This window comes from Daktulosphaira vitifoliae, unplaced genomic scaffold, assembly GCF_025091365.1.
Source record: "Daktulosphaira vitifoliae isolate Bord-2020 unplaced genomic scaffold, ASM2509136v1 Scaffold_1, whole genome shotgun sequence".
Taxonomy (NCBI): Eukaryota; Metazoa; Arthropoda; class Insecta; order Hemiptera; family Phylloxeridae; genus Daktulosphaira; species Daktulosphaira vitifoliae.
This window is the reverse complement of record NW_026099572.1, coordinates 53,627,671-53,916,028: the sequence shown is the minus strand read 5'-3', so window position 1 is coordinate 53,916,028 and position 288,358 is coordinate 53,627,671. Positions and strand designations below refer to the sequence as shown.

At 25.2% G+C, this 288,358-nt stretch overlaps 14 protein-coding genes and 3 long non-coding RNA genes across 27 annotated transcripts in view; 9 read left to right on the top strand and 8 right to left on the bottom strand.

The window, feature by feature from the left end:
- The first annotated feature begins 9,486 nt into the window (after positions 1–9,486).
- Positions 9,487–10,467, top strand: LOC126894250 (uncharacterized). Its single transcript, XR_007701360.1, has 4 exons — positions 9,487–9,778; positions 9,842–10,021; positions 10,084–10,235; positions 10,366–10,467. It is a non-coding gene; the product is annotated as an uncharacterized LOC126894250 (long non-coding RNA).
- Positions 10,468–20,646: 10,179 nt separating this feature from the next.
- Positions 20,647–33,260, bottom strand: LOC126904532 (nurim). 2 transcript variants are annotated; one of them, XM_050683635.1, is made up of 5 exons: positions 32,870–33,260; positions 29,095–29,258; positions 28,864–29,025; positions 21,369–21,499; positions 20,647–21,289 (listed from the first exon to the last, which is right to left on the bottom strand). In XM_050683635.1, exons 1-5 carry the CDS (start codon positions 33,024–33,026, stop codon positions 21,142–21,144), a joined length of 762 nt encoding a protein of 253 aa, XP_050539592.1. In that variant the 5' UTR covers positions 33,027–33,260; the 3' UTR covers positions 20,647–21,141. The 2 variants fall into 2 exon arrangements, with proteins under 2 accessions (XP_050539592.1, XP_050539584.1); XM_050683627.1 differs by having other exon boundaries at positions 20,647–21,298; positions 32,870–33,253.
- Positions 33,261–34,514: 1,254 nt separating this feature from the next.
- On the top strand, positions 34,515–40,029 carry LOC126904506 (protein cereblon-like). The gene is made up of 10 exons (XM_050683597.1): positions 34,515–34,760; positions 35,641–35,738; positions 35,799–35,854; positions 35,908–36,107; positions 36,175–36,315; positions 37,171–37,287; positions 37,358–37,464; positions 37,625–37,776; positions 37,876–38,090; positions 38,148–40,029. Exons 1-10 carry the CDS (start codon positions 34,723–34,725, stop codon positions 38,350–38,352), a joined length of 1,329 nt encoding a protein of 442 aa, XP_050539554.1. The 5' UTR covers positions 34,515–34,722; the 3' UTR covers positions 38,353–40,029.
- A 516-nt stretch (positions 40,030–40,545) lies between these two features.
- On the bottom strand, positions 40,546–50,732 carry LOC126904518 (lipase 3-like). Of its 2 annotated transcripts, XM_050683607.1 has the most exons (9): positions 50,664–50,732; positions 46,848–46,981; positions 45,329–45,530; positions 45,163–45,265; positions 43,564–43,810; positions 42,605–42,763; positions 42,445–42,529; positions 41,505–41,647; positions 40,546–41,052 (listed from the first exon to the last, which is right to left on the bottom strand). In XM_050683607.1, the coding sequence occupies exons 2-9, from the start codon at positions 46,932–46,934 to the stop codon at positions 40,897–40,899; spliced, it is 1,182 nt and encodes a 393-aa protein (XP_050539564.1). In that variant the 5' UTR covers positions 46,935–46,981; positions 50,664–50,732; the 3' UTR covers positions 40,546–40,896. The 2 variants fall into 2 exon arrangements, with proteins under 2 accessions (XP_050539564.1, XP_050539571.1); XM_050683614.1 differs by lacking the exon at positions 50,664–50,732 and having other exon boundaries at positions 40,547–41,052; positions 45,163–45,277; positions 45,350–45,530; positions 46,848–47,218.
- Positions 50,733–52,334: 1,602 nt separating this feature from the next.
- On the top strand, positions 52,335–58,376 carry LOC126895863 (protein FAM151B). Of its 4 annotated transcripts, none has more exons than XM_050668140.1 (5): positions 52,335–52,449; positions 53,510–53,581; positions 57,332–57,573; positions 57,657–57,822; positions 57,914–58,376. In XM_050668140.1, the coding sequence occupies exons 2-5, from the start codon at positions 53,512–53,514 to the stop codon at positions 58,291–58,293; spliced, it is 858 nt and encodes a 285-aa protein (XP_050524097.1). In that variant the 5' UTR covers positions 52,335–52,449; positions 53,510–53,511; the 3' UTR covers positions 58,294–58,376. The 4 variants fall into 4 exon arrangements, with proteins under 4 accessions (XP_050524097.1, XP_050524096.1, XP_050524098.1 ...); XM_050668139.1 differs by lacking the exon at positions 52,335–52,449 and adding an exon at positions 53,208–53,433; XM_050668141.1 differs by lacking the exons at positions 52,335–52,449; positions 53,510–53,581 and adding an exon at positions 55,162–55,304.
- Positions 58,377–60,667: 2,291 nt separating this feature from the next.
- Positions 60,668–70,625, bottom strand: LOC126894462 (uncharacterized). Its single transcript, XM_050665503.1, has 15 exons — positions 70,571–70,625; positions 70,290–70,488; positions 70,028–70,166; positions 69,851–69,972; positions 69,585–69,762; positions 69,343–69,502; positions 66,732–66,895; positions 65,939–66,274; positions 62,669–62,892; positions 62,459–62,600; positions 61,899–62,020; positions 61,655–61,832; positions 61,436–61,586; positions 61,159–61,322; positions 60,668–61,100 (listed from the first exon to the last, which is right to left on the bottom strand). Exons 1-15 carry the CDS (start codon positions 70,608–70,610, stop codon positions 60,735–60,737), a joined length of 2,685 nt encoding a protein of 894 aa, XP_050521460.1. The 5' UTR covers positions 70,611–70,625; the 3' UTR covers positions 60,668–60,734.
- A 5,198-nt stretch (positions 70,626–75,823) lies between these two features.
- On the bottom strand, positions 75,824–104,651 carry LOC126895861 (glutamate-gated chloride channel). Of its 3 annotated transcripts, XM_050668137.1 has the most exons (12): positions 103,419–104,651; positions 102,467–102,518; positions 102,041–102,142; positions 96,254–96,339; positions 88,676–88,740; positions 87,000–87,217; positions 86,052–86,134; positions 85,650–85,790; positions 83,647–83,799; positions 83,367–83,581; positions 80,634–80,696; positions 75,824–77,078 (listed from the first exon to the last, which is right to left on the bottom strand). In XM_050668137.1, the coding sequence occupies exons 3-12, from the start codon at positions 102,139–102,141 to the stop codon at positions 76,920–76,922; spliced, it is 1,284 nt and encodes a 427-aa protein (XP_050524094.1). In that variant the 5' UTR covers position 102,142; positions 102,467–102,518; positions 103,419–104,651; the 3' UTR covers positions 75,824–76,919. The 3 variants fall into 3 exon arrangements, with proteins under 3 accessions (XP_050524094.1, XP_050524095.1, XP_050524093.1); XM_050668138.1 differs by lacking the exon at positions 102,467–102,518 and having other exon boundaries at positions 102,041–102,149; XM_050668136.1 differs by lacking the exon at positions 102,467–102,518.
- On the top strand, positions 97,721–98,933 carry LOC126895864 (uncharacterized). The gene is made up of 2 exons (XM_050668144.1): positions 97,721–98,278; positions 98,356–98,933. The coding sequence occupies exons 1-2, from the start codon at positions 97,756–97,758 to the stop codon at positions 98,721–98,723; spliced, it is 891 nt and encodes a 296-aa protein (XP_050524101.1). The 5' UTR covers positions 97,721–97,755; the 3' UTR covers positions 98,724–98,933.
- Positions 104,652–105,440: 789 nt separating the features above from the next.
- On the bottom strand, positions 105,441–106,636 carry LOC126895865 (gamma-secretase subunit PEN-2). Its single transcript, XM_050668145.1, has 2 exons — positions 106,419–106,636; positions 105,441–106,081 (listed from the first exon to the last, which is right to left on the bottom strand). The coding sequence occupies exons 1-2, from the start codon at positions 106,420–106,422 to the stop codon at positions 105,648–105,650; spliced, it is 438 nt and encodes a 145-aa protein (XP_050524102.1). The 5' UTR covers positions 106,423–106,636; the 3' UTR covers positions 105,441–105,647.
- A 315-nt stretch (positions 106,637–106,951) lies between these two features.
- LOC126894053 (mesoderm induction early response protein 1-like) lies at positions 106,952–108,206 on the top strand. Its single transcript, XM_050664698.1, has 2 exons — positions 106,952–107,206; positions 107,290–108,206. Exon 2 carries the CDS (start codon positions 107,309–107,311, stop codon positions 108,053–108,055), a length of 747 nt encoding a protein of 248 aa, XP_050520655.1. The 5' UTR covers positions 106,952–107,206; positions 107,290–107,308; the 3' UTR covers positions 108,056–108,206.
- A 3,723-nt stretch (positions 108,207–111,929) lies between these two features.
- Positions 111,930–281,186, top strand: LOC126904733 (neuroligin-4, Y-linked-like). 4 transcript variants are annotated; one of them, XM_050683957.1, is made up of 10 exons: positions 111,930–112,183; positions 148,019–148,062; positions 167,291–168,054; positions 257,399–257,548; positions 260,322–260,522; positions 264,912–265,348; positions 267,204–267,518; positions 270,249–270,403; positions 276,446–276,558; positions 278,728–281,186. In XM_050683957.1, the coding sequence occupies exons 3-10, from the start codon at positions 167,580–167,582 to the stop codon at positions 279,666–279,668; spliced, it is 2,787 nt and encodes a 928-aa protein (XP_050539914.1). In that variant the 5' UTR covers positions 111,930–112,183; positions 148,019–148,062; positions 167,291–167,579; the 3' UTR covers positions 279,669–281,186. The 4 variants fall into 4 exon arrangements, with proteins under 4 accessions (XP_050539914.1, XP_050539928.1, XP_050539936.1 ...); XM_050683971.1 differs by having other exon boundaries at positions 111,930–112,244; XM_050683962.1 differs by lacking the exon at positions 111,930–112,183 and adding an exon at positions 144,475–144,599.
- LOC126905031 (uncharacterized) lies at positions 204,507–205,879 on the bottom strand. Its single transcript, XR_007703855.1, has 3 exons — positions 205,817–205,879; positions 205,383–205,581; positions 204,507–204,654 (listed from the first exon to the last, which is right to left on the bottom strand). It is a non-coding gene; the product is annotated as an uncharacterized LOC126905031 (long non-coding RNA).
- LOC126905019 (uncharacterized) lies at positions 213,858–236,930 on the bottom strand. Its single transcript, XR_007703853.1, has 4 exons — positions 236,680–236,930; positions 235,909–235,996; positions 214,189–214,448; positions 213,858–214,070 (listed from the first exon to the last, which is right to left on the bottom strand). It is a non-coding gene; the product is annotated as an uncharacterized LOC126905019 (long non-coding RNA).
- LOC126904973 (uncharacterized) lies at positions 231,154–232,164 on the top strand. The gene is made up of 4 exons (XM_050684380.1): positions 231,154–231,320; positions 231,404–231,589; positions 231,655–231,921; positions 231,984–232,164. The coding sequence occupies exons 1-4, from the start codon at positions 231,270–231,272 to the stop codon at positions 232,014–232,016; spliced, it is 537 nt and encodes a 178-aa protein (XP_050540337.1). The 5' UTR covers positions 231,154–231,269; the 3' UTR covers positions 232,017–232,164.
- LOC126904994 (uncharacterized) lies at positions 237,204–238,208 on the top strand. The gene is made up of 4 exons (XM_050684401.1): positions 237,204–237,371; positions 237,444–237,611; positions 237,694–237,960; positions 238,034–238,208. The coding sequence occupies exons 1-4, from the start codon at positions 237,321–237,323 to the stop codon at positions 238,049–238,051; spliced, it is 504 nt and encodes a 167-aa protein (XP_050540358.1). The 5' UTR covers positions 237,204–237,320; the 3' UTR covers positions 238,052–238,208.
- Positions 241,359–243,184, top strand: LOC126904983 (uncharacterized). The gene is made up of 4 exons (XM_050684390.1): positions 241,359–241,501; positions 241,563–241,745; positions 242,539–242,805; positions 242,869–243,184. The coding sequence occupies exons 1-4, from the start codon at positions 241,448–241,450 to the stop codon at positions 242,893–242,895; spliced, it is 531 nt and encodes a 176-aa protein (XP_050540347.1). The 5' UTR covers positions 241,359–241,447; the 3' UTR covers positions 242,896–243,184.
- Positions 281,187–286,486: 5,300 nt separating the features above from the next.
- The window catches only part of LOC126904835 (gustatory receptor for sugar taste 64f), a 4,310-nt gene continuing 2,438 nt past the window's right edge, over positions 286,487–288,358 (bottom strand). Inside the window, exons 5-9 of the mRNA XM_050684125.1 lie at positions 288,176–288,358; positions 287,694–287,848; positions 287,466–287,628; positions 286,999–287,088; positions 286,487–286,932 (exon numbers count right to left, since the gene is read on the bottom strand). The exon at positions 288,176–288,358 is cut by the window's right edge and continues 92 nt beyond it. Coding sequence (XP_050540082.1) covers positions 286,834–286,932; positions 286,999–287,088; positions 287,466–287,628; positions 287,694–287,848; positions 288,176–288,358 — 690 coding nt within the window. The 3' untranslated portion in view covers positions 286,487–286,833. The remainder of the gene's footprint in view (positions 286,933–286,998; positions 287,089–287,465; positions 287,629–287,693; positions 287,849–288,175) is intronic.

The window sequence follows — 288,358 nt, the reverse complement described above, 5'->3', positions numbered from 1 at the left end:
TCGTCCTTATTTAAACAATCGATAGTTTTTGTCGCTATTAAACAAATCATCTCTCACAATGACATTTATTCATCTTTCAAATACCAAAATGACAAAAGACGCTAAATCAATGAACACTGATGAACAACTTTCGCATTGATCATTCGCTTGGAAATAATGCATAGCTCGTATTAACTCATTTACTTGTCATTATTTTTTTAACACTCAATTACACTACTCAGGTAAATAAAGAGAATGATTTTGAGTTCACTTTAACCAGTTAAGTGCACTCATTTAACAAAGAGCCTTTCATTTAATGAGTAAAATGAATGTTTTTACTTTATTAATACACAAAAAATCATTCCAAAAATAATACATTTTTATAATCGTAAAATGTTATATCTAACTACTTTAAATTATTGCAATTTGAAATTTAATTTTAATCAACCTTGTTTTAAATTAAAAAAATGGCTGGAATTATGATAGGAAGGAAAATAACAAAATAATTCTTCTTATGAACCTTTTTACAACAAGACGTAGTTAAAAAAACATAATTGGATAGTATTAGTATACTTACAAACTTAAAACTCGAAGAAAGTATTAAAGAACATTACAAACTTTATCTCGTAATCTAATTATATTTAAATTTGATTTGTACAAAATGTAAGATTTATTATACATACCATTCATGTTTAAATATATAGGTTAATAAACTACAAGTAACTAAACAATGTACTTTATCAAATTACTCATTAAAATAAATTTTATAGATTTTACAATAAAGTATTTTTTTTATTTATATTTCAGTTAAAAATATTGAGAAGTAATAATCTTTTCAAACTAGCTCAAAAAATTATATTAGAAACTAATATCACCAGTAAATTATAATGTAATAAATTCATTATTAGTAAAAATATTGTTTTCATTAAAATATAACAAGCAATAATAACAAAATGATCTGTTTATCATAATCCACTCAAATACTTACAAAATAAAATAAATTTCAAGAACTTAATGATTGATAAATTAAGATATATATTACATTTCTCAATTTATTAAGTACTATTTTCTTCATCCGCATACCTTATAAGGGTGTTTACTTTATTTTTTTAAATGGTAACAAATATATTTACCTAGCTTATAAAATAGAAAATGACTGATCGCTAACAACTTTTGGATCATTACTTCGGAAGTTATGAATATTTGTAATATTTTCTTCGAAAGAGGAAATGTGTGGTCTAGATAAGTCTAATAATACTATAGTATATTTCATGGTCTCCAGTCTTTATTTTTATATAATAATAATATCCTAAATAATGAGTCAGAAGTTGTTATCGACCAGTCATGTTCTAAATAAGATAATTTTCTATATTTTATAACCTTTTGAGTTAATATAATTTTTAGTTTTAGAGGAGTAGTAGTGCATAACGTGGAAAAGTTCTTATCTGTGTTATGGTAAAAAATTGAACGTCGCTAAAAACGTTCCTGGTCTCTCTTTTTCTAAATCATTAAATAATAATACCTCAAAAGTATTATAACAAAACTGGTTATTGAGAAGTCGAAATTTTATTTAGAACATTTTCTATTTAATAGTAAAACTATAATAGTAGGTTTTAAATTTAACTTTCTTAAGTTGCCCTTAAAATATACCATTAAAAATAAATTTTTCTTTTAACAAACTAGATATTTTCTGATTCATTAAAATAATCCAAATTTTATTTGTATATTTTTCTTAACATATTGAAGAGCTAGCCCTCTAATTTACGCCTATGTATAAGTAATTAATGGCGAAATCAATATAGTATCATGTCAGTAATAACCTAAAACCCCAAAATAAAGTACTACACATTTTTAGTAAACTATCACAAATGTAATATACAAGTACAATCACAGCTAATATTTAAGCAGATGTTATAGACTATAATTTCAATGTATAAAATTCCATTCGAAATATTTGTATAGTTTTATTAATATAAACTACACTTGGGATTACAATATTTACGCCACTATATTTTATCGGTGAAATTAAGCGTGTATACATTTAAACGGCAAAAACGGCGTGCTCTAATAACGTGCGTAACTATTGTGATCAGAATACAGCAACTTTAGGGATATTTTACAAAAATGTCTTTAGCTCAAAAATAAGTTAACTTATCAAAAAAATGTAAATGAGCAATAGTATTCAATATAAATAGATACGATGAACTACTTATAATTAAATTTTAAAAAAATTACGAGTACGCGCGGAAGAAGTGATATTATTTTTAGTCATTCAACTAATAGAGTATTACGTTTATATTTTAATAAAATTTAAAAATACACCTAAAAATTTTATTTTTAATTAAAATAATTAAATTTTTTATTTTTTATTTTCTTAATATATTGTCACAAAAGATATAATAGGCTTATTATAACCCAAATAAATAATATAAGTTTTTGATTGGATTTTATGAAGACATCGTGTGAAAATTGCATCTATTGTTGATCCTAATCGAGTTGTTGGAGTTATTGGATTATTCATTGATAAGTTGAGATTTTCATACAGAAATCGATTTAATGGTTCTGATCTATCCGATGGAAAATTAACATTAAAGTATCTACATAGAATCATAGATAGTTCCTCTTCTTCCCTATCTGGTAATGCTGCACCTTCAGTAGTATAGGCAGCAACAATCTATTTAAAAAAAAAACTATATCATCTATTTTTTTTTATTTTATAAGTATGATATAAACAGCTACAATGATGATGATTTGTTAATATATTCTTAAACACTCAGCAGCACAAAACTCACCGACTGAAGTAATTCTTAAATTAAATGACTTTGATTGTCTGTCCTATTGTCATCTCAATCTGGATGAAGTGACAATATTAATTATATCGTCATTATGGCGATAAATAGTAACTCCTCCAGATCTGTCAATTTATATTTACAGTCAAATTAGGGATTATAGTATTCTCGTTTTCTTGTTCTCAGAAAATTTAATATTCTCGAATTTTGAAGGACTGAATCAAGGATGTCCGATAAATGAGCTCGGAGACTTAGACAATTTAAACTATAAATTGATAATTCCGATTGGTCCTTAATAAAATCGATGATTTGTCTGTCAATTGTGACTAAAGAGTGAGTGGAAAGTCTTGTAAATTCATTGCGTAGGCGCCTCGTGAAATCAGATATTTTCCTTTCCATGATAAAACGTCAAATTTTCATCATTTTTAGTAGTAACTAGCTGAATAACACGGCTTCGCTCGTGTGTAGTTATTGGTTTCTCTAAAAAAATTCTTAAATCAGATGTTTATTATTTACCTTCTTTCTTTTTTCCGTCCCCTAGCAACATTCCTTAAATAAACGACGTGAATTATCAAACGAAAACAATAGCACGTAGGTTGTAAAGTTAGAGTTAGTTTTATAATAATTAATAGCCAACTTCTGTGCGCTAAGCAGCACCAAAACAAAAATGCAATAAAAATCATATAATTTTTCCTAGAAAATCATTTATTTTTTTCCAAATTCTTTATTATCAATCCCACACATTTGGGTAAACAATATTCTTTGTTTGTCCATTTGGGGCATACACAAATAAACAATTTGGAGTGCCAACTCTTGAACAGTTGCCCTTGCAAAAAATACGGCTCCTCCAAAATCAAACCGCATACTTGGAGCGTTTGTCCTTGTGCCTTATTGATGGACATGGCGAATGATAGGCGCACGGGGAATTGCAATCGTTTGAATTCAAATGGCATGTCTGTTGGTATCAGAGGAATACGTGGTATGAGTACAACTTCCCCCTTCGCTTTGCCAGTCAATATTGTGGCTTCGATTAAATTCGGCATCAATATTTTTACAGATAATCTTGTGCCGTTGATGCATTCAAATTCCGTAGTAAAATAATTGATGAGCCGACCTTCAAATTCAAGCAATGCGGCGGCATACCGGGCGATTCCAACGAATTCAAAAATTTAACTGGATAGTTGACTGCATCATATTCATTCAATGCGCTATCAACAGATTTGTATAATGTCACTGCTCCAGGCTATTTTTCTTGGATGAGATAATTGATAGCATTGACATGCACATTTTTTGGTGCCAGAATTGCGCGTTCACTCAACCAATTGTGATTCCTGTAATTCTGACAATATTCAGAAACACTCGTTCAATCAAATCTTCTTTTGATTGGAGAATTGTACAAATATTGTTCGGCAAACTAATTAAACAGTTTGTGTTATCGATTCGAACTTTGCCATTTCCGATTTCCAACAATTGCTTCGAAAACCGTTCTGCAGTATGATCATTGTGCATTTATATATATATTTATTTATATTTGATGTAAAACTGTAGAAATGAGCCGAACGTTTACTGCGCAATGCTATAACGAAATTGTTGTTTTTGGCCATTTCGCCAAGTGTGCACTTAGGAGGCTATAACTCCGGAACCACTTATTGCTCAGCGTACTAACTTCACAGAAACTATCTACATATCAATCTTAATATGCCCTGAAATTTTTATCGAAATCGGTTTGCTGGATCTTGAGTTATAAAATTTATTCAAAATGTACACTTATTTTTATATATATAGATGAACAATCTGTGAAGATCAGTAACACGTGGCAAAGCTCCATATAACAATAAATATGCTAGTCTTTTGTTATATTCATACACTATTTGAGCATACGTGCTTCCTTGTAATTTATGAATAATAAAACGCTTAATACAAATGGTTTTGCTTTGATTCAAATTGATGTTATATGATCTCCATTTGCCAAACCATCAGATACGTCGATATTGATTATTTTTAACAAGTATTGTTTCATATGAAAAGTTACCTGTACTGATAAGTGACATTTTATGAACTTTTTGTCACAAGAGGGCTTCATGATTAGCTGATGAACATTTTAAACATCTTTCGCTATGAAACAACCTCCAAGATAGCAAAATTGTAATGATAATATTATTGTATTAGTGCAATTACACTATAAAATTAATAATACTTGTTTTATATTATAATAATATTTAGTAGATAATATTATTTATTTAACATTTTTATGTTTGATATTATATTTTTAATATTATTATAATTTCATTAGCAAAACATTTTTAAAATACTTAATTTAAAATAATATAGTGTCTCTTTAGCTTCGATGCGAAGCTAAAAAGGTATTGGTTTTAATGTTATGTGTTTTTATTTTTTTGTGAGTCTGTTATCACTTTTTCTCAGCTCCCACCGAACCGATTTCTTTCAAAAGATCACAAATCGTATCTAGTTGAAGATATTACCCTCAAAAATTGAAAAAATTTCCTTCGTTCCACGTAAATGGGGGAAATCTCCAAAAAAATTACAAAATTAAAAAATCGCTAATTTTAGACATTTTTTCAATTTTTTTTTACTTAAAACTGCCATAACTTTTTTTAAAAATAATCAAATCAATATAATTTTTTTTCATAGATGCATAATATCTTTACCTTTCATTAAGTATATATTTTTTATAAATCTGTCCCTTTACCTGCCCACAGGGGGGATTCAAAATGACAACTTTTGAAAGTGTTCCAGAAACTCTGACACTTCTGTATATATCTTAAATTAAAACTAATGTAATATACTTTATCATGGAAAAAAAAATTCGGACTTTATTTTGTCTTCATGGTGAAAATATTTACAAAATGCTATTTTTGAGTGAAAATTCTCGATTTTGTATTTTACATTTTTAACTTTATAATGCTATAACTTATTGAAAAGTGTATGGATCAATACAATTTTTTTATGAGAAATAATATTTATATTCCTCTTTCATTCGACATACTTTGTTTTAATCACGATATAAATAAGGAAATAACAGATTATGTAGTTTTTGGAATAATCCACTAATTTTTAAAATTAAACATTATCTAAAGATTTGCAACAAAGCGATTCTTATGAAATTTTTTATTTTATGGTATCGAAGCGTTTTTATGATAGTGATTATAATCACTGTCAGATATCATTATACTTGACCCAACTATCCACGTCACCACTGTGCCGCGATTCCCCTGTGCTGGGTTTTTTAACGTTATGTTTCTAATATAAAAATAACAGTATCAGTTAACGTTATAAAAACATTTTATTAGTAATAATACAGTGATTTTTTTTTTACATTCTGTTGGACGCCATTGCTTACAGCCATTGAAATAATTATAGTGTAAATTATAATTTACACTGTTGGGTATAGCCAACACACGTTATTTGTTTAAAAGTTAATACAGTTCAGTGGTAGCCCGTACTAGGGTGCAATCGAATACAACCTACATAAAATTAAAAAAAAATTTAATTGTAATTTTACTTGTTAGCAATTATTACAAATAGGTATACCTATTTGTAATGATTACTAAAATATAAAATTAAATAAATATGTTAAATAAATAAATAAAATAAAGAAATACTATAGTATTTCTTTTTATAAATAGAGATAAAGGATTCTAATGTAAAATAATAAGAAAAATTTTATTTTGTTAGTTTTGTTTTTCCGACTTCCCAATGTTAATAATCAAACATTTTAACAGCATGGCCGATCAACGCTACTTCGCAGTCGCGGCGATCGTACCACCAACGCCAAAACGCACAATTCGGTGACTGTCCGAAGGGTTCACGAAAAATCTGGTTTTTGATATACATAGATATTGTATACTATATCATTAATTATAGTTTTTGTGGGCTTTGCGGCAACGTGACAAGGGCAAGTTCAGTACGATGAATTCTCGTTGCACATTTTTGGCGGCGACCTGCTCGTGTCGACAGTTTTCAAATTGTAATCTACGTGTCTAATAAATATTAATAAGGCAATAGCTCTCTAATAAAGTTCGACCCTAAAGCAAATGCGTGTAGGTACAGAAATATAATAATATTATTATATTTCTTTTAAGTAAATTTATCAGATAATTCGATTGGTATAATACCTACACTTTTATATTTTGTTTTTACCATTTCAATTTTCGACTTTGAAGCGATCACACTCAAACGTTTTAATACCGTTCTGATCTACCGTATGGATAGTAATTTTATTTATTTTTAAATTTTTAAGTTTAAATTATGAATAATATTCAAGAAATATTTAAATTAAACTGAAAGAAAAAAGGGGTCAATTAATGTCCGACGGACAGTTTGTCACCACTTTATATAAAATTATTAAGGGCCGCCACTGATAAATTTATTAAACAAATATGTAAGTAAAAGGAATCACGGAGTTTAATTTAAAGTGAAAATCACAAATACTGTGGTCTAGTAGGTTAACCTGCTGGACCAAAGTAAAACAATTATTTTATTTTGGTTGGTCCGTGGTGTAGTCAAAACTGTAAAGGTTCAGACAGAACGATGTATCAATGACCCAATCGCCATTGGTACATCGTTGAAATATCTATGTCAGCGACGACCATCCGAGCGGTCATTGTTGGACTTTGTACCATCGAAATATCCCACGAGTGTTTACACAAGTAAAGGTACGGTTGATAAGAGTTGCGCGGTCTTTAGGGTTTGTATATCTTTCATGTTTGTGATTGTTAGGGCAACGCTAATTTTTACCCTCTATTAAAAATATTTTAGTTCGTAATAACTTGGTAAGTAGCTTAATTTTTTATTTAATTTTATAATATTTTTGACAATCTAATTAAGTCAATTAAATTATATTTAATTCGATATTTTTATTAAAAAGATCTGATTACATAGTGTAAGTCAGATTCCCTTATTAGTACTTTCTAATTTTATCAATTTATTTTCATTTGTATACTATGGATGAGTTTTTAAGTGACCGTTCTAAGAGAAGAAAGAGGAAAGAAGGTTTGAGTGCTTTCGGCAATCTAGTAGTTCTAGTGCGTTTGAAAAAGTTGAACCTCCATCTACTCTAAGTAATAATATTTCTAATGTCACTAATATCTGCAAAGAAAACATTTCTGTTGCAGATATATCTGACATAGAATCTGATGATAGTATATCATTTGATATCAATAATTTTATTACTAATAATGAAATATTAAAAGATCAATTGTCCTAGTTGTAATTCTATTAGTGAAATAGATAATTTGACTGATTCCTTTCCAACAATAAATTTTGAACTGGCCCAATGGGCTATAAAATATAAAATTTCCAAAAATCCAAAAACTGTTGATAAATTAGAATGTTTTTTTTCTTATTTCATTTTAAATCTAAAGTTACATTAATTATATTAAATTATTATTATTTATGTTGTAAACACTGTAATTTTTAATTTTTTTTCCTCAAGCATGTTTTTTTAATTTGTTCAAGGTGAATTATTTAATTATGTGGGCAATAGTTTTGTTTACCCAAGATAATAAGGTGGAATATACCATCACATTGGAAAAAATAAATAAATGTACCTGGCCTAATGAGGACGCATCAAAAAAAATTAAAAAAAGAATTGATGTCAATGATATTGAATTTAAACATTTTAAATGTAGAATATTAAAGAGAAATATAGGTAATTAATCAGTGGTTCTACAAAGTAAATTTAATTTTGAAGAATTAGTTATATATAATTTTATTATTGAAATGAATCATGATTCATTACATGCATATATTAACTATAAATAATATACATATAATGAATGTATTATAATTTATCATTATTTTAAATTGTCATTGTTAAAAAAATACCATTATTTTAACCAACATATGATTCTAAATGTATTTAAATACAAATACTATTATTAAATTTACATAAAATATTAAAACCCAATATTGTTATTGCAGCCTTTTAATTTAATTAAAAAATTTAGAAACATTAGTTGAAGCTAAAGCTAAATTTAGAGTAGCGCAGGACACTAGTGACTTATCAGTCAGAAAAAACTACTTACAACCAAAAAAAAGTTCTAGGAAGATTGAAGACCCCCATATTTTTATCTAAGACAATTATGCTAAATATTCTATTTCCATAAGTTAATTTTACATGCAATATTCAAGTACATATTTGTGTTTGCTATATGCATATATTTTTTATATCCAGAAAAAAATCAAGATGAACCAAAAAGAGAGAAAAAAAAAAAAAGGTGTAGTATGCCTTAATCAATCACCTCTGCACAATCTATAATTATTTGATGATTTTAATATTATTTTTAAATTAAAAATCCTACTTGATATCACATTTTAAATAATTTTCGCTATAATTTACTTCATCGAGTATAATTTAAATAGATAACATATGTATATATTAATTAAATGTACTATGAATTTTTTATAGTAGCTGAGACAAAGTGTGATGCCGAAAACTCATTCCCAAATTCAAGTCCTAAAATTATTTCTACCATTTCAATAAGTGTGTTATAAAGTTTAATCACTAAGTTAATTACATTTAAATTATATATCATAACAACTGCAATTATTTTAATGTTTTTTTTTTTTTTTATTATTATTAAACGTAATATACAATCTGTATCAACAGACACAATAAGCATATTTGATAAGAGTTACGAGAATGACATGGAAAATTTGATGAAAGAAGCCACCCATCAAAGGCACTTTCTGTGGATTTTTTTTTTTTTAATTTTTATTAAAATTTTTATTTGAAATTACCTTATCTTAAGAGATCACGACACCATTTACGCTTCAGACGTCAGGGGGGATTACCAGGTTAATTTTAATGTTACAACATTAAAAATCTACTATTTATAAATAGTATATGTGTAATGTATAGTTAGTTCAAACTGAATAATTTGTGTATAAAGTCATCATTTGTTTTACATTAGGTACATACGATATCAATTTAATCAAACCAGCTTAATCAAGCAGTTCATCCAATACTTCACAAAAGAATCATTCTGGTAAAAGCTTTTATATATAAGTTTTTATCATGTATTTTGTAATTAATACAGATATTATTATAGGTATACTAAATTACAATTGGAGTAGTCCTTGGAAATAGCAGTACAAAATACTATTGAAAAAATTTGACCCATAGAGAATAAATCAAGAGTGGAAGCTGAAGATTTTTATTCTTTAATTCCTTTCATTAATGATGAACAATTAACTTTTTTTGAAGAAAAACTGTTAAATAGAACTTATAGGTAATGTGTTGTGAGTATTTCTACTAGAAGCCACTGTATATTTTTATTTTTATTTATTTTAGGTAAATGAATTCAAGAGATTACAAAAAAAAGTTGAATTCTACTGTGTTTGGTCCGTTTGATATCACTTTTTTGTGACATTGTATTACAACAATACAGCTATGTAGGCCAAAAGGGGAAGAAAGATGTGTATATGATGTATATATAAGATGTGGTAAGATGTGAATATAATGATTATATTATATATATTTTAGTGCTCCACATCAAATTGATTAAAAATTTATCAAATTGAGTTGACTTTAAATAATATCTAACTATTATTTTTTATTTTTACTTTATTTCAGAAACAATAAGAAAAGTTAATAAATTTACTAATTTCACTAACAGGGAAATTGAAGAACCTTTGAAAATTTATTTGGCTGGTTCTAGTTTCAGGTTAATTAGTGTATAAATATATAAAAATATAATGAAATATAAATATGATGAAACTCATAAGTATCATTATAATTTATTTTATGTTGTTATTAAAAGTGTTCATTTATTTGTTTCGATTCTGTGGAATTTAAAATATTGTTTATGTTTTAATGTTTATTTTTCAAGATATGAAATGAATATAATATATATAGTTGACTTCCTAACATACAGTATAATTAATTTTTTTTTATCTGTACAACATTATCAGAGTACCTTATATTCTTAAACAATTTATACCATTGTAAAGTGATATTATTCACTGGCTATAACCATAAGAATCGATTTTAACCATTTAAATTTTTTTATATTTACCATATTTTAAAATTTAAATTTAGTAGAGTTATTATTTAAAATGGGTTCAATATCAAGATTTTACCCAACTTGCAAGTTGGGCAAATATTGATATTAGCAAAGCTGTATTTAAGAATTGCTTTGATGGTTTAAATCCACCAACTATTTTTCAGTTGAAAAACTATAAATAATGTTACAAAAAAAAATGTACAATTATTAGGATATAACTATTATAAAAGTATAACAATACATTTATGTATTTTAACATTATTTTGTTATCTGAGAATATATCAAAAATATAATATAGTATTACTTTTAAAATATTATAAAAACATTAATTATAAAGTGTTATAATAAAGCGATTTTTGCGGGCAAAAATATTATTATTACATTTTTATACCCAAAAAATAATTATTAATAAATCTTATAATAATATTTTACAATACAAGTGTATCATTATTATAATGTTATATTTAATATTATTTTTCTATCTAGGCTTTTATCTTATTGCACTTAAAATCTGATAGTTATACTCATTAATAAGTGGTTTGTGTTAAATATGCAAATTCCACTAACACGATGTATATCAACATCAGCTTTAGGGAAAATTCGTGATTGTATGAAAGTCAGTTCATAATCATCAAGCCTATCACCATTACAATCTTAGTCAGATTGATGCGAACTGTATATTAGCTATTCTCATTACTGAGTTCAACTCATAAAATTGGCTAAAAATATGTTTTTTGGTGGCAAGTCGCTTAAAATGGTGGTTGCTGACGCAAGTCCCCGATGAAAATAACACCCAGTCTTTCAAAATTTTCTTTGAAATTACCTACGATTTTCTGCGGACGTTTGTTAATTTTGATTAACAATTCAGCACCTATCACGCTAATTTCATCAAAAATTATGACTTTAACATGTTTAAACTACACACGATATTGATAGATCATTTTTAAAGACAATGGTACCACTTTAGATATTGATGTTGTAAATCCCGTATGAAATGTGGTCATATTTATGACTACTGCAGCTTTACCTGTTAAAGCACAAGTTTTGTACGCATTGCAGTGACCATTGTTATCCTTATAACGATTATAAATTTTTATCAGTAATTTTATAACAAACGATTTTCCACAGTGAAAAATATTTGGAATGACACATGATTTGGAGACAAAAGGTTACTAAATGCCTCCATTAAAATTTTTTTTTATTTTCATTAGCTTTATGCATAACCTCATAAGTCATACGTTTATCGTACAATAAAATTTTAACTGTGTAACTAATAAAACAATAGAATCCGTCTGTGGACAGTAATGTTCAATAATCTGTAAAGTTTCACTTCAAAAAAAATTAATTCTTCTTAAATACAGATACATTAACAAATTATAATATGATATGCACTATTTTTAAAAATAAACTTTATTATAATAATGTTACAATCACTACTAGTTTCAACTACAAGTTAGTGTTGTAATAGGCCCTTTACAAAAAAACACTATTTCTTTCTCTTCCCTTTCATCTATCAAAACAAACAAAGATTCTATCCTATTACATAATACTTCTCACAACAAATACTATACACAATCAATATTTTCTGTTTTTATTCACAGCCAAACACATAGTTGACACAATCACGCTATAGGCATCCGCTCTTCTTTTCCACCGCACGTGCACCCTTCAACAATCAAATGTTTCTATTTATTATTTTCAGTTAAACAACCCTTTTTCAGTGTATAAGCAAAATCATGAAGTTCCTAAAAAAATGTGAAGCAAATGAAAGCCGGACGATGAATATATGCGTCTCTGGAAGGGGTTATAAGAAGAACACCAGGAGACTCCCAGAGATGGACGCATACGACCTGTTTCGATCGAACTCCAAGACTAGCAGGTCGCATTCATCGTCTGGTTCTCACTAGCCACATTAATTTAACTCCGTAGAATAATTATAAATATGATTATCAATATTTAAGCTTGTGTTTATTAACTAAGAACAATATCTTTCCGTAACCTTCACATGATGTAATTACCTTCTAATTATCACAATTATTATATATAATCATATGTGAAGTTACATTAATTATATTATTTTATCATCAACAACTGTCTGGCTTTGCGTTTTCTTTTATCATTATTCTATACGCCTAAAGAATAACTAAAAGCTCAGGTAAGAACATTCACATTTAGCTTGCAAAATAATATTAACAAATATAAACCCACGAACAACACATCCTGAGTAAAATAACAAAGATAGTTCTTTATATTCGATACCCCTTACATTTAACATATTTTTTGGTTTACAACATTATCTTCAGGTTACTGTAAAAGTAATAAAAAATTTTAGATGAACAATGTAAAATTTTCTATATATATATTTTTTTTTTTATGGCACAGATAAAATATGTATAATATCACAACTAAAATCTTTAAATAACGTAGATTATGTTGGAAAATTAATCTTATATTTAAAAAATAACAAAAAATAGGAAACCTAAAAAACAGAAACTAAACTAAATAAACTAAAATTCTAATTTTCCTGAAAATATTACTATGATTTAATTTGAAACTAAAGCTTAAAGCTTTTCTATTTTTGGTAATTTAAAGATGTGAATATGTTTTTTAACGAACCTTGAATGCTTGTGTTTGTTGAGCTTCACAGTACATTAATAAATATACAATTAATAATTTACCATACATACATTTTTATGTTACATAATATTTACTGTAGCCATAGTAATTAATTAATGATTAATACATTTTTTTTGTATACTTTTTGTTTAATTATGGTATTTCAAATGACTAATTATTTTTAATTTAACTCTTATTGTTGTAAAGAATATTAAAAAAGCACAAAACTAATTGAAAATTATCCTTTTAAGTAGAATATAGACATTTTTTGAAATCATATATTAAAAGCCGATGTTTTCGGTAGAATATTTAGAAAATTTTTTTGATAAATCAATTGAATCCCTGTTAATTGTGAATATAACTCAAATTCATAATTAGCCATTATATATATATATACAGAGTGGAAGGGATCTAACTGACAACTCATATAACTTATGATCTACATAACATTTTATACTTTTTTTTTTAATCAATTTTTACAATATAGAAATATATTTAAAATATGTTTTATGTAATTTTTTGCAATTACAAAAAATATTTTAAAAATTAATTTTTTTATTAAATTTTTTTTTAAGATTTGAAAATAGCTATTTTATCGATAAGCTTTAAGGAAAAATTTTGATAACAAAAACTTTTAATTCAGTAGTTACGTTTATACAGCATTTTGAAATTTGTTAAATTTTGATTTTTTTTACAATTTTCCTATGGTATCAAATGTTAGTCCATATTATGTAAAGTACAGAAGTAAACACTTATTACATTATTTACTGGTAACAGTACACGATTTCTTTTCCATGAAAATTATTAACATTTGAATAAGCATTTGTAAATTGCATAAAAAAACAATTAGTAATATACTACAGATTATTAAAAAAAATTATAGAAACATTGTCTAAAACATGTTGAATTTTTAATTAAATAAGTACAAATATCATAAATTGAAACGTGAGTAATAAGTGCATTTATTATCAAATCTCCTAACATGGAATATCCTATAATAATATGATTACAATGATAGAATCACGAAAATTAATAATTGTTATCACTTTTAACTTGGCTAAGCATGGAACACTCGTAATTAACATACGATAATGTTTCTAACTTTTGTAATAAAGATTAGAGATAATCATTACAGTATAAAGCACGTTAAACTTTATTATCATCTATAGAAAAGAAATCGCGTACTGTTACTAGTAAATAACACAATATGTGTTTACTACCGTCCTTTACATAATATGGACTAACATTTGATACCAAAAGAAAATTGAAAAAAAAAATCAAAATTTAACAAATTTCAAAATGCTGTATAAACGTAACTACTGAATTAAAATAAGTTTTTGTTATCAAAATTTTTCTTTAAAACTTATCAATAAAATAGCTATTTTCAAATCTTAAAAAAAAATTTAATAAAAAAATTAATTTTTAAAATATTTTTTGTAATTGCAAAAAATTACATAAAACATATTTTAAATATATTTCTATACTGTAAAAATTTATTTAAAAAAAAAAGTATAAAACGTTATGTAGATCATAAGTTATATGAATTGTCAGTTAGATCCGTTCCACTCTGTATATATATATATATACAGAGTGTTCAGTAAGTTAGGAAACAGTTAAATTGTTACAAACAATGAGTACAGTAGAAATTCGTTTCCTTATTTACTGAACACCTTGTATATATATATTAGGGTGTCCCTTATTTTGAAAATTTTGGAAATTCTTCGGGCTCACCCCCCAAATTTGTGTGTATACATATAAAAAGTGACAACAAAAAATTTCAGGCCGATCAGATAAGTTTAACCCGTGCCGACTTGGGGTTGAAAATCGGCCAAAAGGGGTACTTTTTTAGTTTTTAGCAATTAACTCGTAAATTAACGCTCTCAAAAAAAAAAATATATGAACTAAATTGTAAAACTAATTGTTTTGTAAAGTTAAGTCCTTACAGTTTTTCTTTTAAATCCATTAGTTTTCTAGAAAAATGTCAAAAAACATAATATTTCGTAAAATTGCCGAAATTAGCATATTTACAAATATTTCATCATATATAACGAACCATATGTGATACGACCTAATGTTTCATACGAAAATTGTTTAAAATTAAATTTTACGAAATAAAAGTAATAAGTACAAATTTCATTGAACCGATTGTTTTATTGCTATAGTTGAAATAACTCGATCATATTACGATTTTTACTTAATATATGAATTTTATTGCTTAATTTAAATATATTTCATTTATATTGTAATGTGATGTATTTGTTTGACTTAAACGCATAATTATACTTACTTCTCAATATTATTGCATAAATAAAAAAAAAGATTTTTAAAATCGGTAAATTTGAACATTTTTTTTTATACAAATTGTTATAACTTATTGAAAAATGAACAAATCAAAACAATTTTTTTTTATATTGAAACCTTATGCATTTCCCTTTTATTTGATATAATATTTTTGAAAATCTGAGAGCGATTCATAATAGCAACTTTTTTACAAAACTCATTTTAACTTAAGTTTTAAAAATGTTCCGGAAACACTGCATTTTAAGAACATATGTCAAATTTAAGCATATGTAATGTACTTTAAATTTAAAAAAAAAAATTGTCCCAATGACTTATCTTCTATGTGCAAATAGCTGTTTTAGTTAAAAAACATGCTATTTTTGTGTTCAAAATTTATTTTAATTTTTTATTTTAAAATACCTTACAAGGGTTTGCCATAGTAATGAATTCACCAATAAATATAAAATTTACATGAATCTAACTTACGTTAAATATAAATTTATACTTATTTTGATAATTTTGCCTCTTCAAAGTTAAGAAAAAAATTTTGAAAACTTGAAAATTTGTATAAAATGTAGAACTTTTTTAACTTAACTTTTGAAAATCTGCGTCTGTTAAATATATATTAAAATAAAGCTAATTCTTTTGCTAATTCTTAATTCTTTTAACTAGAAGTTCAAAAAAAAAAAATTTGCACCGACGACCTATTTTCTATGTACAAATGGCACTCGAAGTAGAACAAAAAATAGGAGTTAATTTTGCTTTAGGAATAATCCACTAATTTCTTAAAATTAAACACTATTTACAAATTTGCATAGAAGCGTTTCTTATGATAGTGATTTTAATCACTGTCAAATATCATCTATAGTTGTCCCAGCTATGCCACATTCATACTATCCCACGACTACACTATGCTACGGTTTTTTGATATTCAACTGGAGTTTGGTAAATTCATTAACACTTTTTAATTCTAAAATCTGAATAGCTAAATAATTAAGTATGGTAGTGTGATATTAATTTCCAGATACATTGTAATTTTTTTTTTCAGATTCTATTGGTGGACATAATGATACTTTTGCACCCTCCTTGTATTTTGACCAAGGGGGTAACTTGCCCCTGGTTCCGGTGCCACTGCTATGATGTGTGTTTTTTTGTGTGTGCCTGGTACAACTTATTCTCAGCTCTCATTAGACCGATTTTGATGAACAATACGTCAAAAGAATACAAATCGTATCTAGTCCAAGACATTACCCTCAAAAATTGAAAAAATTTCAAGTATTAAGTTTATATTTAACTTTACATTTTATTTGAGTTCTTTTTGTTTTTTAAGAAAACACCTAAACATCAGTAGGCGTACACGTGTCATTTGGTCACTTGTAGAGACAAAGCAAATCGTGATAAGGTAAAACGATTTGTCTCTGGCCTTCGATATAACCACTTATCAAAATGAAAATCAGTCAACCGAAAATGACAGACATTAAACTTAATTCGAATCTTTTTGGAATAGCAATACAGAACAATTCACAATAGAGGATGCTTTTTTAATACTTCCTATAAATACTATTGAAGTGGGTAAGTGCTGCAATATATTAAATATATTAATAACGATAAGCTACTCTTCAATCCAAATAACTTAAGAACTGTATAATAAATCCATTATATTATTAATAAATCCAGTACATTGACGTAACTAAGCCAAAGTTACAAAATCGTACACTTACATACCCCTAGGGGCATTACCAGTGTGGTATTTTATAGTAACTTTTAATTAATCGTACAAAAAATAATAACATGCTATTATGTTGTTAAATGCCTCATTTTTACATAGGTAAAAACATGTATAAACAAGTACCTAACTCATAATTTGTCAATTTTAAGTTACTACACTAGAGTACTCACAGAGCAATATGAAAATTAAAAAATTCCAATAAAAATTGTGTTACATTTTATTTTGTCTTAGTACTTGCGTTTTATACTAATATGTTCTAGTTCTAAAAGTTTGGTTAAGTTACCGTTAAAAGGGATTACCTGCCGCGTACTAAGAGGTCAGCGTACCAGATCACGTTATTAAGAACGGTCTAGGGGTCTTATTTTATGTGGACACGACTATAAAATTAAAAAAATGGCAATAGCGCGTTTCGACTTGTCGCCCTACAATTTAGAATATTCATGTTCTATACTCGCCACTTATTGTATACCAAAATATTCTACAAGTGTACAACAAGTAAGTAATTTATTTTGTAATTGAAAATACATTTTTCATTATTTACATTATTTAATGATTTATATATATATATTATTTTTAACGCTTTATTTATAAGCCCATTAAGGGCCATAGCGACCTCCTCTAAATGAGAAGGTTTCTTAACCATTGATAATCTGGGAAAAATGGTTAGTCCATCGCCGGAGAGAGGGATGACGACTCCAATTACCGAACTGATCTCTCGCTCGACAAATGAAGCCGCTCGTGTTTGAGTTTTGAACCTAAGGCAGTGTGTATCGAACAGTGCCGCGTTACCGACTCGAACATACCGTCCTCCCTCTTATTTATATTTTATAAGTCAAAAATATTATTACGTCTCCATAACACCCATGCTATAAATACAATATTGTATTTTGTATCCATGGCAAAATGTAAAAAATTATCTTATCCATGACTACTGTGTTACAAATTTCAATAAATAAATAGGTGTTAATTATTTTCCTTGTGTCACTTGAATGTCGAGTCTGTCAGATGTATCCTTGGTCTTATTCCCAATAGAATTCCAACTTGTTTATACTGACAATTTAACGTAAAAATAGCTTGCCCTTTATTAATTTTAATTAACTTGTATGTTAAATTGTAATAAATTATTCTACTATCTATATAGAATTAAAAGACCAAAAATGTTAAAAATAAATAAAGTATAAAATGTTGACTTAATGATTTTATCCATATTTTAACTCGTTGGCTGTTACTTGGTAAACAAATAATTTTATGATCTCATTGCTACAGTTTGATTAATTGCATCATTTGCAATTAATACGCGTAGTGGACCAAATTAATAAATGAATAATTACATGTTAATAACTATACTATTTTGTATAATATAATTTAAATGATGATATTTTTTTCTTTAAATTTTTTTTCCACCCCCAAGAGTTTGGGAGATAAAAAAATTTACATTTCTTCTTCAGCTATTATATCGCCTATTTTGACAAAAAAAATTTTTTTTTTTGAAACTTAAAAAATTTAATCAAATTATATATTTAATTTTTACCCATAATTTTCTCTTCGACAACATGTATTTGAAAAAAAGACCTAAAATTATTTTTAGTTTTGATGCGTATCTGAGAAGTAAGTTGTACAATGATATGTTTTTTTATGTCTGACCACGAAAGTTCTTTAATCTTACCGAACTAATTTTGTTGTTCTATGCGTCAAAAAACCGAAATTTAATTTATTTGAAACTATCGACTCCAAAAATTGAAAAAACCCTTTAATTTAAAAAATTTCAAATATAACTTAAGATTACATTACCATAAGAAATAAATAGCATTTACAAATTTTATTTTTTAATTTTTAAAACTGCTATAACTATTTCTAAAAACACTTATTGCATTGAAATTATTATGGAATAAACTAAAATTAATAAACTTTCTTTTGGTATAGATTGTATCAAAAAATCTAATATAAAACCTCAGCAAAAGAAAAGCTTGAAAGAGACCACCCACACATGTAAAAATAAATGTTTCAATTGAATTTTTGAAAATATAACGGAATGACTGACAACTTTTAACCTATATCAAATTTAAGTTTTTAAATTGTACTACACAATTAAAAAGCATTAATTTGTCCGATGAATGTTCAAACACAACCGTCGGGGTTGACAATGGGTCATCGAAAGTATACCACAAAACATGTGAAAAAAATAGGTATGGTACGGGATCTGAACCCGTGGCCAAAGGTGTTATAAAAACAAACCTTACAACTATGTGCAATTACAATTCAGATTCCTATACATGTCCATATTGGTTGATAACGTGTTGTGTGCCTAAGAAAAACACGATATTGTCAGTGCTACTATGTGAAAAAAAAATGACTTCATTTTCACATATTGAAAATATCTGAGGCAACTGACAACTTTTAACTTATATCAAATCAAAGGATTTTGAAGAGTACTTTATAATAAAAAAAAGAAAAATATTCCCACGATATTTTTATTTTTATGATAGTAATGTTAATTACTTTAAGATATTATCTATACTTGTCCTAACTAAACGACATCCCTATTATGTTGCGATCCCAATTTGTTGGTTTATTTATCATGCAATTTTTGAATTTTTTCAAAATCAAAAGGGGGTTAATAATTTTTTTTTACCTTCCAATTATAGACTTAAAACCCCTCAAGACAAGCTTAATTTGAATATTTTTCATACATTTTTGACTTTACTACAATACTTAAAAGTATGGATAATAATTATTTTAGGTGTGTGACAGAGTATATATATCAACCATAGAAATCACTGATAAAATAATTTTGTTGTAATTAAGTTGTATGAATTGTACGCATGTCATTTTATCTAAAATATCGATCTATTCTCTTTGATCATTTTACAAAGAAGTGGAAAGGTAAAAGTTTTATTATGTTTTTGTCAAGATAAGATGTTATCACTACATGAAAGAAACCCTTGAATAGAGAAAGTTGATCCCATTTCTTACAAACATTTTAAACAATATTGACCGAGTTAATAATTGGAAATCAAAAAAATTATTAAATAAATAATTATTTATTGTTAGTTTGCTACACGATAGGTTTAGATTGATTCCATACAGGTGTCAGATTCTTAATTGTAACAAAAAAAAATTTTCATTAAAACATTTTTTGTTTTATACAAAAGTTAATGACAGTAACCCCATAAAAATGTCTAACTGACCGATATCAGTTATTGTGTAAAATGGAATGTAAAATAACTCAAAAAGGACAATTAGCTTTATTAATACAAGTATTATTTATTATAAAAATAATAACGATTTTTGAATAACTTTAGAAGCTAATATTAAAAAAAAATTATTTAATAACAGTAATTATTAAACTTTTTTTCAAAATGTTGACCTTATAATTAGCATATCTATAAGTCCAAAAGCAATTAACTTCATCCACAAAAATCAAAATTTTATATAATTGCTCAAAGGATTAGAAACGTCGTAAATTACTTAACTCTCCCTATAAACATTTATTCTACTTAAACCTAGTTAAGAATTCGTTATATAGAACTATAACAAGATACGTTTTTTTTTATCTGTACATAAATATAATAAATTATTTAAATTAATATTCACATGTTGAATTATGTCTTATTGAAGTAATATAATAAAATTTGATAGATTTCCATACAATTTCTTTATAAAATAAAAATACAAATTTATATATACCCATTTACATAATACTATCTTCACGTGTTATTTTCTATTCCAAAGACGAAACTGTGATACATTCTGAATAAAACATCCACTTTTTTTTTTTCTCGATTTGTTTAGAAACGTAGGCTATATCTTTTTCGTCTGTATTATTACATGATATAAGACACAAAGTCCACGTAACTGCCAACACTAATCTATCGAAACTTAAAATTATACAAAATTAGGTAAATACGAATTTAACAAAGTTTAAAAATTACTCCAATTGTTGCCTACCTCATATATTTTTGTGTCCACAAAATTACTATTAAACATGAAGATCCAGGAAAAGCTATATTCTTCAAAAATAAATCAAATCGTTGAGATTTCAAAGGATAGTGCGTTCTACCCAATAAATAATAAAATATCTGTAAAAAATAAAGTTTATCACATAAAGATCCCCAAAATATTATACAATTAGTACATAAAATATTATTATTTATTTTAAACTATTTGAATTATTTGGAGTTTATACTACTTAAAATTATTTGTCCCAACAAAACTTTAAAAAAAAAATATTTTTTTTTTTTACTTTAACTGTTTTATGAGTTAAGTATTAATGTTCAGTAAAATTTGATGTTTAGGTGTAATTACTATTTTATAATAAAATACAATTATTTAAATTATACGAAATTCGAAACTTTGTTATACAATTAGGCGCATGTAGAAATATATTTTAGTAATATTGTGATAAAAAGCGTTAATGCAATGCTAATATCGAATAACTAAAGTAAAATTATATATATATACTAAATAGAATTAGTAAGTAATCTTACTTTATGTATCAAATTTCAGGTATTAAGTTACGTAAAAATCTTTCACAACAATAATTATATTGTTAAAGATGTTTTATGCACTCTTTAATTAATGATTTTAAAAGAGCATTTGTGTAGTGAGTATGTAACAAAAAACTGTCATATTACATATGCTAACTTAAAATTTTTATAAATGAATAATTATTTTTTTTTAAATAAATATAGTTAAAAAAAAACAAAAAAAACACGTTTTTAAAGCACATCGAACTAAAAAGTTAAAAATAATTTTTAAAATAAGTTTAAAATAATTATGAACAAAAAATACTAGTATTATTGTGATAAAAGCGTCGGGCGATCAATATACGAAAAATATGGCACAAAGCACCCACGCTTTTATCACAAATATACTAGTATTTTTTGTTCATAATTATTTTAAAAATTATTTTTAACTTTTTAGTTCAATGTGCTTTAAAAGCGTATTTTTTTAGTTTTTTTTAACTATATTTATTTTTCACTTTTTAGTTTCATGTTATGATAGTAGTTACTATCAATATCTTAGTTGTAACGGGTAACGGGAAATCAGGGTTCGATTCCGGAGAGGGAGTCTGAGAAACGGCTACCACATCCAAGGAAAGCAGCAGGCGCGCAAATTACTCACTCCCGGAACATGGAGGTAGTGACGAAAAATGACGATACGGAAATCATCCCTCGTAATCGGAATGAATACTTTATATCTCTTAATTAGAATAAATCGTGTTAATATATAAATTTTAATAGTAATTAGAATATATATATATATATATATATATGACACGCGGATGGAATTGGTCAGTCAAAATAAAAAAACCCAGCACAGGGGGGTCGCGGCACAGTGGTGACGTGGCATAGTTGGATCAAGTAAATGATATCTGACAGTGATTAAAATCACTATCAAAAATAAACGCTTCGATGCAAATCTTTAGATAGTGTTTAATTTTAAAAAAATTGGTGTTTTATTCCAAAAGCTACTTGATCTGCTGGTTCCTTATTAATATCTCGATTAAGATAAAGTATGTCGAATGAAAAAGGGTTTATTAAAAAATATTATTTCTCATAAAAAAATTGTGTGGATCCATAAACTTTTCAATAAGTTATAGCATTATAAAGTTAAATATAATATAAATAATAAAATCGAGAATTTTCACACGAAAATAGCATTCGGTAGCCATTTTCGCCGTGAAGACAAGTCCAGAGGTCAAATTTTTTTTTTTCAAATTAAAGTATATTACATTAGCTTTAATTTAAGATATATATAAAAGTGTCAGACCTTCCGGAACATTTTCAAAAGTTAAGTTGAAAAAGTTAATTTTTTGTGAAAAAGTTGTCATTTTAAATCCCCCCCTGTGGGCAGGTTAAGTGTCAGATTTACAAAAAAAATATACCAAATGATAAGTAAAGACATCAAGCATCTATATAAAAAAAAATTATATTGATATGTTCATTTTTGAAAAAGTTAGAGCATTATTAAGTTAAAAATATAAAAAAAAATTATTTTACAAAAATCGTAATTTTTTATTAACTTTGATGTCAACTTTCACCACGAAGACAAGTCCAGAGGTCAAATTTTTTTTTTTCAAATTAAAGTATATTACATAAGCTTTAATTTAAGATATATATAAAAGTGTCAGACCTTCCGGAACATTTTCAAAAGTTAAGTTGAAAAAGTTCTACTTTCTATATGCATTTTTTATATTTTAAGCCCCCCCATATATAGGGAAATAGTCTGATTTAAAAAAAAAGTATATCCAATGAAAGATGTATATAAATACTACTTCTCATGAAAAAATTGTATTGATCCATACATTTTTTAAAAAGTTATAGCACTTTAAAGTAAAAAATGTAAATTATAAAATCGAAAATTTTCACACAAAAATAGCATTCGGTAGCCGTTTTCACCATGAAGACAAGTCCAGAGGTCAAATTTTTTTTTTTCAAATTAAAGTACATTACATTAGCTTTAATTTAAGATATATATAAAAGTGTCAGACCTTCCGGAACATTTTCAAAAGTTAAGTTGAAAAAGTTAATTTTTTGTGAAAAAGTTGTCATTTTAAATCCCCCCCTGTGGGCAGAAAAAAGGTCGAATTTACAAAAAAAATATACCAAATAATAGGTAAAGACATCAAGCATCTATATAAAAAAAAATTATATTGATATGTTTATTTTTGAAAAAGTTACGGCAGTTTTTAGTAAAAAAAATTGAAAAAATTTCGAAAATTAGCGATTTTTAAATTTGTAATTTTTTTGGAGGTTTCCCCCATTTATAGGGAACGAGGGAAATTTTTTCAATTTTGAAGGGTAATGTCTTCGACTAGATACGATTTGTGATCTTTTGACGTATCGTTGAAAGAAATCCGTTCGGTGAGAGCTGAGAAAAAGTGGTAACAGACACAAAAAAAAAAAATAAAAAATAAAAAAAAAAACACATCTTAGTAAAACCAATACCTTCTCAGCTTCGCATCGAAGCTAAAATTTGTTTATATATGTATAATATTGATGACACTGACGTGTGTACGGGAACGATAACCAAAAATAAATTTTTTACAGGAATAGTGTTGCCGTTGTGGTGAGCGAGGCGTGGGGGAGGGGTGAATGCGTTATCACAGTCTAGTCTCAAGGCCATAGACGATGGAATAACGCGTGGCGCTTGGAGAGTTGCAAACATACACATACATACAGGTGAAACTAATATAAGCGTGTTAAAAATATCATATTTTTGTTTGAATTTTTGATATTTTATGTCAAATTTACACGTATGACAATTTTTCTGACTGCGCAATCATCAAAATTTAAAAATAAATTTAATCAATATAATATATAATATAATAATAATAATAAATAATAAATTTAAACAGTCATAATAGGCAGTATGCCATTAGAAATTAACAAAAAATAAGATATTGGAACTATAAACAATATAAAGTAAAAAGGCTAAAGTAATATCCGTGTAGTAGTACAGTAGTTCAGTGGTTACTGGGTAGAATAGATAAGCGTAGAGCAGTATGGAGCACAGTAGTGTAACTAGCTACTCAGTTAAGTATTTAGCACAATATGCTGGAAGTAAATAAGAAATAATTTGGACTACCGTAAACCTCGTGACACTTGAATTCTTATTTCTGTATACGAATTATTATTATTTCTCCTGACTACATTTCATCTTTATAAATAAAGACGGCAGAAAGGTAAGTCAATTTTAATTGCCTATTTTAATTTTAATTCAATATATTAGTTTTAAATAATAGCAAAATTATCGATCGTTTCAAATAACAATGTTACATGACAAGTTAATATTATTAATGCAAAAGTAAATGTAATCAACTTAAACATATTGTAATATTGTACGGTTTACACACACTATACAATGTCCTTAAGCATGTGAGGAACCATTGCTCTCACCATTCAAGGCAAGAAATCCTTAGAGCAACGTATGGGAAAAACTACCTGCACCACTCAAAGTAAAAATCATGGGAGCAACGCGTTGACATTAATCAACTCCACTCGAGTTACTAATGTGAGTTACAAACTCACACCGCAAATAAAAATCCATGATTATTGAATTAATTAAATTAAAAATTATAACTAATAATACTTCATTACATTGGGCCTTCGATCCTCACTTCCTGTTTGGGACAAACAACAATCTAATTCCCATAATAAATAGTCCATATAAATCTTTAATTTATCATTATTCCTTTAATTAAACTTTATATATTTTTTTACTTTTGGGTTACTATAGAGGCATTTACCTATTGGACATGTGCACACTGGGCATTTGAGATCAGTATTTGCTAGTTTTGTATTTTATTATTGAAATTTTATTTTATTTATATTATTGATAATATATTCATTTCGTTGGACTTTTTTTTTATTTAATTAAGTAACCTAGTTTTTTGCGTGCAACCGATTAGGTGTCGCGCTCTATGCGCGGCTACTTATTGAACACTATTGGAACTCAGTGCTGAAGGCATATCCCTAAGGACTACAATCCGGCTGATCCCTTGTTCTGTGAAATATCGACGGATGCACTTAGTATTTTAGATATTTGGTAGAATGGTCCTGAATTTTTGGGTCGTGATAAAGAAAAATGTCCACTCACTGCTGATACTCAAACTTAAGTTGTCGTTGATGAGATCTTTGTTGAACAAAGACCTGTTAAATTTACTCTTATAACAATTACTCCTGTTGAAAACAAATTACTGCATTTTTTTAAAGTTGGCATAAATATTTTCCTATTAATGCAATATGGAAACGTTTTATCGCCTAGATTCGCACAAATTTAAATCTACTTTGTTTGAAACAGAAGTGAGTCCTTTAAACGTTGTTGAGCTCAATCATGCACAGGATATATAGGTTAAGGTCGGTCAACAACATGCCTTTACAATGGAAATACAAGAATTAACCAAAGGAAATCTGATTTCTAAAAGACTGCTAAAAGGATTGTCATCTTTTTTAGAAAATGGTGTATTTCGTATTGGCTGTAGATTGAATCATTTTAGTGAAGATTTTGCAAGGAATTTCCCAGCTATTATACCTCGTCATCATTGAATAATGCAATTAATTTTTTAAGTATTTCATATATGACTTCTACATATTGGGCCGCAAGGGTTATTAGTTAATATTCGTTATTGTTTTTTAACATTGGCGGGTCGTGTTTCGGCACGTACAACTGTAAACAAGTGTCAAAAATGTTTTAGAGTTCACCCCGTTCTTTGCCAACCACTTATGAGTCAATTTATCGCCGACAGAGGTAATGCAAGCCGTCTGTTCACTCATACAGTTGTCGATTTCACTGATCCTCTTTTAATAAAACATTGTATGCAAAAATCATTAACAATCAAGGTGTATGTTACAATGTTAGTATGTTTTTCGGCAAAAGCAGTTCATTTAAAACCAGTTAGTAGTCTAAGTACAAATGCGTTTATGGCTGCTTTAAAGAAGTTCAAAGGACGATCAGGCAAGCCTTCTCAAATCTGGTCAGATAACACGGCTAACTTGGTTGGAACAAGAAAGGAATTAGAGTATTATTTCCAACGAAAACTTACGAGTCGTACAATTCTTGAAAATATGGTTCAAGAGGAAACTTAGTGAATATTTTCACCACCTAGTGTTCTAAATTTTGGTGGAATTTGGGAAACGGCAATAAAATTGTTCAAACACCATCTTAATCAAACAGTATCTACCGCAACTTTAAATTTCGAGGGACTAACAACGCTATTATATCTAATAGAAGTCTGCTTCAACTCACGACCGTTAACAGCCCTATCGTTCGATCTGGCTACTCTGACAGCTCTAACACTAGACCATTGCTTAGTAGAAGGTCTTTTGCAGATGACACCGGAATCTAATGTGATAGGAACGCCAGACACACGATTAAAAAGATAAAAATTAGTGCAAAAAATTACACAATCATTCTGAAAAAGATGGCGTACTGAATATCTATCGTCGTTGCAGCAGAAGACTAAGTGACTAAGTCCAGTAATTAATGTACAGCCTGGCATGCTAGCAATACTAAAAGAGGATAAGATTCCACTACTGCATTGACGATTGGTGTGGATCATTGAAGTATACCCTAAGAAAGTTTTCAAAAAAAATCCCATTAGATATTATGCACTTGTGCCAATGTTTCTTAGAATCCTCGAAATAATTCACAAACTCGATCTTTGGGATAGTCTTCAGCTCATTAAGCGATACGCTTTTAATGTCACCTATGTTTGTAAAACGACGGGCCTTTAAGTGTCTCTTTATATTTGGAAATAGAAAAAAGATAAACGGAGTCATGTCTGTCGAATATGGAGGCTGAGGCATCGTTATAGTATTGTTTTTGACCAAAAATTCACGAAGTAATAAAGTGTGAGCAAGTGCATTATCGTGGTGCAAAACCCATGCATTGTTTTATCACAAATCCGGGCGTTTTTTTTTGGTTGTTTCATGCAAATGACGTTGAACTTGTAGGTAATACTCCTCATTGACCGTTTGTCCTCGTGACAAGAATTCATGATGCGCTATGCCATTAAAATCAAAGAACACAGTGAGCATAACGTTCTCACTGTTATATGTTCGTTACCTGTTATAACACGGTTCAGTAATTCTGCATCGTCATTGAGTTCATTAAGTGATTACTGAACAACTTCAACACTATTTTTGTTCAAAATTTAATAATTTTGGAACAAATTTTGCTGCTACACGTTTCATACCTAATATATTTTAAAAAATTTCATGGTATGAGCCAATCGATATTCCAATATCATCAACGACTTCTCTGATTATGATTTGGCAATTGTTCATAACCATTCTATTCACTTTTTTCACGTTTTCATCGGTTGTTGTTGTGCTGGGGCGTTTGTAATCTTCGACGTCTTCACAGTCATCATGAAAACTATTATACGACTCGTAAACCCTTGTTTTACTCACGACAGACTTACCATAGGCCTTCGTCACACTTATCTTCATTCTTTACCCAAAGTTTGATTCAAATTCTTTGAACTATTTTTTTAAACAAACAAAAATCGCCGATCTCATAAAAACACGTTTAACCTTAGCGGCTATCACTGAGAAAGTAAAAAATTAATCCAGCTGAAACTTAGATCATACTTCAGGGACATGTGTACCAACGTTATCAAAAAATATCTTGATAATCGGACTTTCCGAACCCGCGAAATTAAAAAGTTCTCGTCGTTTTCTGAACACACCTCGTATGACATTTTAGAGCCCATTTTTTGACACGCTAATGTTGTAAATTAAAGATAGTGCTTATTTAAAATTTAGTACCAGACACTAATCTCTCAAAAAACTTGGAGACATAATGTCTGAAATATAAGGTTGAAAATTATTTATATTAATTTTCAGATATAAAGCTAATAGAAAAAACATATAAAACTCAATAATCTATTTAATTTTTATTTATTGGTAAGCATATAACTATAACAGTACTTTCTTACCGATCTCAGTCCAGTAATTTCCATAATGTCAATGGCCCACAAAATCATAATAGACATAGTCCACATACAAATATGAATAAATACATGGGCATACTGTGTATGAGGAGAATTTATAGACCACAAATAAATTTCAGGAGTTCTCTGCCAGCAAATAATTATTACCTGTAAAAAAATGCATTATTTAGCTAGGATGAAATCCGAGTAAAATTTTAATGAGTAAAAAAATATTACGTTTAGATAAGATGACAAAAAAACTAATTCAGTAAATTTATAAAAAGATTTTGGTAATCTGCAAATGTTGCCAACTTTATACACAATAAATTCAGCCAATGTCGGCATAAATAAATAACTCGATGCGAGTAACCAATTAAAAATAGTTTTACAGTAAAACTCACCTGAAAAATACATATATGTATATTTAAATTCAATTTTATAGCACAATTTTAATATTTCATTCGTTTAATAATTTAACAATTTAATTATAATTTTGGAAAAATATTAGATCGTTAAGTTTAAAATAATATATGATTTACAAAAATATTATTCTTAGCATCTCAGGATATCAAGTAAAAAACACTACAATTATTAAAAAACGAACTTAAAATCAAAACAAAAATCAAACTATACATTTTTATTTATAATATAAAAAGGAAGCTATTAAGACTACTTATAAGTTTTTGCAGACCAATCAAATAATAAACACTACATACTTAATTAGTATCAACATAGTATCAAAATTTACTACATTTAGTACATTAATTAATTTAAAATTTTTTAATTACATTAATTTTATGTCTAAAAATCATTTCAGCGTGTACTTAAACAAGTAGCCAAATAAAAGCTAGAACAATAAGTATAATTGACAAAAAAGCTACTTTCTCAAATAGTGTCTAGTCAAGGCAACATTTATTAATAACTAGAAATGCTAAATAACAAATAATAGATAAAAACGATCATATTAAATACGTTTTCACAATATCTTATTGACTAACGGCGACAATTTAAAAAATAATTTCATACTATTTGAAGTAATAAGTTATGAAAGTAAATAAAATAAATATTTATTTTAACAGTTATAATACAATGAAATAAAAGAAATTTTACTTTCTTTAACTTAAGATGTTATTATTTTTTTATAGTTTTGTCCTGAAAAAACATATTTACATAATTTTTATACTCCATACAAATACTATTATAAAAATTGTTCAAATAAAAAGTAGCAAATTTAGAGTATAACTATTCTATTTAATTCTGCACATTTAAAATTTAAAAATATTTTTTTAAGCTGAACATTTTGCAACAATTCTTTTTTTGTATTTTTACAAAAATTATTAAATATTATTGGCTATTTAGTATATTCTTTATCTCCAATATACACTACTATCATCATTGACAGAGGCCGGGGATGGCTATAAACCTATATATTAACTCTCTAGAAGTAGTTAAAAATTTTCAAACCTAGCCAAAAATTGATAAAACTACATAGTTCAAATACTAGAAGAGTTTTTTCATTTTGAATACCATTCTATTAGATAACTTTTTGGTTTATAAAAAATAACCATTAAAATAATTCATTAAATGTATAATAATTATACTTTTTAATAATGTAATAATTAAGATTACCTACTCATACATTTTATGTTAATAATGTTTTTATTATAAAATTTTATTATATAAAATTAGCTAGTACATTTTAAAATCTTACTATGATGTAAGTGATATTCTTACAGTTAAAAAAAAATCATAATATTTGTAATAAAAAAAAATCTAATAAGAGAAGACAAGAATCTAAATTCTTTGCTTAATAAAATCTAATCATAAGTTTTACTCATAAAATTCTAACTAAATTTAAAAAAACAAATTTATTTCATCAAATTTTCTGTAAAAAAAAATTATTTCTTTTAACCAGAAAGTATTTGGAAAATGTAATAACCTAAATATTATAAGAGAAAATAGTAATTCCACATTTAATTAGTTTTCCGTATATATTTCATACTTCTTCCAAGTAATAAATATTCATCTAACATATTACTTGGCTTGTACAATAAAAATATCATACATAGATAAAATTCTATTCTTTATTTTTTAAATTTTTTTTAGCCTTATCATATTAATGAAAATAGTATTATATGATTTTTATAATAATAATTGAATCACTTATTTCTGGTTTTTTTTTAGAAGACACGAAAAACCATTTTTCAAGATTATTATAAATATTATTTTTTAATTAATTATTTTACCTTTTTTTAATTCATTGAATTTTTAAAATACAGTTTTTTTATAAAATTAGACACTTTTTCAAATATACATTAAATTTTTAAAGTTTATAATTATTAAATAGAAAACACTTGTATTGTGTGTAATATATTAAATTTTACTGAACATTTTTGAAGTCATTAAAATTAATGAACTCACAGTACTTAATAGAATGTACCACAAGAAAAACATATTTAGAAAAAAGCATAATTAAGTTATTTTTATTGTAAAATAAATTTTTGTCTTGAGTAGGTAATATTCTGTATTTATCAATTTCAATAAATTATTTTAGAAGAAAAAAGTGCATTTTACAATAAAGTCAATTTGGGCATTATTTCAAATAGTGATTTAATTACAATCATAAATATACATGAAATCAAAATATAGTACTTTTAACAGGAATTGAAAATGTTACTTTTTCTAAAATTATGTTTTATTCAATATAGTCATCAGTTTTATTGTTGTAATATTATGTTTAGATTAGACACTTTTAAAACACATTAAAAAAAAATCATGAATTTTTATTAATTTATTGAATAGATATGGGGGGTTTTAGAACTATATTTTCATTTTTTTGTTACAAATTAAAAATATTATTCTAAAATATTATTATAACTTTAATTAAATTAGAAAACTAATTTAACAAACTTTATATTACATTGATGTTTCAAAGCTAATTGAGCAATCTGTTAATTAAATATATATATATTTTAATAATCAATAAAATTTCATTTTTTTTGAAAAATTAAAATTATCAATCCCTGGTTTTTAAAATAAAATTTTATTTACCGTTGTTTAAATAGATAGTTATTAAATTTCAATAGCTTAAAGCTGAAACAATAGCCTAATAAATTTATTAAGTGAAACTTCAGTAGAAGCACTTAATTAGTAGAATTTATAAATAAAATGTGTAGATAATTAAATTTGGTAATTATTATTTATAATGTAAATTATGTAAGTTTTCCCTTCTAGGTGAATTGTAAATTACAATTCAAATATAATATTATTAATTTAATTAAATTAAACAGTAAAAATTATACTTAATAATACAACACAAATTAACAATAATCATAAAATCTTTTATCAATTAAAATGTTATATACATAAATACTAATTAAATTACAAAATTATTAAAAATGCATCTAATTTCGTAAGATTACTATATTTGTGATTTAACATAATGTGGATTTATAATTTAACAATTTCTTTTTATAGATTATTCTTACTATTTTAGTTATTGATAAATAATAAACATAATTAAAAACTATAATCTCTGCATGTAATTGTTTTCACTTAAGTTATATTAAATTTTTTGGCATTATGTTTTTTTAAATATTTTGTTTGTAAATATAAATGAAATTACTTGAAACTATGAATAAATACTATATTATGGCACATTTTTTTTTTTTTTGATTTATTAATTTATACTAATAAATATTGTAGAAATAATAAATTAAATTTCACCATTCAATTTTCGTAATTTGAACCATGCTTTTAGTATTTTACTTGTATATTTTATGGGAAATTTCGAAAATCATTGTACAAAAAATAGTCAATACTAATATTATTATAACATTAAATAAATAAAACTTTAAATTAAAAAGGTTTTTAGTTTATTAAAAATTATAATACATTTAAACTTTCACTTTAAATTAATTTTGAATAAAATTTGCCGCCATTACACATACTTTTAGAATTGCAATAATCTAATGCAGAATTAGAAGTTATTAATATGTTTTTTGTAACTCACTAGAACTTATTGGATAGTTATTGATTCCATTGACTTCCGAAAAAGTCTTGTATCCAGATAAAAAATACGCAAATCTTATAATTGATGATGCCAACAGGCATGAACCTATGACAACTAAAACGGTAACGACCGTTTGAATACTATGCACTTTAATCATCACGAATTTAGTTAATGTGTTGAATGGAACTTTAACATAGTTTAAAATAAAATTATCACAACATGACTACTACACACTTGTTTTAGTTAATTAATTAATATTAAAAATTTGTAACCACGCAAATATAATAATAACTATCACTATTTATTTATAATAAATAAATAATTAGCTTTCACTACCGAATATCATTTGAAAAATTAACCTCTATTAATTATTACTAATTTTAACTTATCACTGTGGTAACACTAATAAACCTCAATTGGGACTACTAAAGTTTTTAATCATAGTTTTACGTAAAGAAGTTTAAAACTACCTGTTCATTTGGTACCATAGATTCATTTTTAAAATACACCGTTATCATATGAACAGCTGACTCAGTTCAACTTCAGACATCTTAAAATTATTTTTATTTTTTTAATTTGAAACAAATATCTGGTTAATACAAATGATTCATCTTACGAGGATGCACAATATAGTATATCTAAAAATGTTGATCATCTTATTTTTTAAAATATTAAACAAATAAATATTAACAAAACATTTTTTCTTCTGAGTCGTCCACAGTAAAAATCTAAATAAAACCCAAATTGTAAAGCAAAGAAAAAAAAATGACCACTAAAATTGTCAAATAATCAAAAAAATTAATTTTACGATACCTCTTATTTAATTTGTGACTAGGCCCCAAAAAAAACAGGTGTAGGTCTATTATATGTATCCTTTTTATTTTTACTATAGAATGCATGTACAGTCAACCTATATCTTAGAAGAGATAAAATTATTAATTTTACTACCTATCAAGAGACTTTTTTATAAAAGATATTTGTTATTGTTACCTTAATAAAATGTAAAACTAATAATTTAAAATTCGCCGTTAGTATTCAAAAAAATATACAAATAATTTACATTGATATAATTTTTTATAGTCCTTATATCTCAAGAACATAAATTGTAATAAAATATATTTGCAATTAATTTATTTGTTCATACATAGACATTCTCACGGAAGTGATGAATGAGAATATAATGAACCCAAAAATGGTAAGATATGATTAACATACCAAAGTCCAAGTATACCTAGAGTCAATGATTAAAACGCAAATCGTATTTTGGTGTTCTAATAAGCTTATAAAAGCTCTAATACTTAGTTTATTTTTATACATGAATATTATAATAATCTATACAGATGAGACTTTATAATTTTCATGTGACAAATAGGTAGAATTTCAAAGTAATAAATAGTTTTCGAGTTATATTAGTTATTGTTCAAAATTCCTGTTATACGAGAATGTTTACTCTATAAAAATTCATAATCTAACCACTACAGCGCGCCACACACCAACAGCTGCATGAACTCATAGTATAATGCTATGTAACGAAATATCAGATTTAAATGGTTACTCAATTTTAGAGCAGTAAAATAATTTACGCGGTAAATTTTTGTTTAAATAAATAAGGTAAATTTACCTTACCATAAAAAAATGTACGTCTTAAATTTACCACATTCACATCTCTAATTTAAATTACTTATACATAACCATGATCAAGACTATGGTATAGAATTAAACACCAATGATAACAATAATAGACCCATTGAAATTAAAACAAAAATCTATTCTTACCAAAAATTAATTTTTTGTTGTAAATGGAACCAAATTATTTTTATGGAAACGTATATGTTTTGTAATAAGTAACTAATATGTCAGACTCCGAATCGCAGTACTCAGACACCTTAGAGTGAGAACTAAATAGTTTTTATTTATTTTAAATTTAAGTTAGCACATATCTATACATTTATTAGTTTTAATTGTATAGTTTATTTTTATTTTGATTTGATGTTGAGTTAATATTATACGTACTGTAAAATAACAGTCAAATTATTGAATTAAAATATGTTTGTAATCATAAACATCTAAAATTTCAACACTATTATGTATTAATAATCTAAGAATAGTTTTTCTGGTTTCAAGTGAACAGTAATTGGAAATTATTTACAAAAATATTTAATCGATTTATTGGAATTCTATCCTTTTGAATTTGTATAGAAAATTCTTTGAATATATCACTTAATGTCACAATTGTTAGTATAATTTAATATTAAATTTCTAATTATCGTTTACAATTCTAAAACCGATACCACCAATCTTAGCTATAGACAAAAATATATTAGATTACTACAATTTTTAGTACAGATATATCTGTACCGTATATATTTAAAGTGTTAATATCTCCTAAATGATTTTCTTTTAACTTGCTTTACTATTATTATAATCTTTGAAAATACATTTAATCGCTACATCATAATTCATACTTCAAAAATTCTATTGTAAATTCTATACTATGATTTGCATTCAATATTAGGAATGAACAATAAAAAATAAGTAATCAATATTAAATAAGTAGGTGATTTATTATACATGCAGAGTCTTGCAATAAAATTTATTAAGAGGAAAATGTTAAGTATAATTCTATGGCTAATAATTATTTTTTACACTATTTAAATTTTTACTTGTTGAGAAATTATGTATTTTAAATTATTACTTTCCACTATATGATTATTGAAAGATATGTGGTCTTCTGTAATACTGTAGTAAAAAGTAATTTTTATGTTTTATAGTTATTCTGAACAATATGAAGAATTACCATTTCGTCCACTTGGGCTTGGAATGAGAGATGAACGAGTTGTATTAAGAGACCCAAATAACTTGATTATGTGTAAGTAATTTTGGAAATTTGTTAGTACATTATAATAATAACAATTAAATCTATTTTTAGCACCTGTGCATGAACCTGTATCATATTATGATCCGAATTTAACACCAGCACATAAAGTAAATCTTATTATATTGTTTTAAATACTTTTACTAAAGTTATTATATTTTAGTACCTAGGAGCAGGACTTCATGAAGCTAGCGGACGAACAATTTTTGAAGAGGGAGTTGTTCATTTATTACCAGTTGTATTTTTGAAATTAAACTTAGTACCAGGACAGATTTTACCAATCATAGCTCGCTCCACTGACATACAACATATATTAAAATATGCTATAGCTAGAAATCGTACATTTGGTGTTTCTTTTAAATTGTAAGACAAGTCATTATGTTACATATACTAGTAATATATTATGAATATTTATTTATATTTATTTTAGAAACAAAAATAAAAGGACCTTTGGTACTGTTGCTGAGGTGTATGAACACTCAGTTGATATAGAATACTCTCAATCATTTCAAATTAAAGCCATGGGCCATCAACGTTATGAAATTTTAAATGTAGAACCATTCCCTGATAGGTAAATTTATTTTGTTATATTTGCTATTTTAATAACAGTAATCATTATTCTGACCAATTATATATAATAAATAATGGTAAATTGTTATTTTTTTATGAAAAATTAAAATATTGAATAACTTTTCTATTAATAATAGTAATTACTTATTTTTGCCTTAAAAGAACTTCCTATGTGCCAAATTTATGATTTAGAAGTTTTGTTATCACTGAGTTCAGGAAAATAAACGAATATTTTGATAGAATCTCCAATGTGTAACCTGCATGGCATAATTAATGAAATAGAAATAATTAAACCTAATAATGTATTACCAACCATGAATACCTCCTACATTATTAAAATATTTCTTCAAAATATCACAGGAGGTATCATATGTAATATTAAGTATAGTGTCATGTATGACATTTTGGACAACATTTTTTCATTTTAATAATAATTTTATAAACTTCCTGTGTTTTTTGGTTTAAAATTTAAATAAACGAAACCTTTAATGTAATAAAATATTTACAATTGATACAACAAATTCATAATAAGCTTTTGATTTAGTTGTAGGAATATTGTTTAAAATTGTTTTTTGTTAATCATTAACATATTGTGGTTTTATTTTAAATGTTTTTTGTGTCTCATGAAAAATTAGGTTTTAGCACATTAAAGATTTTTTCTTGATAACAACATTATGAATGTTTTAAATACATTGTACTATAATCTGTACATCCTACAGATTATTAAATTGTCTTTGGTCAATTAAATTGAAAAGATGGTTTATTTTTTTAATTAACTATCATATAAATTTAATTTAATTATTAGTGAATAATTTTACCAAGTAATAATTTATGTGTTCATATATTTATATTCTAGCACAGAAGAATCTATTGTTTTAGCTAGAGTAAAAATATTACCAGACATAACATTATCTGATCCTTCTAATAAATTTTGTTTAAATCCAAGAAAACGACTATTAAAGCATAATGAAATGTAAGAATATTATTAAATTATCAACACTCTTTTAATAATAAATCATATTAAATTTAGAATTTTATTCTAGGTGTCGTAAAAGAGATATGTGGCAAAGTCAATGGCCTGATTGGGTGTACAAACAATTTGATGTATATCAACTAGCTGCACGTGTCACTGATAAAGTTAAAATGGCTTGTTAGTAATTTTTCTTCTTTCTTTTACCTTACCAATATCCCAAATAATTGGGGTCGGCCAGGCTTGATAGTAATTGAGTTGTACATTTTATGAATTATATATTTTATTGTTATTTTTAACTGTTGAAACTTATGATCTGTTTTTTTCTATATTTTAATAGATAAAGATATTAAAATTTCATCAGATCCAGCACTATTATCTCTTCAAGTTACCCGCCTTGGCATTTTCAATCAGGAACAAGTGAGTGATCTATTAGGTATTGAATCTACTAACCTGAGATTGCAATATGAACTTCATTATTGGAATAAAAATGTGAGTTATTAAAAAACTAATTTTGTCAATTTAGACTTATTAAATATACCGTTCAATAAAAATTGTATTATTAAATTCAATATAATACTACTACTATAGCAATCAATGCAAAAATTTATGTGTGCTCAAACTGGATGTGGAGCACCAGTTTGTAATATGAGTAGCGTCTTTCCTATGTCACCTGAGGGTCCACAAGGTACCTATTGTAATTCATTGGGTACAATTCATGATATGATAACAGTAACAGAACTTGATGAGGACACAGATGTTATAAACATTGGTCAGCCATCTACTGAATGTTGTTGGTTTCCAGGGTATGTATGATACAATATAAGTATATTGACTATACATATTTCATTAATTATTTTTAGTTACTCTTGGGTTATTATTTTGTGTCAAAATTGTCAAAGTCATCTAGGATGGCGTTATATAGCGAATGATAATTCACTAATGCCTAGATTATTCTATGGACTATGTTTAAAATCTATAACATCAACTAAAAACTATTTGTTACAAGATCAAAATAGAGAGCGCCTTGAAGATATAAATGATCATCAAGTGTTGGTAACATTCTAATAAAATAATAATTGTTTGTATTATTTCATATATTAATAGAGTACACTAAAATAACTTCTAGTGTTGATGTATATATTATCTCTTATACTTATATTTAATGGTACCTATGTATATTTATAATGCTAACACAAATTAGTAAAATAATTGTTCAACGATGCATATTTTTGTTAAAATTTTATTTAAAACAAAATATATTTTTTTTAAGGTATATTAATAAGATAACTATTTGTTTAAAATAATTATCATACAAAATAATTTCAATCTTTGTAAATAATGTGTACAATATATCTCGTTAAAGATTAATTATAATTTAACCCACTTTATCAAAAAGCCTTCTTTAGGTCTACAAAAACAATGAATGTGTCTATTATTCCAATCTGTTTTTATATTAGTATTCTTTATAATTGCCTCACTATTTCTTATATTTTTCCTGATCCCAAATTAGTCTCTACCTAGATTTCGATCCATTGTTTTATCTATTCTACTCTTGATTATTTGGGAGATAGATTTAGAGGTATCTGTGGTGAGGTTTAATGTGCTGTGTATTCTTCACATTTTTATATTACTTTTTTTTTTAAATTAGTACTACAATACCCTTTTCAAATTCATTATTATTTGATTTATACTCGTATAACTCTTCATGATTTTCTTTCCATCTTTTAACTTTTTCTTTATCTTTATTTAGTACTCTAATGTTTTTACTTATTAAAATATTAGCATTGCAATTTTTTTTCCTAAAAAGCTTTTTAACTTTTAAATATACTAATTTTTTACTCTCGTTAAGAACTTTGCTGTTCATCAAGCCACACTTTTTTAACTTTTTTATATTACATTTTATATATATTTGTAAATTTATTGTTCTTAAATGTTACTCTAACTCTTATACTTTATTTTTTCTTTTTTTAGTTTTACTATATCAATTTTTATGCAAGGTTTTATTGGCTTTTTAATGTTGAAAAACTATATTAACTGTTCTCATCTTTGATTTTTATAACCTAGACAATGCTTCCCACTATATGTCTCTTTTCACGCCTACTATTGCATTCTAATCACTCAACATTTTAACATTTTCTTCTGTTTTAGTCATTTCATTTATTTTATCATACATTTCTTCAATTTTGTTGTCATTATGTCTTGATATCATTTATATTTAAATAAACATTATAATAGCAGGTTTAAAATTAAATTTAATCATGGTAATCTTATCTGATCATTCAAAATAGCTGATCACACTGTCATTTCATAATGATGCCTACTCAAATACTACTTATATTAGTTGGTTTTATAAAATGAAAAATATGTCTAAGCAGAACTCTTGATTATATAAATTCTATTACTTATTTTATGTTTCCTATATTTTTTTATAAACAGGATGTCCTCTATTAGATATGAAATCTGGTTGGATACCCGTATACTAATAACATAATAATTGTAAATTAATATATATTATTTATAAGATATACCTAAGTTAATAGAAATTAAGAGAGATTTTTTCCTATGCTACATTTATTATTTGCTATTTTCCTTTCAAACAAATAGTTAATAAAGCCAAGTATGGTCTAATATTTTTAATATGTTGACCATGTAATCAAAAAATTATGGGAGTTTCATAAGAAAAAGAAATCCCCACCATTTGTGTAACTCAATTTTTTTGTTATTGGCATGTACTTGTCAGTATTTATGTATACGTATAAATAGTACACATAAATGAATACATTTTAAAATATATTTTTGTGTATTTAAATGTATAAATTAAATATATAAGTGTTTTAACTTAACTTTGGTAATAATTTTTATACATGATTTATATCATAGTAATTTTATATTTTATTGTAGGTTAAAAATTACATTTGACATTTAAATAAACAAAAAAATTTAATAAAGAATCACAACAATTTTTTAATAAAATTATTTATATCACTACATTTATTTTTCATAATGAAATAGGACCTGATAACTATTTTAGATTTAGTCTAATAACTCTTCCAACAAAAGTAATTACAAGATCTATTTTAATAATACATATATATACAATAAATAAACTTTTAACTATCAAAAAATTAAATGTTTTTAGTACTTTAATTTGAAATAAACATAGAAGAAATTAAAATCCCTATTCTATTTTAGTATTCATCTACTAGTAACTAACATAATGATAAAAATAAAAATAATTTTTTTTTTTTTTATTGTAGAAGATGAAGATTAATTCCTCATTTTTTCCTATTATAACTCTAAAAAAGGTCTACAACAAATTTAAAATGTTAAAAAGAAAATATTTTTCCTCAAAAGCAAAATTTCTAAAGTATCCCATTAATATGAAATTTGTGAATACCAGTCGTAATAAAAAAATATGTTATAGTCTTAAAAATATTTAAGTCTGAGGTTTTTAGTTTTCTTAACAAATAAATACATTATATAAAAAAAAATCCGTTATAACAACACGTTTTTCTAAGTTAGTAATTGTAGAAAAGTTAAATTTGGCAGGTACAAATTATAATTTAGTAGGAATATTCCAATCACGAAAAATAATTTTCAAATATACTGCTAGCTTCGAAATTGCTTAGCGTTTTCAATAATATTATCGAACACCAGGTGTTTTGCTTTCTTATTGAATGCATAATCAACATGACCAAAATGGCGATCCTTTATATTGAAAGTTTGATGTACATTTGGTAATAAAACAGCCAGTTTATCTATTGTCTAAAAAAATAAAATGAAAATCTGATTAAGATAAAACAAGTATTCAATTATAATTTTGCCAATAACAAAATTTTCATTATTGAATAGTTTTTCTTATAGCAAGTGAAACGTATGTAGATTACAAAAAATACTTGTCCAAATCAAACCTTCTAGATAACATTGCGCAAAAATTTTCCAAGCAGTAAAAAATAATTATATCTTCAATTAAGAAAAATGTTTAACCATTCATTTTCATAGAAGTAATCACTAAATAATTTATGATTATTTGAATTCGTAATTAAATTGACATTAAACCTTTCTCTTATCTTAATCGCGTTTAACTTGTAATATTTAAAAAAAAACAAATAAAACAACTTTTATGATCCAAAGTTGTCTTCATTCAGAAATAGGTATCATACCGTAATTTTAAAGTATAAATATTAGATATTAAATTGTTTAATTTTGTTTCTTACTCGTTTATCAACAATTCTATCATTGTAACTATGAAATAAAACACTGGGCGACGTTACTTTTCTTAAATCGTACTCTGGTGGTCTGTATTGTCCGTATGTTTTCCAATTTCTAAAGAATCCTAAATCATAATGTTGCATTTTTTCTAAAAAAAATATTAACAATGTAGTTAACTTTTTTAACAAATGTATTAATATTTTTTGTTGGAAGTTCAATCTCCGTTGAAAAAATAATGTAGTTGAATATTAGGTCCCAGAGCGCCTTTCAATACTTCACAAAAACGTTAAATTAATTAACTATATTTATAAATGACGGGTCGAGTGTTTTACTTGACACTCAAATAATAAAATTAAAACACAATTGATTAGATTTTTACTAATAACAATTCTTTTGCACATATACAAATTAAATAATTACACATAGTAAGAAGATTAACACAAAGAAAAGAATAACCTCACCCATCGCGCACTAACTGACCGGAAATAGGAGAAACAATATCGATGTGTGAACGGTTAGAATACCACTCCAAATATGAAGTGAATATTCAATAAAATATACGATGGAACGCAAAACCAACAAAACTACATCAGTTTACGGCCAACAAGTCATCGGACTCAACGGTACGATTTGACCACCGTATACGAACATAAAGACTTAGGTACCGATAGTGCTACTTACTACTACTATATGTCGTTGTTCAAGCTTTGATAAGGGGGTAAGTTAGCCCTATCAACTTTCAATTTCAACATCAAAAATGTATCACTTTTAACAAACAATTATCTTGTAAATGCAAATAATTTGTTTTATAATAAACTATTACAGACGGAGTTGGTAAACTTATAATTTCCATAATGTACTTATACCCTTACATCATTAATTTCTCATAAAGGAATTTGAGTTTATCTGATATTTATATCATAAACAATTTAAATTAATGCTTACTAGTTCTTAACATTTGAAGTAAATGATCTATACTATTGAGTGATACTCCAGCTCTCGAGTAAGCTAGTTTAAAATCCAGATCTTTCTATAATTTGACAAATGAAAAACTCAATTCTAAAAGAGATTTTTTAACATATTGAACTAAAAAAATAATACTTACTGTAGAGTTACCAGACGTATCCAATCCAAAAAAGTCCGACACAATTGCAGTACACGACTTCAAAAATGTTGAATTTTTACTACAAAGTGACGAATACATTTCTACTTCCCTTTCATTGCGTGGAAATAATTCATGGATATTAAGACCTCTGGCTACTGTCTGAAATAATAAATGTTAAATCTTATTAAACAAATAGTTATTATATCGAATGTAACAAAATATTTTTGTTGTAAATGACAGCATAAAAAACCAAAGTCAATTTTTGTTTCAATATAAATATAATTTAATTAAGATTTTTCAGTTTGGGGAGCGCATACTGATTGGTGGGTTTCAGGATTATTGTAAAAACTTATAATTCCTAATGAACTGGTCATGAACTAATCATGTTACAGTTAATACAGGAAAAAAATGACAGTCAAAGACAGTTATCATGGGAAGTTTTTCTACTCTAAAAAGAGAATTATTCTCCTGCAGCAATATTGGAGACTATGTTAATATAAAATTAATTATGCTTCCAACAAAATGATATGATCATGAAAGTCTTAAAGATATAATTTTTAAAACTTAAAGCACAATTTTTAATATAATATTGAAATAGTCTCACTAATATTTCTAACTAAAATGTACATATAATGATATTTTAGAATTATCAGAGTTGTGAGTCCTCTGGACTTAAGTTGTCTTTGCTCATTTCTTAGTAAAAAATTATTTTTTACACGAATTTTAAAAACATTTTTTTCTTTTTCTTATTAAAATGATAACGATGAATATTTTGAATTTATTGTGGTCGCACAACTACTCTTTTCTTGGTTAACATTTTTAATTAATACAAATCATTTTCAAATGATACATTTTATGAGTCAACTTATACCAAACTGTAGTACAAACTATTCTACTAAACATCGAAACTAGTTTATTTTTTAATTCGCTTTATTTATGTTGTATTTAATATAACTCACCAAGTATTGAGGCCCAAACTGAATTCCTAGGCGTAATAGCACCGATTTAACATTGGAAAATGCTACAAATGGAGCCAAATGATAGCTAACTATAACTTTTTCATTATATTCGGGTCTTAGAGCTACTGTCGAAAAGAAGACAGCACTGCTCAAAGAATAAGTGACTATGTATATTTTATCGTAACCAGATTCCTTGCAAACATAATCAATCATAGCTGGTAAGTCGTAATAAATCCATTCATCAATACTAAATATTACAAAGCAATTTTTAAAATAAAGTATTTAGTGTCACCACACCCAAAGAAAAACCTCAATCAATTTTGATAGAGAAATTTTATCAAGGGTTTATGATAATGTTTTATTAATACGAACAAAATAACTATTCTTATAAATAATTATTGTTCAAGACAAGAAAAAAATTTATCATTTTGATAAATATATCATAGATTCAATAGTAATGATATATTTATCAAATTGAACAAATAATTTATTATATAGATCGAGGTTTTTTTCTGGGTGCATGATTTGAATCTAAAATCATACTAAATACTAGTTGATTATAATTTCATACTATTGAATTTTTTTTGTAAATAATTGAAACTATCTTCAATTATTTATAAAAATTATATATAAGAAAAAACTTATAACATAAAAATTCTGATTACTCGATGTATCAGCAAAGTATTTAGAACTCATTATGATAGGGCGACTCAATAGTAGGCGTACTAGAAAAAATTCTCAAAAAACAAAGAGATGGCAATAAAAATTGTCTTTAAAGCATTTTTTTAATAAATATCTGCTTAATAAAATATTGATTATGCTGGTACAAGAAAGGAGAACGCTCCTATCGCCCACCTCAAAAATAAAAAGTGATTCATTGAGTTACGACACTCATTTTCTAGGAAATATTAGAAAATTTTTTTGTAAAGAAAAATATTGTTTAACATTTTATTCAAGGATAAAAAATATTACCATTATTATTTTTTAATCAGAACCCCTATTTTTACCTTGATAATATAATAGAAAAAATAATTTACAAACAATTTTGTTCTTATCCAATCAAGCGTTCGTCTGTTTAGCGTATTAAACTTAAGCGTTTCTAAACCAAATTTCTATTTTTATTCTACTGTTTTGTATACTGAAGTTATTGATGACTATTAATAGACGCATACAATTATATTCCACACAAGTTTAAAATTTTATATTGTTGAACGACCACTGAGAAAACATTTTTGATAACTACTATACAAGTAAAATATTGCCCATTGAAACAGATTATTGTTGCCTCCGATATAACTAACACCAAATTAGTGATGAATTCTTATTTTGAATTTAAATTTTTAAACATTTTGAAAAACGAACGGTACATACTTTATGTCGTGTTAATATTCATTGATATTATTCAGAAAAAATGAGTTTACTTTTGAATTTAAGTATATGGTACCATACTATTGATTAGTATATAATACTATAACCGAACTTTAAAACATTACTAATTTATTAAACATACAGAATTTTAACTAATTTGAGTGGCTGCTTAAAGATTGGTTATGTGTAAATAATTAAGAGCTATTAGTAAAACATAGTCTTTTCAATCACCTGAATTTCCAATACTCGGCACTAGATACATTAAGACTTTCATGTTTTCTGGAATAAATATTACCTCTAAAATCACCCAACCAAACATCGTATCCACTGTTAACTAGAATTGAGGCTTTAAAGAATAAATTTTTTTTCAATAAAAAAATAATAATAATAAAATTACTTTGAAAATTGTAATAATTACGTAAATCGTGTTGCCGATCTCTTAAAAACCATTGATCAGATGCTCCCATAAGAGCATGTAAAAGTAAAAACGGGGGACCACCATGTCCTTTAATACGAAACATATCTATCAAGTACCTATCATCAGTAGGAATTGTATGTCGGCTAAAATGTCGATGTCCATGATTTTCTATAAGATCTTCCTAAAATAATAAAGCAAAAGTATAGATATTCATTATAAAAAACCTGAAATGCAAATTTTAAATAAATCCCATTGAACCAAAATATTATCGAGGCATTTCTTTATATAAATGCATATAATTAATATACTAAAATTGAATACATATAATTTTAGTTTATTAAATTTCTATTAAAGTTTTTACAAATTCGCATATATTTTTATGATAGTGATGGTTAATTACTGTCAGATATTTATATTTGTCCGAATTATGCTGCGACTTATTATGTTGCGTATTTTTAAATTAATCATTCAAAGTAATCTGAATTGTTAAATGTTTTTATTCACTTTTATTATAATTTACAGTTCGTACAAAAAAATTAATCGCATTGGCTAGGCTGGCTCTAGAGTAAGGCGACCAGGTCGATTTTCTACGGCGGCAGTAATACATATTTCCTTTGAACGCTAAGAAACATCTGTTTTGTAAGTATGAAAGAAAAGCCTTTGTAATAGTTTTTGTAGGACGCCATTATACTTAACGTGAGCTCTGACAACAGATGATTTAAATATGAAATGATAAAATTTAAATAAGTTGATTACATTAGAGCTACCTGAATGGACTAAGAAATTATTAATTATAAATATAAAAATAGATGTTGATAAAAACCGGATTTTAAAATAGTGATTGAGTAGAAAAATAAGTAATATAATTTCCAGCAAAAGTATACTTTTTCCATGTACAAGTTAAAAAAAAACCTCTAATTGTCTTTTTTTGACGAAATCTGCGCTTTAAGTACACAGTTTCCAACATGAATGACTCGTAAATTCTTAGTTTATTGCCGTTAATAATATTGCATTTGAAGCCTAGTCATCTTACACTCATGTTTACGCAACCCTGGTGGTATTTAGTAGTCACATTACATTGAATTAATTCTTAACGACTTTTATGATTTAACGATTCAAATAATAACCTTAAAATTTTACATGTATGATATTAAATTCAGGGTTGTTACGTTTCAAATAGTAAAAAATTCAAAATGGTTTATACATTGGTCTTATGGAACTGGTTAAAAAAAATATATTTTCTATCAACCCTGATTAAATTACTTATTACAATAATTTTCATTACCTTCAAGCCACAAGTAAGCACAATTAAACTTCAGTAAAATAAGAATTGTTAAATATTATTTTTAAGCTTTATCACTTAAACTACTTCTATAAAATCAATTTTTCTTGGAAAAATATAATACTATTATAAGATACAATAGAAATAATATTATATAATAGATTGGCTCAAAATAGTCTTACATAATGATAAATTTATTCATTATTTAAAACTCACTGTTCCTAAAATCTTGCTCTTCTTCGCATTTACTGCTACTGATGCACAGGCTAAAGTGATAACAGACAACACACTTCTTAACTCCATCAGCTCAAGACTGAAAGCAGCGTGCGTGTTCAGTATTCGATTTTGTACTAATCAAGAAAGCGATTCAAATAAATCTAGCTAGACTACAGTAAGAGTTTCAAGACCATATGAAGTATAATAAGAAGGCTGTAACGGCCTTCTTACACTAGTGAATAATGTAATGTACGAATTATGTAAATGGAGGGAATAAAGTAAGTTATTTTCCAAAATTATAGCATATAAATGAAAACTTTTTCTAATACATTTTAGCTTCGATGCAAAGCTGATAAGGTAATAATTTTACTATGATATGTGTTTTTTCATGTTTGTTACCACTATTTCTAAGATCTGATATATGAGATTACAGCGTCCACTAAATTTGTCATCATAAGAGTTTTTAATCCCCTCCTATGGCAAAATCATTTGACTACCACTGCAGCCAAATAAAGTAAAAAAAACCCACTAAGTGAATGTGACATGTAAAAGGTAGGATTCCGTAGCTGTTATTACACAAGTCATTTAATAATACTAAAGAAATAAATATTCCGCAATTGAAAGTAAATAATCATAATCTCTACATCTATAAAAGCAAGTAAAAAAAGGGTAGCACAGTGAGGTCGTGGCATAGTTGGGACAAGCATAAATGATATTTGACAGTAATTAAAATCACTATCATACGAAACGTTTCTATGCAAATCTGTACTTAGTGTATAATTTTAAGAATTTGGTCTATTATTCTAAATGCAACTCCTATTTCCTTAATTATATCTTGATAGTAGTTCTTTAATTTATAAGTTTAATGTATGAATAAATATTTAGTAATTCATAGTTTTAATTTTAGTAATAAATCTTAGTATGAAATTGTTATTCAATAATTTAGTATTGTAAATTTAATAGAGAGATTAGTTGTGTATTTCATTACTTATGTGGAAAACGTTTATAAAAATTTAAATGTTTGCTGTAAAACTTTTCAAAAAATAATTAAAAATAATTTGGTTTTAACTGGAACGTTATTTTATGTATAAAAATAACCAAAAAATCTAGACTTTAATGAAATTCAACAACGCATCCAACGGATAACCCATAGGTAAAACTAATCACGAAATAAAGTTCTGAATATTTCAATTATATCAAAATGATAATTTTTTTCGCATTTCTGGGAACAATTACATACAGAAAAAAGTCGTCAGAATAAATCTATTTTTTTTGAACTTATAGTACAAAATATAAGCTTTATTTTAACATATATGTTGTAGCTCGAATTATTTCTGGAGCATTTTCCAGAAAAGTTAAATTTTTGTGTAAGAGTTGCTATATTGAACCCCCTATGGGCAGGTAAAGAGTCAAATTTTTAAAAAAATGTATAGGAAATAAAAGATAAACATCTAAGGTAAATATATAAAAAAAATTATTTTATTTCGTTCATTTTTTAAAAATTCATGATAGCTTTTAAAAAACAAAGTTAAAAAAAGTCAAAATTTAATAATTTAAAAAATTTTAATTTTTTGAGGGATTTCCCCCATTTACAAGGAACGAGGAAAACTTTTTCAATTTTTAAGGGTAATGTCTTTAACTAGATAAAATTTGTGATCTTTTGACGTATTGTTGAAAGAAATCATTCCAGTGGGAGCTGAGAAAAATTGATGACAGATATAAAAAAAACATATTATAGTAAAATTAATTAAGCTTCACACCAAAGCTAATAATTAAAAAAAAATATAGGGAAATAGGATTCTTAAAATTATTTTTTTATTATGTTTTTAGTTAGTTGTTTAGAGACAAATGTTAAGAGCCTTAATAAAGTTAAATTTGAATATGAAATTAAAAAGTATGCTTTAAAAAAGAAGTTAAATAATTAATTATTTGTTTAATGTCTTGTTTTAATTCTTAGCTCGTTTCAGTTCTATGAATTCATAAAGAAAATTATTGTAAAGGAATTTAAAAATTGATAATTTGAGATTAATAATTGCTCATGTAATGACACTTTGTGAGATTAAATGTATTTTAAAAAATGGGTAGAAAAAAAATGTTAGAAGTACTAAATCATTCAAGTATTTAAAAAAATCTTATGGAACACTATAACCAGAGATTCAAATAGTGTTCTGAACTTGGGGTACTTAAATTCTAAAGATCAAAAAAATGTCCTCCCTCCAATCAAAATTTTATACCAACCTTCTCTTTATCTGTTTATAAATAAACAATTATGTATAACGTTAAATACATTTTTTTTCTACCACTGCAGTATTTCAACTATAGTTGTTGAAAACATGACATATTATTATGCTTAAAATAAAATAGATATACTACGTCGACGGCATTACAGACTTACAATATTAAAAAATGAGATCTCAAAATAACATTAATTATTTATTATTATGTATAATACTATAAGGAATTATTTTATTTTTCCTAATCAAATTTTAGAAGAATGGTGAAATCTGCTGGAGTGTGCTAATGTCATCTCGGGGGGTGCTAAGAAGCCAAAATATATCTTTATTTGCGCTTATGACTATAACGGTATTTATTTAAATATTAAATTGAAAACAAATAGTTCATATGTATGGTAAACATATTTTGAATTGTAGGTTATAATCAATTAAATTGTATAATTTATCTTCTTATCAAGTCTATACTTTCATTAACTCTCTTATTTAGCTTTTGACATTTTTACATTGTATTTTTTACAATTTACTTTCCCCGATCATAATATTTAAGGAGAATCTATTAAAACGCATCTAATTAATCATTAGGGCATACAAATTAAAGAAAAAAAATCAATTGATACCGTACGCATAATAAAACAGAGAAATTTTAATGTTTTCATCTTGAACAGTATGATAGATTTAAAAATAAATAACTGTCATTTAATTTTACTTTTTGTTCACTGCGGGTGATGTATACAATTAAATACAATATTAACAAGAGTATAATGAACTGTGTTAAATTACAGTATACAATAATGTAAAAATTTAACAGAAACTTATCATTACGAATTAATAATAAGGGATTATCAACATAAAAATATTCTCCCAGAAAATTAAAAAATATCGTAAATAAAATGAAATTTTAAAATTCTCAGCTTCGCATTGAATCTCAAAAAAGTAAGGTTTAAAAATTTCTATTTTTGTATTTTATATTTACTGTATTAACTGTTATAAACTGTATTCATATTAAATATAACAATGCATATTTGTAATTTATTTAAATGAGTTTTATTCTTAATTTTAGTCATATATGGTATGAAGGCAAGGAAGGTTAGGGAGCACGAACAGAAATTTTTTCTAAAATGCAAAAAAGAACTGAAAAAAGAACATTTTTTGAATAACTTCTAAACAATTTTTCACTTGCACTTAAGAGTTAGCAAATATGTCATAAAATATTATAAAAAATGGTACTAAGAAAAGTTCTCTATTTTTTCGTATTAGATGTTAAGTAGCCCTAAGCTACCCCTATTTTTTCCAATGTTGAAATAGCAAATTTTATGTATTATTGCAGGAAGTAATTTATGCCGACACAGGATTAGTGTTTTTTTATGAATGAAGATTATTTTAAATATGTATACAATTTAATCAAAGACATTTATTAACTGGAATTGGACAAAATTAGTTGGTTTAAAGATTGAAATTAAGAAAAGTATGAAACCAAATAAAAGGAACGTAAAATTATATAAAACAAAAAAGCATTAACACACTGAAACCTATAAAAACCTTTAGTCCTTGATTTCTATTTTATTCATAATAAGTACTATACCTCTAAACGTATGTAGATAACCTCATAATAGTCTAATAATCCTTCAACTAAAAGTCAAGTAACATTTTTAAATATTACTTAAGATACAAAACTAGTCTACATTTAAATACTATGAATGTACTATATTTACTAAGCAAATAAATAAAGTTTTGAAATTATTTTTGCATATGAGGGTCATTGACATCAAGGTTTAGAAAAGAAATATGTATAATAACGAAATAATAAAATGAGTTTTTGGTTGTCAAACTGCTTTGTCATAATAAATGTTGAAAGAATGTCTAATTAAATAAGCGGTATGGCTTTTATAAAAACAATCTTGTAGTCTTAATTAATACACTTAAACTTGTTGAAGTCAAATAAGTTTCTGAGAAAATACATTTTTATAACTACTTTATCAAAAAAGGAAGCATGAAATTTATTTTTCAAATAAACTGATATTTGTTTTTTTTTAAATGATGGACCTTTTTTTAATAAATTTAAATATAAAACAGTATAAAACATCAATTACATTAAAACTAAAAAAATAGTAATTAAATAAAAATAATGATAACTGTAGTTTGTGTTTATGATAAATGTTGTAATTGATTACAATTGAAACTTGTTTGAAGATGTTGTGTAGAAACGTGTTCGAGAAAACAATAGGAATTATTAGTTTTGAAGGTCTTACAATAGCGACTGTAAAACAGTAATGTACATCAAGTTCAAGATTTTTTACCGTAATTAGAAAACCTAGAATATACTCATAATTGTTTCAACTTTGTGGTTTGTGATTAATAATGAACTACCTAATAAAATTTACTTATCAATAGATAAATAAATTTACAATTATAATTGTATATTATGTATTCAAATATGGTTTTAAAAAAATATTGAATATTAAATAATCATAATTTTAATTTTCGTCTAAATAATAATAATTCTAATACTACAAAAATGTAGCATTATTATGAAAAAACTAAAATATTCTGAATTGGCTTTGAAAAAAAGTAAATTTAACACTATGTCCATCGCTACGCAATAAACTGTTGTGAAAACGATTGTCAAGTATTATGTTTTTGTCGTTGATTCCAACTATCTGAAATCAGACATAAACAAAAATTTACAATTAAAATGATAATTAAAAATTTCAATTATCAATGTAACACGTTTAGAGTACAATCGATATTTAGAAGTGTTGCTAATAATAAGTTCAATAACACAAAGGCCGATGCCCCTTTGCTGCAAACATGGCGGCAATTCTACTCGCATTTACTTACACATATACGGCACAAAAATATCGACCTGTTAGGTACACAACACGTGGTCAACGTTTGTTCATATAACTGATATTTGTAGCTAACCCACAAATACATTTACTGAACAAAGATTTCACTTACAAGAAAAAATGATAACCGTTTACTAATATTATTATGCATTTATGATAAAAATTCTTCATAGAGAATAGTTTTGTAGTCGTCCTTGAAATATGTCTTATCATTTTACAAACTGTAACAGCAGGTGCTTAAGGTATTTGTAACATACTATCGAGTTTTCAATGAAATATAATAATAAAAGTACAGCTTAATTGTATTATTTTATAACATACTGTTTGCTTCTAGAATTATCTATTATCTTATTGACGTGGTTTAATTTTTTACGCAAAGATTTAGATAAAAACAAATACAATTGAAAAAAAATTAGAAACCAGGAAAATCGCAGTTTATCTATAAAATGTTATTATAAGTCAAATATATTTTACCACATTTTTATTTACACAAGTTGTTGAAATTTTGTTTTTTCTAGGCTGGTATGTCAGTTGTTTTTTTAATTATTATCTTAATTTTATTTTAGTAAAAAAATTTTCATTTTTATTTATTGTATCAAAAATTTTTGCCAGAGACGTATTTTGAGAAGGCCATAGGGGGTAAAGTGCTGTTGGTATTGAAATTGTCAGGGGCGTTTCTGGTACACGGCTTAAACAAATTATTAATATGTATATTTTATGAAAAAATTAATAATCATTAAAATGAAATTATTATTATTAATTGTCTATTAATGCATGGAATTCTAGATAAACTTTATATACATTTAGATTTAGCGAAAAAATTATCGATCTAAGTGTCTTTTTATTTTACATATATATTGCTAAATATACATTTGGTTCAAAGGACGTTTTATTTCTTTTGTCTAAGGCGTAAAATTCATAAATTCTCCTTTGCTCTTTGTGTGAACATCTTTTTTTTAATTGATATATAATCATACGCCTTACAGCCTTGAATTTTTGCTCAGTAGATTTAAACCTATTTGTATTTCAAATTGAGCTTAAGATATGTATATAATAATTTAATAACATGTTTCAAATTATTTGGAATTTAATGAGTAATTAAATTTGTTATAACTTTTAATTTATTTAACTTTTTTGATTAACTCTATGTTTACAAAAATTCAAAATTATCAATCTTAATTCTTACAAATTATACTTAGAGGTATAAAATAATATCGATAGTTGAATTTAACTCTAAACAACTATCGATAAACAGACCTAGTGTGTTAAACGTCGTATTACCCTTGTGTACATTATTACCAATTTAGTGATGCGCGTTCGTTGTGTAACAACAGACAGGGGTAGTTGAACTAGTCTTCAAATGAAACTTTTCTTTACAGTTATTTGTTGATATTTTTTTTTAACAAAAAAACTGAGTACAAATGAATTTAATTGTTTACATAGATTTAGTTTTAGGCGGAATGCTTCAATCTTTATTTAATAACGACGAATTAAGTAGTAATAGGAGTGCGTTTTTTAAACTACAGTCAACGACCTTATATTTTTCCGGTTATTAATAGCAATTAATGTTTAAATTTTACAGAAATGGATTTACTAGCCATAAAATGGGATCATGCTATTAATTCTAAAGAAAAATTACAACAAGCCTTGATAAGTAAGTTTTAGAAAAATCACGTTTTTGTATAATTAGTACTCAGGCCAATAAAAGCTATAGGAAATTAAATTAAATTGTAAAAATATTTAATTGAGGTCATTACACTAAAATCTGTTGGGTTTTTCCTTATAATAAATAGATTTCAGTATATAAAAGAAAAAAAAATAGAGAGCACAGATATTTACCATACAGACAGATAACATTGTATTACACATGATGTATAAGTGTTTTAATAAATAAATACATCATTTGACTATTTCTTAAATATGATGTTTATAGTTCATTTAAAAATTAACTATCAGTGTTAGATACTTAAAACTATGAGTTCTTATTAAATTATTTCGATTTGTGTGGATTTTATTGTAAAAGTATTTTTGATAAAAATTTTTTAACTATTTTCACGTTGAACTTTTTCATTGATGATAATTTGATTATACCAAATTTCCAAATATTAGTATTTTAATAATCGTTGATTTCAAAGGAATTCAATTAGGTTAAGTACACGTGTGTACTTCTCATGAATTCTTTTATTATCTTGAAATCTACCCCCGAAAAAATCCTTCGAACATTTTTAATGTACCCTTCTGCCGAACTAATATTATTATCGATCAATGCTATTGTTTCTACGAACATTTTTTCTGGATCATCTGTCAAACGTTTGATGCAGACATTTTTTAAGTAAAACATTCCACTGCTAATTTCATTAATAATCTCTCTGATGGTATTACTAACATTCTGAAAACCGCCGATATCCATCGCTGGGTTATTGACAATGACAATAATTGACTGATAATACTTGGCCGTTCTAAGATCCAAAAGTTCATTGAATTTATCTATTAAATTGCCTATGGACATCCACATTCTTTGGTAATCTCCAAGAACACTATCTTTATTTGAAGCTACTCCTTGTTGAAGGTTTACTGACCAGTATTCTTGACAATACAACACATGGATCATCAAGTATCCCATTATGGAAGCTTCAACTGCTGCTATCACGTTTTTTTGGTACAAAACCAATTCACGTGTCCCATAAACCCATTTTGCTCTGGCAGCGTTGTACAACATGGACACTTCGTGACCGATTGACGTCCACTCGATACCTATTTGGTTGTTGAAAATCTCTTTAAGAGAATCCGGCGAAGCACCAACGAAGTTTAAATATAATTTTTTAACTTCATAATCTTTTTCGTCCTTGACTTTACCACTAGTCGTCTCGTTAGAACTTTTGACTTCATTCACTTTCTCCAAAATGAACTTTTCAAACTCTACTCGAGACCATCGATCTGGCTGAGCGTATTTTTGTTGCCGACATTGATTTAAAAAAGGATTCAATTCGTCAAAGATATACTGCAGGCCGTGTTCGATCAGTCGGATTCTTGAAAGTACTTGTGTATCGGACAGGGGGAACCCATCGGTTGGTTTTGAAATCCAAGTGACAGTATTTGCGCATATGTTCAACAACCACAGCCATCGGGCCGATGGCTCGTGACGGTTGTGAACGACCAACAGTATGCGCGAAGTCAGTTTACCGTATTCAGCAATTGCTCCTATCGATGGCCAACAGTCTCGGCACAGCTCCAACGAGCTGCGGATGTCGTGCAAATTGATCCACACGTTTTGACCGCACACGCATTGGAATTCGTCGACGTAACCTGTCCCGTGGGACAAGCGGGACCACGCCAATACTATTGTGAACACCACTACACCGAGCGACATGACTTTGGTGATTTTTCAGTTTAAGTAAAAAAAGTGTAATGTAATGACGTTGTAGGAAATCGTGTCAACGAATCACTGCTGTTATAATTGCGCACATGTACACGTGTTCTGTAAATATTTTCTCGTTGTTTGATTATACACGAATTGTGAACATTGATTTAAAAAAACAACATGCATAGATTCCATGCGTTAAAAACAGAATATATTAACAATATATATAAACCTAAATTTTCACATTTGCTAAAAAATGTTATTTTAAGCGTCTTACGGGAGAATACAGAAAAATTAGTATCATTCTTTAACTATTTATGCATACAAACTTTTGTCTGACAAAATTAAAAATTACTTATAAAAGTATATTTTATACCCAAATTTTTCACTTATATTTTACGGGCGTCAGATAAAAAAATGTATTCAACGTCAAAATATATTATAACGTTATCTTATAATTGAGTTAAACGTTATATAATTTTTACGTTTAACGTTAAAAGAGGTTCGAAGATAATTCACTACCATAAGCAGTTTAATGAGAGTCAGTGAATATATTTTTATTATATAGATTTTTTTTAATATAATGCTGAAAAAGAATTAATTTTTGTTTTAACAAGAATTATTTTTTGTTTTAAGTAGTATTATGTTTTATGATATTTTATTTTTATTGGTATCACATATTTCTTTTTTTGTTTTTGAATAACGTTTTCTCAAAACGTAACCAAAAAATGTTGTGTGATTCAATTTTTTGTTTTAAATGTCATAATTATAACATTATTCTGTCCTGATAATTAATTATTATTTAAACCAATAACACTAATAAAGTCTCAATGTATTAAATAGTCTATTTTTTAGAAAGTTACTCATACACATGTACCTAATGATTAAAAAATTGTATGATTGTTACAATGATTTAACAGATAAAAAAATATTTTAAACACGTATTTATATGTATTCATAAAACGCTTAAATAAAATACTTTAATTATTTACGAGTATTTCTTAATAATGTCAGTGGTAAATTTATTTGTGTATTTTTTCATTTAATTGCAAAATGCAAAGTTATTATAACAGATGTTTACGAATTATTATTTACTCAAAAATAGATTATTATTTTAAAATAAAATTAATTTAAATTTACAGTCCTGTAATAAATAATTTATTAAATACGATTACTTTTATTTTATATTAAAAAAATATATATTCTTTAATTCGAAATTCAATAAACTTTTCTTAAAAAATTATAAAATAAAGATAATTCATATTAGCAGCATGTAAAATTTGGTAGAGTTGGGTTTGGTTTATTAGGACACCTAGTGCATAGCACATCAGTTTTGTCCGCTTACTGTAAAATAAATATAAAAACAATTATTATTTTATTATAGTATGATATATGCTACAAATACTTATAAAGTTAATTAAAAGTTATATAGAAAACTTTATTTTTGACGTATTCTAAATTAAAAAGATATTTTTTCTTTAAGAGTACTTGTGTATTAAAAAATATTATTGAATTACTTCTTATCCATGTCTGTGATAAACTATTAAAACATTAATAGATTACATTAAGAAGTCCATTATTTTTTCTATTAAGATAAAATATCTAAAAAAACAAATTCTTATCAGAAAAGTAATAAAGTTTTATTTAAAATTAAAAATATTATTAATTTAAAACTAAAAATATAAACTCAAAAAGACACAAAAAATTACTAAAAAATCGCGGATACGTATTTTGGAAACAATGTTACCATTATTAATGTTAAACACATACTAAATGTTAAATGTTAATTAATTTAAAGAATGTTGTTTTATCAATAATATTGGTGTTTTTAAATATTTTTTAGTAATTTTAAACATTAATTGATTATATTTAAAATAATTAATCTTTAAATCGATCATAAATATAAGGTTTTTTAATAATTGGACAGATCTTATGTATATATTCCAATATTCTAAAACGGTATCTCTCATTAATCATCCATCGTAACCACTTTTTAAGCAAATAATCCCTTTAAATAAGAAGTAAATAAAATATATTTTATAGGTAGTTCGACGATGATTGAAGCGGACGTCGTAGCTGGTTATTTAGTAAATGGCGAAGACATGGTCGTGGAAGAAAATCAAGAGAGAATTGCAATAATGGGTCATCCACCTACCGTCGTGTCAGATTTGAGCCTTGAAGAATTTTTGATGGAATGGAATCGTACAACCAAAGGTCTGAAGCTTGATTTTAAATCCACAGATGCATTTATGATGGCTATACCAATTATGGAAAGAATTTTCAAAGTAAGTTATATGATAATTGTTGTTTTTGTAACTATTAATGACTGTTAGATTAATTATTGATGTATTTACTAAAATTGTTGTAGAATCTGCCACCAAACAGAACTCCTTGGTTAAATGCAGATGTTCTTCCTGGTCCTGGGCCGGGTGGAAATCCAGGAGTTGATGCAGATATTTTTTTACGAGCTTCAGCCAAAAATTTTCCAAATTCTATGTTATCATTGGGTTGGACAACCAAACGTAGCGATTTTGGTAGTGTAAATGTTTTCTTACATTACCATTGAACACAATGAAGTTTTCTTACTTAGAGTTGTTCATACTTAATACTTCACATTAATTGTAGGTAAATATTCTGAACATTTTATAAACGGTATGGTTGATGTGTTATTCAAAAACAAACATATGAAACCGGTGACATACGCAGTTAGAGCTAGCTATGCAATGAATTCCATAACCGAATTGCAGTACTTGTTAGAGACTTCCCCTGCCGGATCTACCTTAACTATTTGGTGCAGTGACTCAAAGGATACTATTGATTACACGAAGTTAGTCAATTTGGTGCACACCATCGGTTCGAACAAAGTATATTTAGATTTACCAAATCATATGGCAAATACTTTTTTTGAGTTGCTAGCTGCCACCAGTGGAGCAGACAACAGTGTTTCAAAGAAATCCCTTGCTGTATTTTCTACAATAACATTATTAAGTATTTTATTTTTTTAAGTATCAACAAGTGCCTTTAAATTTTTTTGTATTTTTATTCAATGGATTTTAAATAAGATAAAAAGTAAATTAATTTCGACTAATTTGAAAGTAATATTTGTCTTATAGGAAATTTCCTACCTCTAATTAGTTGGTTTTTAAACATTTTATCAAGTGGAGGTTCAGATCCTTCGGACTTTTCCTAAACATACAAAGATATTATTAGATAATTATTATAGAAAAATTTTAATTATTTTATTATTATTAAGAATTAATCAAATACACTTATTATTTTTAATCAAGTGTTACCACGAACATACACAGTTGTAGTTTATTACAAGCGTCATATTAGATTGAGTAAACTTAACCCAAAGGTAATGAGTTATTTTTTATATTTCTTTTTATTCATATGTTGTTTAAAGATTTTTTGTGCTAAAATTTTGAAAATAAATAAAAAAATTTAATAGGCATAAAGATGGTTACTTTCGAATTAGTACATTAATTGAACATAAACTATCGAAAATGTAATATTTGTAAAATTGATATCTAATAGCAATTGCAATGTAATATCTTTTTATATTTAAAGAGATAATATTATATTTTTAATATTCTGTCTTAAATAGTTACTGGTGGAACAATTTTATTCGTGATACTTCAATCGTAAAGTAATTATAATAATTAGGGTTAAAATGACAAGGTTAAACTTCTACGATTTTTCCCGACTTCTGTGAATGGATCTAAAATCTAAAATTTACATGATAACTACTTACATACTTAGCCTAATACTACACATTTTTAAATAGTCTCTTTCATCTTCTAAGAGGCGAAATATGAGTTTTCTTAATAATTGTCATTTTTGATTAATGAGATTGAATGAGATTAATGAGAAATAAATGAGAATAAAAATAAAAATACATTAAATATGATTTTTTTACTACACTTAAAATTAACATGCGCGTACGTGTGTTACTACAAGTGAGTAATAAATTGTACCGTAAGAGACTAATATCCTAGTAAAGATATATTGCTATTTGTGATTGATTTCGAGAAAAATTAAATTCGTCATCTTTCCCCATTTGTTATCTTTCCCCATTTGTCATCTTACCTCGTTTTTCTCTGCATATATATTTAAGGATCAGTGCACTGATTTTTATAATATGATATGAGTTATCTACATTGTAAGTTGATAATTAAACATATTTTATTTTTTGTTTAAAAAATGTTTTATACTAAAACATGACTAAGAAAAGTAATAAATATTTTCATTGAAATAGTTTTAATATTTTATAAGAAGTTTTTCGTTTTTCATTTATGTCTCTAAATGATAAGTATAATTAATACATAATTATTATATAATATGCAATTATAAAAAGACATAAATAAACCTATAAACCATATTTTGACTTTTAAAAAAGACTTATGTTAATTTAAAATTTCATAGATGATTAATTTCTGCAATCTATAAAAAATTGTAATGTTTAATAACTCGTACTAAATAGTAAATTTTGTCCATCAGCAGAATTGATAATGGAAGGTACCTGAAGTAATGTGTCGATAGATTTTTATAATGTAAATAATTGTATAAGATTATTTTCAATAAGTGGATTTCAAAAAAATACTAATAACGGGTATAAATTATTAAAAATAATACAATCAATGTATAGTTTTGATAGTATTATTTATTATTATAACTAACTGGATATTTTATCTTTTAAAAGAAAAAATTTAGTATTTATACAGAACTTTAATAGTTTAAAAGAAGTGGTGTAGCGAGAGTACAGGTTTAGACTCGCCCCATTGACACCAATATTCATCTCTATAATTAAGTCATTAGCAAAAGAATGAATATAAATATGGAATTTTACTATGCCTCTCTCAACCCAATTATAAAATTTAGGCTATGCCGTTGTTTAAAAGAATTATTTTATAAAATACAACTATACAATTAAACATTATTTTAAAAGATTGTCAGCCTTAGATATTTAGATGTATTTTATTTATTTAACATTAATAACTGTAGCATATTCGGTAAGGGAGTAAAGAAGGCAATAATGCGAATAAAAATTGATTCGACTAAAATTAAATTATGTTTCTAATTGTCAAATTTAATATAAAAATAAATTTAAATCACGTTTATATTATTAACTAAAATCTAAAAAGGTTCAATTATCAATAGCATTATAATTTTATTTATCAGATGATAAAATAAAATAAATTTATAATCCTTTTTCTAATTTGTTATCCATTAAAAATCAAAAACACCAATTTATGTAACTATTTTATTAATACAACAATAATAAGAAATTTGTTCAAAAAGTTTAAAAAAAAATGATAACAATTTTTATTATCTAACTAGTCATATTTAATGGTACACTTATGAATAATATAAAAAATATATTTTCTATGATAACTATGTAACCAATTTACAAAATAAAATAAAACTTAAGGTGTTTATTACATAATTAAAAAGTATACAAAACTTGTTTTTTTACTATAGGTTCATCACTATTATGATATTTTACTGTGTAATGCTCTTTATCTAAAATTTTATAAGTATCATTTCTAAAGTTCAAAAAATCTTGACTTAGTCTTTCGAGTCCATCAAAATAAATCTGTAGTAGTACTGGAGGTGGATGTTCAACTCCAGCTAAGTTAGTAACTGATGTGTAATAATTCATTGCCCATTTTGTTCTACCAAGCTGATGAAAATCTTTTTCTCTTTGACCACTAGCAAGTCGAGCTTCAGCTTCTTCGTGCGTATTTTTATACATTTCTTCTTTAGAAGGTAACTTCATTGACCCTTCTAAGATTTTTTTATATATTTTTGACTGAAATCATACAATATTTAATTTTTAAGAATCATTAATTACTTAAAGACTAAATTACTTGGAAATCAAACAGATAAAATCCTGTGGTATTTCTAGGAACTCCAATAAATGCCATGGTTGGATGCTCAATATTAACCATATGTTTGAAAAGAGTCTTAATCACATTATTTTCAATTTTTATATGACATTCTGGTGTTAAAAATGGGTAGGTATAGCTGTATCCTAATATTTTTTATAATTGCAATAAATTAAAATTAATTTTTTAATAGAAGTTTCAAGTGGATTTTTCATTATTATTAACATACTTATGATCAGATATTTTAATTTTCACGTACCAGTACAATATATAACAGCATCTACTTGCTCATAAGAACCATCAACAAATATTACACCATCTTCCACCAGTTCTTTGATATCTGTCTTATGGAAGTAATTAGATGGTACATTTAGGTTGAACATTTTAGGGTTATGATGACTTAGAAATACCTAACATAATTTTATCAATAATATTTTATTATTTAATAACTTGAATACATTTTTAAAGTTGTAAATACTTTTTTAGCCACTTTAGATACACCAAATGATATATCTAAACCAGATGCACCACATCCTACAACAACAACATTATTATCTCTATAAGACTCAACATCTCTATAGCTATGACTATGTAATATTTTTCCACAAAATTTTTCTCTGCCTTTTATTTTTGGATAAACAGGATTACTATAATTACTATAAAAAAATATAGAATAAGTATTTTGTAAATAAATATGGATTACTTAAGAGAAAGTGACATACCCAACACAGATAATGACTGAATCAAAAGTGTTAATACTTTTAATTTTATTTTCTAGATCGAGTACTGTTACTTCCCATTGATCATTATGTACAGGACTAATTTTTTCCACATGATGATGTAACTACAGAAAAAATAAAATTTTATTGAAAAAAATATTGCAAATTAATAAACTAATAATATTTATTTAAATTAAAAGAAATAAATTATAAAATAACATTTATAATTTATTACTATCTGTTTTAATAATAAATTTATGATCATAGAAAAAAATTTCAAATGCTATTTTTATATCATAATTTGTTTAATTATAAAGCTACAAGTACTAAAAAACATACATAACATTACATCCTACTTTATTTATAATAGGATTCTGTTAAAATTAAATTGTTGCATTCTTTTTATAATCCTCTATAAGTATTAAATTTTTAATGATATGGAGTTAAATGAATACTAAAAAATTTCTATTCATTCAGTGTAATTAAAAAATAATATATTTTAGTTAGAATCTGAAAACAAGTTAAGTTTAGTTATCATTTTTATAATTCTTCAAACAAAGTACCTTAATATATTTTCGTAAATCAAAATGATCAGCAAAATCATTTATATAATTTTCCATGTACTTGCTTGGAAAATAGCATTGATTACCAACATTTTTGTGTTCAAAGTCACAAAGTTCCATGATTTCTTTGGGCAAGTTTGTCCTAAAATATGTATGTTTTAAATGAATAAAACATTTTATTTTTTTAATGTAATTTTAACGGGGACACACCTGAGGTTTTTATACATACTCGAATGCACAGGTAAACCATATTGATCAACATCTACATTATCTGTATAAACCCAAGTTCCTCCTAAACTGTCAATTTTTTCATATAATGTACAGTTAAACGTGGAGTCTGATTCAGCAAAATTTTTTAAAGCTGCTAAACCTGCTGGCCCACCGCCAACAATACAAACAGATTTTTTGGAGTTCAACATTTCTTTTAATGGTTTTCAATAGTGAATAAACTTAATAAAATCACAATGGTACACTAAAAAAATTTGAAATTAAATATTTAATAAAATGTGATTTCTAGTGCTGTTTATGTACTTAGTATTAATCTGTAGAAGCGAAAATCGTAGAGAAAGTTTGCAAGAAGAAATAAAAAGTAAGCGAGATATTAACGATTAATACATAACGGTTTAAATTAATAACTGCGTACTCATAGCAGAGACATTTCGCTATGTGTTGCAATTAAATATGATACTGATAACAAAACACACTGATAACATTTCATAATGACCAGCGGCAACCTTGAAAGACTTCTTAATAAATCGAAAAATATGACATACAACTTGAAAAATGAAATTACACCAATAATTCATATTACAATAGATAATCTTTAAAATAGATTAAAATATGTGAATAGAGATCAAATATGTCTTCAAATATGACGTGCCTAATTATTTAGGTGATGTTATAAAAATATTATTTAAAATATAACAATTTTAGGATGGACAAATGTATAGAAAATAAATTTTTGGAATAACTTTTATAACTGTCTTAAAAGGTCTCAAGAATAAATACTAATATAAATAAGGAAAAAATTAAATAGATAAAAAAAATTATTATTATAATTTTCACATATAATTTCGTCATTTTATATAAATTCATTTTTCATTTTTCCTAAGTTACCATGATTATATTAAATATAGATACAAAAATATTCAATGCTTTTTTATTTTAAATTAAATTAAAGTTTGTAATTTATGGTTTAATGATAATTAAGACTTGGAGTTATATGCATTTTTTGTTCAAATTATTTTGAAGGGTCTCAAGTTTATGCAACGTATGGTACGTGTGTAAAAAAATGTATATACTATCTCATATAATTGAAATATAACTGCAACGTATCTTTAAAAAATGTCTCTCTAAAGAGATATTTTCACCTTGGACAGTTTTGACCATTATCCCGCCTAAAAATGTACTGACAAATATTGTATTAGAATACCATTAGGGTAATTGTGATGGAGTATTTATTGATTTGTTGTATGACTGCGAATAGAGTTATTTAAACGATCAACAATTAATATTTTTAAATATTAAAATTATCATAGTAATGTAAAAATGTTTAATATTGATTTTAAACTCGGGGCATCATTAGCCTGAACCACGGCCCAGTAAGTCTAATTTAGTCTAGATCCTAGGCTAAAATATAAGAGTGTATACTAATTTTTCAAATGATATAACTCAGATGACCTTATCAAATTATAATTATTTTAATTTTAATTTTTTTCGTTTGACGTAATACGTACGTCATAAATAATACTCATTATAATAATATATATATATATATATTATAATTATAATAATACTAATTTTTGTATTCTAGATCCCACCAAATGTAATAACAAACGAAATATGCGTAACAACCGATGGTTTCATTACCTTTAAATCTTTGTCTACAGTTATAAATTGTATATAATCTCTATAATTGAGTATTAAAATATATGAGAAAATAGAATATTGTAGTGCGAGATAAACGAACACCAACAGAGGGGAGAAAATGATTAATAAATGAAATCTACAGAATGTCCTACCATGTTCCGACCATAGAGTAATACATTGCTCAATGATTCTGACATCTTTAATAACTTTTGACCCAACGAATAATTTGCGTTATTTTTTTAAAAATAAGTTTTACAATTTCAGACTACGTTTAAAGCATATTTTTTTTTAAATTGTCTCTAACGAGAAAAATATAAAAATTAAATTTTATTTATCTGAAATATCAAAATAGCTATTTCTTAGTTTTATTTTTCTAAATATTTGAATAGGTCAATAATAAAAACATTTTTTAGTATTTAAATACATAGATTGGATATTTAACGTAGGTGAATACAGTTCGTATTGCTTCTATATTTATAATGCATACTCCAAATCCACACATTAAAAATAAAGTAAATGTACTTTGATTTTATTTAAAATTATTGAAATAGTTATAGCAATAGAAAATAGATAAATGAATAATAAAAAAGTACTTTATTTTTATTAAAACTAACAGTAGTCAATACATAGAAATTAAATTTTTTAATAATGTATAAAAATTAAGGTGACAATGAAATCAGGATTTTTAAAAACTTTCAAGATTGGACAATCATAAGAAGAGGTATCTCAAAAGGGATCATAATATCATTACTTAAATTTTTTAGTGTTATTAAAAATATTTTTCATAAATTGAAAATTGTCCCAAACCTGAAATATTAAATAAGCTACTGACAAGGTATAAATATTGCAAATATTTTTTCATGACGTTTTAAAATGAGAATTATATACTCTTTAGTTGTTTAATTTCCTAGTATAAAATGTAAGAACTGTAAAAATACTTAAAATAACATTTTTGGGATATTATTGACCAAATAAATTGATGGTTTTAAGAATTACTGATGGAAATAAAAAATAAATCATAATATGCAAGGAGATTTAATAATGTATAAGTATTACTCATAAATTATAATTAAAGTACACTAGTTTAAAATACATACAATACCATTATATTTAAAAATAGTAAAAAAAATACAAAACAAAAATAATATAATTTTAAGTTTTTCATAAATAATAATAATTATTCTGGGTTAAAAACAAATAAGTAAAATACAATAATTAATATTTGAACATAAAATTCACCATAAAAATATATTTATAAACATTTTTAATGGTGATTTTTACATACATGGTTATTATGTGAATTATCAAAATAATATGGTTACCAGAATTGTCATTTTAGCCTTTAAAAAGGAAAATATATAAATTTTAGGAAATATCAAATATTTTTTTTGCTACATTTACATTTTGTTTAGTATAAGAAAGCCTTCTAATTTTTATCGTTCATTTTTCTATCTATTCTGAGATTATATTAACAACAATTCTTATAAATAAAAAAGTTAGCAAATCTAAAAATTTACTTTTATGTGTAATAAAATTGTTTAACTAAAATTGCAATATTATGTTTATGTTTTCTAATAATAGTAATTCCATTCTTGGAAATAACTTGATTTATTTGGTTATTGCATTTTCTTCATTTGCAAACTTAACCATGTAATGTACATTGTCAACAATTTTGTAATGATCTTTTCGGAAGTTGAAATAATCATTTCTGACTCTCATAATTGCTTCACAAAATATTCGAAGAACTACAGTAGGTATGGGCTCGATATCTGCAAAATTAGCTAGATCATCAAAATGATCTTTAGATTTAATAGCCAAATCGTGTAGATCATTTTGACGAGCACCACTAGCTAATCTTGCTTCAACATCTTTACGAGTATCTTCTAGCATATCTTCTTTACTGGGAAGAGTTTTAGCACCAGATAAAACTTTTTTAGCAAATCGTGCCTATATAATAAAATTAATAATTATTAAATAGTTGCATAATATATTAGTTTTTTTGACAAATTAACTAAATCAATTAACATAATCACAGCTTCACACAAAAAGAATATTTATTTTTGGTTCTGGAGGTAAGACCAAGTAGTACAAAATACAGTTGTGCAACCTCTTTACAGCATACATCGGGTAAGGCTAATAGTCTATATACCATTGTTTTTTAGAGTAAATAAGATTTATGGATTGAACTGATTTTTGTTTAATATACGACTAAGTTAAAATATTAAAATGTTTAGTAGCTTAGATTACAAGGATTTTGAAGGATTTTCAAAACCATGATATGTTGGGTTTTTTTTATACCTCAGATTCAGATTAAGTGACTACAAAAACAGAAAATTCAGTCCGATCTTTAGACCTAAATTTAGATTTTTTTGTGTGGCAATGTATTTATTTAAAATGTCTATACCTGCAAGTCATACAATGGAAATGGAGCTGTTTTTATAGGAATTCCCAATAAGCACATTGTTGGATGCTCAATGTTGACTATATGCTTAAACAATGGCTGAATGTGATTATTTTCTACATGAATACCACACTCCGGAGTTAAAAATGGATAATTGAATTTGTAACCTACAATATAGTAAATACACAATGCACAATGATTAATTACTTTTGTTTATGTCTAATTATAAATATATTTTAATTTTCTCACTAATGCTAAACATTGTGAAATTTTTTTTTAATAATTCATATCCAACAATTAGGTAAAAATTAATACAGAGTGCACTAAATGTTGTAAATTGTGGTATTAAAATAAATGTCGAGATGTAACAATAAAATAAAATCAAACAAATTAAGAACTACTTTTATATTTACATGAAAGTAGTTCTGAAATTGGTGCATTATAGTCTTAAGTTTGACTAAAAACTTAATATAGAAAGTGTTTGGATGTTAATTTGAATAATTTTAAGTCAAATATATTGATAATTATAGGAATAATGTACTGGTAGTTGTTCATTTTTTAACATATAAAAAATGTATTTTAAAATTGTTTTTTTTTTTTAAAAATGCATTGAAAGGAAAATATTACATGAAAGTCATAAAAAAATGGTGGTACATGATAAACAAAAAAATTATCTTTATGACTTGTGACTTTATCCGCTAACTGTTTACATAAGAGTAATTTTATTTTGAATTATCTTGTACCAAAATTATTAGTTACTTCAAATTCATTATTTCAATAAAAAATAAGGGAAATTTTTATTAATAAATTTTCAAAATAGGTATTTAATAAAACATTCAGTTCAGGATCTAGGGAGCACTAGATACCTTGAACTCAAGGTTTCAAGGGTAGTACTGAAATATAAATTATAAAATTGAAGACCTTTTTTGAAACAGATTTAAAAATATTAATAAAATAGTATGTTTTGATAAGCAAAATAAAAAGGTCATTCAGACAACAGAATTGAGCACTTACTTGTTAGTGGCACTATTCTTTATTGTGACCCTAATTTAGATAATAAATATATATATCTGACTTAAGAGGTATAATAATCTAAATCTATTCTAACTGCAGAGCAAAATTGAGAAGGTTTTACCATAATTTGGGTTTTTCATATTTGTCAATGAAAATTCTCAGCTGTTCAATGACAGATTTTAATGATCAATATGTCCAAAAAACCTAATTTTAATCTTGTTGAACATATCATGATCGAAACTTGAATAAAAAATATTTGTTAAAAGTACTTTATGATGGAAAAAATAAAATCATTTCAAAATAATTTTTCCTATGGAGCATTTGTCTTTAAAGCCAAATGGTCCCAAGTTATTGGTTAAATTTGATGCTAAAATTGTACTGAAATGAATAGATGCTCATAACTGCTGAGTGTATATAATTGATTATGTTTACACTATAATAAACAAAATAAATTTTGACTATAATTTTAGCTTTGCATCGAAGATGAGAAGGTATTAACTTTACTATGATGTGTTTTTTTTTGTCTGTTACTACTTTTTCTCAGCTCTCACCTTACGGATTTCTTTCAACGATACGTCAAAAGATCACAAATCGTATTTAGTCAAAGACATTACCCTCAAAAATTGAAAAAATTTCCCTCGTGCATAAAGACAATATGTGTTTATAAGATATTAAATATCTTTAATATTATTTTGTTTTAAATCAAAATTTTTAAAATAATATTAACCACAATTGATTATTTTTATTATATTTTAATATTTGGGTGAAATTTTAAAACAGCAATTATATAATTAAAATAATACAAATTATTGTGAAATTTGAAAGATTCGCATTAAAGTATATTTCATGATAGTGATGTTAATCATTAGATATCATCAACACTTGTCCCAACTATGCTCTACACACATTGTATTGGGTTTTTTATTACAAAAATAAGGTTTGAAACTATCTTGTTAAGAATTCTTATGGCACGTTTTTAGTAATGATCTAAATTTAAGATCATATACATCTATACATTAGGAGTTATAAATGAAAAATAAAAAAATCTATATCAATCTATTTACAACACCAAACAAATATAACCGTTTTTAAAGTTTAACCAATACTATGTATATTAGTTTTTTTTTATTTTTCTGGAAACTTTAATTATAGATTATAAAAATATTTAAATGATTAAATAAATATTCAAAAATTTGATTTAAAAAAAAATGTATGCCCATTTTTCAAAAATTGATGTTATTTTTAGTAATTTTTCGAGGGAGAAAAACAAATTTAAAATTTCATTGGCAGCTTGTGTAATTTAATATTTTTCAAATGCATAAAACATGCATACTATACTGAAGTAATAGGTTTACTATTTTTTGGTAAATGACAGATATCACCCATTTTAATAAATACAATCAATAATTCCAAAATCTCATTTTTGTGACTTATTAAATTTTGTATTCAAGCAACAGGATTTTAAGTTATTTAAAAATTGATTAAAAAGCAAAAAAGGAAAACAAAATTGAGTTGCCTCTATTTTTTTAAGAGGTATTGATATGTTAACAAGAAAAGTAAAGTTAACAATAATATTACTGTAAAATTTTTTTTGTTTTACCTGTGCAAAATATTATAACATCGGCCGTTTCAAATGAACCATCAACAAAATACACACCATCTTCTACAATTTTTTTTATATCACCTTTTAATAAGAGGTTTGGAGGTGTTTTATCTGCAAGATATCTGTTTAATCCATCATTATGGTGACTAAAATATACCTAAATCACAAAATAAGATATTTCTATTACTAAAATTTTTACTTTAATGCGCTAATTAGAATTTTAAAAAAATATGTATTACTTTTGAGGCTACACTAGAAAGTTCAAATGCAATATCCAGACCAGAAGATCCACAACCAACAACAACTGCTTTTTTATCTTTAAATATAGAGGGTTTTCTATATTTAAAACTATGTATTTTTATACCCTTAAAATTTTCCAAGCCTTCAAAATTTGGTATTTGTGGATGACAAAAATTACTGCAAGTTAAAATTTTGTAATTAAATAAATTTTATATATTAATTTTTAGCAAAATAAACAAATAACTATTTTATAGAATATATTTACCCGGTACAAACTAGTATTTGATCAAAATCCATAATTTCTTCAACTTTTGTTTCCAAATTCAAGACTGTAACTCGCCAACGGCCACCTTCCAAAGGACGGACCTCTTTAGTATGATGATTAAACTAATAACATAATAAAATTAAAAAATTACTTATGTTTTAGATTTTAATTTCTTACTTTAATGAATTTTTTTAATCCATAATGTACTGCGTAATCTTCCAAATATTGATGCACAATATCACCATCCGAGTATGAATCATCATCGTTTTTATAATGAAACCCTGGATATTCCATAACTTGTTTTGGTAAATTTGTTCTAAATAAATTTTCAATAAAAATAAGTAAAATAACAGGTCAGCATAGATTATTTAATTTTGATAAATACTATTGAATTTCAAGACTACAATTTAAATTAAACTTTTGGTAAATTTATGTTTACCTTAGGCTCTTGTACATTGCAGAATGAACAGGGATACCGTAATCATTAGTATCGGTTTGTTCGGTATACACCCATAATCCACCAACTGAACTGTTTTGTTCAAAGGCAACACATTCATAAGATGGATCTTCAGAAAAATATTTAATAGCTGGCAAACCAGCTCCCCCAGCTCCAATAATTGCAACTGACTTTTTTTTTCCTATAAACAAAACATTTTTTTTTAATTATTTAATTAAATGCTAAAAATTAATTATTCCCTTATAAACTCTAAAATACCATACCTATATACCATTCATATAGAAAAAAAATTACTATGGTCATTTATTAGTTTTTCAAATTATATCTTTTTCTTTTTTTGTGTTGCACTATTTTCTTTGCATTATAATTTACACTTATAAATTAATATTGTTATAGTTAATATTTTGAACAACAGATAAGAATATTTAAACACTACATATTATTTGGTGTTAATATCAGAGTAGGTAAAAATCAAATTAAGAATATAATAATAAAAAACAGTTTTTTGTGTTTTAAACTACATAATCTCTTGAACAATATTTTTAATATAAAATATATAATTGAAATTATAAAATTAAACAAAACTAATATAAGAAATTCAAGTTTGCGTACTATGTCATTAAAAATTTATATATCAAACTGATTAGCAGAAATAAGACCATTGATAAAATAAAACAACTACCTTATTTTTTTTATCTTATCTGTGGTCAGACTTTNCGTTTCCGCTCTTTTGAGTACACTCCCGCCATATTTATTTACAAAATTCAATCACCGAACGAAGTGTTATGTTCGTAAAATAATTTGTTCAATTGATAAAGTTAGCCGCACTAAAATCACATTAATACATGTTTGCACTGAGCTAGATAAAACTCTCCACTGTTGACAAACAGTTAAGATAAAACTGACGACCGAGCAATCGTCGAGGTCAGATATTTCATTTGTTGTTCGAGGCATTCTGGGAATTACCGTTAATAATAGATAATCATTTCGTAATTGCTACCCGTACATAAACTTGTTATATAAATATAAAATATATACTGGAACCTATTTATAAAGTATTGAATATTTTTCCAAAAAAATATTTATTTCAATAACTCTAAAATGTATGTTGGTATAACTATCCTTAACAGTCAGTCCGAGAGCCGCAAAAAAACGTTCCAAGGGCCGCATGCGGCCCGCGGGCCGCGTAGTGAGGATCGCTGGTATAGATGAAAATAAAAGAATGGATTGGGTATTCCTATACTAAAAACACGAGATGTCATAAACCAAAATGGGAAGAGTAATAGTGCTTTTTCACTCAAGCAAAGGATATAATCATCATAAGTTTTATATTAAAATTAAAAAAAAAAAGTTTCTTTTATTTTAAAATAGACGATTTTTAAGCATAAAAATTTGATGGGTTGTTTACAACTTTAGGATAAGTAATTATTGAATTACAAGCATTTTAATACATAGAGTGGGTATGTAACGCGAGTGAAATATACGTTATAAATATACAGGGTGATTTTTTTATCATAACCCACTCAATTACTTGCAGAATAATAATAATTTAAACATTTTTTTTTTCATTATCTTTAGTTTCACATTATTCTTGAATTTTTAACTATGTAATACTTTTTAAGTTCATCCCTTATGCCTTGGAAGGGGGTCAACTTTGTTTTTTTAAATGGTAACACATATTTTTAATTTAATAAAATGTTTGAGTTTTTAATTTAATAGTAAATGGCATTTGAATTTTTAATATAACTTAATTCGTTTATTAGATATAATCATTTAAAGTTTCAAATTTTTGAATTAATATACAGGTATAATACACAAGGGATTACAAATATAGGTAGCTAATTGGTTTTTTATAACATCGATATTAGCAGGTACACAGCATTGTTATTATCAATTGTAGTAAGGCACATTGTTATGAGTTTATAAATACACTAACTGACAATACAGAAAGTATATCTATTGATAATCATAATTGATAATAAACAATCCGTGACTGAGACAGCAATGTCATAAAAATCCAATTAGCTACCTGTATTTACAATCCCATGTGTATTATACATGTATATTAACTCAAAATTTTGAAACTTTAAATGTTTATATCTAATAAGCTAATAAAGTTATATTAAAAATTCAAATGCCATTTACTATTAAATTAAAAACTCAAACATTTTATTAAATTAAAAATATGTGTTACCATTTAAAAAAACAAAGTTGACCCCCCTCCAAGGCATAAGGGATGAACTTAAAAAGTATTACATAGTTAAAAATTCAAGAATAATGTGTAACTAAAGATAATAATAAAAAAAAATGTTTAAATTATTATTATTCTGCGAGTAATTGAGTGGGTTATGATAAAAAAATCACTCTGTACATAATTAATAAATATACCTTAGTACGATCAGTGTATTAAACCTATGTATTTAAATGATTATAACTAAACAATCAACCGATTAAATTTTTTTGTTTGAAAATTGCTTAAAAAATTATCTATTCTAAAATTAAAAAATATATTTTAGTTATAAAAATATAATAGTACATAGATTTATTTAAAAAAATAATAATAATTTTTGGAAGTTTAACAAAGGGTATCTTTTAAATGTTTAAATCAAAATACAATACATTTTTTTGATTAGTTTAAATCGAGTTTTAAACATTTGTTTTAAAATTAACGATTTAACATGTTAATATGAATAGTGAGCGTTAAAACGATAAAAAATTCTAAATGTCGTGAACTATAGAAATATATATTTGATGTGGAAATAAAATAATTAATAAGAGAAATTCGCATCGTAAATTATATCGGAATAGGATATAATTTAAAAGAAAACTTCTTTTCCAACATAAGTGTAAACTGGGGAACAATAAAAAAAAAATATATAAAGTTCACATTATTAGTAAAGTTTGTTGAACAACTTAACTACTAGTTTAGTAAAGTTAACGATTGGTCAAATGTCAACTATTTAGGTCGTTCAATAGTTGAAGGGAAATCATATAAACTAACTAGGGAGGTAAGAATTTTGAAATTTCCGATCTACAACTTATTATAATAATCATAATAAGTAGCAACACGTTTCTGTGCTACTACCTATTACTTTATTTCCGTGGTGTGAGGTTGTTGAAACGACAGACTATGTCAGATCCTGCAAATACAATTAAACGTGATGCTTTCATTGCATAACCTACTATTATTATTAGCTGTACGCATCAACATTTTTTATAGGTCTAGTCTCATTCGACGAGACATCAAACACGAGTAGAAGCGACCGCCCGTCAGTCACGTAAAGGTACACACACACACACACACACACACACACACACACCACCACCACCACCCACCACTGGCACGTGATCGGAGACGGTAGCCGTTCGAATGCCCACACGGTAAAGACGTGAGTTGTTTAGTTATTTAGACATTACTCATCAGTTACCAACAACGCCGATAACGTTTTGAATTAACCTGGTCAAGACCAAGTGTCAGGGCGAACAAAATGAATTTAACGCTAGTGTGCTAAACAAACTGATAGGGTGATTTTCGGGTAAACAAATATCGATAAAATAGGAGAAATATATTTTGCTCGGCGAGCCTGTCGCTTTATTCGACGACAAACTCAAATGGAGATAACCGCCCGTCCACAACGTGACGGCACACGCCCAACCGGCACGTTATAGGAAACGGTCTACTTGCGCATGCTCACGTGGCGTGGTCGTGTGTAACTACTAACTTTTTATTTTACGATTACCCCCTTACTACCATAATGATAATTCATTGATATCTTTGTTGGAGATAAAATATTAGACTCATTAGATTCAAATAACAGGAAAATAATTATTCAAATAGATTCAGAAATAAAATAAAAATTATAGCATCGTTATTTAGCATTCACTCATGTAGAATTGCAATTAAAACGAGAATAACATGTTTTTCTACTATTAACTGTGAAATATTTTTTGAAAAAGCGGTTTATTTTTATCAAATGTTTTTAGTACAAGGAAAATCAAATGAATTTCTGCTAGCGAAATTAATTCTGTCAGTACAATGGACAATAAAATTGACACGTATTAGATATTGCTTAGACGCTAGAAAAAAAAATGTTTAAAAAGTCATTAAATAATAAATAGTGAATATATTGACACATTCTTGGCAACAACAAAAATCTTGGTCTTCAGTTCAGCTATGCTCTTCTCGTTATATATAATGAGATTTTTTATTACCGATTCGCGAATTTAAACGTAGGTCATAATTGCTTTAAAATTAATAAACGAAAAATATTTATAATTTTAAAATTTATAGTAAAATTGGTAAAACATAAAAAAATCATACGATTTTCCTTGTTGATTTACAATTTGGTACTAAAAACTTACTCATGTAATATAATTAATGACAACTTTTGTCCCATTATTTCGAAAGTCATTACCATTTTAAAATATAGACCGGAAGTGAGACGTGTGTATGACAATTTGTACATTAGATATTTTTCGGATGTACCTCTCCCCCGCTTTCGTATAAATATAATAATGGCTTTTCAAGTACTAGTCCAAAAGCGTTCTCGACCCAGTAATTTTCAGTTAGATCACATTTTATTTTTTAGTCTAGTTAAATTTTTGTTGACACCCTTATAAGGTATAACGGATGAATTAAAAAAGCAATTAATAACTGATAAATAAAAAAATACATGAAATTTAAATATACCGAAAAAAAAATTTCTTAACAGAATTATTTTTGTATGATAAATTGAGTGGTTAGCGTTAAAAGAAACATTTTGTATAGGGATGGACTGAAACCTAAAATCTTTAAAAAATTAATTTTGTGGAGGTTCTACAAAATAATATTTTATATTTTGTCGAAATAATTAATTTTCTATTAATTATATCAAATACCGTAAAATGTGCGATTTCATCCCTTCTTATATAACTTCTGGAGTTTTATAAACTTTTATTACAATATTTCTTAAGGTCTGTGTATGTGCCCTCAATTTTTTTTTCAGTATATTAGTTATGGCTAGGGTTTGGAACATTTATAAATATGTTTGTACGACATCCGATACATCCAACGCCATGAAATTTTATCATAGGTCTATACAGTACTATAGGAACATTTTTTGTTATAAGGGGAGAATGATCCCTCTTGATGTTAATTATAAATTATACATGTTAATTAAGGTAAAGGAAAACATGAATTCGAGATGACTAAAATAAGCTTTATAAATAAATGCATAATGTACCGAACCTATGACGATAAGAAAATAGTTAATAGTGTAATTTTTCAATAAATATCAAGGTCAGTGTACATAGAGCATATTTCTGAACTAGTGAAATTCTATGATTCTAAAAATAGTTATTAATTTTAACATATCTACGGCATGACGAAGTTTTATGTCCAACAAAAAGTAATCCTACTTACATATTGATATTATTTCATAGTTAAACTAAAATAATTAAGTGTTAAAATGTTGATATTTACTTAATTCTTTACAAAAAAAAAACATCAATTTATAATAATGTAATTTTTTTACTCACCGTCTTCCATTTTGTTGAATGCTTCAACTCAGAATTACCAAACTTCTTTTAAGATACAAGAAATGTAGCTTGAATCAATAATAATACAATTATATATAGTTGTATGATTTTTTGGAAGGGTTAAAATTAACTTATGGACTTGTATTGCGTAAGTTGTGCAAAAAATTCAACTGCGCGCCGAACTACTACACGATTAGTTTATAAAATGAATACGTATTTATGACGAGTTTGCGCGTTGCACCGACACTTTTTGCGCATGTTCATTAACGTCTATATGCATAGAAATATTTTCCACCGCCGTTCACATGTTAATGGACATAAACTCTCCTATTTTTTATGTTATTTGCTGAAAGGGAAACACAAGTGAAGTTCAAGTGCAAGGACAAATAAAATCATTACTTTCTCTGATGTTATTTAACTAATTTGTAATTTCAATAATTAAGATGTTACCTATACATGTCCGTTATTGACATGTATTATACAATTTAAATTTTTTAAAAACGTAGGTAAATTTAACTTAGCCAAGTTAAACGAAAACGGGCATTTAAATTACTGTTTTTTGGAAATAGTTTATTCATTACATAAGCTTGACTTTTTTCATTAGTGCACCCAGAGAAAAACCTCGATCTATATAATAAATTCATTGTTCAATTTGATAAATATATCATTACTATTGAATCAATGATATATTTATCAATATGATATTTTTTTTTCTTGTCTTGAACAATAATTATTTATAAGAATAGTTATTTTGTTCGTATTAATAAAACATTATCATAAACCCTTGATAAAATTTCTCTTTCAATTTTGATTGAGGTTTTTCTTTGGGTGTGTAAGAAGTATAAATAAAAACGATCGAATTAACTGAGCGTTTTTGTAATTAATATATATTATTACTTAGTACAATACTTCTGGAAAATATTTTTTATACACAATATTAGAATATAAAATATATATAGATATAATGGATTGTGTCCTTACGACTCCTCTTAGATCCGCAACTGTTCTAAATTTTATTTTACAATTGAAACTTAAAAGATGTTTAGTAAAATATATTAACAATACTTTTCACATTTTATAAATGTTATGAGTGTCTTATAAAGAAATACTTTGGTAGGTAACATTAATATAATGATAAACAAAAAAAAATATTAGAAATATTCCATATCCTAAAGGAAATGTGATTTGAGCTATCTTGTCAATTGTTTTTGCTACACGAATGGAATCTGATAGAACTTTTTTGCATTGTTCGTGCTGGAAAATAAAAGAAGGTTACATTAAATTCTATTTTAATTATTTTGAGGTAATACTAATATTATGGAATATATATACTTAATTATGGAGTATCAAGGGAAATTTTTGGTGTGTCTGTTGCTACTTTTTCTCAACTATTACCTGACCGATTTTTTTCAACGATACGTGAAAAGACCATAAATCATATATAGTTGAAGAATAAGCTCTTAAAAACTGGAAACATTTTTCTCGTTCTCTCTAAATGAGTGAAATCCCCTCAAAAATGTTGATTTTTAAAATCGGTAATTTTTGAAATTTTTTTCTTAATACTGCCTTAACTTTTTTAAAATGAACGAAACAAAATAATTTTTTTATGTAATTAGTATAGGTATTTCCTTTTCTTTTGGTATAATTTTTTTTATAATTTGACCAACAGAGGGATTTAAAATAGTAGCTTTTGCACAAACATTTAATATTTTCAACTTAAGTTTTGAAAATGTTCCGGAAATACTCTAAGCTTTAATATTATGTTAAATAAAAGCTTATATTATGTACATAAGTTACAAAAAAATTGTCTCGATACCTTGTATTCTTTATGTAAACGGCCTTAAATTTAAATAAAATATGTGATTTGGTTGTAAGAAATCATCATTTTTTATATTGTTATATTTTTTAATTTTAATTTTATTTTTCTATTAATTTGTCTATATTTTAAATCAAACTATATAGCCTATAAGAGAAAGCGGATAATTACCTTATTTAACCCCTTTTTACAAAAATTTAATACTAATGCATTAAGAATATTAAAAGGAAGGAAGCTGCCCTTTAAAAAAAAAAAATTCTAGCTAATAACGGCTTATGATAAATTGAGGTAACAATATACAAGTGATTATTTTAATAACCACTCTTATCCACTCGATTTCTCTTAAAATAATAATTATTTAAAAAAAATTCTGTTCGGTATTTTTTAGTGAAACTGAAAAAACTTAATAATTAATAAATCAAGAAATTTATAAAATTAAAAAATACCGAACAGAATTTTCTTAATATAATTATTATTTTAAGAGTAATCAATTGGCTTATATTAAAAGAATCTCTTTGTAAACAACGACTTAACAACTTTTTATAATTTCTTCGTAAAAATTACAATACTAAATTAATATTATTTTTGTTGTAACTCAAAAATATAAATGATAATTGTATATATGTAGTTATTTAAAGAGATTTTAGATTAGTGGAAACTCTAATGACCTTAAGCCTAATCCTATTCTATATGAGTTACTTTTTACATCGGGTTCAGTGTTCCAAAGGTATTTTTACTAACATAATCTTAAAGAAACACAAATATATATACATACAGAATGTTCAAAAAGTAAAGAAACAGGTCAACTGTTACAAACAATGAGAACAACAGAAACCAGTTGAACTTTCTGAACACCATTCATATGTATGTGACTGTGAGAGATTCTATGTACTAGTGTTGTTTAAGACAATGTAAACCCGTCTTTTTATACTTTTTTAAATTTAATTACGGGATCAACATCATTAGATTGACATATTGTTTTATTGTGATCAAAGTTTAAAATATTTTCTTTTAATGCACAGTAATATGACTAATAAGATAATTGCATAATTTTTGTGACTTTAATACTACTATTACAAAAATTTAATATAATACATATTTATTTATGTTCTATAATTATAAACAATAATACTAATTATTATTATTATACAATAATAATTGTAATCAGGATACAAATAAGGAAATAGAAAGGAGGTCATGTTGTTTTCTAAATAATTCAATAATTCCTTCTAAAAATTAAATACTGACAGTGATTAAAATCCTTATTATACTTATTGTATCGTTGTAAATAATATTTAGATATATGTCATGATATAAATTTGAATAATTGTTGTAATGGTGACACATCGTGGCTTATTGGATATTTCTAGAAAATTATTGTTTCTGTCCGGATCGATGTGTTGCAATGATAAAAATATCATGTGGGTATTTTAGATAATCGATAAAAAAAGTGATAGCGTAACAAAAGGTAAACTGTTGGACTAATTACATAGTACGAAACACATGTTCTTTGTCATTTATCCTAATTCTTATGTCAAAAGTATAATGTTATCTTAGAACAAGTTATTTTATTTTAGCGTAAATATGAAAATGGCCTGTCGTTTTTAGTCAATTTATTCATACTTTTTCACTTTATAATAAATAATCAAGAAGTTTTTTACAATTAAAGTAAAGTTACATTTTCTTGGTTAATTACATAAATGTATATTAAAAAGTTAACTATTTTAAAATTTCTTCGTTAACACAAACTTTTATAATGCATTTTTTAAAGTGGATAAATCATAGTTATATCTGTTAAATATCTATTAATAACCAATAGTTCAATGTTCTTCTAGACAAAAAATATATATGATTTTATAAATAATTTATGCTTGAAATATTGAAATAAATTACATGAATAATATATTTTGAAATTACATGTATAATATAAATATAAGTCTCTGAATCTATAAAACTTCGGAAAAACGCCAAATTCTTTTATTTATAAAATGTGTAATATAAGATTAAAAAAAAAAAAATCAAAATAAGGATTTTTATTAGTTAATATCGGATTTTAACCAAAACATTAAATTTAGATCCTCTAAAAACCATAATTAAACTTAAAAAAAAAATGTTCTAAGGCGTGAAACCAAAAGGTAACCGCTAAAAACATAAAGGTCTCAGACCCTACTTTAAAGTAGTAATATTAATTATCATAACAACATGATTTGTACAAATCAGTATTGAGTTTGAAGTGTATAATTTTTATTATTTGAATGTTAAATCCATCGGTTAACTTGAATAAAAAGTATTTATTGATATATTTGTAATTTTATATAATTAATGTAGTATTAATGTTATATAATAAATTAGTACTAATCATATTAAATGATTAAGGAATACAAAGATGGTTGAGAGCAATGCTTCCCACGCTATATTAATATGAAAAAATATTTATCTTATTTCCGTCAGCGGTGATATGTCACTCTTTTATTGCTCTTATGATCATAAAGATGTTTACCTTAATATGAATCGTGTATAGAATTTTACTTAGTAAGAAAATTATGAATATTTATTCAATTTTTGAAAAAATTACAAATAGTAAGTATAAATGATATAAATAACATTTCTTATTTCATACTAACTTGTAAGGCAAATTATTATTTATATTATAACCATGATCATAATTATGGGATTTTACATTTACATTTTACATTTAGAAACAATAAAACTTCAAAATATTATTGGAAATTTGTTATAATTGTTATAATTACACCCAGAGAAAAACCTCGATCTATATAATAAATTCATTGTTCAATTTGAAAAATATATCATTACTATTGAACCTATGATATATTTGTCAATATGATAATTTTTTTCTTGTCTTGAACAATAATTATTCATAAGAATAGTTATTTTGTTCGTATTAATAAAACATTATCATAAACCCTTGATAAAATTTCTCTATCAAAATTGATTGAGGATTTTCTTAGGGTGTATAACGAGGAATTTACCTCGTTTTGTGGCTTCTTCACTAGAAAATCATTTTCAAGATTAGAAGACGTGGTTTCATTTTCCTGAAAAAATATATAAAATAAAATTAGTGTGACGTTTTAAATATTATTTTATTATGTTCTAAAGGTCATTTCAATTTTTTGGTATGCATAGATAAAGAAAAGCTGTTATATATTTATAGGAACCGTATGAGATAGGAGTGGTGGGACATATACCGCAGGCCTGTGTACATATACTGCTATTATAGGTACATTATATATACCTAGTGTACTATAACACAATGGGATCGCGGAACAGTGGGGACTTGGTATAGTTGGGTCCAGTATAGATTTAATCTGACAGTGATTAAAATCACTATCAAAAAGAAAAAAAGAAAATCGTTAAGATTAATATGCAGTCAGGAAATTTTATAATTACTATTTACAGTAATTTTATCAGAAAAGTTCGATTTTTTTTACATTTTTATCTTAATAGATCACTTAAATAAAAATCATAATAATTATTTCTAATTAACTTTTAGTGTTTAAAATGATTCTACAATGGAAATATTCAGAACTTAATTAATTTAATGATTTACTTTAACAAAAAGAACCAATAAAACAAAATTTGGTAAAAAGATTTACTCAATTGAGCTTATTATAAAATTTGATTATAATTATAAAATTCTCCTGAATTAATAATGATGAATTCAGGAGAAACTAACCAACAATTTTGGAATATTATAATCTAGTAATAGCACACACAAATAGAGTAAATGTATTATGAAATTACAAAGTAAAATGATTTAATTTTGTTGTTGAAACCTATAATATCAAATTATCATATCCACAAATTAGACACAAAAAAAAATCACATAGTAAAATAATATTAACATGAATTAGAAATTTCTTCTCACGAGGGCAGACTATAGTGATGGGATCCTTGATATTTATTGAAGTTATTGAATCTAAATGAGATAAAAATTAAATGATATGAACATTTTTTTCTAACTCAAAAAAAATGTAAAATATTAATAAACACCGGCGGATTCGAACCTCGTACCCTAGGTGTAGAAGAAACAAGTGTTACCGATTCGCCAACTGTTCGTTGTTTTATTCGCGTGATAAAATTAGCAAATTAAGTAACTCAAATTTAAAAATTACTATTTCGACTTTAAAAAAGTAAAAATTTTTTAATAAGATTAATTTTTTATGTCTTTTGAACTTTATTCTATGTCAATTAAATTATATAATATTCATGAAAGTCAGTGTATTGCCCTTATAAGATATTTTAAAATAAAATAAAATACAAAACACAGGATTTTAACACAAAAATAGCATATTTTTGAAAACGATAGCCATTTGCGCATAGAAGATAGGTCGTTGGGAAAAATTATTTTTTTTTAATTTTATAGTACATGACATAAGCTTTAATTTTATATATGTTGAAAGGACACAGTATTTCCGGAACATTTTCAAAAGTTAAGTTGAAATAGTTAGTTTTTGTAAAAAAGTTACTATTTTAAATCCCCCCAGTGAGCAGAATAAGTGTTAGATTTTCAAAAAAAATGATACCAAATGAAAGGAAATTACCTAAGGTTTCAGTACAAAAAAATAATATTTTAATTTGTTAATATTTGAAAAAGTTATGGCAGTTTTAAGTACAAAAAACATCCCGATAAAAGGTGATTTTAAAAGATCATAAAAGATGATTAAAGGACGTAGTATTTCCGGAACATTTACAAAAGTTAAGTTGAAAAAGTTAAATTTTTATGCAATGTTTCAAGTTTTGAACGTCCCCTTTATAAGGAGAAATTGTCCAATTTTAATAAACAGTATGTCAAATGAAAGATGTACTTATAATGTATTTAGAAAAAAAAAATTGTGCTGATACATACATTTTTCGAAAAGTTATAGCATTTTTAAGTTGAATATTTAAAATCGAAAATTTTAACACAAAAATAACGTTTTTATAACTACGGCAGCCGTTTGCATGCAGAAGATAAAGTGTCGGGTCAAATTTTTTTTTTTTATTTTATAGTACATAAAATAAGCTTTAACTTTATATATGTTTAAAGGACGCAGTATTTCCGGAACATTTTCAAAAATTAAGTTGAAAAAGTTAGCTTTTGTAAAAAAGTTGCAATTTTAAACCCCCCCCTGTGAGAAGAATAAGTGTTAGATTTTCAAAAAAATGATATCAAATGAAAGGGAAATTATCTAAGGTTTTAGTATAAAAAAAAATTATGTTGATTTGTTGATTTTTGAAAAAGTTATGGCAGTTTTAAGAAAAAAAGTGAAAAAAATGACAAAATTTACTGATTTTAAAAATTGTAATTTTTTTGGAGATTTCCCCCATTTACAGGGAACGAGGAAAATTTTTTCAATTTTTAAGGGTAATGTCTTTAACTAGATACAATTTGTGATCTTTTGACGTATTGTTGAAAGAAATCGTTCCAGTAGGAGCTGAGAAAATGTGGCAACAGACATAAAACAAAAAAAATATGGTAAAATTAATAACTTCTCAGCTTCTCATCGAAGTTAAAATTAGGGCTATTTTTGGCTTCTATTTTTAATTTTTAAACTTTTTTAATACTTATTAATTTTTGGTCAATTATATGAAGATTAATGTACTGTTATTTGTGTTAAAAAAAATGAATATTACAAACAGAAATCAATAATTTATTGATTCAGTAATTTATAACCACAATTTTCCTAAATTAATTAATTTCAGAATATATGATTAATTCTTACTAAATAGTTTTTTTCTTTTTTTTCAGAACGATTATTTTTCAAGTTGGGTTTCCTTCTTCCAATGAAATTTACAACAACGAATTCTATAAAACTTGCGTACACAAAAAACATGCCCACACCATCCCAAACGTTCATAGTTACTAGATTAGCAACATCCGGTAAAGTTCGTCGAAAACTGTTGGATGTCGTAAAATAATTCAACATTGTTGTTACACCTACGTATAAAAATCTTATAATTGAAAAACACAAATTTAATTAAAATGTAATATATAAAATTAACCTATTATAGTTCTGGCTGGTACTGCATTCCACTCTAAAAAGAAAGTTATAAATGATGAAGTTACTAAAATGAAACTTGGGATAAATATCGTGGAAATGTAAAATGTTTTGTCTCTACTGAATATTAAATCTACTTGTAAACAGCTAAAATTTCCTGAAAGTACAATAAATAAAATTATTTTATCATTTATAAAAAATTAATTTTTATAATTATCATGTAATCTTATTTACTAATTATTAAATATATGTAATTCTCTGAATTTATTAATAACTGAATAATTCCGAAATTCAATTATATTGTATCATTTTTTTTTTTTTACTTATGACAATATTTAAGAATAATGAATTTTCAATAAAAATAATTTTTGTTTAATATATTTGAGCATCTAATCTTATATAATATATGCATCCAGTACTGTGAAAGTAATAAATAATAATGGAATTTATAAAACCAGACTTCATGGATGATTTCTATCACCAATAACTAGAATAAAAGTTTTTATCATGACAAAATTATGGTTTATAATTACATAAATGGTTTCATGTCATCAGTATTTAACATTTTTTTAACTTCAATGAATTCATTATCATGTTTTTTTTATAAAAAATATGGTTTAAAAAGTATTTTCTCAAATCTTTAAATTAATTGTTCATGAGTTAATATCAACTGTTATTATTTTTTTTTACTTTAAATGACAATTTAAATAAAAATTGCCATTTTTCCTTTCCTCTTCCTTTTTAATTGACTTTCGTGGGAAATAATTCTAGTCAAAAATTAAAACTTTAGAAGTATATTTTTATTTATCCCAGTGGATAGGGGATAAGAATACTTCCATGGCCCCTCTCCCAGTCGTAAGAGGCGACTAATGAGGTTGCGACAGCTGGCGTAAAATTTTTGTCAAATAGTATGAGGTATCCTAAACAAAACTTCGGCGAATTGTCCCATCTCGGATGTAAGCGGGGACAACAGGTGAGAGGGAATAAAGTAGTTAAAAATGGAGAAGGCCTAAGGAATAAAGTGTTTGATACCAGCTGGACAACTTGTGCGGTAGCTGTTTCACCAGTCATGTGTACAGGTCTACCCAACGCTTGTAGTGTCGACGGTGTAAGAACAGCACAATTTAATTCTAGACTGGACTCGTGTATAAGGGATAAAGATAGATACAAAGTAAGAATAAGTAATTAGAATGTTGGATCATTAACTGGTAGAAATAGAGAATTAGTAGAAGTATTGAAGAGGAGAATAATTAACATTTGTTGTTTGCAGGAAACTAAGAGGAAAGGAGAGAAATCGAGGGAAATAGGTAAGGGCGATAAAATAATATAGTAAGACAGAGTATATAGAGTACGAGTTTGACAAAGAAGAACACGAGGTTGGTGAAATGAGGACGTCAGTGACAATAGGTGAGGACGTGATAGGAGATGTAGAAAGTTTTAAGTATTTAGGATCAATTGAATTGGAGAGAAACGTCTGGTGTCTTATGCAATAAAAGAATTTCAATGAGGCTGAAAGGTAAATTCTACAAGACTGTAGTGATAGTATGATGTAGGATATGGAACGAACATATAAAAGGGAGTATAGGTGTAACGTCAATCGTGGATAAGATGAGAGGAAATAGACTTANTAAGATGAGAGAAAATAGACTTAGATGGTTTAGTCATGTTATGAAGATAGAAGAATCGGAATCTATAAGAACAATTATAGAAATGAATGTTGAAGGAAGAAGAGGTAGAGGAAGACCAAAAAAGAGATGGAGGGATGCTATTGAATGCGATATGAGGACGGCTGATGTAAACGTAGATGATGTGGGAGATCGTGTCAAGTGGAAGTTTAGGATTAGGGTGGCCGACCCCAAGTAGTTGGGATTAAGGCGAGATAGAAGGAGAGAAGTATATTTTTATTTTAATTATACATATATTCAATATAATATTAAAAAAAATTAGGGTTACATTCATATTTAAATTAAAAGAAAATTTTAATTTAAATTAAATTTTTAAAAATACCTCTCCATCTTTCAGTTGCATCACATTCATTTGTACGATTTCTTTCCAAATAAGCGTTTACGGTTTTAAAATAATGATATTTTTTCATGTATTTCTTATTGTTATCCCATTGGTATTTCACATCTATATTCTCATATGATACTTAAAAATAGTTTATTAAGAACTATTAAAATTTTTTTTGTTATGCTTATCTTCAATTATTTTAAATTAACAACATTTTTAGATATGTAGGTCTATAGATGTATTTTTATATTAAACCTATAACTAAATAATCAATAATTTCAAGTTTTAATTCAAAAAACAAACATTTTTTATGTCGACTATGGTTACTCAAAGATTTTTATATTTATTGTAACTATTCTTAAGTTAGATTTGGTGCTATTGCATAATTATTCAACTTACTACTTTCCATTGAAAAAGTGCATAATGGTGTATCAAATGGAAACACGTTCATGAACCCTTGACAGTTTAACAATAAATGATGTCTATAAAATAGTAATAATATCAAAGTACAATTTTTTAGTAAAAAAACAGTGTAGTTGAGATTTAGGTGTGAATCTGGCATTGAATGTATCAGTATACACAGGTGCGATTTTTTAGTGGACATGGGAGAATTGTCACAATTCCCAAATGTTTATTAAAGATATTAGTGGTCTGTATTTTAAAAGTCTTATATTGTGGTTTTTTTAAATTATTTAGGTAATTTAGTCAGTAAATTTATCACTAACAATCGACAAGATTTATTTCAGACTTCCCTAAAAAAATCTCTAGAATCACCCCTGAATATATACTGAAATCAAATAATAATCAACACGTTTCACTGAGAATGTGAATACAAATTCGATCACCTAGTTGTTTATAATTTCAGGACTGATTAAATTTCGTTTGATAATATATATTGTGAAAAGAAACAATTATATAGAATGTTAAGTAAATAAAGAGACGCGTTTCACTGTTCTTATTGTTTATAACAATTGACTTATATCATTCTTATTTGCTGAACAAGCTGTATATTTTTTATTCTTTGGCTTTTTCTATGGAGACATATCTTGAGGACCTTTCTTTTTTAACTTTAAATGCTTTACTTATCCAATAATTTAATTTACTTAAAAAAACGCGGTTATTCTAGATTACTAGCCGAAATGACGACATTTTCAACTAAAATCGTAAAGGACTGTTTGTCTTGCATAATCAGTATACACAGATTAAGAAGTTCTTACGAACTGAGATGTATTTTGTTAATTAATTTTTTTTCTACAATAACTAGGTATTTTCAATGTATGCAATAAAAATTTGGTGGTTAGGTAGAAATATAAGTGTTTATTTTAAAAATAATATTTACTTAAATACCTTGTAGTATATTCAACTCGTCCATTTTCAAATATATTAAGAGAGTATTGAGCTGGTCTTTGAAAAGGTTTAAAATCACCATTCATATGAAAATTAACTTTTGGTAACCAAATTAAGTTTTGGTAATGGTATCCATTTAAAAATGTGTAATTTCTATTGTTAAACTGTAGTCTTTCATCATACCACTCTTGGCTGAGTAAAAACTCAATTTCATACTTCTATACAGAATAAAATTTAATGATTTAATTAAATATAAAATGTATTAGTTATTATAAGATATTAAAATTTATTTAACGGAAAAAATATATTCATTTATGAAAATAAGAGATATTCTGAGGTCCCTACCAAATCATAAAAATGAAATAATTTTTATTGCTCAAATAAATTTATCTGATAAATAATTTGTTTATTTTATTATTGGACGAAATTATTTCAACATTTAAGAAATGTATAAAATAAAAAAATATTTATCAATTTAAACAATACATATTTACTGCATTAACCAAAATTAGTCTGGTCTAGAAATCTAGGACGTGATGGCCTGGGGCTACCATTTATTTTAGAACCTCAAACTAAGTTTGAGGTTTTTTTACTATTAAGACCCATTAGGAAATTGTCTCTGGGGCCCCTATCAAATTTTTTCCCGACTCTTAATATCCATTGATAACTATATTATTTTTTGTTAACTAGTATTAAAATATATAAAACATTTAAGAAAATATTAATTACAATTTTTTTCATAGTATCATATGTATTTTTAGCAGAATCTGCTAGTTATACTTTAGTTACAACTAACACTGCTTACTCATTAAAATAAATAAATGAAAAAAATGGAAACATGATCTTCTATTTTAGAAATACACATGGCCGGATTAAGAGAGGGGACGTATTCCCGGCTCACGAGTATTATGCGCCTACAAAAAAAAATAATCTATTTTTATATTAGGCCTAATTGGTAAAATTATTTCATAAATTCAAAGTTATATTCTCATTATTAATTTTTATATGACTTGCATATTTTTTTCTGTATTGTAATAAAAACATTGTTTACAGTTTTTATAAAAAAAAATTTTCTTGCGGTCATTAATATATCTAATCCTGGTCCTCTTAATAGATATAATCTAGGTGTGGAAATACATTTATTATATTCTTACCTCACAAAGCTGTAATATACCGCCCTACTTATTTTAATTTTATTTGTAACCACATGTAACACAATCAAACGTCTTTATATAAAAAGGTTTTAACTTGAAATAATTTATTTTTCAATTAAGCGTTTTGAAATTAAAATTTTCATTAATTATTTTGATTTATTTATAATATATGGAGATAATTCTACTAAAAGTACGTTTTAATATTATAGCCATAAGTATTACGAATATAAATATCTTAATTATATATTTTTATTTAGACAAATAAATAACTTTCAATTTAAACGAAATCATAAAATAGAAAATAATAATTAATAATCTATAAATTATATGTAAATATTACATATAATTTTGTGTTTTAAATCGAGCTAACTTGTTTTTAATAAACACATGGACATAGTTTTTTAAGTTTGAAAGTTACATGAGTGTTTCTTTAACCTATTTATATGAAAAAGTAAATGTAAGTAATTGCGTTAGGACTTTTCCATTACAAAGCAACGTATAGTTAATTATTAATTATATTACCAGGCTCGTTTCATCAGGAGAACTGAGAGTGACCAATGCAATACTATTATTGATTATTAAAGGCTCTGTAAAATAAAGTTAAAAATATTCATGAATAAATTATGATATACAAAACGGTAATAAAATTTAAATACATTATTTTACATATTTTAGATTTGGACTCAAAATTGACAGGTTGACAAATTATGGTTATTATAGCTATACGCTTTAATTACAGTAATTATGCATTATGGTTATCTTAATTATCTATAAATAATAAGAATAACCGTTTTACACTGTATCCGTCACTCTCCTAAATAGTTCCAATTATCATGTGTGTTGACTTAATTTATCCGATTATTAAGGGTTGGGTTAAATATACCTTCTTAATTATAATAAAATTTGTGTAAATTTGGTATGGTGTTCAATTATATTTTAAATTTCAAAACCATTACAAATAAACATAACATTTGAAACGAACCGGTACATGAAGAAGACGACATACTTTACAATTAAAACCTACAATATAGAAAACAATTATGATATGTACATTAGGGTGACGCAAAAAAAATCGACTTTCAAAATTTTTATCAGACACCCCCTAGATTTATTAAGTATATAAAAAAAACATGTTTTGAAAATTTGAGATCGATAAAAAAATTTTTACAGGTCGCTCAAAGCGTTTTTCCTATTTTTATCAAAAATACCCCTTAATTATTAAAATGTGATTAAAATTCTAAATTTTGGTCAATTATAATCATCTATATATGTAAAATGTTGTATTTTTAACGTAGAAAACGATTTTATAATTTTTTTATTTCTAAGACCTATATTGATTACGTAATTTACCTTAACGTCTAAGTATATGGTACTTTTCGGATCGATCTGAAAGGGGTCAAAAATTTTTTTTAAGTTTTAAAAAATTGATAGTTAAATTAATTGTTGTGTTTATTATATGGTGTAAAATTTTTTTTTATTAATAATAAATATTAATACCTTATTTTCACGTTTTTTTAAAACTAAGTTTTGATTTTATCTTTATTGATTTCTATCAATAAAGATATCATTGTTTTTTTTTATATACTTAATAAATCCAGGGGGTGTCTGATAAAAATTTTGAAAGTCGATTTTTTTCGCGCCACCCTAATGTACATATAATCATTTTGATTATGGTGGCAATAAGTTGGCCTTTCTTTTGGTAGATCAAACAATATAAATTTTTGAATATATTAGCTTCGATGCGAAGCGGAGAAGGTATTAATTTTACTATGATCTGTTTTTTTTTATGTCTGTTGCCACTTTTTCTCAGCTCTCACCGAACGGATTTCTTTCAAAAATACGTCAAAAGATCACAAATCATATCTAGTTGAAGACATTACCCTTAAAAATTGAAAAAAATTCCCTCGTTTCCCGCAAATAGGGGAAATATCCAAAAAAATTACAAATTTAAAAATCGCTAATTTTCGAAATTTTTTCACTTTTTTTTCTTAAAACTTCCATAACTTTTTGAAAAATCAACAAATCAACATAATTTTTTTTTATACTAAAACCTTAGATATTTACCTTTCATTTGATATCATTTTTTTGAAAATCTATCACTTAACCTGCTCATTGGGGGGGATTTAAAATGGCAACTTTTTTACAAAAATTAACTTTTTCAACTTAATTTTTGAAAATGTTCCGGAAATACTGCGTCCTTTAAACAAATATCAAATTAAAGCTTATTTTATGTAATATCAAATGAAAAAAAAAAATTTGTCCCGACGACCTATCTTCTATGCGCAAATGATTACCATATTAAAAAAAATAACAAAAAACAAACGGTAGAACAGTGGGGTCGCGGCATAGTGGAGACATTGCATAGTTGGGTTCAGTATAGATTTAATCTGACANGGGTCCAGTATAGATTTAATCTGACAGTGATTAAAATCACTATCATAAGAAACGCTTCGATGCAAATCTGTAGATAGTATTTAATTTTAAAAATTTGATGGNGATGCAAATCTGTAGATAGTGTTTAATTTTAAAAAATTGATGGATAATTGCAAAAGCAACATCAACTTCTATTAAAATAAAATACAAAACACATAATTTTCATACAAAAATAGCATATTTTTGAATATGGTAGCCATTTGCGCATAGAAGATACGTCGTCGGGACAAATTTTTTTTTTTCATTTTGTAGTACATAAAATAAGCTTTAATTTTATATATGTTTAAAGGACGCAGTATTTCCGGAACATTTTCAAAAATTAAGTTGAAAAAGTTAGCTTTTGTAAAAAAGTTGCAATTTTAAACCCCCCCCTGTGAGAAGAATAAGTGTTAGATTTTCAAAAAAATGATATCAAATGAAAGGGAAATATTTAAGGTTTCAATACAAAAAAATATTATTTTTATTTGTTCATTTTTGAAAAAGTTATGGCAGTTTTAAGTACAAAAAACATCCCGATAAAATGTAATTTTTATCGCAAACATTACATTTTTTTTTAAATTTTCGACAGCCATTTGCACATAGAAGATAAGATGTCGGGACAAATTTTTTTTTTTCATTTGATAGTATATAACATAACCTTTGATTTGATATATGTTTAAAGGACGCAGTATTTCCGGAACATTTTCAAAAGTTCAGTTGAAAAAGATCTATGTTTTTTACAATATTTTAAGTTTTGAACGCCCCCTATATAAGGGGAAATTGTCCAATTTTAATAAAAAGTATGTCAAATGAAAGATGTACTTATAATGTATTTAGAAAAAAAAAATTTGTGCTGATATATACATTTTTCAAAAAGTTATAGCATTTTTAAGTTGAAAATTTAAAATCGAAAATCGAAAATTTTAACACAAAAATAGTGTTTTTTTAACTACGGCAGCCGTTTAAATGTAGAAAAAAAAGTGTCGGGACAAATTTTTTTTTTTCATTTTGTAGTACATAAAATAAGCTTTAATTTGATATATGTTTAAAGGACGCAGTCTTTCCGGAACATTTTCAAAAATTAAGTTGAAAAAATTAATTTTTGTAAAAAAGTTGCCATTTTAAATCCCCCCCAATGAGCAGGTTAAGTGATAGATTTTCAAAAAAATGATATCAAATGAAAGGTAGATATCTAACGTTTTAGTATAAAAAAAAATTATGTTGATTTGTTCATTTTTAAAAAAGTTATGGCAGTTTTTAGTAAAAAAAAATGGAAAAAATCGAAAATTAGCGATTTTTAAATTTGTAATTTTTTTGGATATTTCCCCCATTTGCGGGGAACGAGGGAATTTTTTTCAATTTTTAAGGGTAATGTCTTCAACTAGATACGATTTGTGATCTTTTGACGTATTTTTGAAAGAAATCGGTCCAGTGAGAGCTGAGAAAAAGTGGCAACAGATAAAAAAAAAAAAAAAAAAAACACATCATAGTAAAATTAATACCTTCTCCGCTTCGCATCGAAGCTAATATGCTATTTGAACAAATTTTTTTTTTTAATTAAACACTATCTACAGATTTGCATCGAAGTGTTTTTTATGATAGTGATTTTTAATCACTGTCAGATATCATCCATACTGAACCTAACTATGCCACGACCCCACTGTGCCACCACCTCACTGTGCCGCCACCCCACTGTGCTTAATTTTTTATTTTTATTAAACTTTATTTTTTATTAAACTGAAGAGTTCCTGTCAAACTTAAACTTTTTTTTTGAATTGAATAAATTTTTATTTTTGATACTGAGAGTGTTGTATTTAATAACAATTAAGTTAAAAGATACAGAAATTAAAAATTCAACAAAAACTTAAGCGATGCTTTTAATTGACGTAATCACTATAATTATAAAAAAACTTAATAAGTAAAATAAATTGTAATAACGGTTATTTTTTTCAATTTAATGTCTTTATACATAGTTAAATTTAGTTAAGAAAAAGTAAGTGTATTTTATTTTGTAGTAGAATGCTATGATAAAATCAAATTTTCAAATATTTAATTAATTTGAATAAAAAATATATATTAAAATTTTATTAAAACAAATTATTTTATAATTATACATTTAAACTAATTATTTTGTGAATAGTGTTTTATTTCCAATTAAAGTCTACACATAATTCTTTGGTTTCATTTAGTATCTTTCCATTAAGGCAATGTTATAATGGATACTATGTTAAAATTATATTATATTTTAATATTTATATTATATTGATTTTATTATTGATATTACTAAAAGTTTTACAGTTAAACATCAATTTTTATGTTTTTTTATACTTTTAATGATCAATGTATTTATTCATTACAAAAATTTACAACACACATTCGCCTTGAATATTAAATAGTATATTATTAAAAAAGTGTACAGTAATTATTTATAATTGTGGGACCTTGATTAAGAAAAAGTAGGTTTAATTATTTTTAAATCATTCTAAGAAGTTTAATTAAAAATATATTTCATATCAGCCTACTTCAGCTGTGAGAAATATAAATTATTACTACTAATATAATTTTAATGTATATACCAAAAATGAACATATTTGATTTTATAAAATAGTTATTTTTAAAATCATGCTTAACAGCAAGAGTAAACAATATTAAAAATTATTTAAAAAAAACCAAAGAACTATTGCTTGCTCACCTAAATTAAAATTTACTGGATAGATTCAAATTTAAATAATAAAAACTTCTTCTACCTTTAAAAGTTTGTATCAACATTGATAAGTCATTTTTTCTCAAATTATACCTCATTCAGTCGTCCATTATTAGAATACAAAATTTATAAATTATTGATAATTTTAATATTATAATTAGTATTCAATTGAATACTCTAATAAAAATAATTAATAAAAACAACCTTTTTAGTGTTATTATAACAATGAATGTAAATCGTCAATATTCGATAACACTATAATTTGTCTTAGTCTGTAAGTTTTCGTGGAAAATAACCATCGATAAATTCTCAGCAGTCCAGGCAACAGAAGCACGTGACAATCCAACTCAACCTTGAACAGTTTTTTCGTGATATACAATCACTTATCACCTTAAAACATATTTCTCCGTCACAACCGAAAAGTGCAATTTTAACACAGTTTTTATTTGATAAATCATAATATCATTTAAAATAATAAACATCTCTTAACGCCATTTTTCTGTTATAATGATTTCATTGGTTTGACAACTGAATTATAGAATCATTATTTTGGCTATATAAACTATATTGTGCGGTTTCTTTAACCGAACATGTCGGTAATAATTTCTAACCGCATTGATTCAGTTATTCTAACTAAACGTATTCGGTAGAAAAAAAAATAGTATGGTTTTTGTTATCTTTTTAAGTTCAACATTTTATGAATATTGTGAGTTAAAACTTTTAACTTATGGTATTCATAGAACTCCTTAAAAGTAATATAAATTTTAATTATTAAAGGTAATGAATAAATTTAGATAGATTTTGTCGGAATGATTCTAGCGACTTGCAATACATGTGTACATATACAGAGACAAGACTACAATATCATTTATTTTATATTTTACTTAAATATACAAGTGAATATAATTTTATTATATTATAATAAAAATAATTAAAAACTGAACAAATTAATTTTTTTGTTTGGCCTCTTTAGCTTGGGAAAATTATGGTATTTTTCATGTTTTAGTAAAATATACACGGTCGAGTTTTAAAATTTCTTTAAAAAACAGAATTGACCGTGTCCCTTCTACTATCACTTAGTACGAAAAAAAAATATTTGGACGATTAAATCATCCAAAATTTCTGTTTAAATATGTTTATCTAAGAAGTACATACGAACATTAAATTCCCATTGGTAGATAAAGACGAACAGCGAAGTATTTAGATATTTAATATGTACTTTATAATGCTTTAACTTCTTGAAAAGTATATGGATCAACACAATTTTTTTATGAGAAATAATATTTTTTAATAATCCCTTTTTCATTCGACATACTTTATCTTAAGCAGGGTATTAATAAGGAAATAGCAGATCATGTAGCTTTTGGAATAATCCATCAATTTTTTAAAATTAAACACTATTTAAAAATTTGCATCGAAGCGTTTTTTTTTATATTGATTTTAATCACTGTCAGATATCATTATACTTGATCCAACTATGCCACGTCACCACTGTGCTGCGACCCCACTGTGCTGGGTTTTTTAAATATACTCCTGTACCTAAAATTTGCGATGATTGCAAAGTCTCAATCGGTGAAACAGAGGCGGCAACATATTTTAAAACCGTCGAAAAATCATAAGTGTATAAAGAGTATTCGATTTTGGGTAAAACACCCATTTTATCAGAAACCATTCAAAATGTATTAATTTTTATTAAGAGAAATTTATGATTCATAAAGCTCACAGTATTATTACAAATTTTTTTCCATCTCTCTTGGAATAAAATACCTTATATTTAATTTTATCAATTGGGAACCCTGTTTTTAACTTGATAATTTGATAAAGAAAAAATTATAAATAATTTTGTTCTTAAATTTATTTTTGGACGATCAATCACTCATCTATTACAGTATGTTAGAGTTTAGTAATCTTCAATGAAATAATAAAGATAATTCATGGTTAAGAATAAAAAATGTCTTCATTTTTCTATTTTGTCACATAAATTAGCTTTTATTAACTAAGATATTATTCAACAAACGGAAATAATATTTTTCAATATTCATTTCCATTAGTAGCCGCACATTTATATTAAACGTAAGTTTATTATGGTTCTATGTTAATCACTGGCGTAGAAAATTTTTTACTTATAACTATCACAAAAAAAATGTTATGGTCTATTGAAATAAATTATTGCTGCTTTTGGTATTAAAAAAACAAATTGAAATATGAATTTTAACTTTTAATTCAAAATTTTAAACAATATTAAAACGCAAACGGTTAATTAAATAATAAAATCATAAGAATAAACCTTTTTGTAATTTTTTTATCAATTAGGTTAAAAAAACTTGAATTAAATTTTCTTAAGTATATAAATCTAGTCTTTATTAATAAAAATCACAATAATAATGTAACTAAAAATCAAATTATTTTTTTTTGTTTATTCAACATTTATATGTTTGATTAACAACTGAACGATTCATTAGCAAATATGACCATCTAAAAAGTACGTGTTTTATATTCTATAAACTTTTTTTTTATAATCTGAGACTATTTTCACCATGGAACTCAATTGAGCTTAATTATTAAAGCGTACTTTGTACGGAATAAAAAAAAAAACAAGTTTTACAATCATAATTAAGATTATTGTAAAAAAAATTTTTTCTATCATAATTTAAAGTTGTAGTCTTTTAAATATTTTTTTTATTGGTAGCTCAATACGTTTAACTTTTCAGCTAAAACTTATTTTACAAGTCATCGATTTCTAATAAAATATGATAATTTTTTTTTTAACTATGAAAACTTAATTGTATGTTAAAAATTAACAGATATGCTAAAAATGTATGACAAAAAAAAAAAGAAAATTAACTAAAGTAGTATAAATAAAAAATAAAAAAAATAGAATTGTGATCAGATTTTTTATAAACTGGAACACTATATTTTCTATATCGGAGAAAAGTTCTAAATATTCAAAAATAATTTATCGTTCTGATATAAATAATGCTTACTTTGATATATTGGTAAAATTGTCTTGTCATACTTAGATGAATCAAACAATGAGTCTAATATATTTTTATTAGACGTTTTTTGAATTCTGAAAAAACAATGTACTTCTGTTGTATGGAAATTAAAAAAATTATTTATTAAATTGTTCCTATTTTTACATTTTTAATTTTTAAAAATCCAAATATTTATTATGGTCATTAAAATAAAAAAAACAAATTTTTATCAACAACAATCTCATGGTTAATAAAAAAAAAATGTAATTAAATTTATTAGTAATGAGTAGGCCTGCACTATTGACTAACAAATATAACAAATAAATATTTATTGTGTCGTGAATGTTTTTCATTTTTTCCTAAACCCCATTTCAATGCCTACTAGTAGATCTTCCTTTTTTTTTGGAAATTTTTTTGGTAAAAAACTTGTTTTAAGACCCAACTTAAGAAATGANTTTACCAAAAAAATTTCCAATGGAAGATCTACTAGTAGGCATTGAAATGGGGGTTAAAAGTGTTGATTTTAATAATCAAGACTTAGCAAGAAGGGAGTGTTTAAATTTTCTACAAAAAAATTCTGTTATAAATAAAGGGGGTTTAGGAAAAAATGAAAAACATTCACGACTCATAAATGACTTAAAAAATAAAAACTGTTTTTATTTTAAGTCAGATAAGGGGAATTCTGTTGTAATACTAAAGAAAGAAGATTATTATGAAAGAGTATCAAGAATGATTCAAGAGGGTCCTTATAAAGAAATTAAAAAGAATCCATTAAGTAAAATGATAAGGGAGGCTACAAACGTCATAAATAGTTCAAAATTAATAATCGAAGAAAAGTTCAGGTTTTTCATTAAAATTTCAAACCCTCAAATACCTAAACTATATGCTTTGCCAAAAATACATAAGCCAGGAAGTACTATGAGACCTATTGTGTCGAATATTAATGCTCCGACTTACAATTTGGCTAAACACCTAGTAAGGGTATTTTCATCTTTCAAAAAATTCGATAGTTTTTCAGTTAAAAATAATATTGATTTAGTTAAACAATTATCTAGTTATACCATTCAAAATAATGACAGGTTAATTTCTTTTGACGTAGTTGCCTTATTTCCGAATATTCCAATAAATATAACAATTGATTTTCTTAAAGACTGGCTAAAGGACCAAAACATTGAACAGGATAAAATAAATGAGCTTATTAATTTAACAAAGTTATGTATGAGTCAAAATGTTTTTCAGTTTCAAAATAAATTTTATGAGCAAACTGAGGGCACAGCAATGGGAAATCCGCTATCACCATTTTTAGCAGAACTTTTCATGAGTAGGTTTGAAACAAATTTAAAATACACTTATGGTGATTTTCCAAAAATTTGGGTTAGGTATGTAGATGATATTTTTGCAGTTATAAATAAAGATTTTAATATGGGGGTTTTCATAGAACATTTAAAATCTTTTTACCCATCGATTTNTATGTCGATGATATTTTTGCAGTTATAAATAAAGATTTTAATATGGGGGTTTTCATACAACATTTAAATTCTTTTTACCCATCGATTAAATTTACATATGAACAAGAAATAGAGGGAAAATTGCCTTTTTTGGATTTATTAGTTAAAAGAACAGAGGGGGAACTAAATTTTGAAATTTATCGGAAAAACACACACACGTTCAGATACATTCCGAACACATCGAACCACACCTGGCAACACAAATTGTCAGCTTTTAATAGTATGGTTTACAGATTAATTAATATTCCGATGAATAAAATAGATTATGATAAAGAATTGGTGGTTATAAAAGAAATAGCTAAATTTAATGGGTATAACGAAAACATAATTTTGAAATTAGTCCGAAAACAAAAGTGGAAAAAAGAAAGGAGGGCAGCTAGTACACTCTCCAGCGAGGGGGAACAAAAAGTAATTAGATCACCAATTTTATTTTATCCGGGCATCTCAAATGGATTAACTAAAATATTTAAGAATTTTGGTATTACTTTGGTAACATCTAAGAGTAATAATTTAAGAGATTTATTAGGTAACCCTAAATATAAGGTAGATGAAGGGGAGGNACTTTGGTAACATCTAAGAGTAATAATTTAAGAGATTTATTAGGTAACCCTAAAGATAAGGTAGATGAAGGGGGGAAATCAGGCATTTATAAAATACAATGTGAAAGTTGTAATAAATGTTACGTAGGACAAACAAAAAGAAATATAGGGGTCAGGTTTAAAGAGCACTTAAGAAATATTAAAAATCAAGAAGTTGAGAAATCTCCAGTGGCTGAACATTTATTGACACATAATCACTCCATTAAAACCATAAAACTAATTAAAAACGTAAATAATTACAAAGAACTTAATATCAGAGAAGCAATAGAAATGTTTAAAAATAAAAACAATTTAATTAATTGGGATCTTGGCCCACTGAAAAATTCATTATTAAACTTGTGTAAACTGGCAAAATGTGATAATATTACTTAGTGATGACGTCACTAGGTGATAAGGTCACTAGGGGTATATAACGGAGTTTTTTTCTAGTCGGGGTGTCAGTATGTGTTTAGCGTTGATAATGGTAACATTGTTTCCGAAATACGTATCCGCGACTTTTCATTAATTTTTTGTGGCTTTGAGTTTAATATTTTTTAGTTTTTTAAATTAATAATATTTTTAATATAGTTTTAATTTTACTTAATTAATACTTAGCCACAAGTGATCAATTTTTATTATATTTTTAAAAATGTTTAATTTTTATTTTTCTAAAAGTTATTATTATCAGCAGAGTATTCTATAATAAACATATATATGTTGGGTACTATCAACAATTTTTGTATTATAATATATTATATTCAAAGAATTAATCTTTTTTAATTAAGAAAATAAATAATACGACCCGACTTAGCAAGCATTTTTAAATGTATAATGATGTATAATAATGATTTAGAGTTAAAAATATTACAATTAATGAAGAGTAGTGGAGAAAAAAATATTACTTTTATTTAAACTGAGAATGATGAATATTTATGATTTGCTTATATTTTTAGTAAAAAGTTTTAATAATAAAATAATATGATATTTTAACTGTTCATTATAGTTTTTTTTTGTTTCATTATTTATTATTAATTGTATGTCTTTGTAAAAAAATTTATATCTTTAAACGCTGCGTACGTGGTTTAATTAAAAAAAAAAATGGAAATTTCCCCCCAAATATTATATTTATATAACAATAAATATAATTTTCTGGATTTTTTTAAAAATGTATATGATTTTTTTTTTAATAACTAGTTTTAAAGATAAAACAGTGCAACCAACAAAAAAATGTACAAAGCGAATAATCAATTTTTTGCTATTATTAATATTTTTTTCATAAGTGTAAAAGGTATCATGAGTTGTATAATAGGCTATGAACAAAAGAAGGTGAAAAATAAGTCTAGACACTTGCAAAAGTAAAAGAAAAAAGGTGGATTAAAGGGTGTTATCGAGTGATGATGTGAAAAAAAGATGGAAAAAAGTATTTTGAAAAATTATAGAATGAAGAGTATCCAAAAGACACATTAGACAATATATCGTGGAACGAAGGACTGGTAGATTTAATAAATGAGAAAGAGGTATGGTAAACTGTGGTATCAATGAAAAAGAATAAAGCAGTATAACCAGATGAAGTGATAGTCGAAGTATGGAAAATATTAGGCGATAGTGGCATAAGGTGGTTGAAGGATCTTTTAAATAAAATCTTATTAGAAGGGAAAATATCAAATGAATGGAGGATTAGTTATGTGGTGCCGATATTTAAAAGTAAAGTGATGTAATAACTAAAAATAAAGTTGATGGGGATGGTATTAATAAAGAAGAATGATAATAGCATCATTCGTAAAGATATAACAAATACAAGTAATTTGATTTCTAGTTATTATTTGATTAGCGTAGTTAGTGTATTAAAACTACTCTTACTTGATATCCACTGATTATAATTAAATCTTGGTTGTTGATTTGTTAAAAGTGTTGTTTAAAATTTTAGGAATACTTCCTATAATTAATAAAAGATAATTATATGTGAATTATGAAATCGTAGTATTTATTAATAAAAATAGTGTTAATTATATTAACAATGGTAAATTTTAAGCTATGTGATTGTATTAAGTTAAAAACTATAGAAAGACACGTAAAGAGTACGCTAGAGTATTTTAGGGAATAATCTGAGAAACTAACGTGAGAAAAAGAGATAAACGAGTGAATGGAAAAACAGGGTCTTCAGCCCTTATATTGCCTCGAACGGCATAAATAGGGATTGAGCGTTTTAAAGGGGTCATGTTTATTTATAGACACATTCAGTCATCAGTCTGTATTCCAATCAACGCAAAACAGTTACTATAATTAATTTTCTTTTTTGTAATACTTTTGTGGTGCCTCGAAGACAAAAGTGACTTATGGGCACTATATAATTGCAAAAATCAGAATTAAATGTGTTATTGTTAGTGTATTCTTAATGTGATCCGAGAAATACAAGAGGTATTGATTTTCTGTAAATATTCTAGATGAGAATATTACAGAGACAAACAGGAGTGTGGAAATTAAGGAGTCATAGTATGAAAATTTGGGAAAGGTAATAGATAAGAGAATAAGAAATGAGATATCGGTATCTAAAAATCAGTTTGGATCTATGCCTGGTAAATCAACAATGGAACCATTATTTTATGTGAAGCAACTAAAAGAAAAGTTTAGGGAAAAGAAGAAAAAGCTGAGTATAGCATTTATAGATTTAGAGATTTCTCTAGTATTAAATGAAAGAAGGAGAGGTACCGTGATGCATGTTGTTAATATGATAGAATAGGATAAAAATTAATCATAAGCTAGAGTTGTGGAGATCAGCTGTTGAAGAAAAGGGATTAAGAATAAGTAGAAGTAAGAGAGAGTATATAGAGTACGAGTTTGACAAAAGAGAACACGAGGTAGGTGACTTCAGGAGAACAGTGACAATAGGTGAGGACGTGATAGGAGATGTAGAAAGTTTTAAGTATTTAGGATCAATTGAATTGGAGAGAAACGTCTGGTGTCTTATGCAATAAAAGAATTTCAATGAGGCTGAAAGGTAAATTCTACAAGACTGTAGTGATAGTATGATGTAGGATATGGAACGAACATATAAAAGGGAGTATAGGTGTAACGTCAATCGTGGATAAGATGAGAGGAAATAGACTTAGATGGTTTAGTCATGTTATGAAGATAGAAGAATCGGAATCTATAAGAACAATTATAGAAATGAATGTTGAAGGAAGAAGAGATAGAGGAAGACCAAAAAAGAGATGGAGGGATGCTATTGAATGCGATATGAGGACGGCTGATGTAAACGTAGATGATGTGGGAGATCGTGTTAAGTGGAAGTTTAGGATTAGGGTGGCCGACCCCAAGTAGTTGGGATTAAGGCGAGGTAAAGGAAGAATATTCAATTTTAAAAGTTGAAAATCGATTCTTAGTTTCCCTTACATCATTGACCAATCAAAAATGATTTTAAGAGATTTTGGACAAAAAATTAATTTAAAATGAAATAAACTTTTTTTAAACTAGTTAAGTTAAAAAAATTTCAACTTATCTTTTAACCTAGCTAGTTAAATTTATAAATTTTTAACTTTTAATTGTTAATTTATCGACATTGATCATACTTAACTTAACTTGAGTTAATTATTTTCATTAAATTGCCCATCTTTGTTAATATTTACACATTTCACTACTTCACGACTTTTTATTTATCGTCTTACTTCACTTCGTATAAAATATCATTTATGATTAAGATAAATACTTACGTGATAGTGTCTTTAGATATTAAATCAGAATATGTGACCCTTGCTAGTAGTATTAAACCTATTGACCATTGTAAATATATTATTTTGGAATATAACTTCATCCTAAAAATTAAAAATTCATCGACATAAGTTTATATTTCTAAGGTATTTATAGACATGTTCACTATAGACTGCATTAACATCATATTTTAAAAGTCATGGTTAAATCATGATAGGTAATCAACAAAAATCAATTAGTCAATTTTTTTAATGAGTAAAAATTGATACATAGATTTTGATGTTATTGAACCCGGGTAATAATTGTAACTTTGATAGTAAGGGTATGCTTTAATGAACATGGTTATTTTTAAGAATGATATAACCCTTTTGTTGTTAAACAATGATTATTTATAAAAACGTAAAGACTAAAATCTAATTTATTTTTACCATGATGCACAAATAAGAATTCTTCAAAGTTGCACACCCTTCTCGCCTATAACTAAAAATTACATTAACTCATTTTATTTAAATCATATTTATTTAATAATAAAAAAAAATATTAGGTTACCATTTCACTTTTGAAAGTTACTCCTAAAATATACTTTTAGGAATAAATAAAATAGAATTATAATTAAGAATCATAAGGTTGAAAGAGTACATAGTTTTAAATATCTTGTTGTTACAATAAATAGCAAAAATAATAACAATCAAGAAATTAAAATAACAACTGCTGCACTGAATAAAAGCTATTATGAATTAACAAGCATACATACATCAAAACAAGTATCGATCAAATTGAAAATTACACTATACGAGGTAGTAATTAGACCTTTTTTTTGTGTGCGTGTTTGGCTAATATGGCTAACAACCAAAGGAGATAAAGATAATATAGTAATCTTTGAAAGAAGAATATATTGTTCAAAAGGAACAATATTACACCATAACAATATGAAATAAGAAACAACATAGAATTACCAGTTATATAAAGAACATAGTAGCATTATTATAATATAAAATTGCATAGGTTAGCTATGTATGGAGGTCAAATTGTCTAATAAATACAGTATAAAATGGAAACCCCTTGAAAAAAGTTCACTAGATAGACCAAAGATGAAACAAAGATGGATAGACAAAGTAAAAAAAACCTTAAGAAGAAATTAAAGTACAAGATGGAAGCTGATTTTTGTTGCTGCAATGGGCCTCGATGGCCTTTAAAAGCTAAGAAGATGTATTTAAGAGGGTATCATTCAACAAGTGGAACCTTAAGTATCATTATGTAAATTCATTTTTATTTCATTTTCTTAATAAGATTCAGTTATGAAACTTACGCATATTTTATTATGTCATAATTTTAATCTTAATAAATATTAAAACTCATCATGTAGTATTATTTTTGTACCTCGTTGATGTTTTTTTGAGATATTTTGTGTAGTTCATACGTTAATCCACTAAATTTCATTCACCGATATCATCAACTAAGCTAGAAATAAATGTTAATTTTCAAAGAAAATAAATTAGTTTTTATTTTAATTTCAGATGAACGTATTAAGAAACAAGTAGAAATCATTTATTAGTACAGTTTAGTAAGTAAATAGTAATTTAATAATATCTGGAATAGCATGTTCAGCTGATATTGTGCATGTCGGATTTTATTTAAGAACAAATTTTGAAAACATAAGTTAAATGAATAAGACAACAATAGTTATAACACAAAAAAAAATAAACTTGCATAATCAGAATTGGTTAGTTTTAATGAAATCGATTTTTTAAAATCAATTACACACAACGCTAAGAACACAAACTAGAGTATTATTAGGTTAGGTCAATTCGTATGATCGTGCGATTGGTCATCAGCGGAACAGGTATATATACACTAAACAGTAATAAGTTTTAGTAGAGGGGAGATGCGTAAATTATTCCAAATATAAATTGGAAAAATATTGTATTTAAAATACATTATGCCCACCACATTAACTACTCAATTTTTTTAAGGAGTTATTCCCACCGAGATCGTTTGCCACCACCAAACAACACGCTTCACTATACAATTTGAGTTCACATTATATTTTCAAGGTCTTTTATTGGCTGACTCATTTTTGATTTTTTCCTGCTAATATCTTGATTTAATAAAAACCAAATAACCATTGGTCACAATGAGTATGTACGTATGTATTTATTGTGAAGTGTAATAATTTTTTTTTTAACTATTGTTTGCATTAATGAGTAAAAAATATGGAAGTTTATATATCAGTTGACCTTATAACACTTAATACTGTCTAGGAGGTCTTTCTTAATTATTTAAATTCCTGAAGAAACTTAAGATTCTAGAAAATATTAAATTATACTTTCATACAGAAAAATCTAATTGTGGATTATTTCATATAAAATCACTTAATGTGTTTGTTTATTTTTTTACTCAGACAGCTTAGTTTTTATATATAAAAACCCCTTATGTTCTAAAGTTTATACATTTACATCCATATGAACAATTAATTTGAAAACAAAAGCTATTATTTAGTACTAATGAAAGTATATAACCGATGATGAAGGAGTTTAACAAATAGTTTTGTCTTTATTTCTATTGGATTTTAATTTTGAACATTGTGACTTTTGTAATGATTTTATGTGATATCTATGATATATACATTCCTTACTTTAGTTTTTTCCTAGTGCTTTGATAAGATACTTTTTGACATAGTGAGAGCAATAAATTTGGTTCATATATTAAATATTCATAAAAGAGTTTTCAGATGAGCTTATTCATTTATAATATAGATAAAAAGTTTACATTTCAAAGTAATCATTAAATATTATCAAACAAATTATAAATTACATTTTTGAATAATCCTAGCTTATATAAGTTATTAAAATCATTCTTGCAGTTAATACTATAAACTTAACAAAATAATCATACATCAATACACTATTCAGATTGTAAATTTTAATTTAACATAACAATTAAAGTACGAATTATAAAAATATAATAATTATTATAATATAATAATCATGATTATAAAATATCAAAAATTAAACTCTCTATGAATGGAGTATGGGTGATAACAGCTAATAAAATAGTATTGATAAATTAAAATTAAGCTTCAAAAAATGCTTAAGACTTTTAAGTAATATAAGTTGTATTCATGGGAATATCACAAGTATACATCTATATACACATTTGTAAATATCATTAATTTAAAAGGATGATCCCAGAATAACAAAAATTTAATTAATAAAAAAATATATATATATTATTGTGTTATAAAAGTATAAAGATAATAAAAATTAAAGAGTTACCTAGATATGTATGAAGCTTCTTTAAAACTTGAATACCTTATCTTGCATTAAGTTAAACATAGAATACTTTTAATTCATAACTTTAAACAGAAGCTTAGTATTTTTTGAGTGAAAATTATTATTTAAATAATAATATATTTTATCTATATTTTAAGCAATTAAAAAGTACATTGATAATTTGTGTAAGTATAAAATTATACAAGTTAATCATGACTCAATAACTAATTATCAAAAATTAATAAAACTTATCATATATTTAATAATATGAAAAAAAAATCAACAAATAATTTATTGAGAATTCAAATTTTATAAGAAAATAATTTGTTTTTAAAATTTAGGGAGATCCTGTAGGAAAATTAAAAGTTAAATAATCCCAATCATGGTAGTATCGTTGAGTTTGAAAATAAACAATCCAAAAAGTAAGAGCGACAGCCCATATTAAGAAACCAACACCTGATTTAAAAACATAATTTTTTATTTGGGTTTGTTCTTCAAATTGTTCTTCCTGATATGCTTCTCTGTAATGCCATAAAAAATTTACAAGCCAAAATATTGGAAGTAAAAAGAATCCTGCTATGTAATATTTCCGGCAAATATTTAATTTTTCATCAGCCTTCATATTGGTTCTCCAATTAGGAGGAGGTCTTCGTTCTTGGTTTTGATCAATTCTATTTTCAAGTGGGCAGTGAGGATTTTGATGAATTCTAACTTCTGGAACTTGTCGCCTTGATCTAGATGAATGAGAAGTAACAGCTGTGCATTCAGTATCTAATGATAGAAAGAGTTAACAGTTTTTTTAATTACAAGCTTTGTAATTAAAGATTTTTGTAGGAACACACATAACTATTAACATTGTCATAAATTAAGTGAAAATTTTACTATATAATTTTTATTAGATTAATTTACTAAAGAAAATCTATTCAACTGACCGAACTTTTTCGATTTATATGTATTTTAACTTTATCTATTTTTAAATATATTTAAGATTTTTAAACTTTGTAAAAATTTCAAATAATAAAGTTAAAAAAAGGTAAAAATAATTTCAAATTCTATTAAGACGACGATATGTTTACTAATTATATAAATTAACATTTTAGTTACTTACCCATTTTAGTGAATAATATCTTAAAATTATATATTTGAACCAATACAAATATTAATTAATCAATAAATTATTAGGTCTTGAATGATTGGGTGAATTTGAGTACATAAGCGATTAATTTCAAAATAAATGCTATTTGAATATTAGAACAAAGAGGGATTTTAACTTAAAGCGTGTATTTTAATGCTAAGTTAAGAATGGTAATCGCACTTTGTAAAAATATTAATGACCTAGATAATATTATCATAGATAATGTTTTTATCATTGTATAATACTAATAATATTATATAGAAATTACAGTGATGCAAATAGTCAAATATTAATATTTTTTAGGTAAATTTATAGCGGTTGGCTTAAAATATATACTATTTATTTCATAATGATTCATGAATAAAATAAGTATTCTATAATTTAGATATTTTTAAAATAAGTTCCTTTTAAAAATAAACAATGTTTTTAATGCGCTATTCCAGTATATAAATATAATATTGAACTACATGTTTTGTGTTGAATAAATGTGGCAATGCTGTATAGCTTGAAAACAGTAAACAGTACATAACAATGGTTGATTTTATTTATGAATGATAAAATGATTTATATTATGCTTGAAAAATTTATACACTTAATTGATATTTTCGGTGAGTAATATAACAATAATTAAAGTTGCTATTTTTAAATGTATTATATAGGTATACTATACTCATGGTTTAAAAAAATTCGACTTCTGTATAATGATTGGAGAACTACCATAACTCGATTTAATTAACATTTAAACAAATATATTTTATTGAGTAAGAAATTCCTATCAAAATAAATTACTTACTATTTTATATAAATAGATGTCTTAAGTAAGTTAATACAATTTGTTCAACAGGTCCAGATTGTCATTGATCATGTCGAAACGTATTGCCAATGACCGTCCAGATTATTCAGACCCTACTGATGATAGTGATGGTAGTGACTTTGAAGAAGTTAAAAAGAAAACTATTATGGTAGGAAGTGATTATCAAGCTCAAATCCCTGATGGATTATCAAAGTATGGTGATGATCCACCTTATCAGAATGCAGACAAATTATTGTGGGATCCTCATTCTACAACTGATGATGCTATTGCTGAATATCTTCACCACATTCATCAAATTTCTCAAGGTACAAGCAAATTACCAAAAGGTAAACATGTACGTGATGATGAAAATGCTCTATTTTTACTTTTGCAATGTGGGTTTAATACAGAAGAAGCATTACGTAGAGTTACACTTAATGATCAAATGTTTGGTCGTAGAGCAATGATGGTTTGGTCTGAAGAAGAGTGTAAAAATTTTGAAAATGGAATAAGATGCTTTAATAAAAATTTTTATTTGATTCAACAACATAGAGTTATTACAAGAACTGTCGGAGAGTTAGTACATTTTTATTATTTATGGAAAAAGACTGAAAGGCATGATGTATTTGCCAATAAAGAACGGTTAGAAAAAAAGAAATATGCCTTGCAACCAGGTATAACATTTTATGAAGATGGTGAAAATTCTGTTTTGAATCAAAAATCAAGCCAAGTTGGTAACTGTCTTATATACTGTGATCCAAAACGATTACAACGAATGGAAACAACAAGTGTTCATGTTTCAGTGACTGAAAACTAAAAAAATATCTTTAAATTATTAATTATGTTATTAAAACTTACTATTTTTTTAATATCTTCTGAACAAATTTAAAGTAAATCATATATTATTTTAAATTACAAATCTATTCTTAAGTTCAATAGATTGAGAAACAATTTACTAAAGAAATTAATACTGTTTAAAATTTAAACATATATTTTTTCACATATATAAACATATGTCCATTTATGGAGATTTTTACCATTCGTATGTTTTTTTTTTAAATCTTTATTAACTTAAAGTTTCAAATTAATTATCTTTTGTGTTAAATGTTTAAAAATATCATTTGATTAAGTAAATCAAGCTACCTAATTGTAAATATTGTAAAATAGAATTATCACCTAAATTATATTTTATTTTTTAATAATAAATAAGAAAATTAGTTTTTTTATTTATAATTTTATCAGTATTTTGTATAGTACAACTCGATAGCAAAACCAATTTTTGATTTAAGATAGACCAACAAAATTAGTAGGTTTATCTATTATTATTTAATAAAATTCATTTACTGTCTATGTATTTTAACCTTGTAAATACAATATAATTTATTAATTTACTATCAATTGGTGCTTTTCTATGTTTCATTATTGTGTTTCTGCTAAATAACTTTTAGGATCATTGTAAAGCTACTTTTAATTTTATTTAAAGTAAGGGTATTGCCTTTGTTTAAAAGATCTTATATTGTATAACATTTTGCATTATTTTTTTATTCCAATACTCTTATAAATATTTATACTTATTTTTTTTACATATTAATTTGTAATACCTTGAAATATGACTGTATTTTGCCTTATGCATTTCAACATAAATAGATTATAATATATTATATATATATATATATATATTTGTGAACTTCAAATAATAGGGATGTAACCCTATTTGTAATAGTAGTGAGTCAAATATTAATAATGAAATTTGTATGATGTATTATAAGCTATGCTAAAGTTGAAAAAAAATATACCATGTGCATTTAAAACTTAGTGTAATTGTTTTTTATAATTATAAATTTTATAATAATCAACCAAGTATTTATTTTAATTAAGATAAAAAAATGTTTTTTTTTATATTTATACCATTTTGTGAATAAGATATTTTCTATTAATTAAATTTGTTCAAATTATTTTTTCAATATTTTTATATTTATTTTATAGCTGAGTTATGCAATTAGCGACTGATTAAGTTGAGCAAAATAAGTAGACAAGGTTTTAATATGACTAAAAAAGGAAACATTTTTGTGAGTTAAAATTAAAAATATTAAGAAAATATACAAACAAGACCATTAATTTCCCATTAGCCATACTTGTTTTAAAAATTAGCCATTTGAGTACATTATATTAGTTTTTTTAACAACGGACATTAAGATCTAAACTTTACTTGTGCTCACTTGATACTTTTTCAAAAATAAAAAAAGTGTGTTTTCCCAAAAATCTATTAAAAAACTTCAAATACTATTTTAATATTTATTTATTTATATACTAATTAGACACATTATACATTTTATGTAGATAAAATTTACATATATTAAAAAATCCATAAATTTTAGCTCACTTCAGGCGCTGCTTCTGTCCCAAAATTTCAATAAAATATTCACTTTTGGACATTTAATTGAAAGTATACCTTAATACAAGTTGTGATTGGGGTTTTTAAGTATTTTAAATGTAAATTCTTAATGATTATGTTAAATATAGAGAGATTTGTTTGTATTAAATTTATATTAGTCATAAAGATGCTGATGAATTACTATTTTTTAATTATGAATAATTTCATTATATTTCAATATATATGTAATGTAATATATATTACATTTTATAGTATTTTGAAAAGTACTATAGTATAAAAAAGAATAATTTTAATAATGTAGCAGCTTAACAAAATTTGTATTATTACTCAATAAATTTTATATGCAATAATAATTATTATGTATATATTATAGCCATTATAAATTTCAGGTATAGTTGACATTTTTGGAGGGATAAAATCCCTTCAATACCTCTCGATTTATGTCAATAGTTAGAACCATAGTTGTAAAAAATACTTTTAAAAAGTATTTTAAATAATATTCAAATATTTAAAAAAAAATGTATTTAAAATACTATTTGAATACTTTTCATACAAAAGTATTTGAGTAATACTCAATTACTTTACAAAAGTATTTCAAATACTAAGAATACAATTAAAAAATAATAATAATGTTTTTATTTTAACTAAGAGCAAAAGGTTCCACCTAAATAATTACCAAGAGGGTAATTTGAGTCAAATATTGAGTACTCTTAAATTAAGAGAACTCATTTATTATTTTCGATATTTTTTGTTAGAGGTAAATAAAATTAATTATTGGAGACTAATCAGTGAAAAAAATAAATATTAGTACACGTGTAAAAACCTGTAAAGTATGTCTTATTGACAATAGAGTAAATCATTTGAACCTGCAATAGGCTATTGTAGGTTCAACTGATGTATTAAAAATAGATGTATACATAATAGCATTTAGATAAGCACAATAATTATGTTATACTATAATGTAACATATAAAATAACAGAGAATTATTCTCAATTTTCATTTTGACTGAGTTTAATTTGCTTGCTGTGTTACGGTTAGCAAATTAGAAAAAAAAAGTATATTAATAGTACTGAATATTAAACAGTATTAAATACTAAATAATTGTATTTAAAATACTACTCAGATACTTTTTATTAAATGTATTTAAAAATACTATTCAATACCAATGAAAGTATTTGAATACTTTTATTCAAATACATTTACTCAAATGCTTTACGCCTTTGGTTAGAACCAATCAGTTATTAAAATAAAATACAATAATCAATATTTTAATATAGTTATAATGTTTAAATAAGTTTGATAACTATTTTATATTTGTAGCCAGAGACGTATTTAGAGAAAAGCGTAGGAAGTCATGTGCCAAGGTCGTTGAATTTATAACATGACTGATAAAAAATATACAGTTCTTCTATCAGTGAATTTATTTTTATTTATATCTTTTATGCTTTTAGATTTTTAGAAAGTAGCGAAAAATGCATTTGAAGAGGTCACTCCAAAAATAAGAAAAATTTTGTTTTTCCGAAATTTCAAATTCTAAAGGTTCTTAATCATAATAAGCTATATCAAATAACAAATAGCTCAAATAATAATAATAAACTTAAAAAATCGATTTTAAGATCATGAGGTATTTTAATTTAGGTTTTATAATTTTTATAATAAATTCTGTCAAAAAATTGACATATTGGATTGAATCGGAATTAAACTACTAAGAATTAATACTAATTTATAAACATATAGCGGTAATCAAAGAGTAATTTTTATTTTTGATATCCTGAAAAGTGAGTTACTGCCTTATTCGGTGTGCATAACTATATGAAAGTTACAGCATTTATAAATATTTTATCTTTTTCGTTGAATCAATTAGCATTTTTTCTTCTAAAAAAAGGAATGTATACTAGCGAAGGCAATATTTTGATTATATTTAGAAAAGTTTTGATAACTATTATTTATAAATATGATAGTTAACCTTATAATATTGTTTAAAAAATTATTCAACTTTTAATTTGTGTCATATTTGTTTTTTTTTCCATAACAGAAATCTAAAATTTTATAAAGCACGTATGTAGGTTATGACATATATACGTGCTTTATTAAATATATTAGGTATAGTTACAATAACTTTAACAGATATAGCTTGTAGGAAGCTAATAAAATGTAGAGGTATGAGTCGTAGAGTTAAGTTTTCTTTTAATTTACATTATTTTATGGGTAACTTTCCAACCGGAAGCTTTTGCTGGTACCACTGTTTTACAGATCTTCGGTGTGTGCAAGGGGTGTCGGAGGCGCCGTTACGATAGTGGACCGTTTTCAGTGGTAAGTGCGGTCGCAAAGCGTTCGATTGCGGTACGTTTTCGATGCGATCCGGTCGTCAGTATTCGCGTAGATAATTAAATTTATTTCTCTACAAGGATACGTATTTGTGAAAAAATTTAGTAACTAATTTAGTTTAGTTGAACATTTTAAAGTGTGTGATTTTTTTTTTTTGTACTTAAACTAAAGTATTGTGTCTAAAATATTTCAAAATATTTGAGATCATTCATAATTTACTGGTAAGTAATTTTGTACTATGTTAAGTACACTTGGTAGTGTAAATACTGTGTATTTTCAATGGTCTGTTATATACATATTGTTAATCAAATTATATTAAAAATTTATCAGTTTTGAATTAAACAAATTTTTTTTTTTAACTTGTAATTAGTCTACTTAAGAAGAAGTTATTGTTTTCTATATCTCCGGTAACTGATTCTGGGTGTATTTCTATGATTATTTATGTTGGCTATATTTCAAATACTTCAATATACAAATTCTTGCTTAAATTGCATTTTATATAGATATATAATGTATTCTCTCTATAATAGTTCATCAATTTACTATTGTTATAAATGGAAAATGGCTACATTTTTATATTATACATTTTTTTTATTTGAAATTAATTTTAATTAAGTATAATATACTGGTGATACAACTCATACAAGATTGTTTGGGACTGTGAAAAGTATAGTTTATGAAGCAATATATTACTAATTTTCTGAAATATAAAAGATTAAAAAAGGCGCCTAAGTCATTGATAGAGATTTTTTTATTTTTAAATATTATTGAACATTATCTCTGCTGTTTTTATAATTATTGAATGAATGATTGCTGGACCTAAATTATTATTACGGTATTATGTTTTATTTATTTATTGTAAACATTAAATTAAAACAAATTGTCTCAAATTTTTCTAAATATTCGATAGTATTTTTATTTATTAATAAGTTTAAGAAGAAATGAATATAAAGTTAGAGGTAATTAATTTACTTTGCAGTTAGAAGGTTAATTTAGTGCCAACTGATAATCTTTTGATTGACAGTGAGAGATATTGAAATTTATATGCAAGGATTTCTCATTGAATTAATATACAATAATGGTGTTAGTCGAATTTAAAATTTCTGCTTGGATACGAGAGTTAAAAATGGCTGTCGTAATTTAATACTGTTAATTACACAGGACACCAGCCATTTTGCTCTCTAGAATATTTGTGTGAATTTTACGGCGATTCTCTTAATAACTCCATTTCTCTAGAAATAATAGTGTTAAACAAATATTTTTGTTTCTTTAATTTCATATATTTTTTATTTATTAATTGGTAAGTATGTTTTAAATTCATTTTTAGCTTCGATGCGAAGTTGAGAAGGTATTGGTTTTACTAAGATGTGTTTATTCATTTATTTTTGTTTTTTGTGTCTGTTACCACTTTTTCTCAGCTCTCACCGAACGGATTTCTTTCAACGATACGTCAAAAGATCACAAATCGTATCTAGTCGAAGACATTATCCTTAAAAATTGAAAAAATTTCCCTCGTTCCTCGTAAATGGGGGAAACCTCCAAAAAAATTACAAATTTAAAAATCAGTAAATTTTGTCATTTTTTTCACTTTTTTTCTTAAAACTGCCATAACTTTTTCAAAAATGAACATATCAATATAATTTTTTTTTTATAGATGTTTGATGTCTTTATCTATCATTTGGTATATATTTTTTGTAAATCTGACACTTAACCTGCCCACAAAGGGGGATTTAAAATGACAACTTTTTTACAAAAAATTAACTTTTGAAAATGTTCCGGAAGTTTGACACTTTTATATATATCTTAAATTAAATATAATGTAATATACTTTAATTTCAAAAAAAAAAATTTGACCTCTGGACTTGCCTTCATGGTGAAAACGTCTACCGAATGCTATTTTTGTGTGAAATTTCTCGATTTCATATTTTACATTTTTTACTTTAAAAGGTTATAACTTTTTAAAAAATGTATGGATCAATACAATTTTTTTATGAGAAATAATATTTTTTAATAATGTCTTTTTCTTCGACATACTTTATCTTAATCAGGATATTAATAAGGAACTAGCAGATCATGTAGCTTTTGGAATAATACACCAATTTTTTAAAATTAAACACTATCTAAAGATTTGCATCGAAGCGTTTTTTTTTTATAGTGATTTTAATCACTGTCAGATATCATTATACTTGATCCAACTATACCACGACACCACTGTGCCGCGACCCCCCTGTGCTGGGTTTTTTTTTTTTATTAATATTATATATATATTTTTCATTATTTTAAATTTCTCGGGAAAATGTTGCTTTATTTCAGTATTTTACTTAATAGTTTTTAATAACATTAATAACTAAACACTACTTTAACTTATTAAAAAATGAAACTAAAGTTACTTATTCAAGTTATCTAGTTAAGTTAAAACGTTAAACTAACTTAACTTCCAACTTTTTATTGTACTAGATTAAAGTATAAAATGTTTAATATAATATCTAGTTAATACTAGATTTAAGCATTAAAAAAAGTAATACAAAAATATTCATAAAATAAGGACTAAATTTTCAAAATCATCGTGTGTGTTTTATAATACAACTAAAAATTTATATACAGATTTTTTATTTTAACCAGATCACAATTCAGTCAAAATCTCATTGGTTCATACAAATCGTTCCAACCTAAATTTTTATTATATTTATTAAAACGTTAGTATAGTATTTAATCTATGTATTATTTAAATAGTAAATTAATTTTCTTGTTACTGTTAAACTATAAAAAAATTGCTTTATTGTGAAAGTAAGTAATAAATAGAGATATGAGTAAATTAATTTTACTAAGAAAACTATCACTTTGATATATATATATATATTTAAATATTACGTAACAAATTAGCTTTTTGATTTTATTTAATTTAAATTATTATTTTTTTAATGCTACCACTATGATTTAATAATAAGCCCATAAATAGTTTGTTTTTGAAAATAATGATTTGATTCTAAAAACGCATTAAGAATATACATTTTCTTATCGTATAAGTGTTATTTGTAACATGTATGTCTTACGAATTAGCCAATAAATTGGATTACACTTTTATTATAGACCCTTCCAACGAAAAATTGCCTATTGAGTTTCGTAATAGTCGGTATTAACGTCCGGCTAAAATTATCGATTACTCTGAATTATATAATCGTACAATCTTTACCATAAAGATTATTCACTGTATATTATCTAACGATGTTTGCTCGTGCAATAATAATTGTTATTGACTACTGAGTGTACCAATTTCATCTAATTTTTATGATGGAAATTCATTGGTTAGGTAGTGAGTATTAACCTTACGCTAACAACTATTGTCAACAATATTGTATAACATAAATTTTATTCAATTTTGACTAGAATTTTTACGCAATAAAATGTAATCATGTAATAGACAATTATATTAAGTTTTAGTAACATTTCTACTACAAACCTGATTTTCTAAAAATAAATTATTATATTATTCTATATTTTGAATTAAATTTGATACTTATGGGATAAAGCATTTATTGACTAAGGCAAAAGGGGATAAGCGACATGGTGTCAGTTATGTAGAATAATCGAAAAGTGAAACTTCCGATCACACCAGCGCTAGTGTTTTTCCGACTAGAAACCGTGTAAAAGTTTAGAATACAAAAATTTTGTTTCTGCTCCGACGAAAAGTAGTAAAATTATCGTTTATTACTCTCTGCCTTTTACCCGTTGTTATGATGCAATCATCATTCAAATATTGTTATATCATGCAAGGTATAATAAATAGATTTTATGAAATATTCTCAAAATGATTATAAGCGCATATTAAGGAATAATTTTGAGCGAGCTAAATTTATTTCATCCTCATTCTAAAATAAATCTTTTTACAACAAATTGTATAAAAATGAATGTAATCTTTTACATTTCGTGAAAGGTGCATATTTTCAAATAATTTGCTAAAAGAGTGTTAAAAATATTGATTAGAAAGAGTTGTAATAGTTTAAGAAATAGAAGAATAGGTAAATTCTTTTTTTGAATGAAATATGAGTTAACCTGAATTTTTAATAGCTTTCGAGAAAAAATGTACATTATGTTAGTTTAGTTTTTGATCCGGACTCCAATCTTAAATACGCTTTTGAGAGAGCTTATTATTCACCTTGGAGCTAGCTCCTTTTTCCACCTAGTTTCGCGAGTGAATATAATGATTTAATTATTATGTGTTGTACAATAAAATATAAATATTGTACATAGAAACGTAACGTAAACAAAGTATTAGTGAAAACTAAATAATAAATTGTAATGCTATATTATTTTTTATGGCTATTTAATTATGCATTTGACAATAAAATATAATTTAAACCACATTTTCCGTAAAATATTGAATATCAAGAATTATATGATATGATATTAGAATTTAATTACAACAGTAAGGGTTGCTGATTGCAAAAATCAATAATTGTTTGTTTTAATGAAGTATGGAACTTATTATGAATTTTTTTTTTTGATTTTATAAATTTATAATGTACAACTTTTGAACTTTCTTAATTTCTACCATAGGAACTGCAAAAGATAATTTTTATCTAATTTCTATCTATTACTAGTACTGAAACTAATTTTTTGTACCTACATTTACCTACTTTATAATAACCATAAAATTGTTATTAACGTAAAAAGAAGACTTTAATTTGCATGTAAATTTTTCGATTAAAATTAAAATGAAAAAATAATATTCGACTATATTTAGCATTTGAAGATATATCCAATGAAATTTGTCTCCGTACATCATCATTAATGAACAAAATTTTATACTTAAAAAGTCTATTGAATCTGTTTAGTTATTAATCAAGTTTTAACGTGTTTATATTAATAATATTGTACGTTTTTTAAATAATATCTTTAGCGTATAATATAATAATTTGATTCAAGTATTTTGTAAAAATATAAAACAAATTATGAAACAATTTAGGACTGATTTTGTAAAAATGGTCATAGGATTTTTTTATCAATTCGAGTTAGATATTATTTCTACATATTAAAAAGGTAGATAATCGATTTACTAAAAAATATTATTTTTTAAGAAAAAAATTTATTACCAAATGGCTTATTTTTTTAAAACTTATTATAGTCAAATATTGTGATATTGAATTGCAATTTTAGGATATTATTAATTTTTGAAAAAAAAAAAACATATAATCTATAAAATAAGATAGGGTAAGGTGGGATAATATTGCAAGTTTAGGCTTCTATGATTTTTCCTGAATTTTTCGAATGATTTTTAAATTTGAAATTTGCATTAGTACTTCTTCAATATCTAATGTCATTTTTCGATTTTCTCTTTCATTGTAATGGACAAAATATAGGTTTTTATATGAACTACTTTTTTCGTTATCTTTTCATAGCTAGCAGTGCAAGATGATAAAAACGATTGTAAAACTTTATAATAAAAATTATTGTTGAAGAAAAAATCTTTTATGAATTAATATGTACTATGTAGTACTTTTAGAATATTTAAGAAAGATGAAAAATTTATTTTAGTCAGTAATACTTAAGTTTTTATTGTTCAAAAATGACATCGAAAATCGCTAAATATAATTTTCTAAATTTACGTAAACTAAAATTAAAAAACGGTAGTACAGTGTGGTCGTGACACAGTATAGACATGGGATAGTTGGGATTAGTATAGATGATATCTGACAGTGATTTTAACCATTGTCATAAGGAACGATTCGATGTAAATCTGTAGATAGTGTTTAATTCTAAAAAATTGGTGCATAATTACAAAAATAACATCAAATCCTATTTCCTTAATTATATTCTGATTAGAAGTTTCTAGATTTATTAAATATAATTTATGAATAAATATTTATTATAGCAATTAAATATCGTCTTCTCATACTATTTGACAAAAATTTTACGCCGGCTGTCGACCAGATGCAACCTCATTAGTCGCTTCTTACGACTAGCTTTAATTGTCATTTGACAATAGAAGTATTCTTATCTCCTATCCACAGGGAATCATAGCAATTAAATATCGTATGAAATTAATATTTTTTTATTTAATATTGTAATTTTTATGGAGAAATAATAACAAATGATAATGTATTTTATTTTGTTACTTTAATGACAAACATGTATACAAATTAAGGGGTTGATGTAATACTTTATAAAAAAAAATTGTTCACTTATAAATAAATACATTGGTGTACAAGAAACTCTCATCGGAATAAAAAATATACTTTAAATCAACTCTTTGCAGTGTTTTCAAGTCTGAAATTAGATTTTTTCTATTTTTTTTTAAGTTTTGCTATTATTACTAATTATTAAAAAAAACCGAAAATTATAACACAAAAATTGCATATTTTTAAAAATGGTAGCCATTTTCATCATCAAGACAATGTATAGTATGAACATTTTTTTTGATATTACAATATATTACATAAACTTTAGTTAAAGATATATTTAAAAGTGTTAGTATTTCCGGAACATTTTCAAAAAGTCATTTCAAATGCCAGTTTAATTAAAAAAATGTTGAAAATTACCGTTTTTTAAATTTGTAATTTTTTTGGAGTTTCCTCCATTTATAGGGCACGAGAGAAAGTTTTTTCAATTTTAGAAGGTAATGTCTTTGACTAGATACAATTTTTGATCTTTTAACGTATCATTGAAAGAAATCGGTTCGGCGAGAGCTGCGAAAATGTGGTATCAGACACAAAAAAAAAACATGTCATAGTAAAATTAATACTTTTTCAGCTTAGCACAAAACTAAAATTAGACATAAAACCCATATTTCAAAATTTTTCAAATTTTCTGAAAATAAAAATAAAAATTTTTCAGATTTCATCACTATGCGTAACACACGATTTTGAAATATTTTTAATTAACTATATTTAATATTTAAAATATTGCTTCAGCATAAATAAACAAATCAATAATTTGTTGATACAAATTACTTTATCAAATTAATGAAATGTTGAGGATCACTCATGTAACAACAATTATTTTTTTTAAATGAGATGAATATGTATAGTTTAAACTTTCAATGAAAAACAGGATATAATATTAATTGTATTTTTCTTTAAAGTATTAAAATTTAACGATCGATTTTATTAGCGTGTTTTAGTTTAGGCGAGCGTAGAAATTTTTTCATGCATAACTTTTTACTAGCATTATTTCTTTTATGTTTAAATACGCTCCTATTTTTAATGTTCAATAACCATTTTTCTAATGGCACTCCATCGAGTAGACTAGCGTCCCTTGTGTGCAGCAATACGTTTAATCTTGACATTATGACAGATTTTTAAAAAAATATGTATTATACTTATGCACATAAGTTTATTTCATTTGACGTTGATTTTTTAACATCAATTTGGTTTATAACACTGAATAAATCCTCACCATTAATAATTTAAACATAGCACCACTAATTTCTTATAATCGTTAGATTGGTGCTATAAGAACTTTTGGTAATTATAATATTGGACCTCATGAGTTGCCTATTTTTTAAGATGTACCAGTGTTTTCATTATAAATTTGTTCTATAAAAGGTTTGACGGTTGTTTCAATAATGAATGAAATGTAGTATAATACCATACGTAAATTTATGAATAACTTTCTAAGTACCTGGATATTTGTATTGATAATAATGGTGTATATCTGTAGGGGTTTGAAAACATTTTGAGTATTAAATTTGTTAGTTAATTTTACAAGTAGCTTTATATAATACACGTGATATTATCATTATAGTTCTGGTATATTTTATGTGGTAAATGATCTTATGGCTTCATGATAGCATCTATAACTACTGTTGATGACGTATATACAAGAGTCATTCCAGGCTAAATTATGATAGTGGCCAGAGAAAATAAAAATGCGAAATAAATTGAAAGAAAGCAAAAATGAAAAATTATGAAAAATATCACCGAGTTGTTTTTTTTATAAAAAGCATTTTATATTTTTTTATCTCTAATATGAATTTTCTTGGTTGTGAAGCTAACAACAAAACCTACTCAAGTTTTGTGAAATTTACTTAAGAGGATCTAGATCTCTTGGGGTCTATGATTAATCGCTAAGTAATCTCCTTGAAGTTTTATCATTTTAATAAATTTTAGATATGTCTTACAGTAATAAGTATCAAAATAGAATAATTATCCCCAACTGAAATAAAGTTTCTTTGGTCTGGTAAAATAACTGTTTTCTTATACTTTAATATTTTTTCAGTCTCTTAAGTATAAATAAAACATATATTGATTATAATAATATATTTAGTTTGCTTAATTATTTATGGATACAAATAATATTATATTAGGTTTTTCTATTTAGCTTTAAAAAATGTATGTATTTGAAATAGATTCAAGTATATTTTTGGTCAAACCGTAATCCGTTAAAATTGTTTACATTATATTAAATAAATTATATATTGAATTAATTAGAGATGTTATTATTATTATTTTATTATAAAATAATCCTTTTGCAAATTAATGGTTAAATTAATTTATACATTTTTAATTACTTTTTTAATTTATCTATTATATTTAATAAAGGTGTTATAAACTCTCAAAACTTACAAAAAGTTATTATTTTTATAAAAAAAAAAATCACGTTTTAAAAATATTTGGATTTAAAACTTCATCTTTATAATATCTTGTTAATGGTGTCTAGAGAATCAATTTACGGTCTATAAAAATAACTACACGGAGAAGGTTATTAAGGGAATTAATGTTACAATCATGTAGTAAAAAAACTTTTTTGCTAAACTGAACCTATATTATTATTTTATTCGTTGTTGTATTAATGTGAAAAAGAAGCACGCTCAACTTATACAGCTAATGTACCTTAAGGATTACCTATATAAGTAAAGCTTTAACAAGATCTTCATACACTTGAGAGAGTGACAATACTCTGAGAAAGAAATAAAATTTATTACGTTATTAATCCCACGAGAGTTATAGGATCGTAAATAAGATTATTGTCATTTGTGCCAGTTCATGATCTGAACTATTAATTTTTAACTTTAGTCTTAATTAATAACAAATACACATTATTCTTTATTTCTAATAATTTTTTATGGAATAATTATATTATTATGTAAATAACAATTAAAATATATAAATTTTAATATAATTATTATTATAAAATTAAAATATAAATTATAATATATAATATATATTATTAATATTTATTTTAAATATATTAATCACATACGAGTTTTCATTTTAGTAGTTCATTACGAGTAGTTCATTTTTCAATTTTTAGCTTCGATGCGAAGCTATGATGGTATTAGTTTTACTATGATGTGCTTTTTTTTTTGTGTCTGTTACCACTTTTTCTCAGCTCTTACCGAACCGATATCTTTCAACGATACGTCAAAAGATCGCAAATCGTATCTAGTCGAAGACATTACCCTCAAAAATTGAAAAAATTTCCCTGACTAATCAATAACCAGCTATCAATGACTAGTGGTCATAAAAAGTATACCGGAAATCGTGTAAAAAAAAGGCATCGTATAGAATTAAAATTTGCATACCAAGGTGTCGTAGAGACAAACCTTACTACTAGACCATTGTACACTTATGATTCAGATACACTTTCATCTAGGTTGATAACGTGATGTGTAACTGAGAGAAACATGGTACCATTTCATCTTGTTCTAATAGTTTCTGTATTAATGTCTGGTTATTGAAACAAGTTCTTCAGTTCTTCATTGTGACATATCCTCCATTCCCTTGTTTTAGGTTTGACACAAGGTCCGTAAATTCTTCTTAGAGTTTTTGACTCAAACATTGCAAATATTGTTTCTTCCATCTTTCTCAGAATCCACGTCTCGGAACCTGATAACACTGTTGGTCGTATCAGTGTCATGTATAATTGAATTTTCATTGTTTTGATAGTACCTTTGAGCAAAAATTTTTTTCTATAGTACACCTATTTGTTAATTGTATCCTTGATTTAAGTTTCATATTAATATTATTATCTGGCATTGTTATGGATCCTAGGTATTTAAAATACGGCACTTTCTTAAAATAATGGCGTTCTACTTTTATAAAATCTCTTAGTTAGCATTTTCTGCTTCTTTGCCCAATTATTACGTACTCCGTTTTATGGATATTAATCATCAGATTACATTTGTTTGCTTAATTTGTTAATTTCCTACAATTTAGTTACAAAATTTCCAAGTTAAATATTGTTGGATTAATTTTGTACATCATTTTTGTTATTTAGTGGTGAGTCGCTTATAGGCCACCAACTGGTTAAAATTATACTTTTAACCGGTGCCTAAAGTGAAACACTTTCATATCTTAGATATCAATATTGATATCAGTAATAATTAATTCAATGTTGTTAATCTATGTCATAGCATTTTTACACTAATAAAATACAGATATTAAATAAATATAATATATTTGAAATAGTATATAAAATGTTTGATTTGAGCATTGCTTCAGTTATAAATTTAATTTAGATTATTATTCACGTTAGTGTGAAAAGTATTTTTATTGAGTTGTGTTGATTTGATTAAGCCTTGTCTTTGTTTGTCTTATATTTTATTATAACAAAAATATTTAATTAATTTGATTATATTATCTTAGAACAAGAGTGTTGTGTGAATTTATTTGATATTGAGTACCCAATGACACCATGATTTGTATGTTTAATACAGAAGCATTTTTAATCATTATCTATCTATATTACTTTAAAGTAATAAGGAATGTTGCAATTGACGCATAATATTTAAGTTGTACTTTAAACTTTGATCATACATGTTTTTTTAAGCGGAAGAGTAATTAAAGTCTCACTAAAGGACACTTTTTGTTAATGAAAATTTTATTTTTTACTGTTTAACATCACTTTTGTTAATTTTGAGTAAGTACAGAATATTTATTTGTTAATAAACACCTGAATAACTGTATAATTAACACTAATTTGTGTAAATATTCATAGGATAAAAAAGATCGCCTTAATTATCACCACTGTTAAGTATACGACTATATTAAGGTGATAACCATTATAACACTTCAATAATGAAAACATATCCTTTTCATTTTTTTTCTACTTATTTTAGATTCTCTATGCATGTTAATAAATGTATTAACAATCATTTAATTTCAACTGAGTTATTCCTTTTCTAGTATAGCTACAGATAGTATTACATTTATATAGATTAGTATTCAAAACAAAAGCTCTCTACACATATAAGCGATAAAACTTGCATACACATTTCCCATCAATTATCATATAAATGAGGGTTAAAATGTCTACGCATTAGAGTTTATAGTAATCATGGTTTATTTTAGAAACGGATCGTGTATTTTCTGATTTAATGTAATATGAGAGAAAAATAATTTTCAATGCGTCACCGAAATATCATTAAAAAACCTTGTATAACTTAACATACATTATCAACTATTACCAATTTTTTAAGGTTAGTTATCGATATCGATTCACAATAATTGATATAGATATTGCTGTCTTTTTTAGAAATTCTCAACATATCGATTATTTATGAGAATATCGTGATTATTGAAAAAAATAGTTATGACTTCGGGCACTTCATTTATATTTAAGTTAAATTATAGTACTTTAAGTATTAGGATAATAAAAATTACGTGGTGACCTAATAGAAATTTTTGTATTAAAAAATATGAAATATAGAAATAAAATAATAATGTATATTTTAACACTATTCATGGAATTAAGACGAACATTTTTTTTATAATTAAGACATTTTTGTATGGCTATTGTCAAAAACATATTATTTTAATTGTATCTAATTTAAGAGGTAATACTTTTCTCATTTTTACATCTTTTTAAAGTTAATAATAAAAAAACCCAGTATAATTGGCATGTTGCATAGTAGACACGAGTATAGTATTGAAATATGACTTTGAATAAAGTCTTAAGTTTATTTAAAATAATTTTAAAATTAATATTAAAATCTTCTAAGTATTCTTTTAAGTTTCTTTTTTAGTTTTTATCTAAATTTTTATTATTCCACAGTGAGTTGTAGTGATAGTGTAGAAGTTATTACTCAAACATCTAATTTATTTATATCCGCCTTGAGTTTAGTGTAATTAGACAAATGATTTAATAAGTGTTAAAATAACCATTTGTTTTGTCAGTTATATTTGAGATTTAAGCTAACTTTATTTTCATTTTAATAAACGTCATAACTTTTAATAGGAAAGACAACAAATACCAGATGAAGGTAAGTACTATTAGATTTTTAATTTCAAGCGTCAATAAGATAAAGATAGTTCGTTTTTCATTTCCTTAAAACACGTGTACATACTCAATCTAATGCTTTAGCGTTTATTTCAATTGGGAAAACAGTTTAAATTGATTTTGGTTCAACAGTCTTATAAAAATTACCTTATGATGTCTATGATGATTATAAAAAATTTGATAAAGAAAAAAATGAATAAGTGCGTTTTCCGAAAACATCATACTGTGATAGAAGATTCCTTTAATGTTAATTGAAATGTGTCAAACTTAAACGTTTTCAACATCAACCACTACAGGTAGTTTCAAAAGCCTGTAGGACATATTTCAAATACAAAGTTTAACAAAGTTAAGTACAGTCGTGTTCTGTATAGTGGAATTCAGGCATTTTTATTAGTATTGATTGATATCTGACAGTAAATAAAATCACTGTCGTAAAATGCTTTAAAATAAATTAAAAAAAATTCTATCATATCAATAAAAAAATGACTTGATTTATTGACTTTAAAGATCGATTACTCTTACAAGACAAGTTATTGAATTTTATTTTGTGTTGAATCATATAGATTATCTATTATTATCCGAATATATATACATTAACTCCTAGAAATTGAGATCTCGTATTGTTTTTATTTATCTGAGAGTGTATAGTATTAGCTTTAATTTAACACAAGCTTAAAAAAGTTAAGTTTTTTGAAATATTATTGAAAATTGAGAAGAAAAAAAATATTTATATGATTTTTAAGTTCACACAGTATCTACTAGTATAAATACTAGTAACCTAAATGTCCATGTATAGATTTTCAAAAAACTATGTTGTTGGCAAGGCTTATGTTTGAAATATTATCAATAAAAGTTCACAATAAGCTGTTTAGGTTTTAAAAAGTAATAACAATATAAAGTGAATTAAAAATATATTAACATTGACTAACATATATATTAATATATTAACATTGATTATTTAACATTGACAGTTTCATAATTAGCGTAATTTTTTGAGATATTTATCTTTATTACATATATTGATAGAATTTTTTTGAAAATTGTAGCACTCATAGCTCTAGATTTTTGATTTTTTGTCGTATTGTTTTTTTGAAATCAGTTTAAAAAGAGTGGAATAATCGTGTAGTTTAGTGACTTACAGTTATTAAAAGGATCACTTCCAATGCACTTAGGTGTATTAGCCCATTGCGAGTACCCCATACCGTATTTTATGATAAACATTATTTTTTCACTGATGTGTAATGAGCTTAATTCTATGGAGCTTTGCTTTTTTCACTTTTGTTTGAACAGGTTTTTTTAGATTTTGAAGAAATCTAATAAAAGTTACATAAAAATATCTCGTTAAGTGTTTTTAGTTGTATCTATATTAAGTTTGAGTTAAATTAGGTAATAAAATTTAAATATTAGCTTATTAGTTTGACGATATTTGTGCATTACTTTGTTATGCTTTATACTTTTTGCAAATTTTGTATGAGGAAAAACAAAATAAACTTGAGATGTCATATACTTTTACGAGTACCTGTAATACACAGATTACAGTTATTATTGTCCAATGTCGTTCAATTTAGCTCCCATTATTATGCAATTGTATATGAATAATATGTAAATGAACTACACAGTGATCCACTAACTGTGACTTTTGCAATATTTTAAAAAGTGTAATATAAAATATAATATTTTCATTCAAAAGTTATTAGATTCCTATATACTTAAATTAATACAAAATATGTAGTTGTATATTTATTTTTCCCTTAAAATTATACCAACTTCAGTTTTTTAAATGATAACTTATGCATTAAACATGCTTAAAAATAATGATATGATCTAACTATGATCATGACTGGTTAATAACAACTTTTGGCCTATTATTTTGGAGGTAAATTGCGAGTCTGTTTATTTTTATTTTAAAATATGTTTAAACAGCTATTTTTCTGACACAATATAAAAATACTCCTGTCTTTTAAAATAATGTTTTAAAAGTTTTTGTTGGTTAGCTATTTTATTTGTCGAATTATTTTTAAGCCAGTTAAACATATATATTCCATTTAAAAAACTAATATGATACAATTTGAAGGCAGTAGAAAAAAGAAAAAACTATATTTTTGTGTTAATTTAAGTGTGTAGAATACTCATAACTTAAGAAAATAAAAAATATATTTTATCTTATACTCTTGAAGATATTGCGATTTACAATTCGAATCATTCTATATATTAAATTATTTTTTATTATTTTAATTTATTTAATGTTAAGTAAAAATTAAGTTACCTAATTATAATATTATAGGGTAGTTTCTTTATTAAAAAAAAAAATGTTCAGGATTTTGATAACACTCCAGACAGTGTTTCTATTGAGCTATTGAGTAATGAGAAGTTTTTAAATCTTTTGCTTAGCTTACGGTTAAGAAATATTATTGCATAAATAAGTTTTTAAATTCATGTGAATTAATTCAGACTGAGTATTATTGATTATATAACATTTCTAAAATTATATATATATGAATTATATGTATCAGTGCAGCTTAATACACTATTTTTTTTCCTAAAAGACTGATTACTATCACAATAATTAAAACAGCCTAATACATACATTTATAGAAAAAAGAATCTAGAGTAACTTTTTCAGTGAATGAACATCAAAGAGTTTTTCAAAATGTAAAGTACATTCTAATGTATATTTTTATTCCACATTCATAAAGTTAAAGTTAAAGTATTTGTTCGCTGGGAAATTTTCTATAATTACATATAGTAATATTTATAATTAACTAACACTAAAATTTTTATTAATTATTTTATGGTAAAAATTTAAGTTTTCCAGTAAATGAACAGTTAATTTTTTTTTAATATACATTTTTCTCTAAAAACTCAATTGTGTTCATTTGCTGATAATGTTCATTCAATGGTTATGTTATCCTATGTCTTTTATAGTCTATTTAAATATGTGTAATACTTTCGATATTGTAGTAATTTTAGATATATGAATGTGATTAAAATAAATGAGTTAAATAGTTTTAAATAATCTTCTAAATTATCTAGTTATTATTTTATTATGATTTTATTTATAATAATTATTATTTGGCAGCTTTTATTGTGAAATATTAAAAGGAAGTAGTGAAGTTGCAATGGAAATAAAATAGTCCAGTGCTATTTATACATATTTTACCTTCTAATAGCAGTAGAATTTTAAGAATTATTTAAATATTTTTAAAAATTCTATTGCGGGTTCTTTTAAGCTTTTCAAATATTCACTGGTTATCTAACACTATCTGGCTACTAATTGTAATTCCCAATTAGAGTCAAACATAGGTTTATTAGAGTGTGACTTGCGAAATGGAATGTAATAATCGATTTCAATTAACTGTGAATTCCACACGTTCTACACATTTCTTAACACTTCAACCTCTTTGTTGTTTAATGTGAATTTTCCGTTCTTTAAACTGTATTGTTTCTTCAACATCGTCGTTGCTGGTGGTTTCGTTTTGTTGCCTTTCAATTTTAGACAACCACAGGGTGCGCGGACGTACCGCTGAGTTTCTTGATAAAATTAAAATGCGGTCGGTTCTACAAATTAACTCTTTCTCCATGTCAGTTTCATTTACACACATACACACTCGTAAAATACGTATGGTTGTAAAAACAAACAAATACTGGGTGTCATTGCTACACTGTCATCGCCATCCCACCCAAGATAGTAATTCCTTGTTGCAATTTACCCATGCAGGGTACAGTACACTTTGTATTTCCCTTTTATTAAGTGTACACGCCTAAGAATAGAAGAGAAAAACACATACATGGAGATGAGAATTTTCATTCGACCGCATGTCACCCCTTAAGGTTGACTTGACGTGCACAACGGTTAGGTTGTACGCGTAACTGGTAGACGTTGATTTATTCTATTGTTTGCTTCTATCTACCACTTTGACGAACCCGGAAGCAGAGTAGTTCAAACGTAAAAGTGTATTTGCTACTACCAATGGGAATAAACGTAATCAGGTCAATTTTCAAAAGAAAATAATGTTAGTCAATGCTGCTCCGGTAATAAAAATATAAACTTCTTTATTTATTTATCCCTATATCTAATTAATGTGAAGAATTATTTGTTCAGTTACTATATATATATATAGCAATAATGTTATTTCTTTAGGCTTCTATTATTAGAGTTCTTTGAGTGTCTAGGCTTATAAAGAATATGTACTAAAAATAAAAGAAAATGTTCAAAATAGGTACTGATTCTGCTTAGCCCCGAGCTGTCAGCAGTTCTATTTTTGCAGATATTTTTGTATTGATTTTATTTACGTGAGTTTTTTATTTAATAACACTTTAATGTACATAATCGATGATATTTAACTACCGGCGGCGGTTGAGATATGCAAAGAAATATGTAATATCATCGTGTGTGCTATGGGCTACCTACGTATTATGGATATTTATATGATTTTTTTTCTCAGGGTAAAATGATAAAATAAAAATCAAACTTCTTATATAGAAATCAATGTTTATAACCCGGACAAATATTTAGTATTTAATAATTCGGCCTAACTGGCGAGGATAATAATAATATGTTATAAACAGTAACAAAGTTTTTAAATTTAAAACACAATTTTTTTTACACTTCAAATGAATTGTAAAATTGCTTTATGCTTTTTTTGTATTATTATTTTAAATAACAACATACATATTTAACTAGCTTATTCCTATTATTCCGGAATTCAAAAATATTTTAAAATATGAAATGGAGGTGAAGTGTGGGTTATGTTATTTTTTTATCATTATGCGTTACTCTTTCAAGCTCTTTATCCACTTTTTTTTAACTAGAATATTTTAATTTTATAATCTAGTTGAATATGTATGTTAGTAAATAATAAAATATATTTAACACCCTTATAAGGTTTAAAAATGATTAAAAAGTATTATTGTAATTGATAAATCAAGAACTATATGGAACTCAAAAATACCATAAAGGATTTTCTTAATTAGTTACTATTTTAAAAGAAATTGAGTTGATAACAGTGGCTAACGAGTAGCTATTAAAATAATCACCCTTTTTTCGTTACCTCAATTCATTTATTAAATTTTTATATTTTTTATTTATATATTTATTTAAGCTATTGATAACTAGAAAATTTTTTTTGAGAAAAAGCTTCTTTTTAATATACTTATTGGATAATACACTTGAAACATGATTATAATTTTTTTGTAAGGGGTTAAATGGGGTACTTATCTCGACCTTTCTAACGTTTGATCTGAAATATAAATAAATTAATTTAAAAAAATTTAAACAAAAAATTTAAAAAAAACACCAAATAATTGATATTATACACCAAAATAATATATTTTTTTAACTTTAAAAACAATTTACATATAAGATAAGAATTTGAAACAATTTTATTTTTTAACTTATATTATGTAAATGTAATCATTAATTTAACATATGTTTGAAGCTTGGAAATTTCCGGAAAATTTTCCATTTTAAGATGAAAAAGTTCATTTTTTGAGCAAAAGTTGGTATATTGAATCTCCCTCGGGGACAAGTAACGGGTCATATCAAAAAAAATATATCTAAACAAAAGGTCATATCTAAGGTATTTATATGAAAATAATTAATTTAATTCGTCAATTTTTAAAAATTTGTGACAGCTTTATGCTAAAAAAATTTTAAAACTTACTGATTTTTCAGTGAATTTTAAACAGTCAATATTAACATTGAAGGCAAATTGAGATATAATTAATCTTGAGATATAGATTTAAAATTATGATAGTACTTTATAAATATAACAAATTAACGTTTTGAATGGATTTTTTTTTTTAATTAGCAATTTTTCACGTAATTATTTAATTAAACTAATTAGCGATTATCATAAAATTATCCTTATAATTCTAAGACCAGATTCTAAAACATTGACGAATTTCATTCTGAATCTACTATCATATTGTTTTGTACAGACACTTTTTTTTTTTAATGTGCAATATTATTGCAAAATAACTAATTTTATCGTCATAATCAACATATTTATTGTAATGAAAACTCTCCATTACAAAATATATAAATATTTGATTTGGTCAAATTCTTCGTACCTTAGAGCACTTCTTCAAATTTTATGCGCATTTATACTTTGCTGAATTCATTATAATTTCTGTTTAAAATTATGTTTATTATGTTCTTAGAACCTTTACAGAATGCTTGTAGTGCGTATTTAATTTATATTGTTCATTGTTGTTTATAGTACAATTATTTTTAAAAATGTATGTACTACATGTATGTAGATCAAAACAATAATTGTTATTATTATAACATTGTAACTATTATAACTAGGCCCTAAAATGGATTATTATCAACTTAACTTTTAACTCATTAACTTGTTTTAATTTAACTTAAATTTAACGAGTTAAAAAAGATATTTTATATGATATTTATAAATACATAAATAATGTGGTATACAAGGTAAACGATTGGAAGACCCATATTTTCTTGGAAACTATTGACAATTTTTAATTTTTGTAAAGGAAAAATTCGATAAAAGAAACAATCTTCTGTTATAGATTGTTAAAGTTAAAGATTTTTGAACAATATTCTTTTGATGATTTACTGTTTAACATAAAATAATTGTTTTATCTGACACTTATAATATCAAGAATAAATATTGATGATAATTTATGGCCAACAGTAAAATATTACTTTGAGTCCAGTATTATAAAAACCAAATTAATAAAGAATTTATATTTTAAATTCAAACGTTTAAATAATTTTAAAATGTGAATGGTTAATTGGATAAGAAGAAAAAATGTATGAAAATTTATTATTCTATCGTAACATCAAATTAAAAATAAGCATTACCTATAAAGAAAATTAAAGTTTAGACTTTTATCAAGGGATGAAAAAAAATTATTTAACATCATATTGTAGTTTTTTAAATCAAAAAATATTTTCCTTTGCAATAATTGAAAATATTCAAAAGTTTCTGAAAAAATGTGTGTCTTATCCTTATTTGATTATCTTATATAAGGTGCTATGATACATATAATTAAAGAATTTTATGTTTGAAAACAATTATTAATTTTAATCAAATATACCAACTTTATGCAAAAATAGTTGAAATATTTTAAATGGTAAATCAAAAGTTAAATGTAATAATTTTGCTATTAAATTTACGAAATATACGGAATTATAGTCAAACAAAAATAGGATCGATTCATTAGTTATCTTTATATCCTGAAAATGTTACTAATAATTTATTACTCCTGCCAACCGTATTTCGCATGTATACACAAATTTCAATATAATTTATACATGGGTATTAAAAATAACCATAAATAAAAAAAAATCAATATTAATTTTACTGCAATAATAATGTTACAGTTTAAATTAGACCCTATTTGTAATTTATTAGTAAGCATGAACAGCTCAAATTAAAACCTTATTAAACATTCATCAAGATTTATATAAATAGTGAATTTCAATATTTAGTTGGAATATCAATACTATTGTGGTAAATTAAATATGATATACTGTTTTAAAGATGTGTATCAAATAGGAAATATCTCTCATTAAAAAAAAAAAAAAATTATATGACTTGAACTTACTATAAAGTTATTAAGCTTTATTTTGTTGTATACTAAAAAGTGTTACATGTCTGGAACATGATCAAAAGTTAAAATTAAATGAAATATTTTCTAATGAAACATTAGAAAAAGATTTAGTTTCTAAAAAAAGGATTTCAATACATAAAAAAAACCCAGCACAGTATTCAGTTAAAAAAGAAAGTTTAAGTTTGACAGGAACTCTTTAGTTTAATAAAAAATAAAGTTTAATAAAAAAAATAATATATGTTTGATCTACCTAAAGTAAGGCCAACTTTTTGCCACCATAATCAAAATGGTTTTGTACATAACATAATTGTTTTCTATATTGTAATTGAAAAGTATGTCGTCTTCTTAATGTACCGATCTTGTTATGTTTATTTGTAATGGTTTTGAAATTTAAAAAAACCCAGCACAGAGGGGTCACGGCACAGTGAGAATGTGGCATAGATAGTTTAAATATAATGATATCTTACAGTAATTAAAATTACTATCATAAAAAAAGCTTTGATGCAAATCTGTAGATAGCGTATAATTTTAAAAAATTGATGGATTATTCCAAAAGCTACATGATCTCCTATTTCCTTATTTATATCCTGATTACAAGTTTTATGATTTATACGTGTAATATATAAATTCAGTAACTATTTTCACCGTGAAGACAAAATAAAGTCCAAAATTTTTTTTTTTATAATAAAGTATATTACATTAGCTTTAATTTAAGATATATATAAAAGTGTCAGAAATTCCGGAACACTTTCAAAAGTTAAGTTGAAAAAGTTAATTTATTGTTAAAAACTTGTCATTTTGAATCCCCCCTGTGGGCAAGTAAAGGGTCAGATTTATAAAAAAAATATACCAACCGATAGGTAAAGACATCATGCATCTACAAAAAAATTATATTGATTTGGTTATTTTTAAAAAAGTTATGGCAGTTTTAAGTAAAAAAATTTGAAAATAGTCGAAAATTAACGATTTTTAAACTTGTATTTTTTTGGAGATTTCCTCCATTTATGGGGTATGAGAGAAAGTTTTTTCAATTTTAGAGGGTAATGTCTTTGACTAGATACTATTTGTGATCTTTTGACGTATCGTTGAAAGAAATCGGTTCGATGAGAGGTGAGAATAAGTGGTAACAGACACAAAAAATAAAATACATCATAGTAAAACCAATACCGTCTCAGATTTGCATTGAAGCTAAAAAGTTATTGCAAAAAAACATAAACATTGAAATATTTCGATTTCAATGGTTGTCATATTTTTGGGATATTTTTCTTAATAAATAAAATAAAATATATATTTTTTTTTATAAAAACATAAGCATATTAATTTTTGAGTGTTTTACGTTATGCAATTGTGCTGAGTATAAGCAATAGACACTTAAGTTCTGACCTTAATTCCGTTTTCTCAGTGATTTCATATTCATCTGATTCGGTCGTGAATATGTGAATATAACTATATGTTATATTTTATAACATATAATATTTTATATGTTATAACACGATCATTTCATCGTGAAATTAATATAGTTTTGTTTATTAATATTGGAGATTAGTTGTTCTCCAAAGAATCAACTATCAAATAAAGAATCGCGTTTTTTTTATCACTTATGATCTATTATAATCTATTATAATCAGTGCAAACATCATGTACAAACTGGAGTTTCAGCCGATAGTGTGTATATTCTGTGGACGCATATCGAGTGTTTACAATATTTTACAGTTTTTTTAAGCTATTAAAAAATAAGGTAATTTTTTTAATTTTTGAGTATAGCATTAAATTAAAAATACAAAATATGTACTTATGTACATTTTTTTATTTAAATATTTTCAATTCATACAGAAAGGTACAATAAGTAAAAGTATTTATAGGCATGAATAAAATGAATAGGTAAGTCACATTACAGCCCACTCATAAATTTGTAGCTATATTTATTAAAGTAGCTTTGATGGAAGATTTATTTTTGTATAAAGTGACAGTGATGATAGTTATTACTTTTTTTTTATAAAAATTAATAACATTTTTGTTGCTCTTACTTATTAAGCTTTTATTTTGCAAATACAGTTAAAATGTTCACTTTTGTAAAAGAATTTCAATAAAAAACACATTTTCAATGTACAATTCTAATCATACAGAGTGTATAGTAAGTAAGGAAACATGTCAATTATTATAAACAATGAGAACAATAGAAAACCGTTTCCTTACTTACTGAACAACCTAAATATTGATTTTGCTTATTAATACCTTAAGAAAACAAAATAAGATGATTATAATTAAAACTTTGTAAAATCGAAAGAATAAGATTCATGTAAATTTTTTTAATTAAATCGAAAAAATGTATTGATAAATTATACTTTGAAGCTTATTTATTTTATTTTGTGTAATGTATTTATATTATAACATTAACTTCAACATATAATTTCTATATATTTTTATTCTAAAAAGTATATTTGATTTATTAAAAAATAATTTGTTTACACATAACAGTAATAATATCGAATTTTACATGATTTTAATTTTAGCACTAAAAAAATTATATACTGTAATAATAAAATATTTATTTCATGTTTTAATTAATTAATATAATATTTTTTTTAATGTATGAATAGTTGTTTATATGAAAATTGCCTCGTTGTAAAGATCTTGAGGACAAAGTTTTTTTGTTACTTTCATTGCTATAATAGGGTATTTTTTTTGACGTCCACTTGGAACCATTGTACATTGCGTTATTGAGTTTGTAAGATGTTTATTTATTTGTTATTACTACCCTTTTCAACCTTTTTGTATTGCCATGTATTTGCTGTTTTATATTCTACTTTGTAACTTCTTAAATATAATTCTTGTCAGTATGCAATATTACCACTTTTTTTTGGCTCAAGCGAAATGTTATTTATTTATATATGTAATGTGTTTTTGTCAGTATAGAATCCATGATGTCTTTGGGGTTGACAATTTTGATTTTCATTCTACACACAATGTACACAGATTTATCGATTGGATAATAACTGTCAAAATACATTCTTTAAACTTTATTCGAGAAATATTCTCAGTAATATAGTCACGATTTACTGTATACATAAACTAAAACATATTGACTATTCAAATTGTTGAATGTGAATATTTATATTTTCTAACATAAGGCTTTACATTAAAGAAAAATACATATTTGATCTACAGAAATAAATATTTTAATAATTTGTGATAACAATAATAGTATCCAAGAGAGAAATTGTACATTTACAAAATTTTTCAATTGGAGTTAGAAGGAAATATTTCATATTATATCATTTATTAAAATTATTTTAAAAATTACTTAAATTGAAATTCAAAAATTTTAAGTGTGTTTTATTATTTTAAAAAAAATGAAATTTTTATAATTTCAAAACATAATTTTGTATTATTATATATTTTTTATTCTTGGGAAAAATATAAAACAAAAGTTTATGAAATAGTTGGTCCATATTGTGGTCTTAGTGGAGTTTTTTTTTGTTGATTGATGATCACCTATTGGATATGACCTTTGGTAATCCATCAATTGTACATTAAACTTACCCGTTCTAATCCTTTATGTTATCAATATATCTATTAGCTTGAAGTATGAACAAAAAAAAAAACCCAGCACAGGGGGGTCGCGGCACAGTGGTGACGTGGCATAGTTGGATCAAGTATAATGATATCTGACAGTGATTAAAATCACTATCATAAAAAACGCTTCGATGAAAATCTTTAGATACTATTTAATTTAAAAAAAAATTGGTGTATTATTCCAAAAGCTACATGATCTGCTAGTTCCTTATTAATATCCTGATTAAGATATAGTATGTCAAATGAAAAAGAGATTATTAAAAAATATTATTTCTCATAAAAAATTGTATTGATCCATACATCTTTTAAAAAGTTATAGCACTTTAAAGTAAAAAATGTAAATTATAAAATCGAGAATTTTCACACAAAAATAGCATTCGGTGGCCGTTTTTTCACCATGAAGACAAGTCCAGAGGTCAAATTTTTTTTTTCAAATTAAAGTATATTACATTATATTTAATTTAAGATATATATAAAAGTGTCAGACTTCCGGAACATTTTCAAAAGTTAATTTTTTGTAAAAAAGTTGTCATTTTAAATCCCCCTTTGTGGGCAGGTTAAGTGTCAGATTTACAAAAAATATATACCAAATGATAGATAAAGACATCAAACATCTATAAAAAAAAAATTATATTGATATGTTCATTTTTGAAAAAATTACGGCAGTTTTTAGTAAAAAAAATTGGAAAAATTTCGAAAATTAGCGATTTTTAAATTTGTAATTTTTTTGGAGGTTTCCCCCCATATACGGGGAACGAGGGAAATTTTTTCAATTTTTAAGGGTAATGTCTTCGACTAGATACAATTTATGATCTTTTGACGTATTGTTGAAAGAAATCCGTTCGGTGAGAGCTGAGAAAAAGTGGTAACAGACAAAAAAAAAAAAAAAAAACACATCATAGTAAAACCAATACCTTCTCAGCTTCGCATCGAAGCTAAAATTATATAAATATATTTTAGGGAAAATTGGTAATAAACAAGTATTAATATTATAATTTGACATTAAAAAAAATGTGTAGTGACTATTAATATGTAATGATTTAAATTGAATAATTTAATATTATTACTGAATATTTACCATAGAAATCTCAATTTTAAATCTTAAACGTAAGTTTGTCATTAATACTTGCAATAAAAGTTAAAACGAACAATTTAACCTCGATAAGAAATAATTTAATTGTTTTTATAATGATCTAGATTTCAATTTTAATGTCTTCGAAGTTCGACCAGCTACATAATAAATATGCTTAAGGTGGGTGTTCATTATAGTGGCTAATATTTACTGATGTTTTTTGAGAAAATTTACATTTGTATATCTTCTCTGAAATTTGGTTAAATTAAAAAGTCCTCCAGGGATACTTTTGCACTTAAGAAGTACATTTAAGAAGCGTTTTCTAAATTAAATTAACTTTATTAGTGATCATTAATTTTATTATTCAGCACATAAATAATTGGGTTCAACGAGATAATTATGTTAATTTTGATAGTATGGCATTATGTGGTTATTTCAGTCTCAGTAAGTTTTCCTTATTTGAATGGGATTTGTGACATTTACGTATATAGAGTGCTGAAAAAAGCCGCAACACTCTCTTTGTTCTGTTCTGTAGGTAAAAGACAAAACTTCACAAATGATCTCTTGATTTCATCACTTGTTGCTGTTCGTACTGAAACTACTCTTACCACATCATTTTCGGGATGTGACTCAGTTAGGTGACCTAATTTCCATTTAGCAGGTGCTAAACTTGCCTCCTTAATAGTAAATAAATCATTTTCTCTTACACACGCAATGTCTATTTTCCGCGAACTTGAAGCTGTAATAGGCATTCTTGTCAAAATTTTTACATTAAATTTTGGATTTATTATCTTAAAGCGCTGATTGTTTCCTGTGAGAGACCAAATTCTTGCAGTAATGTTATTTAACTTTTGTACTGGAGTAATAATACATGTACCGATTGGCTTATTACATGCGTTAGTATTTAAAAATAAAAAAGAATAAACCATTTTGTAATATTTTTATTCAAAAAATAATTTTAAAGTATTGCAGCTGGTGTACGTTCACTTGTTAAGTGTAATGGCTGTCATGACTGTATAATTTTGTAATAATTTAATGAAGACTTTTGTTTATTTTTCCCAACTTTGTTCAGGTAATAATACCATGTTTTTGTTTATTAGATGTAAATTTTAAAACAGAATTACAGAAGACAATGAAATACTTGTACAATATGTATTTATTACACATTTTACCTATATTCATTTGAGTTTAAATGTTTTAAGAATCATATTTAATTTAGTTTTTTTCGCTTCTCTTCTATGTAGTGAAGTACTCTAACTTGAAAATTGATATTATTTATTGCTTTGATTAAAGCTGAATATAAATATTAGCTGTCATAACATATTTACTTAGTGTAGATTTTATATAAAATCTAGTAATTGAAAAGAGTTCTTAAGTATATAATTTAATTTTTTTGCACTAACTATGTGGAATATCGTATATTGGTTAAAATGATTATTTTTTATTTACATTTAAATGAATTGAGTATATATTTTTCAAGTGTAATGAATATACTTTATTTATTTTCAAAGAAAAACAAACAATTAAAGATTTTATTTTAATTATAGATTTTATGGTTTGATTTGTATTTAATAAGATAATCGTCTTAACAAATTTAATTGAGTAAACTGATAAAATTAAAAAACCTTTTTTTTTTTTGTAAAAAAAAATGTTTTTTTAATGTATTGTTCATACTGTCGAAATTGATCGAAATTTGTCCATTACTATATTTAAAAAAAACATGCATTTATTTCTGTGTTTGCAAAAAAACTGCACAAGGGTATATTTTTACAGCTCCAATGCGAATTTCTAATCCCATAACCCGTTTGTTTCAAACTACATTCATTATTTTGACACAATGTACGCAAACAAAAGCAACGAAAACATATGGTTTTTCACAAATGTTCACATATTATACCCACTGTTTTCTTTTCGTTCACACAATGTGTTCTGGGAATTGTTGGTTAAATCACGATTTTGGATAAAATAATATTGTTAGCAGAATAAAATATACGAGCAAATTATGCAAATAATTTTTAAACGCGTACAAATACAAAAGTACTTCTATTATACTTTAGATATGTGTACTATTAAAAAAAAAAAGAATGAACAAAATTAAAAACCACTACCTTAACTTAGAAAGCTCACTATTTTTACTCTACTAGGGTTGTGTTCTATTCATAGCGTTACGTAGCCAGGGGATAGACAATTGACATTTGTAGAAGTGCTTTATGAGTTTTTTTTTGACTAATTTACATTTATTCTACGGTATTTTACCATTTTCTGTACTTTATGAAACATATAAAATAAATTTTTGTTAAAATATGGAATCAAAATCTTTTACTGATCCATTTTAATTGTCTTTCAAATTTTTTTTTTATTTACTTGCTTTATTATAAAAATTTAGATGAATGAATATACAAGAATTGAATTACTATCTTAACATATTTTCATCTTTAGTTTAATTTTCAGTCAAATTTTTATTTAAAATTAAAATTATATTTAAAACATTAATTTAAAAATAAAAAATATTTAACTCAAAGAAAATTATTAAAAACTCGTGTTTTATTATACGAATTTTTATATTCTGAGAATAAAGTAAATTTATTTTTAATGAAAATATTTATTATTAAAGCAACTTAAGTTATTAAAAATCAACAATATCTTTGGAAAAACTAAAAAAAAAAATTTTTAAGACTTGAAAGAGTAGTGTTTTTTGGTTTAGTATAACTCAAGTGTGGCTAACGTTAACCTTTTTTGCTATTGTTTACTGCCTAATTAGTTTCTCAAATGATTTTTTTTTTTACTCGAATTTTCTTAGAGCATGCAATATTTTTTCTCCAGACACTTAAGAAAACTTTTGTCGTCTGCACATTACATTAATTACTATACTTCCACTGTAGAGAACTAATTATTTTCATCTACGTTAAAAACTTAAGCTCTCCATTTTTTCTGCCTTTCACTATCGCACCTATTATGGTAATTACTTTACATAATAAATAATAACGATAAACAATGTGCAATTTAGATTGCAATATTTTTAAATATAATCTTATTTAAGTTTAATTTTATTTACTTTTACTAAATTTGAATTATGTTATTTCTTCTCTAAAAGTGCATTAAATTATCGAATATAGAAGTTTAAGATTTGTGTTCATTGTCATTTACAATAATTAAGTAAAGTTATTCATTGAAAAATAAGCTAACATTCTAATTATTATGGTATATTAATTTTTTTTAAAATAAATATAAAATATAATGCGACTTTATCTTAAAAATTTTTAGAGAATTTTTACTGCTGCTTTACTGAATTATTCATAAAATGTCAAAGTTTGATGTACTTCTTTTATTGAGCATACGAAAGTGCTTGCAATTATTTTTTTTCCATGTTTACGCTTGCTTTTTCTAATTAATTTTATGTTTATTAGTGAATTTTTTGCTGTAGTAATTTTTTTATTGCTTCTGTTAGAATATTGCACTAGCCTCTTAAAAAACAGAAGTCACGTTCTCATTCATTTATACTTTTAGAAGTGTTTCAAAGTAGGCTTATAACATTGCAAACAATACAAAACATGAACATTTTGAGATGGCCGTAACAAATATTACTAATGAGAGCAAAAATCCCACTTAGTCCGGGGTTTCAAAGATTACGTTGTAAATTGTGGTTATTATTTTTAACAATAAAAAATTTTGTATACAAATAAGTTTAATTTGTTTACTGTATTTAAATAATAATTTATTTTTAAATTAATGTTTACTACTGAAATTAAAATTACATAAAAAATATTAATTTAAAACTAAAATTAAAAATTGGGTGGACTAATCCGTAAATATGTTTCTATAATTTTGATTTATAAATATTAGGGTAAAACTAGCAAAATTGAATTTGTAAGTTATATGTTATTTGAAATATTAAAGCTTTCAGTTTATTTAGTTTTAATAAATTTATCTTATGGAATTTTCTAACCAATTTAATAAATTTGTAGATTAAAAATTCACGCCTTAAATTTCAAACTTGTAGAATTATTTAAGATTAGCAAACTAGAAAATAATTATTATTTGGTGATTTACTCAAAACTTAGGAATTATATGAAAAAAAAAAACTAATTGATCATTACTATCATTTTTTGAACGATAATCAATAGTAATTTAATTAATTTTAAGTTGACATATTTTGTAAATTAGGTGAAGATAGAACTGGTTTTTTTTTATATAGAAAAATTGTTCATTATTGAGATTTTAAATTAAATATTTATTTTTCAGATAGTGTTTAACTTCCTAAAATAATAATTTAATGTAGCTTAAAATAAGTACTTTAATTACCATACTATAAAATTATAAGTTAAACTTTTTGTAAAGTTCATTTTTCAATTAAAGAATCTTATTTTTAAAAAATTGAGCAGTATTACAATGCATCATAATTAACACAGTTTGTTGTCATTTGCAGACTCAAAATTCACAGTTAAATAATTTTCACACCTTGCCACTTTAATATTTTACTTTGCTAATAATAATTCTTTTATTTAGATAAATTAATTAGTATATCCAGCCTTTATCTTGTAATTTCCAAAACTTCAATTTTGGCACTATGTCAACAGTCATTGGCTATAGATTTTAACGCCAATAAAACGTATTCCCAACACGCTTTATCTAATGGATTTTTGTCGCACAATCTGTATGAATAGACAAGGGTTGTACGTTATAAACTAAAGAAATAAAGTTGAAACTCTTAGGCGCCTATGTAAGGGATATGCTAAAATAAAATTACGATGGTGACATGCTTAAAGCATTTCAACTGCTTAGAAGGTTACCGAAATTGTGTTAGTACCCAACCAGAATAAATAATGAAATATTAAGTACATTAAGTGCTGTTTTTTATTTTAACTATAAAACCGATGTGACATTAGGTGACTTAACTCTAGCGAAAAATATCTTTATACTCTGTCAAGTTGAATTAAAAGTGAGAGGAAATCAGAACTTATTCGGTTATCTATGACTAGCAGACGACCCATGTCGGTTTTACTTGAGTAATCTGTAAATTTACTTCAATGATAGCTCTATAATTACATCAGTTAAGGGTTTAAAATTTAAGATAAAACAAAACTATGAATATGATTATTTTTGGAAGAGTTTTAAAATATCTACAAGCGTATTTTAAAAGAAGTATATATGAAAACTACAAGTCATTGTTTATGTTTTGAAAAATACAAAAATTTGAGTGACAAAAAAAAAAAAAAGAGATAAAATGTATACATTTTGTTTTTATAACCATCAAAACGTATTTATTTTTTTTATTTTAACATATTACATGCTTTGATAACAATGTCCATTAAAAAAAAAGTTTTACCATATATCTACAAAAGTATATTTATATGAAGATTGTAATTAATGATATGCATTTATATAATTATAACTATTATTTACAGTTATTTCAACAAATCTGTATTTTATAATTTGTATTTATCTCAGGTTTTCATTTAGATGATGGTGTATTTTAAATAATCTTTAGGCGTCTTAATATTGTCTGCAGTTTTTAAATATATGTTTGATTGATAGGAGTACACCGCATGTTTAACATATTGGAGGTTTCCATCTCTTCTGAAGTAATCCATGTGTGAGTTTAGTCTAATCTATACGGATTTAATTTATTTATTTTTCATTACTAATGTTAATGGAGAAGTATTTTTATCATCTAGCTGTTGTCATCATTATTTGGTTGAGTTTGTTAATTGAATTTTGTCAGTTAAGCCTAGGGTTATATTTGATCTCTTTTTTTATTCCGTTGCACGTTTTAATGTCTAATTTGTTTTTTCTGAATTTTTATAGTTATTTTCGCGAGTTTGTTAACTATTTCATTGCCTTTTATACCGACATGACCAGGTATTCATACTATTATTATATGGATTACTTTTTTGGGTTTTTTTTCTAGATGGTTAATTATTTTGGTCTTAATGTTCCCAGGGTTAAATATGTTCAGTAAATTGGTGATGACACTTAGTAAAACGCACAGTATAATAGATTTGTTATTTTCCGCGCTATTAATAATGTCAATTTCCGTAGAAATAGTTATATCTTCAGCTGTATATATTGAACAGTTTTTTCTTAGTTCACATACAGAGTGATTTAATAAAAAAAAGACACCAAACAAAAAAAGAAAAGAAGCGATCAGTACATAAAATGCAGCACAACACGTTCGTACAAAATGTACACCAATACGCAAATGACGCTATTCACGACCATCACACACTATCCTAAAAGTAAAACCAGTTAGAGTAGGTCACCTATAAGGTAACCCTTACAGTGATGACAACCGAAATTTGACAGTAATTAAAATTGATTCTTGTTGCGCTATCTCGTTTAACATTTAGCTTTAAATACGAGTACCATAAGATTATTTCTCCATTTTTTTGGTATTTTCCCATCTATTAGGACTTTATTAAAAATATTTTTCAACCGCTTTGTAATAAAATCTCCAAAACACATTTTCTATGCTTCAATCGGCACTTCATCAGGTTCTACTGTTCTTTTCTTTTTCATTGCTCTCAATGCTTCTTCTAGATTATCCCCTCACTATCTAATCTATTAGTCCTTCGTTCCACAAAATATCCTCTAAAGCCTCACTTGGATATACTTGAACAATTTTAAATATAGCATTATATAAAAGTATTATTTAAATTTGTTAAAGCGTATGGCGTGAATAGTAAGTTAGTGTTATGTAAAGTATTGTGAAATCTGTTTAACAAACAACGTTTGTATGACTGAGTATATATGTAAACTCCTCTAAAAATTAAATGTCCATCGAATTACTATTATATAAATTCTCCTAAGAATTAATTTTACAGTGTAACCAATATTTATTAAATTAAAACACGCTTTTTCTTTATACAGTTCTACGTATTTAATAGTAACAAAACACAACTGACGATGGAAATTACTAGCAATTATAAAATTTTGAATTAACCATTAAGTATAAGTAAATGATAAGCACTTGAACACTAATATAAACTAGGTACTCGGTTGCTTTTAATTTTACGGATGAACTCAATATTTGTCATTGTGTAATTCGTTAGCCGTGCAAATCAAGATTATGAATTTCTGCCACATTGACTGATAAAAATTGTAAGTTCGACGTTTTAAAAAAGTACTACTATGAAAACTCCTTATTAACTATCATACAGATGTTTTAAAGAAAATTCACTGAATTTGTTAATATGACTATTTTCTTAGTCTATGAACAGTATTATTTTTATACTTAAATAAAATCAATGAATTCTATTATAAATATAAAAAATATAATTTTAGAAACTTTGTGTCTATTATTTATTTATTTCTGATACGAATTTTTCTTGTATTATTTAATCACTTTCTATCATCTAATTATTTACAAGTAAATATTAAAAGGTATCTATTAAGGATTTTCCGAACATGATGGGCGTATCCAAGAAAACATATAGTATAAAATAATATCTCATATATACTTTTCACATCATTTCCATTTAGGTTAACGCACACTTAAGTGTAGAAGTAGCTATTTATTTATGATACTTTGCCTCTGAATTTTAAATTGTACGAATGTTTTTTACCTTAGTCAATCCTTTCATAAAAACTAAAAATGTATCTATATGTGTAGACAAATTATCATTACTCTTAATTCATTTGTAAATTATGTTAAAAATATACATTTTGACTTTAAATTAATTTTTGTTAATTGATACTATTTAGTGTTCATTATACATAGGGTAGTGACATCAAATATATTATTTTCTATGATAAATAGTCAATCATTTTCATGCATAACACTGCTAAAGAATGTCACATTTTTTCATATTTATTAATGATAAGAGAGTAAAGTATTAATTGCTACTTGTTGCATTAGTTCTACGAGTAGTTTTTAATTCTTAAATAATAAAATGACCACAACTAATATTAAGATGGTTTTTGTATAGCATGGAGGAAAAATTAAAGAAAATAAATCTTTGATCATCATAATTGAATAATATAAAAATTATATAATTGGTAAATACCAATTATTAATATTTTTATTAATAGTATGTCATTTTTTAATTTAAAAATATTTTAGAAACATGAAATTATACTAGAAATCATTTGCCAACACAATTATTAACACTTATTTTTTGAGTGAAACTAGTTTCGAATTGTGAAATGTTAGTCCACCGAGATTTCATACATCACTGGTCAATTATAAGGTAAAATTTGATCAAATATATATTGAAGCTAAGGATTACTGGTGTTTTTCGTTTTTAATGGATTAAAATTTGTTTTATCAACCACAAGTTATAGCGGTCCACCAATATTTTCTCGGTAGAATGGCAATACCAACCAGGCCTGGGTAATACTTATACATTTTATTTATATGTCACATAAAAAAAATATATTTTGAATACTTTTTTAAACAATTTTTATATTTTCTATTTTTATGTACTTAAGAAATTATAATTCTCTTTTTAATGAATATTACATATTATATTGTTTTTATTTAAATAAAATACAGTTCTAGCTAATAAATAAATCACACTATTATTCAACTACAGTTTGAAGAGTTTACTATAACTTATAATTGGTTCTTAATCAACATTAGGATATTATGAAGTTTATAAACTCTTGGTGTTAGATGAATTTTTAATGAACTATTAATTAGAGAAATCTCATAAGGCAAATAAGTAATAATTTAAATTATGGGGTTAAAAATAAAAATTGGTCATTATTAATCCTGAATTGTTGCAGTTAAGGTAATTATTAACTATTTATAATTTGCATTAAATATTATGGGAAAGTTTTTTTTGTATGTGATAAATGAACTATTATATGTTATATCTAAAAATAAATATTGGTTTTGTAAAATAAATTAACACATTCCTACACGAGTTAAAAAAAAAAATTGTTAAGTGCAATTTTTCATGTTTAATTGTGTACACATGTGTCAGTCGCATGTGTAACGTATCGATTTTGTTTCGAATTACCTTTTGAAATTATAAATCTCATTTCATGGTGTTTTCCATTGATTACTACTGTTATTGCGGTTATTCTTTTGGATACATGGTTAGTTTGCCATGCCAATATGCGCCATGAACAGAGTGTTGGGTGAAGTCCAAAGTCGTTTATCAAATATATATTAGTATTGGCTTATGTCACTTGTGAAAATAATATAATCGGATTCTGAAAGTTTGTTGATATTTAACTTTGATGAATAACAATTTTCATTGTTGAACAATAGCTATTTAACTTAGCTTTTATTATATCTAGTATACTCGTTATTATTAAATTTCAATGTGTGATGAAAACATTATGCAAAACTGTTGTTTTATTTATTATATTGATCTATTTTAAGTAAAAAATTAGATACATATGATTATTTTATGGCTGCTGAAATAAAAAGTTACTGTACTTTTTATATTTGCCAGCGTAATGTGTGTATTTTTATTTATTTTATTCATAAAAATAATTTTAATTGCTGTACATTACTCTGAAAACAAATCTTTTAGTTCGTAAAAACTTCCTTCAATATCATTTTCAGTTCGTAAACAAGAGTTAACATTTTCTTATAAGTCACTGCACATGAATTTCTTTAACAATGACGTTAAAGTAAACAAACAGTAAACATATTTTCCTAACTCCTTAATACTAAAAAACTTTCCTAAGATATTATTTTTAATATATTTTTTTAAATAATTTTATTTTTTAACATGTATTATTCCTAGTAAAAAAGTAAAAGTTATTGTATCTAAGATAATTATTTTATATTTATTTTTATATGGTTTTAAAATGTTTAATTCGATTATATATTTTTATCATTATAATTATTCTATCTACATTATTTTAAAATTCCTTTTTTTACTACAAAAATTGTTTATATCACTTTAAAGAATTACCTGAATAGAAATTATAATCAACAAAAAATTAACTTTTTTTCTTTTATTACACATTTGGAGTTCTACACGATGAAAAAATATACAATATAAGGTAGTACAATCGAGGTTTAAATGAAAAGTGAAAAATACTATAAACTCAAATATTAGAAATAATATTTATTAGTTATGTAATTAGTCTTGTTAATGAAACAACGTAAATAACGTTTACACTTAATTGTTAAAAGGGTTACTGTTATGGTGTTTTGTTTCCGCGTCCAACACCATTATATTCACTGTTGATTATATCACAATGATATTATGACTTGTGAAAATGAGGAATAATGTATTTTAATCATTAGCCACGATCTCGTTTAGCATTAACAACTGTGTAGCACAGTGCGCGTGTATGTTTGTCGACCAGTGATAGGATATTTATCGTTTCCGATAGTGTTCGCATATCGCGTTCATGTGGTTTTATTAGGGTCATTTCGGTGACGGTCGACGAGGATGTGAAGCCAGAAGGGGAAAGCCTCTGAATGATATACTAGACTTTTGTAACTCTCCCCGGTGGTGTTGGACGTCGGTTTTGCATATCTCTTTACACCTCCCATTCTTCATCGACCATGGGTCCTGATACCGCGATTCGTTTTGATCAACAAATAATCACCGAAAACCCCAACGACTAACTCGGTTATTGGCTGGTTCATTCTAATAAACAATATCTTTTTCGCGTATTCTATAAAACGCGTATGATATATTACAAAAGATATGATTTTTCTGCGTCACCAGCTTAGATTCTATTAAAAAATAAATTTTGTGCACGGTCGAATACTACTTTCAAATAGATTATTTATCGTAGTTGTCGCAACCTCGTCACGGTCGGTAAAATGGCGGAAGGGGTTAAGTGTCAACAGAAATCGAGAAACAATTTGTTATTTTTGTATAGGAAACGGTTTGAAACGCTATCGAAAAGTTCACTTTAGATTTCTCGTCAAAGTTTTTCTGCGATTTAAATCTCACACGTATACATCAACCTTACATCTTGTAAACTGATAAGGTACAGTTAAGAGACAGTGACGTTTTCAGACACGAGATATGACGGACATATACACTATGAATATATAAACAAAATTGTATGAATGATAACATCTTATTTTTGAGAAATTTAATCACTAGTGATGCTTCAAAGAATGATAGGTATTTTTCAAGCTCGTTTTTTATAAATAAATGTTAACAACACTCGTGTATAATTTGCTTAAGTCGGAAAACCTAAAGTAAACAAAAAAATTAACTATAAAGCGGAGCGATTTAATTATATTTTGTTTCTCTTTTTATGTTTTAACTCCGAAGAGCCAAGATAAAAGCTTTAGTGTCTAATTAAATACCTTTACATTCAAAGTTCATAATTAATGGTAAAAGCCTTACTCTTATAGTAAAAATAATTAGAATTTTCACGAAATTGAAATTCTAATTGTAAAATAAATGTGTCACTATCCAAATGCAATAGTTAATATACTCTCACTTTAATTTTTAATTACATTATTTTACTAAGTCATTTCCGTTTTAATCAGAAATACAGTTAAACATTGTAAATACGAAGATTGTATTTATTATTTTTACTTCGACTACAATATAAACATTTTCTAATTGTCCTAATTTGATTATTTAACAAATTATTAATGTTATCTCATTTATCTTTTAACAAAATTTATTAAGTTAAATTTCAAATTTAATTTAAAAAATATATTTTTTTACAGAATCCAATTGACTTGTTTTATGAAAATCAGATCATAGGCATAAGGTAATTATTATATTTTTCTATAGTTCGTTGACGTTTGGTTTTGAAATTAATAATTACTTATGTTTTAAGTATTTTGGAAATTACTTCAAAGCATTATTAATTTAATTAAAAATGTTTAAAATGTATAGAATTATAATAAAAAACATATTTGAGTCAATTATAAAACAAGGGCCATAATCAAATTTTCAGTTTTTTTTTCAGGAGAAAAAAAATTATTTAATAAAAAAGTGTTATCATTTTCACCAATTTAGAATATTTATCGTATTTATATTATCTTATTTTATGGTATTATTAGTATCGTAATATTAATTATTTTTTAATTAGAACTATTAGATTGTTCTTATATGAGCCTCATTAAAAAATTATTACAATTAAATCAACATTTATTTTAGACAAACACATTTTTTTAATTTGTTTAAGTATTAGTAAATCTTTTCTTATGGTTCCATGGAAATGTTTCAAATAATGAGCTTTTACGGTAGTTATATATGCGCAGTATTTTGGTAAGGAATATACACTATTTAATAACAGAAGAAAACAACTTTTCCAAAATGAAATATTTTCTATTATGCGTGGAAAAACTTTTCCGTATAGTCGAAAGAAGATGTAAGCTCAATATTGTGTTTTGTATTGTTATTCATGACTTTTCAAATACTTTATAGTTATAGGTGTGTCTTGGGTTTTAATAGTTAAATTGAAAAAATCAAATTATTTCAACCAAATTCTATATTGGTAACCGTGAAAGTTATCGAAAATATATATAGTTGCATTAATGTCTAAAAGAAAACTTTCAGTATACTCAAAATACTCTATTTTTATAACGTTATTTACAATCTAATCTAAAACAATTTATTGAATATTACAGTTTTTCATTTATTCTATTGTTTTTTTCAATAGTCAAAACAATTTGCTTATTTTCTAGTATAAGTTTCTAATAAATTTAATTATAACTGTACGAAAGATTTTCGAGTAAATACAGGAATAAGTAGATTATCAAGGTCATTAGTCAAAGAGAAGAACAAACATAGATTTACAACAGCGATTTCAATGTAATTAAAAAGTTTTATAGAGCTTGAATGTAGTTTTCTTTATAGTCTGTAACAGAAAGTGTTATCTGATGTTCTTTGTTATAAATTTCAAGTTACATACGATCTTGTCTTTATGTTTTGTCATGAGGGTTAACTAGTCGGTCATGTTGTCACCCCTGTATTTTCTTCCGTATGGGCATCTATTACCAATTTTGTTTTCACGTCATTTTGTGACTTAACTTTGAATAAAATTACTATAGAAATATTAGATTTTATATTGTGACGTTACCGTGGTAGTAGAGATACACACAATTGAGAGATTATAAAATAACATTACTAATTTTATTTTATTACCATATTTTATTGTCGGGTAACAAATCGAAAAAAAATCAAAACGACAAACGTGAATTATTGCATATCTCGGTGTGATGATTAATTACAAAAATACTCATTGATAATAATGATAATAAAAAAACTGTTATAATGTAACAAAAACTTACAAAAAATAAAAATACCAACACTACTCTTTTTCAAGTATTCTTTTTTGTATTATTAAAAATCCTTAAACAAACTAGCGTCTCTTTGATTTTATTATTAAAATTATTGTTCAACATAATATACATTAGCATTTTTCTAAAATAAATTAACTGAAATATTTATTATCATTAGAATATTAGAAATTTATTTTTGAAGAAAAAGTGTGGAAATTTATGAAAAATCTTACTGTAAAGAACAATTCATTTATTGAATAAATTTGAAATATGATAAAATGTCACATCTATATTTTTATGGTATATGAACAATCTTATTCTACTTTTACTTGCTTCGCTACAAAAATAATATTCCCCAAAACTAAGAAATTCAACCACACTGCGTTAATTCTATGTCAAATAATATCGTTGGATTATTTATAACGAAAACAAATGTTCATGACGGCTTGGTATAAAATAATTTTTAAGTGTCAACAAAAAACTACGTTTTATTCGCCATAAGGTAAATGTTTTAATGCATAGGCGGGTTGCATTATGTAGTAGATCAGTTTCAACTAAGGAATAGGAAATTTTTTTAATTTATGTTATAAACATTTTTTAAACCCACATCAATGCTCACCTTTTAGTTTGTATGAATACAAGGAAAATGTAAATAGTATGTATTATTTTTTAAAATATAATAAAATAAACATAGTCTAGATAATGAACGACATTAAACTTAGTTAATAATATTAAATGACTACTTTTACTTTCGGCTACAAGACTTCTTCAGGTCTCTGTATAAATAATAATAAAGTTTTAAATAAAATACTTTAGCAAATGATACAAACAAAAAACACACAGCGATTGGTTTATCATAAATCACTCGATTAGTCTCAAAGTAAATACAATAATGAAAAAAAAAAACTTTGCATTTGTTTAGTTTATATTTCTTGATTTATTAGCTAATAATTACTTTTTACAATCATCCCTAATATACTTATAGGGGCGTCAACGTTTTTTTTTTTAATAGCAATATACATAATTTAACTAGTTTATAAAATAAGAAATAATCTAATTATGTAAATAGTTAGCACGAGAGAAAACTTTTTAAAAACAAAAATTTGCTGAATTGAAATTTAAAAGTTTACTCATATTCATATTATTAGCTTAATCATTAAATAGGTTAAGTAGTAATTAAAATTTAATTTGTTTACCTGGGCCTATACTTTCTGTTTGGCTTAAAGATGACTTATTAATATTATTATTATTGCATTTTCTAAGTTTAACTTACACACATAAAGTTTCAACACATGTTTGTGTACAGCTGTAAGCTCGCTTAATTTACGATTTGGATATTTATAATGACGCTTTACAGGCATCGTGACCTTTGTGGCTGCAAAGTCTACTCACAAGTAATGACCACGAGAGGCGGTTAAGGTACACAATAGGGGAATTCTTCATGCCTTGGCTTTTAGTCGTCTTTGTGACCCCTAGGATTTTCCGGTTGCCGAGTAATTACGTGCTTTGCACGTTACGGGCACTTTAGCTTTCTCATAAAATACACTGACAAAAGACGTGGTGTTCTGGGTAACCTTTGTGTTTGCTTCTCACGTGGTTATAATTTTTATTTTTTTGCCAATGAATTTAATCTGAGTAAATCCAGATGATTCATTGCCGCTTGTCAGCGTGTGATGTGTTCTATAAATTATTACGTATTGCAAGTTCTCTAGCATTCTCATAATATATCAGATAATAGAATAAAATACATTTCTAATTGTTAAATATAAAAATGAGGAGATATTATGAATAATATACCAGAAAAATATTTAATTAAGAGATTTTAGGTAAACTGGGTATTTATTTTTGTATCCAATTATTGTATTAACCATGTACATATATTTTTCTAAAAAATAAAAAATATTTATAAAATTTGATGTATTAATTTTCATAGTTAAAACGTATAGTTTTTAAATTTTATTTAATAGTTCTCATATTATTTTTATATCTTTAATTGACTAGTAAAATAATGTAAATACCTAATTAGACAAAATAGTGAAATGTATCATAGACATTTTTATTTTAAAAGATGTATACTTGATAGCTTTTGTGTATTATTTAATTTCGCAACTCAACAAATATATTTAGATATTAAAAAATCATTTGTGTAACTAGACAAATTAATAACATTTGAGTAATCATTAATTTTTTTAAATTAGTTTATTCAAAGAAAAAATATTTATATACAAGCATGTTATATGTATATATAATGTTAAAACCTATTTTAAAAGTGAGTAAAATTGTATTTGTATTATTAAAACGATTTCACATTTTTAGAATTATTCTAGGTTGAAAGCAAAGTTGATTAAATAAATAAATGTGAAAACATATTGAAATTATTTTTATTTAGTAGTATATGGTGTGAACTACTGGAATTTGATCTTATCATTATAAATTCCATTATGTGAGATTTTCTAATGAAAAAGAATTCTTCTCTTTAACGACATTTTTCTATTTTTGCTGGCATTTTAGTTTTCTTATCAAGCTTTCCACACTCAAAATTTTAATTGGAAGTATATTAGAGTAATCCCTTAGAAGTGTGGAAATTAAATGTACTAATATATTTGGACGATATTTATCTATTTTTTGTTTCCTTTCGTAAAGTTTAAAAAGCATGATGTGTTTGTCAATTGATAAAATGAAAAGCGTTTGATCATAATAATTGACGTGTAATATTTTATTGTATTTGCGTTGAAGATAGAAATCTGTCTCTATCTCATTACTTTCTATTCAAAAATGCAGCTTTCATTTTGAACCGTTTGTATTGTGTTATTGTGTTGTATGATATATACTAAACTGAATATCCAATTGTCCGTTATTAAGTTACCACCCTTTCTTCTCGACAACCGATTTCTTCACTGTCTCTTCTATAAAATCAGCATCACTTCTAGACTGACAACTGCAGACGTTCGTTAAAGATCATTAAAGATACATCAATAGTGGTAGTGGTGTTGTATATGAGTATAGTTGAACACTTTGATGAGCACCAATCTGGTAACACTTCCTCTCTAAACAGTTACATGCTAAATGAGTGTGACCATAGTTCTTCCTTTCTTGATAAATTGAAAGAGAAGTCGAAAATTATTAATGATGTGACAAACACAACGAAGTTAAAAGATTTATCAAGTGTTGAATATGTGCAATGAAAAGTCGTATTAATTTTGAAATACACATAAAATTATTTTAGATTGAATCTATACATTTTGTTTCTATTTATATGGTATTTACAAATGTATGCACATATTTCTGACGTAATTGCATTATTGTCATAGTTGAAATCATTTTTTATTAAAAACATATTACTAGTTTTTAGGAATAAACAGTGGCTGTATTTATTTGAATAATAATAAGTCCAAATAAATGTAAATTATTAATTATTGTATACATTTTTTCATATAATATCTGTAAAAATGATACACATAAAGCATTATTATTTTTGATTCATTTTGCACTTCAATTATAGTGTAGCTTTTACTTTAACTATTATGATAGCTTAGTTAAAGATGTATCACATGTCACTTATTGATGTTAAAATTCTGAGAATTGAATTTTTTACTTGTTCTTTATGTTTGAACGAAACGCCCGGTACTACTGTGCAGGTTAGTTACGTTCGGTTTTTTGTCTCTAATTATGCAAGAGGAAAAGTAGGGAGTGGACTGTATAAAATTAATTTTGGAATATATAACAATTACATGTATTAAAAGTATAAACCAAAATATTATATACATCAATGTGGGTAGGGGGACTTTGAATTGCTAATGCAACAATGCGTCAAATAAAACAAATAATAAGAGTAAAAAATATGGTTAATAACTGCTTATACGATACTAATGGTGATGATTGGTTGATATGAATAGCAGGCGAGTGAAGTCGTTGACATGACAGTTAAACCGGCAAAATGTACTGACGCGAATAGTAGTTCAAGATGTACGAATTTAATTATTATTGAGCGACTATCATAGACAATAACACACAAAGATGCGACAATCGCAAGGGCGATATATCAAAGTTTTTAAACAACTACGGGCTCACAAGCATTGTAGAACCATATAACAAAACGAGTCATGGATGGCGTCAAAAAAACGCAAAAATAATCACAAAAGAGGACCAACAGCAACTCGATGTCGTACAACGCGATCGTTGTACGTACTCATTCAACGTAATAAGTCTCTTGCACAACCGGTGGTGATAGTGCGAGTGGCGTTATCAGTCATAACAAAAAATATAAGAAAACGCCCTCTCGCAATGCGTATCCAACACTTTGTATAAACATTAACTCATTTCTTTGTCTGTAAAATAATTAATGAGAAATGACTATAGTTGTAATTAAAAAAATATAGGTGTATCTATTGAAGAAATAATTATTTTAATTAGTCTGTATTAAAATGAACCTTGACTAAAAAATAAAATAAATAATTGATTTTATTTTTTTAAATTAGAATCTGAAACCGCCTACTACAAGTTGGAAAAACAGTTGTATTAAAAATTCTGAGCGTCTCTTTTAAAACTTTGAAAATAACTTTTTACTCAGAATTACAATTTGAAATGTCTAATTTATGAATTTTTTAATACTTTATATGACTTTACCTTCTTTGAAAATTCTTTATTATGTATTAATTTGATTAAATAATGTTTTTCGTCTCTTGTAAAAAAATAATAAAAGTTATTTAGTAATAATCATATTTAATTATATTAATATTTGCTTATTTAAGGGTAAAGTATGATTTATTGTTTACTATTTGCTACACTATTTCAATGTGTTAAATATTTTTCTTTAAAAAACTGTGGATATCTATTGGAATTTTATTATATACTCTGACATTAATTCATGTTTGATAAAATTTACGAAAAATAAAAATGTTTAGTTAAATTGTGGAAGTAGAATCTCTAGTTGAGATTAATTTTTAATTATTAGTTTAACATTGATTAAATATTTTAATGTAATATATCGAGTTTTTTGGTTAGGTCGGCAAATAAATTATTACTTCTAAACAGTTATCGCAGTACTGTATTTATTTTGCTTTTCAACAATTGATAACGATGGCACTTATGTGTTCCGGTCTCCACCTGCTGTCACTGGCGCCTGGCTCCCGTAGTTTGGTTGTTTCCGGTCAAATACATTTCCTTGACCTCGTACCATAACCAGACTATTGTATATTAATTATCAGGCTTACAAAATTAGTTATGTTTAAAAGAAAATTTTAGATGTTATATTAGCTTAGAATTCTCAGAATTTGTGTTTCAGATTCTTTTTGAATATATTTTAAACTAAAGTTATGTAATATACTTGAAAAATTAATTTGACCTTGTTTTTTTATATAAAAATATGCATCAATAAAAAGAAGGATGTACGATTTTTGTATAATAATCGCAAAATTCAAAAAAGTTATTTGATTTATTTTACATACATTTTTTTGGAAGGGTTTTTATAGTTTTGTGTCTATCATACGATTATTAAAAGAAAAATGACGGTGGACATTTACCTTCTCCCAAAAACAAGTACTGACGGTTATCAATGATAGGTGGGATGAACCTTATGTATCTTCCCAGAGTAGTATGTTGGGTATACATGAACCTCCAACTTAGCTCCTAGTGTAGACATGTTTCAATGATCTAACTCTGACAATTAGTTCCGTACAAACATTACTGATTTACTTTAATTAATATTTTATTTTTAGAGATTACTTAATCTTTTTTTGTCTTTACTTAAGCTATGTACTCAAAAAAAAAAAAATTTAAACCTTATTATTTTAGTTAATAATAGTATCTACCTTGATGTTTCAAATGAGTGTTAGAAATTTTTTTTTTGTTTTACGTCCCAAAAAGAGCGTGATGTACATTATTACAGGTTGTTTACTGGAGAAAACAAAGTGCCTTGAATATAAGTCGTAACTTTTTATATTTAGTAACATGTGTTTGTTAAATAATGTCATAGTTGGAAAAGTTGTTTAAACATTAGTATTAAGGGTTTTTATTAACTAGTTATTCATCTTTTCTGACTAAATAACAAGGTTATTATAATTTTCGATTCAAATTATTTATCTTAGATAATTAATTTTTGTATAATTTGTCATTTGTCATTTGATAATTAGTAATAATTAATAAGTTAATAATTTAAAAATGTTTAATTTTGTTTTCTAAAATTATTTATTCAATGTAATTAAATATCATTTGTTTTAAATAGTTTTTCTACTTATATATTAATAACAAGGCGTTTCTTTTAAAATCTCGACCATTGAACTTATCAAACTATCAATTTGTTTTCTAATTTTTAATTAAATATATATATATATATATATATATATGTTGAACAATTTAGTATTTGGATACAACGTTTATTAATGTAGGGTTTTGAGTAAATGTTTAAGCGTCGAACGATCATAAATTACTAAAAAAAACTGATTAATTGTTTTCATTTCGTTTAGTGTTTAAAAAGTCTCTTCCTCGTCTTCTTCGAATGTATTAATTGAAAGTTGACCGTCATTTCTTAAAAAAAACTGTACTATTTGAAGAATTATCGCTTTGTTTTTGTGTGTCGTCGCATTGGTAAAGTGAACGTCCATTAAGCGGGTTTAGAACCATTTCACAGCTCCCGTAGGACTACGATGGGACTTTGGATGAGATGTATGGAAAAAGGGATATAATTTATTACAACCTTCTACTCACTCGTTTCCTTCGCCATTATCCACCCCGTCCTGATATCAGCCATTGTTTCCCATTATCTTAGCATCAAGATTCTTCAGAAAAGAAGAATTCGGCTCCGTGGGTTAGTAAGTAACATAAAAAACATATTTTCATACCAGCTATTATTATTACTTTTTCTTTCTTTCTTTATTTTTTCAAATTCATATATAATGTTTTGCAAATTAGAGAAGAAAAGGTTTTGAAAAAATTATTTCATGGGATTTTAAATATGTGTACAAGTATATAATTAATACTTTAATACAAAAATATAATTATATGATAATGGTCAGCTGAAAAAATTCAAAATGAAGACCAAGAGAATTTAAAATAAAGTGAATCGTTTAGATTTTTTTTTTAAATTAATTTTTAGTTTTAAAATTATTATTTTGTTAAAAAATAGTAAAGAAAATTTATAAGTTGATTATAAATGTTCTTAAAAAATTACTTTAAAATAAAAGGAAAAATTTTACGGACATTAAATTAAAAATTAAACTTTATCAAATATGCTCTATTTTTTCATAATTTTGTATATTTTATTTTTTTCAATCGCCGCTTTTAGTGAAACACGTTGAAATTAATTGATAACTTTTAAAATAAATGTTATATTTTCTATTAATATCTAATAGATCTTTGTTATGCATTAATTTTATGTAATGGGTATCAGAAAAACTGTAAAAGGTATATCCATAAACAATTGGTGAAGTCCTACACATATGTACTTGTAAGGTGTACACTTTCGCGACCCTTGTCATTTCTCACAGCCATGCCATTAAACACTAGTTCATTATTGTCGAGTTTCAACATTTATTAACAGCGGCTCCGGCATTTACAATAAAACACTTGAACTCATATGAGAAGGCGTGTTCATTTTTTTATTTCATTTTCACTTATAGCAAAGAAACGACATATAGCATAAAAACATGTGGGAGAACAAACCCAACATAAAGATGAAAATCGAATACCGTATATGTATTATATCATATATGCGTTTTTTTTTCAAGTATATTTCTATAGGATGGGCGCTATTGACCTGTGATCATTTATGTAGAACATTGAAAACAATGAAAAAAATAACGTAGCCTGTGAATATGATAATTTAAAATATCGACATATCTTATAAATTTATACTAATTGTGCGAGTTGTATATTGTGCATATAAATCATTATTTAACACTTTGAGGCTGTCCATTTAATATTAAAGTAAAAAATGTATAATAACAATAGAATTTATCGAACCTACACATAATTACATCGACCGACAGCTAGTTTGGGATAAACATACTCTATCTTTGTATGATATTCTGTGACATTTTTGTAATCGCTATCTAAATAAAAAATGACTGAATTCGTTTCAGGTTCATTGTGCGCGTCTTTGAAAATTGCAAAATGTGTTTTGGCAGTCTAATCGACTGTATACAATGTTTTGTTGACAGTTTATATACCTTATCACGTAACAGTATCCATTCAATGATATAAGCTCACTAATATATTGGTCTAAAATTTAGACCTCGGTGAAAAATGTGGCGGCTCGCTTAAGTAAAAAAGATTGTTGACCCCGAATCTAAATAATTTTTCCTTAAGCAAAAACCTTATAATTAGATTTAATTTAATTCTTTGACTAATTTATAGGTTATTTAGTTTTTTAAGTAAATCCGCGAAATTAATACTCGTTAATTAAGTTTTTGTATAATAAAATATTTTTGAATTAAGGGAAATTAAAAACCTGACTAATATTTATAGAATATCAAAAATTACTATAAGATATATACCGAAGATTGAGCTTAAGTTCTTAAATAAAATATATTATTAATACAGTTTGTTCAATGAAATAAAAACAACATTTGAAATACTTGGAATATTTTTATTAGAAACTTTATCAAATATTAAATCAAATAAGTAAATAAAAATAATTATTAATATTTTAGAGCATATTAATAATAAGACAATTAAAATAAATAATATAAAAAAAAATAGTACATGTTTGTTTTTCAAATTTTAAATTATGCTTTAGTGAAAGTATTAAAAAATATTTATTTTTTTTACACTACTAATAAAAATAAAGTATAGTATAAATATTTTTATTTAAAAATGAACGAAAAATATCATTTAAGTTTGTAATTCATTTTTTTATTGGGGTGTTTAATATAAAAATTTTTAACAACCTTAGTTTAGTTGGAATATGGCGAACATTTTTTTCTTAAGCTTCAAACAAAAATTAACAATTTTTTATGTTTTTCTTCATTAAAAGTTTTATTTAACAAATCTGTAATTTGTATTAAATAATATTATTCAAATTAATCTGTCAGGTATTAAGTACTGCAATAAAATACTAATATTACAGGTAATTTATTTTCAATAGTAAGTTAATGGAATTATCAAGTAACGATTTATTGAATAAATATTATTATTGCTTACATTATTTTTCTTTTAAATAAAATTCAAAAATGTTTATCCTTATTTCTTTTTTAAAAGCATCGTTTTTATTACTTTTATATATTCAATTGTTTTTTAGTGAATTGATATTTATAACTCACGTCTTTTATTCTTATAAAATATAATCAATTGATTAAAGTTTTCTATTAATTGCAGCGAAGAAACACAGCTAATACATGTATAATAAAGACCCATTACATAATATAAAAGGTATAAAAAAAAGAAAATGAAAATATGATTAAAATATTTATATTATGTAGATTGCACCCATTACACACTAGTTAATAGATACATAAGCTTAAGGCAACATACATTAAACGTTGTTTGTCAGTCATGTAAAAAAATTACTCGAGTACATCACGTAAACTACACAATAAAAGCAATCATAACATGGCGACATTTTTTTGCTATAGTATTCAGATTTTTATTGTTCGTTGTATTCATCTGTTGTAGCACTATATATTAACTATGCAAAGATTGTTATTTTAAATATATTCAAAAAAAATAATAATGGAAAAAAGGCAAGCGTAAAATGTGTAGGCATTATTTTCAAAATCAGAATTTATAAAGGTTTCTTTTGACAGAAACATTGTTTAATAGATAAAATTACAACTCTTTAATGTTACATAAAATATATTTGAGTATCGAAAAATGAAAACAATCAATTATTCTTTAATAAATTAATAGAAATAGGAGCTTTAACTTAAATACATTTTTTGTATACTACACAAATAAGACTAATGATGTATTATGTTTGTAGTTTAAATTAAAAATTTTTTCTTATAATAATTTCTTAAATATGAGACTTAATGCATACTTTTTGTATTCAAAAACCTGAAAATTTCTTAAATTATTATAACGAATAATAATCCCATTACAAAAAATTGTCAGTAATTTTGGATACAATCTAATTTTTAGAACATAAGAGAATTTTACTATTATACAATAATATATTTTTAATATTACTATACTATAATTATATTAGTATGATTTCTGGTTAATGTTGTGTATCTAATTAAGTACTACAAATTAATCTGTCATAACTCTTATTACTTGTAATTATATTAAATATATTAATAACTTATAACTCTTTTAAATATTTAATACTAATTAGTTATAACTTTTTTTAAATCTAGTTTTATTGAAGGAAGAATAATAGAAGTTTACAAATAAAGTAGGGAGTGGTGAATATTATATAAAATTTGTTTCAATAATGGAGTAAGATAACATTTTGAATCTATGTTATTTGCCCACTTTGTATTAGAATTTTTGTAAGTCAGTTAATTCTTAATTAACAATCAAAATTTTGTTGTAAAAAATTGTTATTTTGAAACTTTGAAAAATTAGAAATAAAAATAACTTTTTTCTTATTATAGACAATATAATTTTGTCTTCCATTAGTGAATTTAGATATATAGTTAAAAAATAATAAAAAATGTGATTTTTTGTTACTTTAAAAATAAGGAAAGTTCATACAACCTGTGTATTTAGGATTTTTATTCCTTTTGTATTCGTTTGTTCATTTATAGTTATTTTGTATTTAAATATCACAATTATAATTGTTAAATATTGATTATTTCAATTGGAATGTAAATCACCTTTAAAACTTACAAGAACTGAGTTGATTGTCTTTTATCATTTAAGATTTTTGAGAATTGAATTTGGAATTTTAGTTACATTTTTAAACATGTTTTTAGCCGGCAATAAGCGTGTTTGCAGATAGATTTCTCTTAACGTACTTTTTTAAGTGGTCAGTTTGTTAAATAGCTGTTTATTATATGTATTACCTTATTTAAATATAAAAATGAAAACAGTAAGCTTAGAAATATCAACATTGCTAATCTGAAATATAAATGGTAAAGCGAAAAATTTGCAGATTTTTTAATGGAGTTGGTAGCAAAGTTACTTTCATACATTTTTACACCTTTGATCTTTTAAAATGTAAAAAACTACCTTTACAAAACAAAACTTTTATAGGCAGAGTGAAAAAGATCCTACTTACACTTTTGATTTCTTGTTTTTTTTCTTTTTCTTTTCTTATAAATTTTTACAGACCTGTTCGTATAGTTAGTACTATAAAAATATTCAGCCATTTGAGTCTTTTAAAAAATGTTCATTGATTGGTAAATAATTTAAAATAAATTGTAATAAATAAATCCACACGCCCAAATCTAACTCGACCACAATATTAATGATAAAAATAGTGTTTTTACCGTAAATTCTTTACATAATGTAGACAAACGTTTGATATTATTGAAATACTGTAAAAAACTTCAAATTTTTACAAACGCCAGAAAGTCTTAATATTTTATTTAGAACTTTTAACGACAGAATTAAAATAAAATTGTTGGTATGAAATTATTTCTTTAAACTAATCCATAAATTAGTTATTTCGAAATCCTGAAACAAATTTAAAATGTAATATTATTTTTTCAATTTTAAAACAGAAAAAATTACTAATAATAAATTTTGAATGTAGTACAAGTCTGTCAAAATAGATTAAATAAATAAAACATGTAAGTACATAGATCAAAATAAGAGTCGTCAGTTAGATCTGTTCCATCTGCATATTTTCAGTACTATATTATTTTTGAAATTTAAAAATATCGTATCCTTATAGCAATAATCAATCCTAAAGAAAAAATATTGAAAACGTTACAAAAAACGGTAAATGGGGAAATATAATAAAGTGAGTTGACAGACGGCTAAAAAAAATAAAACCAGCAAATTAATGCATGAAAGGCTGGTTGTCACGAAATTTTCATTGGTTTATTTTATTTTTTGGTCGTGCATTGGTTTTGAATGAATGACACAAACGTGTAACTTGGATAGAGCACGTTTTGACGCTCATAAAAGAGCACATAATTTTACTTATTACAACATAGTTGTTGCCATGGAGATTACATTAAAAACTACATGTATTTGTATGCGTTATGAATGAGATATTTTTGACTTGCAAGTATCTGAAATGACATTTGGAGCACATCTACACGTGTGTACTTTGCAAACATATTTAATGGCAGACAACTTTTGTGCTACCGATAGAGATTATGTAGTGTTTAATTATTTATCAAACCAACGGTTGAAAAGTAATCTCAACTAATCTGCCTTCAACTGTAAACTGTACCCTTGGTGTTTAGCTGACCCCGGAATAAATTATAACTTTGAAAATCGAACGATTATTCATCTATTATTCATAGATTCTATAGGTCGACTGAGTTATTCGAGTAATATCATCTTATTAAAAATTATAGCTGGTGATTATTTTTCAGAAGTGATTACGTTACAGAAAAAAACACCATCGTAGAGAAAAAAGGGAATTTCTATAATAACAAATTATTCTTAGTGTTTATTGTTTTTGTTGTACGTTTTCGTTTGCCTATGTCAAACGAAAACATGACGCATTATCAAAGTAAATATTAGATAGGTATCCGAAATGGAATCGAACGAGTGTTGGCAATTTCGACAGACAAGCACTCACGTTCATCTCCTGTTTCTGTAATCACACAGGCCCATATTTTACACATCCGTTGGGCTCATATTTTGGTACATAAATACTCCTCATTTGACTCCAGGCATAAAATCTACTCGTGCACTTAACTGAGAGTTTCGGTTACAGATTTGATCTGAATTCATTACAGTGTTGATTGTTATTTACGTGACTTAAAAGCATTCGGAAGATGTCATTTAGAGCGTCGCGGTTGTCGAAAATTGTATGAACTATTGTTTTTACTCGGTTAAAGTTCACTAAAACCTAAAAGGTAATCGCAAAATCATTACAAACTCGCAGTCGCCGTCGAATTAAGCGTATTAAAAAAAAGTCATAAATTTTTTAGCTGTAAAACGAGAAGATGTAATCTGATTGAACTACTTAGTGGATGGGATTCTCGTAAATTTTGATTAAGATCTCTGTTGGATTATTTCGAGACATCTGGACTAATCCCGTCCGATAGGAACTGGAGTACAGCGCAAGAAAACGAAGTGTTCGGGTTGTGTTGTTTGCTTTGTTTTTGGAACGTCCGACACGATGTATATATTTTCAAGCTTCTTGCGCGGCCATAATTTCGTTTAAATCAGACGTGCTCTCCGAAAACGCCTACTTACTGTAAGAGAAGCGAATGTATTTGCATTAACGACGTACGACATAGTTCGAAATCGGTTAAAACGAATACAATACGCGGCGTTTTTATTGCGCGAGAAAAGTTGGGAAATTGTTTTGGCGGCAAAATATGTGTTATACCGATTCCACTACACAATTATTTTTTTCCCCAAACGACCAGCAATGACGTGTCATTGCAAACAATATCTCGCTACCAAATTACTCGGCTGTATATCAACTTTAATAGCCTCGAGGTGATTTATATGAGAACGTATATGGTACGAGCGAATTTCAATCCATCGAAGAAATAAATGTTGTGTATACGATGCATTACAGACGTGGGTATTACTGCACGTTGTTATTTACATTATAAAATAAACATACTGGTGCGCATATCGATAACGATGTTTTAAAGTGAATAAATAATTTTCGTCCTCGCTTTTTATGTGGAATCATTTTTCAAATAAACACGTTGGTACGAATCAATTCTCGGTTTGCGCTGCACTGAACAACGATTATTCCAACAATATTATCAGACCGTATTCGTGTACGTGATATTTAATATAATTGCATGTTATGTAAAATATCGACGTTCAGACAATGTTGTGATTGAAATCAAAATAAAAACGTTATTCGATAACAAGGTAATAACGATTGTAACGCATTAAATTAAATTGCATAATAATAACGACTTGGGTTCGTATCGAAGTCGTTCTACGTAATAAATTAATAAAAACTGTATTATGAATATATATAATGTATAATATATATAATGTATTATGATTATGAAATAAACTTAATTTTTAATATTCCAAAAGTTGAATATATCAGTGTTTACTTTGTTCACTCTGCGCGCATGTAATGTAATGCATTATTAGTGTGGCCTTGTTTGCGTGCGTGTACACGATTTGCCTACCCGAGACGCCGTCTTTAAAGTTAAGGTTATTGTGTTATTCTTATGAATTCAATCATATCTTACTGTAAAAGGGGTTTACAGAAATGTTAAACTATTTTCTGATGTGCATAATAGTATAGTGTATTTGATTAAAGTTTTATATATTACAAATATACTTTAATGGAAAGTAATATGCTGTTAAGTCAGTACTACGGAGTCTATAGTTTTCATTTAAATATGGCTGAACGGTAATTCATGTCAAAAATATGAATAGAATAACAATAAATACAAATGAAATTATTCCACTAGCTTGATTAACTGTCATTGGTATTTCATGTTTGGTTTTATTCGTTATTGTTACCTTTTGTCAATACAACGTGTGTTGTTTTTTAATTAACGAATTATTATACTTAGGGCGTTATTTTGGCTATTTGTTATTTTTTATGGAATAAAAAATACCCCGCAACAATAAATAAAACACAATAAACGTCATAGCTGTGTAATAGATCAAATAACAAAAGTTATTATTTTATCATTTTTTGTTGTTTTCGTGTTTTGTAGTACGAGTCAAACTGTTTTTCTATGTTGGAATAAAACAACCAATATCGAAGAATACGCTGAAGATTAATGAAAACACGAGACTGTTTTTTAAATATTCCCGTTGGCTTATGATAATTAAAATGGGAAAAAATTATTAATAAAAAGTTATTTTTACTGAAAACGTTCAACTCGTATTATTATATTGTAGTTTTCAACGGTTTAGTAAAATTGTTGTTGTTATAATTTTTTAACTTTAAGCATAATGACTAATTAAAACTCATCAACGAGTTTATATAATGAAATTTTTTCCAATTATAATGCGTTATAATGGCTAAGCGTTTGTAAAATTACGGAAAAACATAATTAAAAATAGAGCAAACCGTTCACGTAGTGGCTAAACAATACTTAATAGGCCGAGGTGAACTATTGTCTTATCTACTCACTAAATGCTTTATCATCATTATATTTGGATGTGTTAAAACTCTCTTAGTTTTTTGAGTGGAAAGTAATATATAACGGAAAATTCGTAGCTGTTTAGAGTATAAAAATGAATATTGTTGATAAAAGATTAATTTTATTTTTTTTAGTAACCACTGTCCATTAGATTTGTTTATTAAAAAAAATATTAAATTCTCATCTCTGTGAAATGAACAGGAATTTTGAATGGTACCTTGTCACATCCACGTTAAGTAATAAAGCTTAGTATGTCACTTTAGGTTTGACAAACATTGTGAAAATGAAAAATGTAAAAGTGAAAAACAAATGGATCTCCAAAAGTGGTAGCAAATTGTTTTTTTTACGTTAGACTAATAAACAGACAAAATACAGAAAGTGAAGTAGAACATGTGTTTCTGACAAATTGAATTTTAAAATGAAGGGAGAATAATATCTACTAATGTAATTAAAAATAAACCAGGAAAAATTATAAAACAATAAAGCATTTTTCAAGTTTTTTAAAAGCTGACTTGCATTTCACAAAAATATTTCAGTAAAAGAAATGAAAAAATTTAATAATGATTCAGCAAAGAATTACTAAAAGATTGATGTGTAGTAAAAAAATCAAAGAAAATACGTAGTTTTATAAGAGTTTTGAGTCCATCAAAACCATTTTTTTTAGGTCTATCATATTTTTCTATCAAAGAAATAAAGTCAATTTTAAAAACTTTTATAGTGTTTCAGTAAAATCCACGAATTAAGTAAAATATATATTATTTTGAATTACGCTTTGTGTACTTTTCAAATTTTGAAAAGTACACAATTTTAATAGTACTGAATGTGGTACAAAAAATTTAAGTTGTATACACACAGTGTAATTTTATTAAGTTTACTACACTTATTATTTTTGTCAAATAATGATTTAATATTATATATTTATATAAATAGGTATAATTTTAGATTTTCACAATAAAAATTGCATTGGAGAGTACATTTTTGAAAAGCTATTGTAATTTATTAGTACGCAAGAACAGATTAAATTGAAACCTTATTAAACAGTCATCGAGATTTATATAAATTGTGAATTTTTTATATTTAGTTGGAATACCAACACTATTATCCTACACTTAGTATGACATTCTGCTTGAAAGCTATACCAGATAATTTTGATGTCGACTACACTAAATGTGAGAGGTGTTTTAAAGTAATTCATTTTATTTTAGTATTGTAATAATGCTCGATTTATCCACTGTTTAGTAATTTTTTGGTCCATCCTTATCTGTTATAGGGGTATCAAATTTTTATTTAATGGAAACAAACATATTTAACTAGGCTATAAAATAAAAACAAATGTTATTAAGAAAATAACTGATCGATAACAACCTTTGGACCAGTATTTCATAATCTTTTATTAATAATTTAAAGTAAATGCTGTAGGTGTTGAGTGTGAGCAGCTATTGTTATCATTAGGTATTTCTGGGTCGTAATCTTCTTATCGCCTAGATATGACAACAAGAATAACTTTAAAAGTACTGGTCCAAAAGTTATTATCGACCATTTACTCTCTTAATTAGACTATTTTCTTCTCTATAAGCTAGTTTAATATAAATGTTTGTAAGTTGACACCTCTGTAAAATATATAAGGGATGGACCTAAAAATGATTTTAAAACGGCTAAATGCAACTAACAAAATCCAAAATAAAATGTTCAAAAACCTTAATGTTATAAGAGAAATTGATTGGCTAGCGTTAAAAAAATCACACTGAATTCTCAACAGGATGCCTCGAAACATTGATATTATTTTTCGGTGCTGGCAAACAGTAAGCATTAAAACTTCATAGTGTTGATTTTTTATAATTTTTATAACTGTTAGACGTCCCTGTGATCGGAGTGTGCAACTCAAAGTCAAAACATTTAAAACGTCTCAACGGCTTACAAACTATCCGACGTTACGTTTTTCAGTTGTTTATTGTTTTCAGTTATTGTTATTGTTAATACCGAAAACAGTAGACACGAGCTGTCCGAACGGTACGGCTCAAGTCATTTGGACGGCCAACGTTTGTTTTAATATCAAAGTTTTTGCTTTTGCCGGTCTTCCTGTCGTTTTATTAATACTATTATTGTTATTATTATTCGTTCGTCACACGCAAACACCTACAAACAAACAATCTAAGTTTAGTGGAAAAAGTTAGTATTATAAACAAGTGTACATGAAGATTATATAAAACGACTGCTGCCGAATGAACTTTTTGAGCTTATAAAATAGTGTCGTCATTCTCGTGTCTGTTCACTGTCTATTCTGTAACAGAAATATATACACACACATATACATACACGTGTATGTGTGTTCGCACAGATATATGTATACATACAAGGGATTACTATTGCCTTAAGGGAGTGTAGAAAGAGCATTAAAAGTTTTTCTCCTTAATCCTTTTACGGGTGTTAATGAAACTGTGGCCACGGCAACAGCGCTACCGGCCGCCTAAGTAATTGGCGCAGGCGCCACCATGTCACGGGAACGGTTCCCGTGTATATTCGATCTGTAATCTTACTAATGTCTGTGTCGTGTTATGTGTTTCAGGTTCGAATTACTACCGTCGTCATTTGTTGTGGACAAGTATTGAAAGTGCAATAAACTCGAGGCGGGCGAGCACTACGATGCTCCACCACCGACGTGGTCGCGGTAATCGTGGACGCGGTGTGTGGTCCGACGTTATTAACAATCGTCCTTTTTGTGGCTGCGACGACGTGCTGAAAACGGCAGTGTCAGTGACGAGTGCTCCGGCGTTGGCCGACAAAGTTCTGTGGTCGTCCGCTGAATGAACAACGAAAAGCTTTATCCCGGCCGACAACTGTAACCGCACCGGCCAATGATCGTCGCCGTGTTAGTGGCCGCACTATGGTTGACGGTGAACGGACATGGTGGCGGAGCATCGGGCGCGACGCTCACTCGTATTGTACAAACACGGTACGGTAAACTTCAAGGCGTCGTGACCACTGTAAACGTTATGTCCAGACGAACGTCCACGAACGCGGCGTCTCCCGGAAACGATCCGGACGACGGTTCTTCGTTTTTGGACACGTTCCTCGGTGTACCTTACGCTACACCACCTGTCGGGTCCAATCGGTTCGGTCCCACCCGTACGCCGTCTCCGTGGGACGGAGTTCGTCTGGCCGACGCGTTCGGCGCCGTTTGTCCCCAACGTTTACCCGATATATCCAACGAAACGGCCGCTCTACAACGTATGCCCGTCGGTCGGTTTGTTTACCTGAAAAAGCTGCTGCCTTACTTGCAAAATCAGAGTGAGGACTGTTTGTACCTGAACATCTACGCGCCGTCACAAGGTTAGTGAAAACATGTTATACATAAGGTGATTCACAATCAAATCGAATAAAAAACACTTTTTGCCGTACAAACAAAGATGATATTGCGGTGATTTCATTTTGAGCTGTTGTCTTTCAAAACCCGGCAACAAACAATCAACGAGTGAAAGCCTCGTTTAAGGCCGTCAAAGTTTTCTAGTAGAGGGGAAATATAAAAATCCCTATAAAATCCACTTGGCAAACTTATAAGAACTAAACGTCGTTTATCAGAAACTAGTAATTTATCGCGCGAATGTGCTATAAAATATTTTATTATTACATGTTGAAGTTTTTTTTTGTCGGAAAATAAAAAAAAATACTTGCCAAAATAAAGTTAGAGATTTTATTATTCTTTAAAATTAAAAAGTTTGAGTTATATTAGTCTTTTGGTCGGTCGTGCAATGTCATGTACGTCGGTATGGTTACCGAGAGGAAATATTACTTTGTGTTTCATATTAATAAACATGCGCGTATTGTATTTATAATATATAAATATCATAAAATATGTATTGTGTATACTTTATGTGGTTCTGATAACATTTACTTGTGCTTACGGAAACTATAAGCTCTCCTTTTGTGAAGCCATGTGTGTACATGTAATGTATACTTTATAAATGTCACTCAATTGTTATGCATTGAATTTTATCGACAAGAATTTATCACAGTTTACTCGAGGAGAAAATTAAATTTAAATACTTACACTTTATGCCTAAAAACTAACAGAAACCAGTGCAATAGTTTAATTAATACACTTTAGATTCTTTAAAAATGCCAATTACTTAAATATATTTTATCGAATAAAATGATAATTTAACTACATAAAAACAGATTAATTTCAGATCTTTACTGGTAATCACTATTTTATCAAATAAGTTCAATACACGTTACCATAAATAAAAAAGTATGAATGGATAGTTAAATAATTTAATGATATTATAATGTGCGTGAACTTTTTGAATTTGAATAATTCGTGTACAAAAATGTTTAAATTATGAAAGATATAAACTAAATTTAAACAATGAGTCCACTTTTTAGAAATTATTTTCTTTCGACGAAGTAAAAAAAACCAAACACAAACAGAAATAAACGTAAAAGAACTGGGACAATATTGTTTCAACTTTTATAATCCATTTAAAATGCTGTCAAGCTTTAAGATTAGTCACTGAGTTATTGTTTATTTTGAATTGTACGAGGGAACGTGCGATAATTCCATCTATCAAAGATAGGAATGCGTGTTCCAAAATAAAAGCCAACAAAAACCAGACAAAGAATGTTTGGCTGTAGAAATCAATAGGATATCTTTTAAATAGGTTTTGAATCTCACTAAATACATACACAAGATATTAATGTTTTATATTAAAATTAACAATTTTATAATTTATTAAATGAAAAAAAAGAATTTGGTATCTTTGAATTTACGGAGTTTTAAAAATGTAAAAAGTCATGTAATTATAATTTTGACGCAAGTTTTCGTTCCGTGTCAATTTCAACGATATGTAATAGTTAAGTAATAGATAAACAAGTGTAAATAGTTGAATGAATTAGGTTTTTTCTCCCCTGAAGATGCGATAAATTCTATCGAATATTATTCGAATGTAATTTAAATGAAATTTCAATAAATATTTTTTGTTAGTATACTCTTTCAAATAACTTTTTAAAAATATTTCTACCAAACTTAATTGTGTAATAAATTTTCACAGAAATCATATTGAAAAACCACTGATGAATTAAATGATTTTTTTAATTATACATTTTCATTATTTTTATTAGTATTTGCTATCCAAGCAATTGATTTTTTATGAATTTTCTTTGCAGGCTAAATACATAAATTCAAATGTATCTAACACGATATAGGCACTTAAAAGATATTTACAGCGATTCATTGGCTTTATTTTATTTTATTCTAAATCTTTAAACATTTAGGATTGAGCGTGCAAATAAACATTTAAGTAAATTTAAAGTTAAACCATATCACCATTTAATGGCGTGTGAGTGAAATTCGTACAAACTTAAAATTGATAGTTTATACAACGAGAATAAGAAGTCAAAAAGTTCATAACAAATGTCTTTGATGGGCTCAATAAAATTGGCTGTAGTGGAGTTATTTATAATCGCATATTATTTTGGTATCATTACTCAGAGACTCAATGGCTGAACCAAATATAATTCACTGAGGATGCTCTGACGCGTACGTGGAATCGGATCAGCCGAATAGATTTTTGGATGCGATCAAATAAAATTAATTTACAAAGGAAGAAAACTATAAAACCTAAAACTCAATTACATTGACTTAATTGTGATGAAAAAAAATCACCTTTCATTTATACTTTAATATCTATCGAGTCCAACCAGTAATTTATCTAATGCAAAAGCTGTCAGCCCTTTAACGATAAACAATCTGTCTATTTGAGTTTTTTAATTACTTTTTTTTTTGTCACTGAATTAATCATTCGGTTTGATGACTTTTTTATATTTTAATTTTATAGCATAAGGCCGAACGATTATAATATAATGCAGAAAATCTAACGTAGTTTTTTTCTCAAACCTTTGTTCTCTTGAGTGAATTTATTTTTACTTAACGTGGAAATTTTCATTATATTAATTGATTATTATTCAAGTGATAATTGTGAATGAATTATCAAGTGTGTTATTTAAAATCTTAGAACGATTTTCTGATTTTTGAAAATACAATGTACCAATTAACATTTTATTATTATAAATGAATTCGCGCTTTAACGACATAAAAACAAATAGATAACTAATTTCTCAATGTTCTTTTGTATAAACGCACTATTTGTCCATTTAGTATTTGACTGGGTAGTAAAAACCCTCCAATGTTATTTGTTCTAAACGCCTCGTCGCTTTTATTCGCTTGTCTTTATTTTCTATAACATTTATCATTAGTCTATACGTACAAATCTAATAAGTTTATTTGACATGTTACTAACCAAATTTTAATATAGAATCGACCAGTTTCTCCATGGCAATATTATTATTTATGTCATATTTTACCAGATCTAAAAAGACAGTACAATTAAGTTATTAGTTCACCATATTTAATTATAACAGAAAAAACTCGAGGTGCACATTTTGTCAAGAGAGTGCCCATTGCGAACTAAATGACTTCAAATCGAATGCTATTTATGTCCAATGATACTCGTCTCTTATGGTAACTAGGAAGTCCATATTTCTGTGCAAACACTTTATCATATTTATGGCAATGAAATATTTTTACGCTAGTTTATTGTCATCGTACAAATAAATTTATATTTATGAGAAACATGTTCATTAAAGATTCGACAAATTAAGCATCTTTTTTCATAATTTACCAAGAATTTTCATCCGACGTTTTTAACACATACAACCATAATTAACAGTCTTTCCATATTATGTCACATGCTTATTATTACGAAAACCTACAATTATGGGTTGGGAGTATTTTCTAGATACAATTTATCCCTACTATTAAGATTTGGTGACATTGTTAATGTTAATTAAACTTTTTGTCTTTGATTTCTTAACACTTACTGTAGGTCGTATTGATTTCGACCAAATATGGTAAAGTTTAAATATATTTTGTACATGCCCAGATAGCCTCCTTCAATTAATATTTAAGTGCAGCTCAAAGACACAATATATTTACTGCAAGAAATTTTTTAACGTTCATAATGAAATATGTTATACGAGATCCACTTAAAACTGTCATCTACCTAGAAAGTTATTGCTCATTAAAGGTGAGCCTTCGTATTTTTGTGGCGAAATAATATGTTTGAGCCCTTTATAGTCCATTATGAATTATGGCTGTTGCCAGTTAAGCGCGAACAACATTGAACTTAATTATTTTTTTTTTCCTAAGAAAATTTCAGAAAGGTTACAATGAGAAGGTTTTTGTTATCATCGTTATTTTGTATTTATAATAATTAAATTTTCTTTTAAAAGTTCTTAAAAACTTTACGGTAGCGTGGAGTGATATAAGAAAAATATTGAATGGTAAAATTAATAAGAAAAGAAATAGTTAAATTTAACACCCCAGTAAAGGTAATATTTCTTAAACAAAACTTGTTGGCCATCAAGAAAAATTTAAAGAATTTCACTTAGACGTTGATAATTTATAACTTTTCTGTAATGGAAAAATTACAAACATATTCTATCCCATGTGTACAAATATGTTAGATACGTATAGTGGAATAATTATAATTTTAAAAACCACCCGAAATGTTGTCTAGACGTATACACAGTTTTTTGTTCTCGAGGGAAACACTTGTGGTATTTGTAGTATTTAACAGTAGAATTTAATGTATCCTCATATTTATGATGCTAACATTTCAGAAAATGTGATTTGTGTAGAACATTTTTATGAATAAAACTATTCTCGGTGAATTTTTTAACATTAGCCACTCGATTTTTCTTTAAGTATTATATTATATTAAGTAGTATTATATTAAGAAAGTCTTTTTGAAATTTTTAGTTTTATATATGTATTTCTCGATTTATCAACTATGAAGTATACTTTTAATTAATTCCTTATCAACTTTATTTTATTAATGGCAAAATATATATTTAACTAGCTTATAAAATAAAAACAATGATTTGATTAAGATAGTAACTGATTGATAACGACTATTGAAATAGTATTTCGAAAATTATTAACATATTTAAATGTAGAGTGGAGGTGACCGAACAATACGTAATGATAAAAAAATTTATAAAAAATAAAATGAAAATTTGATTTCCTGATAATTTTGAATTCATTTTTATATAAGTCGAATGTCTGAATAATATATAACAATTATTTAAATGTATAAAAAAAAATATTCGTACACTCATTGTGCAGTTAATATTTCATTTTACACTTAACACAAAACAAAAGAACATAAACGTAAAGAAAATAATGAATGTAATTCTTTGAGTAGCTACTTAAAATGATTAAATACAAGTGATTTATTTGAAACTTATACTAAACAGAAAAAGCTACTTTTGGACAATGGCTTAACATTAATTTTTACATATTTTTTTTTATCGATTGCAAGTTTAAATTAGCTGTATTCATTTTGTAAAGAGATTCATTTTCTGTCCATTAGAATATAACAATATAAACATATACAAGGAAAAATATATTCCTTTTTATCTGTACATTTTTCTTTTTGCAATCGTTTCATCAAAAATCGTTTGATTTTAAACGTTTCGACAGATTTTGAGCTTCAAATATTTTATTGAAAACACTGCAGTTTATTCGTTATTGTTTTATTTTAATATCAACATAATATATGACGTTTATTTTGAGTTGTATATTATAATACACAACTTGTATAATTATACAACCCGTAAACATAAAATTGGTTGTATATTTTTGTTAGAATTGTCCTGTGCCATTGGTTTAACTTTGCCCGGCTCTATAGTTTAGCTTAGCTCTAATACTCAATACCATTAGCGATATTTACATTCAATTGTAAGCCTTGTTTAAGTGTTATGCAAATAGTTGTACTACACGAAATTATTGCTGAATGTACACACTAAGGAATTTAGGGATATGGTGTGTGTCATGTCGTGTTGTAATAAATAGATTTTATTTTGTGAAATAACTTAGTGAGATATTGACACCGACACTATTTATTTTGTAGTTATTTCCGCACGATCTTTTGGATATTGTAAGTCTAAACATTTACATACAGTGCAATAAAAATGTAGATTTCTTAGATTAAAATTGCGTTTCTCGGTAACCTTCAATACTTTGAGTTCACAATATTATTATTACAGTGTAAACCGTTGAAGTATTCTTGATTAAAAACCGTTTTTTTCTTTCATATTTTCAGTGTAATAAGTATACAGTGTTTCCTTTACTGCAAATTAAAATCGTTATTTAATATGAAAATTAATGATTCGCTGTAATTATTTTATGGAGAGTTGGTGGAAAAGAAAATTTTTGGAAATGCATTACAATTGTTAATAAAATATCTATTTAGTAATATAAAATCCTTTAAAATAACGATATAGATAATAAATTGATCAATTGCTCGAGAGTCTTTCGTAGATACAATACAGTATTTTAATTAATTAACTGAATAATTTATAGACTGAGTGAACAATTTTTTTTTGGTCGTTGTTATTCATGTTTTTGCAAAATTTTTGATGCCATTTCCTTGATTTTATTTTTATTTTAAATAACTGCTCTATAAAATTATGTTTGCTGAAAATATGCGGATTCAAAATTTCTTAGGTAAAAATATCTGACCCGAAATATCTAATTGAAAAAATATCCCAAACTCATATTATTAAAGTACAAAATATTCGCAGTATATTAAAAATCAAAATATACAATTAAGAATAAAAGAAAAAATTTATAAAATGTGTACAAATTTATTGTGCATAATGTTCATCTCATTCGTATATAATTAGTTATATACGAAGCAACTTCTTTTTTTTATTTCAATATTTGATATTTGTTAACTAATTTAAAGATTGAACGAAGCGGATAGGTTAAGTTTAAGAGTAAACATACTTACGATATATTGTTGGCAAATATTTTTAATAAGTAATAATTTTATCAAATAATGTCAAATTTTGAACTCCGCTCTAGGAGTTAATTTTATATTTATCTGTAATATGTTAAAGCAACTTTTTTAAATAATTAAATATTATTCACATTGCTCGAGTATCTCAATATAGTAAATATTTTAACTAATATCAAACTATATCAAAAAGTATATCTTATTTAAAACTCAAAATCATTACACATTACATTTTTATCTTTTACGCGTATAAGAAACTCACTTCCTTATTGACAATAAAAATAGTTGTTAATTGAGTATTATTTTTTTAAAAACTTTACACATTGTTTTAAAATGCGAAATTAAAAATTATTCAATTGATCTCATTTATAGATACTTATCCGTAATGGGGTTTTAGCTTAAATAAGAGATTTAACCTGGCAAACTGTAACTATTCACTTTACCGTAACCACTTTAATAATTATAATTTATTGTCATTATTAAGCGTGACTGTTAACTAAATGATACTCCGGTGTAGTTATTACATTCTACTTTTATTCTGCGTTAAGATAATTAATTTATAATATTCAAATTTCGAGATAGTATCGCTATTCTGGATGAAAGGTTAACGATAATTTTTTAAGAATCAATGTCAATTTCATTGGGAATCTTTTTATTTAATATAGTTTTTAGCGTATTGTTCTTATTTATTGGATATTTTAATTTTTAACATATTTCGAATATTTTGTACTCTTATATTTTTGATTCTTATATTTTTTTCTAGATTCCTATAAAACGCATTTAAAAATTAAAATTGAAAATTAATCACGTATTTTTTTAAAATACATTTTTGACACGTTGCTTGTGTAATTATTATTATTTTTTTAACGTTAAGAATTTCGAAAATTCTACTTCAGCATGAATATGAGAGAAAATCTCAGTTTCTTTTGTTGTTATAGTTCTATTAATTTAATTCGCCTAGCTATAGACAATTAATACAGTGCCGAATAAAATCGTCCATTATGTCTCATGAGATCTGAAGCGTATGTCTTACATAGATGTAAAAAGTGTAACGCTGAGTTTTTGAACAATAGAAAACGATTAATTTGTGCAGTCCGTACTGTTTCTCGCCCTTATTGTAATCGTTAAAGGTCTTGGTCAATTTCGGAAGAGTGATTTTACGGTTTGCAATTTTCGATAGTCTACGTGCAAGACCTGTAGATATTCTACTGGACGGCAATTCACTGGGCTGTTTATACTGACTTTACGTAAATTATGTTCACCATTAGAAACTAAGATTAAAGTAATCCAAAGTCGATAAGATATATTAGACGATACTAGTAGAAAGCGGTTTCTATGAATATTATAACACAACATACAATACCGTTTTGAGGAGTTTGCGTACGTTACATGACCACAATAGAGTGAAATTGACTGTATTAATTGAATATGTATTGTTTTGTACTGCGACGGTACAATAAACAAGTTTAATAAACGTCTGAAAAGTTCATCATCGACTATGAGATGAAAATCTTTTACAAATGGTTGCCGTCATAAGGCTCGTCATGCAAATGTACAGAATTACGTGAAGTCATAATCCTTAGTATTGAAGCTGACGGCTTTCTGTCGTCAATTATATCTTTTTATATTTTTTTCAAATAATATTTTTTATCGGAAATTCTGGTATTAAATAATTTTTCATTTCATATCATCAATTATAGTTCATCGTAATTTTAGCAATATTATTACTCATAAATACATTTACAAAGGAATTCAATTACCAAACGACAACATAACTAAATTTATTTTTATGTAAGTTATAATAATATGCAATCAAATAATTATTATACTATATATATATATATATATATTTCTTAGTAAATGTTAAATTGAAATAGAAATGTTCAAATAATAATAACCTACAAATAAAAACTATATTACATTAAATAGAAATTATTTAAACATTTGGCATAGACCACAGATTATAAAATAGTCATCCAATACAACATAAATTTTAATTAAAAAAATAAGCACCAGTACTAGCTACTGGCCATTGGCCTACCCTTAGTACTGGTTAGAGTTTTGTTTAAGTACCAATCTAGTATTTGTGGTCAGTACTTGGCTATCATTAATGGCAGAGTATTGACGTAATATTGGTTAAAACCAAAACCTCCAGTAATCATCTGTGTCAGTACGGAAAAACGTTATCATACTAGACATATGTCAGTATTGATTTAGTACTAGTAGCTAATGTTGTGCAAGAGCTGCTAGTATTAATGTGGTATTGCACTTGTTATTAATTTCTGAGTGGGATTTTCTCTTAGCAACTCGATTTTTTTTATAACATACACGATATAATAAAGAAAATCGTTAAGTACAAATGTATAAATATAAATTAAACAAAATAGTATGCATTTAAGTTGTTAGATACTTGCTTATAACCTTGAAGTATCGACTTGTTAAGTAAGAGCTATAGGTACTACCTGTAGAACGAACTCAGACTGCCAAGTAAATATGTGTAAGGCTCATTCGAATAACAAGGAGATTTAATCATATTATGACGAATTAAAATGCAAAACATTTTTCCGTCTTGTAAGATATATTTTGTGAGGTTTGGATTATATCCAAGAAGCAGTATTGCATATGATCATCTTTTCTGATAGAAATCGTTGTAGAAGACCGTGAACTTGATTTTTAAGTTACGACTATAATAAAAAATTTTATGGATCTCACTTTATTAATGTTAAGTTGATACAGCGGATGCAATTGAGCCGATCGCACAAACAATAGCATTGATACACGCGCAACGGTCACAAAAAAAACTTTCAATAATTATATCTGCCACATTACAGATATATCAGAGCGAAGCACAAGTGTCATAATGATTTAGCACTCGCAGATACAAAAACATTATAATTTATTACTTTTGCTGTAACGCTTGTGGATTTCCAGAGACGTCTATTAGGTAAAATATTACTGGCAGCGAAAACGAAGGAGGGGCATAGTGACGATAGAGGTTCGATCGATGGCACACTTGGGGGTAAGAAGAAAAGAGAAAAAGTATTCGAAAATTCCGGTCGTTGTGTTTAAATGTACCGGAACACGATGTAGAATACTATGAGAACACGCTATTCTGTGGTGTCGGTGTACTATTTACAAGGACGCTTAAAAAGCATACAAATTTTTACTTTCCCTACATATAACACGCACGAGGAACTTTATTTGCTCGAGAAGACGGGAAGGTTTTATTACTTGGTAGTGGTGAGTGTGTTCGGGAGATGTTTTTTGGGCCGTTGATGTTTTCCATAATAATAATGCTGACGGAGTGCGAAAATTCAATGAGTTTTCCGAGTTCTTATATATGCACCGTTTTTCAATGAGCATTTGTGTATTACGTCACCCAAAGCATCCAGATAGGTTTATTTTTTTTACCGAAAAATTAAAATGTCTTTAAAAGACATAAAAGCAAAAAGTCTTATGCATTCATGTGGTAAATAAAACCACGGAAACGTGTGTAAAAGTATATAGCAAAGGAAATCCGTTTTCTAAACAATAACGTAAACGGTACGAATTTCTTAATCGCATTTACATGTCAAAGAACAAATGTTTACACACAGACTTGTTGGCCTCAAACCTATTTTATTTTCTTCAACATAAAAATGATTAAACAAAATTACTAATTCTATAGAGCGAAAAGTAAAAAACAAACTTCATTATTGCCAACACATTTATTTTTAATTCCACTATTACCTTTAAAAGTTCTTTGGCATTATAAAACAATGTCTTTGATAAATACGTTTTTTTCTTCTTACAAATTCTTATAAAGATTAATTTTCAACGGAAAGTCAATACATGTTAAATAATATTATAAATTATATATAATACGTAAACATATACATTATGTATAATTATATTTTAAATAATATTATGTATTAAATTCATTTTATTAGTAAGTTAATATTTTGTTTACAATTAATAACAATTATTTATTAATACATAGTACATACATTTACTTCAAATTTGTATTTTTTAGTGAAAACAAAAATGTGCGTGTTTGTTATGTAGTGTATTGAGAACTATGTTTTGATGAACAATATTTATATGACTGATCTTGTAGTTTTATATGTGTTATTATTCACGCTTGTTATTTTCTTTCGCATTACTGTTTTTTTTGAATTTACGAGCTTTGGTTTAACATTTTGGTGGTGATATTCATAATTTTCATTTTGTTATGNACAATATTTATATGACTGATCTTGTAGTTTTATATGTGTTATTATTCACGCTTGTTATTTTCTTTCGCATTACTGTTTTTTTTTGAATTTACGAGCTTTGGTTTAACATTTTGGTGGTGATATTCATAATTTTCATTTTGTTATGAAAATTAATAACCGCAACTTAAAATGGCTACGAGTAATGCCGTGAACATATTAGATATTATTTAAAATTCTAACTTTACTTGTACCAATAACAATGTATATATAAAAAAAAAAGGAACAATAACTCAATATAAGTTAAAATTCACTAAATAAACATTTTTGGGTTATCATAATTATTACTACAACTAATTGAAAATATTGTCATTTCAATCAGTTAGAGAAATTAGTTGGTTATGTTCCATGTGTTTACAATCTTAGGGTAGTGTGTAAGTAGAATACCACTTCTAGAGATAAATAGAGATTTACCATTGTAAGCAAGTTTCATACACAGTTGGAAACATTTCAAAATTCAACAGAGAAATGACAATGACACACCCTTGAATCAAACATATAGGGGTTGGTATTTAATGTGCTTAATAAAGCTTTTAACGAAGCCACATAAGAGCTCTGAAAACCGTTGATAACTTCACAGGATAACGCAACAAAGAATCGTAACACATAAATGTATAATGTTCTATTGGGTTAAATTTATTTCGTTTTATCTTCTTAAAATCCGCATAAAATAATTGTTTAGATAAATGCATTATCAATAACAACAAACAAAGCATATAGATCATCTTGTTTGCTTCATTTTTTCCACATCATAAATAGTACTTGAAATAACGTTACTTTAGATCGGCAGCTACAATATACTTACATAATATTTATAAAAGAACAGTCACCATACGCATCTTACATAGTAGTTTTTGTAGCCTTCACATACTAATTTATAATAACTACGAATATACTGCATTACTCATTAAAAATTGCAATAATGTTCGTGTAGAAGTGTATAGTTTAATTAACAATACATTCAGTAGTAGTTAATCATAGGTATTCTTATTGAAATGGTACTTTTGTGTTTAATACGTTAACATTTTTATTTTTGCACAATAATTTTATTTTTATTTAAAAAAAATTATTTATATATTAGTATTATCTATAAATTTCAAACAAAAATTATAATAAAGTACATATAGATTCGATTTCATAATAGCAACATTTAATAATTCGTTTATATAAAATTAGATATTTTATAGCATTTCAAAACACATATAATCGTAGTGTCTTTACTTAATATAATCTAATAAAATTAGCTAAAAATTTGATAGGAATATAATTTTTTTATTTATTAAAATAATAAATAATGTTTAGTGTATAGTTTGTATGTATTATGATAAAAGGTACAACTGACCTATGAGTGCGCAATATCTAATGGTATTGACAGCTGTAAATAGTGTCATTTTGTTGCAATAAGTAAACTAATAACAAAATATATTCCACGTGTTAGTATGTTCGTCCTGAACTTCGTAACCTCTGTACCCTTTTTTCCAGATTAACTATTTTCATCTTGCTACGCAGCTGCCGTATGCAATAGATAACATCGTTTAACTTGTTGATGATACTATATGGTCCTTCTTATGGTGTTTGCTATTATATCTCATTGTATTGAATAATCAACTAATACTTAGTCACTCTCTTTAAATCTAACCATGTTAGGTTGAGCTTTGTGACGCGATTTTTTACTATTCCAAAGATTGATTCAATAACAATGTAATTGCAAATTTTATCTTTGCTTTAAATGAACGATTCTTTTGTCATTGCAAATAGATCACATTATCTGCAATATATTTTAGTGTCTTCCCTGCTAAGAGTCTTAATTATACCCAGCTATTCAACTAATGGCCACTGTGTTATTCTTGCAATATTTGTTGTACGAATTTCCATGGCCATATTATTTGAAATCGCACGGTTTTGCCATTATAGGATTCCCATCTTCTGCATAAGACTTCTTGCATCGAGTCAAACTGGGTCCATTAAATTTCTTCTAAATAAATAAAGTTCTTTTTTACATTCAACAGCTACTACATAGCACTTTTCCTAGAGACCCTCCCAAGATATTATCAAAATCCTGTTGAACTTCGAACAATTCTTGCTTTTCTGTGTCTCCGTTCTTCTTGTTCAAAATCAGACTTCCAAAAATTGTCAAGTTGTAATATTCGCCTGTTTATATCCAGCGTAGTACTACAAAACATTATTAAGTCTGAACTCAAAAAGCAATTTTCCGCTATGTCCAATACCATAAAGTATGGCTAATTTGACAAGAACAATGTATACAGGCAACTTTGCCTTTATACTTGACAACGTAGAACCAGTTTTTTGAGTGGACCAATCTTTACCAACCAACAGCATGCGACATGTACCTGCACATCCAGTAGAATGTTTGTGACCGTGCGGTGACACTCTGGGACAACGGGATCGTTTTAGAATAATCCTTTCGTATACGGTTCCGTACAGATACAGCAATACAGATGATTCATTCCAAGACATTTGCATTAATAGACATGAATGTTTCGGATGAATCTAAATCTTATCTCTGTTTAATTAAATTTCCGCGTTATAACACATCAAATAGTTTATGCCTCACCATTAATGCTGTCGAATATAAAAGTTATTAAGTCTAGTACTAATACAACCTAATTTAATCATTAATAGCATCAGTATTTTAAACTTTAGCATTTATTTTGTATTTTTTGTTAAGTATTACTAAAATAAGAAGAAAAAAAAATTACTAGGAATAAGCACGAATTACTAAGTGACAGATCAAACACTTTTTGACAATTAAATAATATCATTGAAATTATTAAGATTGAAGTACTATTGTAGTTCCTGTGATAATTTTATCTTTTAGCGAAGAAAATCGTTATGAATTATAAGCTAGACTTTTAAAGAAATTAAAATGCGAGAAGAGTTAAAACAGCCTTTGAAGTATAGTTTATTTATGAATAATTTAATACCTGTATCTTTATTGAAAATTCAAAATATTCATACCTCTCTGTTCATTTTGTTCTCATCTAATCATTATTTTATACTATACAAGATTTATTCAAACGGATTGGTAAAAAATACATTGCTTATTTCTATAAGTAAATTAAAATTCTTATAAGTATTACTGCGTTTCACTTCGTCTTATAAAATAGTTTTTGTTTGGAATTTTCTTTCAAGGAAATTATTACAAAATAAAGTAAATTTATATTTTTGAAAAGTTTTTAACATTGTTTGTTTTCGCGCTTTGCATTTTAAATAACTACCATATTTAATTTATTTTACTTTTCATAAGTGTGGAGTTATAAAAAACTGTCTTTTTATATCCATTAATATGAACGAAAAATATTTAGGTAAGTCATTATAAATAATATAATATATAAATATTATATTTAAATATACATTGTAAAATTAGATTGTGTATATATAACAATGCTCAGAATTTTGTACCAAAACATGAGCGTTTATTTTGTCTGTCTATTATTATTTTTATTAGTGCATTCCAACAAACTGTAGTTTACTTTTGTATTTCATATATTCATTTATGACATGAGTAACATCTTTAAAATATTTTAGAATTATCTTTAAATATTAAGAAAAGTAATGTTAATAAAATAACAAAATAATTTGTCTTTATGTTTGGCAAAAGTAATAATGTATTAAAAAAACAAAACAACACCTTTTTGGCCAATGAAAGAAGTTAGAATAAAGGAAAATATAATAGTCGAAGCCCTAAGGATATTTTAAGATAATAAAAAATTAAGTATCTCTTGAGTTTTCGAGGTATAAAATTATACAAAGTTTCCACTCCCATTTCCCATTTAAATCATAATTTTGTATTCTCATGGCCACTATGCTCTTGAAATTTGTCTAAAACTTCCGCTTTACTACTTTTTTCTACTGCTTAATAATATTCTAAGTTATAAATAACGATTTGTGGGTAGCGCACAGTGGCCATCAGAAGTCACTGTTGCATCCGTAGAATAGCAGGGAAAGTGTGGTGGTTTAATTGGTTAAATGGCTCGTATAACAGACTTCATCGAGTATTACCACAAGCTATTGGTGGTTACCATTGTTTTTAATTTTATAAATTCTGACGTTTCATTTATAACTCATCTTTTCAACATGATTTTAGTGTTAAAAGTTGCTAGTACGATAAATATTTTATTTTATTGGTAATTATTTAATTTACAAACTAAAAAAATAATTAACAATATTATTTGTTGACTTTGTTTATAGACATTTACTTAAATAGTGAATAAATGTTTATAAACAACAGTTAATAATTTAATTATTAATAATATATATATATATTTTAATTAACAAAATCATATAAGATATAACAATTCAAAAAAATCAAATTAAAGACTATAAATATAAGAATTGCTAAGAGCAATATAATATGAGGATGAAAAATTTGGTCTATAAATTCTTGAACATTAATTAAATAATTTTGTCAACTGAAGAATTGATTGATTAAAATGTATCAACAATACAAAATAAAATAATAAAATAGGAGGAAACATTAGCACGACAGACCCAACGTATTTGTCAGATTTATGGACTTGTCACTAACGTCAGTGGATATATAAATGTAGAGGACACAATGAGATGTTTACCATATGCATCCTGACCACACCCGATGTACTTCCAATCCATGAAAGCCGAAAAGATAGAGAATAGAATAAATTGAATTAGGATTGACCATTAAACAGAAAATAAAGATATTCAAAATGTACACAGTCATTAACTAATAAATACCCAATCACGTGGTCTGTTAACCAAAAAAAAAAAAAAAATAGAATAAAATTAATTAAATTATACACTGGCAAAGATACAAATAAATAATTCCATATCATAATGATTAAATGAGATGTCCAAGTCGTTGATTTATGTTTATACTATGACGAAGGCCAAGTTAAATGAAAATGGTTTTACTCCATGTTGGATCGGATAGCAGCGATAGTGAAATAAAATTTGAGTTATATATTGCAACCTGTTTTAAAGAAGATCGACAATGATGTGATGAGATAATTCACTAATGGCGATCTATTCCTTTTTCCATGCCGGCTTGTTATCAGATGCGAGAGGTTAGTAGACACTGTGACGATAGCGTTCGTTGACTGTTGACTAATATGGTATTATTGAGGATAAGGAATTAACCTTATACACATCATAATTTTATTATATTACACTTTTTAAAAAGTTTCTGAATAGTAAAAAAATGTTTTAACGTACTCAAATCCAAGAAACTTTACATTTGTGTGAGTGAGCGAAAACCTATATGGCTTGTAGTTAAATTTCATTAACTTTTACAAAAGCTAACATTTGCAGACACAGCGTGACTGGGATGTTGGTATGCTACATTATCTCTTTCCCCAGTATATATTCAGCGTAAATGTGACCTAATTAATCTACTTGAAATTAGTGTGAATGATTTGAATAAGAATGTTGTTATCTGATAGAGGTGTAGATCTATTAATTTAAACTATCTGTAATAATCATATTTTTTGTTATTTACCCCTAAAATTATATAGCATATAATTTTCCTTTTTTAGTCCTTTTTTAGTCCGCGGCAGTACATGTACATACATTTTATACATTTATATATTCTGAAATCTAAAATATTTTTGTCAAGAAAATGTTGCTATAAACTAAAATACGCTTATGGAAAATATCAGTTATAGTATTCGTTCACTAATTTAAATGAACTTTGTGTTAAATTTAAAATTATACAAAAAAACTATCTAAAAATTGACCATAGGATGTATTATTAGTTAACATTTACTATAATAGTAAAAATGTATTATGAAAATTTTTCATTTTTAATTCCAAAACTGTAAGTTTATTTATAATGTAAAAAGTTATAAAAATGAGTAAAAAAAAAAACAAATCGTAAAATTTAAAGTCATAAGTATACTAAAGAATCCTAATGCAAAAGTTTTAGATAAAATTAAAGGTTATTTTTTCCCTGAGTTTATTTCATTCGAATGAATAAATAGTACACATATATACATTTTATTAACGATAACCACAATTTAGAAAAATATGTATAAGGAGAGTTGGCAAATTGCCTATAGACACACAGTCGCCTTGTGTAAATTTCTTGTATTTTGTGCAAGAAATAGTTATCCCCGAATGAAGTAAAAACAATAAATTCTAAATTAATGATTATTTTACTGTACATAATTAGAACAATTTTCTTTGATGTCCGCCATGGTAGTAAAGTAATAAAAAAGAAATTCTCTTTATGTTTTAAATTTATGTTTAATGAGTATTTTTTTATGAATATAATTATAAGTACATTTAATAATAAATAATATGTTTTGAAAATAAAATTGTATGGAATCAAAGTATTTGTAGCTGCACTACACTTGCCGATAGACCAAATTTGATTATTAAATCTAAATATCTAATATGAAAATACTAAGTTAATATTTAATTCTAACACCTTCGTTTATATTGAAATCAAATTATAATGAGCATAATTAAATCAAATTATGATTAATTGTGATGATTACTATTATGTATGATCAAGAGTTTGCATCGGTTAAATTATTAAATTGTTTTACATATTTTTCTAATGGATTGTGTAAGGGGTAAATATGATTAACAACAGTTAGGTAGAATTTTAAACTATAAAAATGTTTTTATTTCTAGCCTAATAATTTATAATTTTTATTTTATTCTGATAACAACTAATAAAAAATACATTGAATAAATGAAAATTTTTCTTAAGAAAATAAACATAATTAAAAGTTAAATTTATATTAAATAAGACAAATACAATAAGTAATAAAACTTGCAAGCTCATAGTAATTTCAAACAAGTAACATGCATAAATATATAAATTAAATATTTACATGCATAGATATGTGTTATTCCTAACTGAAATTCAAAATTATCTATTTCTATGATAAATTATTTCTTACCCAAGATTGAATTAAATTATCACCTGTGTGATTTGATGAATAAGATGTCACCTTTGCAACTTTATAGAATTTGTGTGGTTTTTGTTTATTATAATTTTAACTTGAGAATCAGTTAGTTTTCTGAGTTGACTAAATAATGTTAAATAAAGTTTTGAGTGATTACAAGTCGAACATCAGCTAGAATTATAAAAAATTGAGTTGACAAAATTTAATAAATATGATTTAAATTTGCAAAATATTTTTTATATAAGTAAGACACTTGAGATTCAACTGGATAGTTTTATCTCCCAATATAAAATAGTATTAGAACACTAGTGATTGATTTCAATAATATTTGTTAGATGCATACATACATTTTTTTAATATACTACTAAAAAATAAATGTTCTATATACTAACAACAATAAATTGTAATAATTAATTCATATTATCAATAGACAAATATTTTATAAGACATTTGAAACCTACCACGTAGTTACTATGAACTAAATTTAAGATTATAACTAGGAGATTTGTTGTAAACAAATTTCCAAAAAAATTACAATTTTAAATATATTACCATGGCAAAAAGCCAACAATATGATTGCAATAATGTTAAAAAAGAGAAACCAATAACAATTTTAGTTGAAAAATGTAAAAACTAGGCGACTATGTACAAAAATCGAAAGATCTATGATAAATGTATTGAAGTTGTTGTACAACTTAAATTTAAATTTACAAAAGAGACAATACTTAGATTAATATAAATATATTCGTCTTATTAGTTAAAAAAATTACATTATATATTAAAAATCTCCTTTTTTTTTGTTTATTACAATTGTAAAAATATAGATAAATCTGTCACTATCAATTTATTATCACTTTTTAGGAGTCAAAATAAATGATTTATAAAATTAAAGTTATAACCTTACAATTATATAGGTATGAAATCAGAACAAAAAAGCCGAAAAAGAAAAATTATTCATTTCAGTAGTTTAATTGGGTTTACAATTATAAAACAAAACTGATGAAGAATTCATAAATTAAAATGATGAATTAATTTTTTCAAAAAAACTGCTTCATTAAATGAATTCGGTTTTAAAAGTTTATTGACAAGTCTTACTAAGAAGTCTTTATATCGTATTTTTAGCTTTAACTATTTCATTAAAGTTAAGATGGTGCACATAAAATAAAATAGTATTTATTTACTGAAATTTATAGTTACTTCTATTACAATGTTCTACCTCTTTTTGGTTTTACGATCATTCTTTATTTTCATAACGTTTAAAAGAAGATTTTTACTATTCAAAATTAATATAAGATCTTTGTAGTAACTACTACTGAATTGATTGTCGTAGTTATTATTATTTTAACAATTTTGTATTACGAATTTTACGAGTGTGTTTTAAATAAAATCGTAGTTATCAAAAACTAGTTCTAAAATTATGTCAAAAAATGTATTTAAAAATACATGTTTTCATAATATATAAAGTCAAATAGATCTAACTAATAACTTTTATAACTTTTGAAACAATTAAAATTTTGCTATAATTAAAAAAAAAATTGTATACATTCTTCTACTACGTTAAAATTAATGATTAAAAATATGATTTTAACATAGATTATAAATGAAAAAATTGTTAAAAAAAACTACAGTGAAATGATAATTGGATTAAGAGTTGTTAGTTAAACTCTGTATATAACTTAACCAAATGGCATCTATAGTATTTCTTGATTTTAATTAATATAATGAACATAGTTTGGAAAGTAATTAATGTTTGAAAAAAAAACTGAATTTTTTTTTCAAATTTTTCTGAATCATATATTTTTAATAAATTAATAAAAATAAATCTGATCAACATAACGTCCTTTAGTTTTTTTTTAAATCATGTTTTTCAATTCATGAACTGATAGTTATTTAAGTTCCTCTAATAAACTTATGAAACATACTTTATTATATTTCATTGGTCATAATTATTTCTCACCAGTGTATTGAATTCTGGTGTAACAATATCATTTAAAACTAAATCTAATAGTAATAACTATAATGAGATCAAAATATTTAAATTTTGCATCATTTTATTACAAATAAAGAAAAAAAAAATTGAATTGTTACAAAATTTATAAAAAAAATGTTTTATTCCAATTAACTAAATTGATATTTAGTTAGGCTACTGTAAAAATGAACTCGTCAGTTATATTTAGTGTGATTTATTTTTATTATTTGGACAATAATAGATCTTTGTTGAGTTATTATATGAAATATTAATTTTCTGCATTATCCTAAACTCATATCAACCTTCGATTTCCAAAATGGTAAAATAAACTATCTATTTTTAAACAATAATTTATTTTATAAATACATATTTAAGGTTTAAACCAATAATATAATTTTTTTATTTAACTAAGGCGATATTTTTTATGTACATTACCTCTAAAAAATGCAAACTTACAATAGTTTATATTAGTATTTATCATGTTGTTAAAGTATAAATATTTCTTATGTTCTACAATTTTTAATCAATATTTTATTGAGACATTCAATTAAAGTTACACCATATCTTCAAGTATAATATAATTTTTCTTTAAAACATTTTAGTTTATATGTGTTATATATAAATGGTTCAATCAATCGAATGCGTTTGTAATTAGTCATAATAAGCTTCTAGCAATAAATAAGTATCAATAAAAATTGAGTTAACATTATTTCTCATTAAAGCGATAATGGAATATATTTAAAGGTTAATAAAGTGCTACGTCTAGAATTTAAACCAATACTTCTGAATTCCATTAAACACTTCAGACATACTTAATGTTGAGAATCAAATTCGGGTAAATGATTGTGATGTACTAGCCATTAACTAGTTAAGTATCAATATTTTATTGTTTTACATTTGTAAACATAAAAAATACTTTTTCTCCATTAATATGCATAAGTGATTAGTTAATATATTTGATTGTTAAATATGCATAAGCCATTGACTAAAATTTTGTTTATAAATATAACCGTCATGTGAAATGATAATCCTGAATAATAAAATATTGTTATTAAATATATATAAATTTTAATAAACTATAATTTTCACTGTAGAACTTAAAAATTTTTCAATAAAACACAATTTTTTGTTAATTTCTGTATAAGAACTAGAGATACAGGTTTTCATTATGTGATTGTACATATACATATTTGTTTAGAGATAATCACATAATAATAAGGTAGTATGTTTAGGTCAATTAAAAATGTATGTATTAAGAACAAAGTTCTTTCTTAAATTGAAAAACATCTTTAATACTATCTCACAATAAATGAAAGATTTGTTGCAACAATCAGATAGGTTCATCTATTATAGAAAATAATTTTTTATTTATATTGAATAAATATTATTTTTCTGTTTAATCTAGTACAAATACGAATTCTATATTCATGTTATTTGCAGGTATATTTAATTTAGAAAAAACATTTTGCCACTGCTTTCAATGAAAAATAAAAAAATGTGAACATATCTAGATGTTGCGCTAAGCTCTTTAATTGTAATATTTTTTTGTTTACATAAAAGTATTACTTTTAAAATTTGAGTAAATAAAATAAGTGAGTTTTAGACTCATGATATTTATCATTTCAGAAAAGTTTTAGAAAAATGATATTTTTACGGAGAATGTTTATCTATCTCCAGAGAATTAAATTTCACAATAATCTTATCTAACCAAAGTTGTTGACTTACGTTGTTTCTCAAATTAGTTATTCAAATATTGAAATACATTGTTTTCTTTTACATTAATAACTATAGTTTTGCTGATATTAAAAAAATCGATGAAATTTACATCTCATCATAATGTATTTTTCATGTTTATTTTATAAATTTTAAAGGTGTCAACTTTATTTTTTCAATTGGTAATTTATATAATTAATAGCTTGTTGATTTTACCAATATCTCTCATTACATAATCATTAGTTTATACAGTTATAAGAAAATTATATTGTTGAGCATGATATATGGAAATGCAAACATATATCAAGTTAAAGGAATTGTAGGTTCTAAATATACTAATAATTAAATAGGCATAACTTTCTTTGTGATTCTTCTTATTTTATGTATATTTTTAGTGTATAAAACGAAGCCACTATTATGGCGTTGACATAAATAATTAATAAAATGTGTTGAATCTTTAATTAAACTCTTCACAATCATGTGCGTCAGAAACGTTAAGTTTCTGACGCGTAACTATTTTCTTGTTAATTTTAATCACAAGGCGCGTCGAAGAACTGAAATCAAAGAGAAAGTTTGTATTGCTTTATCCGTGACTAAGTTAGTTCAAGTACTAGACTTGAATCAATTTTATGACATTTTATTGAAATTTCGCTAGACTTATAATTCAATTTATTAAATTAATTATTATTAAATAACTTGTTGTAATAATTTTATAAATTTTCACAAATATCTTTTAAGTTGTTTAATTGACTAAATTCGTTATACATATTTTTATATAGTTTTTATAATTATAAAAACTTAAACGATAATTATAGATTTTTTAGCATAAAATTTATGTAGTTACTCCATACTTTATATCATTCTCGATTTTGTACACAAATTATAAAAGTTGTATGTCTGTAATCGTTTTTTTTTAGTCACATATTATTAACCATTTCGAAAAATATTTATTTTAATATTTCATTTTTCATTAGATGGAAATTCCTTTAAAAAAACACATATTTTATGTTTTCGTAAGTACATCCGAAATAATTTTCTTCAAAGTTTTTGTTTATAACTCACTCAACGTCTTTGTTGTGTAACGACTGGCACACTAATTTTATTAATAAACGATTTGATTTCTATTTTAATTTATATGTAAATATTTTTATGCATTTAAAGAGATAAATATATGTAAAAATAGCATACCAAAAGTAATATATTTTATCGATTTTAAATGGATTTTGTTGAAATAAAAGTTTTAACTCATCGATCAGTGACTATTATGCAAAAGCTGATATATCAATTTAAGTTATACTTCATGAAAGTAAAAATAAACTTAAATTGTGATTTGTTAAGTGAAGAAGACAAACTTTTTTGCTAAAACTAACTCGTAAATTTAAAAAAATGACAAAAAACATTGTCTGTACAAAAAAATCTCAACTTTGAATTTATTGTTATTATTTATTTTTGTGGCTGATTAAATTTTGGATATTAACCAAAGTATTATGTAATTTTATAAATTTCAATATTTGTAAGTAACAAACTATCTAAATTTATAACGTTTCAAATTTTCATTCAATCATAGTCTTTTTTATAAATGTTATTTTTCAGATATCATTAAAAAATGAAGTACATTTCATAAATAGTTTCAACTTTTTATAAATTTTCCTTTGTATTTTTCACATCAGATTTTTGTAGTGGACAATTTTTCTTCTAGATTCTATATTTTCATTTTTTTTTTTTTTGTTAGATTATAAGTTGAGTTTGAAGTGTGTCCTTCAAATGCTTGTAATTTTGACGTGTATTCCTACAAGGATACAAGAAGCACTCTCATATGATTGATGACGTTTTTTGATTTTTTTTGCATGTGTTCAATACGTAAGGTATAAAAATATTTACATTAATGAATTAAAAATATTTTTTATGATTGATTAAGTAGATTATTGGTCTCATATTTTGATTGTACTACTAATAAATATATTATTTTCAACTTCCAAGAACCACCACAAATGCATTAAGCTTACATTGTTTCTTTAACAACTTAATGTAAATTTCCATTATAATAATATAAACGTTTGTATTAAGTCAAAAATAATATATTTAACAATGTTTATAAGAAATATCTGTTATTTGATAAGTATACGATTTAAAGTAAAATTTACAAGTTCATTTCAAGATTTTGGTTCAGCGGAGTAATTATACATGGCAACTAAATTTTCGAGAGAAATCGTTAACCTGTTTATGTGTATTAGTAAATTTATTTACATTATCATATCTAATTTATTTAAATTTAGTATAATTTTGTAAATTTTACATTATAAAAATTAATTGAGAATCATTATCGTTTTTCACAACAATTGAAGGTACAATTTTTTTTATGAAATAAGAAAAGAAAGATAGCAAGATATACAGTAGCAAAAGAGATAAGAATAAATTTACGTAAAAATGTTTTTCTTTAATGTTCTTTCATTTTATCATAAATAAAATACTTTTGCACTCTGATGTTTTTAACAAAAATATATGTCGAATATGTTAAGTTCACCCTATACCAGGAAAAAAGATGCCTATTTATTGGAACTAAATCAGCATACATTATATAAGAGTGTCAGAAGAATAAATTTGAACAAAGAAATAACAACTTACCGTTCACATGGAAATAAATTCTTAAAGAAAAATATGAGTCTAAGTTAATAAACATCCTTTAAAAATTAAACTTATCAACGTATTTAGACACTCATTGCAAAATTGTTAAATGACATTGCGTGTAGACGTTAAGTTGCGTCAATTTTATATAATTTGACATTATTTTGTTTATTAAAGTCTAATTTTGTTTTAAGATTTTAATCTTCAGTACTAATTATTTAGATAGTTTAAAAGATGAGCAAAACGAGATATTACCCACATCACAGGAATCATTTCTTTGAGGCTTTTTGTAATAAACGATATGCTTGTACTATGGTAATTTTTTGTTCAGACCTATGCATTATCACTAAAAATTTCCCTTTTGCATACTGTTTTATTTATATTTAGACAATATGAATATTATCAAATAGTTTTAGAGGATAACTATTACAGAAAATGTTCAAAAATTATTTTTTTCGTTCAAATTATGTTGCAAACATATTCAACATCAATAATAGTTTAGGGATTAAATATACCATTGTAATTTTAATTGCATATAAAAAAAAATAATTGACTGCCATTAACTACTTGAGAAGATTTTATTTTATAAATATAATTATTATTAAAAAGTTTGTCCAAGTGTTTGGGTTCATAATTTGATGACTAAACAATACTGAAAACAAACTCAACTGTTAGGCGAAGTAAAAATTGTATAAATTACCTCTTTATGTATGGCCAATAATAATTTACAAAATTTATAATAGTTTTAATATAAACGTTAATATGTTAAATAAAAACATTTTTCAAATGAACAATTAAAAATGTCAAAGCCTTGGTGTATTTTAAAGTAAGTTTAAATAAATAAAATGGCTAGATATTTTTTGTAGAATTTTGTTATTATAATATACATATCTATTATATTATATTATTAACATTTGTATGAACTAAATGTTTAAAGACATTACGACGGAATCTGATAGAACATACAACCCACGTCTATCAATTTTTAAAAGTAAATATGAGGAACACACGAAGAGATAGAATGAAGAAAAAATAAGGTTCATTAAATAACAAAAGTTAAAAAGGGTTTAGAAACCATCTGCTTCAAAAACAAAAAGTGTTAAAAGTTTTTCGGCAGTTGATCGAAATTTGATTATAATAGTTCGACCCTCTTAATATAATCGGCACGAATATGAGGGAAAGTGAAAGTGTGTAAGTAAGAAAAGAAAATAAAAAATTGGAAAGCTTGTATGCACTATAATTGCAAAAGGTCATGTGTCTATTATGGTTTACATGTATTTTTTGAAACGATCTTTTCTTACCATAACATTATGTCAGTGCTTGATTTTCCCTACCGCGTGTAGAATATTGATGACCATCTGCAAACCTTATTGAAAATGTTTTTATTTGCTTATCGAAAAAATGTATACAGTTCTCGTCTGTAACCAGATTGTTTGCATCACAGACAACACGGCCATTACTCGGTGTCCAACTGAAACACTGGGAAGAAAACGAGCTCAACAAGATTTTGGTATTTTTTCGGCTTTTTAAATATTTTGACATGTTATTACATTTGCATTGAAAAATGATGTCATGAAAAATTCTTCAATGCATTAATCAGTAATTTTGATTTTTAAAACGAAAAATTAATACTCAATTTATTTGAACATGATTTCATTATTTAAATAACAAAATATTACATACATTTATGTACAGCTATGTAAGCTTATTAGACTTAACTGTTTACAATACACTACTAAGTATAATACATCCAATAAAATGATTGTAATTTAATTTTCATAGTATAATTTTACTCATAAATTAATTAAAAAATTGATACTCTAGTAAACTAAAGTAAATTTTTTGATATCCCAAATTAAATATTTACTTAAAATTTTTTGATTTTATGTAAATAAAAATGCAATATTGAATTTTACTTTCATTCTTCATTATAGCAATCCTAAAATGATACATTATTAATCATAAACAATATGGTTAATATTAGTTGTATTATTAACTGAAAAATTAATTTATGTTATTTATTTCATTTATTTATTTTTGTTTGTTTAAAAATGCACATTTGAAAACTAGTTACGTGGATATTCAATGGTTGATCGTTTGGATATAACCAAAAATCAATATCAATCGAAACTATGTACTGTTCGATAAAATAGTAAACAGAGTTTACTGAAAAATATGGAAATATTAAAAACAATACTGTTTCATTATCACGTAGATATTGAAAGTTCTTAAATGGATTTTTAAGAACTTTCAAACAAAAAATTTAGTTCCGACATTTTACCAAGAACTAATATCACTAATGGCAGTCAAAACTAGAACAATTCTTTCAATTCCAACAGAGAATGTCTGTAACGGAGCTGGTAGTTTTACTATTTTACCTGTTTTATGTTGTAAGTTTCATCTTATTTTTTATGTGGTACAAAGGTATAAAGTAGACCAGCTATATAAATGGTGGTGGCGATTATGGTGATAGCGTTAGCGATGTAGATGATACGATGATAAAAATCAAAACTAACGATAACGCGTATGAGTTTCCTACGGTATTGTGCGTTTAACGACATCATTTTTTCAACGCCCTCGCAGTTTACAGCAGTAGATAGATGATTATCCCTAAACCAATATTGTTTACGTTTGTTATAATTTTGTATTTTATACAGCTCAACTAAGGACGTTTGCACTAAAATAACAACAACAAAAAGGGTCGATGGTGGTTTAGATTAAATGACCATAAGAGTTCTACATTAAATAACTTGTTGATTAATAATTAGTTCCATATTTTTATTTTTCAATAAAACATGATAAAATAATAAACTAATTTTATAATTCGTTAAATTTATATATTACTTGAAAACTTATTTATCATATTATATATTTTTTAATTATCCATGACGAAACATTTGAATTGAATTATAATTAATTGAAAAATCTAACAAATTGAATAAATTAAATAAATTAAAGAGTAAAATTGTTTTTAGTATCATGAACTTGATTATGAATTATCAAACCTATAGACTATTTCAATTTACGAAATAAATTTAAAAACTAAATGTGTTTATGTCAGTTATAAAAATAGTTTTAAAATATTTTTGTAACAAAATATTTCTTAACAGTAATTCTTCAAATTTTAAACAAGGATAAAGCAATAAAAAAACATATACGTCAAATCTCTTAAGAATTTCAAATAGTATATTGTGTTTATTAAAAGAAAATATATTTTAGTTTAAAACAGTAACTTTATTTTTAGATATAAAAGGTAAATATTTAATTTTAATTGGGTTAATAATAGGTTCTTATTTATTATTTTTCCCAGACAATCCTAAGTGAGTTTAAAATTAATTTTTATCAATAAATATCGTAAGTTACTTTTAAATATTAATTACATTTCAACGACCCATTTTGTCTATACTTAAAGACTGTATAATTTACTCAGATATTTACTTATCTGAAAATAAGATGCAGTTCAGGGTGTTTTACGAGAATTAATTCAGTGCAAAAATTCATAGAAAGAATTTATTTGATAATTGTCTTAAACACTAATAGTACATAAGCTTTTTTAAATGGATACACATTCAAGATAGATGAATTCATGGCGTTACAGATATCTGTAAGTTTAAATTTGTAGCTATGCTTAAAAATTTACAGAATGATTAAAGTGTTAACTTTCTGATTATTACTTAGATACTTATTATTTTTTATTATTATATGAAAATATTCATGATAATTTTTAGTGTGACAATTAAAATAATAAAAAAATGTGTAATGGTAATACGTATGTTTAAAAATACTTCGAATAATATGTATTATAATGGAAATTTATAAATTTTAAGCGTATTATTCAAAATACATATTTAAAAACATACTCGTATTTGCATAAATACTCACACTAATGATATAAGCAGTTCTAAGAGCCATAAAATCAATGTTATACAATTAGCCAACGCTAATCGTTAACGGGGCACTATACACACCCACCGGCATTAGTTGTGCATTAGCTTTTCAAGACGCATGTATGACTAATGCTGCTCTTTATTTGGACTGTTAGTTTAATTAATTATAATTATTTTTCTCATAATTATATAACAAAGATAAAAATTATTACTAATTTATTATCATAAAAAATAAAAATCTATTCAATTAAAATAAAAACAAGTCACGCCAGAAAAATAACTCAGTGTTTCTTTTTTTAATTTAGAAGTAATTTTCTTCTGTTTCACTTTTTGGCCTTTATAATTCTCCAAGAGTTTTCACCGCCATGATCAAATCACTTCACTATTTCGATCTTGTACATTCTCCCTCCAATTCTGTACTCCAAGGTCGTGAAAATCCTTTTCTGCATCCATATCTTTCGAGGACATCCTCGCGGCCTTTTTCCTTCCGGTTTCCAATTAAGTACTATTTTGGTTATTGCATCCGTATTTCGCCTCATAACAAGTCTTAGCCCATAAACTCTACGAATCCATAAATTCTTACTATTTTTAATTCTTCTTTTATTTCTTGGCTAAACTTCCTACGCTATTGACTGGTCCCCGTATTCTTAATCGGTCCACGTACCCTTAACCGGCCGCATATCATCCTCCACATTTTGTTTTCAAACTTCGTTTTTGTTACACTTGTAGTAGTCCATATTTCACTGTCATATGTTAGTATCAGCCTTATGTTGATGTGTAGAGTCTTATTTTTGTTCGTTTTGAAAGGGCTTTAGAATATTAAAGAACTTTAATATGGCGAAGACCGCTTTTTCTTCTATTATTCTTGTCCCGATCTCCCGGGACTAATAATTTTTGGTATTTAATAATGTACCTACATACTGAAACTCTTCGATTTTCTCATATGATAGCGTATACAAAACATCTAACGATGCCTCAATGTTGAACAGTTCCATTAATTTTGTTTTGTCTACGTTTATGTATAACCCTATTTGTTCTGCTGTCCGTTCTAATGTTACAGTACCTTTGACTGTATCATCCAAGGAGTCTCCTAAGATGTTAAGATCATCTGCAAAACCTAGTACATTTATATGGTTTTCATCTACGCATATTCTTCTTGCTTCGTTTTGCAAAACTCTTACTGCCTTTTTTAGGGCTAATGTTGAATAACAATAGAGAGAATGCGTCTCCTTGTTTTAGTCCCGTTCAACATTAAACGCTTTCAACACAATACTATATACTCTGACTTAATACTTCAATCCTTCCATAACAATTTTGGTAGATTTTTAAATTTTTTGGGGGCCAAAATTCTTCCATTATATTGTATAGACTTGTATTTCTATGAATACTGTCATAGTTTTTCCCAAATTCAACTAACATTAGCCACATGTTCTAATGATATTCATACTTATTCTCTATATTACATGCTATTATTGACAGTTGTTTTATGGTTGACCTTCCTTTGTAAAATCCACTTTATTACTCACCAAGGCATTCCTTTGTATAAGATATTAGATGGTTCTAGAGGACTTTGGACAATATTTTAATTTATAAATAAAGGCAACATAGGAAGAAATTTTAAAACTAATCAAAGTTAAACTTTAGAAAATTGTCTTTTTTAGCATAACACATAATACAACTACTAATGTTTTTAACTGGCATTGTTACTAATTATTATCATCACAACAGAGTAACATTATCTTGATGATATATGAATTTCAATTAAATTTTATCAGTTATTACTTTGATAATTGTCAACATTTTGCCATAATCTTACCAAATTGTTCATGCATTAGATAAAAAATATACACCTACGCATCCGTAACGCATATATGTCAGATGTTGGCTCGATTTTATTTTATTAAATAAAAAAAGTTCTACAAATATATATATATCAATTTACACTTAACCACCAAATTAATTATGGCTCCCAAATGAGCCAAAGTGATCCGTTAAATCAGCAAATAAAATGACAGAAACTTTTAGCTTCAAATATAAAAAAATTCACAGAACTCAAACGAATCTAGCCAAGTAAAAACAATGAAAACGCCTGCTCAATATAGCAAAGTATATAGAAAACGTAATAAGTCTTCCATCATTATAGATTTAGTTGGGCGCAGCATTTTAAGGTTGAATTAGGAGACATAACATAGATACTAAATGTTTAATTAGTGGAATACAGAGAACATAATAATATTCATTAGAATAAACTTCATTATATTTGAAAAGATAATGAAATTTTCCAGAAAATGAATCAATACAGTCATGATTTGATTTATATATAAAAAAAACATTTATACGAGTTAAAATATTCAAATTTGAATAATTTTCAAACATAATACACTGTAAAACAATATTAGAACTTAATAATTTGGTTAAAGGAATAACTGTTAGTAATAAACTTAACTATATATTGATTACAAAATAAATAATTATAAAATTAAAACACGACACATATTCAGTAGATATTATTAGTGTTTACATGAAATTTAATAAAGTAGAAAGCAAATCTTTTCAAGACCAGGGACACATATGATATAAAATTCTTTTTCAGATACGTCACTGTCTGAAGGATGTCATTATATCTGTTAATCCATTTAATAAATTATATATATATATAGTTATATAAGTAATATATTTTTTAATTAAAACAGATGGTTTTTAAAAGCGTTATGATTAGTCAGTACAATAATTTACGGCTGTAGTAGGGATATACAATATATATATATATATATTAAATGTTAAATTAGAAGAATTCACGGGAGCAAAAAAAAATTCACTAAGATTTACTAGTAAAATTGAAGTAAATTCTACATAAGACTTTAAAAATTAGTCCTACTTAAATACTCAAGAATTTACAAATATTTTAGAACCACTATAGTTCTCTTAAAATCTAACAGTAATAAATCTTCTTCTTTCTCACTTTAATCCCAACTATTTGGGGTCAGCCAAATCTAATAGTAATAAATGTTTATAAAAAAAATATATTAATTTTAGAGCATCATATAATGCATACGTTATATTCAACTGTATAAAAGCTCACAAAGTAGTCAATATGTGTGTTTGTTGATAGAGTTTTAAAGAACAGTATTAACTATGAAAAAAAGTTATATATGAAATAAAAGAATCGAACAAACAAGTAGTAGAAACAAAAAGAAAAAGAGAAGAATTCAACTGTAATGGTACACTTATATAATATAAGCAACTAAAATTTTGCAAACACAAAATGTGACCACAGCATAATTTGTATGCTAAATCATTCCGGTTCGCTCACAATGTCCACACTGATTCAGTATTATCATTTTATCACTTATGATGCATGATAATAAGTGATAAAAAAGGCGTGATAGGTTATAGTGTGGTGAGCAAAACTTTTTTTCCTCCAATATTATTTAATTAACGAAACTATACTAATTTCATGATGTATCAAAGGTCATATGAATGTACCACGTTAAAAAACTATGAACAAATATGCACAGTAGTCAGACATATTCACGATCAAACATGGCATCACTGAGAAAATGGAATTTAAGTCATAAATTGATTGTCCATTATTAATTTTTTATATCTGTAAAATAAATAAATATCATTTCATAACGTTGCTCTAAAAAAAAATCCACATTGAGAGAAAACTTGTTTATAAATACAAAGAGCAACACAATTTCTGATGTAAATGTATATAACGATAAAGCGTAATATTAGATTTTTTTACAAGCATATTTTGGTTTCTCATAATGATTATAGATGTAGTTTGTATGAGTGTATATTTAGTTAAGCTGTATTTAAAAATACATGAATAAATTAATTTATCGAGATTTCTTATTGAAAAATTTATATTATTTGTTTTTATAATAACTGTGTTTTGAAACAAGACTGTTATATTGAATTAGTCAAATAAACAATATAATAAATCCTTTCATATTATTTAATAAATTAGATTTCCATTTAATTTTTTAATAAAAAAGGTTTAATATAAGCTGTTATTTACAAATATTTGATACTCCATTTATAGAAATTGAGTTAAAAACCCTACTTGTTAACATTTATATGTATAGCTGTATTTAATTAAAAATTGCTTTGTTAAAAAGTTAATTTCTAAATCACTTTTTAGTTTACCTATCCAAACCACCGTTAAGAACCTTTGCTTTCTCGTTCGTCGGAAATCAGACGCACACATTTTTCTGTCTAGAAAGATTTCTTAAGAACTTGTTTACGAGTATTCTTTTGTCTCTAATTTAACAATTATCTGTAGAATAACTTGTGTAAATCAAAAATGTTTTTGTAGATAAACAAAAAAAAATTATTTATTTATTTAATATTCTATTTATATATAATATATTAACTATATATAGTAATCTAATTATGAAGTGAGCCATAATAAGAATGAAAGAAAAAAGACTCCAGCAAAATTTGTTTAGCTTAGATATAAAACAACAATGTTTCCATTATTTTTCAATGGAATAATTAGAATTTCTACATGATATAATAGAAAACCCACATAATTATACATTCTCAATTAAATTTTATAACACATTTACATTATTTGTATAAAATACACAAAAATTAAATGGAAGATTACAATTTTGACTAGAATAATAAATGACTACTAATAAAATACTATACATCATATTTTTCTTAGTGTGAATTTCTATTTTCTTTGGGCTTTGATAAAAGATACAATATGAGTAAATGTATAAATAAAAAGGACGTTTAGTGCTTTAAAAATTTTTACTTTAGATAATAATTTAGAATGAATTACATCAGATAAAATTCAACCAAGTTTTGTTATAATATTAACATAAAAAAAATCAATACCTTCTCAGCTTCTCATCAAAGCTAAAAATTAAACAGTTCATTCCATTATTATGAACTGTATAATTCATTTCTTTAGCTTTCAATTTATTAGTATGTATTTGACCTGAATGGGAGTAATTATTCAGGTTATTATTTTATAATAGAACTTAATTATACTTGAATGTATCGTTATATGCATTACATTTAATATCAAAAGGTTATGCAGTATATTTATGTATTTTTAAAACTGCTTGTTCAAGTATTGAACTTGGTTTTATCTATTATAAGTTTTTCCATGTGTGATATTATAAGCACAACGATCAGATATCGTAAGAAAGTTTAACGATATGTCAAAACTAAATCGAAAATGCAGGGAGTGTTCTATTGCCATCACGTCGAGTTTATTTGATTTATTATCGAGAAGTTAACATTTGATACTTAGCTTTATTGTAAAATGTTAGTATTAATATTGTATACTTTTATTTACCAATTCGAGTTGTCATTATTAAATAGCTAAATGGAAAAGGTATTAATAGACTATTTTATCTACTGTATTGAATTTGAAGTGGATGATAAATTACTATATTTAAATATAAATCTGATGATTGATTTTTTCTTCATTTCTTAAGCATTGGCTGGCGAACACATATGTATTTTGATCATCATGATCTTATGCTTACTTTTTTTTTTTAAATAATTCATTCGTCTCAACATGATGTTTATTGAACCAAATTTAATTTTATTATGAATATACATTTCGAGTTATTTAAAATTTTATCTTATAACCCCAATTATTTATTTTAATCGACTTCAACTCTGTTATTTTCCGACTCAATTAGGGTAAAATTAAAGTTTGAAATTGTGTTAAAACTTTTAACTTTTGACAAAAATTAAGAGTTATATAGAAACTTAAGTTTTCTTTTAATTCAAAATCAAAATAATTATTGACTTATTAATTACTTTCTTAAATTAGTTGTTAATTAAGGAAAAACGTAAGTGTATTAACTTTAAAAGTTCAATTCAATATATTTTTTAAAGAGCGTTGTTTTTAAAATCAAAATTTATGAGAAGTAAATGTTTTAAGATTTTATTATAACGTAATCAAAAGATTTGTTTAGAAAGACAATTAATCAAAATGGTCTCATAAAATAAGTTGGAGCTATTAATTGTGTTTTCTTATTGTAGTATTAATATGTATTTAGGTGTTAGTGTTTATAAATATAGTAAAATTAATAAAAGATGATTGTGAAAAGTTCAATTCAAGTCACAAGGCAAAAGACGACGAGAATTTTAATGTTCTTAATGCCTTAGAATGCGATGATTATTCATCGCTAGTGCTCATTGTTTGGTATTAGTTGTATTTGCCATACTAAGGCAAACATTGGTACTTACTATAAGCGAATAAAACAATAGTTTGCAAACGATCAACACAGTTAAATTTGTTCAAATATTGAAATACATGTCTTTTATGATGGGTGTTCAACATGGTTTCTGTAGTGACAGTATTATTTGAGATCTACACTAACATTAAATTATTAATATATATTAATGAAATAAGGAATTTGCATTTGATTGCAAATTGTTCTTTCGGTACATTAAAACTCTGTTCATACCCTCTGATTTATTAATATACTTATCCGATTGGCAGTTGAAGAACAGGTGCTCTAACAAACCTAAAAAATCTGAACATTTTTAATATTTAGAACCCGATCTAGAATAGGAATTTTTATTTTTACCATATGGAAATGAAGTCCCCACATGACAAAAATCATAAATATGTTTTTTAAAGGGGGTAAAAAAATTTCTTTAGTAAAATTTTTTAAAGATAAAACCCTGAGAATTAACCTGGTTTACGATTAATTTAATTTTTAAAAATTAGAAACGGGACTAATTTTCAAGAATCGGAACACATATATTAAATATAAAATAGTTCGAACTGAACCGGCACCATAAAATAATTTTTTGTGAATTCGAACCTTTAAAAAAACTATGATTCAAGTCCTTAAGGTTTATTATGTTTAAAGCTGAATCATAGGTTTTAACTTTATACATATTGAAATAACGCTAATCCTTATAATAATTCAAATTCAAAATAGTTTTATCTAAAATATGTTTTCAAGTTACGACATAATGTTTAATCTGTAGTAAAATACTTAAAACATAAAAACATTCTATTTCAAATTCTAATGCTTAGTAATTGTTAACCTATTGTAAAGATTACTTTGTACTATCGATGAATAGAAAATAATCAATAATAAAAATGGATATTTCTCTTGACTCAGTAGTAATACAAAATTTCATGAACATGTATAAAACTTAATAAAAAAGAATTTTAGTACTAACAAACTTCTTATAAAATTAAATTTTACAGATCCACGCTCAATGGTAATATTCTTAGAAATAAATGTCTTCTTTACCAATTCATTTTAAAACTTTATTAGGTTATTTTTATATTGTGTAATTCATGAATAATACTCGTGATGTTCAATTTCAAAATCATTATTGTGTTATTGTGGAGTTTATTTATAATTCCAAAGAGTAAGACACAATTAATTAAAAAATAAACTTATAAGCATTTTTGTTTGGCTGAGTTTTATTTGTTTGCGCTTTGGTGACAATAAATATTAAATTGTTATTACTATACTCCTATGGAGGCTAACGCCAGGGATAAAACAGTAATAAAAACTAACGCTAGTAGTTAAAATAGTTATATAACTGATACTCAAATATTTTAGTATAAAGTATTGTATTACAGCATGGCCTTTTATTTACACTTCACTGTACAGTGTCAAGCTGTTTCTCAAACTAATAGTAACATGAGAATGAAAACGATTGATGTTGACATAATGAAAATCTAATATTTCCTGAAAATGACAGGTCATTTTTTTTTTTAATTTTATATCAATAATTTTTGTACATTACCGAAGTAAAATTAATTTCGTGATTTTTTAGTTGTTAAAGATCATAAAAATACTAATATCACTGCGTCATTAAATCAATATTGATCGCTAATAAAGCCAATTTTTAGAAGTGGATACCTAAAAGAATTAATTTACTAATGTAAATGTGATGTAGAATTTAATTGAGAATGTATAATTATGGGGTGAAAGTATTTTTCTATTATATCATGTAAGAATTCTAATTATTCCATTAAAAAATAATTGAAACGTTGTTGTTTTATATCTAAGCTAAACAAAGTTTGCTGGGGTCTTTCTTTCTTTCTTATTATGGCTCACTTTATAATTAGATTACTATAGTTAATATTTTATATAAAAATAGAATATTAAATAAATAAATAATTTTTTTTGCTTATTCACAAAAATATGTTTAATTTACGTGTTTATAGCCATTTACAAGAGCTTCTTAAATATCTGATTCTTCAGAAAAGCAATTATTTTTAAATGGTGCTGCAAGGACAAAAGTATAATAAACAGTACGTGTACTAGTAATCGACATAGCTTATTGAAGCAAAACTGTAACGCATCTAAAGCAAATATTTAACAAAATATTTCAAGAAACTTTTGTATACTGAGGAGGTGATAGGAGATGTTGAAGGAAATACAGCTGATGATGGGGTGTCTCATTTTCCACCCACTGTTTCCATCGAAACTGATCGCAGTCGTTTTGGCGGATTATAGGTAACGTTGAAGAAAAAAGAAACATCGCTACTGGCGACGGCAGCGGTCAATATATTTTGTTTCCTTATCTGAGGTAAAAAAATGTAATAAAATATACTTTCTGGACAAATTCTACCATTTTAGATTACGTATCCAAGGGTTTTGGAATCTTTAGCAAGTTCAACAGCCAACTTCAATATATTATTGATTCGCTCTGGTTTTCGTTTTAGTATATTCACTCTTATTATTTTCATTCAATTTTTGAAAACTGTGAAGGATTTTTTATTATTAATTATTTTTATACATTTATTAAGACAATAAATTAAATTTATTGATACATTTGTAGTGATTTTTATGAATTATTCGCCTTTCAACAAAGCGTATTTGAGATTTTCGATTTCGCCATTTAAGACAGAACATGAATTGTTTTAGAATTTTAAAATGTAAATTTTAAATGGTACCACACATTTATTCGTTTCATTGGAATTTATCAAGTAATTTTTAGCTTTATAATTTCCTAAACTACTTGAAAGAATTTACTGTCCATGAAATAATTTTAGTTTAACTTATTTTTACGAATTACTATCGGTAATAATAACGCTTCACTTAAAATTAATCGTTCTAAGATTTATGTTAAACGCAATGTCTTAACACAGTTCAGTATAATGAACTTCGTTAAGATTCATAACATTGTAAACATATGCCTTCATTAAAATGTATAATTAATACAACGCAAAACTGAAGTATAGGAAAATTCATGTAGTATTAACACATCATATTACATGATATCACCTTTGAAAAAGACTTAACTATCAAGTACTAATTTCATAAGACTCGTATTTTATTTACATGTTAAATTAAAACTTATTTGGTATGAGCTCGTTATTTTAGTTGCTCTATGATATATACTTCAAGAATAAATAATCTCAATAAACTTATATAAATGCTTAAAATAGTTTTCAAGTACTTAAAATATTAATTCTTAAAGTCTTTTACATCATTTTATGTCTTCTTTTTCCTCGCCTTAATTCCCCAACTACTTGAGGTCGGCCTCTTCGTTTTATGCGAAAATATTAATTAGGTGAATTAAGTTTGTGTTATATTTTAATTGACTAACTTGATTAATATCATTGTCATATCTGAATATATTTTGGTTAACACTTTTCAGATACTCATATTACAGGTTTCTTTTTACCTTAAAATAAAATTAAAGTTATTTATCATTTTTATAAATAACGGCAAAAATATCGAATTGTAGTATAAAATAAATTGGACAAATGCTTATAAACATTTTTTTTTCTTAATTTATACTTTTGACATGACCTCTGCCGTAAGTTTACTATAAAGTTTTCAAAGTTACGACACAGACATTTGTCGAATAGTTAAGTTAGAACTCGTATTTTGCTTTAAAATAACATAATATAACTTACAGAATACTTGTTTCGGCAACCAAAATAAACTTAATAGTGTACATTTATTTTTTTATTCAATTTATATATAAATATATTTTAACTGAGCAAATATCGGTAAAAACTGTAAAATATCATTCAAATTTATTATTTTTTATGTTACTAAAATTAGCACAAATTTATCTTGAAAACATTTTTTTCATCTTCAGCATAGAAAAAAATGAATTTTAATTATAATATGTTAAAAGAAAATCAAAGTATACTACTATTAGATAAAATCTTAACACTGTGTTAGTTAATTAAAAGTTCACCTACATTAATTATTAATTTAACAAGTCAAACAGCAAAATATACATAGTACAAACTCGGACTGTAATTAATCTTTATACACGAGTATTTAAAACACTTGTAGAGCACAGTGTTGCAATAATAACGCATTAATTAACCACGTAGTATAGATCAAGCAGAACAACATGGTAATTAGTTAACATATATCGTACAAAGCGTTCTAAACTGGACAAAATGTCATAGAATGGTGTATTGAAATTAATGAGTTCTACATTTGCAAATGCGCCATAGAATTATTGCACTTTTAATAATATTTTTAAACAAATGTTTATTATTCTCGTTTTATTTTCATGGTTGCCAATTGCTAACTAGTAGATCTTTTGAACTAATTTTAATAATACAGACTTATTTCTTAGTAGTATAAACGAGATTGGGTGCATTACTCCACCGAGTAATGGATAACTTCATAAATAATGAAGTTACCCATAAAACATTATAGTGTAATATAATATTATGAATCATAATGTTATAGATTTATTCAGCGACTTATTACTATTTCCGTCATAGATTCAAAAACTGAAATTAAAAATAATATTTTTAATAACCATTTCATTGAAGTTCTATCTGCATGTAAGTTTTTACATTAATACTATGTTGTTGATAAATGTAATAATTAAATTATGCTGAATTTAGTAGTTAATATTTTAACGTTGAATAATAGTTAAGTAGAATAAACGAACAATAGAATATTTCTCATTAATTAAATTTTGTACAAGACGATTTTGTACAGTTAAAAAATACATGTACACTTCACCGAAAATATGACCATAAATTTCATAGACTTGTCTGAAATATATCCGTACAGACGTAATATCGTTTCACGTCTTTCGACCCGTTTCAGCTAACAAATTTCCTTTGAACGTCTCTTGACTGTTATCGGATTCTTTCCTCAGGGCGAATAGTTGTTCATACCGACTCCCCAGAGTACGTAGCTGCGCGTGATATCTTAAATAGGCCAAGTGCTTGTTCGTCCGAGTAATATAATAATAGTGTAGATCTCTATAATGTACTTTGAACTGGTAAACCTCTGATCACTGACTAAATCGAGGATTATTCCACCCATTCAAAATGAAATAATAGTAATAAGTGAATTTCCATTGATTGGATTTATGGCGACTGAAAAAAAAGACACGATCTCCTCGGTGACTATTGAGTTTTGCGCCCTACAGCCAAAAGCCCTTCTCCGCCAATGGATAAACATAAAGATGTACATGTATGGTCTATACGGCGGTGGGATTGGCAAGTAGTACACCGGCAAACAATACGTTTTATTACCCTATCCAATATAAAAGTTTATTTTCAAGTGGAACTTTGTGTTCACTCATTAAATCGGTTGTTGCCAAAGCAGATATTACCACTTCTATTACTACTATTATTACTAGATGGTTAACCAATGTTATTTTATAAATATAAAATGTTATCGAGTTCCATTAAATTAAAATAGGCTAAATGATTTATCTAATTATAAAACTTCACGTTATCAAATTTCTAGATATTTCGTAAAAACAATATTAGCTAATGTTAATAACGTGGTTATTATGGCGAATACAGTATATTATGTGAAGTCTGTTTTTATATTGGAAATTGTACAATAACACAATAATTTTACTGATTACTTTTTGTATTATTTTGCATTGATTCCCGTAACCTCTAGCTTATTATAATAATAATTTGTATTTTTTACTAATACGTTTTGCATAAATAGGACATTCCTTAAAAATTTTAAGCTAAGGTTTTAAGCTAATATCGGCGTTACGGAAAAATATAATTAAAATCCTGAAGAGAGATTGTTAAAAGTGTTCACATGAATAGTAAAGAAAACTTCTTTCATTAATACTGTAATTAAAACTGAATATATTTTAGTATTTAGCATTTTGTTAAACAAATAAAGTCCGTAACTTATCCGAATAATTTAAATAGAAAACGTTCAAATTTGTATGTGTAAAATATACTAATAATATCAATAAATAATTATCTGTAATTGGTCTCTCGGGTCCTTTAATATTTACCAAACCGCGATAGAGCCAATAAACAATACAAAAGTGTTTCAAATTTTATTTATTTAATGAACCCAGTGCGGCAATGATACAATAGTAAATGTTAAACTTATATATTTAATTTCATGCGACATTATTTTTTTATTGAGATTTTTAGACTGTTTTTAATTGTATAAGTACAAGAAGACAAATAGAATAAATTGTTTAATAGCTCGCTAAATGATTAATGTAACAGTTTTAATGACATGAGTGTAAAGTTATTCATGTTATTTTGCATTTTAAATACATTTTATCAACAAATAAAACAATTATTTCTTTGACTTCAAGTTAAATTATTAAACTTTAGGATAAAATGTATGTCTTCATACCTCATACTCATACTTAATGGATTTTTTCTTTTGTTATTTCGGTCACTTCAGCAAGTTAAATAATGCGGACTCTGGTCTAATCGGACACTGCCCAAGGCTTAACTAGTGGGTAATAAATAGACGGAAGAATGGTGAACTTCGTAGTGGTTGCTTTCATATAATAAATGTCTTTTGTATGAACCAACAAACGACCTATATAATAGAATGTGCAAGAACCAAAATTATTATTCCACATCCGTGCGTTTTAGTCAACTTATTATTGTTTACGGACAATTTGTACGGATATTTGTAATTAATATCAATCTTTAAAATTGTAACTTTGTTGCGCTTTTTGTAAAACCTTAAAAGCAATCATAGATTGGTCGGATATTGTAGACAGTTTGCTGGAATTATTTATACAAGTAATTTACAATGTTTAGTAATGAACGAATGTTCCAAGATTATTATTATGATGTAGGTTTTAACAACAGTCGTTATGAGTGTATATCTTAAGTATATTTACCAAACTATGACTGATAAAATTAAGTAGTTTGTGGAATGTCTGAACTTTACCTGACAGTCAATTTGACCAAAAGTACAATATTTAACTTTTATTAGTTTTAGTTAAATAAAAACGTTCAAACTACGTGGTAAAGATACATAAAATGTCTAAAATAATCATTAGTTGAAACAATAAGTACTACAAGAACAATTTTGAATGTTCCAAATGTCTCGTAAAACCTTATGGCCCGTGAAAATGAGCGTTGTTTGAGACTTTTTATTTAGTAACAATACTGACTATCAAATTGTTACTGCCGTTATGACTATTGTTATTATGAGCTATTTTTTTCTATGCATTTGTTTACCGTAGATTTACGAGTACAATCAAAAAAACAGTTAAGTCAGGACGCGGCACAATGGGGCAACCTGTCATAGATGAGACAAGTATAGATTGATATCTGACTGTGACTATAGCTGTATTTTTATTATGTTTAATCATGTCTAACGTCCTCTCTAAAAGCTATTGCTTTTGACGGAGAGGACGGAAAATCGTAGCTCAGCGACACGAAATCGAACTTTGGTACCGCCTACGCACCGAGTCACGACTCGTTACCGACTGACCTAGGCCGCTAAATAGTAATTAATATCACTATAATGTAATACCTCGGTGTGAATCTGTTAAATTTTTTATCGCGACTATTAATTTATATAAGAAAATCTCAAAAATCTTCATTATTTTACGTCAGCCCATTCAATCATTTAGATTCATAGAAAATAAAGGAGATAATTTAATAAACTAATGTTTTTAATAATTTAATTAAGTCTGAAATTTGTGGCCATTAAATTAGCATTGTGATTTTCATGGAAGGATTATGAATAATTGAATCTATCATTTGAGAAACAAAATACTCATTCAATTATGAAGTAAGTTTATATTTGGTATAGAATTTTAATATTAAGAATTTCACTTTAATATTGCAGACTTGTTTAATTATTTGTTTAGCCTATACCCTTCAGTTATACAATCAATTTATTTATGATGATCTAACGTGAAAATGAAGTACAAGACAATCATTTAATATTCTCATCGCTATGTTTTTCTGTATCTTTTTGGAAATAATGATATGTGTAGGTCTTGTCACCTGAATTTTCTAATAACTTTCTAATGAAAAAATGTTTGTACGACCTCTTTTAGCGTCGGGGTTAAAGTTATGGTCAAAATTTGTCCGATTCATAATAGTGAATGCATAATAAATTATATATAATCCGCAGTTTTAAGCATCTATTTGTTTCGGTACGATTTTAACATCACACTGAACCAATCATAAATCAGAAATAGTTTCGCCATTATACGAAAAATGTTTCTTCATTGAACTAAGTCATTTTTTTTAATTTTAGTCGATTATGTTTAGTATTTTTAGTGGGGTACATTGGGTCTAATATATAACACTTATTAAGCTCAACATTTTTCATTACAGCAATCCAGTACCTTATTATATTCCATCGTATAATAATTATTTCTAATTTTTTTTTACTTCTTAAAGCTTATGAAACTTCATTACAATGTAAAACTTTTATGTCAGTCTTTTTATTCGTAGCATTTATAGCTAAACAAATATTGATTACAAAATTATTTAGCCACCGATTTTCATATAAACAAATTTTAGGACATACTAATAGCTCGTACTAATGTATATTTATAATGAATACTCCAAAATAGACCGAAAATAAGTGATCAGTTAATGTCAGTATTAAACTTTGTAAGTTTTATAAGGTTTGGTAAAAGTTTTAAAAGCAATTTTCACAAGAATTTCGGTTTTTAAAATTATTAACTTTACAAATTCAAAAAAAAAAAAAATCTATATAGGTCAACTAACTGAAAAAACCGAAATCATTGCGGTTCCTAAATCTCATTATAACTTATTCATCTTTAAACGTGATTAACCATCTTTCTATTATTTTACTATACAACATAGATCTAATACTTTGTAATTAACAGACTTCTTCTTCTTCCATTCCATCCTTATCTCAACTACTTGGGGTCGGTCATTTCGTAATTAACAGTAATAAGAAAAAAGTAATACTAAAGTATACCAGAAGAAAGCTTCTTGTCTTTAGTATTGTTGATTTAAAGTTCATTAAGATATTTTAAAATTTAAGATATAGCCGTATTTAAAGTAAAAAAAACTTGAAAATCCGTCTTTACGATATTTTGTATATTATAACGAAACAAGACCAATTCAAAAGTTTGACCTCATATATAATAACATACAACGCTATTACCTACAAATTAGTTTCAATAACATAAATATGTATATAATGAGAAGAAGACAAACATAACTAGGAAGAATACTTTCTCGATTTGCTAAAAAATAGAAGATTTAGAAATTCAATTCTTTTACGTTTATATTATCAAAATTAGTTCAGTAATAGCTGAGTATTTTTTATTGATAAACACGTACAAAAATACAAATCATAGTCACTACTTTCTCAGCTTCGGATTAAAACTAAAATTGATCTATAAAATTTGACTATGAAAACATTTTCTTTTTCTTTATAGTAAATTTATTTTTTTGAAAAAAAATTACATTTGAGATCAAAATATTGATATTGTATAATCATGATTTACCTAATTTAAAACAATTTTATATGAATATAGTTATTATAATAATCATAATTATTAAACATCAATATGTCATAGAAATTAAGAAGTAAAAATATAATAAAATTCATGATACTACTTTTACGATAAATTATTTAAAAATTGAACTCAACATGACAAATTTAGAAACTATTTTTAAACGTTAGTATGTGTATTTTCACTTAAATTATTGAATTCAGAAATTCTTCCGAGTTTTAATCAAGTAAATAAAAAATAAAATACTTTTGATTTAACTATTTTAATAATCTAAGTTAAAACGCGTTGCCTTAAATTGTGCACATAAATACACAATTAAGATTCATTATTTAGAGAAATTAAATATTCGGGTGAAAATGTAAAGAATCATATATAAGTTTCTTAAGAAAAAAACTATTTTTAACACTAATGATTTCTTGTAATAATCATAGAAATATTACAAACATAAATAATAATTATAGTTGAACAGAATACTTCCCTGAACGCTCTGGAAAATTTTCTTTTTAATCGTTACACAACCTAAAATAAAAAATTATTAATAAATCTAAATCATGCACTTATATAATCTTTAATATTGGATGATTGTGAGTGAGATACATTTAATCTAAAAACCAACATTTTAATGTAAAAATATCTTTTTCAGTGTTTTTGTAATTTAACATAATTAGAAATTCTTCACAAAAAGTAAAATAAAATACAATACAATACAAAATGTGAGTACTTAAAAATATTTGGCATTAATTTTGTTTCCATTGAGCTGAGCAATATTTTTTATTTAATAAATAAATTGTAGAATAATTTTTTGATTTAATAAAATTATTCAAAAAAGTATTCCTAGGTACTTGAAAAGGTATTCTACACAATTGTGTTACTTACAGATATGCTTCATTTTTGACATCTAAAGAATGAATTATTAAGCAAATAATCATTTTGAAAACTTTAATAAAATTGTAGTTGAATGAAACAATACTTTTAATTTTTAATTGCTTTGTAACGTGAAAAACATCATGGAAACGGTCTAATAGAGAATAAAGAAAAGGAAAAAAGGAGTTTTTGGAATTTTCAAAATGATATATTTGAATTTTGTGAAATCTTGTGATAATTTGTAGCAATGTGTGAGCATTGCATTTGGATATACATTGTGGGAGTTTTCGTTTGGCTTGTTGGATTTCTTTTACTAGATTCCGTCATGCATTGACTAATGTACAATGTTTTTTTTTCTTAGTCAACTACTTACAACTTCCCTTTTTCTGTCAATCTATATCCTTTGTCGCTTTTGTTACCGTCATTGCGGATATTAACAAGAGCTTACACTCACATCCGCCACCTAACCTTTTATTTTTTCTACAATTCTCTGACCCATTGTCGATTTAAAGAAAATTATTAGAAACTAGTCTTTACATATATATTAATGTCCAAGTTATATATAGTTCTAGTAATGTTATACAAAATAATATCATTTATTCAAAATCAAATCTTTCAGTTATTTTACAAACTCAATAATTAGGTTAAAACAAAACTAATAAGTGATTCTTATAATACCATAATGTGTTGTTAGATTAATGTGATTATTGAATAAAATTAATACTATTGTCTCGATTTTTCTCGAGACATAATATAATAATAAATAATTATACAGAATGATTATTTTAACACTACCGATTTATATAACTCGATTTATTTAAAAATATTTTAATAAATTGTTTAATTACATATGTATCTTTATTTATCTGTTATTAAATAATATTTTGACCCATTCCTTATATATTATATGAGTATGAAAATTATTTTTTAAATGAACACGTTTAATAATAATGATTTTACATTTAAAAAATATAAAGTTAATTTAATTTAAATTAATTAAGAAAATGATAGGTTGATAAAATATATTATACAGTATAAAGGGCAGGCTTAAAAATTATTTTATAATAGATAAATATGTAACTTACAAAAACCAAAAATTTATACTATTTCAAGAGAAATCTAGTGGCTAGCGTTTAATAAATCACTCTGTATAATAAAAAAACTAATACAAACTAGCTAATTATAACTAACTAGTTTGTAAATAGTAGGCAGTATCTAATAAGCATTGAAAACAGCCATTCTGTTTTCGTATCTCAAATACAATTTTAAAGACTAAAGAGGCAGTATATATTTGACCTAAATTCCATGTCACGTTTGTTTCGTATGACAAATTGAATTACTAAATTACTTGTATCAAAAACAATATCTATTTTAAATGAGCTCTGTGTATTTCTCTTAAATGTGCTCTGACGCATTATCTTTAGATACATTACATGTCATAATTTTTATCTGAACATCAATTTAATGATAATTGTATTACATTGTGTGATCAAGGTCCACTTCAAAATACAGAATTGTTCACGTTGCACATATTCTTCTCAGTAATTGGGAGAGCTCTGATTTGAATGTATTTAGGTGTTCTAAAAATATGATTAAAATATTAGTCATTATATTAGTAATATAGTATTAGTCATTAATACTTATATATAAAAAATAAAATATAAAAGTTACAAATTTTTTTTTTAAATGGCAACATACGTATATAATGACCTAGATAGGAGCAGAATGGTTAACTAGAAAAATACATTTATAAAAACATCAGCACTTCACCTCTTACTATATTGCTACATCATTAATAACTTCCGAAATACTATCCTAAAATTGTTTTCAGCCAATATATTATTATTTAATGAATAAGCTAATTAATAATGCATATTCCCAATATTGCTTTCCTTATGAAACATCAGGCATGAAAATAAAAAATATTTCATGATTGACAAGTTAAGAAAAATATGTGGCTAAAAAAAACAAAACAACATTTTTAATATAATTTTTATTTTTCAATTGAGTAGTTCAGTATAAACACTGTAAATACTATTGTTTATTACAACAAAACAAATATTAAGTTATTCTTATTATAGAGTGAAGTATTAAAAAAATAATTGTATATTACACTCTTGAATAATATAATTTATTTGACTTAAAATGGATTAAAATTATTTTTATTGTTTTATTAATATTTTAATTAAAAAGCAGAGAAACAGAAAGGTTTTCAGATAACGTTATAACCTTCTGTAATTAAATAGAAAGTTAATATTAAAATTAGTCTTTAATCAATCGTATATAAATTACATACAGTTTTTAATCAGATTAAAAATACCATGTATCAAAGTATCCTAATTGACCTTTTAGATAACATGTATACTAATGCATTAAGAAATTTTAGTTTAAAGCAAAAATGAATTACAAGTTGAAAATTCCTGAAAAATATATTTTCGAATTTGAAATTAATATCTAACAAAATATTTATTGATTACTACAATATGAATATTATGCATTTCATTTTGAAACATTCTTAAAGCTTATACATTTATTGTGATGATATTACCAGACGTTTGTGTATGACAGCCTATGGTTAACTAAAACGCGTGATTATACAAAGCAGAAGATAGAAAAGGTCTGTAATAAAACCACGTGGTTTTCAATTCAACGAGAAAATTAATTATTTGATTAAAGCTTTAACAAATAACATTTCACCGTTGTTGTCTAAATGAATACTTTCCACAGTATAGGATACCAGCCACATCATTTTACTAATATTATTACTTAATTCAATTTTAGAACCTTTGTTTCAAATAATATAGGTAATTGTGTTTTATGGCCCATGGTCTACTTCATATACGCCTCACTGTTACAATCAAGCCCAAACAAACAACATTGTGTGTTTAAAAGCATCTGCTACATACTGGTACAACTTTGTGTACACGTGTTATTGTATGTAAAACTAGTGTTATTTTGTAATATGTTATTGTTTTTAATGTCTCGTAAAGATACAAAAAATTATTGTGTTATTTAGATCATTTTTTAAGAGTAACTTTACAAAACTAAGATTTTACTATACTTTTTTTAACGTTTCACATTCCTATAAAAAATTCAACTTGCTATAAAGTTTAAGAAACCCCGTTTTATAATATTATATTTAATAGTGAAAACTCGTTTGAATAAAGCCTCACGCTGTTGTCTCGTCTGTAAGCTGGCGACAGAAAGTTAACGTCACTCTTGCTATTTGGATAATTTTCTTTTTAAATGTTAACAAAACCTGAAAGTTATATAAAAATAAAACAAAAAACAATTTAAAACTATTTCGTTGTTCTAGGGAAATGAAAATAATTAATGTCACTAAATTGTGATCAAAATATAGTATAAGTTGAGCTGTCCTTAAAATTATAATTAATTTCGCAAAGAGTGACACAAAACTATGTTTAAGAAAAGAAAGAAAGAGAGAGGAAAACTAAATACTTTTTAGCTTTAAATGATGTTTTTACTATTATAAAAAAAAAAATTTTATATATGACGGCCTAATATTGTCTGCATATTAAGTAAAATATCTTCATAAAAAATATTACATTGTTTGTATGTAGAGAATATATTTAGAGCCACAATTGTTTCGCAGTTACTTCTTATGACTTCAAAAAATTTAAATAAAAACCAAAATGGTTCGCTAAAAGGATTACATGTATATACTATCAATTTCGATTTAAAGTATCATTCAAAATCAGATAACCAGACATTCAGCATTGGTTTCAAACATTAAATTTATTCACAAATTGTTAATAGATTAAATATCATGTACGTCTACTAAAATTATTAAGTTTTTTAAACACATACATTTTTGAAAAAGTAATACTTCTGGAAAACTACTCCCATGTTCTAAATCTTAAACCTTCCATATTTTATCACAAAATACATAGTTAAAAAGTAAAAAGGAAATATTTCTGAGTATCTTTCTTAAACAGTAATATTATTTGATAAAAATATTTTAGTAAAAAGATAAGTAAATAAACGATTTCAAAAAGAAAATATATATATTTGTTAGATAAAAATGAAGTTCCTTTAATAATGTTAGTAAACTAACTGTGCTTATTTGTTGTGAATATAACACGAATGTATGTTTCGATGATATGACAATATACGAATTTTTTCATATCAACCATATTATATCTTGAAGTAATTTTTTAATAAAAATTTATTTACATTATGTTTTAGAGATATTTTCAATTGATAGAATAATGATAATAATACTATACATTATATATAATGTGTAGTATATCAACCAATCGCTAATTTAGCGAATTAGAGAAGAATAAACAGAATATTTTCTGATGAAAGTAAAAAAATGATAAGTCAAATTTATCAAAAAAGATTTTTTTAGCAATTAAAACAGTCAATTTCCTTTAGATATTGTAATATTGTTTTTGGTCACCTGAAAATTAGCTTTACTTGAAATCAGCTTTTAGAAAATATTCACAGGGATTGTATACTATAACAAATTTGCTCACTTTATTATTATATAAGTTTTCAGATCTTATTTGACTTACTTAAACATTTTCAAAATTATATAACACCAAGTGTCAATAAAAGTAAATAAATACAATATACAACTGAAAAAGACCACAAATAAAAGGAAAATACAGTTAGGGATCCAGTAATGTGGAGTTGAAGTATTTTTTTAGGTTAGTACTGATTGATATTTGACAGTGATTAAAATAACTGTTGTAAAACACTTCATTGCGTATTTGAAATAAATTTAAGTTATTTACCAAAAATTACATGATTTTTTACTTGAGATATTGATTACTCATAGAGAATGAGCCACCGAAACGTTTTTTTTTAATCATAAATTACATTAAACAATATGTAATTTAAATAATTTTTATTGATATAAATATTCCGTCACTAAGTAAAATATTAAAAAATAGACTGTTTTTACCGAAAAAAATGTAAGATCTTGAAAATCAAGATTTCGGATAGTTTTTCTTTTTTCATCTCAAAGTCAATTATATTCAATTTAATTTTGAGTAAATTTAAAGAGCTCAAGTTCTTTAGTAAATTTTTGGAAATTATCGATAAAAATTTTGCAATAATTCGTTTAATTTTTCGAAACTTATTTCAATATAAAATGAAAACTTAAAATAATCTACATTGACTATTTTATAACAACTATAACTATTTGGGACATTTCTATTTACTACCGGGACTAAGGAGAATATTTCTAAACTACGACTCTGATAGATTTAACTACTATGATATTTTGATGTTCCGTTGCATATAATTGATCCAATAAAAATGGCATATAAAGACGAAAAAAAGTAAAACCAATAGTTTCCCAGCTATGCATCGAAGCTAATAATGAAAAAATGATGTATATATGTTAAAATGTATTTAAAATCCTATTATTTGAATAATGCAAAGTATAAATAAAATATATCCGAAGAACTACACTATTTTTTGGATCGATTATATAATTTTTTGTAACTATAAAAAAAAATTTAAATAACTGTAGACACTTTAAGATACATAAAAAAATGCATACTGTAAAGTATCTAATCTAGTTTAGATAAAAGGTTTTTTTTTTAAATTTTTATGAACAAAATTTAAACTATATAATCAATCTGCTTTGGTATAATTATCTCAATACTATAGCTGTCAGTTAAATATAAAATGATCTTTATCATAACGTACTTAGTTTTTTACACGATATAAGTTAGCGAATATACATATATGCTGAAAATATAATCTAAGGCACATTGTGAGTTTATAAGTATATAATAAAGTCATAATTGACAATAAACGCTCCGTATCTATGATAGCCACGTCATAAAAAACTAATTATCTACCTGTAATTGTAATCCCTTGTGTGTTATTACATGTGTTATATTACATGTATAATAGATAAAAAAGTTAAAACTATTAAATTTTTATCATTTTCTTTTTTTTTCTCGCCTGAATCACAACTACTTGGGGTCGGCCAATAACATTTTTTATCTAATAAACGAATAAAATTATATTAAAAACTCAATTACCATTTCCTATTAAAACAAAAACTCATACTCCTTTTCTTTTTCCTCTCCTTAATGCCAACTATTTGGGGTCGGCCCAACTAAGTTTTTTCAGGACTCCTTATACTTTTAGAAAAATATTTTTACGCCGGCTGTCGACCTGACGCAACCTCAAAAGTCGTCTCTTACGACTGGTAGAGGTGCCATGGAGGTATTCTTATCCCTTATCCACAGGAATAAAATAAAAAAATAAAAACTCAAACATTTTGTTAAATTTAAAATATGTTTCCCATTTGAAAAAACAAAATTAACACCCTTATAAGTCATAAGGGATGAACTTAAAAAATAACACATAGCTAATAATTGAAGAATAACATGTAACTAATAACAGTTAACTAAGAAAAAATTTTTTTTTTAATTATTTTTATTCTGTAAGTAACTAAGTAGTGCGTTTTGTCATAAAATCACTCTATATTTATATATATTATATTTGCATATATATATATTTTATTTTTTTTAGATACAAATAATTTTCAATTTTATAAGTAATATTATTTTATGTTCATCCCTTTTATGTCTTACATTTTATATTTTATTTTTTAAATGGCAAAATACATGTTTTACAAGCCTATAAAATAGAAAATTATGTAATTAAAAAATAATTGGTAAATAAACAATTTTTGGTATTATGGAAGTTACTAACATTTTTATACCCAAGTGAGAAGACGAGTGAGGTTGAGAAATGTCTTATGATAAAAATAGTAGCACCAGCTCTTTACCATTTAGTCATTATTTTAAATTGTTATTAACTTCTGAAACACTGGTCTAAAAGTTGTTATTAGTCATTTTCTCTACTTTAATTTGACACATTCACTACAATATTGAATGATACACGATTAGTTAAAAATAAAATTTAGATATCTACGATGTATTCAAATGTATTCATTTATAAATCGATTATTTTTAAATGCTAATTTAATTTGTGTCATCTAATAACATTTACTTAAGAAGTTAATTTTTTGTTTCAGGTAAGTGAATATTTTCCGAATTTATAAATAAATCATATGGAGCTTACAAGTTTAAAATAAGTGAGTTTTACTCCACAATTTAAAATTGTAATTTGAAATTTAATGAAAAATTGAGAAAGAAATTATTTTATAAAATTATTATTGTTCAAAATGTTTATTTTGCAATTTAAAATTACTTAACCTTTATTTTGATAAAAAGGGTTAAAACAAAATTCTAACAGGTTATACTGGAGCAAATGTCTTTCTAGTGATATGCTTAAATTTTTTCGACTCAATTTTTGAAAATGTTTATAACGTCTGTTAACTTGAAAACTTTACCAAATTAAAAATTTATAGTGTACTATATGATTAAAAAAAGAAATCAAATCAATCGAGATAGTACTTGTAAAAATTTGCTGATATAGAAAAAATAACTTTTTTTTAATTCATTCTCATTATTTTTGTTTTTTGTGTAAAGAAACACTCTTAATTAAAAAAGAAACTATTCCATCAAAGTATTTTTTAATGGCGATGTTATTCATTATGACTGCACTAATAAAATTCATGTGATGATTTCTAGAATCGTTCCGAAAAACATTCTTTAAGCGTATTCAATACTAAGAAAAAAGAACTGGGTCAAATAAAAATAAAATTTTATAAAACTTATAAAAAGAATAATTTTAGTTCATCTTGATATACCGAGTAATTGGTTTATCAGAACCATTCGATAACTCGCAAATTAAATATAATATTGGAATAAAAATGTTGATTTCTCATAGTTACATATAATTCTTAATTTATCAGCTAATAATTACTATTGAGGATCATACTTAATACTTAAAGGGGTGTCAACTTTATTTTTTTAAATAGCAACATACATATTTAATTTACTTATAAAATAGATAATTATCGAATTAAGAAAATGATTGGTTTATAATAACTTTTGGACCAGTAATTCGGAAGTTATTAACAATTTAAAGTAATGACTGGAGGTGAATTGGGTGTTGCTATTTTTATCACTAGTCATTTCCTGGTCGTATTTTTTGTCCCGCTATGGTAAAAAATAAGAATAACTTTCAAGCTTCCTAGTCTGAAAATATTTAAAAAGGACATATTTTTAGTCTCAGTGCAAAGCTATAAAAAAGGTTTTATAAAAACGTTAATCTCCATGAAATGTTAATATTATCTACTAAATACGGTGATCTTTTGATATGATTATAAAGAAATTCAATGAAAAACTTAAGTACAGGAAGTTTTTGAAAATGTTCCGGGAACGACTACATTTTTTTAACATATACTAAATTAAAGCTTTTGAAGTGTACTCATTATAAAAAAATAACCCAAGGTTGTTCTATTATGAGAAATCGGCCATTATTTTAAAATAAGAAAAAATTATTTTCAATTGACCAACTAATTTAACAAAATATTAATATTTGAGTGAAATTATGAAAAATAGAAATGATGAAATTATAAAAATACAAATTATTGTGAAATTTACCAGATTTGCATCAAAGTTTTTTTTATGATAGTTATGTTAATCACTGCGATATATCATTTGTACTTGACCCATCTAGCTGTGCTACATACCCACCCAATATATTTAAATACTTATAATTCAATAATATTTAACCAAAATATATTATAAACTAATCAAAATTTATTGTAAGAAAATACTAAAAATAACTATATTGATAAATTGAAAAAATTACACAAATTTTATATTTAATATTTTTCTTCTTGGAGACAAAAAAATATACTTTTAATGTATTTAGAAAATCTTAATAAAATAATGTTTAAAAAAAATTGCAGCAATTGGTTATTGGATATATCATATCTTCGTGCCTAATTTTATAAATACAAAATTATCGTTCTTTACGTTATATAGAAAATTAAAGTAATAAAAAAAAAACTCAGCATAAAGGAGTTGTGGCATAGTGGAGACGTACCATATTTGGATCAAATATAGATGTTATCAAACAGTGATTAAAATCACTATTTTAAAGAATGTTTATTTTTTAAAAAGAATTGTTAGATTATTTCAAAAGAAAAAGAACGCCTAATTCTTTAATTATATCTTGATTACTAATTATATTACTAATAAATATAATACACGAATATTAAAGAAATTAAATTTATTGCGAAATTTATATATCCTTATTTTGTATTATAATTTTCATAGAGAAATGATTAAAAATTATAAAATAGTTGTATATTTTGTTCTCTTTGACAAACGTGTATAAAAAATGTGTTGCATGAATTTATTTATAAAAAAAAAAAGAAAAGACAGTTAACTATCTTAATTTGATCATTCTGATCTTCGTTAGTTAATTACTATTTCAGTCATGAAATTGAAATTGTAATTTATGATAAGCCTATAACATTTTCATTTATTATTAATGAATTATAAACGATTCATTAATGATATTTGACTCAAATATCATGTAACATCTTAAGCTGAGATACAATTTTCTTAATACATCTAAAAGCACAATTATAATATCTCTATCATTTGCATGTTGTTTTTGCTCTTAGCATTGTTGTGCGTTTCATAATACACTAGTAATACAATGATAAAAAGGAATATGACCTTTTTATAACCAACGCCCATCGACGCACTTCCGGCTTCAAACAGTTATTGAATCTGTTTTTATTATATTATCGCTTATCTTAGAAACGCCGATAATTTTTTATATTTTATGCAAATGCAATTTACGTAATCAATTTTTCATCATAAATCGACAGGAGAGTATCGTCATAAATTGTTAGCTCATCTAGTACTCCTCTATATTTATTGATATGTACAAATCATAGAGTAATAAATTCGGATCGTAAATTAAACGGACAAAAAAATAAAAGAAGAATTGTATAAATCAATTGGCATTGTTTAAACAAACGTTTTGGTGACTCCTTCAGCTTATGACAACTACTAGTAAAATAATTTAATATTTCATTTAAACATTATATTTCAATAATATATAAATTTTTCATTAATTGAATAAAAATATTTAATGGTTTGTTTAAAAGATCAAGTATTAAATAGTGAAATTTTAAAGAATTTTTAATAAAAACATTGTTTGATTGTTATTAACTTTATCATTCATCTACTTACCAGTTTTATTTTAACGGTATTAAAAACTTTATAATTGCTGTAAATTTTAAACTTATGTAAACGGTTTTTGTGAGTAATCTGTGGAAAAATATAAGGAAATAATTTATATTTTAAAATTTTTTAATAGTAATTAACAACATTCTTTTTTTTGTTCAAATATGTCCAGTATTCTTGAGGTTTTTCAATTTCAAATGATAATCAATTTCTTTACTTTATCGATTAAATATTTTGAAATTTTATTATTTTGAACCAATTGACTTGATGAATGTTGTGATTTAGGCTTTGATTGATTTATTTTAAATATAATTTATGGAAAAAACAATTCTTATAAACATGATCTTAAGAGTACCCATCAACACTAAAAATCTTAAAGTAATTTCTATTTTTGAAAACACACATTTACGTTCTTTTTTCTTTAAAAAAATTGAGAAATTTAACTCATAGTTAAAGTCTTATACGTTTATATGAATATATATGCTAATAAATTTACTGACTAAATATAATCATTTAAAAATGACAATTCTTTAAAATTTAACAATGTTCAAAGCATTGAAGAAAAAAAGAGTATAATGTTATCTTCATGGCGAAACCATGAAATTCAAAAATGTTCAAGAGAAAGAAAAGAAAACACTCTTTTGTTTATCTGACGATGAAAATAGGGATTTTAATACTCAATATTATCAAGAAATTATAAAGAATTATTTTAATATGCTTCAAAATTATAAGTATGTATTTATAAAAAAAAATTACTATTGATTAATATAAAACTGTTTCAATTTCTCCGAACTAAAGTACAGCGTAGGTACTCCTTGTCTATATTTTGATATCATTTAAGAAAACGATTTCAAATTTTTAATATAATTATTTTGTGTTAAAAATTTTTTCAGTAAAATAAAAATAAAAAGTTGATTTATACTTTTATAAATTAAGTAATTTTATAATATAAATTTTGATTGTTTGAGAAGAGCATTCAAAGTATTTTATTATCATGTTCAAACAATTGTTGTGGGTATAAAGTATTTAAATAAGATATATGATTGAGGAAATAATTCTCTTAAATTTAGGGGGATGCTTCTATGACATTTCCGAAAAAGAAGAATAGAACATTAAGAATAAATCCCCGGGCAGTAGTAGATTTTGATTATAACATTGTAGTTTTTATCGTATTGTTTTTGAAACAAGAGCGTATCAAACAACAGCGCATTTTCGAGTTAAACTGTGTATTATTTGACAGTGGGAGTCATAGTATTAAACAAACAAAACTTATGTTTAATTCCTTGTTATGATTTGAATATAAATATTTATCATTCTCATTGTACCGTATGAAATGTTATAAGTTCAGTCAAATTTTATGAATAAAATGTATATTAAAACTAAAAAAAGATCATTTACTCCACAAACAAAAATGATAAAATCTAATTTGAACTATTAACAAAATACAATGATACATTAAATCAGATTATAAATGCACATTTTCAACGTTGTGCAATTTATAAAAATCAACGTACTGTGTGTAATTTAAAGTTAATATGAGTTTCAATTATGTTCTGACTACTCGTGTGTTCTTAATCTTTTAAATTTCGCCTGGCGCTCAATTCAGCCTCGTAATCGAATTAATGATTCGGTTTATAAATATATAACTTTTTTTAAGTAATTAAGCATGGAAAAAAATAATAATGTCGAAAATGTATTGGAAACATTTGATAAAAAATAATTTTTCCAAAACTTAATAAAATATTAGGAAGAATTTTTTATTATTAAGATTTCTAAAACTTAAACTTTAGGCCAGTTTACACTAAAAGAAAATTAGTTTTTTAGAAACTAATATCCAAATTGATATTTTCAACACATTATTAATGATATAATGTTAATGTATATCATGAACAACAAAAATTTAATTATAAAAAATAAATATATATTTTTTTTAAATTAAAAATTAATTTCATTAAATAGGGTTCAAAATGCTAAATATATGTAATTAAAAATTTTGATAGTAGTTAGTTGTTTTTCAAGCGTTTACTAGTAATGAAATCTATTATTTAGCTGATAAGCCATACGCTAGTCATGTAAGAAGTTTGCAAATCATCAGAAAATATTACCATTAAAAAAGAGCACACTAAAAATATAGGTGAAACAAATTAATAATTCCTGTTAAATTATGGCAGATCGAAGAAATACTCCATATTTAATATAACATAATATAATAATTTAATATAATATAATACTGATTTTAAAACAAAACTTCTATGTAAAGGGAAGTATTTGTATAATGTATAAGAGAAATATTTATTTGTAATCCGATAATAAACATAATTAATGATTTATAATTGTTCATCTATTTGTTCAGAACATAGTTAGCAATGGGTTTTGATTAGGTTTTACTACTCTTATAAGAAATCATATGGAGTCAAAAGAGTTTTTGTTAAAAATAATAGATATTCATGATTTATATTTTTAGACATAAGTAGTTGGTATAATGTGGCCTTAGTACTTGGTTTGTAGTTGAAAGTGAGGAAATTATCAATGTCAGTTGGTATGTTCACCAATAATTTTTCAATTTGCTTTAGTACAAGCATACTACTTTTTTCGTAGGGCATGCAATTTTGTGTGATTTAAAAAATATGACTGAATTAAAGGGTCAATTATACTCATCATGTATACAAACTAATGGATTAACAAATTTACCTCACGAAATAAATGGATCATTTAATTTAGAGTATCTAAGGAATAAAATACTATTCATAAAATTCAATGTTTTTTGAAAAAAATTTATTTGTTCTTGCAAAGCAGTTGCCTGTAGTAGATGTAAGTACGTAGCTGTGATATTAATAAATTTTAATAGGTAATAATATTAATGTATAAATTATATGGTTTTCTACAAATAATAAAATTCTTAATAAATTTTGAAATTAAATTTTCTGTTAAAATTATATTTTTCAAAACTAATACTGAAATCAAAGTAATCATAATATGTATTATGAAATATTAGTGATATAAATAAGTACTATCAGTACTTCTTTGAGTAGTCAATATTTTCATCGCCAGATCGCGTATTGCATAGCTTGAACGCCTGTGTGTTATAAGACAAATTATCTTTTAGAACAATTTCCATATTTCAATCCTTATATTATTTTATATACTCTGTAGGTATTTAAGTCATTGAATCATTTTATTCGTCTTCAAGGAATACATAAAATGCGTTATAAGTTTATTTAAGATCGCTCTAGGCATTTTATAATTATTCTACAAAATGTATACAAACAATAATTTATTAATATATGTCTACGTTTTTTTAATAAGATAATCAAGTAATACAATTGTAAGACGTTTTTAATAAACATTGTAAGAAACAATAGTTTAATAATTTTTATTATGACGAGATAAATTGAAAAAATAAAACCTACGAGAACATATAATTATTTTTATATTTATATTCACAAGAACCATTGATTTTAATGTAAACTAATCATTTGCGGTCTTAAATCGTAGTTCAGTAATTTTATACGCTAAATCTTCAATAGACAATAAAATAATATTAATCTCTGGTAATAGAAAACTATTTTAACTGTCTTTTGTAGAAACTTTCTACTTTTAGTATTAATATTTAATAATAACTGTCCATTAAATTATATTGTGTAAATTCATCTTTATTGCATTGTTTTATTGTAGCTATACGTTTGCAAGATGTCAAAATTTAAAAAAAAAATAAAAATAATAGCTTATTTTTTATTAACTCAATAAAAAATTCAATTAGTCATATGTTATTAATCCAAAGGTCCATGTCTCATAACAAATTATTTTTACAAACAATTTGTATAGTAATAATAATTGTTCTAAATAGTTTTAGGTTTTTTAAATATTTGTACACACTATTTAATTTATAGATATTATTTACTCAAATCCTTCACCTCTCTGCAATAATCGAATATAATGATAATTTCTTTATTATATTAACACGAAATATTTTATACTTCATCATATTTATTTACTGAAAATCATCATAGTGTTTTATACAATAACGACATTACAAGTTAGTTAATATTTATATTGCTTTAAAAATATAGTAAATTTGGGACTTTTTAATATACTTATGTATTCATAATTTTAAGTATATTATTTGATAACTAAGATAGGTGTATGAACAGTTGAATTAGTGATATTGTTTTGTTGGAGTAAATTAAAAAAAAACTTTTGAAATAACAACTAAATAGAAAGGAACAAATCTGTACCTTGGTACAAGTAAAGAGTATCTACAATAATAAAAAATAAAATTTTCAAATAACTTCATAGTTACTTAGTTGATCATAGTTTATTATTTCAGATAAGTCCTAAAAAAGAATTCTCACTCTAAAGTTTACTAAAGTAAACTTACATTATGTTGCTAAAATACTTAAGAATTCTATAATAGTTACTTAAAAATAGAATTTTTTTCCATTTTTATAGATAGACCTTTTTGGCTCAGGAAACAAAAATATAAGGCTTAATAATTTAATTTAACGTTAAGGCAATAGCGTCAGTCAGCAGATGGTGATCAATTTATATTAAGGAAATTAAGCTCGAGTCGTCTATAATATTGTTTTCTCTGAATCTTCTCTACTTTTACAATTTATTTTACTTATGTAAATGAAACATGTATATTTATTGAGTTTTATTAAACATTTGTAATTTTTTTCTCGAAATTTTAACTATTGACTTTTTGACTATTAAACCAATAAAGTAAAACAAAAATTAAAAGTTTTCTCAAAAAAAATAAATAAATAAATAAAACTCATATAATTTATATAATATTTTTAGTGCTGATTTTTTTTTATCGATTCCGATGATTGAGAAATATAAATTTACTACAAAAAACCCAGCACAGTGGGGTCGCGGCACAGTGGTGACGTGGCATAGTTGGGTCAAGTATAATGATATTTGACAGTGATTAAAATCACTATCATAAAAAACGCTTCGATGCGAATCTTTAGATAGTGTTTAATTTTAAAAAATTGGTTGATTATTCCAAAAGCTACATGATCTACTATTTCTTTATTTATATCCTGATTAAGATAAAGTATGTCGAATAAAAGAGGGATATAAATATTATTTCTCATAAAAATTGTATTGATGTAAAATGTAAAAAATAAAATCTAGTATTTTAACACAAAAATAGCATTCGGTAGTCATTTTCACCATGAAGACAAAATAAAGTCCGAAATTTTTTTTTTGCATAATAAAGTATATTACATTAGCTTTAATTTAAGATATATATAAAAGTGTCAGACCTTCCGGAACATTTTCAAAAGTTAAGTTGAAAAAGTTAATTTTTTGTAAAAAAGTTGTCATTTTAAATCCCCCCCTGTGGGCAGGTAAAGGGTCAGATTTATAAAAAAAATATACCCAATGAAAGGCTAAGACATCACGTATCTATACAAAAAAAATTATATTGATCCATACATTTTTTAAAAAGTTATAGCAGTATAAAGTTAAAAACATAAAAAAGAATTTTTTTAAAAAAATGTATTTTTTTTATTAACTTTGATGTCTGTACGATTTGTGATCTTTTGACGTATCGTTGGAAGAAATCCGTTCGAGGAGAGCTGAGAAAAAGTGGTAACAGACACAAAAAAAAAACACATTTTAGTAAAACCAATACCTTCTCAGATTCGCATCGAAGATAAAAAATTATGCATATTATATAACAAAAAATTCTTATTAAATATTAAAATACTATTTAAATCATACAGTATTTATTATTTTTGACATATGAATATATTTCACGTAAAATATGAATTATATTATGTGTTAAATATAATTATATATGTTATAATTTATCAGTATATAATAAAATTTTCCGATTTGAATATCTTAGGTTTATTTGATTCAGGAATAATATAATTTATAAAAAAATACTGCAGTGTTGCTAGTTTGAAAATTTTAATTGTCTACCTAAATGAAAATTACTATGATTATTCAATTAAAATTATGTAAGAAATTAACTTCTTTTAAATGAACAGTTATTATTGTTATTATTATTATTTGTCAGTTCTTCCAGTTACATAAATTAATGTAAATAAATGAGAAATTGGTATACATATTTGAACGTATACCAATTTTTTAATAGTATTGTATTAATAATTAAGACTTCTTAAATTATACATTTTTGAATTCATATGATGATATAGTTTAAGATACATAAATGAATAGAGTATGAGGTAATTTTTATCTGTAAAATCATGATTATTAAAATTTGTGCTTAACTATTTGATACAGTTTAGAGTATATTATAGTAAAGGTTCAACTTTCATTTTGTTTAGTCACAATCCTTGACTGAAAGGTTATCAATCATTATTAACATAAAATGTCTATTAATCAATAATAACCATAATTTTTAATCTTATTAATTTCTACTGCCATAGATTTACATTAGAAATGAATTAAATTAAATTTTAGAAAATTAACGTGCAATATTTTCTTAAATATTTTTTTTATTGCCTTATAATAATAAAACATGACAGTATTTTAGATAGCATAATTTAATATTTAAACTACTTCGATACAAAATAAATATCAATAATGCTTTAAATCGAACTAGAAAGGATAAAAATGCAACTTATAGAGGGTGACTTCGTCAGTGAATTAATAATTAATAATTTTCGATTTTTTTAAAGTTCTTTATTTTTTTATTTTTAATGACACACTCGTTAAGTTAATATATACTTGTTCTTTGAAAGTTCTCTAATTTTATATTTTATAAATATTTAAAATTAATTGACTTTAAAATTTTAATTAATTATTTTATATGGACAATTGGAATTTTCAGATGAATAAACAGTTAATTATATAAAGTTAATGTTTTATTAAAAATTGCTTTATTGCAATAAGACATATTTTAATTTGTTATAACTTATTTTCTTATAAAAACTAGTAAAATCAACTGACGATCAGAATAAATAATTTTTAAACTAATAATATGTGCAGTTCATTCACTGAACTTTCATGTTATTCTTGTATGACTTCAACATCATCAAAATTTTTTAATTTAAGTTTAATGTTAAGTCTTAATCATATAATACTGATGTGGTTTGAATAATTTTTGAATATTTTAGGTCTAATTATCATTACTTAGATGCATAAATTATCGAATAAATTAAACAATTCTTTCCGTAATCTATCATTAAAATTTACTCATTGCTGCTATTATCCAATGCGTTTTAATTTGATATAATACAAGTATAAATATACACATAATAGCTGAGCCTATTTTATGATTTCAATATAAATAATATTTATTTTTATATATATAAGATTGAATATTTTTATTCAATTTTCAAATATCTAAAAAATATTTACTTATTTCAATGAATTTTAGTTGTTATTTTATTTGTACAATATTTGTTAAATCATGAAACACCAATCATAATTGATTTGTCATAAATTCTATTGGTTTAATAACATGATTAGGTGAATGCATTTTTTATGTTATAAACTCTAATTAGTTTGTTTTTATGAATGTTATCACTAAGTAAGGTGTTGTTTTGAACTTCTGAACTTGCAGAATTAAATAACAAAATCAAACTTGTTCAAATATTTGTTTTGATGATCTAATAAAAAATGTTACACAAAAAAAGTGTAATAGAAAATTTGTTTATGTTATTAATTAAAAATGTTCAGAGCTTAATTAATAATTAACAGTTTTAATTATTATTTGAGAGTTTTCAATCGTAGGATAACTATATAAACGTGTACTATTTAAAGAAGCAATTGTACTCATTAAAAAAGTAGTTACAACTATAGTAAATTAGTAGTACGACTTTATGGATAATTACTGTTCAATAATAATTATCATTGTGATCACCAAATTTTGAGATACCATAACAATTTTTTTTAATAATTTTTTTTATTAATCATAGTGAAATTTCAAAACATAACTAATCTATCATACAAATATTAAAGATGTATATATATTTTATTTAAATAAATTTGAGTTAAAAAGCGTCATAAAACTCGCTTAATATTTAAGGTGTTAATGGTATTATCTTTTTAAGAAAATTCTTGTAGTTATTACTAAAGATATTATATCTAAAATTAAGATATTTTTATAGTATGATCATAATGATCAAAAACAATAACCTAGTGTTCCTTTAGCGAATAATCTAAACTAACGAAAGTAATAGTGAATTCGAAATACATATTTGATTCCTAGTCTTTTGTAAATTATGTATGTCAGTAATTGGGAATAAAAGATAAGCATAAAAATATTAATTTATGCTTGTATAGATTTAATAAATGATCTCTATTGGTATGACCCTTATAAATAAATATATTATATTTATAGGTTATAAGTTTAACGTTAAATTCAAAAGCAAGAATCTGAATCAAAAGTTATTTCCAAATTAAGAGATGAATCAATTATTAATGTGTCCTTATTTTCAGACAATTTTTTACAATAAAATTGTAGTATGTACATCTAATAAATACATTCTGATTACCTTTTTATTGCATTACTAGCGTTATTTTCTTATCTGAGACAGTAACAAAGTATACACGATGACCATTTATATAAATAGGTGATTAGTTCAGTATAACAGTGTAGTTCTCTTCGTGTGTTTGTCATCAGCAGACCACTTTAATAAAATATTAATTTTTTTCGCATAATATCTTATAAAACAATACAAGTTGAAAATGGTCTCTGCAAAATTTTTGTTGATCGTTGGAGCAGTAGCTATCGCACAAGTGAGTCACACGGATTATTTACAGCATACACTTCCATTTTTCTGTTGTTCAAATAAACTATTTGACAATACTTTTAAACATAGATCAATGCTAAGCCTGCCGAAAGCAGTGATTGGTCACTTCCATTTGAAAAAAGCTTCCAAGACATTGCTAAACAAATCAAAGATGTAGTTACTGGCTCAAATACTGAACTCATTGAAGCAGCTAAAACAAATTTGAACAAATTCCAAGACCAATTCAGATCTGGACTCGCTTCATTATCTGATACGGTAGCATATTATTTAATAGTTTAAGTGGTATGCAAACATTTTACATTTCATTTTTAATATCATAGATCGAAAAGAAAACTGGAGAATCTGAGGTGTTGAAAGATGCTGTTAAACAATGGAAAAAGGCCGTTGACACCTACAACCACAGTGTTCCTGCTGACCTTACTGCTGACAAGCTCAACGAAAAATACGAAAAGACTTTGAAATACATTAAGGAACAAGCTAACGATGTTTACAAGAAAGCTCAAGGAAACTCTGAAGTCGAAAAAGATATTAGAGATTTCACCAAAAAGCAACTTGACTACTTGATCGATAATCTTAAAACCGTCCAAGTAAATAATTATTACAAAAAACATAACAACGAACCAAAATTAAATTATTAAAAATTTTTCAGACCAAAGTAGCTGCTGCAACCAAAACTAACTAAAACAATGCTAAACAAACCCGGTAATTAATGAAAAAAATATTATGTGATCATCAACAGTTAACTACTAATGTACCAAATCAATTTTTAATTTTAAAAAATTGATAATTTATTTATTTTCATAGAAATAAAACACATTTGAATAAATATAGATGTTTTTTTAGTAATTTATTTGATAATTATTATTTTGTATGTTAAATAGTTTAGATTCTGATAGTAGTTTTTACATAAAAAAATAATAAGTCAATTGTTTATTATTAAATAATTACAAATCTTACTCTTAAGAAAAAAAAAAGTTAATTAGTAATTAAAACTCTACTTTTAGGTCTCATTATATTTTAGTTAGAGTACAGCTTTTGATTAGAATTTTTAAATGGTTAAATTCTATTCTAAGTAATCAAATTTAAATTAAACTTTTAAACAAATATCTGAAAATTTCAATTACTAATTAGATACAATGAAATTATATAGGAATATTTTTAGAATTATAAAAAAATATTAAAAAAAAAAAAAAAAATACAATTTGGATCAATGTATATTTATTAATTGAACTTAAAGAAAAATTCTTTACAATAATACATTGAAATATCTGAAAAAATAATAATTTCATTATAATTAGAAAATTACTTTAATAATAAAGCTTTAAAGTGAAATATTTTTTTAAATTCATTTACAACTCGTAACAAAAGCACAATGAGCTAATTTAATTAAACAATTGAACTTTTTAAAAATTTATTTGTAAAATTAATAATAATAGTTGTCAATACTCATTAAGTTATAAATTAAAGTTTCTGTTGTTAACAGATTTATTTTGTTAATTTGAGACTACTTAAAATATGAAGTATACGTAGGTATTTTTTTATTATAAAATCAATGTAATTAAAGAAAACCAGAAAAATACCTATATTTTATAATACTAGATATAATACTATAAATCCAAGTTCATGTTCATAGTAGAAAATAGGTGAAAAACATTTATTCAGTCAAATTAAAGTGCTGAATTAGAAATTGACTTGTTGAAAATTTACTTGACTAAACAAAAAATATCTTGATCTACTGTAAATGTACAGAATTACTAGAATTATATCGATTCATAATATAGGATTACAAAAATAAATTATTTTATTTACCATAACTAATTTTTAAGAAAATTATTAATTAATAATTAAATAATAATTACTTAATAAAATCTTATATTAATTTAAACTTAATTTAATACGTCAACCAAGAAATAGATAATTTTATAAGGATTTAAAAATCTTAAATTTGTGTGTTTTGATTAAAAATAAAGAAAAAAAATTTTTGGACACATAAATATAGGAAATCTTGAATATTTGCCACTAATACTGTTTTTTTTGTATACTTTACCAGATTATTTTATTTTTAGGTAATTAAAGTCATTATATACTTTTGAACGATAATTACGTAGTTGTATTTAGATTTTACTTTTGAAAATTGTATAATTAATTATTTATAGAATTATGAAGAAAGGTTTTTAAGCTATTTGCTTAATACTTTATACACGTCAACACTCTGAGTAATCTTGTAATAACTATTTATCAATAAATATAAGTTTTTTCGACGTTTCCGGAGGATATTTATGAGAGATGGCTCAAGTAGCAAGCATTAATGCATCTTCGAAAATGTTGTAACAACTAATATTTTATTAAAAGTTACGATGAACTTTTGTTGCTCATTATTATTATGAAGACATTTTTTTTTAAGTCTTAATAATGAACTTTATTTTATTGTAAATGAATAAGACTGATATGTAGGGGATGTTAAGTATATAAATAAAAAGCTTTTATTGTTCCAATATTTTGTAACAATCTCAACATGTTCTTTAAACTATTTGTTTAAAAAGTATTTATTATTCAAGTAAATTAAATATGAAACATCATTAGATTTATCAGGAACAAGTCTAATAGACAACTGTAAGTTATTCGGATTCTTCAGTAAGTTGGCATATATGAAGTATAAATCAAATATTAGAGCGTATTTAGTAAATCGCTTATAAACCTTTCTTTATAATTATACAAATCATTAATTATAATTAATTCTTAAGTACAATTTTATGTATACAATTGTCATACGTAAGACCTAAATATCCCATCATATTTGTCGTTAAAAATGTATAAGACTGTATTATATCATTACTTTAATTGCTAAAAATAAAAAAAACTCTGCAATATTATTTTATATATCTTACACTTTTCCTTGGAAAATATTCAAAAAATCAATATTTTTTGTAAGTTTTCTAGATTTTCCTAAAATTTTATATAACTAGCAGTTTTTTCGATTTATATTTATTAAAATAATCACAAAGTTACTATCTTTTACATCATTATAAAATTATATATTTGTTAGTTAAATATAAAAAAAGTTATACTCAAAGTTTCAGCTTTTTTTTTTTTTTAAAAAAAAGACTTCAACTGAACATCAAAATAAAATATCAATTAAACAGTCCCAAATTTTGCACAAATCTTATTAAACATACTGAATCCCCTTAAAAATTTTTTTTTAATATTATAATAATATTTTTGTAGTATTATATTTTTTATGATAATTTCACTGTGTAATTATTGATTCATTACTAATTAATAATTTTCTTTGAAATATTTCATAGTTATTCTTATTCTTTATAATAATTACTTTATGTTTAAAATTATTTGTCAAAATCTTTCTGAAAACATTTAATTTCGATAACAGTATTTAAATACCTAATATAAAACCTTATAATTTTAAGTTATGTTATATATCTAAAACTGAAATAAAAATCTAATTGACGATTTTACAATTTTCTATTGTGACTTTACATATTTAACACTATTATTAACTTTAAGTCTCTATAGAAACATAAATAATTGATTCATTTTTGTAACTATAAAAAAAAATATTTACGTAGTAAATAGTTTTATAAAAAAACGAGTTCCACTCTAAAATGTTATCTAAAATAAGTTATAGACCAGTCAAAATTTAATTTAATTCATTCTTTATCTAATTATATAAAAATAATTATAGGTTTCTATTAAATTTTCAAAACATACCACTAAAAATTACACTTAGAAATAATTTTATTTTTACAATAAACTCTCATGTTAATTGATGATTGTCCATAAAAATAAAAACTTTGTTCTTAATTTTCTGAAAAAATCATTCAACGAAAAAATTGAGGCTAGTATTTATAATAAAAAACACTATAATAATGTAAACTTTTAATCGGCTCTGGTGTGAAATTTTTTTTAATTATAATATTCTCTAATTACATTAGAGGTATTTAAAAGTTAACATATACTGACAGTGACGTTACTAGGAAGGCACAGGATCCATGCCTCCTAAGATTGCAATATGCATTGCTCAAATGAAATGATGAGATATAAAAATGTCCAAAATATATTTTACTATAAAATTTTAGCTACAACACTACTTGCTATCTTTTAACATTGATTTAAATTATTTGATCAGATTTATTATAATTTTTGTTAATGTATTTTTAATGAAAAATAATATATAGCCTGAAATTATATTTAAATTTTTGTTTTGGTAGTTGATTAGCAAGAATGTTTAATTAAAATATAATGTAAAAATCAAAAATTTCGATTGTAGTTTTAACAAAACTTATTGATATTTACCTCAAAAAATTATTAAGAAAAAATAGATGTACATTTCATAAAATAGGCAAAAACATTGATTTCAATAAACCTAAAATTTTTTTAATAAATGATCAGCTAAGTTAAAACTTATAAACACATATGTACAACAAATAAGTACATCATATGGATACAATATTATATAATATAATATGGTTGTATAAAAAATATAAGATTAAACATTTTTACATATTAAAAATGTCCAATTTTTGGCTTTCTAAATAATTTTTGTAAAGAGAAATTACCTTTTTTTGCAAACCATTATTTCTGATTAGTTATCCTTTAATGTTTATTGTATATTTTCTTTAAATGAGTAACCTGCAGGTCTGTTAACTGTAAATTTAGAATTTCATTTTTTAATATATAATTTATATTTATAATAAAAAAAGAAACGACGGGATAGTTAGATTTCAAAGTTATTTGGCTTTTTTTGTAAATTTAGTATGTATAGTTTTATATTTCTTTTAACTTTATAGTCTATTAGACCATAAATTACTGTTTTATTTTTAAGATGATTAAAATTATAATTAAATAAAATATTTTTAGTTTGATTTATAAAAATAATAAAAATTGTTATATGGTTATATGATTTAAGAATCAAATCCGTGTAAGTATTCGATTACGTTAAGTAATTTTAATGAGTTGGTAGATTAGTATAACATAATTTATGGGCCACACACGAGTGACATTTGTATTTTTTTGTTGTATTTATCTAAGGTATAAGATTTTCTAAGCAAAAATCACTGTTATGAAATATGCACAATGTTAAATTTCTCCAAAAACTAAAAATAAATACTTGTACCTAAAATGGTGTGAGCATTTTATATAATATAATGTAAATTATCATAAATTTTAATAGTAATATGTTATTATACAAATTGAGTATTAATTGATTTAAAATAATATTATTTAAAATTAAAAAAAAATTGGAAAATTAAATTTTATTTTAAATGATATAAATGTGTAATGAATGTAATTTTTAACGTGTAATTTTTATCTGTTGTTCAAGTACTTACTTTATGAGCAAATAAATTTTGATTATTAAATTATCTTTCGCTTACTTAATATAAAATAAAAAATAAAGTTTATGAAAATAATGAGCCAAAAGTTTATAGTTCAATATTTTTTATTTCTTTTAACATCAAACTAATTCGATTGATTGTCGTAGGTACTATAAATTAGACTAATTATATTTTCTACTAGATGTATTAAAAATAATTGTAGGATTAAACACCTTTAAAAAAATTGCAATTATTGTATTAAATGTAATTTATATTTTGCTTGAGATAAGTAAATAACTTTGAGATTCATTGTTTTTATTAAATGTAAATATAATTATGGATTTATTGATATTGATTTCAGATATGTAATTATTTAATGTGCACATGTCTTCATTCATCGATAGCAAATATATTTTATCTAATTAAATATAACTACATTATAATAACATTCATTAATATTTCCATAAAAAGGTGGTAGAAATTAAATTTTATCATATGATATACTCCGATATAATAAATTAATTTCAAGCGCCAATAATATAAATAGTTGCTCAGGTAAATCTAATAATGTTGTATTAATCACGACTTTTTCAAAGATAGACTATAGTCTTACCTCTTTTTTAAACTTCAGGCATTAATTATTTCATCATATAATAATGATTTCAACCAAAATTTTAATTGCTGTTTTGGCTGTAACTGTTGCCATAGTAAGTAATGTATTACACTATTTTTTTTTAAATTAATATACAAAATATATTATTTAATTATTTCAAATATAGGTCTATGCCCAAGAAAAATGGTCAACCAAATACGAAAATCAGATTCATGAGATTTCCAAGCAAATGAAAGAATCTGGTACCAACTCTGAACTCACTGCACAGGCCAAAAAAAGTATGACTAATTTCCATGAACATTTCAAGTCTGATTTAACTGCATACTATGATAAAGTAATAGATTAGAAAAATACGATTTACGATTCAATACGATTATAGTAACGTACAATTATGACTAATTTTCATATGTTATTAGCTCGCAAAAAACCCTGAAGCCTCTAACGATTTAAAAATTTCTGTCGGCCAATGGAAAAAGAAGGTAGATGAGTACGTAATAAATTTTCCTGATACCATGACTGATGAAGTTGTTGCTGGAAAATTTGTTGATATATTGAATTACATTATTCATCAATCCGAAGAAGTTTTTCCTAAAGCTCAAGGAAAATCTGCACCAGAAGAAGAAACTAAAGCTTTTATCGGTAGTATTCTGGACAAATTGGTCGACTGTTATAAATCTTTACAGGTATGTTTGATATATATATTTAATAGCAAAAAAATTTTAAAATTTAATATATATGTTTTAAAAAAAATTTCAGACAACAGTAAAAGCTTAAGTCGTAAGAAAGTGGATAATGACAGTTTCAAGATTAAGGAAATGCAAACAGTACAACATCAATTATAATAATTATATTATAAAATAAATAAATATGTATGTAAATTTTATATTTAATATAATAAAAACCTGAAAATAAAAAAAAATTTCATTTTAAATGACGATTTATTTGATAAAAAAAACCTAATAACTTATCTAAATATTTTAATATATTATTTGTTTAAATCTCTATGTTTAAACTGAGAAACGCTGCGAATTATTAGATAAATGTAAGAACGAATAAAATAATAATTCAAATAATTTATTTACTTTTATATTAATTTAAAAGACATTCTTAAAAATAAATTAATATGTTTTATTTTATTGGTGATTACATATCAAATATAAATATATTTAATGAATAAATAATAAAATAGCAAATAGAAAATACAATTGGTGTGAGCTAAATTAAATTCACCTCAACATCGGTAAAAATTAGGCTTACCTAATCTGTAATTAGGTTTGGGTTCTGAATATTTTCAAATATATTTGATGAATGATAAAAATTCATGTATTAAATATGAGTTTTTCTTATAACCATTTGATTTCTCTTAAAATAATGAGTATTTTAAAAATATATATTTTTATTGCATTTTGTTAGTTCCATATGTATTGTCATTAATCTGTTTTATAATAATTTTCATGTCCATATCTTAATTCCTATAGGGATGTCAACTTTATTCGTTTAAATAGCAACATATGCGTTTATTTATTTTTTCCAAACTATCGTTTATCCTGCAAGGTGCAAAGAGTATAGTATAATAGATCCAAAAAAAAAAATTAATTAGTTAAAATATAACAAAGAATAAAAAATGTTTTGAATAATATTGAACACTTTACATTTTGAATACAAAATTTTAATTCGAGACAATTATCAAAAAATTAATACAAATACTTAACTTTGGATTAATCTGATAATTGATAACATATTTAATATTGATAACATAGTTTTTATTTTGGTAAATATTGTGATATTGTGTATTTACATAAGACACAATAAAAGTAACTTTAGAGAGAAAGTTACGGGTTTTCGCAAAACCTTTTAAAATTTAAAAAATATAACATACTTAATTATATAAAGTCTTGAATTCAATGAAACTAAGTTACAACGACGCTGTACATTGACTATAGGATGACCTAATATATTGAATTTAAACGCAACAAATCAAAGAAATTTTTTTTGTACTTTTTCAATTTTAGCTTCGACGCGAAGCTGATTTTTTAAAAATTAATAATAAAACTGTGATGTGTTTTTTTTGTGCCTGTTACTACTTTTTCTTAGCTCTCACCGAACCAATTTTTTTCAACGATATATCAAAATATCACAAATCATATTTAATCGATGACATTACCCTCAAAAATTTAAAAAATTTCTCTTGTTCCCCGTAAGTGGGAAAATGACAACTTTTTCAACTTAACTTTTGAAGGTGTTTTAGAAATACTGACACTTTTATATATATCTTAAATTAAAGATAATTTTATATAATTTATATGGAAAAAAAAAATTCCGACTTTATTTTGTCTTTACAGTGAAAATGGATACCAAATGCTATTTTTGCATGAATATTCTCGATTTTATATTTTACATTTTTAACTTAATATTTATAGAACTTTTTGAAAAATCTATGTATCAATTTTTTCATGAGAAATACTATTTATATACTTCTTTCATTCGACATACCTTTTCTTAAATCGGACCATTTCTCTTTATACAGGGGGTGTTCAAAACTTAAAAATGCATATAAATAGTAGAAAAATGTATGGAACTTTTTTTAAGATAAGTACTTTATTCATATATTATACTTATAAATCATAAAACTTGTAATTAGAATATTAATAAGGATATAGGAGATCATGTAGCTTTTGGCATAGTCTATTAATTTTTAAAATTAAACATTATCTAAATATTTGCATCGAAGCGTTTTTTATGATAGTGATTTTAATCACTGTCAAATATCATTATACTTGACCCAACTATGCCACGTCCCCCTGTGTTGGGTTTTTTATTCTATTTGGCCTACTTAGTTAGGGACTGCATACCAAATTCTAATACAGAGCGTAGAAGAATAAAGCTATATTAAACATTTAACATTTTAAAAATAAGCCTTTGCACATAAAGTATTAATATGTGTTTTAAAACTAAATGATAAAATTATACCTATATGTTTTACATTATTAACTACCTTTAGATTAGTATAATCTATATAGTAGTTGGATAGTATCGGATAACAATATCGGTATATTTGACAACATTTACTTCCATTAACCGATAGATCATTATAAATGTACCAATTAAGAGATCTGTTTAAGTCTCTTACAAATTTTATACAATTATTATAAGATTTTATCACTATAAATAATTTTGAATCGTCATCAAATATTAATAATTGGCAATAATGAAATATTGCAGCTAAATAATTTATAAAAATGAAGAACAAAATGGTTGATAAGTTTAATACGTATGCATTATTAAAAAAAAATAAAGTTGATGTAAGATATAAGTGATGGACCTAAAAATTATTTTATAACATAAATTGTTGGTGTAACATAAGAAGAGTGTATTAATAAAAAAGAAATTTTTTCATATAATTTTATTTAATTATTTTTATTGAATTTTATTTTTAAACATGCACCTTTAGAAGTATTTCAACTTAAATTGTAATTTTAAAATCTAAGAATTCTATCGTTTTAACAATTAATTCTATGAAAAAAAACTAAAAAATTCAATAGAATAAAATTAAAAAAAACTTTTAATTAATCCGTTTTTTTGATTCCTAATTGACGAGTAATAATACTGAAAAAAATATTTGTATTTTTTTATGATATGTAAACTGCATTTAAAATTATTTAAATACAAAGGCAACTATAATTATAAGTAGGTTGTATTGTGTTTAGTTTTAATTTAAAATGACATATTAATTGAATATAATTATAATTGAAAATAATAAGATACTATTTATTTCTGAATTTTCAATAATGATATAAGAATATGCTTACGCTAAATTGTTTATAGACCCATTAATAATGTTCAAAATTTAATCCATATCGTTTTTATACGAAAAGTTGAATTTAATATTTTTCAATTTATAAGAATTTTATATGCAGAATAATAGTTTAAAAATTAATAATATTCATCTATATTAATTACATAATTATAGAATAATGAGTAATCTGTACTGGAACTAAAATTTTTATTATCATTTATAATTTATAAAAAACAAGTACAAAGTTCTTACTAGAAATGTAATCAAATTTTATAGATGACCTTTAGTACTAACTGTGTCTTTACCACAAGCAGATGGAAAAACATTAAAAATTAATAATTATTATTTTAAACTATAATAAAATTAAAATTAGAATGATTAAAACTAGATTTTTTTTTTTTGTCATATTGACTATGGGTGTTATTCAGGTTAGTATTTTTTTACATTTTAAATTTTTATGAAAAGGTATACATATTTTACTATATCTAGATCAATGCAATATCTGTTGAAAATGATTGGGTCATCCAAACTGAAAACACTATGAATGATCTTACAAAAAAAATCAAAGAATCTATGGATAATAGTAACACTGAATTTATTGAATCAGCAAAAAAAAAATTAAGTACTTACTATGAACAGTTTAAATCTGGGCTAACTGAATTTACAGATAAAGTATGTTAAAAATTAATAATGATTAGATGCTATTACTATATTGATTTTAAAATAATCTAAAATTATATAAAATTACTTAAATTTTTACTGATAATAATACTTATTTTTTGTAATTGATTAAAATAGGTAAACAAAATTATTCTAGAAATATTTGTATACGAGATATAAACTGTACCAAGTAACATTTTTTCTTTTTTGAAAATGAGGTGATAATATTTAAAAAATGCTTAATTCATAAGCATTTCAAATATAGTCTTGAATCATTTTCAATAAAAATGTGACTTTTGCTAGTTCACAGTTTTATGTACAGAAGAAATAGAACTGAATTTAGGTAGCAATCGAATAAATGCTTAAAAATAAGAAAAAAAAGTAGAGCCCCGCTAATTTTATCACTCTTACTATCAAAATATCAAAAATTCAAAAGACTACTTCAAAAATTCTGGGCTTAATAAGCTATATCTTTGATTAATAAATGTTTTAAAGAAATATATTTCATTCCATTTCTTAATCACCTTATGAAAATTTATTTTATTTTATTATTAGTATACAAATACACTAAAAAAATTTCAATTCATATTTAGAATTTCTCGTTTTTATTCTTAGATTATTATTTTCAGGTATTTATATATAATTTCTGTATAATGTTATAGGATTTTAGGACTTTTTAAGTAAAATTTCATGTTACAGTTGTATAGTTATAAGTTAGCGAAGTTAAAATAAATGTTGTGAATATCATACTTTACCAAAGTTCTTTAAATTATTATTTATTGTATTGAAATCTCACTGGGTTCAGATTGAAAAGAAGGCTTCTTCTTCAGATGCGGTAAAAGAAGCCGTCAAACAATGGCGTTCAGGTTTTGAGTCATACAACAGAGCACCTCCAACTAAATTAACAATTGAAAAAATTAGTGATAAGTACATAAATGTTGCGAGATATATTAAAGAGAAATCTTCTGATCTATCCAAGAATGCTCAAGGAAATGCTGAAATAGATGAGGAAATAAAAATGTTCACACAAAAACAACTCAATGATTTGATTGAAAATCTTAAATCCGTTGAGGTAAAACTTCATTGTGATACATAATCAAAAAAATAGTATTTATCATTATGTCTAATATTACAGAGTCAAATATCTACCAAACATGCATAATATAGATACTGCAAAGAAAGTTAACTAAACGGGATTTCACATAATAATGCCAACTTTACTATTTTTTTATTCTCAGTAGTGTAATAATATTTTTAAGTCATTTTGGTTACCATACATTTATTTATTTATTTAACAGCTTGTATTATATTTTTAATAGTTATTATTAATGAAATTTGAAAAATTTAATTAATCTATAATCATATGTCATACATACATTAAATAGTGATATGCTATATATATTTGTATTGATTCATTTGATTTATTTAATATATTTTCTCTATGTTAATAATTCCTTTTTTTTAATTGNCAATTGATTTATTTAATATATTTTCTCTATGTTAATAATTCCTTATTTTTAATTTATAATATTAAATATCCATTTAATATTACTGATCATAATTAAACAAATTTAATTTTTGTAATTTAATTTTGCAAAATAATGCGTAAAATGGTCTTTTTAGCTTTTTGAATTCTATTAGATTATATGAATAAGCAATTAACTCTTGCAATAGAGGTAAAATTTATTCTTGAGAAAAATAGCTTTTGATAAATTAGAAATGCGACATGAGTTTAGGGTGGCGACAGATGTGAGTTTTGGGTACAATATCAGACACAGAGTCCGTGATAAAGCACACTAGTGAACTTTTTTACCACGATATATTTATGTAAATATACTCATACGCACAAAAATTAACAATGCCTCTTAATTGCAATCCCTTGTAAAATAAAACTAAGATAATATATTGTATAACGTATGAAATGTCAACAAGTGAGCGATTCATGTCTAGTTTACAATACTTTGAGTGGTAATTTAATCAATAATACTCTTAATTTAACTTACATCAATGCAGAATTATTATTGATTTTAATAGTTTAAAGAAATAATTAATATGGTAATTTCCATTATAATTGTTAAAAAAATATATTCACCAAGTCCTTACTATACACTTTAAAATATAGAAAAATGTATTTTATTTAATTGAAAAATAACATTCTGTGAGTTTAATGTACAAAATGAATACATTACATTACAATTTATGTACTGTCAATCCATTTTAAGATGGATCCTAATTTTTTTGTTATAAAACTGATTGTTTTACAGAGAAAAAGTAATAAATTGATTATTAAAAATGTAATTAATTAAAATGGCAATGAATTTACTATCAAATTTTGGATTAAATTTAGGAAGAAACCCCTTTAATGAATATTAATAAAAATATAAATAGTTGCCATTTAATAATTAAAATAATTAATTAAGTAAAATGATTACATGATTGTTTTTGTAGAAATAATATATTATTTTAAATGTTAGTTTATAAATGTGTGACAAAATTAAAAGGTTAATGTAATTCAGATCTTTAGTGTAGTTTTACTGATATTTTTTTGAAACCTCTACTACCAATAAATATTCTCTTTTTGTGTACACATTTTATCAACAGAAATAATGTTTACTCCAGTTGAACAATTCATTATTAAATCTCCCTGGCTGTAAAATATTTCTTATATAACAAAAGAGGAGTGTTATGTGTGAAAAACACTTTGTTATTGTACTTTATTTATATAGGAATACATTATTACATAAATATTTTATACGACTTTCTATTGTAAGTTCATTGCATATAATTTATAAAAGTAAAAATGTTGTAATCTTCACAAATACGAATTTAAATTAATATTTTGATTATTTCGTATACTTCATACTAATATTTTAAGTGTCTTAAAGAAATAAGTATTAATTGTGCAATGTTAAATCTTAACGTATACTTAAACAAATTCTGATATTAGGCTTCATTAAATTAGTATCATTATATGAATCCTAATTTAACTCAAATAAAAATGAATTTTTTTTGCCTTGCATAAGCAAACTAAATTTCCTAATTAGAAAATAATATGTTTTGTTAGATGTTTTAATCTTATCGAATTGAGTTTCCTAAATATAATTTTATTCATATGATTCTTCATATAACTTAAATCTATCTATGTTTATTTTGTTACCAATAAATTGATGTATTGATTTATTAATGTTAAATTTTTTTCGTTTTTTTAAACCCTATAAGGGTCCATAGCGGCCTCCTCAAAAAAGGAGAATTTTTAACAATTGATACTCCGAGACGAGGAGTGGTTAGTCCGTAACTGGGGTGAGGAATTTATTAAACAATAAATTAAATTCATATAAATATTGTATACATGAATCCTGTAATAATTGCCTTTTTATATATTTTAAGTTCATATTTTATTTCAATTTTAAAATATAACCAATTATATATATATTTTTAAAGCGTTCACTTTAAGTCTACTTTAAGTCTTAGCTAAATGAGGATAATTTATCTTAGATGACAGTGAGTATAGTCTTTTAATAATAATGTTTTATGCATTAATTCTAATTAACAATTTACTACTATAGAAAGTGTAAGCAGGTACTTAAAAATAATTCTAATGTAAATCATTCAATAATACTTATTTTACAATTCATTTACTTGTAAAACAATATTTTTCGTAATTTTTTTTACTCTTTTTTTTTAATTATACAAATGTTGTCGAATAGTACAATTTATTGATTACCTAAAAGTGTCAATTTTTACTTAAGAATCATTTTAATAAACGGTTCACTCAAGTATAACAATTACGTTAAAATAGTGTGATATGTAAAAAAAAATCTCATAATTGAAAAACTCTGGTATACTAAAATTAGTATGTGAATAACTTTTCCTTGAGTTATACGAATTCCATTTCAACGTAAAAAGGTACATTTTTGAAAATATTTTACATTACGCATAATATTATTGTATACTTATCATTGAGTAAAAACAACATTTATGCGTCTGAGTATTTTATTGATTATATACAAAAAGAATGAAAATATTTGCAGTAATATAAAAAAGGTACAATACAAAAAATAAGAAAAAATAGTAACGATTTTTCATGTAGTGCATTTGTTTTATAAAAATAATAATATTATAAATCATTAAAGGCATTCTTTCCTGAATTGATTTTAAGTTTTGTAATTTTATTAAATTCTTTGTTATGAATTAATTTAAATAAGATGGATATTTTACAATAATACAAGTATTTAAAAAACAAATAACACTAGATATAGTAACAAAAATTTTGTAAAAAATTAAGTGATATAAAATAATATTACGAAAATTGATAGCGTGTAACAAATATTATATAATGTTATATTTTAAATTTATTTTTTATTTAATATAACATAAAATAATTTTTTTTTATAATTATTTTTTATATCTAAATTAAAACTGAGCCAAGAAATTATTACGAACTTGATTGATAGCTTCTGTGATCAAATAATTATGCAATCTATTTTGATGGTTGGTGAAAATTTTAGCTAATAGTACTCACAATATTTTGGATTGCCGTTGATTAGTAGTGTTTTATTTCTTAAATTAACTTTTATAAAATATCGAATACATGGTATTAAAAAATATACTTAAAGGAAAATTTACTAAAATCAGAAGAATATTTTTGACATTAAACTGTGATTAGTATAAATATATTTTTTTAAATTAATTTCTGTGAACTATTAAATTAGACTATCAATGACTAGACTATTTTAAATTAAATTGAACTTAAATCTATATTGAATAATTTGTAAGAAAGTAAATAATTAAAATATAAAATTTCTAGTTAATAAACTCTTAAAATATAATATTATAAAAAAATTCCGTCGTTAGCGTTGTCTTGGATTTATGGTAAAAAAGTTTTAAAGCATTTTATGATCTCTATTCAACACCCATGTTAATAAAACAGAAAACAAGTAGTATATTAACTAAGTTTTAATTTTAACAAAAGATTTACCCCAGTTTATCATGTAGTGGACCTATTTACAAAATGTGACTACAACAAACTTAACTTGTACAACTAAAACTTTCATTTACCATTAAAATCAAGTTTGAGTTGGACTTGTTAAACGATTTCCTCACTAACGCGAAAACCATCCTCGAGATTTTAGAGTTTAGTTTAATCGGATTTTCAATAGATGAACTCTTACCGTTAGCATTGGGGGAACAAATTGAATGTAAAATCTGATCACGTTATCTTATTAAAAATAAAATAAGACAAATGAATTATCTCCTATAAAGCTTAAAAGTCATTTAATGAATATTTTATATGATTAAAATTATTATACTTCTCATATGATACTCTTGAGATTTTTTATAATCGTCAAATATTGAAAATTACTTATGTAAGATAAAACATTAATATCGTTAAAAAACATTTTGATAAATCTTCACATTTTTATTTACAAATACCACGCCAACATTTTCAGCTGTCTGATAACAACAGAATTGTTGCTATATTTTTTAGGTCACAATTAATTGTTTATTTTAAAAGTTTTTATTTTATTGAGTTAGACTATGTTTAAAATACTTTGGTACAATATTTGTCTAAATTTACGAATGGATACAAAATATTTCACTTTGTTATATTTATAATAGTTGACCTATTTAATTTATCAACGCTTCCAGAAAAGCCTTACATCTAGCGAGAAAACAAATCCCATCGCTAGTAAAACAATACTTTTAATAAGTTTTGATATTGTTGCCATAAATTTGAAAAGTATGCTAGTAATCGTGTAAGAGTCTGTTCAATACGAACGAAGTCATCAAATTGTCATATCCAATATCTAATCGACAACTTTTCACTTAAGTTTTTTTGAGTATTCTGCCCTGGTAATTGTTAGAAAATACTTTCTATCTGTACTTTAAACTTTTCGATAAATACCCTTGCCGGTTAAGATGTAAAACTTTTGGGCTGCAAAACAGTAATGGCGTTTTCTGAAACTTTATGAGAAACGAAAAAAACGTCTTCAACTACAGTGTTATTATTTACAGCGACTGTGATGCTATAAAAATAGTTTACTAATAAACGATGATAGCTAACGATATATAAGAGCGATTCCCAAATATTCTATCAGCTAAGAACAAAATAGTTAATATTATACCCAAAAGCAAGTGTGCGGTTTCGGTCCTGACGATGGTTTTATGTGGTAACTTTGGACTATTCGGTAAGCGAAAGCGATTATTGAATACGTTTAGGAATTTCATTATTACTTTGATGGAACAGATGATGACGCGAGGTAAACAAAGATAGGTCAAGCATTCATCGTAAACTGTATAAAATCTAAAAAGAAGATGCTATTATTTAACTAAAAACGTTATTTTTATTCTCAGTAGAGGGTATTTATTTTCTTAACATTTCGTTATTATTTTTATTGATTCAATGTCTATCTGATATTCATTTCAATTTATATATTTAATGTTCTGTTCTTTGTATTACTACTTGCTTAACATCATATTTTTTTTCTCATTTTATTATGAAAACAAAATTATTACCAGCCCATGAATGTACGAATCTCAATGCTATAAAATGATCACCAAACACCTATAGTACAAGAAGGTGAATTCTTATTAAATCCCGAGCAATAAATAAGATACTTTCTTATGGTCGTATGAATCTCGTTTAATTGAATCACGTAGATGGCACGTAGGGTTTTCTATGCTTGCAAAATGTTTATTAAGTTCGTCGTGAACGTTTAAAGCGGCAGTGTACACTTGGAAGCCCCAAACAGGAATTTAATTTAGAGGGGTAGTGTAAAAAAATAGCTTAACACAATGTCACGGAACGCTTGACGCTGTCGTTACAGTATACTTTAGAAACACCAACAATTCTCTTTCTTAAAGTTTTACTGTCGTAAGATTAACACTATCTTGTGCATATTATTTAAATACCTTTGAGAACTCGTTAAGCATTTTTAAAATATCGATAAAAATTACTAACAAAACCCACGATCAGTTTTTACGATTTTCTGAAAAATGCAATTGTATTATGTGTACATGATAAGATAAAATAATATATTTCGTACGTGTATATACATAGTACTATGGAATATGATCAAAAGACGGTGATTTATTTTCTTACCAAAAAATATAATAAATAGTAAAATATTATCACAGTTATCATTTTAAAAAGCATTGTGCTATATAAGGACAGTAGGTAAGTAAAGGAGAAATTTTATCAGACCGTATATCGGTAAAGAATTATTTTTTACTTAAAAATATATAATAATAAGAAACAAGTGTCGAAATATTCGTAATCTTAAGTTCCAGCATTGTAAAGTTTATCTGTCATATACTATAAATTAATTTTCATAATAGCTAATTAAACCGAGTAATGTATTGTTACAACAATTAATGTCAATTTTAGATAAAAATATGATAGTTTACGCAAAGCGAGTCAAAAATATTATATCTAGTTCAATACACATTTATTTCAATAAAAAATTATTAATAATCGATCAATTTTTAATTAGGTGAGATTATTTCACTTTGTCTAATACTCTATGAGTTCTCGTAGTTTTATATTTGAATAGTTCAGTATTTGAATAGATCAAATTATAAAAGAAAATATTTGTCAAATGACTTTATAATTATAAAAAAAAGCAATTTATCCATACTAAATCTGTAATATTTTGTTAGAAGATGAAGAAATATTACCGGCCTAACGACCGCGGGAATGAAACTTTTGTACTTGATCATGCTTAAGGGATAGTAGTGCAAAAGATTTAGAACTAATGGTAGATATACAATATTTTACAATAACATCATATATAATATGATGTTCTGGAAAATTCAGATATATCTTTAACGTATATCTGGCAAACCACATTTTAATATTATTTATTACACCTAGAACCTCTTTATCCATGTCTAAAATTTCGTCATACCAAAAGTTGCATAAATCAAACATGACATCTGCTAGTGTTGTATTTACTGTTCAAATGTCCAACACTAAGGATTCTGTAGTCAAGTTAAACGTGTATTTGGTGTTTATATTTACATTTACAGCAATGTACGTACAAAACAAGGATATTTGGACGGAATGAAGGGAGGTTTTGTCGGAATTTACATTGAACAAGTGTAAGTACATATAACACATTCCTGATTCCACTATAACGTGTTGAACAAATGGCCAAGTAGTGTTCTGTCCATTACACGCATTATCATATAAATGAAATGGATACAAATATTTTACTAGACAGTGTGGTGGTCGTTTTCCGTACACAACGTTGACATATTGTGACAAACTGTGATCTGACACCAGTATTTATATACGAGTGTTTGCCTTTTTGGGGTAGCCAGGGAAGGTTATCGAATTTTGCTGCGCTTCTCTAAAATCGAATATGACTATTTCTTACTTTTCTTAAGCCTACAAAACCAAAAAGTTTGGATCTTTATTATAATTTATGAATGTTTTTAAAAAAGTCAAACACGTTTGCATAAGTGTTAATATGTCCCTCGAGTTTGTGATTAATAAAAGTACCAACGCCGTGAGGATGACAAGTAAATTATTCGAATGTGTTCTCATGTAGATCGAGACAAAACCTATGAAGGTAACTTATCACTTGAGGGCCGACTATGAGGAAGCGATAAAACTTAGTAGTTCCCAAAACTCAAGTATGAAAGAACTCAAATGGCATCGTATATTTTGGTTTTTTGAGGGATATGATGATTTAATGTAAACAAACTTCTATTAAAACATACTTTTTAAACAAATAGTAACCGAATACCGTTTAAAGTGATACTGAATGATTGTTTAACTATGACTCAGACGATATCTTTAAAGGAATATAAAGCATAATAAAATTTTTTCATTTTAATTTAGCATTTATTAGAATTTTTATAACATGGTAAGAGGAGTAGTGCGGTTTATTAATGCTTGGAGATAAAGATAAACACTGTGTACAATTACTAGTAAATCTTATTTAACCTGAGTATGCAGTTATGTGCATTCTTAATAACCAAATTATTATTTTTCTTTTGTAAATACTCGTTATAAAAAAATTTTGAACCAAAAATGTAAATTTTCATCCTCATAGTTTACGAGGTGATTTTTTTGAAAAGCAATTCTCATTATTTATATTTAATGTATAAATTATTTAAATATACATCGGATTTTTAATGTGTTGTTTAAAAGTTTGAATTAATTTCCATAATGCATTCTCAACACAACCCATTTTTTTGGAAATTTGTAAAGTTTTAAAAGTATATAACTAAATTTTTAATACTAATAAATTATTCTTTTAAAACGAAAAGTGAATTATGAAGTATAAAGAAATACGTTTTGCATTAACGCAAAAACTATTTTCACAAAATAAAAATTCTGAAAAGTTTCTACCACTGTAGTAAATAAAGTACTTTTATTTTTAATGCCGTATAACGTTGTTATTATGTCATAGACAACAGTACGTAATAAATGATAATAATAATAAATGTCTGCTATGACAAAATGTTCGCTGCAAAATTACCGACAAAATCTAATGTAGATGCTACTATGCTTCCAGACAGGATGATACTCATAATGTATGAAAGTTGTAATAATACAGTGTCTACCACATAAAATAAACCGTATTTACCGTATTTTTGATAGCTATTTTACATGTCCGTTAGGAATGTCTTGGAAGAATTTATCGAATTTAACAACGTAAGCTTTGTATGAACGAAAAATGAGGAAGATTGAATAGAGTACAAAAAGTATAAGAAAAAAAAACTGGAAAGTTTGAAAATAATATATTAGCCAGTTAAACTCTGTGAAATTATATGGAGAATTTGATTTCCTACCATCAGTCAACCAAAATTAAGGATAGTTGAGAATGTAATACTAGGAAGCATGAAGTGTGTAATAAATGATAGCATTTTGAGCTATTAGTTTATTTTATTTCTGGCTTATTTTTTTTTTCAAAATTATTAATTCAACAATATAATTTGTAGTATGCCCGAATATATACATAGAATAATTTCTAGTCTCATTTCAGAGTATAATTATTTAAGTTTTTTAAATCAATTGAACAAATTTTGCCACCTTAAAGTTCTGTACAAATGGTTCAAGTATAAAAACTTAATCTTAGCAGCTTAAAGTTTAGTTAAACTGAAATTCAATTAACCGAACAAATTATATCAATACGGTTTATTAACTTGTTATGGTATTTTGCTTTTTCTGTTTCGGAATTTGTATATTATAGTATTTCTTTTATTTTCAAAAAGATTTTAATCAATTTGAACAAAGGCTATAAAAATTTTGTTGTATTTATTTTACATTTGAACAATATAAGCAAACATACATTAAAAAATTATGGCAAACAGTCACGTATTTTGAATAGCAGGTGAAAATGTTTTTGTTATGAATATTTTTCAGATCCTATTTTATTTATATTTTATGTCATTTTTCAAATAATAAAATATAATGCTATTAAAATATTATGATTTATAATTATAAATATAGAATGATGAATTATTGAATTATTTGTTTGTGTTGCTATTCTAGCATTTACTTTCTTCAGTAGATTCTTAAAAATTACTGCAAAAATGTTCGTATAATTATATTATTTATAATTACACGAAAAAGAAAAAAAGCTACAATCATCAAAGAAATTATTCGGAAATCAAAATTGCTTAAAAATGTTTGCTAATCAAACGATAAAATGTAATTATTAGTAAATAATTATACAAATCGTAACGTTTATATTTAGAACGACTTTGAAATTATTTTAAATATTTAAAAAAAACTAGAACAAAAAACATCTCTATTTTGTAAAAGTATTTAATTTATTCTCTCTTTACATAAGGAGATGTATTAAGAATATTATTTGAAATTTTTTCCTTGTTTGGCGTATAAATATATATGTCACAATGTTAATTTTCAACACTTTCATATAATGCTTGTTTTATATTATTAAAACACTGGTAGAATATTTTATTATTTATCAGGTGTAAACTATAAGTTAATTTTTTTCTATAATACACATACAGTCTATAAATAATGTTGTTTACTTGAATTGGTGTGGAACAATAAGCACACTAGTTGAGATTACAATCTTAAAAATATATATTACACGCAGTTTTTTTAAAGTAGTCTTTGTAATTCTGATTTTATATACCTCTAATTTAAAAAAAAACTACACGTTTGTGGACATTAACTTTGAATAAATAAAAGATTTTAGGATACCTAGAACAATAATAGATGGTAAAAACAGAAAAGGGTTTCCAAGCCATTAGCTCTTATAGCTCTAAAGTTCTTTTTTTACTCACCAAGGGTAATAAAAAAATTGGCAAAAAAAAGTAACGGACAACTAACAACTCCCTTTGGCATAGGTAATGGTAAACCAACATTTGGTAGTGTTTTCACAGGTTTTGTCGATTTCATGAATATTAATGAACGCCAACAATATTACAAAAATATAATCTAAATAAATACCATCTATCAATTGCATTTTGGTATGTAAGCTAATCTTTCATTTAAATAGACACAAAATAATTCTCATATTTATATGATTTTCGCAAGATCATAAACACTTCTTTTACAAAATGACGAAACATTCTTTTTTTTCTGGTAGGCAAAACGTGGTTACTTGCTTTTGTAGCATTTTATCATAAGATATAATGTTATAGTGTCCAAAAAACACGTACGAATCATATTACTCTTATATTTTCCGTCGCCATCTTTGACGTTTCCACCTAGCCATTTAACGGAATGGTTCGTCCTTACAATAAATTCGTAGTCTATAAATATAAAATAAGTTTTCGCCACTGTCAAATTCGTTTATAGTGTATAAAAAAAATTAATTCATTTTATTTATTAGCTTGCCACGTTCTTTTAACAGATGTAACATACCAAACCCAAACCAACCAGTGTTAAAATTAGATTGAATTATAATTATAAACTATGCAGTTTTTAACAGTCAAATACAAAACTAGTTTCCTTTTTTACAGCTATTATTTGTCCACTGCCATATTGCAATGCAGCTGGCAGATAGATTATACGATTCTCAGCAGAGCACTTTGTGGAAACCGATTTTTCAATTCGAATGTGCCTTGAGTGTTATAGCCTAGCTTCCTAACGCCTGTGAATGAAATAAAAATAGCACCAGGGAGGAGTTTGGTGTTTTATGGGTAGTTTTCTCTATTTCGTTTTTTCTCATTCTTTTTTATTAAAGCTTAACTGGCATTCTCTCCAACAAGTACTTTTTCTACCACCCCACTGATCGAATTTCGGTCTTTTGTAAAAACATAAACAGCAATAATTTTATGAAAACTGTCATTTTATTGAAGAGTACTCACTTCCAAACCAGTACTCTAACACGAGAATTTTTTTTATTAGCTTATTGAAAAAAAGACTAATATATTTTTTGCGCATTTATACAAAAATTGATTGATTTATTTTCAAAAATGTGTTTTCATAACGTAATTATTTTATGAAAGTATTCTTCGATATTTTGAATAAGTAAAATTTAATTCAATCATTTTTTTCCTTCTTCTTACTTAATTTTAACATGTGCCTGCGTTATAGGTATAATTTATTTGAAAGTTATTAAAAAATACCAGGCCACTATTTTATCATTAGATGTATTCATGTAATTAGTTGGTAATTAGATTTGTTCAATTTGATTATTGATATTATTTTGGTTACATTCTTGTAGAATAAATAATTTGATGTTAAGATATAATAAAATGAATATTAAAAGATTTTTCGATGACAGCGTTTTACTTTAACAATCATTAATCAATGCCGGGTGTCGATAAGATAAAATATTGAGAGAAATGAAAACAGTTTGCCATAAAAGCTTTAAAAATAAGAAAATTCCTGACACATCACTGATAAAATAATTAAGAAATAAATCACACCCATATATTTTCATAAAGACTTTTTTTTAAATTAAGTTATATAAGAACACTTTATATTATATTAATAACTACACACATATTAAGAATTTTCCATCAATATTTTAAGGGAATGAAAAAAACATGTGTCTAGACTTTTTAATATTAATAAAGTGAACAATTTTATTAGTGATTTTTTTTTTTTTTTTTGCGAATAAGTCTGTGCAAGAATGTGAAGTCTGCGGTAAAATTCTATTACTACAATCAAATAATGGCAAAGATATGTAATGTACATTGCGTGTGGTGGATGACGGTAGCAGATGTTCTACAATACTTGAAACAAATTCTAAAACGCCGAGTTTTACCAACCATGACAACTACTATGAAAAGTGTGTTTATCCAAAGTTTTAATTTGTAACATACCCTGTCTTGATTAATAAATCGTCTCCAAAATACTCTTGTAACTTTTATGTTCACTAACGGAATCCTTTCATATTTTGTCCTGTCAGACTAAGCACTTGTACGCTCATGCACTTTTGTCCACAAAACTTTATTCGTAATGTTTTACTGTTTTGGAGACGGACGAACTAGATTATAAGCTTAAGTCAAAATAAACCTCTTTCAACGCAGTACAAGTAAACTGAATATCGCCACAACGTAACAATTCTTCCATGTATGACAGACAGATGTTTTTGGGTACACATGAAACAGTTTATGCTCTCACGTACTTCATTCGTCATAATCTTATTTTGGACTAAATCAAATTTTGATTTTGTAGGGCCGAACAGCGCAATATTTCTAATTCTTATTATTATAATTATTCCAATAGTATTAAAAGTATTTACATACTTTAAGATATTCTATTTAACTGAAGTAAGTATAAGAATAGGATAGACGCAACTTTCTAGAAGAATAATAAGTCTTTAATGAAAATAAAAACTTTTATTTGAAAATAAATAAAGACATCTAAATAAATCCAGAATATTTTTAATCAAGTTTCATAATTAAGATATCTTTCATAGAAAATCTTTTAAATTCAATTCGATTGAATTGTTTGTTATGAGTTTCGTTGAAATCACTATGGCATTTAGATGTTCTATAAAGAGTTTCAGGGCATTATATGACTTGGTTTTCTTTCTACAGCACACAACAAATAAAAACAGAATAAACCCCTATAAGTGCTAAACACATAAACACTAATATCTTTTTTTTTTTATTGTGTTGGGATTTAGGCATTATTTAATATACTTTTAATTAATAGTAACAAAATACGTTTAAAATTATTTTTTTTTAATGTTTTAGTATATTATAATATTTCTCTCTTATTATAATAAAAAAACTGAAGTAATATTATAAATATTAAGTAAGTATCCTTCATTCAAAATATATATCCTGATTAATATATTCAAATGACTTTAGTAATTATAACAAATTTTAGTTGAAAATTTTCTTTACAACTGGCTTCCATCTAAAAAAAAATTAATTTAACTTAATTGCATGACACCAAAAATATTTATTAAAAATTGATACATGATCTAGTTTAAAAACTTTTAAATGACTTTCGTTAAGACTATTTTTTTAGAGGATACGTTTAAATTTGCCACACTGTTTAAAAATTACAACAAAGGAATCATGACCATTAATTGATAGATAAGCTAGAAGTATAAGCTCTAAAGACTTATTAATATCTGTAACATTAAAAACGTTAATACTAATTTTTCACTTAAAAACTATGACTATAATGGTTTGTGAATAATGAATAATTTAATACAATAATAGTCATATGATGTAAATAGGTTATTTTTTAAGAATATTTTTTGTGTTATAAATCAAATGTTCTCGTAATATTTATATTATAAAATCAGATCATGATATTCAAAAATTAAATACCAGATCAGTCAAGATTTTGTATTTGAATAAAAATTCATTTTTGTAGCTTATAGAAATCTGCTTTTATATTTTATTTTAAGTGAAGATTTAAAAAAATATATTGGTATACAAACGTATTATAAGTCGATTCTTCTACTTGTTTCAAGAGATAATTTAAATAAATTTTCATATTAAATATTTGCTATTTTTCTTGTTTCTAACTAATAGGGGAAAATACAACAAATATACTTGTATTTACTAAGTTTTATTTTTTTCATAAGTTTTTATTTTATTACTTGTTCAACTTACAAAAAGTATAGCTTTTTATCAAAATATATTTTTTTTACTATAAAGCTTTGTTTTAAAAAATATACAGTGTTGTGTTGATTTAAAAAAAATAATATTTTTTATATACACTTATTGTTATACATTCGATGCCTTGAAAAACAACAATACGATTATTAAAGAAAATCTTACGTAAGCAATAGGGAAAATTGAAAGATAATAAACTAAAATAAGTAACGTGGATAGTGAATATCGATTTTGGATTTATGTTCAATATAAAATTGAACGAATATAAAAGGGACGATGTGGCCGAGTCTGAAACATGGCAATGCCTAGTGCACACTGTTTTGGGTTTGAGATTCGGTCACGGACGGCTCCGTTTGTTGAGCCAGAGATCAGTTCAGTAATTGGAGTCACCAACCCTCCCTCCAATCACGGACTTACTAGTCGTCCCTTAGTATCCTTGTTTAAGAAACCTCTTCGTCGAGAGAGACCGCTATGTCCCTCAACAGGCTGCAAGAAGTGTAAAAAAAAACTAATTATGCTTAAACAAAAAACACTATATCTGTTGTAATTTACTATTTGTATTTATTATTGTCGAAATAATTATTATTTTTTCACTTTTTATCTAATGCTTAAATAAAATAAAAGTAAATATTTTTTTTATTTTACAGGTAGTCGAATCGTTCGCAAATATCCAGTGTTAGTGTTTATCCATGGCGAGTCATATGAATGGAACTCTGGAAACTCATATGATGGCCGCGTTCTTGCAAGTGTCGCAGATCTAGTCGTTATCACATTAAACTATAGACTAGGAGTTCTAGGTAAGTCAACTGTACCATTTTAGTACACCTATATCAGTCCAGTATATAAACTTTACACAGTATAAATTAAACAAAAAATAATTATAACAATTTAAGTGATAAAAGAAAAACCAATTTCTTTGCTTGTTTTAGGATTTATCAGCTACTAATATTTGTCAGTTAAGGCTTTCATATTAATTTCAAAAGGTTTAATAAAAAATTAAAATACGACACACTCCATTTTTTTTATTTACTTTTTTGACTGGGTATCCTCATTAAAACTTTTTATAAATGGATTAAATGTTTATACCGTTTGTTGAAGTTTTGACAACAGAATCTTATTGAAAGTGTACCCGTTTTCTCTCAAAATGTTAATAACAATACTAATTAAAATTAAAAACCGAAACAGTTGGAAACCATTTCTGAAAGCTTTTTCATTTTCTGTACAGAGTGATCTGTTTACTATAACCCGCTCAATACCTCTATAATAAATAATGAAGATACATAAAATCTAATTCGACATAAAAATATACGTATTTTGAGATACATATGTGAGGACCATTTTTTGTTAATTAAATTATAACTGTTCTGGAATATAACTTATTATAAAATAAATAGCAATTTTTACCATATTTCTATTTTATGCATGTTTTTAGTATTTTTAAATTTTCATAAAAAGCATATTATAAGAAAATTTAATTTTCTCTTGTTTTTTTTTTTGTAAAATTTTATTAGGTTCAATGTTTTTAAAAACATGTTATAGCAAAACTAAAATTCAGAAAGAAATATTGAACATTTTTTCGATTGCGAAATTGTTTGTTATTTTTCTAAATTTATAAAACTGAGGAAGTTTTATTCAGTTTTTAGCATCATTAGTACATTAGTATCATTAGTATCATTAGTATCANCATTTTTTCGATTGCGAAATTGTTTGTTATTTTTCTAAATTTATAAAACTGAGGAAGTTTTATTCAGTTTTTAGCATCATTAGATTAAACTAGATTAAACTTAGGTTCTTATGACGTATTGATCATTATAATTAGTCCAGTGAAAGCTGAGAATTTTTGTGGAAGAAAATAAAAAAAAAACACATCATTATAAATCCAATACTTTCTTAGATTCGTATCGAAGCTATATGGTAAAAAACACCTAACATACATAGTAACTTAAAATAAAAGTAAAGATACATTCTAAAATGCGATATTAATAATGAAATAGTTAGAGTGATAATTTAATGAAATAAGAGTGAAATTAAAGAAAAATTTAGATAAAAAATGTGATTATTAAAATTTTGAAAACAAAATTTTCAACTCAATTTTTAGAAATATTTCGGAACAGTCTGATAACTTTTAACAACATTAAATTATAGCTTTTGAAGTGCACTATAATATTTTTAAAAAATATCCCTCGATTGTTTTATAATATAAAATAGCCATTAGAGTAAAAAACTATCCTAAATCTAGATATTGAAGAATTATGTAATTTTTTGTAACTATGTCAAATTGTTTTTTAATTTGTTTCAAATACATCTAGGAGTTTTACAAATATTATTTTAATGACTATCAGATATTAATCAATACTAATTAAAAATGTTCTAAACTCTACTACGTTAGATCCCGACTGTCCTTAACTTTTAAAATTTAGATGATATCGTTTTAACTCATACTAATATAATGTCAATGTTGTTGTTCATTGTTTTCATAAAATAACAACGCATACTTTAAAAGACTTCACAACATGTTGATAAAAAAAAAAAAATTTTCTTAGTTTGTTTAATAGAAATAAAAATACCATAGGTATATATTCTAGTTATTATGTCATGAATATGAATACAAAATCAGTTATTGTACTAAGAATTCCATGATATATTTATGTTTATCACTTTATCGAAATTTACAGGAATATTAATTAAAATTATATGCGTGTAAGTATATTACCCTAATACAATTACATAAGCTATATAGCTTATAGATTTATCATATTATGTTATAAAAATGTAGGATACATGATGTAATAATTTTAAAAAATATTATTAAATTCTAAGTATTGCTTAGCATCTCTTTAATCGTAAATAAATCAATTATTTAGATATTTGTTATATAAATAATAATTTTGAATGTGGTTTAGATAACCATTTGTAAAGTCATCTAGCTAAGATAAAAGATAATATTATTTTTATCTAGATAAAAATAATCTAGATAATAATCTTCATTTTTCCAACACTGAAAATGATATTGTAAAAATAAATTACTATTGGATAACAACAATTGTACTAATATTTTGAAAGCTATTCAAAATTTAAAATAATGGCTAGAAACAAGGCGTGAGTTTTGTTATTTTTATTACTAAATATTTTTAGGCCGCACTTCTTCTCCAGCCTGGATATAAAAATTTTGATAACTTCTGAAATATTAGTTGAACAATTTGTATTAACCAATCATTTTCTTCATTAATTAAGAAAATTATCCAATCAGAACATTATTTAATAAATAATATGGTTAAATTTGTAAGTTGATATTTAATAAATTACATTTTACCGTCTTTAATTTATAAGGGACGGATATGAAAAATGCTTTACGCTTGATAAATTATAAAAAAAACATGTAACTAATAGAAACAAAAAGTGAAACTGTCCATTTATAGCTTTATAATAAATTTTTTAAGTCTACATATATTTTTACGTAAAAAATATTAATTAAAATATACAATTCTCATTTGATATTTCATTTGAAAAATTAGATAAATATTCAATAAAAACTCACAATCACTTATATCTCTAACTTAAATTTTCTAGGGTTTTTAAACGCTAATGGGTCTCCTAATTTGAGAGGTCGTGTATCTAACTATGGTTTAATGGACCAAATAGCAGCACTACATTGGGTGCAACAGAATATTGCTCTTTTTGGAGGTGATCCAGAAAATGTTTCATTAATGGGCCACGGACCTGGTGCTGCTTGTATAAACTTTCTGATGATATCTCCTACCGTCGTTACAGGTAATTCGATTTTAGTTAAGTTATAAATTGAATGTGTCATTTGGAAAAGAGAATATGTTCAACATCTTACATTTAAAGGTTTTTACTGGAATATGTTATTTATATGTACACTTACTCACAACTTTTTTATTTCTCTTATTTTTTTCATTTTTATTTTGTTGTTGTTTTTATGAATGATATTCAGCGAATCAACATACAATAGGGGCGACTTAGAGAGTGCTGAGTAGCTAATCAGTAATTTATATATTTCGAAAGCTATATTTATTCAAATATTTTAAAATAAGCATTTTATAGTTCAATAACTTTTTAATTAATTTATTTATTTAACATCATATCAGGAAATTAAAAAAAAAAAATGCATATTGACCATCATTAACCGTCATAGGAGAAAAACCGGGCATTTTATATGTTAAATGTCCATTGAAATATACAGAGTGATTGAAATCTGGTAAGACACTCATTTTCTCAGAAAATATTGAGAATTTTAAATTTTATTATAGAGAAAAAATATCAAGTTCAAAAAACTCTACAATAATATATAGTCAAACCATTATTTTTTTTCGTCCCTTCAATGATAAAAACCCTTGTTTATAATTTTTTTAAATGGAAACCCTTATTTTTAACTTTATAATATGATAGAAAAAAAAATTACAAACAATTTTGTTCTTATAATTTTTTTTGTCCGATAAACCGTTCGTCCGTTACAGTTTGTTAAAGCTAAGTGATTTTAGACCAAATTTCTATTGTCATTTTACTGTATTAAATACAGAAGTCATTATTTTTATTTGCTGTTGCATAAACCAAATTTTATTGATCAAGTTATGACAGGTAAATCAACTATAAAAATTTACAACGCACTAAATGAGTGATAACAATAATAGATTCAAACCGGGTTTTCGGGGTATTATTAATAGCTAAGTCTATGGTTTTGTAAGACTAAAGGTTCTAACAAAATTACCGGTTGCACTGCCACCGATATTATAAAACGTAATAAATGACAATATTTTTTCTGGAAGTCAAAATCTTTAAACAATTATAAAACGTAAATGGTTGCTCGGATAAATAAGAACATTATAAGAACAAAAGTGTTTGTAATTTTTTTTTCTAACATATTATCAAATCAAAAATAGTGGTTCCCAATTAAAAAAATTATAAATAAACATTTTTATCCCTGAAGGGATAAAAATAAAATTTATTTAACTTCATATTATTGTAGTTTTATAAACTTAATAATTTTTCTTTTTACAAAAATTTTAAATTCTCAATAGTTTCTGAGAAAAAAAGTGTCTTACCAGATTTCGATCACACTGTATAGGAAATTATAATATATAATATAACGGGAATTCTCCAAATTCTTTATTTTTCATTCAGTGTTCCCTATTTTATGTCAAGCAAATTAAAAAAATTAAATAACATTTTTTCGGAAAATATTTTATTAAATATTAAATTTTTAAATATAATTTCAAATTCTATCATTATAATGATAGAATGATTTTTCGCATTTTATTATTTGTAGTTATTTGCAAAATTAGTGTTTTAACTTTCTTGGAAAATTGGAATTTTTGCACGGGTTCCTGTTTCCAAATAACCCATTTAACTACAGGGTGATCGGTTTATCAAAAATTATTCGATTACTCACAAAATAAACACAATATTTGAAAAAAAATTCTTTTGATTTCTTTTTGATGCAAATATTTTTTGATCTATCAGGTAATAATAACTTTTTAGAATTATCTCTTATAACATAAAGGAGTATTAACTTTATTTTTTCAAATGGCAACATACATATTTAACTAGCTTATAAAATAGAAAATAATTTAATTTAAAAAATGACTGGTCGATAATAACTTTTTAACCAGCACTTGGGAAGTTGTTCTCATTTTTATACCTAAGCGGGACGAAGAGTATGGCCAGGAAATAACTAGTGTTAAAAATGAGTGTTCCTATTTTTATCACAAGTCATTTCTTTCAGTCATTACTTTAAATTGTTCATAACTTCCGAATTACGGGTCCAAATATTATTATCGGCCAGTCATTTTTTAATAAGTTAGTTATCTATTTAATAAGTTAATTAAATATGTATATTGCTATTTAAAAAATAAAGTTATCACCCCTTTATGTTATAAGGTATGATTCTCAATAATAATTATTAGTTGATAAATTAAGAATTATATGTAACTAAAATATCTCAAAAATTATTATTCCAATAATGTAATTATTTTGAGAGTAATCGAGTGGTTCTATTAAACCGATCATATATAAGCATATACAAATAAACTTTTTATAAATAATGTTTATAAAAAGTTTACATTGTGAATTATATTGTATTACAATTATATATTACATAATTATATAAAAATATATTTAAATCAACAAAAACGATTACATTTCAAAAAGTTAATACCAAAAAAAGTAAAAGTACAAAATTTATTTATGAAAATTATCTATCAAGATAAAATAAAGATGTTTAAAAACGTTTATCTAATATTCTAAATAAATAAATATTGATTAACCTATGATTTTTACAAATATTCTTCCCCAGTTCTGTATTTTATAGTTAAAGTTTATTAGCTTTTTATACAGAATTGTTATCATAAATCGCTAAACAATTTTTGAAATCACTTAACTTCAAAATATTTACGAGCTATTTGCAAGTATAAAATACAGTAAACTATAAAGTGATCTGTATTTTATCTTAAGTAGTATTATAGGCCACGAGTTTAAAGGGTATAAATAAACTTCGTTATTTAGATTGAGCATTCTGTTTATAAATAGGAATCAAAAATATGACTACTGTACCCAGTCATATTATTAGACCCAAACACAAAAATTAATATTTTCCAATTTTTATTTAGATAGTAGATAATTAAATAACTTTTTTATTTTAAATACTCATAGAACATTATTAATATATCACATATTGTTAAAAAAATAGTAACATATACAAAAGTAATTTTTCTTTATAGTTTTTATAGTTTTTCTGTGGTATAATTTTTGTTAGAATTAATATTTTGTATGACCACATTTAGCAGCCAATACAGCTTAAATACTGCGCGACATACTCTTTATACAATTTTTAATTTTCAGTTTTATAACTGGGCTATGTTTTCATGTATGATTTAGTACCTGATTAAGCTTCTGTGTTTTGTCGGTACTCAAATGCAAACTTCAATTTTTTTTTATTTTTCCATAACAATTAAAAATATTAAAAAAAGTGGTTATTCATTTGGCTTATCTTATCACTTTAACTATTTATTTATATGAGAAATCAAATTTTTGGATGTCAATTGTTATTGTTATGTCATTTTGAAGAAACTAGATTCTTTAAGAATGTTTTATATTTTTTGGCCTAAGAGTTCATTGTATTAGCTTCAACAAAAAAAAAAAAATTTGAATAAAAACAATTTTATTTGATGTTTAAGCTACACAGTGCTATTATCAATAATTATTCTTTAATATTATCTCTAAAATTTTTAATTTCGTCCATTGTTTTAATGCTTTTTCCAGGCCTATTAAAGGCCTAGAGCAACTTTACCCAAGGGGGAAATTTTCTCAACCATTGGTACTCACGAATGGTTGGTTAGTCCGTTGCCGCAGAGTAGGATGGCGACTCCAATTACCGAACTGATCTTTTGCTCAGCAAATGAAGCCACCCGTGACCGAGTTTCAAACCTAAGGTAGTGAGCGTCAAGCACTACCGCGTTACCGACTCGACTACACCGTCCTAAGAGGGACAGTGTGGTCATACATAATAATTTGGTCCATCCATTATTCAAACAGTTAGAGCAATTAAAAAATTAAAGTATCGTATCTTCCAAAAATTACATGATTTTCGAATTTAGAAATCGCACAGTGGGACTTAGGTCATTAAAAGTTACAATTTGATGCCAAAAAGTTGTCATAGTAAAGTACAGAGCTGTTTGAACACACATCTTTGTAATTTAAAGAAATTTATCAATTTTCATTATTATCGACACACAAAAAAATAACGACAGAGTAAAATTAATAGCTCCTCAGTTACACGTCAAAGCTAAAATATTTTAATCATAAACTTAAATAACTGTTGTATCTAATAATTTTTTTTTTATGTTTTTACAGTACCAACAAATTTATTTTTATATTTTTCAGACGTTTTTTCATTATCATAGAATTTTGAGAGAATTTATTCACAACATTAATTTTTGTATAATTGAAATTAGCATAATTTAAATAGAAATAATTTATTCTTGAATTCAACTATTTTGCCGAAAAAATAACTGAATATAATAAATTATTATTACAGATGTCTATTAATGTCTACTAATAAATAAGTTCAATTTTTCTATTGTTGTTTAAGTTTATATACTTGCAATAAATTCATTTTATCTGAACTTTAAATTTATTTTTCAGGTTTATTTCACCGAGCTATTTTGTTGTCTGGTTCTGCTTTAAGCAGTTGGGCTTTAGTTGAAGATCCTGTATCGTACGCCACTCAACTAGCCAAACAAGTAAATTGTTCCTTTGATGGGTCTGACAATAATCCTGAACCGATTGTCGACTGTTTGCGGGATATTTCTTTAGATCAGCTCATGTCAGCAGCTATAGCCTTACCAACTTATCTTAGTGCGTTTGGACCTAGTGTTGATGGAGTAGTCATCAAAAGCAACTATCAAGAAAATGTTATTACTAATCTACTGCCCGAATTTGATGGATATAGCAAATCTAGCGTGCCCTTTGGTGCTAGATTTCAAAAATTTGATTTTGAAAATGCATTAAACAAGTATGATTTGTTGTTTGGAGTTGTTACTAGTGAAGCACTTTGGAGGTTCAGTTCAAATGATATCCAGGTAAAATATTTACAATAAAAATATCAACTATGAATAAGATAATGATAATACTGTAGATTAACTATAACATGATTTATAAAAAGATAGAAGTCAATTTTTTATACGATAACCTATATGAACTTAGTTATTCAAACAACCTTCCTGGGGAAATTTTTTTATTAAAATATTTAAAAATAACATTTAAAGACGTTTTACTAAAATACTAACAACTAAATAACACTATTAATTTATTTATTATTATTTCTCGGTAAACAAATAAAGTGAGCATTTTTCTTATCTTTTATTTCAATCGGAAACTTTTTAAATTTCATATAATTAAATAAAGTATTCAATATTTGTAAAAAAATATGATTAAAAAATCGATACTATAATATTTAATCAACAAACTAATTTATCATTTACTTTTAACTTAATGGATTGAGTACACTTTATTATGTAAAATGCAAATTGAATAATTCAAAAATATGTATTTAAAAATTAAAATACATATTTGAAAGCTGATAAAAGTATTTCAGTTCGTTAAATTACCAACTATGGTTAGATAGTTTTCAGTTAAAATTATTTTACTTAAAATTGTGACAACATTACTTCTCATTGTATCACTTTTACTTTATGATAACTTTGAGTCTTTTTATTCTCATACTAATTAGATTACTTGTCGTGGTATGACAAGTTTCTTGTGAAACGTGTCATATTTATTTAATTAATTTTAAAATTTACTTGCTATATACAGAATGATTCTTTCAATGCTAGTCACTCGATTTCTCTTAACAACTTTGTTAAGAAAATTATTTTTGGTATATTTTAGTTTCATATATTTCTTGATTTATCAGACATCAATTACTTTTTAAATTCCTTATACCAAATTATTAATTTAACCAAAATCAAATAATATAATTTAAAAAAATGACTGGTTAATTTTGGCCCAGTATTTCAGATGTTATTAGTATATTTATATATAAGCAGGAGGAGTGAGGTCAAAAATTTCTTGTCTATATTTTAAAATGATAATAACTTCTGAAAAAGTAAAGTTGCTATAAACCAGTTTTTTTCTTAATTATATCATTAATTATTTCTAGATAAAACGAGTTGTTAGTGTTAAAAAAATCACTTTGTATATACATAATGAGTCACGAAAATCCTATAACAAATCCTATAACTTTTAATAAAAAAATTAAGACATTATAACTTTTTTTTTTAACAATTTTTGTATTTTTACGTTAAAATCCTATTTTAGCTTCGATACGAAGCTACGAAAGTGTTAATTTTACTATAATGTGATTTTTGTTGTGTCTTCTATGTGATAGAAAAAATATTAAAATAAGACAATTTTAAAATTTTTAATAAAAATTTGGAATTATCATTAGGCACCTCAATACAAACATTGAATTTGTGCTAGTTGGAAAAAATAGACACTTATTAAGTAATACTTCTGTAGTTATTGAGCAAAGAGGGTTTATTCCACAATTGTGTAATTTAGGAGATGTCAAAATTATTTTTTTAAAACTTATTGAGAAAATTTATTTCGAATCGGTTTTTTTTTTAATTTTATGATATTTTTCCAACTTAATGAATTTTTATCTACATGATAAGCTCTTTACTTAAACAGTGCGATTTAGTACGATTAAATATTGCTTCAAGAATCAAATATATAAAATAAATGTCAATATATTAAAACACATCCCAAACATAAAAAATAAGTTTATTGTATTACATTTTTCCTTACTATTTTGAAATAACTAACTTTTCTTTAATGTGTACCTACCCACGCTTTTTGGTCACGTTCATCACCACTTTTCTACCATCGGGTCTTCTGGGATTAACTTATAAGAAACTTGAAAAATGTTTTTTTCAGGCTGGTTTTGAGGGAGAACGCCGAGACAAAATACTACGCACGTACGTCAGAAATGCTTATAGTTACCATTTATCCGAAATATTCTTTACTATTGTAAATGAGTATACAGACTGGGAACGGACAGTTCTTCATCCTATCAACACAAGAGATGCTACCATTGCAGCTTTAAGTGACGCTCAATATGTTGCACCGCTGGTACACACTGGTGATTTGTTGAGCCAATCTAAGCCAACAAACAATGATCCAAAAAAAAGAAAAACCAAATCGTTTTTTTATGTGTTTGATTATCAAACCAGGGACGGCGATTTTCCTCAAGTAAGTTAATAATACATTTACTAATTCGATAAAATTCATTATATTTATGAAAAATAATTACAGATTTTTAGTAGCAATAGATTAATAATAAAAATGTATTTCATAGGACCATAATTTAGAAAATGCTTTTTTCTAGTACATTTCTAGTTTAAAACCAAATAAACCACCACCATAATGATGTGTTGAACATGTCAACATTCATTTAAAGTGCTATAATTTCCACACCCCATTTTAATTTTTGATTTTAGATAATATTTTATGATGTGAAAAGTCTGAATAACAATTAATGATCAGTAATAANGCTATTTATGTATAAAACAATTTAAACGGCAAAACAACGTTTGCCGGGACAGCTAGTATATATATATATTATTCAAATTATTATATAAAAAAAAATTATACTCCAGTGTTTAATTAAAGAAACAGATAATTTGTCAAAATGTACTAATTACACTTATAAGTAACTAAGTTTACTTACATATACAGTATATCTGCTAATTTCATTTTGCGGTGTAAATAAACCAAAAAATACAAAATACTCTTACAAGTTTTATTACCACATATTCGTCTCCTGGGTTATAATATAGTGAAAACAAGTACCATAAAATCATAAAAAGCCCATCCGAAGTCGTAAAATTAATTCAACTCTTTCTAAAAACCAAAGAATATTTTTACTACTTTTTGTTTTATATTACTCTAAAATTTGAAAATTAGCTAAATTTAAGTAAATGTTCTAAAACAGAACAAAAAAAGTTAGGGAACTGTTAGGTTTATACACTAAATGTAAAATAATCATGTAAATTAAGTCTGCAAAATACTTTACAAAAAAATAGTTCTGAAATTAGTTTTTTTAAGATTGAATGCACAAACGATAACTAGTATTTTGCTTGCAAAGAACAATTATGTTTACTTATAGTTAGTAAATATTACATAATATATTTTTTGAAATCGTTTAAGTTTTAAGTAAAAGGTTTTGCTACATCAACTGTTATGTTGTGTTTAGTATTTTCGTTAAAATATCTATATAGCTCTAAAGTCATCAACGTAAACGATTTTACTGGTTAAATAAAGCTTAGAGGTGAATTCAAAGACACGGTAAAAAAGGTAATGACATTTATACAATCGTAAAAAACTAGAAAGAGAAAAACGTGATAAGAAAATAACTTATGGCAAACATTTAGATGCTTGCAGAGAAATAGCTCATTTTAGATTTTTATCTAATTTCATTAACTTTTCAAACGCTACTCAAATTTTGGCCCTGATATTATAATTTATTAGATGTTTGATAAAACCTATGTATATAATTTTAGATAAAATAAATTTATATTGTACTATGTTTAAAAATAGAATATTATGTAATTATTAACAGGAGAATAGTAATAATTAAATTGTAACTTTAAAATCATCATTCATTATAATTTTGTTTTTTTTACTGATTAAACTTTTAATACCTTTAGACGTTATAAAATAATAATGGATATACAACCAGAAAATGATTTTAAATTTAGGCATATTATTATTGATTAAAATTCTTAAGTATATTCTTCTGGTATTTTGTGTTAAGAGTACGCTTTTTATTGGCCATTATTTTAAAATGTAGGTTTATTAATCCTCCTAAAAAGTCGAAACATTAATGTTCTTTGTATAATTAATTCTGCGGGAAATTACACACTATGATTTTTGCAAAATCCATTTATTCCGTCTTCATTTCTCTGAGCACGTATACTCTAACAATAACAACATAAATATTTAACCATAGAATAAGAATAAAAAAAGTAAAACATTAATGCAAAGGGGGGCATAAAATTATACGGCGGAGTCATAAATAACTGTTTAAGAAACTGTCAGACTTATAAATGGTCACTAATTTAGACATAACATAAAAAATGTTTTAAACGAAGAATGGAATTTTTGAAAATATAAAGTGTCACACAAACATTTCTGATGCGTCGTAGCCGTTCCGAGCAAAATTAATAAAACTCCTCTAAAACCCCCAAATAATATAAACAATGTTTTTGTGGGTTTTAAATAATTGTACACGGACATTGCACACGAAAGTGCTAAAATCAGCACCGAATCCGACAGCAGCGCCGGTGTTTCGAATTAAACACCGTAATAATTCAAGTGCAGGTAACACACCTACTGTTTGTTTAATAGGTATTAAAAACGTCAAGCATCAAAGTGTTCTGCACATATAAAACCTCTGCGTTATGCTAATCACGCGTACTAGATAATTTAATACGTCATGTACCCTTAGCAAAATTTCCAAATGGCCGCTTCCGCGCTGCGTTTAAAAAGGGCTTTTACAGCTAATTTCGAATTGTCAGTGACAAAAACACGTCTGAGTTAATTATTGTGTTTTAAATGGTACAGTGGTAACAAAATGCCGAATCGACTTTCGTCATTGAATTATACATTGTACCTACGACTATAACTATTATTTAAAAATCATTTAGTAAAACCGCGCAACACGTACTCCTCATATAGCCACAGTGATAATTTCACATTACTAAACAGAAAAGAAGCTGTGAGAAAATGAGGTAAAATTAAAACAATGATGAATTGCTGTTGTTGCATCAAATGACAGTCATTTCTTTGTAAATATTTTTATGTCATAGACAATATAGCCAAAAATACTCAATACCTTTGGGCAATGACATTTATCACCAAATACTACCAGAACTTTGCCTATCTATTTGAAATTAACTAAAATAACTTCATTTTTTATAGAGAATGGGGACAGCCCATGGCGAGGAATTACCTTACGTATTTGGCGCTCCTATGGTAACCGACAACATGAACCATTTTACTAAGAACTATACAAAAGCAGAAGCAGCTTTATCGGACGCAATGGTCGTCTATTTGGGTAACTTCGCAAGAACAGGGTAAGTTATTCTCTGTCCTAAGTATACAGTTGACCCATAAAGTTCTATGTACATCATTACTTTGACAATATGAACATTTCCTCGGAATATTGCTGAATTAATATTATTTGTATAATAAAAAAAAAACACTTTTATTTTTTATACAATATTAAAATTTAAAGTACAATTTAATAATATACTAAAAAAGAGAAAACTGACTTTAAAGTTGGACTCGGTAATAAATATTTGAAAATTGTCAAAATTATTTATTGTGTTTAATTGTCTCAAAATATGGTTAAGGGGCTGTTAAAAATGTTTAACATACTTAAAACATCACAGTGACACATGTTTANAATGTTTAACATACTTAAAACGTCACAGTGACACATGTTTACTGAGATGTACTCGAATATTCTAGAACGATGAGAAAATAAATTAATCCAAATACCATTTAGCTTCTGATTGAAGAGTGACTGAGTGAAATTCATTATTATATCATTANATTTAGCTTCTGATTGAAGAGTGACTAAGTGAAATTCATTATTATATCATTGTTTTTCATAATATCGATTGTTTATAGAACTTAAAACAAGAAATTGTACCTCTCGAAATTATTAAAATTTTATTTCCAATTAATAGAAATTTATTTTCAATCGGAACTCATGTCAACTGTTCGTTTATCCTGTAACACGTTTAAAATGAAATTATAACCATTAAATCACTATCATAAGACATTTCAATAATTCACGTTAAAGAAAGGAGAGAAGCAATTTTGAATTGTAGAAAATTAAATGTATAATCCAGTACCATGTAACACGACCGGAGTCATAATAATATTGGTAATGAGCAACGTTAACAAGACGTCTGTAATATGATCAAGAAATATTACGTTAAGCTCAATGTTCAGCTATAATTTATAATTTCACAAGAGTATTACAAAACTAAAAACTATACCAAAGATTTCGTCTAAAATGTACTGAGAAATGAAAAATCCCATAGAAGTAATACATTTATTACTTATATGTATTGTACATTTTTAATATTCATGTCTGATAATTTTGAAAAATGAACAAAAATTATAAATCCAAGACAGCCATTAGTCTTATCTAACTTGTTAAACGGAATAGGCATAAAATCGTATACTTATATAATACTTCATTAAAAAAATATCAATTTTAGTTATCAATGTTATATGAAATCAGCGAATAACATATATTAATTAACATTTAACCCAACCAATCCACACGATTGCATTTTATTCGACCTGTACAGCTATATAACTGTAAAATGTTCAAGATTATTATTGATATTTAGATTCGCAATTTTTGTAAATCGTTAGTTTCGTTGTAAAATAAGTAAAAATCTTTGTAACGGATATATATCAACAAACTCAAAAGAAATATTTCAACTATGCGGGCACACATTTTTTATTGCCATGTGTCGCCATGAAACGGCTTTGTTAAAAAATTTCAAGCTATTTACTTTTGTTGGGTAAAAAATAGAAGAACAAAAACTCTGCCAAACGTTGCCAAGTCATATTTTGTATTGATGTTTAGTGCTCTCGTATAATTTATATGCTTAACCTATAAGCACGCTTCATTCTTTCCGTTTCGCATAAATAGCATTTTTTAACCGACAGCTGATGTACCTTCATGTACACAATCGACTCTTATATTAATTTGCATTTTGCCCATCCCTTTAGCCATCTACCANTCATGTACACAATCGACTCTTATATTAATTTGCATTTTGCCCATCCCTTTAGCCATCACTCATATACCGACAATTTATGGCTCACTTTGAAGGGAAAACGTATCAGCTTTACTTTCATTGTTTATTCTCGAGATTTTACGAAGTAAAATCGACGGTACCAAGTACAGTACATGAAAAACGGCATGGATATGGTAAGTGCAGGACTCAGGTGATGGCAATATTTAAACATATTTTATAACCAATATACCTATATTTTTGTGTCCCATGTGTCAATGTACACGCAGTGAACTACTAATAAAATGAGAATTCCTAGAAATTACACTATGACCGCTAGGAAAATAGATAAATTCAAATTTGATGTTCTTCATTAATAAAATAACTATAATATATTGAATTATAGATCGAAAAATGTTTATGATTTATTTATAAGCTATTAATAGCTAATAAATCAAGAAATATGTGTAACTGGACAAGAACTTATTTTTTGTATTTATTTTGTGAGAAATTGAGTGGTTTATGTTATATGAATTAATCAAACTTAAATATTTATTTATTTATTAAATGGTAAATTTTAAAGACCTCTTAATTTTATCAAATTTAAAATTTATTCAACAATTATTTGTATAAGTATGACTGTGTGGGTCATTAAAATTTAATTCATAGAAAATCTATGATAAAGTCAATAAATATTTTCTATTGGAAAGTATGGTATTAGAAAACTACATAAAACATTCAAGATAACATTCAGGTTATGTAAAATTGTAAGGGTTTGGAGACTATTATTATTTTTGCCATTTATTCTGAATAAGAACTCACTAATCATATTTGTATTCAAAGATATCTGCTCCCTTTTGAAATAAAAAAAATGAAAATCTTACAAAAAAAATACTGAATAAAAGAGTTTGGAAAGTTTCCATTAAGAATTATCAGAAATGATTTAGTTAAGAAAATAATACTTAGAAAGTTCATAAATATGTATAAATTGCAATAGGGGAAGTAAGTAAATAAACTTAAATGTGATAACGTTTCATTTAAAAAATATTAAATGAATTAATGATTTATGATAATTTAAATACTGTTAATAGCAAAAATATAGAATCTCGTTTTATGAACATTTGTAGTCAAAAGTTTATTTACAACGGCCTTCAAAAGGAAAAATGTTAAGTATTTTGATCGATATTTCCTTAATAATTTTTGTATTGCATGAAACTATATAAAACTTGATATACTGTCTATTATCCTCCAATTTATTTTTTTATTATCTCTTTTTTAGAACATGATAAATATTATATAATGTCTAATGTTTTACTTAGCTATAACTATGTTTAATTTTTTATGCAATTGTCCTGAAATAATTTAAATTTAGTCAAGAATATCGAGTTACCAGTTTTTATTGTACTATGAATAATTTAATTATAAGTCAATAGTATATAAAATCGAATAAAGTTTCTTTTTTATTTCATTGTCATTTACATTACTTTATACGTGGCCATTTTCATCCATTTTACTACTGAGGCTGTATGTATTTATATGAACATTAAAGAATTAAACAAATAACTTTGTGATAATAAAATAAAAATTACTTAAATATAAAAAAAATTGTAAAAATAATACAAATAAATCAGAACAATAAAAAAAGCATATTCAAGATATATATTTATTATGGGAACATAACTTTTATTATCTACATGTCGTAAATATGTAGTATTTTTTTTACGCCATATCTACCGAATTTTCTAACACTGCTGTCTTACTCTGATCAATTTTCAAAAAAAAATGGTAGAAATCATAAGTATTCCGAGATAGATTGTTGCGTTGTTAAAAATCCTGTTTAGGCCTAATATAAAAAGCAGTAATTCTGGTCGTTAGTTAAAAGTGACTACCATTTACAACGCTATACACAGCCTCCGAATCACATTTAATAAAAAAACCTCTTATCCTTGCAGTATATAGATTACACTATTATGTTCACCCTAGCACTCAAGGAAAACCAAATACACCGAAAAGAATTATAGTAAAATAAGATAAAAGATAACGAAAAGATAAACCTTTATTAATGTCGGGTCAAATAAAATGAGATAAAACTCTACTAATTATCAAATTGGGTTTACGATGTTGACGGTTTTATTAAAGGGTGGATTATACTTAGCATGCACATTTTAGTCCAGGCGATAAAATTACTATTTTAAGTAAGCGCTTTACAATTTCCAAAATAAAATATGAGATTATTATATTATCTATTATTTCACAAAGAAGTGTATATTTTCCATATAATTAGCGCTTAAAAAATGACATGAATAATTTTAATATTATGGACATGTTGTTTATTTAATTCGCTTGTAATTTTTAAACGATTGAAAACTTCAAAAAAAAAAAACATGAAGTTTTTAGTTTAATGTCTATAAAAAAAAAACGATTGGTCGATTTTACACACAATAAAATGTTATGATTCACTTGTTGTTTTCGTCAAAGAAGCGTAATTAGTTGCAACATAACACATAAGATCAACGCATTTGTGTAATGTTGTGGAATAAATGTTTGTGTTTGAATTGTTATGATATAGTACTGTACCAATAATCCGTTTAAATTGAAACTTGCAAAATATTGCCGGCTGTTAATTACATTGCCGAGGAAAGATACCCAGTTACTGCCGTTTGTTTTCTCATAGCAGCGATTACCGATGCTGACTTTTACATTACGGCTGCAGGCGCCAGTAATTTTAGCCATGAAAATAGAAAAGCTTTGCATACAATTATTACACATCCGAGCACTTGATGAAATTTAACCAGCCTTTTTATTTATGCGCGTATGTACAACTTTACGAGGTACCCTAAAAATGATTGCGGAAAAGCGTGCTTTTGATTAATGGCTGCCGTCGTTTGAAATTATGTTCTTTTGAAATGAAAACGTGACAGACCGCAGGTCTCTTTGGCTCTCTGAGAAAACCGTCGTTACAGTATAATGTGATCGTAACGCTTTTCTCTCAGTTCTAGAACATGACAGCGATATGATGGACTCAATGAACAGCCCTAGGAAACGCTTTTCATCTACAATTCCCATTTTATCCATTTAAAAGCATTACTATCTATATACTTTGTAAAATTTAATTTAAAACGACATTTTTCAATTAACATTTCCAAAAAAAATTGTTTTAATTATACATTTTTCTATATGTCAATTAATCATGTTTCATTATTTTCTGAGTTTAAACACCAATTATAATATAAAATTATTATTTTTCTCTTATGTTTGAATTTTGTTTTATTAAAAAAACAGATGAAATAACTGGTTATTTTTTTTTTCTAAGGAACTTTCGATTGTAGACTTACACTGTTTATATTTAACTTAAAAATTATTGAAAATATTTTTAGTTTCCAAAGAATACTAAACTTTTGTTTGAATTCGTTTAAGCCAAAAATAATTAAATCTCATGATACGATGTTGTTCAAAATGTAAATTTTTATTATCGTGACTTTAACTTTCTTGCAATAATATGATTTTTTACATTTTAAGAAAAAAATACTTGTTAACAGTTGAATCAATTGAAAAACCTATAATTGTATGTTAAATAATATATGTTTAAACATGAACCTCTCATAAAGAATCGCATCTATGAATTAAAGTTAAAGAATAACTGGTAATTTTAATGACGTTGTATTTTGATGAATTACATTGAAATTTCATCAATTTAATTATAATTAAGCATGTTTTTTCCAACAAAGTAGTAATTTTATTTTGATGAATTTAAACTGATATTTTCCTTGTCTAAACATTCAATCAGTAATTTATTTTATTTTCATTCAATCAGTTTATTTTTATAAATACAAGTTAAATAATAAAGTAAATTAGAGCAATAAGTTGGTTTATATATATATATATATAATTAGAATATACACAAATTTAAATATATACAGAGTGTCCATATAGTAAAGAAACAGGATACTTGTTACACACAATGAGAACAATAAAAACTCGTTTCCTTATCTATTGAACACTATATATGAATATATATTATATTTTTGAATAGTTTACCATTGATTCATTTCGGTGATTTCCATTTCCGTGTACTTAAATACACTGACAAAACTACAATTTTTAAAAATAATTAACAAATAGTATTGAAATAAAGTTTTAGACTAGAAAATAGAAAATATTTAAAAGGTTACTGTTTTTTCCATTGTAAGCTAAAAATAAATGCACAACAAGAAAGTATCCTTTTCCGTTGCCAGTAAAACAAATGGGCTTTTTGAATGGAATAATGTCTTTTGAAAATAAATTTGCTTTTTGACATTCGTTTTTCTTGCATGGTTATATTTAAAATTGTATTTTTTTTTTGTTTTTGTTTTATAGAGATCCTAACGATCATGATGATAAACCCGATTCTGGATCCAAAGAAAGAAACAGATTTAGAAGCGTCACGTGGGATGAATATGATCCAGTTCATCAAAAGTATTTAGAAATAAGTGAGTCGAAATAGTATTTTTTTTAATTTAATAATTACTTCTTTTTCAGTAACATAATTGAAATATCATGATTTTATAAAGCATTTTTTAATAAAACCATTCCAAAAATCAAAATTAGTTTATTACAAAAATAAATACTTAGATGAGAAACGAGAATATTTTTTCCAACGCACATTTTTTCATACATCTATCTTTTAAAATATCTTTAAAAGCAAACCTAAATAGATTTTAAAGCACAATAGCATGTACTCTAAATTATTAAACTAAATACGGTTCTCCGATACATCAAACATTTCTTTATTTACTGATGAGGTAAAAAACACTATTGTCGTTTAATGTAATAAATTTTTATGGATTCTAAAAAAAAATGATATACGTATATTTTTTTATTATTCAATGTATGTATATTAAAAATATATTTCTATTCACCTAATAAATGCAATTACTAAAAAATAATTTTTGTTTGTTTACCTTTTTTAATTGCTATTTTATAATGACAGAGTTGAACGATTTTTGTATTTTTTTACTATTCTGAGGTATCAATTATTATATGCATTCATTATTTTCACGTATGAAAGTTAGATAATTTTTTTTTTTAACATTTTTAACCTACTGTAAATTGTGACTAAAATCAGCAAATTAAAACTTATGTTTTATTATTTTTTTTTTTACAAGAAATAGATTCTATATTGGTTGGTCTGCCATGTTTTCACATTTTTAATTACTTTTAATGTACTAAATATTTTGTGTTACCATTTTAAATCTGTATGTTCATTAAAAATAGGTTTTTTTTATTTTGTGAAAAATATTTTAAATAAATTTTTAGGAAAAATATAAAAGAAAATCATTTTTTAATGTTTGTAATTAAATTTTTATATAATTTTTAATTTTGTAAAAATATGAATATTTATTTTATGGTATCAAAAATTAGTCTATCAAAATAAGAAAATAATAGAAATAAAACATATTTCCACATTAGTGTAGGTTGAAATTTGTTATCGAATTTGTATGGAATAAGTTACACACTTATAACTTTAATATTTAAAAAAAAAAAAATATGTTTTTTTATAAATAATTCAATGTTTGATACTGTATAATAAATACTTGAATATTCAAATTTCACAAACTTTAATATGCTACAAAAAATTTACTGCTCATCATTAATAAGATATTTTTTACCGAATTTTTTCTTAAAATCTACTTTAAACACAAGACAATTTTACTATTTTTTTACATTAATTAAAAATATTGTTTCTGATAATATTTCCACCGTTTTACGAAATAACAATACAATAAAAAGTTACACCATATAGTGATTAGATCAAAAGTCATTTGATTTGTCAAAACATCGTGGACTATCACTGTATTTTTGTAATTTTCTTTAAATGTTAATATAATAATTATACAGTCATTATATTGAAATTATTCTACTTAAGTTGCAAACGAATCTAAACTTAATTCTCTTATACATCAAGGAAGAAGTTTTATCACTATTTATATATTTTTAAATGTGCTGATTCAAATAACTTTTTATGGACATCTTGTATATAAAATCATATTAATAGTCTCATATATGTATTCGCATAACAAAGAAAACTTCCTACATCTAAATGAGTTTCCAGTTTTCACTAAAAATGTTTTTGTGTAGTTGTACTTAAAAAGGCGTGACGGAAAATTTTTAGCAATATTTTAGTAACGATATTACTATTTTCATTATCATGTTTCTAATTACATTTTAATAAAAATTTAAAACAATTAACTGTCTAATTAATTTAATATCTCAAATATAATAAATTTATATTATTTAAAAATGTTAAGTACCACCTTAATACACTCAAGAATAATTAAAAACCAATTTTATAAAATATTTTGCATTGTGTTTAAAGTTTGTAAAATAAAATGAAAGGGATTTTCTTTTGAGCGAAAACAATTAGTAAAAACCCTATTGTGACAAGATTGGCGTGGAAAAAATACTCGATATAAAAAAGGTTTAAACAGTTTTTCCTGCCTAAATATAAAATACAAAAAACGACTTGATTATATTTATACTATTACGATGTTTACTTTATTTTAATTTAATTTAAGTATTGTACACTGACTTCAAATTTTTTATACAGAACGGAAAATTAATACATTTTAGTCTATTAAATGAATTATTTAATTTTTTAGGTATGAAGCCTAGAATGAAAAATCATTTTCGAGCGCATCAGTTATCTGTTTGGTTGCGACTTATCCCAGAATTACATAGAGCTGGAATGGAAGACGTTGCTCTAAGACATAATCTATTCCGGAATCACGATGATCCTGAACTATACGATGGCATAGTGAGGCCTGATCCTGTTTCAAGACGACCTTTACAGCACGTTACTGTGAATCGTTTCACAGCTAACGGAACTGTAGCTGAAGTTGTACAATCGCTGACAACTACAACGCGACCTCAATACCCTACGGAAGGTACGACGTGTCTACCTCCTATTCGAACAAGTGCTTCTAATTCTTCTTCGACCGAGGATGCGTTAGCAACGTTAGAAGCAGCTGGTTATGCGGCTTATTCCACTGCCTTACACGTGACTATTGCATTAGGCGTATCACTTCTGTTGCTTAATGCTCTTTTATTGATAATTATTTGTTACCAAAAAGATAAGTTCAAGTGTTTGCAACAACAAGGTGACTCCACCGAGCCTGGAAGTGTTGATTTGCAAAAAAAGTATAAAATGGCAGACAAAAAAGACGTGGTAGGTGGACATCCGGACTCTCCGCCGGATGCAATAGCGCTAGAAATGGAACAGAAGCATCCGCACCATGGTCATCATCATCATCATCATCATCACCATATGACTAATATAGTGCCGCCAACTAGGGGGAACGACATGACGTTTCCAAAAGCAGTCAAATCATGTGGTAGGGTAATACATATAGACCAACAAGGACCACCTAACGGTTCGGTTCATGGTATGGCTAATACCTTGCCAAAGCCACCACCACCGCCTCGGTCAATGGTGTCACAAGAATCGCAACCTTTACTTGTACAGGGTGCAACTTTAAATCAAATCCCTAAGAGTGGCACACTAAAAATGCCTGTGGCAGCAATGAGCGAGATGAGAGTCTGACCAATTTGCAAGACGGCTTGTCCTTAAAATGTCATTCCAAACCGTCATATTTATTTGTTTATCTAATAATAATATCAATTACTCGTATACAAAAATCAAATTTTTATAGATAGTTGTAATTATGGATTGTAAAATTTTCGTCATATTTTTTTGTAAACAAATATTTGAAAAATATTTTAAGATATTTTTTAATTCAAATAAAATCTGAAATTACTTTTTAAAATCACATTTAACCAACATCATGACAAATTAAATATATTAAAAATACTGTGATATTATTTATCTACCAAAATATAATGTTATTATTAAAATAATATAACAGTATCATTAAAATCACTTTTTAATACATTTTTTTTATTATAAAAATCAAATTACCATTAAGAAATAAAAACAGTGAGTACATTAATCCAGTCTACCAAATACTGTTTGCTTTTTTCTCTGAATGGAAAAAAAAATATTTTGATAAATTTCTTAAACACATATCTTCTAAATATAAATATACACAATTCATTGAAATAAAATAAAATTCATAAACATACTGCGAAACATAACATGTAAATTTTTTTATTTATAATTTATTAAACACTCTGTTGTGCATTTTATAATCTACAAGTGGAACCAGCTTAATTTAAAACAAATAATACTTAACTCATTTAATAAGACTGAAAAATAGTGTAGTAAAAAACAATTATTAGATCTATCCCATATTACTATAAGGGTGCAAACCTGCGCTTCATTCCCAATTTATATTTAAAAAACATAATAACTTCCGAAATAATGAGTTAAGAGTTGTTTTCGACCTGTCATTATCAATTTTATAGACTAATTAAAAATGTATGTTGCAGTTTAACAAAAATTAAGTTTGCACCCTTTTATATAGAATAAGGGATATAATTAAAAATGATTTATCTATCTAAAAGTGTATGAAACTAAAACAATTTTTGTTATTTTAGAAGAATATGATTGGCTAACGTTGAAAGAATCACCTTGTATTATAATGCATATTTTATAATGTATTATGCTTGTTATAATACTTGTACTCTAATCATTTTCTAAATCACAAAATTTATCAAATTAAATGTATTGTGGTGTGCAAACATCGTAATTTCAATTGAATAATAACTTGAGCGATGAATAGAGAGAGCTTTGATCTGCTTTAAACCATTTTCTAATCCCCATCAAAGCTATTTATATTCACTCCTAAAAGTTCCATTTATACGACTCTACAAACAGAAAATTGTTGTTGAAGAGTTCCCTTTAATAAATCGCACGTGCAACAAATTAAAGTAGTTAATACCCAAAACATTTACTTAATTTTTTATCAAATTATTATAAATAAAAACACTGTACAATTATGAAAATGTTATGTATATATTTTATATTATATAAATCGTTATATTAAATAAATAAATAAAAATGTATACAACAAAATTTACTGAATACTGTTATTGTAATAATGTAAACTGTTGTTTAATTACCATTATGTTTATGTCAAATAAATATCTATTGTACAAATGTAAGTTTACTGATTTTACTACTCAATATTCATTCTTTTAATTCAAAAAATTGATACGTTGTACAAAGTTAACGTTTTACCAACCAGACTAATGAAAAAAGTACTTGAATTTTAGTTCATTACTGTACTAAAATTAATATCAATCATAGTTGTTAAAAACTTCTACTTCCATTATTTATTTTGTATATTAACAAAGACAAAGTAATATTCAGAGCTATCTACTGGATTACTTTAGTTACTATCCAATAATGCTCAATGTTATTCGTGTAGATAGTACAAGTGTAATTATAGAAGTTATTTTCTATTATCCACTTACTTGCAGGGTATATTTTATTCATTCATGTTAAAATTTATTTTTAAAACGCTTAATTTCTTTAAGTTCATTAGATAAATGCAATTAAATTATAGAATATTTATACTTTTAAAAATATATCTTGCAATGTTAGTTTATAACATATGTAATTTTAAGGGAGGAATATCGAAATTATTCATAAAAATTTATATTACAGAGGTTAATTCTGTAATATAAATGTTTAACTCAGTTAAACGAAAAATAAAGTAAAGTTGCTACCATTATAAGACTAGGGTGAAAATAGAAAAAACTACTCGATTGGTGAATTAATATAACACGTAATTAAATGAAACCAAATATTTTTCCTATTAAAATGAATAGAGAGGGGCATTTTACCTCTTTATTACCACTAAAACTAAAGCTGGATATCAAGGACTAATTTTTAAATATATAATATTAGTTTCAAAGTTATCTTAAAATTTATCTTATTATTCTTACAATTTTACGGATATTCTTCGTAAATTTCATATTTTATTACGTATAATGCCAATTTATTTATTTATTTAAGTAATGTTTTACGACTAGTTCCAACCACAATGTGAATTATAGATACACACAAAACAGACATATAAAAAATGTAATGAGTTACTGTCAAAAAATATACATCATTAAATATATTTAATATTTACAACATTGGAGTGCTCAAAAAGATGTTTAATAGGGTTTTCAAAAAAAATTAAATATAATAAAATTAACGATGTACTCAAGTACTTAATCAAGTAACCAATAAATACAAAGAAAATTGCAAAAACTATAATGACCTCCAGACAGCCGAGAATAAAGCAAGTATTTTTAAGATTAACAAAATAAGTGCAAGATAATTTTTGTGATATAGAATATCTAAAGGAATTACTAAAGATTAATTGAATACTACGAATGAAGCATCTAAAGTTTTGGTCAGTGACTACAGACATAAAAACCCAGCATAGTGGAGTTGCGGCACAGTAGGGACGTGTTATAGTTGGGTTCAGTATAGNGTGCTCAAAAAGATGTTTAATAGGGTTTTCAAAAAAAATTAAATATAATAAAATTAACGATGTACTCAAGTACTTAATCAAGTAACCAATAAATACAAAGAAAATTGCAAAAACTATAATGACCTCCAGACAGCCGAGAATAAAGCAAGTATTTTTAAGATTAACAAAATAAGTGCAAGATAATTTTTGTGATATAGAATATCTAAAGGAATTACTAAAGATTAATTGAATACTACGAATGAAGCATCTAAAGTTTTGGTGAGTGACGACAGACATAAAAACCCAGCATAGTGGAGTTGCGGCAAAGTAGGGACGTGTTATAGTTGGGTTGAGTATAGATGATATCTGACAGTAATTAAAATCACTATCATAAAAAACGCTGTGATGCAAATCTATAGATAGTATATATAGTTATGAAATTGGTTGATTATTCTAAAAGCCAAATTAACTTCTATTTCTATCATTATTTCTAATTAGTAGTTGATTTATAAAAATAATTTATGAATATCTTTTAAAACAATTTAACGTAGTATGAATTAGACATTTAATAATTTAGTATTGTAATTTTTTCGGGAAATTCATAAAAAATTAAAAAGTACATATTACTTTTAGCAATAGAATTATATAACTAAATATTTTAAAAAAAGTTTAAAACGTAATAACTCTGGTTGATAGTCGCTTGATAAGATACATGTCAAACATTTGAGTAAAAAATGGTTCACATGCTTATTAATATTTTTCAATATTTATTGCTTTTAAATGTTTTTGAATTTCCATGGCTTCTTATTATTTTAGAATTTCTATGGCTTCATAATATGTTTGAATTTCTATGGCTTCTTAATATTTTAGAATTTCTATGGCTTCTTAATATTTTAGAATTTTTATGGCTTCTTATTATTTTACAATTTCTATGGCTTCATAATATGTTTGAATTACTATGGCTTCTTAATATTTTAGAATTTGTATGGCTTCTTAATATTTTTTAATTACTATGGCTTCTTAATATTTTAGAATTTTTATGGCTTCTTATTATTTTACAATTTCTATGGCTTCATAATATGTTTGAATTTCTATGGCTTCTTAATGTTTTTTGAATTTCTATGGCTTCTTAATATTTTAGAATTTCTATGGCTTCTTAATATTTTTTGAATTTGTATGGCTTCTTAATGTTTTTTGAATTTGTATGGCTTTTTAATTTCTAATGCGTCTTAATATTTTTTAATATCTATGACTACGAATTGTTTTATTTGTTTTTCAAAGACTAAAAATAATAACCCCCAAAATAAAATTTGTGAATGTAATCCAACATTTTCCTAGTCAATAATAAATCTAAAGAATTGCTTGACTCATTTTAGCCGCCAGGAGAAAATTTGGTTACTTCTAAATATAACTTTAAAGCCTTTTTAAACTTGAAAACATAAAATCGGATAATTATTTTGAAGTAGAATATATTACTAACTTCATTTAATCGACTTATCTGAAATTAATTAGATAAATTTAAAATAATAATAATGTAAGAATAAATGTTTAAATTAATATATATATATATATCTACAAAAAAATTTTTTTTAAAATAATATTAATTTTAACTCACTAGAACTGGTCCTTAATCCAATGTTGTATAAAAAAAAGTTTAAGAATCCTAAATAAAACCTGAACCTTTTATTTTTTTATATATTAGGAACCCCTTTAAAACCAGTTCCACAGAATCTCAATTGCTGAATAAACGCAGCACCCGGTGATATCTCAAAAAATATGTAGACCCAATGGCAATATACTGAGACCACAAGGGTACGTATAAAAGTGATATTTTACATTTACAACAAAACAAATACAAAACTACAGGCTCGTAAGTGACATAGAGCTTATAGCTAAAATACGCTAAGATGGCGGTGACAATGCTGAAATAGAGAGAAGATTGACAACAACTCGGTGTAGCACAACGATAGCCTAAATTATCACAACACAAATTATCGACAGCACATTCGACCGATGTGCTAATAGTTTGAATTGAAAAATCATTCAATCTTTATAAAATTAAATTCATTAATAAGATCGTAGTAAAATCTGTCTTTAATTAGGATACTATCCTAATAGTTAGATAATTTTTATCCTTAAAATGACAATTATTAAAAAATTGTAAGATATTAAAAATTATTTCCTTCATAAATATGTTAAAAATTGAATTTTCTATTAAAATAAGAAAGAAAATTTAAGTGTTGCCATTTTAAGTTTGGGTAAATATTTCACTCTTATAAAATAAGTGTGTATTTTCTTTCTAATCGCAAAAATTTTATTTAACCTCTAAAAAAAATCAATAGCGTCTCTAAAAAAAACCCAGCACAGGGGGGTCGCGGCACAGTGGTGACGTGGCATAGTTGGATCAAGTATAATGATATCTGACAGTGATTAAAATCACTATCAAAAAAAAACGCTTCGATGCAAATCTTTAGATAGTGTTTAATTTTAAAAAATTGGTGGATTATTCCAAAAGCTTCATAAACTGCTAGTTCCTTATTAATATCCTGATTAAGACAAAGTATGTCGAATAAAAAAGAGATTATTAGAAAATAGTATTTCCCATAAAAAAATTATATTGATCAATACACTTTTCAATAAGTTATAGCATTATAATGTTAAAAATGTAAAAAATAAAATTGAGAATTTTCACACAATAATAGCATTTGGTAGCCATTTTCACCTTGAAGATAAAATAAAGTCCGAAATTTTTTTTTTCCATGATAAAGTATATTACATTAGCTTTAATTTAAGATATATATAAAAGTGTCAGACTTTCCGGAACACTTTCAAAATTTAAGTTGAAAAAGTCAATTTTTTGTGAAAAAGTTGTCATTTTGAATCCCCCCCTGTAGGCAGGTAAAAAGTCAGATTTATAAAAAAAATATACCAAATGATAGGTAAAGACATCATGCATCTACAAAAAAAAGAATTATATTGATCCATACATCTTTCGAGAAGTTATAGCATTATAAAGTTAAAAATATAAAAAAGAATTTTTTTACAAAAATCGTATTTTTTTTATTAAGTTTAATGTCTGTTTTCACCATGAAGATAAAATAAAGTCCGAAATTTTTTTTTACCATTATAAAGTATATTACATTAGCTTTAATTTAAGATATATATAAAAGTGTCAGACCTTCCGGAACACTTTCAAAAGTTACGTTGAAAAAGTTCTACTTTCTATATGCATTTTTATGTTTTGAATCCCCCCTGTATTTAGGGAAATGGTCCGATTTAAAAAAACAGTATGTCGAATGAAAGATCTATATAAATACTACTTCTCATAAAAAAATTGTAATGATTCATACATTTTTCAAAAAGTTATAGCATAATAAAGTTAAAAATGGAAAATACAAAATCGAAAATTTTCACACAAAAATAGCATTCGGTAGCCATTTTCACCATGAAGATAAGATAAAGTCCGAAATTTTTTTTTTTCATGATAAAGCATATTACATTAGCTTTAATTTAAGATATATATAAAAGTGTCAGACCTTCCGGAACATTTTCAAAATTTAAGTTAAAAAAATTAATTTTTTGTGAAAAAGTTGTCATTTTAAATCCCCCCTTGTGGGCAGGTTAAGGGTTAAATTTATGAAAAAAATATACCAAATGAAAGGTAATGATATTATGCATCTATATAAAAAAGAATTATATTGATATGTTTATTTTTGAAAAAGTTATGGCACTTTTAAGTAAAAAAAATTGAAAAAATTTCGAAAATTAGCGATTTTTAAATTTGTAATTTTTTTGGAGGTTTCCCCCTTTTACGGGGAACGAGGGAATTTTTTTCAATTTTTAAGGGTAATGTCTTCGACTAGATACGATTTGTGATCTTTTGACGTATCATTGAAAGAAATCGGTTCGGTGAGAGCTGAGAAAAAGTGGTAACAGACAAAAAAAAAAAAAAAAAAAAAAAAACACATCTTAGTAAAACCAATACCTTCTCAGCTTCGCATCGAAGCTAAAATGGGTGTTTTCAAACATATTGAACACTTTGTATACAGAGTGTACGATAAATATAAAGTCTTGTATTCAAATATAGAGTCTGCTATTTAATGGTATTCTATAGTAAACTTAAAAATATTTTATATAAACCCAAAATAAAAAATATTTATGAATTTTTCACAATGTATTGTAGTAAAATATTTTTGGTACCTACTATAAAATATGTAATTTTGTAGTACAAGTGTACTATTTTTTATATGCCAAATTTTATTGTAACTATACAAATAAATCGTAAATATGGATACTATCACATATTATTATTTTTAATTATTAAAATAATCTCAACATAATTCATGGACAATCCAATGTATTGTTTTGTTGAATTACATCATTTGTAACACTGTTAAATTGCACCAAAACAATTTCATAAGTAACGATGGTTCCAGCCACCTAATTAACAATTAGATTAATAATAAGAACTATTTTATGAAATAGCTTTGAATTCAAAATTCTAACCGTAAGCATGAGTGTTCTAGTTACTGAAAAAAAGCGATATCCGGTTAAGGCTAACTCATCAGATGTTACTTGAGTGATAAATCTTGAAACCTAAACAAATATTGATAATTATATACGTATTTTATGCATTTTTTTTATTCCTTTATTATTTACTAAATAATATTGTTATCAAATAATATCGTGTTTAAATGAAAAATAAATATATAATTGAAAGACTTTATTCTTAAAGTTAAATTTTATTATGTTAATAATTTAAGTAGCAGATTAAAAATTTAATTAATTTTTATTTATTGACAAAATTTTTCTTTAAAAATAACCTTATTCTTTTCAATTTGAGTTGTAATTGATGTACTAATATTATATATTTGTTATATACAGAGGAATATTTATTATAATATATATATTTATAGGTAAAAGGAAATTATTTATAATTAAAATAAAAATTGTACAAAATTTTCATCGCTTACTTCTACGCAATAACTTTCCGATGGAACAGAAAATAAAACATATTTTGGTATTTTGCTTTCATCGTTAATTGATGCTGCATATAAAGAGACTGCACAGGTTCTACCTACCAAATAACTAAATGAATATACGAAATACAATGCTTCCCATACATTGTGCATTGGTCTAAAAAAATGTTAATATAAAATTTTTTATAGTTTTTGATTTCTCGATTAAATCAATCTGCTTACTTCAAACTATTAAACAATTGAAGACAAATAAAATATAAATTATTAGCAAAAGATAGTAGAATAACAGGGGATAAAAATTCATCGAAATCTCTAGTCAAAGATGCTAAAAGATTATAAGTTTCTCTAGATTTTCTCCAATAAGTACTTGGAAGAACCTGTAATGATTTTTAGAATTTATTATAATATAAAGCATTTGATAAATAAGTTATAATGCCATTATATACAAAATATGTTGATGTAATTTAGTTTTTTTTTTTTATGTATTTAATATGAAATTTATATTTAAGATGATTGATGCATATTGTAATTTTCAGAGTTATTTAAAAATATTTTATAAACTAATATATAAATATATTATAATTTTATTAAAATATAATATAAATTAAAAAAAAAAAATTATTTATATACATATATATCAAAAATATATGAATGTTATTTTAATATTTGATTAAAAATAAAAAATACGATTTATAATTGAATACCTTTCCTTTCACCAGAGCTAGCCGTTGGTTTAGTTGTTTAAATCTATCTGCAAGCGCACACGAAAGTATTATAATGAATAAATCCATGAAGTTCCATGCACAAGTAATAATCAAATTTAAAAAAACTATAGGAAGAGCAATAAACCATGAAAAATTGACAACACTATAAACTTGATTAAATGA

Bases quoted from the DNA above. Each gene is read 5' to 3' on its own strand.
- LOC126904532 (XM_050683627.1), bottom strand. From the start codon at position 33,026: ATGATTAAAGTGCATAGTATTCAAACGGTCGTTACCGTTTTAGTTGTC. The intron at 29,026-29,094 runs GTAATATTTTTT...ATTTTTTTACAG, and splicing joins TTTTGTCATCTTATCTAAAC to GTAATAATTATTTGCTGGCA. The intron at 21,299-21,368 runs GTAGGCAACAAT...TATAATTTTAAG, and splicing joins TGGACACAAAAATATATGAG to TTTCGATAGATTAGTGTTGG.
- LOC126904506 (XM_050683597.1), top strand. From the start codon at position 34,723: ATGTCAGACTCCGAATCGCAGTACTCAGACACCTTAGA. The intron at 35,739-35,798 runs GTAAGTAATTTT...ATCTATTTTTAG, and splicing joins CCCAAATAACTTGATTATGT to CACCTGTGCATGAACCTGTA. The intron at 37,288-37,357 runs GTAAGAATATTA...ATTTTATTCTAG, and splicing joins CTATTAAAGCATAATGAAAT to GTGTCGTAAAAGAGATATGT.
- LOC126904518 (XM_050683607.1), bottom strand. From the start codon at position 46,934: ATGGAGTTAAGAAGTGTGTTGTCTGTTATCACTTTAGCCTGTGCATCA. The intron at 45,531-46,847 runs GTGAGTTTTAAA...TTATTATTTTAG, and splicing joins AGAGCAAGATTTTAGGAACA to GAAGATCTTATAGAAAATCA. The intron at 43,811-45,162 runs GTGATTGAAAAG...TGTAATATTTAG, and splicing joins GCCGAGTATTGGAAATTCAG to TATTGATGAATGGATTTATT.
- LOC126895863 (XM_050668139.1), top strand. From the start codon at position 53,349: ATGAATTTAATTGTTTACATAGATTTAGTTTTAGGCGGAATGCTTCAA. The intron at 53,582-57,331 runs GTAAGTTTTAGA...TATATTTTATAG, and splicing joins ATTACAACAAGCCTTGATAA to GTAGTTCGACGATGATTGAA. The intron at 57,823-57,913 runs GTAGTGTAAATG...CATTAATTGTAG, and splicing joins AACCAAACGTAGCGATTTTG to GTAAATATTCTGAACATTTT.
- LOC126894462 (XM_050665503.1), bottom strand. From the start codon at position 70,610: ATGACCATAGTAATTTTTTTTCTATATGAATGGTATATAG. The intron at 66,896-69,342 runs GTAAAACAAAAA...ACTATATTGTAG, and splicing joins TGTTATAATATTTTGCACAG to GTTACAAATTCAATTATCCA. The intron at 61,587-61,654 runs GTATTTACAACT...AAATTATGTTAG, and splicing joins TATCTAAAGTGGCTAAAAAA to GTATTTCTAAGTCATCATAA.
- LOC126895864 (XM_050668144.1), top strand. From the start codon at position 97,756: ATGGGGGTTTTCATACAACATTTAAATTCTTTTTACCCATCGATTAAA. The intron at 98,279-98,355 runs GTAACCCTAAAT...GAGATTTATTAG, and splicing joins TAATTTAAGAGATTTATTAG to GTAACCCTAAAGATAAGGTA.
- LOC126895861 (XM_050668136.1), bottom strand. From the start codon at position 103,456: ATGAACTACACAAAATATCTCAAAAAAACATCAACGAG. The intron at 88,741-96,253 runs GTAAGCATTATT...TTTATTTTACAG, and splicing joins AATTTTACCAATATATCAAA to AGCCTTTAATAATCAATAAT. The intron at 85,791-86,051 runs GTAAGTTGAATA...ACTATTTTTAAG, and splicing joins CACTTTTTCAATGGAAAGTA to TATCATATGAGAATATAGAT.
- LOC126894053 (XM_050664698.1), top strand. From the start codon at position 107,309: ATGTCGAAACGTATTGCCAATGACCGTCCAGATTATTCAGACCCTACT.
- LOC126904733 (XM_050683979.1), top strand. From the start codon at position 167,580: ATGATCGTCGCCGTGTTAGTGGCCGCACTATGGTTGACGGTGAACGGA. The intron at 265,349-267,203 runs GTAAAATATTTA...TGTTTTTTTCAG, and splicing joins TCAGTTCAAATGATATCCAG to GCTGGTTTTGAGGGAGAACG. The intron at 267,519-270,248 runs GTAAGTTAATAA...CATTTTTTATAG, and splicing joins GGGACGGCGATTTTCCTCAA to AGAATGGGGACAGCCCATGG.
- LOC126904973 (XM_050684380.1), top strand. From the start codon at position 231,270: ATGGTCTCTGCAAAATTTTTGTTGATCGTTGGAGCAGTAGCTATCGCA. The intron at 231,321-231,403 runs GTGAGTCACACG...TTTTAAACATAG, and splicing joins GAGCAGTAGCTATCGCACAA to ATCAATGCTAAGCCTGCCGA. The intron at 231,590-231,654 runs GTAGCATATTAT...TTAATATCATAG, and splicing joins TCGCTTCATTATCTGATACG to ATCGAAAAGAAAACTGGAGA.
- LOC126904994 (XM_050684401.1), top strand. From the start codon at position 237,321: ATGATTTCAACCAAAATTTTAATTGCTGTTTTGGCTGTAACTGTTGCC. The intron at 237,372-237,443 runs GTAAGTAATGTA...TTTCAAATATAG, and splicing joins TGGCTGTAACTGTTGCCATA to GTCTATGCCCAAGAAAAATG. The intron at 237,612-237,693 runs GTAATAGATTAG...ATATGTTATTAG, and splicing joins TAACTGCATACTATGATAAA to CTCGCAAAAAACCCTGAAGC.
- LOC126904983 (XM_050684390.1), top strand. From the start codon at position 241,448: ATGATTAAAACTAGATTTTTTTTTTTTGTCATATTGACTATGGGTGTT. The intron at 241,502-241,562 runs GTTAGTATTTTT...TACTATATCTAG, and splicing joins TGACTATGGGTGTTATTCAG to ATCAATGCAATATCTGTTGA. The intron at 242,806-242,868 runs GTAAAACTTCAT...CTAATATTACAG, and splicing joins AAAATCTTAAATCCGTTGAG to AGTCAAATATCTACCAAACA.